Genomic DNA, 288,358 nt, shown 5'->3' with positions numbered 1-288,358 from the left:
TAGCTTAAAGTATTTTTTTGTTGTTGTCATTTTAATAATCTTTTGATTATTCGTAATTCTAATTTTTTGCTATCTTTTTAAAACATTTTTTTTTGGTCTATTTTTGTCATCTATTCTCAATATATTTTCTCTTCTCGGTTCTTTATTATTCTGTTTTGTCTTTTTATTAATTCCTTTATTTTTCCTTTAATTTACTTTAATTCTCAACTTTTTTTTTATCATGTTTAATCATTCTTTTTCCTATTATACTTATAATTTCTTGGTTTTTTTTTATCAATTTATCCTTATATTTTTATTTTTTTTAATTTCTCTTAATATTTTACATCTATTAGCAAGAAAATTTTTAGAATGATATTTGTTATATAAAATTATTTCAATTTCTAATAAATTCAAATAATGAAGAAGAATTGATTAGTTTTATGGGGTATTAAAAGACAGAAATAATCGAATTAAATGGAAAGAATTTTACTTATATGGAGTCCTATATTCCAAAATGCTAAAGAGGGCAAATTATTAATATAATATTAATAAATTAATTTAATATACAAACATTAATAAACAAAATTATGATTGATTATGCTAAAAAAAAGAATAAAGATAAATTAAAAAAATAAAAATATAAAGAAAAAAGATTGATAAAAAGATTTTAAAAATATGTTAAGATGAGAAAAGGCAAAGGAGTGGGTAAAAATGATAAAAATATAATGAATTGAAAAAAAAATTGATATTAGAAATGAAAATGTTTTATAATAAAAAATGAGAAGTAAAAAAAATTAAGAAAATCGGGAATAGATCAAAAATGACATTTAAAAATTATTAAAATGATAAAGAAATTTTTTATTTTAGATAAATTTTATTGTTTTTGGATTAGAATTTCTTTTCCTTTTTGATCGGCTTTTCTCCTTTCGATTGACACTTTTCCTTTTTTGAGTGACCCTTTGTCCTTTTTAAACTGAACAGTTTCCTTGGTCTTTGGTACCTTTCATTTTTTGATTAATGATCTTTTTTATCCAAATTTTTCTTTTTTGATCTGAACTTTTCCTTGATAGCCCTTGCCCTATTAAGAACTTTATCCTTTTAATGGGAAACACTGTAAATGTAGATTTTTTTAACGTATTAAAATCATAAAATAAAATATTGTAATATCATTTGGTTCGAGGAGTAATGTGTGGCTCTGTTTAAAAATTTTACTACTAAATCATTTTTAATTTTAAGGAATACCTTGAATATATGGAAAATAAAGAGAGTAATATAGTTTGGAAGGAGAGTAAATGTTTTAATATCTTATTAGTTTGTAATATTTTTTATTAATTTTACCAATTTTTGAATTAAATGCGCACTCTTGGCCATAAAAATATGTGACTCACCGGAGAGGGTAGTCATTTTATTCCTATTACCATAAGAAAGGATATAGGGTTTACTAAATCCAGTACACATCAAAATAAAGAAATAATTACTCATCTATAGACAATATAGATTTCCGTTCAATAAAATATGTTTTTAATTATCAATATATAAGCATAAAATTTGTAAATGCATTCTTAATATTTTTACTTTTAGCGAAACTATTGAATGAAACGTGCGATGATGATATTAAATGTGCAAACAAATTTTGCTATAAAAATTTATGCGGATGTCCTTTTGGAACTGCACTCTACGATGGAGATTGCGTGCCTGGTAATTTATAAATTTATTTATGGGTGAAAAAATTTTCTCAGTAGGATTATGTATTCATGAATAAATATTCTATGACATTATTTGATTTCGATTCAATTTCAATCACGTTTTATCCTATTTTATAATTTAATTATAATCTTGGATACCTTAAAGACTAAATTTAACACAATTTGTATGGCGTGATAAAATATAAGAACATAAAAAAAATGAACAAATAATTAATAATATTATTTCGAAATAAATATCAATCTCTAACTGACATCTAAATCAGTTAATATAGAATTTCGATAAAAAAATTTAATATCATATTTCTTAAATTTGGGTAAAATAATTTGGTTGTTTGTTAAAATAAAATCGAAAATAATTAAATAACATTTTGTTTATAAGGAAATAGCCAATATAATTAATTTAATTTAATTAAGTATTAACTCAATGCCTAGGCATCGTATCCGAAATTTTTTATTAAAGGGAGGAGGGAGGGATTTTGGCCATAAATTTTATTGGAAATTATTATACTTATTTTTTGAAATTGATTGTACAACATTAAAATGAATTTAGTAATATATTATCAAATTACTGTCATCAATATAAAATTAGCATGTAAATATAAATGTTTTCATTTATATCTTTTTAATTAATACATGATTAAAATAAATTAAAAGTATTTACCAAAAATTAGTTATTCGCAATGAACATACATTTAAAATAGAGCTCTTTTTAGAGCCTTCTATACTTATAATATATATATTTCTTTTTATTTAGTAATTTTATATATTTTTATATACTTGTTTTAATATTTTAGTGTTTTATCATTTTTTTAAAAAATAAATATTATTGAATTAACTCATTTTACTTAACTACTATATTATATCCCTAAAAATTTAGATTTCATTAAAGATTTTACGTCATAAACCCCTTTCCGTAATAATTTCTTGCTATAATGATTAGATAGTGAGCTAGATATAGTCTTGTCATCGCGATATTTACGTAAGAGTTATGGGTATCACTAGGAATAACGTTATTTAAAATGGTTTCATCTTTAGAAAATTAGTAAAAATATTAGAGTTTAGGAGGTAGATTCCATTGGCAGGAAACCAACTTGAAATATATTATTATATCATGCCCTAAAACTTTTATCCTAGCAATTTTGTCATTTACTCCCTGTCATCCCGGGTAAATAGCCAAAAATAATTTTTCCGATGCTTTAAACTTCAGACTAATCTAATCAATAATCATTACATTGAGGAATATGGCTTATAAATTTCATAAAATTTGAAGAAGTACTTTTTGCTAAGTAAAAAAAACGAAAATAAAAAGTTTGTAAGGGGCTGAAAAATGGTTTTTGATAGATATTCGAATACGGACCGCTCTTAAATGAATATGGTGGATACTATGTATATAAATGCATCTTTTGACCTTGCTTAATTAAGCTTGAAGACAAAAAAGTTATAGCCTGCTTTTCAACCCCATCTGCCATATAGTCCTAGTCTTCCCTAAACCCCCAATCGCTCCTTATCTATGCCTTTGTTTGTTATCATTTTGATATTGTTTAATGCCATTAACTAGATTTTAATTTTTTAAATATTTTATAGATATTTAATGCCAGACTAAATAATATATTATAATAAGGGAAATTTCCAGGAGAAATTTGCGTGGATGGTGATAAATGTAGAGCATTAACCGAACATAGTCATTGTCATGACTGGAAATGTATATGCGATGAAAATTATACACTGATAGATAATCGATACTGTGTACCAGGTAATTGATAAGTACTATATAAAAGTTCACTCTTAATTTTAATAATAAAATTTAGTAATTAAAGATTTTACAAAATAATTAGTAATCAGTAAGAAATTTTGAATTCCAATCATTGCAGCAATATCCCCCTTAATATTCATTCTATATTTGCAACGTTCGATTTTTGGTTTGTTATATTAAAAGTAAAAAATTAGAGTCGTAATAAATTTGATAGCACTCAAAAAAATCATAAGTAATGTAAGGTGATACCAAAAATTTGAGTTTAAATTAATTTTAAATATAGTCACAATTTCTGGATATTGGTAGATCATATGAGAAATTCATTAAATTAAATTTTTAAATTAAAATTTTTACTTAGCTAAATGGTCTTGGATTTTAAGAGAGATATGTAAAATTTAAAATTGTTTAGCTTAATAAGGAATTTTAAATTAAGGAAGAAAATTCTACGTTTCAGTTTTTATTCTGAGCGAAATTATAAGAATCTTTATATTTGTAATTAGTGTTCGTAAATTATAAACAAGATCCCTTTTATCACAACTAAACTAGTAGAAAGTCTTTTTTTCATTTTTTTCTTTCTTTCTTTCTTTCATACTTTTTTTCTTTCTTTCTTTCTTTCATACTTTTTTTCTTTCTTTCATTCTTTTTTTCTTTCTTTCTATATGCTGCATATTTACAAATTAAATAAAATATTCAGATATAGTTATAAGATATTTTTTTAATTTAATTATATAATTGCAAATAGTTTCTATATAATAAATTCACAATTTTTTAGATTTAAAATGATTACATAGTAATAACTTAAATTTATTATACATTAATAATTTTGATAAAAATTATTTGTTAATAAATCAAGAATTAAATGATTAATTCTAATATCGAATTAATTTTGACAGGACTAATATGAATCGAACTTTAACCAAACTAAATTATATCTTCTTTCTATAATACTCTCTAGGAATTGGAGGACGTTTTGCTAATTGCTTATATGATGCAAAAATTAATATTAGTGGGCTAAAAAGTTTATCCTATACTCTAACCCGTAGACAAATTTTAAAATATGTAGAGAAACAGGTTAATATTTATTTATTTTCATTTTAAAATTTTTGAATATGAGTGGGCATGTGTTAATAAAATGATTCTCTTATTTTTATTATATTTAAAAGGTTTATTAGCCCCATCCCTATCCATTGAGAATTCTAAGAATATTAATGAATATAAATATATTCTTTTATATTTTGTAAATTTGGATAATGTTATTATATGATAATGTTATTCGATTTATTCAAGTTAGAATAACTAAAAAGGTAAAATTAGCATCTTCTCGAAATTTTTGTTTAACATTTTATAAAATAAAATAATTGATTAAATATTATAATATGATTATTTTATTTTTTTAATAGATAATACTATTGTTTAATGGAAAAAAAATATCCACATATATTTTGGTTTACGCAATAATCAAGTAACAAATTGTATAATTTATAATTAATCTCATTTCCGAACTTTTAAAGTCATTTAATCTGAGATAAATATCTTAACTTTATAATTAAGATCTAATTAAAATCGAGGGCTTAAATTGGCAGATATGAGGTTTTTATGATTCTATTTTAAGAAATCGCTTAAAATATAAAAAATAGGCTTTTCCATATAGGCAAAAACAAATTTATCTTTCAATAAGATGCCTGTAATTTGGTCAAAGTTTTTTTATGCAATTAGCAACACGTTATAAAAAAGACTATTATCAGACTTATCAACAATAATTTTAAAACAAAGCTAAACCAAAAAAGATTATAGAAAAGTTCGTATAAAGAGTAATTATTATTTTGAAATAATTAGTATAAGAAAACATAATTGAAATTATTTAGAAAAAAATAAAATTATTAATAATTCATAAAAATCTAATTAATTTAATAAAAGTGCAAACAGTAAAATGTCAACTAAACGTTGCCCTTCAAAAAATAATTGAGGTTATCTCCATGAAATTAATATAGAAAAATATTGTGATTAGATATAGTGACTCACCTGAGAAACTGTGGGATTTTCTAATTAAAAATAATAGTGAGTAAAGATCTTGTGTCTTTGATAAACATCTTAGATCAAGTATTTGCGGTATTCTCTAACTCTTTAATGTGTAAAGAAAAATCATTTTTTTGCATCAAAGTCATTTATCTTTCTAACCCTTTATTTAACTAATTTTAGGGATTAAATTTAATTGGATGTTTTTATCTATTTTTTCTATACAAACATTAATTTTCATATCTATATTTTTTTTACTAGTGATAATGAAAGTTTAAACGAAAAGGCAACTCAATTTATGATTTATATAAATGGAACTACTCGTGATATTTCTTCATACCTCAAAAAATTAATTTCGGAATGTTTAAGAATAACCACTGAAGTAAAAGAATTTCTTGGCATTGAATATACAGATGTGTTGGTTAAAGCCCTTGAAGGTTATTTTTTTTAAATATTAGCTCTATGATATATATAATAAAATAACATTATTAAATGTTAAGAGTTGATCAAAAAAGTATAAAAAATTTATTAAGAAGTAATTTAAGTAAAGATTAAATTTCAAGAAAATGTATTTATACATAATGCTAAAAACAAAGTAATAAGTATAATGATATAATTAACTGTTTAAATGGGTAAATATTTGAATTTATATGCTCAGCGTACCATGATAAAATGAATATTGAATTCAGTATTCATAATATCACTATGTTTATTTCCTCGTAAATCAGCAGCATGAGGAGATAAATACACATAAGAATATAGAGCTAAAATTGTTAGACGTGTTAGAAGTCTTTATTTTTGGTTATATCAATAATAAAATTTTCTACTAATATAAATTATATAATATATAGAATACTGCAAAGCAAAAAGAGTGAAACCATCTTATAATGGACAAAGCTTTTCTTTATTAACACTTTTCACTTTTTTGAATATAATTTTAAATAATGGAACATATTATAAAAAATAAACTATCTCGATAACCCACTTATAACCCTGGGAAATAAGGTCTAATTTCCTGATTCGGGAAATATAAAGGGTAAATATTTGATTTGATTAGAATAAAAATTTTTGAAGCGAGAAATCAGATTGGATTTCAGCGTTGCAGTCAGAGAGTTAACAATATTCTTTATTTTGAATTATATATGAAAAAATAGTTAAGATAACACAAAAAGTTTTATGTATAGTAAATCAAATATAAAAATTATATCTAAATTTCTATTAACTATATTCAAAATAAATAATTGTTTGTTGTGATTGATTATATTATAAAAAAAAGAAACTACTAATAAGGATTGATATTCAAAATTTATATTTACCTATTATAAATACACTCAATGGAAGGATATGTACAATATATTTCTGGTCATGTTAAATAATCTTTTTAATTTTGTAATACAATATCTAAAGATTTATAGAATTAACTCTATTTTTGTATATAACTTGAATTGAATTCTAAAATTTTAAGTTGTATGAGTTTATTATCTAGTGATTTTAATTTGTCTTGCGAGAATTCTTTTGAAGAACTTATTGTATGAATGCTGATATTGGTCAATTTGGCTTTCACGAACTTCTAAATATTTATTAGGTGGGAACTGAGCATCTATGTTATTAGTAGAAAGATATATCGCCCGCATTGTAACTGAGGATAGTTGCTAATATAAATTATTCGTTATAGTTTATTATTTTATTTTAAATTATACTCAAATGTTAAGATAATTTTTATATATTAAAACAAATATAGAAATAAAATATATTATTCAATTTTCTTAATATAAAAATAGATAATTGATACAAAAATAGATTATTGATTTAATTGATTATAATATTAAGATGTAACAAGATTTATAGATATTATGAAAATTTCTTAAGAGGGATAATATCCACAACCAATATAACAATTATAATCATCATCTTTGTAGGGTATATTATATATTTTAATAAAAATAATGGTATGTATTTATATTTTTCTTTTAAAATAAATATTTAAAAAGAATAATAATAATTTCTAATCTTTATCTAAATTTCTGCCATGGAGTAAAGAAAATTGTCATTATTTATTTAAATAAATCATTTAAAAAAGAAATATTAATTTAATTGTAAATATTATTGATATCAAAATTTATGCATGAGATATATTATTATCATAAATTAGTCAAAATAAATTATAACATAAAAATTATTTTTTTTTATTGCTTGATTTTTTAGGTTGTAGTTTGGAAATTTGAAAAAATTTTGCAAATTTTAAAAGTTTAAGGAATAAAATTTTATGTAAAATCGAGAATCAATAATTGAGGAATATTACGTAAATTCTTCGTTTAGTAGGTGAATATTACATGAAATCTTCATGTAAGACAATCTATTTAACTTATATAATATACTATATATTTTTATTATTTTAATGTTAAAATACATATTACTCCAGGTACTTGTATACCTATCAAGACATCACCGAAAAAAAAAAATTTTATAATTCCAATAATTCTTGCAATTTTTATTCTGTTTTCAATTGTGACATTTTTTCTTGTGAAAAGATATCTTGGTATGTATTTATAATTTGGAATATTTGACTTCTATTTATTAAATGTTTTATTTTCTGGTTTGGTCAGAATCAAAATTTTATGTGTTTTTCTGAAAAAAATGGTAGAAAATAAAGAAAGAAAGAAATTAAAGAAAGAAAGAAATTAAAGAAAGAAAGAAATTAAAGAAAGAAAGAAATTAAAGAAAGAAAGAAATTAAAGAAAGAAAGAAATTAAAGAAAGAAAGAAAGAAATTAAAGAAAGAAATAAATTAAAGAAATAAATTAAAGAAATAAATAAATAAATAAACAAAATACTTTACTTTATAAAATAGGATATTAATTATAAAAATATTATTATATTATCATATATATTATCTTAGCTCATAGAGAAATTCAAAAATACATACCTTGGGAACAGTACCAATTGCGAAAGGCGGTGGAAATACCTACAGATCCAATAATATTATTAAATAATCTTAATAACTTTGATTATGATTCGAGTAACTGGATAGGTATAAATATATATTATGATATATATAAAGAAATTTAAAATTTATCTCGATTTGATTTCAAATAATAAATCCATGATTTACAAAATATTAATGCACGTTTTTTCTCTTTGATCTGCTTCTTTCTCTTATTATCTTCTATATTAAAATGGTAAGTTGATGTAGAGTAACTTCGCAATTATTGAGTTATTATTTGAGAAATAGGAAAGCAATTTGTTATTTATTTTAAAAAATAACAAATAACGTTTTTTTAAAGTATTAGTAACTAAAAACTTACTTTTGAAAAATATGGAAAAAAAATATTTTATATTATTATTTATTATATATTTTTTAATAATTTAAACCGAGTTTTTAATTCATATGCAATCACAGTTTTCATTTTATTATATTTATTAGATTCTTTTTGTTGAATTTTATAGAGTCAAGATAATCTAATCAATTAAGATATAATAATTTATATTATATATTATTATAATCTATTCTCCGCACTTCATTGTTTCTGCGTCCATTTGACCTTTTTTTGTCTGTCAGAATTATTGTTGTTAAACGGCTCGTTTTGAGCAATTTTTAAAAAGAGCTCACTCACTAATTTATCCAGAAAAATATCATCCAATCCTGAAGATTTTGCTCATAGAAGGAACAAAGGTCTTGATATATATTATCGAAATCTTGAGGCTTAGACAATATTTTTCTGGCTAAAATATTGAGTTAACCATTTTTACAAATCGGACGAGCCGTTTAAAACACTAGTCAGGACCATGTTTTGCTTTTTCATGGTATCACGATTGATGTATTGTTTTATATCCCTTGTCATGTATGGCTTATTTTATATAAAGATTCATGAATAGCTGTTTTACATCATTTACCTATATCTGTTTTACATCATTATTCACGTATAACTTGTTTTTTATCAGGGGAAATTAAACCAACTTATTGTTTTAAGTAACGTCCTCATACCTATTTATAATCTTAATTAGTATAACTTCAATAGAATAACACACGAATAAGTATTAATCACTACACAATGATTTATTTTTCCAAAGATATATAAAATTTCTAGATAACATAAACACCACACGCTTAATCTATAATCATATGTCGACTAAATTTATAATTTTTTGTAAAAATAACTTTAATATGATAATAAGGAAGCTTTTAAATATTTATGATATGCAATCCTTTCGTAATATATATAACTTCTTTCTTTACAAATAAATTTTAGAAATTGTTAAATTGTTTATGAGATAAATAGGAAAACATCTGATTTGGGGTATATTAGTCATGTAACAATATCCTTACTGTAATATTTAAATATTATTAAATGAAGCGTAAAGGAAAATTAATTTATACCTTAAAAATAATCATATAAATATAAGATGATATAGTTTTTAGTTAGGCCGATTATATGTCATATGACTATTCATATTTCAAAATAATGGGGCATTTTTTTTATTGATATAAAATATTAATAACCATATAAAAATTATATCAAACAACTTTCCTCTAAATCAATTTTTACTTTTTTTAAAACTGTAAATTTCAATATTTCTTTATTTTAAAGAATTAGATGTTGAAATTTTTGACAAAATATGCACATCTATAAGTAGGTTTAAGATTCGGGTATTGGCGGCTACATAAAAAATAAGTGTTATACTATCTTTTCTAAAATTTAAATTTTTTTAAAAAATTCTTTTGTATTTTAAGCCAAAAGTATTTATCTTTGTATTATAATATTTCAAATAATATATAGGAAATTTGATAATACCATCTTTCTAACCTACCTAAGGAAGTTATAAATAATTCTCTAATAATTCCCTGCCAGAGATAAGATTAGATGTTAGTACTTGTTAACTTGTCTTTGTAGCCAATTATCACCTTAAATATAAATTTGCATAAAATACCCTATGACATTAAACATAATCCCAGACCAGATATGGGGAATTGGAAGAAAATTATTTTTGGAATTTCATTTACTCACACATTGTGGGTGGTAGAATGCTCTGAAATTTTGTAGAATAATGTTGAGGCATCAGTATACTCAATTATATTAAATTTATGATTTAAAGTAATGAGTTTATCTCAGGATAAGCAAAACATCTGCTGAAATGCTCTGATCTCGCATTAGTCACGAAATTTAATATTATAAAATCTCTTACTTCTACAAAATAAATTTAAAAAAAATATTTCCATCGTTATTTTTATGCTGTTTCTCACTTATTTTCAAGAATAAACCACATTAATATCCTGAAAACATTACTGTGTATTATTATATGAAATGATTTTATTATTACATTTTCTTTATATTTTACACCCAATATTTCCTCTGATTTTAAATGACAATTCTATTAATATTAGATCTCAAAACAGAACAAGACAGAATTATAACTTATTTATCATACTTTTACACGATTTATTATGATTTCGATTACAATTACAAGTATGACCTTACTTTTCCATACGATAAAATTATGGATTCCTTGCCAGAATATGAAATATTTTTTGATGAAACTCTTGATCCTCAAGCACCAGATCTTTATTATGATGTATATGGTTTATATAGCTAATATTGAAAACATGCTTGATTATGAATATATTTTATACTAAATATTATAATGAACCAATATCTGTTTTCGTAGTACATTATATGATCTAAGAAAAATAAAAATCAAATAAATATATATTCTTCTATTTAATGGATAAAAGCTTATAGATTATAATAATAAATAAAATTAAGTAATATTATTATCATAATTTTTTAGGTAGTATTTTTTAGATATTTTTATATTTTATTATAAAATAAATAGCAGATTTCATAAAATAAAAAGCTATTATAACGGATTTTTCAAAATTTATATATATGAAGACAAAGATTAGATTTTAGTTTTTTCAAAATTTTTATCTATTTTTAATAGGTAGAATTCCTGACGATGCAAGAAAGCCTTTAAGAGAATTTCTTTTTAAAATTATTATTGGAATAAGGATTATCTTGATATTAAAAATTTGATCTAAGATTTTGTTATTTGATATAATTCAATTTTAATCATTCGAATTTCTATATAAGAGACTCATAAAAATGTAACTTTATTATTTATAATTTGGTGATCTCATAAAATGGAATGATATACTCCATTTCAAATATTAATAATGATTACTTAAACTATTTAGTTTACCTGCTATGATATAGGCTTTTTAAGGGCGAAAAAATGGTACATTTTTGACTAAATGCACTTCATTAATTTCCAAATATCTTGGGATTACATTAAGTTAAATGTAATTTAAATTTTATTATATAGCTTAATAATAGATCTATAATATCACATATAAATAAATGTAATAGAAACCCGATTAATACCAAAAACCGGAAATACAAAACTAGATGTAGTAAATAAGGGTATTTATTTTTTCCTTTTCTGTAGATGTATACCAGACTGCTGATTTATATTTATATAAAATCCTAGACTAGAAGGAGTTATGACTATGAATAAAATTGATCAAAATCTAATAAATATCATCAAATCGTTTAATGGATATTTATGTATAATTGTTATTTAAAAATTATGTATAAATAAAGGCCACAATTTATATGTTTGGAATTCTTAGTCATTACTGACCTTTCAGAAAATAATGCATTTGTAGTGTAGGACCAAGCACTATAATTTTATTGAGCCAAAAATCAGGCCACTATTCACTTTTTATGAGTTATTACCGTTAAGACTGCTTAATTAAACAAGTAAATTTTGATGTAATAACAGATTGTTTAAAGCATAACGCATCTGCATTTTATTTAATTAAAATAAAATTGATTTTATTTTTTAAAAAAAGGTAAGAGTAGCCATAGTTTTTTATTTATCTGATGAGGTAGTTACCCAATATAAAAATAAAAATTTATTAATCTCTACAATCCATATTAAAATATAAGGGCAAAAAAATTAAGAAAGGTGATAATATCCATAATCAAATTTCAGATTGAAATTTAATATATGTGATAAATTGGTTAAGTATATTATAATATATAATTTATATCATCATATTGTATCGGTATATAGCGAAAGCTCTGATAAAAGAGGGAGAGGGGCTATACTAGAAGGATTATATCAAATATATATTAGGTAAAATGGTATATATTAACAAATTATACTAAAAAGATTTTATGTAAAGGTAAACAAGTCAAATAGGAAATAGGTAATCCTGAAAGGTTAGGTTATATTTGGTGTTTAATTTGCTATAATTAGGTATTATTATTATTATTATTTTGCTAGAATCTATTTTTTTGCTATTAGTTATAAAGATTTATAGCTATCTATAAAGTAAATTTTAAATAAAGCAAATTAAATAAAACATTTAGTAAGCAATTCACGACAACTGTTTAATTTAGATTAAATACAATTTATTAGGATTTCTTTAACACAGCTACTAGTGTTGTTGCCACCTATGAGCAAAATCATCAGATTTGTGTATTATTCATTAGTACAACTCAAAAGGGCTGCTACTAAGAGGTGTAAAACGATTTTAATTCCTTTATCGATAAATTACGCGCTTTATGAAATTAGATGGATGTATTGCCAATGAGGGGCTTTTTGGGGATGTGTTTCGTCACAATAAAGTTTGGAGTTACTTAAGTATTATTCAAAGCTTCATACTTAATTGAATTAATTTTTTTGGCCTTCATTTATATTGAGTTTTTGGAATGATTATGTATTTCTTTATAATTTTTTATCTTACCCTTTTTTTTAAGTTATACGCTATATTTAAATATATCTTGGTTGAGGCGTAATAGTTTTTTTTGAGGCATCTTTATCCAAGAGGAATAAATAACTTATAAATGTTAAGATCTCATTTTTGTTTGATAACACAATTTTTCGGAATAAAGGGGGAAGAATGGCAAAATTGTTTATAATTTATCACATCAGCCAGATGTATATATTTTTTTTTTAAATTACGATAACATTTTTTTCAATAAGTTATATCAAAAATGTCAATTGTTAAGTAATACTAAATAAATTATTTTATTAATCTTTGCTAACTATTTTTAATTATATTTTAAAATTATATAAGCTTTAATAAAACCCGTATCAAATCTTATATTATAACCCGGTGTACCAAATCAATTATATTCTATAATTTCTTATTAGGGTTGTTAAACGGCTCATTTTGAGCCGATTTTTAAAAAGGCTAACTCAATATTTTAGCCAGAAAAATTATGCCTAAGTCTCAAGATTTTATTAATATATGTCTAGACCTTTGTTCCTTCTATGAGAAAAATCTTCAGGCTTGCGAAATATTTTACGGAATGGGATATTGAGTTAGCCGTTTTTAAAAATCGGCTCAAAACGAGCCGTTTAACATCACTATTTCTTATATTGTTAGTTATATATAAAGTATAAAACATTTATTTATTTACCATATATATAGATTACTTGGATAACGATTACCAAGCAGCATTAATGTGCTTTGTACATCTAACGGTGAGAAACAAAGTAAGGAGGATTGTAGAGATAAAGATAAAGGTTATATAGTAAAAATAGAATTTTATTGATAGGAAGTTATAATCTCAGCAGGGAATTTAAATTACACAGAGAAAAAGTTTATACTAATTAAATAGGTAATGTGAAATTATCAAAAACAAAAAACTAAAATAATTATAAACTGAAGTTCAAATGATGTATTTCCATAGTTTTCCTAATTCTCTTACTTAAACAATTACAAAAATATGTAATCCAATAAAATATTTTGAATTTTTTTTTTGATCTTTTATAACTTTGCATATTTTATTTATTGACATAATGAAAAAAGACAGAGGGAATGTCGTCAAATGAATTAGAATTACTATTATATCCATGCTTATTGGAAGCTTATAAAAAATGGATTATGGTTCTCCATGAAACTTTTTTATAAATGTATCATTAGATTATAATTTACATTTGAGGTTTTATCACTGGATTCCTATAAAAGAACAATAATTTCTAGGGAAATAATTTATCTTAAATGAGATTCCCTTTTATTATTTACATAAAAATTTAGAAATATCTTTAAACCAGAAAGAAATTGTCTAATTTATTTTATCACATCAGATAGAGGTTAAATGCTTACTTAATAAACAATGGAAGTCTATTTAGAATGGGAATATTGCTTTCTCGTGAGATGATATAGCTATATTACTAGAAGTATTAGATTTGATTTTATAAAAAATTATATTTTAATATAAGTTTTAATATAAGAATATTCACATTTTTATCTTTTTTTTCTATAAATTAGTGTAAAATGCAAGAATAATTTAATAACTTGACATTGCGATTATTAAATTATATGATTGGCTAAATACCACTCAAAAATTTAAAGAACTTTAAATCCCATATATTAAGAAAACAGTATTTTATTAAATTCATTTTTTCTATATATGCAGGCCTATATATAGTTATTTAATAAAATTGTTAATTGTCATTTCGAATTTCAAATTCGTTTTTTTAAAACTATTTTAAATAAAATTATAATAATATATGAATTATAATATTGAGCTTAGATTCGTTATTGGAATGGTATATCTTGTGAAATCCATATTCACTGATCCAAAATTTTGGGAGGGCCTCATAGATACAACCCCTATAGGTATTAATAACTTATTATTACTTTTGCTTGGATTCATAATTTCAAATATCTTATACATTATTTTAAAAAATTGGTATGCAAATAATCGGTGTAATTATTCTAGGCTCAATTCATAATGGGAAGCAATGTATAGCAATATATATTCTGACCGAAAATCTAACTCTCTATGAATTCAGTTTTAATATTTTTTTAAATAAAGATGACATATTAGCTTAATATTGTGCTCATATTCAAGAAGGCTCACTACAACCCTGCAGAAGGTTTGGGAATATTTTATTCTTCGCTTCATACTATCCATCCTTTTGAGAGAAAACTCTCATCAAATTGTATTATCATGGTTAGTTATATATATTTAAGGTATTCCTTATCTCCAAGTTCCTTTGTCAGAGCCGTATAAAAAAATATATAAAATAAAGCTATTTAAAGATATTGCTTTCCTTTCCATAAATTCATTTATAAATTTATTAGGATAAATAAAATACCTGATTTCGAATTTAAATTCACTAGTCAAATGATTATCTGTCAGCCAAGAGTATAACTTTACCTATATTTTAGCTGATTTACTAAATATTAATTATGGAATTATAAACAAATGATACATTAAATATTAGTATCTTATAAAGGGCAAGGGAATGTAGCTGAGATAAAAATAAAGAATATAATTCCCATGAAACTCATGGCAGCTTCATGGAATATATTTAAAGAAATATTAATAAGTCGATTTAAAAATTACCAGATATAGAAGATAGCAAGATATGTTTTTGAAAAACTTTGAATGAATATCTAAATTTTAAAGAAAAATCTATTTATATTCAAATAATGACCTACAAACCTTTTGAGAGCAAGAATAAAGTTGAATGAGAAAATGAGTTGTTCTACACTGGCCTTGGAAAGAGCTCAAAGAGAAGCGAATAATCTTAGGAAAGCGGGAATTGGTGCAACAATCATAGCAATAACCGAAATACGACAAAAAAAATTTAAAATATTTCATAAAAAATAGATGTCAAAAATGTAATTATCCATAAGACTTTTCTGGCCCATATATATTCTTATGACATAAGCCATAAGCTTAGATATTTCTCAGATCAAGACCAATGTCGAAGCAATGCCGTGGAAGATAAACTTGATTCTATGCAGTAGCAACTGTGCGATCTATAATCAATGCGAAGCTTAACATAGTAAAATATGATTGCGACTGAAGCATTGATTGATAAAAATGGATCTATACGAGTTGGAAATCCAAAATAAACTTGGACGAAGAACTTGTTGCTTATGATATGGTAAAAATAAAATAGAGATTTTATTAAAAATTAATGTTACAATATAAACAGGATTAAACATCAATTTAAAACAATTGTGAGGAAAATAGGTAGCACATATTTTTTCTCAATTTTTTTTGGCTTTTGATTTGCCCATCTTGACCAAAGAACGAAAGATTGTAATTTTAAATGTCATATCAATATAGAATTTGTTAAAATTTAACATAATTAGTATGATGATCTTGCCTAGCATTCTAAATATAAAGAAAATAGAACAATATATGACTGATTTCTAAAATAAACTCTGCGAAAGCCAGGCAAAAGAGCCAAAGCTTCTATTCATAATGATAAAAATTTCTATCTATGCCTCTGTTCACTTCTATAATTTTTTTATAAAAATTAATAAATTCCAATTTCACTTTGCTAAATACATTTTTTGTATAGATTTAGATTAAATTTGAGATAGCATAATGGATATTGTTATTATGGATATAATTGCCTAGGGGACCGGAAATAGTGTTATCCTGGGGCTGGCAATTTCTTCCCAAATAATTTTAAAACCAATAAACTTTGATATTTTAAATTACCATATATTATAATAAGGCATCAGTGGTTTATAAAAATGTTCCGCAAATAAATATATGTTCATGAAATGTTTCAAATACAAATTTTAATACGTCAAAAGACTAATAAATTTTTTTATTACTCAGATTATAAATTAATTTTAAATGATAAAGTATTTTCAATATGTATAAAAATAATTTAAGGAAATTTTATATCTTGTTAGTTAATTTTAATTAAATATGAAGAATGAAGATCTAATTTATGAATCTGTCTAGGATCATGAATGACAATTTTTGTAAATTATATGGCAATTTTAAGTGACACAAGTTCTTCCGGGTGACAAATATTTTATATTAACATATTTAAGAATTTATTTCGATTTATTTACTTAATAAAATTAAAAAATCTGAAAATAAAGAAGCGCTATGATACGTAACGCAAAAGGATAATAGATACCCCGGGGGTTTTTTATAATCCTTAAATTTTCATTTTTTTAAAATTTTTATTAAAATACTAAAAGATTTTTCCCATAAATATCAATTTCTCCGTTAAAATATATGTAGGGATAAGAATTAAGTTTAATTATATTGTAGAGTTTGCATCATCCATTTATAGTACTTCAATATTTGGACAATGTAACCCCTGTTTATTTTATACAGAATTTAGTCATAAAAATATTATGCCTGATGATATTAAAAGCAAACTCATATTATCTATGATTCCCAGCAAAATATCTTCATCAATTGTCTCTGATATAATATATGTTTTGTTATATCATAACTTATATTTTATTATTTTAATAGCTTATTCTGAGTTTGTGTATTATGATATCAAAATCAATAATATATATAATATTTTTTATATCTATCTTATAATAAGTTTAAAAAAATCTCAGTAATAAAAATCTATTACATAAGGGTTGCTTGTAAAACTTTCGCATATGATGTTATATATAACATACTTCTCCAAGTTTAAAAGATGCATTTCAATATCTCAAATCTATCTTATTAAATGGAAATTTAAAGCAAGAATAATTAATTAGGTGTACTTTTTATATTAGCTAAAGAATGAGTAACCCAAGGCTGAACCCAATAAAAGTTATAAAGATCTCAAAAATTTTATTTTTATTCCAATAGTGATACCCACTAAAACTGTTAAATTTATAATTATAAAATTTTTAATCTATTTGATCATTTTAAATTTAATATTAATGATACTAATGGTAGTATGGTTAAACGGGATATATATGTTATTCTAAAATTAACATATTAAGCAGAATAAATGCACAAAAATAAAGATGAAATTGAAAGGAAAAGGCTATGCTAGCAGTTTAGCAAAATGTCAATAAATGGATTAGTTATATTAATTAAGTATTCTATTTAGAGAGATGAAACATTAATTTATTTGCCTCATCTTGCCTCAATCAGTCATGTCTATGCCCTTGCTATATCTCACATTTAAAATATCGATTTTATTCTCAATTATATACATTATAAAAATTTAACAATAACTAATAATTTAATGATGTCCACATAAAAGCAAGCCAAGAGGGGGGAGGGGATTCCCCCTTTCGGAAATTTACTTCATATAAATATTATCTTAAGCTAATACAAAGTTTCCTCCACAAACCCCCCCCCCCATCTCCTAAAAGTCATTACAATATATTATTGTAATTGAAAAAAAAATAGTTTAATTTAATAACTTTTTAAAAGAGACTATAATTCAAAATTGTTATATAAAAAAAAAGCAAAAAAATATTTTTATAAAAATCTAATAGAGCCAAAGGCTTTAAAATAAGTGGGCCTAATTAATGTTTGTTGGAAAAAAGACCAACTTAATAATGTTTTCCCACCTCCTAGCAATAATTCTAGCTGTCTATGGATGTTTATCAATTCCAATTTATTACAAAAAATAAAATGTACTATGGAAATGAATATAAATAATTTCCCAACACCTGATTGTTATTCCATAATTCGTTTTTGTGCGAATTAATCAAGCAAAAAAAAAGAAAGAATAAGAATTAAGGATTGAAAATATCTTGACAGGCCTAATTTTTGTGAAAAAGGGTAGCAACACTAATATTTATTAACATTTTTTAAAATAAATATCAATAATATAACAAATATTTACAATTATAATCAAGAACCTAATTTAAATACCTGCGTTGGTCGTTGTGAAGATATAAATACCAAGGATTGGGCATATCATCATAAATCTCTTGAATGTTGGAAAATATTTACAATAACGGGTAATTTTCAAAAAAATATCGAAAAATGTTCTGATTCACACGCAACACCGATGATAATAACCGAGAATAATTACGTAATTAAATAATAATATCAAAATATATTTCTAATTATAATATTATGTCTAATAGTAAAAATTTATATCATATATTTGTAAAATTACTTAATTTATAACATTATTTTGAGAATTCAGAATTAATCAAAATGGCTTAATTTGCTGAGCTTGATTGCTTAGACCTTTGCCATAATAATTTCGAAATAATTTAGCATCTGGCAAATAATCCATAAGAAATATAAATAGATATATTAAATTTTAAAAACCAGTTTATAGATCTTTTTAGAGGTCCGTGGTTCTTCAAGCAACATAATTTTATTAGATCAATTTTTAATCTTCTTTTTACCCTTCCTCGGTATATATTTTTTTTTATATTTTCTTGTCAAATCTTGCTTATCATATTTATTCCTTTTATTCATCCTTTTTACATATTGCTCGCTGTTATTATTACCTAAATCAAAATCCTATTGACGTGACAGTGGCTAATGTCCAAAATATTTTATTTTATGAGACAATTTTCAGCTTAAATATTATCAGTTTTAATTAGAAATAGAATAAAATAGTTGAATAATATTCTTAATGTTAAAAAATTCAATATTTTAATAAAAATTATAATTTTAAATAGAAATCTAACAATTGTTTTGAAGTTAGAATAATAAAGTATTATAATAAATAAAAATGTCGCATCTTTTATAAAAAGTTGTCCCTGCATCGTTACTTATTTTAAATTTCCTGCATTATTCCCTAATTTTGGTAATTTAATAAAATGCAGAATTAAGAGAAGAATTTCAGAATCCTATTTAGAAACGATTTAAAATGAGTGGAGAAATAAGTGGTTCCTTTAATGCTCTTAGTCATAGAATAATAATACCCGTGATTGATTCCACTTACTTTATTTGAGCAAAATTTTATATTTCACAAAGAAACGAAAAATTGGGACATTGATCACGTCAACTTTTATTCTATATTCATGAGTTTATTATCTAAAATTTACAATATTTAACATAAAGTTAAATATTAAAATAATGATCATTCCGGATATTGGTGGTCCCATTTATTTAGTAGCTAAGTCTGGTTAGGCCTAACTAATTTATATTTAATCATTCTATTATGCATCCTGTATCTTAGTTGTGGGATGGAGATTAAATTATATAAAATGTAATTATTTTTAAGTATTTTTGAGAATCTGACATTGTAGGCCATTATATAAAACCAAGCTCACAAACAGTAAACTGATAATAATCTTTATCTCGTCTACTATTGATTTGATCACAACTTTTATTTCCAACATTTTATCAAAACTAATATCAAACTTAAAGACTGAAGCTATTTGCCTAAGATGGATTATACCTATAGGTATTGTACCAAATTCTACTTCTTACCAGCTACCTCCTTAAGAATTTTTCTGTCAATCCTGCAACCATGATAAACGCCATTGGTTCTACTCAACCTTCACTTTTTATCTAAGAAAAATCAAATAAATAATTATCTTAAAAATTGGCAAAATAAAATACAATTTTTGATAGAATGCTCTTTAAGAAAGGAAACCCCTTAGATGCATTCTATTCTCCATTTTTATATTCTAATTTTATATTCAAAGAAACATAATTGCCATTTATTTTTTGCCTTCACGGTCGCTAAATCAAATTCTAGGGAGTCCAAAATAATATTTATAATCATGACTATAAATATAATATATTTTTTAAAAAATAAAAGTTAAAGTATTATATTGTTGTAAAATAAAAATGAAAAATATATTTTTTTTAATAAACAAAACTTAAATAATTATTTTCCTTTTTCCTTCTTGCTTTCTTATATTCTTTATCCTGCATGGAATGCATAATTGAGAATTATTCGACGAAGGTTTTGTTGATTATAATTTCTCTAAAATTATATTGATTTGATTAGATAAATTTGTTTCAAATAGTTTACCATATTAAACATAATTAGTAATGTATTTCTTATTTTGCATTTAATTATTAAAATATATTTAAAATCATACCTCAAAACCATTTTTTATAAACTTAATTAGAAAGAAATTTTTACCAGTGTTAACGAAACGGTGTTTGCAGGACTTATTTACATGAAAAATAAACTAGGTTTCTATAATCTATTAGGGCAAAAAATATTTACGTGTCAAAAGCGTGGTGATGATGTTTGGTGCGAGGGATGGCATAGCTACTTTATAGGGTAACTTAAATTTATTAAAATATTAATTTCTTAATAAAACAAAAAAATAATTATTAATTATAGTTTTCACTATGAGATGGCTCCCTCGTCGAAAGCACCTTTTCTTATATTAAATTCTAGAACAAAATTATGGCCTAGTTCTAATATTGAACTTAAACATATGTTTTGCATGCGATCACGTTGTGGTAGTTTAATCATTCTATAATACAAATAGTTATTCATGATATACAAAATTTTAAAAAGCCTAAATCCACTCCTGTTTATTATTTTTATCATATATTATATATAAATTAGGAAGTCGCTATGGACATCTTTGTAAATATGATAATGAATGTTGGGTACAAAACGCTTTTTGTCGTGAAAATAAATGTGTATGTAAGGATAACTATTATCACGTAAACGATACTCATTGTGTAGCTAGTAATGATAAAATCTTTATAATTATCTCCAAAGATTTGTCTTGTGCTCTATCAAGATCTCTTATTTTTAAATCAATTAGGATCGGGATTTTAAATTTAATTTTGCCGGAAATGCATTATAGCATGTGTAAAATACATGAGTTTATTTTTCTGGCAATATTGAGTTAGCAGTAAGAATTTGGTGTTATGAAATTGTTATATATACCATATTATTGTAACTTTGCACAGGAATATGTCTAATAACAATAATGTAAATTTTAGACAATTATAAGAGTTCCCATTCAACTTATAAATGCTATTTAATATAATTAATTTACAATTTATAGAGAAAGATTTGTCTGCTGATTGCCAAAACGACGAGGAATGTATATCTTCTAATTGTATTAATTATAAATGCACATGTGATCGGGATCACTATATGAAAGATAATAAATGCACTAGAGGTTAATTCAACTATTATATAACCATAGCAAGCGTTGTAATAAAATATTTATTATAATTTACACGTTTTGCTAAGATCCAATAAAATAGTATGCAATATCCATACTTTTTCGGATAATCTATTATTTTATCCGGCACTTCCAGCAATTTAATATAATTTTAAAAAAATTTATTTTTGATGATCATTTTTTTTTTCATTTGACTATATTTAGTTTTAAATATTTAATTTTATTATAGACATAGGAATAATAGTGGATATCACTAAATCAAATTCTACCAGCTAATTATTTTAAAAATATGTATTTTTGATGATTAGGTTTTATGCAACAGCCTAATATTAAATTATATTTATAATAATCAGATTCCTGAGATCTCCCCCCCCCCTAAAGAATGGACCAAAAGGTAGGATATAAAAGTTAGGGCGAGGCTTGTCTTAAAAACTTTATAAAAATCGGGGCTATGCCAATTTAAAAAAATAATTTATAATATGCATATTAATCAATTTGAAAATTATATAATGGTGCATTTAATATTCGTTTATTGTTCAAATTTTGAAATTTCTAAACTATTTGCAAAATATAGCTAAAAGTATATTCAAAAAAAATTTAAATTCGGGCTGGTATAGTGTGCGAATCTGAGAGATTTTGAAAACTAACAACATCAAAATCACATCTTGAAATTCAAATTATAAAATTTTTCTTTTATCGCTTCAAATACATTGGTGATTATTTAAATTCTTCACAATAATATTCTCATTAAAATTTTTAACACGCTTTTTATTTCAACATGTCTTTTGCTTAAATCGTGTGAAAATTAAATGTCATATTTTGATTAAATATATTTAATCTGCCATGAATGGCTTGACTCCTACCCTAGTATCTTAAGTAAACAACTAATAGCGCCACCCATTAGATTGTGCTAGCGTGGGCATATCATTTTTAAACTAATACTCTTCCAATAATTGTAAAATTGTTTTAGATGTCATTCGCGCCATTGTAAACTTATATTCGAAAATTAATCAAGATAATAAAATAAACAAACTTATTGTTACTTTTCTCAATAAGGCAAATCTCCCGTGCATTCATGAACACACATACTGCATAGAAAAAAAACGCCCAACAGCAAAACTATAGTTTGCTTTGTATCAGGCAAACTCTTGGTCTGGGATTTTACTTGCATAGACCACTTCTTCTAATAATATGCATGACAATCTTCTCAGGGTTGTCACTAAGGTATCAAAAATATTCCTAACTGTTGGGTGATAACCACTGTCCCTATCGTAGCTACATCCTCTTTCTCCTTTGGGCAAGCCGCTTTTTTCTTTTTAAACCCGTTCCGAAATCCATAAAAAAAAAACTTACATATCCCCATTTTATAAACTAAAAATAAATATGGCTATCTCAACAACCAGACTTTCATGACTTTATTTATATAACTTAATTAAATACCTTGAATTCAATTTCCATTAATATGCTAAAATATAAAATCAAGATTTTTGAAGCATTGATATGAGATATAAAATACAGACTTGAGATAGACGGCATCAGGTTTTAAGATATTATACCTAGTTTGGATGATTTAGAGGGGATTTGGATCATGTTTCATTAAAAAATCAAAGACCCAGTCGCACGGTCGATTACTTTTCATTGACCTATTTAGTCCTGATTGATAATATATATATAAACTAGAAATATCAATATAAAATTAAGAAAACCCGAGGATATCTAAGACATGAAACAAATAGTGATTTAATTAAAAACTATAGGTTTGCAATGAGCGGGTCGAAAAAAATTAAAACATTGAGGTAGCTAGCATTAAAAATATCAGACGAGGGTAAATGTAAAATATTTTTAAAAATAAACAGAACTAGCCTAGACCTATTAAAAATTATTTTTTTTTATAAAATAAATAAATAGCCAAACCAACGAATCATGTAATTTTAAAATATTGGACTGGCGGGTGTGGCAAATAATTTTTTTTAAATAAATGGGTGCCGAGTAAATTTTTTAAAAAATATAAATGAAAGAGAGGGTGAGCGGGTTAAAAAAAAATTTAAAACATTGGCCATATGGTTTTCTGGCCCACCCATTGCAGACTCTACTACAAATACTAGTGAATATACCCCTTTATACTATTTTAATTTTAATTCGAATCGAATATCTAATAAAAAAAACTACAAAATTACATTAAAAATCAAAGACCCAGTCGCACGGTCCATTATTTTTCATTGACCTATTTAGTTTTGATCAATAATGTATATATATTACTAGATTGTCGATTCATTCATTAAATGCATTTAAATTTGTTCATACATAGGAGTCAGCTCTAACACCGTTTTGTGATTTACACGCTAATTAAATGAAATTTATGTACATTATTATAATAATAAATAGTCAATTAGTCGGCAGAAAACCACAAAATGTAGCTGTAGCTGACTTCTATGTATAGACACTTTTAATTAATGAATCGGTAAACTAGTAATATGCATCATTGGTTTAGATATGACTATCTTAAAGATAATGTACACATTTAGCAATATTAGAAGCGTTTATATAAATTCACTTACTAATGGTTTTCAACTAAACCATCAAATACTTCAATAAACCAGTATATTATCCCTAAAGCGCATTTTTTGGCAGTAGGGGAAATGTGCCATAAATGGCCATGTTTGAAGACTGGCCATTACCCTTTAACTTTTACTATTGAACCGATTTGTCTCCAAATTTGTCAAAATGTGTATATTTATGATATGTACCTTACCTAAGTTCATTTATAGAATAGAACAATTCATTAAAAAAATATTTTAAATAAAATGTTTTTAGTACCTCTATCTGAAAAAATTACTTTACACATTTCTTTGTTTGGTGAAAAAATTACTAATTTAGATTAATGATAATTTATATAAATATTATCAGGCATTTAGCATTATTCACATAAAAAATTAGACTTTATAAATTTTATTTAATAGACATATAAAAGCGCTTAATAATAATAGAGAGGTGAGTAGTCTGGCCATGTATTGATTGGACACAATTCTCACATTCACTTATTCATATTGAAATGAAAAGTTTATGCAAAAAAACATTTGGTGAAATTTCAAAAGATGAATAAACTTAATAATTTTTAGAAAAAGATAATTAAGATATTAATTTATAATATATTATAATTAAATAGATAATGATAAATTGAGATATTAATACTAATTAAATTAGTGTATAATTAATTTTTTATATAACTAAAAAATGTAGAAATATTAATATAGGACTTTTATAAGTATTTCATATTGTATTATATTATATTTATAATAAAATTCTTAAATAATATATTGTGGTCAGTAAACACATATTATATGGCCAGCATAGTATTTTACTCATCTAGCTCATAAACTATTATAGATAGAGCTTTAATTCAAATTTTATTTTAAAGATTAATAATTAGGCTACACATATACCTTTTTTTCAAAAAAGCAAAAAAATGACCATTCATGGCACATTTTTCCTATGTAATATTAATTAAATAATTTATATAAATCAATAATTATATTTCCAGAAATATAAATATCAGAAAATTGTTATTCATATTCAATAAACTATTATTTTATTAAGATATATTCTTTCGAATATAAATAATTTTTGGCTTTAATCATATAATATGCACTTATTTTGCTCTGGGAGGAGTCCACACCCCAAAACCATACTCATCGCTAAGCCAATAGACTTTCTAATGCTTTTATTTCTATCCGCCGCTCTCACTTTCTTCCACAAATGTACATTTCCCACCTTTTTCAAATTTTCTACTCATGTTATTCTTTGCCATCTCATCTTGAATTCAACAATTATTTACTTTCATCATCAGAAGGGATCTAACCGAGTTGATACTATAGGCCCGACATTTTTCTGCATAGGTAACAACTAAATGGGAAACAGCATTTCCATCCATCGTAAATCCATTGCACAACTGGTACATGGAAGAAATACTCTGTGGCTCTCAAAAGAGGTCGTAAAGGCACTGGCCATCATTAAAACGCACGACCAAATAATTGGACTTGCCCTCAAAGACGGAAAATCGAGATCTGCCCAATATATTGTGACATCCCATTCCTCCATAACTTTTATATAACCGAACTATCGTCCTTTACTAATTCCGGATCCCCAGTTGATTGTTTAGAATCCAACAGTCACTTGTTATTATTGAAGCATCTCCCTCCTCATTATTTTTCATTTGAAAAACTTTTATTACATTCCTATAATTGTTTATCTTCTTCAATCACCACAATATTTAAATTTCCTGATTAATAAAAATCATTTGAAACTTATGTCAAATCTCTTTCTGAAGAGATTCTTAATCTCCGCTCTAATCATAATTGATGGTAATAAGCATCTTCAATGCAAGCTAGAGAGCATGGGCTTGCTTTCATCCTAACCATTTTTATTAGTGGATTCATCAATTAACGTCTCTCATCAGATTCATATATTGGCCAGCTTTCTTCCTTTCCTGATCCCTTGTTTTTAATAAAAGATTGGGATATTCCTAACAATAAAGGCTCCATCATCGCTTATCAAAAATCAAGCATTTATGTTGATGATTCACAGTTTTTCAACAATTAAATCAAGTATCTGGTTACGAGTTGAAAACCATAACCTACAATAACCTCAATTTGCTGCCTTCCTAACGAGCTAAGATTTCTTGTTGAATTAGTCAATTGCGAAATTGTTCACCTTACCAATGTAAACATTTCGAAATCACCATTGATAGCCAGGGTAGGCATTGCCTCTATTGCAGCTTTTGTCGAGGCCTTTTTCCAGTGCAAACCAATTATAAGGACATCATTTTGCTCAGCTCCATCGATCCTTCTTACTTATTCATACCCATCGCCTGCCCCATTCCTTACTTGTGGCAGCAAAGCTCAATACTTTTTTCAAGAATTTGGGAAAAAGATAGGCGAAGATCAGTCTTAGAAATCTTCTTATGACAAAGACCTGCTACCGCGATTATTCTTTCTAATTATCTAAGTTATATCCCTTTCATCTGATACTCTTAGACTTCCTTATACTTTTTTTCATACCTTCTCCTTCCTAGTTTATCTTTATAACTTTTGTAGACATCTATTTTTAAAATTCTTTATCTATTTTCCGTAATTCTATTTTTATATTTATCACTTTTATTAATTTTGTCTTAGAAAAAATAATAGTTATATGTCTTTCCCTTTTCATAATATACTATATTAGCTATATTTACTCAAATAAAGAAATAAACAGAACTAGCAATGTATTTTTTATTCTTTTATTATTTTTTGAACTTCAATAACAGCAATGCTATTAAAAATGGACCCTCAACAATAACATATAATTGTAAGGGTATATCTAAATTAAAGGCTTTTATATATAGGGGATATTTTCAAAAACATTTCTACGGTTAGAATACGCATAAAATTTTCCTATGTTATCATAAAGTCTAATTAAATTGTATTTCTGACTTATTTAAATTTATAGAAAATTGATCCAATAATTAATGATATAATTATATTTTATAAAAAATAAAGTAGCTAACTTATCGCTACGAATCGTAGTTTTAACAACTATATTTATAACATACATGATTAGGACTACCTATTCATGGTAAATGTGTCAATGATATTCAGTGTTCGATCATAAAAAATGCCGAATGTAGTATATGGGATTTTTGCTATTGCAAGGAAGAATTTTTCTTACAGAATAAAGAATGTTTACCAAGTATATTAATAATAACCAAAAGCATCTAATTTTTCACAATAAATTTATATTACTAACTAAATTATTTTAAATTTTAAGAAATTTTATTTATTTTTTCATAAAATACAAAAAGAAAGTCTAGCAGGCGGAAACTGTACAAAATATTATCACTGTGTAAGTAATCTATGTTCTGATAATAAATGTGTATGTGATTCCTGGCATTGGCAAAATGGCACTGTATGCAGAAAAAGTTATTACATTTTTTTAAATTATTTTAACAATCTTATTTTAAAATTTAAAACTAATTTAGAATTCAAGTTAAATAAAAATATTTGATATAATATATACTGTAATTTTATTAACCCATGTTAAAATTAAGCATTGTCTAAAATTATGTCAGGCACTGCTCAAAGAATAAGATTTTTTAAAGATACTAATATACATTAATATACATAAGCTATGTTACGTGGAATATATTATACATTGATATGAAATATAAAAAAACAACTTTTATGGGATAGAATTAGAGAACTATTATGAGTATCTTCTTCTCTTTAATATAAAAAATTCTTTAAAATCAGATCCAAAAAGATATATTCTCTTGATGATTACAATTGAAAAGAAATGATTAAAATTATTCAACAATGGAAGGTATAGCAATTCCAGTAAGTAAAGAGTATATTATCAATACAGAATAAACGAAAAATAAATGCCCCGCTAAAAATAGGAAATAAAAAAATTGGAGGAAATAAAGTAGATTACAATTATTTCATCCAAAGAAAGCAAAATCGACGACGGCCCTATTTTATATTTTCAGATGTGAATTGGAGTCTAAAAATTTACGTGTCATTTCTATATTGTTCAATCTTCCTTAAAACGTCTGGGTTGTAATTTTTTTCAAAAGAATAAATTATTCCGTTAGTGATAGAACATTTATTACTAGAATCTGGATTGATTCACGACTTCGTGGACCTATTTGTTGTACATAGGCAATATAACTAATTTTGAAGATTAGATTCCGAGCGTTCTGATGCTCGAGATTAGAAGGGTATTTGATATACGATGGTTGCTTGACATTTTCTTAAAACATTTTTAAAGGTCATAATTTAAATGGCTCAAGTTTTAAAGCGTTGGTAATCCGGCTAGAGAGATCTAGCCTAGGTGGTGTATGATATTTTGTTGTAACTATCTAATCTATTTATAAGGCCTCATAGCAAGAACTATCATCTGCCTTATGCTAATAAATAACTCGGATGATTCATTTTAACAATCGTTAAAGGTATTCCCTAAATCTTCGTAATAAATTTTAAACCCTCTTATAATATTTATTTAATAATTTTAAATTGAGAAAATAGGAAAATAACTCTTAAAGCTTACGAAATCAATATTGTTTGAATAGTGTTATTGAATACCAGAGATGCAATGCTTAGGAACTTTTCAAAAACATCGGAATTAGATATTATATTCAAATCCTATAAATTATTTTCTGCAATGGGATAATCTTGTGATCTATTAGGTGCTTCTAATCTAACCTCCAACTAAAGTATAAAGAGCTGCTAAAAATAACCAAGTATATTTTTATACAAATCATTTCCCTCACTTTGGCCTTGAACTATTCTTCTTCAAAAATTTATTCTCCCATATTCATAAATTTACTGACGGAGAATAATTCTATCTCAGACCAAGAGTATAATAGCAATGCACAGTCTAATTACACAGTTTATCGGATGTTCCTTTCCCAAGTTGCCAATATAAATAACTCCCCATAATATCATTTTTTAATTTTCGTTTCTATTTTTTTTTCTATTTTTTTTAATATGAGTTAGATTTTAATGTCTTTATTTTAATATATATTTTTTTCATATATCAATATTTGGTAAATTACTAAAACTAAGGGAAATTTTTAATATCATTTTTGTAAAATAAAATATTTAAATATTTTTTTTTATTAAAAAATAATGAATTTTATTTTGTGAAAATTTTCACAATTCTTTAATTTTTCATTTAAAATGAAGTATATTATTTAAAATTGGTGTGTGCTATGATGCTACTAAGTTAGAACTATTACAAATACTAGATAATTAATCAATTTATTTAAATAAACTTTGAATAAACATAATGTATAAAAATGATAATATAGATATATATTATTTTAAGGAAAAACAATATATAAATTTATATAATTTTAAAACTTAATTAATTTGCTTAAATTTGACACATTTCATATTATGAAAATAATAATATTCTCATGAGGAAGATTTTATTACCGTTCTGGGGATGCTTGCCTTAAGATCCTCCATAAATGATCAAGGTTATATATCATTTGGGTTTATAAAGTTTCTGCTGTGATTGACCAAGTAATGATCATATCCATTTTCATTAAGATTATTATAACTTAAAAAAATATTAAATTTTAAGATTTATCAATATTTAATTTACCCCTTCCATTTGTCCCTCGTTGAATCAGTATGGACGTGCTTACTGATTATACCCAGAAGCGTCTCTTCATCTCTTTTTTTAGTTTTAGCAACGAAAAAATTATTTCTTGATATCCCACCTTCAACCCAAATAACATTCGATTTTAAAATCCCCCTCCCCCGTGTTATTTTTCCTTTTAAAGATATGGGATTCATCTATTTCAATCACATGCCCAGGGCCCCCTATTTTTTCAAAAGAGATGGCCTTATGGCAAGAGATTTTTCTATATATTGCACATTTATAAAAGCTTATATGCAAATTTTATAGATTTATTTTACCATTTTGCAATAGTATTTTTTGCCAACCCTATTAAACGAAGAAGAAGTCCTCCTAACTAAAAAATATAATAGATAAATAAATTTGTTTACAGGAAGATTAATATTTTCAAATATAGTGCCTAATTAATAAAAATGAAATTTAAAAAATAATATTATATTAACCCTTTCCATATAGAATAGTTGTTTGAATATGTGGAGCATCATACTCTATATGATGGTGCATATTTCTCTTCATCCTATTATAACAACACGTGTGATTAATAGGAAGCTCATGATCTTTTAGAAAAGCCATCGTTCTTGTATATAAAATTTGATCTCGATAAAATTTGTAATCTATAAAAAGGGAAGAAAAATATTTGTTAAATTTAAAAAAAATAAGTTAAATTGATAATTATTGAAAAAAATATGGAATTATTAATACTTTTGAGTAATGAAACTTTGACTAATTATTACATCAAAAAATTTCCACTATTATATAGACGATCGAAATAAAAAATAATATTAAAAATTTCCCTTAGTTTCTGTGACTTAACTCTATAGTTTCAGAATATAATATATTTATGTAATTATTATGTGAATTATATTATTTTATTAGATAAAATATTAAAAGAGTATGTTGAAAACCTCGAACAATGTATGTCAAAAAATACTTATAACCACTACTATAAGAAGCAGTGTGCGTGTGAAAAGGATACCATTGAAGATAAGGGTGCTTGTATATTTAGTATAATTATTTTTATATAATACATTTTATTATAATTAATTTTTTCAAATATTAATGTGAACTAAACATCTGACTTTAATCTTATTGCAGGAAATTTTTTTGAAGAAAAATTCTACAAAATTCTATTTGACATAAAAAATTATAATAAAAACATTTTTTGAAATTTTTCATAATTTCTATTAAATAAATATAATTAACTTTGTCAATAAGGGATGCATTCTAAAGGATTCTAGTAAATGAGTGTTCGATAACAATTAAAAGATCTCTGTAGCTAAATATTCCCTTCTACAAGGGAATAAAGTACTAAAAAGTAAAACCACAGTAAAATGCATCTTAACAGCTCTCTGAGGCCCCTAAGAAGTCAAAAGACCCCGGAATAGAAGAGCTTATTTCACATGAGCATTTCACACAAAGGAGAAAAATGTCTTAAAATTCTAACGACACTGGTCCCTTATTGGGTGTTTGAAGGCCTTAGAAAAGTCAGCTCCCATGGGCAGAAAACAAAAATTAGAAGCTGTGGTCACTATCTTTTATCGTTGGGTTTCTTTTTATGTAGACTGACCTAATATTACATAAACTATCTTCCTTCTCTAAATCATGCATCTACTCGTCACCTGAATTTCATTCATATCTACAGTAAAGGTTCATTAGGTAAGAGTGTGTCTCCATCATTCGAAAATAACATAGGTAGATGGTGGACCCCAGTCGATATCTTCCAGGATAATATTGGAAGTGCTGAGACCTACTAGAAAAGCAGTGAGACAGATCACGCAACAATAAATCAAATTATGGATGCCAAAATGAACAATCAATTCAGGTGATGATCAAATTCATTCTTACAAGCCATTGGAAGGAATAACAATATGTTATTACTTCATATATAATCTCAGCTATGGTTCAGTAATAATAAATACTGAAATATACAGGAAGGAAATGACAATATAGTATGTTCTTATGATAATAATTTAAAATATGAAATAAATGAAACTCAAAAATAAAAAAAAAATACTTTTGATATAAAATTTAAATCTATTTATTTATACACAAAATAGATGAAATGATCCTATTATATTTTTTACATATAATTATATTATCTTTATTAGTCTTCAAAAATGAAGAAGATTATCAAAATAATATAATTGAGGATTAACATGAGATTTTTATATAATGCTTCAAAACTCAAAAATCTAAATTTGCAGTTCATAAATAATTTATAAAAAGCTTTGATTAGTAAGCTCTTATAATGACTTTATCTTTACCAATGACTATTCAATCGAATGTTGTATAGTGCACTGAAATATGTTAAAAATTATCTCACATCATTATGCATTCTCTTTTCGGGCTAATGTTTTGGACAAGAAAATTTGATTCAGATATTTTAGCAATATTTTTGGAAAAACCTAGATTACAATTAGCATTTATAGTAAATATTTTGGCCATAATTATATATAGAATGACAATAATCTTAAAATATTTTTTGATTATTATATTACTATATCAATGATAGAGCATTCGTAAAAGCAAGGGAAGCATTGATAAAATAAAATCTTTTTGCTGCATTAAAATAGTATACTATTCCTAAAATCTAATTTCACATGCTTCATAGGCAGGGTTGCCATGTCTCCCCCCATCAGTGGGAGTCTCCCACAATTTTTTAGTTTACCCACATACATCTCACTCCCACAAAACTCTCACAATTAGAAATCTCCCACAAAAATCTCCCACAATTTTTTTTTTAGCATTTTAATGAATTTTGAGAGACAGTAATTGATTATTTTTATATTTTTAAAATAAATTTTAAATATTTATTCGAAAAATATGTCTAGTTCTTTTATTTTATTTTTCCGCTCTAAAATATATTTTTTATAAAATTCTCCAATTCTCCACTCGACATTTTCAAAATTTTTGTGTTAGAAAGAATGGAAGTTAGAACAGTATGTATAATTATTATAAATATATTTTAAATTACTTAATATATTTTATATCGTTATCTAGAATTGCAGTCCTCCACTCGACATTTTCAAAATTTTTGTGTTAGAAGAATAGAACTTTTAGAAGTGGATATTATTCTAATCTCTAATTCTTTTAAATAAAGTTAGTGGATGAATAATATTGATTAAATAATATTTTTCACTACTTACTTTTATACTATTCCGTAAAGTATAAGTCAAGCAAAAGATTATAAATATAATTGATATATTATTCAACAATAGCTCAGTTATAACAAACGACAATCTACCAAATATTATCATTTTAAAAATATGCATACCATCATGCAAAATGCATATGCACACCAAATAACGATTAATTATGATATAAATAAGGCCACACGAGGTGAACGATTAGCAAAGCTAAAAATTTGATTGGTCAAAATTTGAAAAACACGAAATCTCTTTCATAAACCTTACTTGCAAGATTCTTGGCCTGTAAGCATCTATACAGCATTTATAAATGAATAAAAAACAGAAATAATACGTAATTCAGGATTCAATATCCCATATACCAAACAGATTTAAGTAATAAAATGTTCTATTTTGCTAATAATTTTATCTTACTGTAAAATTAAAATAATATATTAAGCGCTAAACATTGATAAAATTTTCAGAATAAATAATTTCAAATGGCTGTTCTGGCCAAATTAATAGATATTTAATATAACTTTGCAAGAATATATTACCAGGGCATACTTTTTAATTACAATGTGGGTCGAATCTTTTCCCCATAATATTTAACGACTCCAAAATAAGTGCTAACTTTACTTTTGGTAGGACAAAAATGAGCAAGGCTATCACAAATGTGTTAGGACCTGAATCCAAGAGGTCAATTCTAGACGATTTGAAAGAAGGACATCCATATGCTATTTTAACAGATGCATCATATAAGGGAAATATTAAAACATTTCCCCTGATCCTTCGCTATTTCAACAAGAATAAGGGCATTTCTATAAAACTATTGAAATTTTAGCTAACCATATAATGGTAAATATAGCTGATTCAGGGTTTTCAATGAGTTGCATGTCAGCTTTCTGCGATTCCTCTGTTAATTTTGGCAAAATCAAAGTGTATTTACCGAATTGAGGCAGCACAATAATGAATTAATACCAATTGGCTGTATATGCCATATAGTGCACACATACTGCATAATTCTTGCAAGAAGGCAATGAATGTACTATCTGTAGATGTCGAAATAATTGTGATGAAATGTTTTAACGAATTTAGTTCATCAACAAAGAGTCACTGAATTAAAAGAATTGGTGGAGGTGAGTTGTTGCGTATGTACCTATCAGATGGTTATCATTAATACCTGCCATCGAGAGAATTTTAAAATTTTACGAACCCTTAAAGAAATACTTCTTAAATAAAGATTATAAAAGCTGTCCTAAATGAAAAATTTTTTCGAGGATGAAATGTCAGAAGCATATTTGGGATAAGTTTCACATGTAGGAAATCTACTTCATGTAGTTAATATTCAGTTGCAACAGAAGATTCTTTATTGATAAAGATTCACAAAATCATGCTACAGCTCTGTTCATCTCTACAGTTAAAAATAGATAATAAATTTTATAGCGCTATTGCTAAAAATATTATATTAAAATGTTCAAATAATACTCTAATTAATACATTTTAAAATGAAGCAGATATTTTTATTAAGACAATTTTAGAATATTAACAATCAAAATTTGATTTTAATAACTCTATTTACAAATGTTTAAATATTATGATCTTGGAATAGAAACCATCATTTGATTGTTTTTGTAATTTAATAAATATATTAAAATTACCTATAGACATTGGAGCCTTGTTTGAAGAGATTGTAATTTTTTCCATTTTTTATAATTCGCCAGAATACTTAAAGTTAGATGGTCTAAAAGCAGAGGAGAAATGGGTGGAATTTTTTCATAATAACGATAAATCCCCATGCTTGGAAAAAATTTGCGAATATGTTTTCTCCTTACCTCATTCTAATGCCTCATTGGAGCGCATTTTTAGCCTGATGAGAACTGCCTGGAGAAAGGAGAGAAATTGAATTGCTTTAACGAGGCCGAGTTAATGGTTAAACAAAATTATAAAATGTCATGCCAGCAATTTTATAAATATCTTAATAACGACGGTAAACGTTTAGTTCCATTTTAAATCTCAATATAATTAACTATAACTATTTGACTTTCTATATTTTATAAAATCTTATTTATACATTTGCATAAAATCAAATAAATTTATTTTTTACATTGTAAAATTAATATTTTGAATATTTTGGCAAATCATAAAAATAAAGAAGCATTACAATCTCCTCAAACATGACATCATATTAAATCTTATTAATAATTATCCGATAATAGTAATAATATTCTTACTTTGGTATTTCTGCAGCATAATTTAGTGAACCTTTATTAAATTATATTCTTCTGATTGCAACTGCATACTAACAGCATATAGTAGATTTCCTATATGTAAAATTCCTAAATATACTTCTGCCATTTATTTTTGAAAATTTTTTTCAAAATATTATGACAGCTTTTATAATCTATTTATTTTTTAAAGGTTTGTAAAATTTTAAAATTCTACGATGGCGCGTATTAGGAGGAACCTGTCAACCAACATTATGCTGACTCAATTCTGTAAATACACTCTGGTTTTTGCCAAATTCACTGAGGAATTATCAGATCAGAAAGCTGCCATGCAATTCATTGGTAATGCCAAATCTGCCTTATTTACCATTATATATGGTTAGCTATGTCTTTGGATATTTCATATCTGGAGAAAAATTTTTAATAGTTTTATTGAAATCACATTAATTTTGTTGAAATAGGGGAGGATCAAGGGAAATGTTTTGATATCTCCTTATTAGATGCATCTGTTAGAATTATGTTTGCACATCTTTCAAATCGTCAAGAATTGACCTTCTGGATTTATATCCTAAAACATTGATAATAGCCTTGCTCATTTGTGTTCTACAAAGTATACTTTTCATTTATATTAGTCGTTAAATATTATGGGGAAAGATTCTACCAACATTGTGATGTTAAGTAGCTCTCTGAATGTTGTAAAGCATGATAGGTATTTACCATTTCCGCAACTGTAGTTGCATCTGTATTATTTCTTATTTTTGAAGAATATTTTTGTTTTGCAATAGATGTTGATAGACTTCCCTGTACTGATTTATGCTTTGAAGATTTTTGATGCCTCAAAATATCATATTCCCTTCCCCCATTGTATTAACTAAATACTGTAGAACAACTTCCCCTCACTGATTATAATTATTTTTTACATTGTAAATTTAAAATTGTTTGTTTTTTTATAAAATCTTATTTATACATTAGCATAAAATATATTTTTACATTGTAAAATTACAATTTTTTTATAAAATTTTATCTTGTTTACATTCTTTTGTATTTAAAAAAGATCGTTGGTTATTATTTTTAAACAAAATTAATATATTATAATAAATCAATATGTTATTTTAATAATAAAGATAGTATTTAAGAAATTTTGTGTCGTACTCGTGCTATAATTACCTATTTTGAAAAATAGTTGCGTATTTTATTTTGGATAGTTACCTATTTTATTTTGAAAAAGAGTTGGATATTTTATTTTGAAAAATAGTTGGCTATTTTATTTTGAAAAATAGTTGGCTATTTTATTTTGATAAATAGTTGGCTATTTTATTTTGAAAAATAGTTGACTATTTTATTTTGAAAAATAGTTGGCTATTTTATTTTGAAAAATAGTTGGCTATTTTATTTTGAAAAATAGTTGGCTATTTTATTTTGAAAAATAGTTGGATATTTTATTTTGAAAAATAATTACCTATTTTATTTTGAAAAATAGATTCGATTATATATTTATAAAAAATAATAAGCGGATAACTAAGTCAATTCTAAATCCCGGTCGCAGGCCAGGCCGGCCCGCAAAATTTTTTTTTTTAGCAATTTCCATATTTCTCCCACAATTTGAAAATTTTGACCTGGCAACCCTGTTCATAGGTTCATTCACCGAGGAGCCCGATTAATCTAGATTGTCTTCTTCTTCCCTAAATTATTTAAAATTCCCTCCCCTTTTTCCTCATACAATCAGCATTAATTATATTTCCATTATATCTATTATTATACTTTGTAATATAAAGTCGTTGTTTGTTAAATTTCTTGAAATTTCTAGAAATATATAAGTATATCTATCATCAATAAAAAAACTTATTTTTTAATAAATAAATGAGAATGATTTTTTTTATATTACGTTATAATATTAAAAAATATCTTTTTTTTAAAAAACAGTAATTAATTTAAGATGTCTAGTAATTGCAATTGTGTTAATGAAAATTTATTAATATATCATTTGGCTCAAGAAATTGATTTTAAAAAGCATAGTGCACCATGTGATAAAATATATTGAATAAATGCTTTTAGTCATTTTTTAATCTTAAGGTTGGCAAAATCTTTGTAGGGGAGATTTGGGTTAGATAAACCTAGGTGCTTGGCAAACCACTTAATCTCATTTTAAAATTAAATATACCAGGAGATTATTGTCAATTTAGATAGTGGGCATGCTAAACCATACACTTCAATTGGCCGTTATTAACGAAAAAAATTTCAAAATCTTGAAAATACAAGGCATGGTTGCTTATGACTGGTATTTAGGATTTATGCTAAGAAGTCAGTATCTCTTCTTAAGATTCTTAATTTTTTTATCCAAAATTTAATAAATAAACCAAAATTAAGTTTCACTTTTTATATATAATTAGCTTCAATTTATAACAATAAAATATTATATACGTATCATTATTAATAAATAAAAATGCATTTCAATTTATTATGGCCTAAAGAACCAATGGTTTATGAAGCCCCTTGAAGTGGTTTGCCTCACCCAGCTATTGGCGCTTGTTGGACAAAATTTCCACTTTTACAAAAAATAAAATTTTAAATAATGATTATATCCATAAGGCACCTTTATAGAGAGTATAATTTTAGGTATCTAATTATATATTATTTTTTAAATTATCTAAATAAACCAGGAGCTATATCCAATTTTTAAAAAATCGGTTCGAATAACCCCAGTCTCACCTACTAATAATTTTTTTTTCCATATACTAGTTAAAGTCGGATACTAAGAAAGAATAAAATATTGCCATATTTTTGAATTGAGGCTTGTTCAGCCAACTTTAATGGAAATTATATAAAGACACCGAAAAAATTATCATATATATCCTTCCTATTTTTTATAAGAGGAACCCTGCCAAAGAGCGGATATAGGGGGGGGGGCAAAAAAATTTTGACCCATCACTACGACACTTACTACTCTATAAAAGACATGACTGAAATGATTAGTGTTAGTTACAGAAAAAATCAACTTTATCTGAAACCAGTAATTTTGGAAATGTAACTATAAATATAACTTATAATTTCTATTTTATTTTATCTTAAATAAAAATGTTAGATTAATTTTATAAATTTTGTGGCAATTTTTTTTATAGGCTAAAGTGTAAATTAATAAATCTTATTTTACATTTTTCCCTTTAATAATAAAAATTTTGGGATATTAATATTGTTTAAAGTTTTATATGTAACTTTGAAATTTAAATTCGGTAAATTTAAATAGTTTAAGATAGACACAATTTAAATATGATATAGTGATAGGAATGGAATTCTGTTAGAACCTTATTAATTAAAGGATTAATTTTAAGCAAATCACATAATATATATCATCCTTAAAAAATCTAAGGGCCACAATAATATAATCATTCGATTTGAGTAATTATAATTAGTTACATTTCAAGTACGGTAACTATGCTAGTCGTGTAACCAATTAAATGGTAACTTTTTAATATAACTCGATACCTCAAAAAGTATCCCCAAACACACGATTTATTCAGGGCTAATATACACTTAGATATTTTGCTTTATTTAAATATAAAATTAACAGATCTGTGGTTTGATAGACCATGCTTTATTCCTGCTGAACCTGATACCTATGCAGGGGATTATTGCACTATGGTTCACTCAAATTCTATATGTGATAAGGAGAGAAAAAATTGTAGATGTATAGCTTCATTTTATAAAAACCATTCTCTTAATAAGTGTGTAAAAGGTTAAATTTATATTCTTATAATAGTTTATTTTTTAAATAGAAATTCTCATAGTATAGAATTCATAAAATAAAATTATGGGTGTCTGTCCTAGTTTTGTTAAACGGCATGATATGACGCTATTTTTAAAAATGGCCTATCAATATTTTAGCCAGAAAAATATTATCTAAATTTTTCTGGACAAAATATTGAGTTAACCATTTTTTAAAGTCGCTTCAAATCCAGTCATTTAACAACACTAATGTACATTATTTTCATTTTTAAAGATAAGTATTATTTATTTTGGCATATTCTCCATTATTTTAAATTGTATTGGAAGAACAAGTTTTATGGACTCTATATATTTTACTGTTGTGTTAAATCATTTGTAGTATTTTAAGGAATGCCTTTGATAATATAAATAATGGGATGGAAATGTAGTTTGAAAGAAAGCAGTATATTTTGATGTTCTTGTTTATATTGGGCGTTTATAAAGGAGATTTTGTTTTGATTACCATTGTTTTTAATAAATGGGGCAAATAAACATATAAGGGTCACCATAGACGACATTAATTTTCTTATTTTATAATGAATTATATAATTTTATAATTATAAAAACGAATAGATAAGAAAACTTTTGTAGAATTTATGGGAGTATGAGTGATATTTTATTCCAAATTTAGGAGTATCGTCGCTGATGGCGATATCTTTTAAATAATTTTCTATGACACTATTTTTCTCTCTCTTTTATTCTTTTAAATTCAAATATTAAAATTTCAACAATTTCTTTCTAATGTAATAGGTATAATTAATCCACTATTTCGAAATTAATGTATCTGTTAAAATAATTCACTTTATCAAATGAAATATATGTAGAAAAAAATGTAAACTAACATCACACCCCATTACTAAACCCAAGTATAAGAGGGGGATTGATGATACATGAACAATAATATACGAAATATAAATACATATAGGACATTTTTACTTACTCCAAACTATATATTTACCTTGTGCACATCTTGATTATCCATAAAATATCCTCTAAAAATGCCCTACCTCTAATGATTTACACTAAAAATTAAGAAATGTGTCTTTTTCCCATAGGATGCCGTTTGATATGTCTCTGCACGGAATTCCCATATAGGAAATATGGCTTTTTTGTCAATAGGATCGAATATGATTAAAGAAATATGGCTTTTTGTCCATAAGAGGACGCCTTTTGCTCATATATAGGTATAAAGGATATTATATAATTTCCTCCGGCTACAATTTTTCTGTAGTACCGTCAATTAGAATAAATTATATTATATATTTTTTTTCATATTTCATCGTAAAATTGTAAAAGCGTGAACTTTATATTTCTCCATTTAGATTCAATAATAGAATATATTATTTTAATATATCATCATAATTTCCTCTATTATAATTTCTATGTAATACCGGGAATTTTAAATTTCTCCAATTAGAATAAATAATATAATATAACTATTTATATCCAATAATTCTCATACACATTTCCCTAATCATTATTAATTTTGTAAATTTAAAAATGAATGGATAAACTCTTGTAGAATTCATAGGAGTATGAGGGATATTTTATTCTAACTATAGGGTATCGCCGCTGATAACGTTATCCTTTAAATAATTGGTTAATATACTGTTTTTCTCCCTCTTCTATTCTTTTAAAAATAAATTCAAATATCAAAATTTCACGAAGGATTAAGTGATCTTTAAAATTTCTTTTTAATGTAATAATATAATCAATCCACTATTTCGAAATGAATACATTTGTTAAAATCAATCACTTTATCAAATCACATACACTATCGGCCATAAATAATTGCCCACCCTGCATTTTCTTATACATTTTTCTTAAAATAAGACAAATAACACACAATATGAGGTTTAACAAATTTATTTATAAGTTTACATATTATTGCATAAAATTACAAAAAATAAAAGACATAGCAATTAATTAAGATCAAATTTTGGTTTCATCAATATGACTACCTTTATTCTTAGTAATTGCTGCAAAAATTTTTGGTAATCTTTCGATGAGATTTTTTAGATATTCGGAAATGATATTGTTCCATTCTCTCTGCAATACTTCCCAAAGGTAATGAGAAGTTAGTGGGCTTTTTCGCGCTAAGTTTGATTGGATTGAGATCGAGAGACTGGAATGGCTAAGTCATCAACTCGAGAATATCGTGTTGTTGTAGTTTTGTAAATAATCTTTGCATAGTCTGGATCTATGCTTTGGGTCATTATCTTGTGAAATAAAAAGTTATTCACAATCAAACACTTTCCTGATGAAATCACATGGCCCTCGAGGATTTGCCGGTATCCCTCCTTGTTAAAGATTCCTTTAATTTTGACAACGGCGGTTGCCCCGGCACCAAAGCACCCCCACACCATAACAGACCCTCCCCCGAGTTTGACTGTAGGAATTATGCAGTGATCGCTTATTCGCTCTCCAGCTGAACGGTGGATATTGCCTTCTTTTAGAACCGAAGATTTCGAATTTTGATCTATCACTCCATAAGACGTGGTACCAGTTGGCAGATGTCCAAAATTAATGTTTTCGTGCCCAGTCTTGAGTTTATTTTTTTTGATCAAGAGTGGTTTTTTGACCGCTACCTTACCATAAAGTTCAAAGCTTCTAAGGCGCCTTTTCACAGTTGTGACACTTATCAGGTTTACCCGAGTCAGATTAATCTCCGTAGCTATCTTTGAGGCGATAAGGCGTCGATTGCGTTTATTGATCCTTGCTATATACCTATCATCGCTTAAAGTCGTTTTGCGGGGTCTTCCAGGGCCTCTTTGGATTCGATATTGTATTATTGTTGCGTAATCTTTTAAGTATACAATCGACTGTTCGTCGAGCTAGGGTTAGTTCTCTGGCAATTTGGCGATTAATTTTACCACTTATGTTTAAATTAATTATTTTTTATTTAGTTGGAATAAAAATTTCTTTTCTTTTAATCATTTTGGTCGAATGTTCGTTAAAATATTTATAGAGACTGAAAGTTTCTTTAAACAATGATTTAAAACAAAAAAAAATCTAGGATTTTTTTTTTAAATAATTAAAAATAAGTATTAATAAGAATATTAGAATGTGATTAATAACTTTCAACCAAAAACAATGGGCAACTTAAAATTGTTGCTGAAAAAAACTAATGAGCCCTATTTTACTAAATTGGTCATTTTTGACATGCTATTTTCAAAGGCTAAAATTTCATAGAAAGATTTATAGATATTCCGAGTTTTTTATTTCTGAACATGTCTAAACATCTTAAATTAAATAATCAATTCGCTTTTACCATAAGTTAAAAAGTTTTAAGTTATTAATTTTTTTATGTAAAAATGCAGGGTTGGCAGTTATTTATGGCCGGTAGGAAAAATAAATGTAAACTACAATAATATGTAAATGAAAATAGTGTCTCCTTCCCCAAAAACAAAAAAAAACACAAATATACGAATCTATAAATAATATACTTCGTTTTGGTAGTAGACATTAAAATTAAATAAATCTATTTTTTAAATTATAAAAATGATTTATAAAACAAAAATTTCCAAATTATACCTCAGCTGTGAATAAGAATGGTTTGGCGAGCTTCTCCAAAAGATTACCAGGCATATAATTGGGCCTGTTTATAAATTTTGCCTGAATCATCTCTTTCCTTGCACACTTTATGACAAGATTGAATCTTTTCTTTTATAAAAAAAATTAGCTCATAAAATTTTGTCATCTTATAAAATTGTTTGAAACTATGAGGGGGTTATTTTATAATTATTTGCTTCGATTTAATTAATTTTATTTGTTAAATCAAAAGTTTACCCTTGAAAACCCTTTTTTGGGGGAAAATTTTAAGGCTAATCTAAGTGAGATCTTCTACATTAAAACGTGCTAAATATAAATATGCATGATTTTGCTATAATACATATTATATATGTGTAATTTTTATTTTAAGAGTTAGCACTAGATGAGACCTGCCTTGATCATGAACAATGTTCAACCCGCTTTTGCTACAAGAAAATTTGCATTTGCCCCTTTGGAACTTTACTTTACCAAGGAATTTGCGCACCTGGTGATTAATAGAAATTATTTATGAGCTAATATTTTATCATAAATTTATTAAAATATTTATTTTATAAGTTCTAGGAATTTTTGGGGGGTCAATTTAGATTTCGAATGCAGGCTTATTCGGAAAATAATTATCTTCCGACATATAGGCTAAACTCGGGCCCAACCAACCTGAAAAACAAGCAAAAAAATTAGTACCTTGCCATTTTTGATATCTCATATTGTTTCTCTTTATATTATTTTATAGTATAAATTTCAAAAAAAAAGAAATCTCCTTGGGCTTAATTTATTGTAGGTCACTCTTAGCATTATTTCTGTAGGGTATAAAATCATCATTTTAATATAGGTTAATATAAATCTTCCGAAATGTTCTGAGTAAATATAGAAATTAACTCTCAATATTTCATAAATGCTAAAGGAAGAGCGGGAACCTTGCGAGGTTAAAAATGCAAACCAACAATAAAATCAAAACTGCTTGATAATTCTTAATAGATATTTCATTTTGTTCCATTTACTTTTACATTATATAAAAATCACAATATTAATTTATTCGGTAAGAAGAAAATCTGCCCCTCTCCTTGTCTATGAGATAATATTTTAAACTCTTAAGTTAAAAAAATAATTATCAATGTTAGATTAATTGCTATATTATAATTTAAGGAAATCTTCTGGGAGAGGTTTGCCAGGATGGTGTTAAATGTAGAGTTTTTAACAAATATAGTCATTGTCATAACGGTATATGTGTATGCAATGATAATTATACACAGAAAGCAAATCGATGCGTTCCAAGTAATTGATAAATGTTATGTACAATTTTACTCTTAATTTTAATGATCACATTTGGTATACATGAGGTTTTAAAAAATGAAATTCTGAGTTAATCTTTATTCATTATTATTATAATTTTTTAATTATAACTTAATTTGATAGTTAAAACAAAAAATCGATTGATATCTGATTAAATAAATTTATAACTAATTACCTAATCTTGGAGGTAACGATGGTCTCGATACAAGGCTTTCTATAAATTTTAAAACGAATTAGATTTGAATTTACTTCTATTACGGATAAATATGAAATACATGACTTATACATGGCTGGTTCATTAGCAATAATTTATTTAAGATATTATTTTTAAAGCGATTTATTTATAAACTTAAATTTTAAAGCGATATCTATATAAAATTTAAAAAATTTTAATTTACCAATTTGTTTGATTTCTTTGTATAGGAGGTAGATTAGTATTTTTTGCTTATGCTAAAGCAAGTCCAGTTTTAAAATTATGAATTGGATGCCTCATGATACCTTTAATGGTCTTTATTATTTTTTTTTGACTTTTTTATTTTATATTTCTGATTAAACATAAACAGTAATGTATAGCTAATCGATAATATAAATATATCGGTATCTACAATGTAAGTTAATAAAATTCTCATTGTCCCTTAAAGACGAAAGAGCTCAAAAAATTATTTACATGAGATCAGGACAGATTGCATTAGGCAGGGCTGCAAGTAAGCAAAAAGAAGTCAGAATTTATCAGAACCAGGCCTAGAAAATATTGAATATAAAAATGACATTTCAATTAATAACACTAATTTTTCTACATATTTGTTTCTCTTTTTATTACCTATTTTTTGTAACATATTTTAGTTTGATAAGCATAATCTGAACCGACCAAACTAATTTATATTATAATCTTTATATCTATAATACTTATAGAAACTGATGGCATTTTGGCTAATTGTCTGTATCATGCAAAAATAAATTTTCATGGGATACATGGTTTAACTTATAATCTAAACAGGAGACAAGCGTTAGCCTATATAGAGAGAGAGGTTATTATTTATTTTTTATTATAGTTTATATTCAATTCCAACAATAAATAAAATTATATTATTTTCTCTTATTACCATTTTTTATCGACTAGAAAACTCTTATAATGTTTTGCATGGCCCTGATTTTTAACATGATTTTGTGTAATAAAAAGATTATCTTGATTTTTATATAAAAGATGTAATAAAACGTCACTTATCAAGTAATTTCTAGGCAGAATTATAATTTCCCGACATAAAGGCAAAATTATATGGTGAGATTCTACTTTGATTGTTTATTTTATTAGCATAGATAAGTTTTATATGATATTTGTGATAACTTCTTAATTTTCGTTTGCACTAATTTTTCTTAAATTTTTTGGAATTATATAAGATTTTATTATTAAATTCAAAATCAAAGTTTACTTTTTAACTATTTTTATAATTATTTATTGTTATAACTTTATCAATCCCTAGTTTTAATATTTTCTTAAAAAATTGATATATGAATCAAGGTAGAATTTTTACATATTTTAAAAATATATTCTAAGATAGTTATAATTTTTGTTCTTAGATTATTAATCCTATATTGATTTGAAATTAACATCTTCTCTAGAATTGCTAAAGAGAATTATGTGATCAGCATATTTAAGTTCTTGTAAGGTTAAGGTTTGGATCATGTTCGATTCTTTCTGATAAATGCCCATTTTTGGATATTTCTTGGTACCATTATATATTCAATTAATAAAAGATTATGAGGCTAGTATATCACATTGAAGATCGCCCATGTTTACAAAAGAAGGACTAGATAGGATATTAAAAAATAGATTAAAATTCTTAAAATTGTACGCATTCTATTGCTGATAATAGTGTTGTTAAGACCCCATGAGATACCATCCAAACCCAAAAATCGGGTCGTTGTTTCTATCTCGACTTGAGCCGAAGCAGAAACACGACCACTATCAAAAATCTGGATCCAATATTTTGACCTCGATTCAAAATTTCTAGTGAAAATTTGTCTTACTTAGACTCTGGTTGAAGTCAAAAAACGACCAGAAATTATGGTCAGTTCTATTAGAGCGCCGACTTGGCTAAGTCGTTTAACAACACTAGCTGACATAAATTTTGAAAGAACTCTAATAAACATTAGAATGCAAAAACCTCTCTGTTTATTAATCAAATGTTGTGATAAAATTAATAAAAAACATGAATAGTGGGATGTTTTTAGCCGTTTCTAGCACTATATAACCTTAGGAGTGAATCTGACGAACACACAGTTTACCTTTTGTAACTCTAGTTTATAGTAGGAACTTATTGTTATCACTTTTAAAAAAATGAGATTTATTAAATTGGGAAGATGTGATCCTATTTTTAAATTAAAAATGTTGAATGTCCTAATATAAGACAAGATTATAATTTATATTAAATTTAACAAAATAGAAAGTTCATGAACAATTATGGTTGGCAGATTTGATTTTATTTTTAAAAAAACTGCTATTAGGGGGGGGGGGGGGGGGGGGTTTGCAAACCCAGGTCATTTTTAAATTCTAATGTATCAATTAAAAAAAATTCAAAGAACCAAGTATTTTATATGTCTCTTGAATATTTATTAAGATTATTTTTTAATTTTAATTGTATTTAAAAATTATTGTATATTTACAATTTAAACAATAAAATATTAAAATTAATCCGTAAATAACAATCTTGAAATAAAAATAATATTTTTGCTCATTATAAGGCAAGAATTCCAAAGGTTTAGGAAGCTTAATAAGATAGTTTGACTTAACCTGGTTGGGGCTTTGGACAAAATTAGTTACAATACTTCCCAATATAAAACGGCATGAGGGTTATAAATTTTAAAAATGGAGGTTTTGCCATACGTAATTTGTTAGCAAGGATAAATGTCATATTTTATTGAAAAATGATAATATTATTTTTTAATTGACTTGATGTGAAATTATAAAAAATTATTGAAGTGAATGATTTCTGTTAAAAGATTTATTATTTGTTATTATAACTTCTGATACAATTTTAGCAATATACCTGTAGATTTAATTTTGCAAATTTGTCACGAGAAAAATCTAATATTATAATCATTGGTCTATAATCTTTATAAAATATATATATTCTTATTAAGTAAAATATTATTATATTCTTTTCAGATAGAACAATTTTTAATTACAGGATATCAAATGGGAAGACATCTTTTGGTTCAGGCAATGATTAAGTAATAAATAATTTATTTTAAATTAATTTTATTTTACTTCCAAACACCTTTAAAGTCATTTCAAAACTAAAATAAATATTTGCAGGTTATATTTAAAATAAGGTTTTAATCGAGGGCTCAAATTAGGCAAAATTAAATTTAGTATGTTTTATTAAGTGCTGCAAAAAGTAACGTCAAATAGTAACGTTGTTACTGATGGAGTTATCTTTTTTTGAAGAAAAAACGCCATTCGTTACCTTTTTCCAGAGGTAATGAGTAACGCGTTTTTTTTTGAGAAACGGTAATGCAAAAACTTCAAATTTTTCATAAAAAATATGGAAAAAACATATTTTATCGTATTATTAAATTACTTTTATTTATCTTTAAAATTTTATAAATAATTTTAACGAGTTTTTAATTCACTCAGTCACCAAATTCCATTTTTGTTTTAAATTTTTTATTGTCAAATTTTGAGTCAAGAATGTTAATCTAATTAATAATGAATCAATCAAAGTATGTATTTATAATATTCTTATTTTCTAATAGTATAATTTTCATTAAAAATATGATTTCAATTGTATGAACATTTTCTTCAGATGAAGATGAGTTAAGCCTGCCCTGGCTCCAATATGAAACATTTTTTACACTAATAAAGAAAACTAAGGCACAGTTTACACTTTGTAAGTGTAACTTGTGTCCTACTCAAATATTTAACCCTTTGAATAAAATGGGCATTTCCAAGTGCATCCCGGAAGATATTTAAAACTAATTATAACAAGATGGAACTCTTTCTACTACTCCTGAAGTTACTTATTAAGGAGAATGACCACAAATCTGACCTAGTGATAAAATTGCAGAGATTTTCAGATGATAACTGTCATTGTTAGATGAAGATAGCATGGTTATATATATGATTTCACATGTTATGAATTCTCTTCCTGCGACTCCTTAAGTATAAGAGGGAGAAGAAAAAATTTATTTGGGGTATTTTCCTCCCACGATATTGAAAATTATAAAAATGGCTTAAAATAATTTTATTTTGATGCAATCCTGCTGCAAGACATAGATAAAAGGTATACAGTTTAAATATTGTTTCCAATTTATATTTTGATAATATTTTATTTCAATAGATGCGAACATATCTATAAAGATGAATATATATTATCAAACAATATTTGATGTGACATTTAAATTTGCTTAGTCCTGATAAAATTAGTCACCGAAGGAAGGAAGCTTGAACTTATTTTCTTTTTGAGAAAAGATCTTGACAAAGAAGAAACAGACTTGATCTCTTTAAAAACAACACACGTACAAATTATTTCCTGGTAAAGATAAAAAAGAAGATGATGATTTGAATGAAGATTCTTTTGAAGATTATCTTAGTTTTTCAAAATCAAGATTATTCTTTAATTTTTAATAAATTCCCCCAATTAAAATTTTTATTTATTAAGTATAATACAACTCCCCCAATCTCTGTGGCAGTTAACGTGAGTACACACTGAGAAAGCTGTGTTGAGCGCTAAGAGCCCATTTGATCAAAATTTTGAAAATCAATCGTTGTTAAAAAGAAATAAAAAATTATTACAAAAATATCTTATCTTAAAATATATTATTTTATTTATAATATATATAGAAAAAAAAATTATTACAAAAAGATCTTGTCTTATAATATTTAATTTTTTAAGCAACGAGTAACACGTTACATTTTGAACAGCCAGTAACGTGCGTTCCTTTTTTTCACAAGGTAACGAGTAACAGTAACGCGTTTTTCAGATAACGATTATTATTTGCAGCACTAGTTTTAATTATAAAAAAATATTTTAATAGTCAAAATCATTTTAAAAAATTTAATTGAATATTATTTATTAATTTTCCTATTATTTAAACTAACCTTCATATCTATTTTTTTTTTAATAGTGATAGAGAAAAATTAGATGAAGAATCAGTTGATTTTATGATTCACACATATGGAACATCTCATGATATATCTCATCATCTTAGGCACATTTTTGCGGAAGGTTTGGTGATAACCACTAACAGGCAGTTCTATTTTGCACTTGATCATCCATCTGTGTCGGTAAAAGCTCTTGAAGGTTTTTTTTAAATGATGGATTAATTGATTCAATAATTGCTTGACTTATTGATTGAATAAATGATTGATTGATTAATTTATTAATTAACTTATTGATTGAATATTAATTGATTCATTGAATAGATTAATTAGATAAAATAAAATTATGTTAGATAGATTGGATAGATAAGATTAAATAGATAAGATTAGATAAGATATATTAGATTTAAAAAATTTACACCTTTAATTTAATTTTGAAATACCTAACCGATAAATCAGTCAATCCACCTCTATTTAACTTCAATCATTTGACAAACCTGGTGGTCATGAATGGTTAGAATTACTCCCTAGTCGTATACTTGCTAATCTCTTATCAGAGGGACAACCAAGAGTTATCATTGATTTACGTCTAGGTTGTGACATCTTAAAGCCACATGCTTGAATCAAATGAAAATCAACCGTCGATTCAAACTTTAAGTTCGGCCTTAATTAAATACATAGTCAAGGGCAACACCAGTGCCACACATCAATAAACTATGTAATAAATCGAGGTCTAACTGCCCCACATTTCGAATTATCTTGAGCCCACATATCTATCTCAAGGGAATGGCTTAAGACCTGATGGCATGACAACCATATCTTGGAGCTCGGAAAATCAGTAATATGGGCCTATACATGAGTCTTTTCATTTCTTTCTATCGTAAATATATCCACTAACACTAAAAAAGATCAACAATTACAAAAAAATTTTTAATTTCCTATCTACTCTAATACCTTCTACAACGACATTTTTCGCCATTAACCTATAAGTTTTTAAAAACTCTAAGCACCAAAATCTAGCTTTTTACAAGCAAAGCCAAATAATTTTTATATATGCGTCAAAAAATTGATAAATTTTTATATATAATTATGGTTCTTTTTTGGAAACACAATTATTTTATTTTTAATTTTATATTGTCTTAGTGTTTTAATTTTACTGTTTTAATATTAGTGGTTTAAATATTGATAAGTGTTTAAAAAAAAAATTATTTATTTTTGAGGAAACCATTTTCCAAATGTATAAAAAATGTTTTCGGAGGGGTGTATCTTATGGGGTCACTCCTCATTGTAGTAATTTGAGGTATATATTATGTCACTCCTCTTAATTTAAGGTAAGTAATGATAAACCAAATATATCTTTATAAGCATTATCTATCAGAAAAAAATAAAAATTTATACATTTCTATTTATAGAAAGTAGATCATATAAATTTTTAAAAATGCTCTACTAATATAGAACATTATAATGACCCGACGTAATGTCAATCACAAATTTATTTTACCTAAAGACTTATTATAATATTGTGTGAATTAACAAATGTTGATAATCACTGTACTGTAGCTTAGTAGAAGAAATGCTTTATGAAAAAAATAATTCTTAAATTATTATTTTAAGAATAATTTGAGAAAGATTAATATTAATTTATTTATATCAACTTTATTTAAAAATAAAAAAATTTAAAACATTTTTAAAAAGAATATTTTAGATTAGTTAATTTTTGAGACCAATAATATTAAAAAACAATCAACAAAGTATAAGTAGTTTGAAATAAATTGTGTCAATTTTTCTCCACGAGAGAATGTATTTAAGTTAACTAAATCTTTTAAAAAAATTGTTTAATTTTTTTTTTACCTTTTTTATGTTGTGGATGAAGGAAAAATCACTATTTATTTCAAACTACTCACCTTTTATAATATTAGTCTGCTACCCAAAAACTTATATCTAATCTAAAACTAAATTTTCTTAAATGTTTTACATTTCGCGCGGTTACTATTTCTATAATAAAGTATTTATGAAAGTAGGATAATCAATGTTAAATTTATAAGCAATTAATAAAGCTACTCTTATTAATTTAAAGATGCTAGCATTTTTTTACAATTTGCACCCATCATCAATACGAGTAAACAATCTATGGTAAAACTAGGTATTTTGCATTTTGGCTTATTATTTTGATACAAAAACAAAACAGACAAATGATAGATTTAGGTAACTTAATCCTTCATCTACAAAATGAGAAAGAAGTGTAACTCTCTATCTATAATACTTTAAGAGCTATGATTATTTATGTGAAGTGGGCTTCACCATTTTACCCTTCTACCCAGGGTAAAATTGTTGAGCATCAGGGTAAAGAGGTAATAAAATTGAACAAACTTTATTGTTTTATTGAACAAAATATTAAAATTTTGTCATCTATTCATAACTTTAAATAATAAACTAATCCAAACAATATGGGAATGTATAAGATTTTATTTAAAGAAAAGGCATATTTTGAGTGTGCCCATTTTAGACACTTACATTTGAATTATCTACCCCTTTGCGGCTCTTAAGATTTTATTCTTAATAACAAACTATTTATTAATGTTCCTTTTTGTTCTAAAATATTTATTTATATGGTGTAAACTTAAATACTTAAAAATTATCTTTTTACAGCTTTAATCAGGAGAAACGTTTTACCCATAATAACTTTACTGATATTTATTATACAAATCGATATTGTGTAACTTTTTATTAAGTTTTATACTTCCTATAAATTTTATTTTAAAGCTTATGATTTAAAGGAACATTTATACAAATTTTTAAATTATGAACCTTAATATATTTTTCTAAAAACAAAATAAATTAGAATAGAGATTTTTATAATTTTTTGGTAAAAAAACGGTTATTTGGCAAAATATAACAATCCAGGAAGGTTTTTCAAAATATAAATATGGATTAGAAATTATACATAAAAATATATCTTTTCATTAGATATAAGGTCTTTATGCTCAAGGGTTAAATAATTATTCGTGTTAACATTGTCAATCGTTTTATCCTGGTCTCCATAATATGTCTATGTAATTTGCAATTATGTATATATTGGCAGCCATGCTTATAAATTATAAATATAGAAAGTACTGTACATAGTCCTCTTTGTCAAAAATTCCGATTTGATTAAACTCTAATCAAGTCCTATTATTGAAAAATATGTGAGTAATATAAACCATTTTAGGAATTCATAAAATTTTCAAAAGCTCAGGAACAATTAAAATGGTGTTTTCCCTAAAAATATTAGTGGAATAATTTAAAATTTGCCGGATTCAAAATTTTAAAATCAAGAACAGGAAGATAGAATTCTAAAAAATGCCTGTCTAATCAGAATAATATACGTGATACATAGGGGTGAGACCAGTACCAATATAATATTGGTTTACAATACCAATACCAATATAAACCAATATATAATTAAATATTGGTATTGTTTTTACAACCAATACCAATACCAATTACCTAAATATATTGGTTTTGAAATATTGTTTAAATACAATTTTAACCAATACCAATACCAATATTAAAAATTTAAAATAGATAAATACATAAAATTATTTGGTTTTATCGTGGATAATTATATCGTGGTATATTTTTTTACTTTCATTCATAAACCTATTACATCTGTTATTTCTTCCAAATATTCCTGTGATATCAATATTGGTGTTATTTATAATTATAGTTTATTTTTATTATGGAAGTAAGTTTTCTATATGATATCTATCAATTTTATCTATTTATTCATTTAGGATATTATAATGAATGAAAACCAAATCGAGTTAATAAATATAGATAATGATGTTGATACTAATAATAATAGCGATAATGAACAAGAAGAATCAACGATATCTAATAAAAGACGAAATACAGCAAAAATCTGGGAATTTTATACTAGTTGTGATAACAAAAAAATTTATCTATTCCCAATTTTGGAACCTCAGGATTATGGACACATCTTAAATCCATCCACCCAACTTTATATAAGAAATGTGAACAAATAAATAATGGCAGTAAAAAAATTAACACCATAAAATCATTTTAAATTAATAATGTAAATAATAAAGCTAATTTAAATAATTTAATTAGGACTTTTTTATTCAAAATAATTTAGCCTTTTCAATAGTTGAAAATGAGTCATTTAAAAATTTAATAAGCTTTTGCAACCCCTCATTAACATTAATTTCTAGAAAAACACTTAAAAAAGAAATTATGAAACATTATCATAGTTCTTTTATCAATTTAAAATCTGTACTTTCTAAAATTACTTCTAAATTTTCTTTAACAATAGACATTTGGTCCTCTCCAAATAAAATACCCTTTATGGGCATAACCATTCATTATATTGATAATGATTTTAAATTAATTAATCATTTATTAGATTTTATTCCTTTTAAATATTTATAATATTTTTAATTCTGTATTAAAAGTAAAATTTGAAATTGATTTTTTTTGTATTACATTAGATAATGCTAGTAATAATTTAGCATTTTTAAAAATTTTAAAACTAAAAGACAATTTTGATAATGTGTGCAAATGTTTTTGCCATATTATCCATTTGTCTGTCATGGCTGCATTGGAACCTCTAAATCCAACTTTAAAAAAATAAGAAATTTTTTAAAAATATTTAAACTTTCTATATCTAAATTTAATAAACTTGAAAAAATTTGAAAAAAATCCAAATTTAAAATTTCCTCACCCTATTTTGGATATACCAACACGTTGGAATTCAACGTACCAAATGCTCGAAAGGGCTATATTGCTCAAACCTTATCTCACAATATATACCAATCATCAACAAAATACTAATGAAGAATATTATATTAGTGCCTTAGCTTGGAATAATATTGAAATATACTGAGAATTTTTAGAACCATTTAATTTTGCTACAGAGATGGCCTCATGTGCTAATACTCCATCAGTTTCAACAATCATATTCCAGTATTTTTGAGCACGTTGAGAGTTATAATAATAATCCTAATGCTATTTTAAAGACAGCTTCATTAGCTGCCTTGACAAAACTTAATAAATACTATAATTTTAATAAACACCTATATATTATTTCAACAATGATTGACCCAAGGTTTAAACTATCAAGTCACTTATTAAAGCATATATAGAAACTCTTATTGGATGTCTAACCAATGAATATAATATTTATAAAACAAATAATTACAATTCAGCTGAACCTACAAATGAAACACAAAATAACAAAAAATTATCCTTTTTTGACAAAATATATCAGGTTAAACCTAGTCACAACAATAATAACTAAGAAATAAGCAAATATGTCGATGAAGCCACAATTTGTAATGATACAAATCCATTAGACTGGTGGAAATTAAATAAAAATAGATATCCAATATTATCAAAAATTGCCAGAGATTATCTTTCAATTCCAGCTTCTTCATCTAGCTCTAAAAGGGCTTTTTCAGAAGGAAGGTATCTTATAATAGATCAACGTTGTTCATTAGATGAGCATACTATCCAAGCTTGCCTGTGCTTAAAAAGTTGGATGCGCATGAAGGATTCTTCTTAAATACATAAAATTTTTTCTTTATATTACAATCTTTTGCACTATATTTTATATAAATAGACAATTATGTTACATTTTTAGTGTATTCATTTTGCTATATTCTTTGTGCTAAATAAAAAGTTTCAAAATATACGTTTATTATTTGATTGGTTTATTGATTTCAAAAATATATTAGTTTAAAAAAAGAATTTGGATTTAGTAAAATTTTGGGAGTTGGTTCTTAGCCCTGTTTTTATGGTAATGCTTCATGATTTTTTTTTCCATGTTTATTTAAAACTAGAAATTAAGAGTTTTATAATCACTATTTCTATTCTTTTAATTAGTAATTTGAATTTAAACCAATACCAATATAAACCCATACCAATAGCAATACCAATACAAGAAATAGAAAATATTGTTTAAACCAATACCAATATTTTAGACCCAATACCAATACAATATTATGTTTATATTGGGTTTTTAATATTGGTTCCCAGCCCTAGTGATACATGATAACGCGCATTTGCCCTCTCAACGTTGTAGGAATAACAGACGCTAGGTTTTTCTCATTTCCATATCTAATTGGATTATTAAAGTAATCGAAGAAAAATATGAGAAGCCCTTTACACGTTTGTGGAAAAGCCGCACTGTAGGCACAACATTCCGAAATATGTTGCTTAAACCTCTATAGACTTATTAAAAAGGAGTGGGGCAAAAAAAGAGCCTATACCCGAGAACTACAGTAAAATTTAATTACATATGTTTTGATGATTACTATCAATATTGAGATTTAATGTTCATAGAATCTGTAAATAAATATGATTAAAATAAAAAAAATTGCCTGTAATATTATTTTTTATTAATGATTCAACTTCAACCCATACAAGACAGTAATATCACTTCAAATTTTTGCACCGTATAGTAGAAAGAGCTATAGTACCGAAAATCGAAAAACATTTGTAAATTAATTGAAAGGATCAGAATAATATCAAATACTTATTATTTATATAACCTAATACTGCAATACTCAGCTTTACATTTAAAAAGATTTAAAATAATAAATAAATTATGTCATATTGCCCTTCTAAAAATAATCAATTATTCTATTATTAAAATATAAAATAGGGTTAATTTTAAGAAAATTATAGATAAAATAAGGTATATAAAAAAAATATATATTATTTTGTTACAATATTTATTATATAAAATATTCTACCCAATTATGGTTAATTCACTGTTACAGATTATTAAATTAATAAGTTATTAAAGAATATTTTGCGTTTTCATTCCTGAGAAAATCAAAAAAATATATCATATTTATATATTCACAGATTCCTTATTTACAGTCTATTACAGACATAAATACTTTTTCTTTATTCTCTTTCATACTATCCAACCATTTATTCATTTTTTATATATTCTTGATCTTACTCGTTTTAACTGCCATACAATGTACTTACGAATTTTACTGGAGACGCCCTCTAAATAGTGGTGAAAGCCCTTTAATTATGGGTTTCCCCAGTGCTCAAAATCCAAAACTTGTTTAAAAGTCATAAATGAAAAGAAAGATATCTTATGATAAATCGATAGTCAATAATTAAATAATAGATTAATATTATTTGAATTCTTTGTTTACAACGTTCTATTTAACAATTAAACTATTATTTTTATTATTTTACAAAATATATTACCAGGTATTTGTGCTACAGTTAACGGCGGCAAGGAGGATGATGATGTTGGTGCTGCCCTGAAAGATAAGAGATTCCCTACCTTAATAGTAATTGGTGTAATTTTCCTTTTTATTCTATTGACAATCCTGGCATTTTTTATGATGAAGAGATATCTAGGTAAGTATATAAAGTTTTCAATTCTATTTGGGATATTTAAATAGTTTATTAATAATATTATCATCAAAATTTGAACTTCCATTTGTAAAATATTTTAATTAAAATTTGAAATGCATTGAAATTCAAGGGTTTGCTATATTCAGCCAACTAATATTACCAATCCAAACTATTATATACTAGCTTCATTGATATACGATCACATATTTAAATTTCTAAAAATAATTATGAACATTTTAAAAAAAATTTAAAACCTATTTTATAAAATAGTAATATTATAGTGAAGAAAGATTAATTATAAATTTATTATTAATTAAGTATTTAAATTATTAATTGTTTGAATATATATGATTTAAAATATATAACACTTCAAAATTATCGCCATACTATCCTATAATATCATTATTTTCGTCCAGCTAATTTACATCTACCTTTGCCTTTGCATTAATTTCTATGGCTTTATTTATGACATGGAATTTAATACAATTCTGGCACATTTTTTGGGATATGGTTTAACATTTAATCGTTTATTCTTCAAAAAATCCTATGTTCTACGTTGCTGCTTTATAAGCTCTCGTTTGATAAACCCCATATATCATTAAAAGTGGAGATTTTATCGTGGTTATCTTTACATTTATTAAGATTTATTATATCATTTATAAGGATAATACATCCTATGCCTATGGCTTTGTGCACAACTCTATATAATTATACTGCCGAAACTTAACAGGGTAAAAATAAACTCCATTTGTACAGATTAAAATATTAAATTTGGAATATTGTATTTTATCATTGCTCTTTTATCAAATTTACATATTTTAATTAAAGTAATTTAGTTTTTTTTATCTAACTGCACTCAAATATTTTACCAATTTAGATTAATTCCTCTACCCATTTGAATCTATAGCAAAAAATTTTGAAAATATATATAAGATTTTTGTGAATTACAAAGTGTTCGATTTCAAATAGGTTGGTTTAAATTAATTTAAATATTTTTTTCGCTCAAAAAAAAATTAAAGTACATACATATTTTTAAACCTTGAACATTGGTGCTTACAAATAATTTTATCAATCAAAACAATTTAATTTAATTTATCTCTACTTATAACTATGATTAGGCAACATTTCTAGCTTATATGAAATGTTATAGAAACAGAATTTACAATAGATTTTTTTAGACTTCTTGTGCAACAAGAAGAAAGAAACTGCAAAAAGCATGCCTGACCAGATGAAACCTTTGACTTCAAACTGTCACTACATTTTTATATCTAGAAGGAGCCTATTTTGAATTCTTTTGGAGAAATATTAAAATGACTTGAACCAAATATTTTATCTAAAGCTGATACATTAACAGATTCAATATGACAATAAAATATTTAATTACACCACAATTTTATGCGATATTTCAAAAAAATAACATACATTTGGCAGAAGCTATGAAAATCGTGGAAATATTATTATAATACCACTTAGAAAACTAAGAGATAATATCGACCATTTCAAGAGATTTATGTGATTGTCGAGGCGAAAGCGATATTAATGATTTCGAGATTCGCTAAACAAATAAATGATTTTAATATTAACGTGGCTCAATTGAAGAATACTATAAAATAACAGTTATTATTCCACTTTTGTACATTTTTGACCCAAATCAAATCAATAAAACATTTGGGATTCATCAAATGAATCTAACCATTCTAAAATATTATTACTTATAGTTCCTCCTGAGGATTATTAAATCTTAATATTGAAAATAATTAAAATAATTAGCTATACTTTATTCAAAAAGGCCTATTAATTCAGAATTTAAACCTTGGTATGAAAGGTTAATAATAGTAGATAATCTTTCAAAAAAATCAATACTTTATATTTTGGAATTTTTTCCAAATATATTAAAATTACTGTATATTTTGGCAACCATACCAATCAGCATAAGTACATATGATGATCTTTTTTTCATTACGAAGGATAAAAATATGTCAAAAAATTATGACATTTTAAAATCGCTAAAATGGACTAGCTTAACATGCGCAGATTCAATCTTCATTCAGAACAAGTTATTGAAGAACTGGAACAATCGAAAAGAATATTAGTTTGTCATTTATGAAAATAAATTTTTAGGCTCAAACAATCCGTCATTTATCGCTACTTAATTACAAAAGCAAAATATTTTATTAATGACTGAGTGATGCGATAAAACGAGTTATGTCGCTCTGAAGAAACTTGAATGTGTCATGCTTTTTATTAGAATTTTTGATGAGTTGTATATGTTTAGATATATTTTCATAGAAAATTATCATATACCTTTTTTCTTTGAATCACCTTCCTAGTAGTCTTATTACATATAAATTAAATAAAATGCAACAATTTTCTGATGTAATATTTAGAAATAATATATAGATTGCTTCCTTTCTTGCAATTATACTCATAGGCGATTCTATTATTTCCATTTTTTTAAATGTATTCTCTCTCAATGGCTACAAATTCAATAATTATAATCGTAACCAAGATAATGGGACTAAATATTGCAGAACAAGGGCAAGCATATGATTTATTTAGGCAAATTTTAAAATAAATGACATACTTTTAAAATAAGCAGACGATAATTGATTTTTTAAATAGGATAGATAAATTAACAGGCTAACAAGTTTTGTGGGTGAACAATTTTTAAAATATTTATATTATTCTTACAATTTATAAAATTTCATATATGTTAATTGAACTATTATTTAAAAATTAGGCTGAATATTAATAAGGTAAATATATGAATAATCTATATAGGCATAGGCGCTAAGGGGTAGATGTAATAAAATTTATTATTAAACTAGGCTAGCTTTTTCATAAAAAAATTAAATATATACTATTATATTGTATAAATTATGTAAATTTAGCCTATAGAGAAATTCAAACATATATACCTTGGAAACAGAGAAAATTACGAAATGCGGTGCAGATACCTGCAGATCAAATTATAATTCTCGATATTCTTAATAACTTTGACTATGATTCCAGTGAATGGGAAGGTATAATTATGCATATGAGTTAATTATATATTTTAAAAATTATTTTTAAATCTATTTTTTTTTCATTCAAATTTTTATATTAATGAAAGTAAAATAGAGAATTAAAAAATTATTTTAATTAACACATTAACCAACTAGTTGGTTACTAATATACTATTACGCATTTTTATTTATTTTCCTCAATCTTGATTAAAGCGAACAAAAATATTTCACCCCCAGCATTATTTTAAGAGTATACTTGTTAAAGCTTTATACCTAGAAGGATATATAGAAAAATTTATATAATCCAAATATTGTTTCAAATAATTTCTTGCATGGTAATTGATTAAAAGGTTTATTATTCGAAGGGAAAATTACTTTAAATTCTGCCATGCATAAAGGTGTGATTCTACAGAGTGGGAATGGGATATTAATTTTATATTTTTAAAATATTTTATAACCCATTTAAGCATCATTGTTTCAATATATTTATCATTTCTCTCTTCAATTTTTATTCCGTTGGAAGCTTTGCTAACTTTTTAGATCTAATCTGTAATAAAGATCATTCTAATTATTAAAAAGACCCCTCTGATTAGTGTTGTTAAACGGCTCATTTTGAGCCGATTTTTAAAAACGGCTAACTCAATATTTTAGCCAGAAAAATATTGTCTCAGCCTTGAGATTTTTATAATATATGTCTAGACCTTTGTTCCTTCTATGAACAAAATTTTCAGGCTTGCGAAATATTTATATGGTTAAAATATTGAGTTAGCCGTTTTTAAAAATCGGCTCAAAACGAGCCATTTAACAACACTAACTCTGATTTTATTCAGCAGAATCTTCATAAGGCAGGGGGGGGGGGGGTCGCTAGCCTTTACAATCTCAGGTGGCTCAACTAAAAAAAAATTATGGGGACTTAGCCCCCATACCCCTAATTTTCGGGCCTTCGGCCGGGTTTTATATTAATATATTATACTTTTTTTAAATTTGTTAACTCTGAACAATTATTCTGAATTTCATATTTTGTCATTTATTATATCATGCATGCAAATTAAACTGGTATATAAATGATTAAAACAAAAGACATTTCTAAAAATAATATTTTTTAATACAAAATCTATTTATTACAGTATAAAATATTTTCGATTTCTGATATAAAAAATTTGCGTCTAAAGAATTACATGTGATAAAAAAATTAATTAATTCATACATATACCTCAATTGATAATGGTTTTTAAAAACCACATAATGCAATAATATAATTCTTAGCAACTTACATTGACAAAGGGTTATCAAACTAATATAACTTTCTGTTACCATTTTAGACAATGTTTTATAGAATAGACTAATAGGAAAAGCCTAAACCAAATCAACAATTTTTAAAGAAGAGAGTATAAACGACCAATCCAAATCATAAAACTATATGGTGGTTAGAGCTCCTTTTAGATGACATGATGGAAGCTATATAAGTAAACGAGAAAATTATTGTGAAATATTAAATTTCTAAAAGATTTCTTCCATTTTAAATGATATATAAACGGCACAGTTGACCATTATTGTTTATCTAAAATATGCAATCATAAGCTCTCAGCCGTTGTAGTAATAATCTTAAATTACATAGCAACACAAATAATAGATGCTGGTAAAATAAAATCACTATAAAATATTTGGCAGAAATAATTATCCAAATATATTGAAACCTGGAGTTATTTACACGGCAATGCCATAGAAATGAAATATTTTCTAACTATAAAAGGACCAAAATGATATGATAAAAAAGATTTTATATTTTATCGAACCACCTTGGTATATTATATCTTAAAATAATAGTAGTTTGTAATAATATCAAAAATATACTTGTATTAAAAATTTAACTCAAAACTGTTTTCGAGAAAGAAAAAAAAATAGCTTTCCTAAAAACACGTTAAAAAAAGAAAATAAAATATATCAAATTTATTACATCTATAGCAGAATGAATCATAAAATGTTTTGTTTTTAAAATTATTTATAAATAAATAGATGGCGTTAAATACTTTAATGCAGATTGTTACTATATATATTATCAAAACCATTTATTAGTAAAATTTATTATAATATTAACTGTAATATATTATATAACTGTCAAATACGTCTATAAAAATGGCATTTATCTAATATTTTATAAACAATTATATATATTAGAGGATTATAAACTATACTTACTTTTTATAAATAAATCTCTTATACTTATTGGACCTTGAAAATATTTTTAGGAATAGGTATGATAATAAAATTTAAAAATAAATATACAGTTAATTAGTCTTTTTCACGGCTAATTACAATAATAATATATGATTATATTTATTTAATTAGGGTTATATGGTAATAATTGGCGTACGCAGCGGGGGGGGGTGGGGCAGGGGGACAAATCTCCCCCAATGCCAAAAAATGCAGATGCCGGATTATATTTTTCAAAAATATTATTGTTAATATTAATTTATATTTGTTAATATTTATTACTATCTCATATATTATATATTTAATTACATTTATTTTCACATTCATCTACTAAGTTATTTTATCAATTAATTTCGATTTCAAGTTTTCCTTGGCGTAATTTACCTGTTATTTAAAAAATTTAGTGGCGTAATATTTATCTAAATTTCTAGTTAAATAATAATTATCTCTGAAATTCCTTGTCCAACAGGGAGAAAGAAATTGCAATCTTCTCCAACGAGATGGAGTCTCCGCCATCAAGCAGTAACAGCTTTTATGGAGTTAGAAGAGCCGATTATTAATGCTATTACTGAAATATCACAATGGCTTGAAAGAAATATTTCCTCAGAAGCAAAATTATTGGATTCAATACTTATTCCAAATTTTTTTTCTCATTAGAATGTATTATTTAATTATACAACTTTATGTAATACTTTTCAAAAACATAACATTGACTTGATTAAGAAGATGAGAATAGCGGAGAGCATTTTATTAGAACTCAAGGAAATTTGATGAAGAATTTCATATTTTATATGTTATTGTTGAGTCAAAAGCAGAGGTATAAGAGTTTAATATTTGTTCCCTCGACTTGCAGCAAGCAAGCTCATCGTCAAAACATTAATATAGGATCAGTAAAAGAGTATTATAAAACAAATGTCCCCTCTCCCAACCTTTTTCATATGGTGATAGAAAAAAAATATAAATATTTGTTAGATTTTTATCATGAAGATGTTAAAATATCTTATGATGCCTTATTAGCTGAATAACTATGATTTAAAGATTAACTATGGTTGATACAGTCCCAAAAAATGCTATGGATGCTTTGCATTATTTCAAACACATTTTAGATTATACTCCCAATGTATTAAAATGGTTATATATATTAGCAGCTCTTTAGTAAACTAATGTGAGAACATTCTCTTTTTTAGGAAGAATAACAGAGCTTTGCAGAGGTACTATTTGCAGGACATGGCTATTTTATATAAAATTTTTCCGGCCCGGATTTTTGAAAATAAAATTTTCAGGCCCGGCCCGAATTTTTTAAAAAAAATTATATTTATTTTTGATTTTTATAGCTAATAATGGCGATTTCAAATATTTGGTTTTAAAATATACAGCTCGGCCCGGATATTTTTTCTAAAAAAATTTTCAGGCCCGGCCCGGGTGTTTTTTTATAAAATAATTACGGGCCCCCGCCCGTGTATATTTAAAAAAATTAAAATACGGTCCGGCTCGGGGGCTGGGCCTGCAAGTCTGTGAAAAACATACCTATGAAATACAAAATCTGAAAGTAGATTGAATGATTTGAATCTTTTGAATATTCATAGGCATTTAACGCCAAGGAAGGATAGATAATTGAAAAATTAGCTCAAAACATACAAATTCAATTATTCCTAAGAAACTTTTTGTGTATTAATTTATATTTCCAACATTTATATTTTTTATACTTTATATATTTTAAAAGCTCAAAAAATTCAAATTTCAATTTTAGGTCATTTAAGTGATTCATATCGTGGGTTGTATTCACTTTATATTTTATAATTCACATTTATTTTATAGTTTTTCAATCCCGGTTTTATATAATTTTTTTAATTCACATTAGTTTAAAATTGTGTATTAGAAAAGTTATTAGTCCTAATAAATTTATGCTTAGTATTTTTAATTAACAATAATATTTCTTAAAAAATTTTATTATCCTCCCCCCCCCCCAGACCAAATTTCTGCGTACGCGCCTGATAATAATTTAAATAATAAAAGTCAATTAAACAAACTGTTAAAGCTAAATTAATATTTAGTGAGTTATTGATATTATATTTTTAAAACAGAATTTGATTGCAAGCTGACATATTGAAAATATAATTTATATGTATTAATCTAATCTAATAATTAAAATAGTATTCATTTAATAAAAATTTAAATAGTTTTATTAATTTCTAAATAATAATATTAAATCTATATATTACTTAATGGAATTGAAATCATTCAGGGGGCAATCAAAATTATTTTTAGTTCAAGGGAATATTGAGGAGCCATTAAAAAAATTTTGCTTCAGGGGGCTATTCAAATTTTTTAGTTGGCTCGAGCCCCTGCGCCTCCCTCCTAGTGAGCCACTGATGCAAGGAATTGTTCAGAGGGTAAATTTTTTGAAAGTCAATTTTAATTATTTACAATTATCATTATCTCGAGTATATGAATTCAGATTATGACAATTTTGTACAAAGTGTTTTTGTGGGAATTAAAATTTTTTAAAAGTTCCCAATGGTGCGGCCAAAATAAGATTTAAAAAGAAAATAAATCAACATTTATGTTTTTAAATCTGAATTTTATACTATCTTCATTTCAAAAACGTCTCCAAGAATCTCTCCCCTCTTCAAGCTTTTTTTTCATCTCAAAAACTTTTATTACATTCCAAGAATTATTTACCATCTTCGATCCACCACAATTTTTAAATTTCCTTAATTAAATATTTGAAACTTCCAACGAATCTCTTACTGAAGAAATTATTAATCCTCAAATCATAATTCATGGTTACAAGAATCACTTCCTAGCAAGCTAGGGGCATCAGCTTGCGTTAACTCCTACCCCTTCTTATCAATCGATTCATCGCTTCCCGTCTCTCATCTGATCCATATATTCACCAGCATTCTCCCTTTTTAAGCCCTTGTTAGCCGAAGCCTAGATCATTTGGGACATTCCCGCTGTCCCAAACACTTTATGACCTTTCCAGTGTTCATAGAAAAATTGGGATTTTCCATTCAATGAAGGCTTGCTAGCTTTTTCATAGTTTTTCACCAAATAACCCAAGGATCCGGTACGAGTTTCTGGAAACCAAATCATACCCTCTCCTCTAACAACTCAATTTCCTGGTTCCACTGACGATCTAAGATTTTCTATTGGACTAAGGCTCAATTGCAGGTTTGTTCATTGCAGAAAAAGTTTAATGCAAGAGTAGACATTGCCTCCATTAGCTCTTTTGTTTAGGACCATTTCCCCGGCATATCAAATGCAGATATTACTTTACGTACACTCAAATCCGCAGGCAATTTATCTAGCAATCTGTATATTTAAACGATGAAAAATATGAAATGACCTTAATTCCTTAGTCAAGGAGTCAGCTCCTGGTTTGGGACTTTCCCTGCATTGATCCAAATGGACCATCTAACAGAAACGTCGATGTCCTAACCCTTAAAGAAATCCGTAAATCGTAAAACTACCAAAAAAATTCTTATATCCATTGCCTGCCCTATTCTCATCACCTTCGGCAGCTAAGCACAATATTTATTTAAAGTATTAAGGAGACGAATTTGCAAAAAACTCGATTAACTTAAGGAATCCCTTTTCTTACGGCAAAGAGTTGCTATCGCCATTTCGCTTTATCTAATATCTAAGTTTTATCTTTTCCATTGAATAATTTTTCATGCCTCCTTATGCACTCTTTTTTTCCTTCTCCTTCCTTTTCTATTTGCTATTACTTTTTTAGACATCCTCTTTTTAAATCCCTTATAAAAATCTATAAAGAGATTTTAAATATAATCGCTGTCCGTTTATTATAAAATATTTTGTCGAAATTCAGTTTGGGGCGGGTGCATGCATTTATATGCATTCAAAACACCAAGAAAATATTTATTTTAAAAAGTTTTCTATGTAATAAAATTGTCATGGTTGATAGAATTTGGATTGTGAGATTATGAACCTAAATATAAAATAGAAATAAAAATATAATTAAATACTAAAATTATAGTTTTTTAATCCTTTATTAAATACTAATACTTATAATAAATTACAAATTATATAAATTAATATAAAGAGAAAACATAACCAAAAATTAAAAATTAATATAAGAAAAAGTAAAAAAATAAAATACTAAAAATTATGTTAAAAAAATTAATTCAAAAAGTTATCATATTATATAGTATTATTATTTACATTATATAATACTCGTCCATATTCAAATTTTACATGAACTCTAAATATTCAACTTTATATAAAAAAAACTATTTTCCGCAAATATTTAAATTTATATAAACAAGACTATTTTAATGTATGTGATACAATCTTATGAATCACAACAATAATAATGTTCTATCTTTTTCCCCAATGTTTTATTCATTATAGGACACTATTTATAACCAATCATATACCATTGCTTTTATCATGCTCTAATAAAAAATATTTAATTTTTTAAAAATTACTACGTCAGTTTTTTTTATAAATTCATAAAAAATATTCAAGCTAAAATAATTAAGAGTAAGAAAAAGGTGGCTCTTGAGAGTTTTCCCACTAGTAGTATTAATATAAGGCAACTAAATTCTTAATGAGTAAAGAAACTATAAAATATTTTTTGATTTAATTCCTCGAGTCTCTAACTGGTATATTTTGTAGATTACGGTAAGGTTATCAATAGATCATTAGATTAATTGTTCAATTTAAAATAATTATTTTACCACTAATGAGACACCAGTAGAAATATCCCTCTCTCCTCCATTAGTTAATTTTGCAGTGTATTATTATATAAATCTCTTTATCCATTCAACACTCAATATTTTCTTTGATTTTACATAACAATTTTGTTAATATTAGATCTCAATACAAATCAAGAGAGAATTATAGCTTATCTATCACACTTTTACACAATCTATTACGATTTTGATTATGATTACAAGTATGACCTTGCCTATCCATATTATCAATTTTTAGAACCAGAAAAGGAAATATATATGGGTGATATAGGTTCACAAACACAAACACTCAATTTTTATTTTTATCCTGATGAATTTGACAAAATGTGAAGACAAGCGGCATGATTATGAATCAATTTTTTATAGTTACTATATGCTATGAATAGTAAAATAAAATCAAATGTAAATCTTTTTTTTTAAATTTTAATATATTTGAATAAATGCGAAATATTAAAATACTCCTCTGGACTAGGCTTGAAAATGCAATTTTAAAGTCTTGAATAAATAATCTTGAAAATCACTATGATAATAGGAATACCAAAAACAATTATATAACATCTTGAAGTTATTTTTAGATTTGGATTAATTTTATCCCAATAGGGTTCTAGGTTCTTCTTTATACAAGATGAGGAGATCGCAAGCTTAATACTAGTAAAGCCGTATTCTAATCGCTAATTCCCTGATTTAAATACAGTATACTATTTTAAGGACCTCATGGCAATAAAATTTTTACCTAATTCCCTATTGGGCTGAGGCAAGGTGTCACTATTTCGGGAATAATAATTTTATAAAAATATTCAGTAAATTCTACAACAAATTAACAATTGTTTTGGCCTGACAATCTCAGCTTTTTTTAAAAGTTGGCATTTAATAGTTTGTATTGCAACTAAAATATATAAAAATTTTAGATTCGGTACTTGTTGAGCTGTCTCAATATGGATGCCCAAAGTGTAGAATTTATTTAAAACTTAATTTTTAAATGCAAATATCTATAGATGTTGTTGGGCTCTCTTTAATATTATATAAAAAATATAACACGTATTAAAGTTATGATAAAGTAAAGGGACATAAATAATTCAATTTCTTTCTTTCAAATAATTTCTAAATTACTAAAGTTTTCTTCTGTTGCGGTAAATAATTAACTTTAAAAAACAACTTTAAAATACACATTAGGGTGTGACTTTATTATTTATGGTTCTTAAGAAGTTGGTTTCTAAACACTAAATAATGGTGAGCTGAGCCATGTCTACTTGGTTTTCATAGTAGTAAACTATGACACATCCTGTTAACAAGCGTTTTAATTGTGGCTAATATGAACATGATAAATTTATGAGTTATAAGAGCCAAAAAATAAATACTTTAATGAAATATAAAATAAATGTGCTCCATCAGAAATTGCGTTTTACTTTTTTAATAAATTATTTTATGATTATTTACTAATTTATCTATCCCATACCATCAGCATAAATTCATATCCTAGGTTCCTTCCTATAAAATTCTAAAACTATTTTTTTAAAAAATTAAAGAATGAGGTAAAATATTTAATAAGATCTAAATAATTATGAGCAAAATCGCCAGGTTTATTTTGGCTAAAATATTACAGCCATTTTTAAATATCGGGGGCCGTTTAACAACACTTGACTAGGTTTCAGCTTTCTATCAATCATATTTTTAAATTCAATATATAATTAAGATTCCTTTACAAATAAAAGTATTGAATCAGGTGTGTTTACTGTTTGTATGGTGATTTTTATAGGGACAGAAAACTAAACAATATTTCAAGTAAAAACAAATATCTTAAAACAATCTTTTAGGTAGGTAATAAGTCATTTTAGAATTATATTTAAATTAAAAAATGGAATGATTTCCTAAACATTTTATTTGAATTAATTTTTGAAATTATACTAAAAAATAACCGATGAAAATTTAAAAATTGTTATCATATTAAGTTAAACGAATTATAGAATTACTCAAATAATATTTTTGCTCAAAATACTTTTAATTGAAAATCGATGATCTAATACCCTGAGCAATTCTTTATTAATTTTACCCAACTCTCTTTTAGTAAAAAATTAATTATCATTTCCAATATTTACCATATATTTATTTCTCTTCTTTGTATATATTTATTTATCGATTGATCACTCTAAAATGATTTAAAAACAAAAGATTTATATAAACTTGTTTTAATTGATACCCTTTTTGTTTTAGCAATATATTTGTCAATTCTAAGAATAATTCAATAAAATTATTTAGGGGAAAGAATAAATTATCAATGTTTTTCTACATATTTCATTAATTTCTATCAGCAGGGTCCATAGTTATTTAAACTAAAATTTGGACAAGCAAAATTCTAACTTTCAAAAATTTAAAAATTTTTAAACGATAATAAAAAAAATATTTCCAATAAAGATAATTTTAGTTTTATTAAAATTTCAAAACATACTGAACCAATAGGTTTTTGAAGAGTTTTCCTAATAGAAACTAGTCGATAGCAGCCTTGAATCTCATTGCAAAAATTGATGCTACCCTTTTCTTGATAATGAGTTAATTAGGACCTGTCTGACTCTCACTCATAAAAATATATATAAAAGATATTTCACAAATAAAATTAATCGTTAATATTATAAACGTAAATAAATATTATTCTATTGTAATACATATTCATCTTTAAAATTTTCTTAAATTAATATACCTCTTAAACAATCCGAGGTTTAATGTGAGAGAATCTAAATTGTTGATAACAATATACTATTCACGCCTAGTAAAGTCTGTAACTATAAAATCTAAGAGTAAAGTAAATAATAGGCTAGCTTAATCAAGGGGGGGAGGGGGGGGTTATTAATGAAAACAGATAAAAATTTGATCCCCTCTCTCATCTCAAAAAATGAATAAAATAAATAATTTAAAAAAATATTTATTTGAAATAATAATAAGAAGTAACATTTTTAAAAAAAAATTGCATTACAATTTAATTCAATTAAAATATTTCACAGAATAAAAAGTACTTCTAAATTTTTATATAATTGTATAATCGACAAAAAATGTTTCCCGACCGATTCTTATAATTTTGCCTATGCCATTTTATTCGTATTGTTAAATGGCCCGTTTTGAGCCATTTTTAAAAATGGCTAACTCTATTTTTTATCCAGAAAAATATTACACAAGCCTGATTTCTCATAGATGGCACAAAGGTTTAGACATCGAGGTAGGAAATATTTTTCTCGCTAAAATATTGAGTTAGCCGTTAAATCAAATCGAGCCAACACTACATTTTATTTAAGAAATAATTAATCTTTTTATACCACTGCTGGCTGATATAAAAAAAACTGATATCTATTTTTTTTTTCAATATAGATGATGAAAATTTAGACGAAATATCAACTCAATTTATGATTTATATAAGTTGAACTTATCGTGATAAATAATCCTCAGAAAAATGACTGTGGAAGGTTTGAAAATAACAATTGAAGTAAGAGAATTTTTTGTTGAATACAAAGTTATGGTGGTGAAAGCTTTTGAAGGTTACATTTCTTTTTAAATAATTTTTAGGATAATGTTTATATTGTTATATTATATATAATTCTGGAGAAAAGAAGGGTGGGGGGGGGCGTGGAGATAAAATTTTTATTAGCTTTAAAAATATTTACGAGAAAAGGCAAATTTCATGCCTGACTCCCACTTTCGAATGCCAATACCTAACACATATTCTATGCTTATTAACGATCCATTATAAATATGTCACTATTTTATGATTTATAAGGTAAACTAGATGTTTTAAAGAGCCGCCGAATTTATTTTTATCTTAGGCCTAAAAATGTCTTGACAGAGCCCGTCAATTAAACACCTAATTGATTTGAAGGAGAGTTTTAAAGTCCCCGATTTGAATAACGATATTTAGTTTTTCTATATTTTATTATCACTTTATAACGATATTTTTTATACATTATAAATATCATTAAGTTAATTAATTATTATAAAGATTTCTTTAGTCGATTTTTTATAAGGTCAAGTTTCACATATGGTAATTCTGACTGTTTTGACAAATGCTCGTTACATCATTATTTCTATTATAGAATGTGGTTAAGATACGGTGCTTATATTTTTTAAATTTTTCCGCGAAAATGATATCATTCGATCCCATAAATATTGAATTTATTGCAGAAAATGAATTCATATATATAAATCCTAATTTCCAATCCCCACCTTTTAAACTTATTTCAGTAATATGTTCATAATTCATTTAGATTTACTAAAAATAAACATGGAAACTTTTTATCAATTGAAAAATAAATTAAGGTTTTTTCTAGTAAAATTTAATCAGAATGTTTTGGGTTAAAAAATATATATGATTTCTAATAAAATCCTTTATATATTTATTACTTTTAATCTATATAATAATTTATTTTATTTCAAAAAGTGTGATATTGGTGAAATGACTCCTGGTATACCTACAAGTCTTCCATTATGGGTGGCAATTCATCTGAAACAAAGGCGTAAATGTTCAATTATACCTCCTAAATGGATGGATATTGGTAAATCATTAAATTATAGATACTATAAACATTGATTAATAATACATTTTACCTGTATATTAATAACTATATGTTATAATCTTAATATTTTATAACATAAAAATTATACAAAAAATGATTGTACATTATTTACTTAGTAAAATAAAAAAATCATTTCTTTTTTAAGATTTCTTTAAAAATCCTAAGTTTGATTTACAATGATGTTTAATATTTTAAAATACAAATTAGGATACATCATATTTAGTAAAAATTAATATATCAATTTAATTTTTACTAATTGTGATGCATTTACATAATTTACCTTTATAATAGTATGTGTTTGTGCTAATATGTTATTATATTATGTATAATTAGTTATATTTCTAATATTTGTAATATTCATTTAAATTATTTTTTCAAAATTAAAGATACCTTGGAAGAATTAAAGATGCTAGAGAAAGAAAATCAGTATTTTACAGCTATGCCTAGCCCACATTACATGGAAATAGCCAATTTACTAATGCAAGAGTATTTTTTTGATATCAATATTAAAATTTTGACTTAAATTTTTTGATGTTTATTTATTACATTGTTCATACACAAAGTTTAGGAAATAAATGACATAATTTTCTTTTAAAACTTTAATAAATTTATATAAAAAAATTATCTTAAAGATTGAGTTTGAAAAATTATAGAAGAAATAATATTTTAGTTACAAATTTTTTCTTTGGCATATTTATCATAATAAGGGGCTCTCACACATAATAACTACTTGGGTCAATATACAATTTTTGAAATTATTGTTTTCTAGATACACATCAATTAAGAGACAGCATGTAAAATAACTATTATATTAAAATCATTATAAAGAATACAATATTGCCTAAATTTAGATAATACTCTATCAAATAAATATATAAAAAAATATTTACATGATATTTATTTTTTTAGTAAAATAAATATATATTATATTATTTAGACTATGAAAAATTTATAATATTTTAATGTCTTTTATATATAAATAATCAACTCTTTTTGTTCTAATTAAAGATTTTTTTTATTTAAAAAAACTAATATTTATGCTAAGAGCTAGTGAAGATATTGTGGATTGTTGCAAAGTAAAATTGTTGTTGAAAGATCTGTGGGACCTTAGGATATCTAAGCTTAAATCCAGTATACAAACCCTAACCCAAAATGCCTCTAACATTAATCATGTTCAAGTATATTACCATATAAAATTGTTGAATGAGAAGTATTATGAGAACAAGAATTTATAAATTTTCAAAAATTTTTATTCAGTTTAAAAAAAATTGAATCTTCAACAAAGATATTCCAATATCAAATATCAGCCAACGATATTGTTTGATCACCTTTATTTTTACTAATATCAAATTATTTAAACCTCTAAAACAGAGTTTGACTTTTTTTTATTAATTTGTGATTTCATCTTGAAATATTTTTTATGCATAAAAATATCAAAATATTATTCTTTTTTTCATAGGTGATTTATTTTATTTACAACTTTAAATATGCATATATTAAAAAATATATAAGGTGAATTCCATGACAAATCAACATGTTGACCCCCATTAGATTTTTTTAATATTTTTGTTGCATATATTATAACTAAGAAAAAAATGAAATTTTAGCCTCCAACTCCAAACATGGACTGAGATACAGGCCTCCAAAGGTTAAAAAAAATGGGGCATTTTGGTCAAAATGCTCTCCCTTTGATTTCAAATATCTTTAAATATAATTGAGATAAAAGCGTTATTTAATTTCTAGCCTAATGGTAGACTTTTAAAAGTTATATAGTGTTAAATACTGTTTAAAAAATTTAAATATCAAAAATTGTCATAAAATTAAATCAACAGTTTTTTATGGATTTAGAACTATATAATAAATTTGCAAAATTTTAAGTTGGTTCAAGCTCAGGCTTAGAAGATATGGTATTTTAATTATTCGTCAATTGCAAAAATTCATATTAAATATTTTAGAATTAATTGTAAATATATTTAAAAAATATTTTAAAAATTTTATGTATTTAAATTAGAGACCTCCAGTGGTACCATTTGCATAGCCCGGCCTGGTGATAAATTTTGACTTATATTACATTTATTGCTTAATATAAAATATTTATTTAGAATATTTGCAATAGACTAATGATTAAAATGCCATATTTCCTAAACTTGAGCTCGGTCCAACTTGAAAATTTACTTATCCATTACCGGTTTTTTACATTTAAAATTTTAATTTTTTAAAATTGTCAACATTGTAAAAAGACAGTATTTTACCCAAAATGCCCCATTATCCGACATTTTGAGGCCTATATCTCAGTCACTGTTTGGAGTTGGAGGCTAAAAAAAGTTTTCCTTAGTTATAATATGTTTGTAATAATTTTAGAAAAATCTGAAATCGTGTTTTTTTGTTGATTTGTCATGGAATTCACTTTATATTAAGACTTATATAATACGTAAAAATAATTATATATGAAAAACGTTTAAAAAACTTAAAAAAGGAACATGTCACCCTAAAGTGGAGGGAATGCTTTTGAAATTGGATCAGTGGATTTCTTGAAATCTACCGACTAAGTTTGTATCCCTCATTGTAGCCATCTGTAATGAGTCTTTTTTTGGCGATGACTGATAAAACGGATAGCCTCCCTTCCAAACATCCCTAGGGTGTTAGTGACTATATAATACGTAAAAATAATTATATATTAAAAACGTTTAAAAAACTTAAAAAAGGAACATGTCACCCTAAAGTGGAGGGAATGCTTTTGAAATTGGATCAGTGGATTTCTTGAAATCTACCGACTAAGTTTGTATCCCTCATTGTAGCCATCTGTAATGAGTCTTTTTTTGGCGATGACTGATAAAACGGATAGCCTCCCTTCCAAACATCCCTAGGGTGTTAGTGACTATTGGTATAAAAACTGGAGACTGGCATATTTTTTTTTGAAATAATTTCTACCTATTTTTATGGCAGAAAAGTTAGACTTCACTGCAAAGTTACCCACATGTAGTCCCAGATTATTGTGGAAAACCATTTGTCTAGGGAGGATTATGACATCCGGGCGTAGGGCGTTATCATTTTAAATACCCACTGATTAATGATGAGATGGAATATTAATTTTAATCGCAGCTAGGAGACTGTTGTTAATAAGACGGACGTTGACGTCCTCGGGAGAACTTGTAGTGCATGAGATGATAGATATAGATGTAAATTTCATGCTATTCAGGGAAATTTCCTAGGAAATTTGAGAAATAAAGATAGTTTTCTTTTAAAAAATATCAAATTATTGAAAACATATGAACTATTAAAATATTATTTAAACAAATATATATAATTGTGATTATTTTGTTCCTTATCTTCGTTTGAAGATGAAAACGATTTCAGATAAGAGCTTAACATCTAGAACCGAAAAATTTATCATTTATAGGAGATCCTTTCCCCGTAGACTGGAGATTTATTCTTATAAAACCAGTTTCCTAACCTTTTCAATTTTTTTTATCAATATAAAGTAATGTTAATTCCTGTAAAATATTTTTATTTTTTTTGTGAGTGTTTCCTTAAATGTTGTCAATAATGTTGCTGGTTTTGTTATTTTTGGCTTTTCCCATTAACATTTGAATTAGCTAATCATTTATTTGTCATATTTTTAAAACGCCAATCGCCATGAGCTGCACACACTATGCGTTCGGTATTTGTTTTTTTTACAAGTGTCCGTTATTATCTTTTTATTACCTGTATCATCAATGGTTTTAATTTTTGTGTTTCCTATTTCTTGCTTTAAGAAATTTATTAGATATATATTCCCCCGTAATGCATATTGGTCCCGTTATCGGGTTTGGGGTTGTTATAATGAAATTTATAATACATTCCCTTCCTTATATTTGTTCATTTTTCTCTAATGAGGATCAAATTTTTAATTATATCTCATCCTGAGATTACTATATTTTTAATCCTTTTATATTCAACTCTTTAATAAATTTTTACTGAGTAAATATCTTGAAGGAAGAATACAAACGCAAGTTTTAAAGATTGGAATAATTTCTTCCAGTAAACACCTTGAGTTATGGAAAATAGGAAATTTGACATAAAGACAGCTTTGCGAATTCAATATCTATTTTGATTTGCTTTTCAGATGATGCAATCTATAAAATGTTTTATTATTGTAATTCTCTTATGTTATATATAAACTTTATATTTTCCTAGGCTAGATAATTAATTAAGACGAGTTTTTTAATGTCCAAAATTGAAAACGAGATAGAATAATAGTGAGTTTGGACGAGTATTATTATAACAAAAATTAAGAAATTTAGGTTCAACCTAAGTAAATTCCCATTAACCTCATCAGAATTTATATTAGTCTGTCTATAATTACATGACCTGTCATTTCTGTTAACAAAAAAATTAATTAACCCTACCTATTCTATATCTCTCAAACATTCATTAGCCACCACCTTTATCCAATATTCCTCTAGTCTTCTATCATATTACTCCTTATCTTTACCTCAGTTATTATATGTTTAACTCTAAATTATTTTTTGCTAATTAAAAAATTTCCTTCAGATTAACATTGCTTGAGTTGAGCTATTATTATATTATCGAGTAAGAAAAACAAATTATAATTTATAAACCACTAGGAAAAAATATTTTTTTGCAAAATATAAAAATCGTGATTAAAAATAATAAAAAGTATCATATGACAATATATAAGGTGATGATTAGTAAAGGAGAAAAACATAAAGACCTGCGAGAAAGAAATTCAAAAGGGATTCATTCATTCATATTTTATGAGATTATTATTGTTGTTATTTCTAATAATATATAATTCGCATGCAACTTAATTAGTTTGGGAATAAAATAGAAAGTAAATTGTTTTTTATACCCCTTTACGATTACTTTTCAAGACTTTGCATACACTACCAATTTTTGTGAATGTGCATGCAAAAATTTTAGCTAATCCACAAAACTTATTGATAAATATCTTACCTCGAATTCGCACTAACGGTGAATCAAGGGGATATGAAATTCATAGGGATTCAAAATCCTTAATAAATTGATTTCAGTAAGAAAATATAGACATCAATTTTTTTATTTTGAAATAAAGAAGGAGATAAAAAAATGATCAAACATTTTTTATACAAAATATTTTAAAATAATATATTAGATTAACCACTTGACAATGATGGAAATCAATACTGTTCGTGGGATATTGTCATCTGGCTTGGACATTTTGAATGACTTGACTAAGCATAAACGTAATGCACATAACAGCAGTTCACTGCTCCAATCTTCCTACGACCAATATATATTCATCTTCTCTATTATCGGACGACATATGAAATTTTTATTTACCAATTTTTTATATTTATAATAAATTATAGTAAATTATCTATTTTTTGATAATAATATAGATATTTGTTTTATCTTAAAATTATTATCCCTATTACTATCAACAGTTAATACCTATCACAGGCGTTATTCTTCAAGATCAACACTATGAATCTAAAATAACTTAAAATATCAAAAGGGATAGACGGATTGATTGAGAGAGTGATTCAAAATTGCTCCAACCCTTTTTTTTAAAAAACGGCTAACTAAGTATTTTATCCAGAAAAATATTAAGCAAGCCTTAGGATTCTGTTCCTAGAGCACAAAGGTTTGGACATCTTTTAGCGAAATCTCAAGGCTCTTTAACAATATTTTTCTTACTAAAATATTGAGTAGCCATGCTTTGCATCACTAGATAGATAGAATAGAAATCTTGTATCATATTTAATCGCTCACCATATAAAATGAAATTATAAGAATTAAAAAAAATCCAACGCTCAGGAAAAAAATAATTACACGTATTTTATTATTTTCTTAAATAATCAAAAAAAACAATTTATAAGACAAAATATTCTTACTGATTAGAATTTTATATAAGCAGTTAAATAGAAAAATGGGTTCATTGACGAAGAACATGATAAAAAATTATCAAAATATTATTTTTTTTTTTAAGTAGATTGATATATTGTAAACAATTTCCAAATTTCAGCATGATTAAATATTATATAATTTTTTAATATATATTCTAATCATCATGGGAGATGAGGCTGCCAATGAAGCTGATGTAATTGGCCCTGTGAATTGCTATGGCGAGTCTTTGTCTTAAGAAGAAGCCTTCACGAGGTTCATCTGTTAGTTTGCGGATTAGCGATCCAAGTTCCTTGAAGAAAGAAAGAGCACGATTCCCAAAGGTAGTCAAGGTAGTGGAAATGATGGGAATGAATAAGTGATCTTGGGATATCTCTGAATATTTTGCAATTTTTAGAAGCTCCTTGTTCTCCAGAATGTTAAGGGATTGATTGGAAGGAGCCAATGGATCAATACAAGAGTAATCCCAGACCAAGAATTGACCTCGCTTCCAGGGAATTTAAGAGATCCCGTCAGGGCGTTTCCCATCAGATCTGAAAAGGCCAGAGGGTTCGAGAATAGAAGGAATTTGAGCGGAATCTTAACAATCTATCTGTTTTAAAATTTCAAATTCCTAGAAATTTTAAAGATTTTGTTAAAATTAGTCTATTTTTTGTTGTCATACAATCCTAACTCGAAAAAAATTAAGTGGCTTGAAGCATGAGTTTATTATTTTTTTAAGATCAACCGTCCTTTAAGTTTACACCTCTATCGAGGCTATGAGCTAGGATGATCGTTTTCACTTAAAAATTTTATATAGAGAGTCGGCTCAAAACTTGATATAAAAATGAAGCCATGTGAACCTCACATTAAACTTTAAATAATGCTAAAATTTCTATTTGGGGTTATAATTTTCTTAATAGAAAATTTGATGCTTAAAATATTAATATTCATAATTATCTATTTTATAAAATATATCAACGGATCGAGAGTCTTATCGTTCTCTGGAGTCGGGATCACTTAAATAAAAATATTTGTCATCACTGTCGTTCATCGTTCCATTTTTTCTTTTCCAACCTGTACCGTTTGTATTTACCTTTGATTAAGTTTTAACATTTACTAAAATTGTTAAAATGGGAAACGAACATTTTTTATTTTAGTTGATAATACTTTTTGCTTCCCAATCTTCTCTGCCATAAAGGCGCTAATTTAACATTTGCAAAAAAAAGCGCCCTCTAACTAAAAAATCTCAATTTTGACATAAAAAATTTAATTTTTATAACAATAATAAAAAACAGTGATTCAAATTTAACAGTATTAAAACTATTTCCCTGATTGTAATGCATTTTGGCTAGTAATTAACAGTCTATTTTGTTTCTTGAAATATGTATTCAATGGGATAAGCTTTTTATATAGTCTATCAGGTTTTAAAAATAGCCATTATATATGATTAAAAGTTATTAAAATTATATTGAAGCATAATAAAATAAATGCCTAATAATTTTTCAACGCTATTATATTAAAAATGATGAGAATAAGATTAAAAAGTATAATATTTATTTCGCAAGTTGGCGTATTTTATTACTTTTTTTAATAAAAATTCTCTTATTGATATTATTGTCTAAAAAAATCATTTAAATATCAAAAAATTATATTATTTTAAAAATTGAAGTCAATTGCCCTTTAAATTGCTAGTTTTTTTTCATAATTTGATCAAATATCCTATTATTACATGAATCATTTGTTATAATTTTTTTATTTTAGATTGAATAAATCACAAAAAAATTTTGGTTTAATTGGCAAAATCTAAAATTTTAATAGACAAATTGATAATAACTAACTATTATTTTATTAAATTTTGAATCTAAAATAGTAAATCTTATTTCGCAAAGGGGCTTACTCGATATTAATTTGTTTTTTTTGGTTGAAAATATAAATGCTGCCACCTTATTTGATTTCTTCAAATCATATTTGGAAATGCTACACTGAGATAAATTAAAAACTGATACTGAGGTAACTAACACACTGAGATAAATTTGTAAATTTCAATATACTCAAAATAAAATAACACGGTCAGCATACAACATTTTATTAATGAAATCTGCGAAATATATTATAATTTCAAATTCAAAGAAAAATATAATTTTCGAAATCTTTTTTATTAATGAAAAAAAAATATATATATAAAAACGAAAAACTAAATTAAAAATCAAAAAATATTAATGATTATTTTTCTACAAAACAAAAAAAAAATAATATTAAAAAAAAGAAGTTATTTTAAAATTAATTATCATTATTTACAACAATATGCATGAGCAGAAATGAGCTTGAAGATGAACAACGTTTTATGCTCATACTGATTTTAATATTTAAAATATGTTATCATTTTGAGAATTGGTTATTGCTATTTTATTATATAAATTAAGTATAATATTCAAAATATTATAAACAATATTATAGTCAATGCTTGTTCTTGGCACAGATTTAGTTTAAAATATTCCATTTTCCAAGAGAATAAAGATTTTTAAATTTGGCGGTTAGTCTTATGTTCATTTATGATATATATATACTGCCTTTTTATAAAATACTAATCATAGGAAATATCAAAATATTGGCAAGATTTGCCTTGTCGTTTACTTATTAAGTTCTCTTAATTAATTTGACCGTCTTCGACTTAATAATCCGATTAATTATTTAATTCTATCCCAAAACAGCGTCGGGGGGGGGGGGGGGTAAGAGCATTTTGCTTCTAACATTTTTGAACTTTTATATAGACTTATTATAATATACTTATATTGCTAAACATGATAATTTTATATTATGACATTGTAACATTTTAAAATATGGCAGAAAATTATTCAAAAATAAGTTTTATTTGAAAAATAAAGACTATAGTTGTATGCATTCTATCAGCAAACTCATATTCATGCCAAGCAATGCACTATAATAATGCATTCATAGTATATTAGGAAAATTAATTTGATTAATGATATATTATTGTAATGAAATTATATTTTTTAACTATAGTTTTATTAGTTTTTTTTAATAGATAACGATTAATTTTTTTAGCATTGCGTTGTGAAAAAAAAAATTATTGTAGATTTTATTTTTTATTTTTCGCGATGGTTATAAAAAGTAGAAAAAAAAAGCAAAATTAAATCATTATTCATTATTTTTATTATTGTTTTTAATTCCTTTAGCTTATTTTCAAGAGTGTGTTAAAAAGTAGAATAAGATAAAAGAAAAAAAATCAAGGTAAGAAAAATTTAATTATATTTAATTTTAAAAAAAAAGGGTATTGTAAAAGAAATAAAAAGTGTTAAGCTTGAAAGTGCAGTCAGTTTAAATTAATATTCTAAAATTATTCTCTTACATACACAATTTTTTGATATTTATAGTAGAGTATTAATAATTTAAGTTAATTAAGAATATATGAAGAGATTACTATTATAATAACGTAATAACCTGTGGCAAAATTTTAGGGGGCATGTATAGGTTTTTAAGGAGTATGTTCCAGTGAATATATGGTCATATAGATTTCTCCTAAAAAAATTAAGATCTCAATCAGGCTCTTAACCACGCAAAATAAAATTTCATACTTTAGCCTTTCATTAACATTTTTTTTATCCCCAAAAACATTTCCAGGCCTCCAAATTTAAAAAAGATGTTAGTTATTGAATTTTTATTTGCTTTTAACAATTAAATCTAAATGAAAAAAAATTCTTAGAAAAATTTTAGTTATTAAAATTTTAAGCCAAATTATTAGGATAAAAAAAAAATACTTATAAAAATCGTTAACAAAAAAAACAATATCTGCTTTTCTTTTATTCCACGGAAAAAGACACTAGTATTGATGTTTGTCAGTTCCCGTGATGGTTCTTCTCAACCTCTTGAAAGTGGCAAGTCAATCAAAGTTAGCAAGATTTAAATAATTAAGATAAATTATAGATATTGCAAATTACTGTTTTCATGCGATGATACCTAAAAATTAATTAGACGAATATATATCATCCATTAATATAATATTTTTCAAAAAACAGGACGAATACTTTTTCAAAATCTATTACTAGTTGAAGTCTAAGATATTAAAAATGATAAACTACTTCCTGTCTATCACGTAATCATACTTAGATGTATTTTTTCATCCATTTAAGACACTGATTATATATATGTTATTGAAACCTACTAATATTCTAGAATCGATACCGACGGGTATTAAAAACAATGTTATTTACTATAAGTAATAAAGACAATATGACTTTGAAACAAAAAGATTATAATCTGTGTGGAGCGACTACTGTGGGGCATGGACTGGTACGTCCACAGTTACTACAAAAAATTGCTATAATATAAATATTAATGATAATACAAATAATAGTATACCTAATCTTATTAAATTGGCTATTTAACAAGTTCACAGCACAGAAATATGATCATATATTTATTGCAGAAAACAGCAATCAAATCTTGAGTATTTGGTAATATTAAATCTTTAAGGATATGCTATTTAGATAAATATGTAAATAGCTTAGTTCATCTCAGTAACGTAGCCAGGATTTTATCATAGGGGTGAGGGGGGGGGGGGGGGGGGGGGTTAAAAAAATTTTTTTTTTGGGGGGGGGGGAGATTTGCCCTATAAACCTCTTATATTTTTTGAACACTTAATTGCTTATATTTTTGGATTTGTTAAAATTGTTTTATATTTTCATATAACAAAATTTTAGGGTATTTATTATATATTTTACATTCCTTTATTTAATCATGTATATTTCGTAGGGATCATGACTATCCGGGATCTTCACGGGATTTAAAGGGATCCCTTTAAAATTTCAATTTTTTAAAGGATAAAGAACTATACGGTATTATCACATTTTAATCGTGATAAAGAGGAATCTTTTTTAAAAGCGTTTTCCACGAGTTTCGTTGCGTTTTTAATTTTCAATGTTGTTTTTTTGGCCTTATGATATAAGATATGTCTAGTATAGGGTATCAATCGATAGCTAATCAAAAGATCTATTCAACTGGAAGTCAATCTCTGCCCATAATGGGCGGTCTGGAGGTGGTAGGGGTTGGGGGGGGGGGGGGGGGGGGGGGGGGGGGGGGGTAATAAATATTTTTTTTGATATGGATATCAATCGATAGCTAATCAAAAGATCTATTCAACTGGAGGTCAATCTCTGCCCCATAATGGGCGGTCTAGGGGGTTAGGGGTAGAAGGGGGTGTAAAAAATAATTTTTTATAATGGGTATCAATCGATAGCTAATCAAAGAATCTATTTAACTGAAGGTCAATCTCTGCCCCATAATCCCCGGTCTAGGGGTGGCGGGGGTGGTAAAAAATAATTTTTTTTGATATGGGTATCAATCGATAGCTAATCAAAAGATCTATTCAACTGCAGGTCAATCTCTGTCCCATAATGGATGGTCGGGGGTAAATTTTTAATAATATTATTAAATGTCATTTCCATTTTATTTAATATAAAAATTATATATGGGAGGATATCTGTTATTTTTTAAGGAAATGATTAATGATAAAAATACTAACAAACATATTCTTTCAATTTTGGAATATTTTCTAAAAATATATTTCCAAGAAAAAATTTTTTTATCATCAAAAAAAAGGAAAAGATAAAAAAATTATAAAAAGGGGGGGGGGGGGGGAGTGAAGATTTAGAATATTTTTTTTACTTAATTTCAAATTTCTTTTTTATATATTAATAAATTCAAAATATTATCATTTTTAATAATCCCCCAATTAGTTATGCCTGAAAATCAAACCCAATATCAAATTTATAAAAAAATTCTAATGACTAACAACTATACAATCATTCCTGGAATAGATGCCAAACTAAAATCTCAAATTAAAGGACTTTTTTATTTAAAAAATAATATTATAATGTGCTCGAAAAAAAACAAGCCAATTATTATATTATCCGAATTGGATGAAATATTTAAGAAACATCACAATGATAAAAATCATACAGGTAAATGTTTATTGAATTACTATTTTTCTTAACTAGTGCGCGTGCTTCTAACGATTCAAATTATAATATATACTTTTATTTGTATTCCAATAACTTCATTTAAATAAATATTCACTAGTATTATTCTCATAGTTAAAAAATCGAATATTATTCTATTTTCATATACTATTTTGTAGTTTATTTGATATTAGCCAAACCCGACCCAACCTGTCAATTTGTGATTATTTTTTATTTCGGGTTGTCTGAAATTTATTTTTCCATGTGGGTTTTTTTGTACAATTTTAAATTTAATAAATGATATCAATTAGGGATCTGCATAGGGATTAATTTTTTAAGCAGGACCCGGCCCGAAATTTATTTTAAAAAATTTGTTCCACCCTGCCCGATCTTTAATTTTTTCTTATATTTTTCCCAAAAATTGTGACCCTATATAAAAATTATTTGTCCGCCTGGCTCGGTCCGAATTTATTTAAATATAGAAAACATTAATAATTTTTTAAATGTAAAAAAAAATCCACAAATAAAAAATATTGCGTCTTATTTCTTGCAAGAATTTTAAAATATATCATTTATTTCATAAAATTGAATGATAACAGTCCGACCCAGCCAGAATTTTTTTTAAAAATATTAGGCCTTACCCAGCCCGAACCTAAATTGTTTTGTAAAAATAACACCAGGCAGGGCTGGAGGCGTACCAGGATTTTGCAAATGTCATTAAATCATGGTTTCATTGTATATTATTTTATAATTTGAATGTTAGATAATTTTACAATTTTCATTTAAGATTATTTTACAATTTTTTTTAAAGATTATAAGAATAATTTTTCAATTAGATATTTTTTAATAATATACAAAAAAAAAAATATTTTAGGGTAAATCTATTTTGTCAATTATGTTCGGATTAGGAATTTAAGGGAAAAACTGGTTGCGTCGGATCTTGGAAAATATTTTACTTTCTGCGCATGGTTATAATTTAATCGAAAAGGAAGAGAAACTTTATTAATATCTAAATGTCCTGGTTCGACTTATTGGTAAACAGCCGACTGTTTGGATAGCTATAATAGCTTCGTCTAAACAGCTTCAAAAGTAAGATATAAACAAAAAAACGAAAGAAACAAATCGAAAAACACAAAAAAAATATGAAAAATAACAATGCCATGAAATACTAAACATACCAAAATAGAGTTTCCTAGTTCAAAAGCTATCTAGCCTAGGCTAAACAGAAATAAGTATCAAAATGAGTCGAACTTAGACACACCCTTAGGTTTTTAAATTTTATTTATTTATAGTATTAAAAATTAAAAAAGAAATGGGTATTACATTTGTTATTTCTCTTCAAGTTTTATACTAAAATATAAGGAAATTCAGCTTATGTTTTTTAGTTTTATTCGGTTTTTATTTTTTCTATATAAATAAACTTATATAAACCGAAACGAAACAAAAAATAATATCAATTTCCCCAAACCAGAATGAAGATACATGATTTATTTCAAAAATGGTTCGGGAAATTAACGGGCCCCTATCACTCTTATGCTGAATTATAAAAATATAGTGTAAAAATCATTTTAAAAAAATAAAATAAAAGGGTATACCTCGTATTGTAGGAATAAAATAAGATCTTATAGGAATGTGTTGACAGAATTTGCGGATGAATTGAAATATAATTTTTAAAAAAATAATAATAAAAAGTGACAAATTTTAAATCAACAAAAAATCTATAATTAAAAAAAGAAATGAAGATTTTTTTTATTTCGAGGGAACTAGTTTAATTTTTGAAGAAATATTACTAATAAAATGATATATGTAAATTAGTTTTATCAATATAATAGATTATCATCATTACCAAAATGAAATGTAAAAACAAACTCAACTTACCGTTTTAAAATTTTGGCCTAATAACTTGAATTCAACTGAACCATGTTATAAATTGGTTCAACATGTGTTCTTATTGACATGTAAAATAGAAAATATTAGCTTAAACTTTAATTTTTTAAAAATATTATTATGATAGTGCGTGTAGCGCTAATAATATTAGCTGAATGCAATTTATTTTTATACTTAATGTTTATTTCTTTAAAATGTATGTGTATTGTTATTTTTATGACAATAATATATTCTCGTTTGAAAATAAATACTATATTTATTCTAGTAGTATTTCAAAATTTATAGAATATTAACTGTAATATTATTTATTCAAATTTGTTTAAATTAATATTAATATGAACGAATCGAATATACAAGTACTAAGTATAATTGATAAATATTATGCGAATAAAAAACACGGTTCGTAAAATTGCACTAGTAATCTTTTTATTTTCCCAAAAATTTAGGAGTGAACACAACTATCAAATCGATTGAAACAATATATGCAACTGTTCCAGTGAATAAGCTCAAAGATTATATAAAAAATTGTGAGGTATGCTCATTAAAGACGACGTTGCTGAAGGCCCCAACTGGTAAAGCTATAAAGTCAACGGCAGTATGGGGTCAAGTTGTAATGGATCTTATTGATTTTAGTAGCACTCCTGATGGAGAATTTAAATTAATTCACTTTAAAGACCATTTTTCTAAATTTACATATGCAACGCCTCTTATATCAAAACAAGGGGAATAAACAGTAAGGGTTATACGAAATTTGTTTTTTACTTTCGGTCCTCCAAAAATTTTACAAAGTGACAATGGACGAGAATTTAAAAGTAAATTAAATTATTGATTTGTCTAAAAAGATATTTGTAGATAAAATGGTTGAATCTATGTTAAAGGATGATTTTCCAGGGGTAATATTCGCACATTCGCGACCACACCACCCAGAAACCAATGGTTTAATTGAGCGAGCAAATAGAACTTTAGAGTCGCGAATAAGCGGTTACATTTTGGAAACGAAAAAATATGATTGGGCGACTGCGCTCCCTAAAATTGTATTTAATATCAATCTAGGATTTCCTAGAACAATTAAAAATACCACATTTAATGTATTTTTCGCTAGAACACCTTATTCGGTTGATAGCGAACAGGAAGTGATACCAGAAATAGTTAATGTGGATTCTGATCATGAAGAAATGAGTAAAAATCTATAATATTTAAGAGGGCTCAATATAAAAAATAATATATCGAAATTTATAAAAAAATAATTAAAATTCTTAAGGGCTATATAATTTTTAAAAATTTAAATCTCCACATCGCCACCAGCCTCCAAATAAAAAATAATTATTTTATATTTAAAAATATTTACCCCCTAATTCTACTTCCGAGGTTAACATCAAGAGAAAACTCATTAGAATATCCTGATGAAATCAGTAATAATAATATATGTTAGATTTAAATATATTATTGTAACTCTTAAATTTTTTAAAGGTTTAATTCAAAATTTATAAAAAAATTAATAATTTTCAGAAAATTTAAACTTCTGCATCGCCACTAGCCTCCAAATAAAAAATCATTATATTTAAATATATTTACCCCCTAATTCAATAAAGGTTTGGTTCATACTCTTCCGAGGTTATCATCAAGCGAAAACTCATTGATAGAATCTGATCCTGATGAAATCAGTAATAATAAAATATGTCAGAATTAATATATAATAGTAACTCCTAAAAATTTTTAAAGGTTTTATTCAAAGTGTTACACCAAGCTCACCGTTAAATGATAACTTATTGATCGATTCTAATCCCGATAAAATGAGTAAAAAATGAATGATAATAAATATTGTAAACTTAAAATTAAAAGGTTTAATTTAAAATTCTATTTGAAGTTCATCGTATAATGTCAATGGTTTGATAAATTATTCTTTTATCTGATGAATATAAATTTAATGAATATTTTACTAACTCTAGCCTACTAATTTAACTCTTCATTTTTATATTTTATTTTAAACCAGATATCCCCAGTGTTTCAAATTCAACATATACAAATACTTTATTTCTTCTTTATAACCAGAATAGTAGTAATACTCCTGAAGGTATAGTTATTGCACAAATAAAAAAGAAAAATTCATACGAATCATATTATAATATTCAATATATTCTTTCGGACAAAACGAAATATAAAATAGGAAACACAATTGCATGGCAAGATAAAAATACAACTAATTCAATTGGGAATACTATAGAAAATATTTTAGCAAGATTGCCTTCCTTTATTGCATATTTATTGGATAGGAATAAGCAACACAATGCTTACAAAAATAAAATTAAAAAAATAAAATTATCCATTGGGGATCACGTACTGATCCCAATAAATAAAAATGATAGATCTAATATATGCCCCAAAAATATTGAGGCCAAAATTATCCAAATGGAGGGCGATAAACTATGGGTTGGGGGAAAAATTGATTCACCATTTTTAAAAACGAGTGTTCATAAATCAATAAAATTTCCCAATTTAACCATTCCTGATAAGACTATTTCCATAATAACAGCATCAAGAAGTGAATCTTCTTATGGTAATTGTAAAGCAATTTGCAATTGCCAAAAAAGTTGCAACAATAAGAGATGCCAATGTTTTAAAAATGGGATTAATTGTTCCACAAAATGTCATTTAAATATTACTTGTAATAATAAATAACTGTTCAAAATTATATTTAAATTTCAATTATCAAAATAAAATAAAATATGTGTTGATTATATGGTTTGAAGAAAAATATAATAATAAGGATGATTTGCTTCTAAAGATGTGTAATAATTTATAACTGTAGAAAGAAAAATTTAATATGTCATTTTAAAATTGGTGAATCGATGGTTTCAAATATAGCCAGAAATTTTGAGAGTTAAATATATAACATATTAGAATAAGCTGCGAGCAAATAATTTTATTAGGTTACAATAAGTTTTTAAAAAGCATTGACATTATATGAGCTCTGCTTATAGTGATATTTAATATTGAAGTCTAAATATGTTGTATTTAATTTTATCTCCATCCACCCACCAGACCAAGTTATACCCATCAAGACCAAAAATGAATGCATTAAAAGAAATTTAAATTAGCTTTTATTTGATACCTATATCGATAATTTATGTTGATAAAAATATACCTGACCCCCCAAAACCTAGATCCGCCCGCTTAAAGTGATTATTATTATTACAATAAAAATATATATTAATTACCTCTTATTTGATACCATATCAAAAAACTTATTTTTTTACCCCTCCCCTTCTCTCTTCATCCACCCCCCAGACCAAGTCATACTCATCAAGACCAAGAATGAATGCTTGGAGTTAAAAGATATTTAAATTAGCTTTTATTTGATACCCATATCAAAAAAAAATATTTTTACACCCCCCTCCCCACCCCCTAGACCGCCTATTATGGGGCAGACATTGACTTTCAGTTGAATAGATCTTTTGATTAGCCATCGATTGATACCCATATCAAAAAAAAATATTATTTACCACCCCCCACCCCACCCCCTAGACCTCCTATTATGGGACAGAAATTGACCTCCAGTTGAATAGATCTTTTGCTTAGCTATCGATTGATACCCATATCAAAAAAATTATTTTTTACACCTCGCCCCCTACCCCTACCCCCTAGACCGCCCATTATGGGGCAGAGATTGACCTCCAGTTGAATAGATCTTTTAATTAGCTATCGATTGATACCCATATTTAAAAAAATATTTTTTACACCCCCCCCTTACCCCTACCCCTTTAGACCACCCATTATGGGGCAGAGATTGACCTCCAGTTGAATAGATCTTTTAATTAGCTATCGATTGATACCCATATCAAAAAAAAATTTTTACACCCCCCTACCCCTATCACCCTAGACCGCCATTATGGGGCAGAGATTGACCTCCAGTTGAATAGATCTTTTGATTAGCTATCGATTGATACCCATATCAAAAAAATTATTTTTTACACCCCCCACTCTTACCCCCTTAGACCGCTCATTATGGGGCAGAGATTGACCTCCAGTTGAATAGATCTTTTGATTAGCTATCGATTGATACCCATATCAAAAAAAATTATTTTTTACACGCCCCTACCCCTACCCCCTAGACCGCCCATTATGGGGCAGAGACTGACCTCCAGTTGAATAAATCTTTTAATTAGCTATCGATTGATAACCATATTTTAAAAAATATTTTTTACACCCCAACCCTTACCCCTACCCCTTTAGACCACCCATTATGGGGCAGAGATTGACCTCCAGTTAAATAGATTCTTTGATTAGCTATCGATTGATACCCATTATAAAAAAATATTTTTTACACCCCCCCCCCCTACCCCCTAGACCGCCCATTATGGGGCAGAGATTGACCTTCAGTTGAATAGATCTTTTGATTAGCTATCGCTTGATACCCTATACTAGACATATCTTATATCATAAAGCCAAAAAAACATTGAAAATTAAAAAACGCAACGAAACTCGTGGAAAACGCTTTTAAAATAAGATTCCTATCTAATTAAAACGTGATAATCCCGTATTATCATTCCTTAATTTAAAACCCTATTTTTTTAGTTATCCTTTTAAGGCTGCATTCATAGTGGAGACGGATCCTCCGTTCCGTCAAAAGTCAATCTCATTAAAAATGATATATATGTTCATAGTGCGTCCGTTCCGATACCTTCCGTCTTAAAAATGGATCCGGCAAATTTTGAAGTCAAAACATTTTGACTTTTTGATCCGGCAAATCTTATAGAGCGTTATAACGTTACTTACAATTTTTTTATAGTCATGAACATTTATATCATTTTTAATGAGTTTGACTTTTGACGGAACGGATGTAAAAACGGATCAGTCTCCATTATGAATGCAGCCTAAATCCCGTGAAAATCCCGGATAGTCATGATCCCTTTAAAAATTACGACATATATATTTTTATTAATTAAAATATTTTCAAAATGTTGATATTTTATATAATACAGATTTTAATGACTCTATTTAAAAAAAAGTAATTTTTTACAATTATATAAAATATGTGTAATTCTTATGCAAATAATGGTATTTAAAATAATATGATGATATTATCTTATAAATAATACTTTTTTTACAAAAAAAAATTGATTATATATTAAAACTAAAATTTTATTGCTATTTTTTGATTTGAATTTAAAAAGAGAGATCTACTTTTCACTGAGATTTTGCTAATTCATCTAGAATCAAATTTTTATTTAAAATAATCTCCTTATAAATATTCAATAGGGCTAATCCATTTAAACGTTTTTCACCGGTTGTGTTTCTTAAATAGGTTTTTAACCTTTTTAAAGTTAAAAAAGACCTTTCATTAGTGCAGGTACTAATTGGCAAGGTAGCTAAAATAATTAATAATGTTTTGATATAAGGCACGGAATCTAAAATGTAATTACACTGGAAAGGGCCTGCAGATACTAAAATTCGACATCACAAAGTAACTTATCATATGAACCTACTAAATTATCAGCATAAAACTCTGAGATTTTTTCAATATCTTCAAGTGTAATCAATAGTTTAGACTCTAGCAAAAGATAATAAAAGCTTATTAAAATATAATTATGACTAATAAATCTTTCTTTTAATATAAAAATGTTTATTTTATAAAAATCCTCAATCGTAGATGCATCAATATTTGATCGATTGGATTGTCTAGAGACTACTGTAGGTTTAAAAATTTCAATTCCAAACATATTAACAATCTCCTTTACTTTTTCATATATTTCATGAAATTTTTCATCCACATTATCTTTGATATTTGTTAATATTTCGACAATATCCTTTGCTCTATTCATAAATACCCTTAAATCCAAATCAATTTTTTGTAGCATTTTGCTAAAATCATATGTATAATTAAATAAAAAATAAACACATTTGAAATTAAAAACTGTGGCTTAATAATAGCCTGCAAAAGATTTTCGGCATCTGCTGAATCTTTTTCCTTGCTTGATATTCTAGTACTGCGAAGACAACATCATATAGTTCAATAAAGAGTTTCACCGACTCTTGTTTTTCGATGAATCTGGTTGGACAAAATCTTTTTAGTTTTTTTTGATTTTTTGAGTCAATATTACGTTTGAATAAATACCCTTTTTTGGGTGGTGTGAAATAACTGCAAACCAAAAATAAATATAAAAATAATCAAATGTGTATATCTATTATTATTTATAATAAATTTAAAACATAAAAATCAAGCGTTTATTAAAAAAATTTCAAATTTAAATTAAAAAAAATTTTTATAGGGGGGGGGGGGGGGGGGGTAGTTGAATCCCTAACCCCCCCCCCCTCATGCCTACGCCACTGGTTCATCTCATTCCTATATTTATATTTTAATGACGCATAGGAACATACTCAGGGTTGTTTCGACATTGAAACAACAGAAACTACTCAGGATTTATTGTCATACCATAATATGTATCATGCTATAAATTCAGGAAAAGGTAGTACATCAGTCTCCAAAAGACATTTACTAAGATCTAATCAGGATATCAAACAAATTCGTAATATACGATTTGATTTTACGACTTAAAAACGATACAGGTTATTTGCAAAATATTTTCTGCCCAGATTAATGAATTACTAAAAAATATCCATTAAAAAAATAGACATATTGAGACAAAATATGCTCAATATAAACTAACTTAATGTTGGATGATATCAAAAATATTTGTCCACAAGATTTTCCTATCATTATAGGTATTGACAACTTATAATTTGGATCCATTGTTCGTACGATTATAATTTCAAGTGCTTCTGGCTAAATATTCTTAGGATCATCCTATATGGTCCTATTTTGTATGGCAGCTCTTATTATGAAACATTTACCATTTTATTTTCACACTTATAATCTGTATGCAATAAAAACTGTTGAAAATCTTACGTTCGGTAGAGATGAGAAGTTAGGGTTAATAACTTCATTAGGGAAAAATTTTAATAATTCAAGAAATATCAGTGGCGTCGCTAGGAGGGGAGGAAGCACAGGGGCTCGAGCCCCCTGAAAAATTTGAAGAGCCCCCTGAAGCAAAAATTTTTTTTAATGGCTCCTTAATATCCCCTTGAACTAAAAAAAATTTTTTTGATAGCTCCCTGAATGATTTCTTTTATAATTCCATTAAGTAATATATAGATTTAATTTTATTATTTAGAAATTAATAAGACTATTTAAATTTTTATTAAATGAATACTATTTTAATTATTAGATTAGATTAATACATATAAATTATATCACTATGTCAGCTTGCAATCAAATTCTGTATTAAAAATATAATATCAATAACTAACTAAATATTAATTTAGCTTTAACAGTTGAAGTTTAATTGACTTTTATTATTTAAATTAATATATAACCCTAGTTAAATAAATATAATCATATATTATTTCAAAATTAACAAAAAATATTGTAATTAGCCGAGTTCAAAATGACTAATCAACTGTATATTTATTTTTAAATATAATTATCATACCTATTCCTAAAAATATTTTCAAGATCCAAATAAGTATAAGAGATTACTTTATAAAAAGTAAATAAATAAAGATATAGTTTATAATCCTCTACTATATACAGTTGGTTATAAAATATTAGATAAAATGTCACTTTTATAGACGTATTTGACAACTATATAATATATTAAGTTAATATTATAATAAATTTTACTAATAAATGGTGGTGATAATAAATATACTAACAATATGCATTTAAGAATTTAACGCCATCTATTTAGTTATAAATAATTTTAAAAATTAAGCATTTTATGATTCATCCTGCAATATATGTAATAAATTTGATATTTTTTCTTTTCTTTTTTTTCTTTTTCGAAAAACAGTTTTGAATTAAATTTTTAATACAAGTATATTTTTGATATTATTACAAACTACTGTTATTTTAAGATATTATATCGACAATATATAAAATCTTAATTGTTTCATCATATCATTCTGGTCTTATTTTATAATTAGAAAATGTTTCATTTCTAATAAGGCATTGGAATGTGTAAATAACTCCAGGCTGCAATATATTTGCACAATTATTTCTTTCAAAATTTTTAGTGTTTTTATTTTATCAATTTATCCAACATAATAAATTCTGATATAAGTTTACATCGTGAGTGTCATGGATATTACTGCAAACTAACCAGTGTATATTTATTTGTGTTGCTATGTAATTTAAGATTATTACACCAACGGCTAAGAGAATATGATTGCATATTTTAGATAAACAATAATGGTCAACTGTGTAGTCGTTTATATATCATTTAAAATGGAAGATAATCTTTTAGAAATTTAATATCTCACGATAATTTTCTCGATTACTTATCTAGCTTCCATCATGTCATCTAAAAGGAAGCTCTAACCACCATATAGTTTTATGATTTGGGTTAGTCGTTTATACTCTTTTCTTCAAAAATTGTTGATTTGGTAGAGGCCTATAAAAATTTTCCTTATTAGTTTATTGTATAAAACATTGTCTAAAATGGTAGCAGAGAGTTATACTAGTTTGATAACCTTTTGTCAATGTAAGTTGCTAAGAATTATATTATTGCATTATGTTTTTATATGCCAGTTTATTTTATATGCATAATATAATAAATGACAAAATATGAAAATCAGAATAATTGTTCAGAGTTAACTAATTTAAAAAAAGTATAATATATTAATATTAAACCCGGCCGAAGGCCCGCAAATTGGAGGGTATGGGGGGCGAAGCCCCCCATAAATTTTTTTTAGTTGAGCCCCCTGAGATTGTAAAGGCTAGAGACGCCACTGAGAAATATATTATTTACTTTTTATTATGTACTTTTCATAAATGAAAAAGAATTTAAGCCTTTCTTTATTAGATAAAGAGGGAGTCGATTCAAGGAGAAGGGAAAATTATTATAACTATAATTTTTGGCAAAGAAGAACTTTCCTTCCATTAGGTAATATTATTTTTGGAGAAAAGTTTGCGATTATTGTAAAGAAAATCAATTTAATAAATTATTGAAACACTTAATACCGGTGTAATGTTTTAAAAATACTCCAATATTTAGTGATATTGACGTTTATGACTGACGTGCATATATTAAATATTACATTTTTAGTGATATTGACGTTTATGACTGACATATAAATATAATAAATTTAGTCAATTGGCATTTATAACTGACGTATGAATAATAAATATTATTTTTTCTATGTCCTATGATATTTAAGGCAATTTTGCCTTATTCTCTTTAGAAATTATTAGATTTAATATTAAGTGTTAAAAATTTATATATTTATTTAAGGTTTAATTCGAAAATATCAAAGATTAACATATAAATCTTGCACTATCTATTATCACGTTACTGCTCAAAGTTAGAAACAATTTTCAGAATAATTTATTAAAATCCTTTATTTAATTTGTAAATATAAAGATAAAAAAATCAATTAATAATATATGCGATATAAATAATATATGCTATATAAATATTAATTAAAATTAATTATGCGATCAATATGTTCGCTATGATTTATTAAATAAATATTTACATTAAATTTTTTAATATTACTTAATTTTTTAATGGGCATATAGTATGCCCATTTATAAATAGTATGTATTAAAATATTTGTCTTGAGCATAGTTGTCATTGCAACTATCTCCACCTCTGTACCATAAACGGCATTTTGAGCCATGCCCGTCCTCTCCGGCAGGGCACCTATTAAATTAAAAAATTGATTTTATCAAATCTTAAAAATGTTACCAAAAGGTCGAATGTCATCAGGCTCTAGCATTTTCGATGCTTTTTCTGGTGTCTTAACTCCATCATCTAAAAAAATATGTATATTAGATTTTTTTTATTATACCTTTTTTGTTTATACAATTATAATCCTCTCCAACTATCGAATTTAGTATATTCATAACTAGATATTTTCAAAAAGGATTTAATATTAAATATATGAAAATACTACCCTTCATATGATTTTTTTCCACATTAAGCTTTAGATTTTTAATAGCTGGTTCTGAAAATTTTCATCATCATCTAAAAAAAGGAATATTATTTAATAATAAAATCCATTGTATACCTTTTATGGTACTAGAATGAAACTTTTCACTTGACCTAGGAACTGTTTAAAGTTATTTAATAAATTTTTAAAAGTATTAACATTTTTTCTGTCCTGATTTAATTGTGTCATCTTGATAAATATATAATTAATTTTTTTTAAAACTATACCTTTTCTTGTAACATCTAAAAAATAATATTGAAAAATAAAAAATAACAAAGAAAATATTTAATGAGAATTTGTGTTGTGATGATTTAATGACACATATTGACGATTAAATTTAAACCCATTCATGTATAATTATATTTCTAGCAGAAATAATTAAAATAACACATTTGTATTTATGTACATTATGTATAGATATTGATAATTAATATTAAGATGGGTATTTGCTGTTTTGATAATTGAGTTTGAAATGTTTAACCATGAGTCATTATTGTTGATTTGATTCAAATTATGTAGAAAATTATTTGCTGGGGTTGGTAAATTAAGATTAGAGATATTATATTTTTTAAGGATTATAGGAGTATATTTGTTTGAGGGTTTGAAGTATGTGTGATATTTATTGTTTCTTTGTTAATAAAAAGTTGATTATTTAAATTAGCAAAACCAATAAGAGAATTAGTGATTTCATTACATAATTTCATGTTAAGGTCTCCTCCAATGATGATAAAGTGATTTTTATTGATATCTATAAAATATAAAAGATTAAATAAGCCTGTTTTCCATTCAAACAAAGATATGGCATTCCATTATTTCTCGGAGATGGCATTTTAAAGGCAAATATTTTAAATGTATCTTGAAGAAAATATATAAAACAATTTAACATCAGCCATTTTTCCGCAGACGATTTTTTCATCTGGTACCAAGCATCATGAACATATTTTTAACACAAAAATATGATTCCGCCTTTACAAGCCATAAAGCGACAATTTGAGATTGTCCATGACTATCTATTACAAGTAGAATAAACAGTGGCATACCTAGATTGTTTAATTTGTAGGTAGCATCAATGAATATCACCTCAGGATAATATTTAAGATAATGGAGCATGCTAGCATCTTGAAAGTAAATGCCCAACAATTCACTATCATTTTCTAGGATTTCCACCACAGCTCCATTATCTTCCCTGAGTTGATTTATTACATCAAGTAATACATTATCAGATGGCTTGTTTAATTTGGCTGAAATATTATGAATATCTCTCAGAGTCATCATCTGACCTGAATTAAGAACATATTCTTGTATTTTCACCTTATTAGCTTTAAAAGTGATAGCTTGCTCCACAATTTGTTTTTTTATTGGAGAAAGCCTTCTTTGTTTAGAGAGCATCTCATATAGTTTTTTATCTTGATTATATAAATCATGTTAGTTAAAAATCAAATAAATATGTCTAACCTAGATCATGGTTTTTATGATCTTTTACAAATGTGACAATATCTAAAGAATATACATTTAGTTTATCACACTGAAGAAAGACTGTAAACATAAAAATACATACCTTGCGAAGACTAGATGAGGATCTTATACCTCTAGACTTATTTTTTTTTCGGTCCATATTTACATATATAATAAACTCGATTATATTTATATTGAGCTATAAATGCTTTGCTATAAGGTTCCTTTAATAAGTCTGATTTATTAATAACTATGTTAAAAAAAAATTCTTTTTCATATATAGATATGGCATCGTTTAATTCATGTATAGAATTAAATTTAGTATTAAGATATAATGACATAATTAAAATAAATATATAAAACTATAGTGTAAAATATATTAATATGAACCTGTTTTTAAATCTTTAGCTTCTTGAATCAATGATAAATCTTTAGCTTCTTGAATCAATAATAAATTTTTAGCTTCTTGAATCAATGATAAATCTTTAGCCTTCTTTTATTTTCTAAAATAAAATATATAATGTAAAATATATTAATATGAACCTGTTTTTAAATCTTTAGCTTCTTGAATTTATGATTAGCTTCTTGAATCAATAATAAATCTTTAGCTTCTTTTATTTTCTAAAATAAAATAAAATTTATAATGTAAAATATATTAATATGAACCTGTTTTTAAATCTTGAGCTTCTTGAATCAATGATTAGCTTCTTGAATCAATGATTAGCTTCTTGAATCAATGATAAATCTTTTCTTTTATTTTCTAAAATAAAATAAAATTTATAATGTAAAATATATTAATATGAACCTGTATTTTTAAATCTTTAGCTTCTTGAATCAATAATAAATCTTTAGCTTCTTGAATCAATGATAAATTTGTAGCTTCTTTTATTTTCTATAATAAAATAAAATTTATAATGTAAAATATATGAATATGAACCTGTATTTATTTTTTAAAATGGAGTTTAAAAAAGGCGCCAACGGGGCAAATATCCTTTACGACCTAAAAAATTTGACTGGAAATTCAAAAAAATCGCCTCAGCATCATCAGCTCCTTAATAATGTTTCTTGATTGACATGAGCACTTTTTCAAAAAAATATCATTATAAAAATTACATTGATCTAAATATACTCTGATATGTAAATACATTATAATCGAACAATATGATCTGAAAATACTCCACAAATAAGCTTAAAGGAGTATATAAAAAAATGGAGTATTTTTAAAACGTTACAGTTCTCTTGTATTATAAAACTCATTTGTATAAAATTTTAATCAAATTAAAAATTTATTGATTCTTTATTTAAGATTTCAGATATACATTTTATAAACTATTGTTTAATATTTTCTTTTTGTATACCACATGATTTTTCTTAAAAGATATTTTAATTAGAATTCGATTGATGCCCTTATTGAATTTATAAGTTATAAAAGTTAATTGCATTTCTGACCTAATAGATCTAGACCCGCCTATTAAGAAAGAACATCAGTATTGCAACCAAAATATTTTTACATTAGCTCTATAATTAGAGGCCTAAAAATATATAAATATTTTGAGACCCCCTAAAACCTTCTAACTTAATATAATAAATGATTACAATCAAAAATTAAACTATCTTTTATTTGATGCTCATATTAATGCTTTGTTGTTAAAAATATTATCGATCGATCAAATCCTAGACCCACCTACTTAGAATAATAATTATGATTACAGTCAAGATATAATACCTTTTATCAGATCTAAGTCTAGGCTTCGGGTTCGGATTCAAATCTGGTTTAGTTGATTTTTTAGACTCAAGATAGGGACCGGGGTTTTATACAACCTGCCAATTAAGAATACCATTCTAGACTATATTTATGGTATAGGGTAGGTAGAATTTGATGAAAATATCTTAAACATTAAGACAAAAGAATGGGATCTATCATTATGATAAAGTAACAGAATAATCGATACTGTCATAGAAAGAAAAACGAAGGAACAATTTTTAGAAGTTATCGTTCGAAGAAACACATGATTGACAAAAGAAGTGATCAAAAGTCGAATAAGAAACGAACCAAGACAATCACTAATGTATAAAAAAAATGGTAAAGCATAGGAACTTAAATGGGAGTGTACTATTTATTTGTGGAATAAGATGCTTGAGCTAATTTAAGTGGAAAGGTGTTGTGATTAGGCCTACAAAAATAACGAATCGAATCGAATAATTGCGCTATTCGTATTCGTACGAATAATAAAATCATTATTCGTTTCGATTCGATTCGAAAATTTTTCTAAAGCTTATAAAATATTTTGCAAAAAATTTTTTATAGATGTTTAAAGATGACACTTGGATTCTCTAAACTAATTGTCATTTTTGCATATAAAATATAACAAAATTTTAGAAAGTATTTCATTATAGATTTTATTTATTAAAAATACTTTAGTAGCATAAATTTCCTTTATTTAATTATAAATATAATTTTTAGAGGTGATTATGACAATATAATAGAGGATGAAGATATTATAATGCACTATGAATTAGATTGTCTTTAAAATTTGTCAAAAATAAGGGTACTAAATGGAAAAAAGATTTTCCTAATCAAATAATAAGAACTAGTCAAAAAAATTTAGTTATTTATCTGCCAGGAGCTCGAGAATATGGGAAAAAGGCACACTCTATAAAAATGTTTTGACTTGTTCATAACATCAAAAATGATTAAAGAGAAACAATCAAAATAAAATAATTATATTTTACTTTGAAGCTTTTCCTTTACTTCCATTAAACTTTTTCAGTAAACATAACTTGTTATGATTTGATATTTGATAATAGGAAATAAAATAAAACGAAATGATATCCACTAGGAAAATTTAATTACTTCTTTTTATTTTACTTTCAATAAAATATTTGCGAATAATTACGAATAATTACGAATATTTATATATAAATATTTTCGAATAATTTCGAATAGTACGAATAATTTTCCTCATTATTCATATTAATTGTGTTATTCGTATCCGTAAAATACGAATCGAATATCAAATAACAAATAATTCGTTTTAGGCCTAGTTGTGATAGTTGAATTAGATTTTGTAATGAATTTATATATGTGAGGGGTATAAATTAGATATTGCATTGCCTTAAATTTATGATATAAAATTTGAATCCTATTATTGGGAAAATTAATAAACAATCAGGAGATAAATTTTTTAATTGATTATGTAAATTAGAGATCATATTATTTACGTAAAAAATTAATATAATTTTCAATTGTTTTTTTTTGACTTTTTTGTTGTACTTTCTTTTTTTTTAATTTATGATTTTAAACTGCTTTTAATTTTGTTACATTATGAAATGAAGGGTGATGTGATTTATTGCTAAAGGTATTTAATTTTGCATGTAAATATTTTTACTAATTGTTATAATACTTATAACAAATGGTTTTCAAAAATTTAATATTTCTAAACAATGATAAATTTTTTATTATAGATACTTGGATTTTAATTTCATAACATATAATAGCTCCCATTTTGTAACATTATTATATGCGATTTTTACAATTCCTATATTTGTATAATACTTATTTTGTATCACTATTATGTACAATTATTACAATTCCTACATATTGTATATTTATTTTTTAGCTAAAATATTTTAGCAAACATATAAGAATCACTTGATGATTAATCAAATTAAATAATAGGATATTTTGATTATTGTTATGCTAACATTTAGCACAGATTTATATTTTAAATTTCCTCATTCGTTCATAATTTAAAAATTTCCCCCTTCATACCGCAATGCTTAACGAATTTGAACAACTTATTTCTAATTTCTTGATTCCTGATAGTGAGATCATCAAAGAAGTAATGTTACCTATCTCATATATTATTTTGAATTTTTAATATCCATAACTATTTTACATGTTACATTAAAATTATTAAAATTAATAGGCCTATTTTTAATAGGATAATATATACATAAATATTATATTTTAAATAAATGAAAGTTATTATAAATAAAGTGTGATTTTTTGCCCATAATTAAAACTAGGACTTTTTATTAAATGGAACCTAAAATCAGCCAGTTGTATATTGATTTTTTGCAATTTAGATAAAAATAACTAAAAAATATATTTTTTTAAAAAAATGTTTCAGATTATTTATTTTCTTAAAACAAAGTAATACATATATTGTCTATCCTCTACATACTATCATTAACATATACTACCCTTCATAATATTGACTCTTAATAGTGTTGTTTAATTACCTGATGCTTACCCTTTTAAGATTGATAAAAATTTCTGTAATTATTTAGAGGTAAAAAAAAAGTAGAAAGCCCTTTTAAATTACCTTACTAACACACTTGGTTTTTGAGACCAGGGTTTCATAGGTGCAAAAAATATGACTTACAAATATGTAAATATCTCCAAAATTATTTATTGTAAAAATAAATATAATATAGCATATTGTAGGTAAAAAAAATCTTCAAAGGTCTTGTTGAAGTGAAGAGAAAAATTGGCAACAATTTGAATCCTTAACTTCCAATTTACTTATATTGCTTTACCTATATTTATGGAAGTTGTTTTTTGGGAAAATTTTATTTTCCTTTTATTTGGAACTTTTATAAATATACATATGATGTGAAAACCTTAGTAATGCTATTGGCTTTTCAAAATATGCATTTTTACCAATAGAAATTTTGCATAAATAGATGTCCCTATATAAATCTACCAATTATGGTTGAAATGTTAGTAACTTACCAATAACAGGATATTTTTACTTTTTATACTAAAATATTTCTATTAAATGTACTAATCTAATCCCATAGATTTTGAATAAGTTTTAAAGATGTTGGCTATATGTTTTTAATTAATTTGATATGGAATGGCCCAATCACAACAAAAGCCATTACATTTTCAAAATAGGTGAATTATAAGAGTGTTATGTTATATAGTGTATAGTATTATTAAACGACTCTATTTGAGCCGGTTTTAAAATGGCTAACCCAACATGTTAACAAGAAAAATATTGCCTATGTTCTAACCTTTATGCCAACTATTAGCTAAATCATAAGTCTTGTGTAATATATTTCTGCATAAGAAATTGAGTAAGTCATTTTTAAAAATCGAGCTGTTTAACAACACTGTAGTGTAATGCCTCTAACTTAATTCAATTTGGAACCCTTAGCCCAACCCAGTTTCAATATTAATTTAAAATACTTTTTTTTTGTGATACTATAATAGTAAAGAATTGACACATTTATGCAATATTTTAATTTTTATAGAAACTATACAATGTTTTGATGATTTAATGAAACATATTGACGATTAAATTAAAGCCATAACAAAAGGAATAATAAAAGAAATTTCAATAATGCTTTGTCTATATTTTAATTATATTTGCAAAGATTATAATTTTGCACTGTAATTGACCTATAACCATATTACCCATATTTTTCAAACTAATCCAAAATCCAACCTTTTTGAAAAATTGAAAATTTTGCATAATGAGATGTAGATGTTTTACTATTTAAAAAAATATTCATTGTTTTTTTATACAGATATAGATTAGTATACCTGACAAATGGTTAAAATTTTGAAAGATTTGGAAAAACTCATTTTTTGCAATAATTTTAATCTTTTGAAAGGGTAAAATTAGATTTGCCATATGAAAAAAAATTATTTTTTGTAGTTTTTTAGTAAAATCTTTACTTTAATTGAATGACATTCAATGGACATAAAAATAGTGATCTGCATGGGGCCTAATTTTTCAGAAATTTTTTAAAAAAGTTTTGCCGGCAAGGCCTGAACCCAAAATTTTTTTAAAAAATGTTTTGCCGGCCTGGCCCGAAAAAAATTTTTAGCCCAGCTCGAATTTATTTAAATATAGAAATTAATTTTTTTAATTAATCAAAATAAAAGACATATGTTATATGGAGATAAGAAGAGAGAGAAAAGTCCGTACCCGATTAAGTAAAATGTATATTATAGGAAGGGGTATTGGTAAATTTTAAGTTTATGGTTTATATTGAATTTGTTTATTTAATATAAATATGATTTTTTTTAATAATAAACCTGCCTTACTACTTAAGAATATTAGATTAGAAGGGTGATAGTATGAGTTATGTATATTTTGGATAATTATATCAAGGTTAGGTACATGAAGAGTTTTATAAATAAATGTATGTTTACCATGGCAGGAGGAAGGTAGTGCTTATGCTAAAGGGGGGCTGAGAGATTTGGAGGGTGTAGGGAATTTGATTTTTAGAAGCTTTTTTATGAACTTTTATTATTGTTTAGACGTATAAATTGTTCCATCGTCAGATTTAGGCTTATGACTTCTTTTATCGTTCTGTACAGATAATATGACTTGTATTTACCGTATGTTTTACCTTCATGAGACTCGAGTCAGATTATAGCCTCATGAACTATGTTTTGTCTGAAGTTTCTGATGGTATGACCGGATGTGTCTTTTTTTGAGAGTAGTCTCGATCGGGACGTTTTTTGAGATTCGCCATAGGCTGGCATTTGAAATTAATCTTGGATAGAAAATACCGTTGAACTGGCGCAGACAGCTGTTTACGAAAACCTGTATTTTCTTTGTCTGGGATTTATTTATTTCCCAAGTGTCACTTCCATAGAGGAGGACTGGAATGACTGTAGCCTTAAATATTCGGAGTCTCGTTTTGACTGAGATCTCTCTGGCTGTCCATAGTTTGTAATATTTCATAAAGGTTATTTTTGCATTTTTTAGTCGGGCTTCGATTTCGCCACTGATGTTTCCTTTATTATCAATAAGCACGCCAAGATATTTGAAATTATTGACTATTTTGATTTCATTTCCCTCAAATGTTAAGTTATCTATTGACGCTTCTGGGGATGGCATGATAAAAGTTTTATTGAAGTTGATGGTTAGGCCGACTTTGTTGCTGTGGAAGCGGAGACTTGTTAGTAAGTCTATTGTCTCATCTCTTGACTTGGTAATTAAAACCAAGTCATTTGCGTACAAGATGATTCTTAGATGATTGATATTGTTATTGTTAGATAAAAGATCGACTAAGTTCATGGTGCTCGTGGTTTCTTTTATGATTTTGTGTATGATTATGTTGAAAAGAATGGGTAATAGAACACACCCTTGTTTCACGCCTCTTCTGATCCTGAAGTAAGGAGAGAAAGTACGGCCTAGCTGTAACCTAGCCCAAGAATTGCTGTAATGATATTTCAAAATTTTGATTATGTTTTGATCGATATTACATTCTACTAGAGCCTCCCAAAGGGCATCGTGTTTAACGGTGTCAAAGGCTTTGCTATAGTCAATGAAAGTAAATATGAAGGGAAGTTTGTATCTGAAGCATTTTTGGAGGTGGATTTTGAGAGCTAGGATGGGTTCATTAATGTTCTTATTTGGCCTGTAGGCGCAAATATTACTTGACAGGAGGTTTTTGGTAGAAGCGAGGATTCTGTTCTTCAGGAGCACCATGAACACCTTTGAGACTGTGGAGGTGAGAGCGATGGCTCTGTAATCTGCGAACGATGAAGGATGGAGTTTCTTGGGGAAGTTGCAAATTGTGGATTTTTTCCAATCATCTGGGGTTTTGCCTGAATGCCATATTTTTGTGAATATCGTCTAATAGATATTTAGAAGTGCTTTCTGCAGCGGCTTTCGTATGTTCATTTCTGATCCCATCTGAGCCTGGAGCCCTATTGTTTTTTAGCTTGCTTATGGCTCTGTTGATTTCTATGAGGGAGAAATCGGAGTGGGGTAATGGCAAGATTGTCTGTTGGAGGCTCGATATCTTGGAAGGGATCCTGGATTTAAGGCTGACATATAGAAGTCTGTCCAGATGGCCATTTGCTCTTCAGGGTCTGTGTATTTGATACCTCCTTGTAGAGTAAGTATAGGTAATTTTTTGAAGCATGCTGGTTTGCAGAAGTGTTTGAGCTTTTTGTAAGCGTCGTGAGTTTTGTTATTTCTTATATCCATTTCTATTTCTTCTGCTCTCTTTGCTAAGAAGATCCTTCGATCACTGCGTAGTAATCCCTGAATGCGTCTCCATAGTGCTAAATTGCGGCTGCTATCATTTTTTATCGATAAGATTAAGTTTTTTGTACCTACTGAGAGCCATTCTCTTTTTGGTATTTGGCTATGATTTAGGTTATTGTAGGCGTGGAAAATTGCACTTTTGAAATCTGACCAACATTCCTCTAATGATTTGGTAGGGAAGGACTGGATAATTCTAGCTATGCCTGAGCAGATTGTTTCATTTTAGGATGTTTTGTTTATGTTAGTGAAGTGCCATTTGTGAGTTTGTTCTGGCGCTGCACGTGTTGTGCTATGGACGCGCTTGGTGTTATTGTTTCTCCATTCTTCACTTCGTATTTTTATATGTGCTTTAATTAATTTGTGATCTGATACATTTATGTTTAGGATGGCCTTTACATCTGCAAACCAGCTGTGGATATTGGATAGGAAGAAGTCGATTTGGGAGGTGGCCACCTCTTGAGAAAGTCATGAGGTGAGGAGGTTTATCAGTACTATACCTGAATACAGCCTACAAACCCACTATCCTCCTCAATTTCTACGTCCCCCCTAAACTTACAGAAAGAATTTTATTCCAGGAACACCTAGATAACGTGATAAGCTCCTTACCAAAAAGATACAACATCATAGCAATCGGAGATTTCAATACTAAAATAGGTCATGACATTACATAGAAAGTAAGCAAAACTATAGGCTACACAACAGTTTATAACAGCAACGATAAGGATGGGAAAAACTACTCCAAATATGTTTTGACAACAATCTAAAAATCGAAAACACTTTCTTCAAACATAAACCTCCTCACCTCATGACCTTCTCAAGAGGTGGCCACTCCTCCCAAATCGACTTATTCCTATCCAATATCCACAGCTGGTTTGCAGATGTAAAGGCCATCCTAAACATAAATGTATCAGATCACAAATTAATTAAAGCACATATAAAAATACGAAGTGAAGAATGGAGAAACAATAACACCAAGCGCGTCCATAGCACAACACGTGCAGCACCAGAACAAACTCCCAAATGGCACTTCACTAACATAAACAAATCAGCCTACAATGAAACAATCTGCTTAAGCATAGCTAGAATTATCCAGTCCTTCCCTACCAAATTATTAGAGGAATATTGGTCAGATTTCAAAAGTGCAATTTTCCACGCCTACAATAACCTAAATCATAGCCAAATACCAAAAAGAGAATGGCTCTCAGTAGGTACAAAAAACTTAATCTTATCGATAAAAAACGATAGCAGCCGCAATTTAGCACTATGGAGACGTATTTAGGGATTACTACGCAGTGATCGAAGGATCTTCTTAGCAAAGAGAGCAGAAGAAATAGAAATGGATATAAGAAATAACAAAACTCACGACGCTTACAAAAAGCTCAAACACTTCTGCAAACCAGCATGCTTCAAAAAATTACCTATACTTACTCTACAAGGAGGTAACAAATACACAGACCCTGAAGAGCAAATGGCCATCTGGACAGACTTCTATATGTCAGCCTTAAATCCAGGATCCCTTCCAAGATATCGAGCCTCCAACAGACAATCTTGCCATTACCCCACTCCGATTTCTCCCTCATAGAAATCAACAGAGCCATAAGCAAGCTAAAAAACAATAGGGCTCCAGGCTCTGATGGGATCAGAAATGAACATATGAAAGCCGCTGCAGAAAGCACTTCTAAATATCTATTAGCCATATTCACAAAAATATGGCATTCAGACAAAACCCCACATGATTGGAATAAATCCACAATTTGCAACTTCCCCAAGAAACTCCATCCTTCATCGTTCGCAGATTACAGAGCCATCGCTCTCACCGCCACAGTCTCAAAGGTGATCATGGTTACTCCTGAAGAACAGAATCCTCGCTTCTACCAAAAACCTCCTGTCAAGTAATATTTGCGCCTACAGGCCAAATAAGAACATTAATGAACCCATCCTAGCTCTCAAAATCCACCTCCAAAAATGCTTCAGATACAAACTTCCCTTCATATTTACTTTCATTGACTATAGCAAAGCCTTTGACACCGTTAAACACGATGCCCTTTGGGAGGCTCTAGTAGAATGTAATATCGATCAAAACATAATCAAAATTTTGAAATATCATTACAGCAATTCTTGGGCTAGGTTACAGCTAGGCCGTACTTTCTCTCCTTACTTCAGGATCAGAAGAGGCGTGAAACAAGGGTGTGTTCTATTACCCATTCTTTTCAACATAATCATACACAAAATCATAAAAGAAACCACGAGCACCATGAACTTAGTCGATCTTTTATCTAACAATAACAATATCAATCATCTAAGAATCATCTTGTACGCAAATGACTTGGTTTTAATTACCAAGTCAAGAGATGAGACAATAGACTTACTAACAAGTCTCCGCTTCCACAGCAACAAAGTCGGCCTAACCATCAACTTCAATAAAACTTTTATCATGCCATCCCCAGAGGCGTCAATAGATAACTTAACATTTGAGGGAAATGAAATCAAAATAGTCAATAATTTCAAATATCTTGGCGTGCTTATTGATAATAAAGGAAACATCAGTGGCGAAATCTAAGCCCGACTAAAAAATGCAAAAATAACCTTTATGAAATATTACAAACTATGGACAGCCAGAGAGATCTCAGTCAAAACGAGACTCCGAATATTTAAGGCTACAGTCATTCCAGTCCTCCTCTACGGAAGTGACACTTGGGAAATAAATAAATCCCAGACAAAGAAAATACAGGTTTTCGTAAACAGCTGTCTGCGCCAGTTCAACGGTATTTTCTATCCAAGATTAATTTCAAATGCCAGCCTATGGCGAATCTCAAAAAACGTCCCGATCGAGACTACTCTCAAAAAAAGACACATCCAACTCTTTGGTCATACCATCAGAAACTTCAGACAAAACATACGGTAAATATAAGTCATATTGTCTGTACAGAACGATAAAAGAAGTCATAAGCCTAAATCTGACGATGGAACAATTCATACGTCTAAACAATAATAAAAGCTCAATAAAAAAGCTTCTAAAAATCAAATCCAGCTACCTACACCCTCCAAATCTCTCAGCCCCCCCTTTAGCATAAGCACCACCTTCCTCCCGCCATGCTAAACATACATTTATTTATTTATTTATTTATAAAACTCTTCATGTACCTAACCTTGATGTAATTATTCAAAATATACTTAACTCATACTATCAACCCTCTAATCTAATATTCTTAAGTAGTAAGGCAGGTTTATTAAAAAAAAATAAAAAAAAATATCATATTTATATTAAATAAACAAATTCAATATAGACCATAAACTAAAAATTTACCAATACCCCTCCCTATAATATACATTTTACTTAATCGGGTACGGGCTTTTCTCTCTCTTCTAATCTCCCGAGGCGTTTAAGCAAGTGGTTTCGCCTCTTGCGCGCACAGGTAACTGCAGCCTGCCCAAAAATTGTGGATGGGCTAATCTCATAGGCTACCCCCAAATTTCTTAACCCAATTAGATGGGACGAGTAAGTCCAAGCGTAGCTCTGCTGTTTCATATTTACGCTTATTATGACGTATGACAATTGCTAATAGATGTCCAGACCTTTCTGGCATCTATTTGCTAAAATCTCCATGTTTGTGAAATGGTTTTTTGATCTAAAATATTGGGTTAATCTTTTTTTAAAAAATTGGGCTTTTTAACAGCACTAGTCATGGTTACCACCTATAAAATTATAGAATTCAGTATGTACATTCTAAATTATTTTATGCAATATATGTTTTAAAAATATCAATTTTACTTAACTCGTCCTTATAATAAAGAATATTTATTTAAAATTTTTATAAAATATTAACAACTTTATAATTAAAAAAAATGATATATTATTTAGAGCACTATCAAATTGAAAGAGGCCCTTAAAACTCCTGACTGCATTGAAAAATTATGCACACTGATAAACTCGTCACAAAATGTTATGGTATAAATACAAATATATCTTTTAACATAAATTTATAATGAATCAAATCTATTTTGATGAACCTCATCTTATATTATATAGATTTAATTATATATTGGACAGTTTTTTTATTTTTTCTTCTCTTTTACTAATTACATATAAGGTCAGACAATATTCAGCTATTTTATTGAGAAATAAAATTGCCAAAAAATATCAATGGAAAGAACTAAAACAAGAACAATCTCAACAGTAAATTTCTATGCATTATTTTTTATCTTTTGTAGGTTTTTTGTTAAAATTTTTTTTTTTATTATAGTAAATATTATTAGCCATTTACCTCACAGTGTAGTGTTTTTATATGGCTCATTCTGAGCCGATTTTTAAAACGGCTAATTCAATATTTTATTAGGAAAAATATTATTACAAGCCTTAAGATTTTGCTCATAGGTGGCACAAAAGTTTGAATAATCTATTAACGAAATCTCGAGGCTTAGACAATATTTTTTCTGGCTATGAGTTAGCCGTTTTTAACAACACTACCTCACAGTGCACTCAAATTCAAGTATTATTCTTAAATAGATAAATTTAATTTTGAAAGCTATATAAAAAAAAACACGTCAGTAAACAATCAGGGTTGTGAACCCTCTTTCTAAAATATGGTTTGGGTACAGTAAAAAATCTCAGTTTTTAGCAAGGTTTAGGATACGGTGTTCAAAAAAAAATTTAATAAAATGGATACACTAAAATAAAAAATGATTCCCCAGTCATAAAATTCATGGGAAAAATTGTCTGAAATTCATAGGGTAAGTATTCCATACATGGTGGCATACATTTCCCGCTAAAATCGGATTTTTAAATTATTAAAAACGCGCCCAAAAAAATTAATACATTTGCAGGAAAAAAACACATTGACGCTAACATATATATTTTTTAAAAAAAATGATTGAAATTTTTAAAAAAAAATATAGAAAAAAAATTCTTGAACCCTAAATTTAAAAATAAAGTTTCGGGGTTCTGATTCACATACCCGATACAGTTTAAATTAATAATTAAGTTTCTCTTTTTAAAAATAATGGCAGCATGCTTTATTTAGTTGTTGCTTTAAAGTTAAAATAATATGATGTTTTTTTTTTATTTTGGTTTGACTTAAAATAAAGAAACTCTTTTTATCGTCTGAGTTGTACTTAGTAATCCTCTTGGAAGACCTGAAAAAGCAAAACATTATAAACTGAATCGTTTTAATTAATTGCAGTTTATACTTGTATATTTATAATATTCAAATTGGAAATTGATTTAAAAAATAAATAGTTTCATTTGTGTGATCAGTGACTTATATAATGTTTTATTTTTAGTGATGGGGGGGGGAGGGTCTGCATAATATATTGAATATTTTAGTTATGTAAGCCCGTTTTTAGGTTAAAATGAGGGACACATAAGATAGAAATCCTAAAATCCCTATTTCCCAACCTCATAGGATTTTCCATCCTATACTTATCATTCTTTTCACTTTTTATTAAAAAAAAAGCAAATGGGAAAGATTTCGAGAAATGTTTCTTTGACTTCACTATTTCTAAATGCGCCACCATTTGTGGTAGGCCATCAATTTTTTTAATAAAATTTTGAAATAATGGACCACAAATTATTTCTCAAGTAATATTCACAATATGAAATGAATATAAAGAAAGAAAAAAATTATAGGGGTTATTTAAATAAAATCAAACGAAAAAAACATTTGTTTTAAATACTATACTTAAAAAAAAATTGAATGATATTATAAGGGAATATCTTAGTATAAAAAATAATTTGAGAAAAGGAAATAAATATAAAATTTGATTATTTTGTCTTTATTTTATAGCATCCAAGAAATTTTGTACACATCTCTCAGGGAAGAAAATGAGTAATTTTATTATGCAATTACATTAAATATTACATTATGCATGATTTCTATAATTAAAATTGGATTTTGTAATATCAGGAATATTATATAAAAGAGAAAAAAAATGGAAAAGAAATCCAATAAAATAACTAAAAAAATCATTATTATTTTTTTCATTGTGATGTAGGAAATCGGTATTAACTATGGTTTGTTCCGCTATGGCTGCCATCGTTAAGCATAAGCTGGAGGCCGGACCCTGGAGCGAATTCTTTAACTCCTTAATAATTCTGATGAATGATCCTAGTGTCGAGAGAAGAGAGGTTTTTTTTGTTTCTTTATAAATTACGTTCATTCATTCTTTTATTTTTTTTTCACCTTTATTTTCTTTTATTTTTTAATTAGCTCATTCATTTCTTTTTTCTTTCATTTTCCCCTTTTTTTTGTCATAAATTATTTTATTTCATAAAATCGAATTAATTTTTTTTATCATAGAGAGGCTCTTTTATTTTGAATGAAGTCCTAACCCCTGGTAATACCATACATTTCGTGGCCAGACACTTGAGTCAGTTCACCCCGTTATTTACAGCCATTTTGCAAGATGTTTCTCATCCCCTACCAGCTTTTTACGTCGCCAAGTAATACCTTGCTTTTTCAAATAATTTATATATAGTTTACAATTATAATTTACTGCATAAAAACATTTTGCATTAACAATTTTTGTCTCCAACGTGACTTATTAAATTAAGCTTTCTTAATCATATTTATTTTAGATGCTTAATAAATCTGCTGCCCTCTTTGAGTGTTAGCGAAAGTAAATTGATCGACACCTGGGGACAATCAATATTGAATCTCATCGCTTCTCTAGTTAACCAGGATGAAGTTAATAAATAGACGAGCTTTATCTATTTATTTTTTTTAAGGATAAATGAGAATGAAAGGAGCTATAAAAAAAATAAAAAATAAAGTATGTAAAAAAAAGGAAGAATGAAATCAATAAAGTAAAGTGAAATAGAAATAAATTAATGAAAAGGATTATTAAAATGTTAGGAATCGAAGTTAAAATGAAATAGAAGAAAGTTCATTCTTATATTTTTAAAAAAATATATATCAACAAACAGGAAAAGGCTTCAGAGCTGATGGAATATTTCACCGATATAATAGAATGCGATAGCATCGACAATGCCCACGTTTTACAAAAATATGTCGAAATTTTTTTGAAAGTTAATTTTTATACTATTTTATCTGCCGTTATTCTCTTCTTTTTTTTAATTATAAAAATGACCACTTTTCGAATCTTTTTTATACGCTTTTTTTATTGTAATAAGCGTAACTGACAATAAGTTAATTTTCCAAGCTGAGGTTATTTTATATATGGTTTTAATGTTTTAATAGGAGCGGGCTAAAAAAAAATATTATGAAAATAAATTATCACTTTCGGGTATTTTGTATCGCTTAAAATTGAAAATATCGACCAATACCGATATTGAGCAATAAGAGGTATCCTTATTGGTACATTTCTCCGGTTGATAGTTTTATTTAAGTTATTCCTGACTACTCCAGTGAACTCTAATAGAAAGAAATTTTGAATTCTCGAAAACATTCATTAATAAATTATTCAATCTAACCTATCTTTATAGTTAGTTAATTTTGTATGTACCCCTTTTTTTAACTAATATAACATTTAAATCAGTTACCACGGAACCGATTTTAATGAACTACCTCTGAAAAAAATTTGTATATAACAAGAACCATTGATGATTTTTATTTTCAAGGATACAACTCTGGTTGAAATGCAAAATAGCTACATTAAAAAATGATTCAAATAGCTATAAAAAAATTTAAATTTAATGATAAATCAATTTGAAATTTTTGTAGTATTCATAAATACCGTATAGATATGTATGTTATAGATGGCGTCAAATATCGAAATACCGGACAGTGTCCGAATAAAGGCCGTTTATTTCGTCAGGACTATGCTATGTAACAAGAAAAAGGTTTAAAATAAAATAAAAATCTCGAAACAAACGTTTTAGTGTGATGATTTACCCATAATTATTTTTTTAATCGTATAGTCATTATATTTCTTCACCTTTAACTTTTACCTTAATATATAATGTGTTTTAATTAAATGGCGCCATTTTGACCCTCCATTGCTATACGACGCTAGATCTCAGGGATCCAAACCGAACCAGAACTGAACCGTTAAACCGCTAAAAACCGGTTTTTATCAAACCTGAACTGAACCTAAACCGCTAAAAAAATTTCTAGCTGAACCTGAACCGAACCGCTAAAATGCCTCTGAACCGGTTCGAGCCTCATGATTCTATTCTTATAAAATAATATGTAAGTTATTATTAGCATATTGAAAAAATTTCAATTATATTCGAATTATTTTAAAGATTATCATCAATCATATTTGATTGATAAGTGTCTGTCATAATTTTTATAAACTTTAGTATATTGTCATTTAAGCTTATAAATTATAATGCTTAGAGAAAAAATAAGTCCAAAATATTATTATAAATGACAAATCAAATCTGATATGATATCATATTGGCAGTGCCGGCTACCCAAGTTAGTGTGGAAAATGTTTTTCAACAATTAAATTTATACTATCTCCTTATAGATGTAATTTTAGTGAGACCAATTTAAAATATATTAATTGTGCAGCTTAATAAAAAAAATTTAAGTAAAAAAAAAATAAAATATATTGATATTGATATTTATAAATTAAATTATTTTATTATGTGCAATTGATAAAAATGAAGGTTTTATATTAATGATAAAATAAAAAAATATTTTCCCTTTACATAATTCGAATGTATTTTTGAATACAAGTGTTCAACCCGGTTTTTAGAAGTTCGAACCGAACCGATATTTTAATTTTTTATGAACCTGAACCTTGAACCGTTATTTTTATCCGAACCTGAACCCGAACCGTTATTCGTTTCGGTTTGGATCCCTGATAGATCTTCATTATCTGTCCTTAATATATGGACCTAGATGAATGGGTCTTAAGAAATATCTAAAATGATGAGAGTGCTTAGGAAAAGGATAAGAGCCTTTTGCTTTCTGACGCTCATAATTTATAAATTCAAATTTTTTTTTAAAACTGATTGATACTTGCTCTAAATAATTTAGAAATGATTATTTGTTTATTTCCTATAATTTTTTATTTAGTACTATCTATGGAAATATGAATTAGGAAATGGATATATATTTTTTTTTTGAAATTCATTAAGATTAGGTAATAGATTTAAGATATCAAGAATGATTATAAATTATCCTGACAGGAAGATGTTTACATGGTTAAATTTTAGAATCGATTTATGATGAATGCTTCCTATTGCTAAAAAAAGATAATAAAGGAATGAAATAAAGATATACAATAAAACACGAAATATTATTTTTTATATCTTCTTCCTCTAGATAATAATAAAATCTAAAATGACAGACAAAATAGTGGACATTATTATGCCCTTGTTTTGTCACCAAAATCCAGAAGACCCGGATGACGAATCGTTCTACGAGGAAGACAGTTACCAAAGTTCCTTGCTCGGCTCTGTTACTGATGTAATAAAAATGATTTAATCTTTTCTTTTTTTACCCATTTTATTAACACTATTCATTAAATTCTGTCTGAACATTTCATATAATCTAAAAATGTTGCCTAATTAAAGTTATTAGTAGAGATAAATTAAATGGAATTTTTTTGATTGATAAAAGTATCTTGTATTTATCAATGTATAAGGTTTTAAAAAAAAATATAAGAAAATTCACTAAATTTTTTTGGGATAAAATATTAATTCACGGGGAAGCAATATTTAAATATTTTAACTCTTTTTTCTAAAAAACTTATTTTAAATAGAATACTTTGCAATTCACAATTCATGAAAACTTTTTATATTTTTTTTCAAAAATATTTACTACAGGTGGAGGTGGCTATGCGCCTGAATTACCACACCTCGATTTTATATATTTTTAAAGTTTTTATTTTACCCTTTTCACAATTTAGCTTTTAGAAGAAATGTCCATCAATATTTCGCCAGGGAAATTTATGCCCAACTTGGTAAGTAGTTACAAATAAAAATATAAATTTTGTTTTTATCAATCATTTAAAAAAATTTATAAACGGTTGAATATAAATAAACAACGAGTGCAAAATACGAATGTTCAAACATTAGAAATTTTGGGAGAAATAATGTAAGAAAATCGGAGACCTACAGAGGTAACATTCGCATGGCCCGGCCCTAGATTTTGAATAAAAATTAGTCCAACCTGAGTTTTATAAGGCCCGGCACGGATTTTTTTAAAATATGTTTTAAATGGCTTGAGATATTCGGCCAAAACCTGTTATTTTTTTTAAAAAAAAATTTTATGGCAAGTCCGGGTATATTAAAAAAAATTAAAATAAGGCTCGGGCCAGCAGGTCTCTGAACAAAAAAAAATAAAAGATGGATAAAAACTTTATTAATAAATAAAATCTTTACAACCCCTCTCCCCCTCCCCATATCTCCTCTCCCTCAAAAGTTGAATCATATGGAAGGAATGCTAAATCGGACGGATCAGCCATACAAACAGAGGGGAGCTTTTTTGGCACTCGCTAGTGTTTTGGATGGATGCCCAGGTTACATAAAGCAAAAGTATAGTTACTCTTTTCTACCATTTTTTTCAAAAATAAAATAACCTTAGAACCCATAAACATCATGTGAGCCTATTTGACATCATCAACTTGCATGGTTATTTTATAACCATTGAGAACGCTTAATGATTTAATTTGACACTGCAAAATATTAAGATTAATTCTCAAACATATGCTTTTTACTTGTATTTTATTATATTTTAAATTATTTCGGCATTTTTATATACCATTTCGCCAAAATTATTTATTATAATGCTAGAATTTTTATTCATAATAATATTTTTAGGCGCCCATAAATGCCAAACGGAACATTGTTAAATAAAACTTAAACTAAAAATTTCCTATCTGAATAGTATAAAATTAAAATTTTATAAAAAGTTGGGCGTCAATGTTAACCCTAATTAAATAGTAATTCCTAGTGTTTAAAACGTCCATTAAGTTTAAAATTGGTTATACAAGGAAAGAATGGGTTAATTATTATTTAAAATATATAAATCGTTTTATTTAAAAAAAAACCAACAAAGCAACTAAAATGTTACATATATATTATATCTATTTTCTTTTTGTCAGATGCCTAGAGCCGACCGTTAAATGCGTTATAAATGGTGTCAAGTCCGATAAACCCGTTGTTCAAAAGTCAGCTTTTCACGCATTATCACACATGTCTGATTCTTTACAGGTTATCTTCGGAAGAAAAAAAAACTTTTTATAAAAACATTTCCGCTAACCCACTTTATACTAACCCTTTTGATACTAAACACAAATCAATCCTAATGAGTTATGTTTATAATATCCATTATTTCCCACCTTCTGGAATTGGGATGATTACATTTTAAAAAAACACTATATTACCTTATTGAATATTGTAAATAAAACAAAGCTATTGTTTTTTGAATATTTCAAAAAAATTAGCATTGAAAAACAACAAACGAAAGAGATTTTAAATTTCAACTTCATCATCCTTTGTTTTTGTTCTATTATATATATATATATATATACATTTCAAAAAAAAATTTTTTTTAAGCCCGAGATAATGGAATATCATAGCCAGATTATGCCTTTACTTTACGAAAGGATAGGCCAGTTGAGTTCTAATCAAGTCAATTCTCCAGTAGCCGATGTCTTAGCTAATGGGGAAGATTTGCATGCCGATGGAGATCACGAGAATTGCTTAATCAAAGCCTTCACTGCCTTCGAAACCTACATAGAGAATATGGGTAAATGGCAATTTTTTTTAAAGAAATAATCCTTCCTAAATTAATATACCATTTTAACTATCTTTTTTAATATAGGAGAAAATAAATTTTTTTATTAAAAAATAAATATCCATATGGAAAATATTATACCAATATTTTATTGCACAATTTTGAATATATCAATGATCTTAATCTGCATGTATTTTGTTAGAAATGTTTAATTATCACAATTATTTTTTTATAAGGAAATTAGTTATTAATTTATTCGAGTGTTTTCATAATTTCGGTTAAAATTATATTTAAGCCTATTTTTTTTGCTCTTTTTTTCATTTTTTCTTTAAACATCGCTGGTTTAAGAGTTTGACAAATTACATTTAGTAATGTGGGATTTTATATATAAAGGAAGATTTCAATTGAGCCAGTTATTTTTTTGTTTAGTCATATTAATTGATTTAACATTTAAATTAACACGTGACATTTTTATCATTTTTTTAAAATTATCCCACTGCTAAATAGAAAACATTTTTTCTTAGTATATTTTTTATATCATATTATTTAATGATTAATTATAAATTTTTTTTAAAAAAAAGATAAGGAAATACTGGAACCCTACTTACCTGTCATACTGAGAAACATGATCGAAATATTGAAAAATCCTGGTTTGCCTATCAAATTGAAGGAGTTTGCTATCTCTTGCTTATCTGCTACAGGTTTTTAAAACAAATATATATTTTCTCCTTTAAATTATGGGCCTCCCTCATTCATAATAAGCCCTAATTATACAAAATAAGCTAATTTTTATGTTCTCCGCCACCATTCGCTCTAAGTGTGAATGAGAGGTTACCCTGCATTCATAGTTACCGCATATACAAATATATGCTGTATTTTTATATACTTCGCCGCGAATTTGAGTGTATGATTTTTTTTTTTTAATATGGGCTGGCGTTAAATTTTTTACCTCTATTTTCTTACTCTACTTAACATTTAATAACTTTTTTTTAAAAAATTAATTTGTTTCTATGGCAAAATAAAAACTATAGTTATTTAACAATGTTGACCAACCGGCAAAGTAAATAAAATAAACTAAAAACTAAAGAAACAAAGCTAAGTAAACTTCTAGAGAGAATCTTTTTTCTTCAAAACCGTAAAACAAAACAAGACACCCTAATAGAAAGAGTTTAGAAACATTTAAAAGTTGTTTCATTTTTTTTACCCTTTAAGTCATTTAAAGCCAATAATAGGAATATTAGTTGAAAAATCTAATAAAAAAAATTAATTTACGAAAGATTTTGGAAATCCCCCCCCCCCCCATCTTTTACCGAGAATTTTGTCGATTGGTTGCTTTTTGAAGATTTTGGATGAAAAACGGATGGATATTAGAAAATAGAAATGAAAAAATACGAAAATAAATTTAAGGAATATAAATGGAGATTATATAATTATTAAATCACTCTTTCACTTTAGCGAGTGCGGCCGAGGAATTGATTCAACCTTACTTCCCAGAAATCCTAGCGATATTGGAGCAATATTTGGTCACTCAATCGAGCGATTACGAAAAATTGCAGATACAATCCATAGGTTTATTCATTATTTATTTATGATTCTATTTTTATGATTATTAATACAAAGTGTGAAAAAAAATTAAAAATGAAGTAGATTCCTCCAATCATCAAACCCCTTTCTCATCATGATAATAATGATTCTGTTCCTTACACAAAAATTACGCAATTTTTTAATTTCCCTATCCCCCCCCCCCTTGCATATTTTCGTATTTACAATTGAAATGTATTGTTTTTTTTTAAAAAAATTATTAGGATCACAACATTGAAATTCGAGATACTAATTAAGATTATAGTTTCCTCTATAAATCTCAATATTTAATGAGTATTCATCATAACTTATTGTTTTCTCCTTCGATAAATAACATTGCTTGTTTGGAAACCCTAATTTTTTAGTTATCCCTTTAAAACCCGTGATGATCCCGGATAGTTCTGATCCCTTTAAAAATCACACATATGTATAAATAACAATAATTTTCCCTTTACATTAACAATTTTTTAAAAATAGAATTTAAATATTTTGTCTTTTCTCTATCTATTCTTGGGATAATATTTCTTAAGCTTTTACCTCTCAATTGTTTGAGTATATATTAAAGGGTCTGACCTTAGTATAATTTTTTCGAATGATTTACCGCGTAATGATCATAATGAATTTACTTAGTATAATGATTGTAGTATCTTATTCACATACCTTTTAATTATTCCTAATGTATGCGTACCCATATACAACTGACTCAAAGGAACAATTTTTGTTTTTTTTCAAATCTCCCATCCAGATAGCCCTACTAAATAGGAGTCTATCTTTATTAGGTTTACCTTTAAATAGATGACTCCTTTATTTCTCCTGGTCTGATAAATTAGAATGATATGTATAAGTCAATGCCAACTATCATTTATAAATTTTCTAATTCATCCTAAACACATAAAAAACATTATATTCTAAATGAAACATTTAGAGAATTTCTAGATGATTCTGATGAAGCATCAACCGATCAAACTTATAAGGATGGGCTTAAAAGATTCATGGCTCATAAAACAATTATAATATTTTTAAGTTTTGGAAGCAGGAAAATTCATTTACTTTTTGAGAAAATTAGCTAGTAAAATTTTATGGCCCTGGCAAGTTCGACTTCTAGTGAAATCTTCAGGCTTTAATCGATCCTTTAAAAAGATCGAATCACATCTTTTGAAAAAAATAGGATCGAAATCCAGGGTCGACCTTTTTTTTAATAAAAGGATCACGATCCTTTTCTTATTTAAATTTCTGATCGATGCAAAATTTACTAATATAAAAATTAATTAAATATGGTATAAATTTATTGTAATTGAATAATATAATATAAGTATAACAATTAGAATATATTTATTTATAATTAAAATTAGCCTTTAATAAAATTTTTTCTAAATTATCATCATTTAAACAACCACGTTTTTCATTAAGTACGGGATTTGTCCCCCTGCACCCCCCCCCAACCTCCACACCCTCCCTATTTAGCTTTACTAAACAAGCGCTCCTGTGTTATATTCAATAAATGTTTTTTTTAAAATTAACATAATTATTAAAAATATTCACAGAATCATCATTAGAATAAAAAACATTATTAATGGAAAAAGCATTTTGTGACGAATTTTTCCCCAAAAAGGTATCGATTTCATCCATGCATTCATTTGAAGGATCTGCATCTGCATGACTCTGTATATTTTCTAAGTGGGCAATTAACCTTTCTTTTAGCAACAAATTTCGTGGCAGATTAATAAAAGGCCAATTGAGCTTAAACTTTGGGTGAATTATTGATGCCAATATATTACTGTCATCATATAGTGAAGGAAATCTATATTAATAAATGATAATTAATTTATTATTAAATAAGTGTTCATTCATATAAATCAAATATCTGCAAAAGTTAGCCCTTTCAAATTTTACAATTAAGCCTCACCAATCATCTATATAATATTGATTAAATTTAATAATTTTTAATGCCTTTTATGGCCCATTAAAATTTTACTAGATATCAGAGGCTTAGTAGACCAGATTTGTTAAAAATATTTTACTAAATTTGCCAGATCATGGCAATTTTTTAAATAAATTTTGCAGATATCTATATCTATTATTATAAAAAAATTGCATAAAAATTTATTACCTTAGAATATCAGCCATTTTGAGGCACATATTTTGTTTGTTAATTAAGGCAAAACATTTAGCAAATGTTGTTCTTATTAATATCATTTTCTGATCCTCGGCGTCTTTGGTTGCAATAAGGTTCAGATTATGGCAATAACAACATTGATGTTTTGGTAGGCTGATAGAAGGATTATTTGAGTCATCAACAGATAATATGTCATCCAAATTTATTAATTCTATATCCTCACTATCTTCTTCATTTTCTCCAAATACTCTAGAAAAAATAAAAAAAATTATTTTAAATAATTTTTACTGTTAAATATAAATATTACTTGAATGCCTTTACAAAGTTGGTTCCATTATCGGTTACCATCTTCACCACCATATTAAGAATTTTATAAGTCTTGTGGATACCCATAATTTCCTTAGCCAAAACATTATATGTTTGCTTTCCAATTCTACGCCTCTGTGCCAAAGCTGCTGATCTTCTCTTGAGGGTTAATGGGTCCAGCCAATGGACAGTAACTCCAATAAAAGCCCTAAAATAAAATATTATAAAATTCATATAAATATAATATACCTTCGATGACCACTCCAACAATCAGCATTGGTGCATACATAGGAGACTTCAGACAAATCTCTTATAAGATTTGTTGTCATATCTGTAAAGGCAGTAGATATTTTGTTGCCCAGAGTTTGACGACATATAACTTGTGTCGTTGGAGAAAATGTTTTAATCATTTTCTGGAACGAAGGATCATCAACCAGTGAAAGTGGTTGAAAGGTGTCAATAATAAACTCCATTATAACTTTGTCTGCTGTTTTTTGCGATATTGATGGCATGTTAAGATTATAAAAATTTAATTTGGTTTGTTTGGATCTGCAACCAGTACCACTTTGCTTTTGTAGAGATTTATTTGTTTGTGTAGAGAATTCATTTAAGTGTTTGGCAATTTTATTTTTGAATTCACTGTGCTTTCTCTTTATAAAAGAAAAATATATTATGTAACAGAGTTGGATGAAAATAACTTCCCCTGAATCAAATCTCAATTTTAAAATTTTAGATGGAAATTTTTTAAAATATAAGTTAAAAAAATAATGTACAATGTAAAACCTGTATAAATGATAAAGGGTTCAAAACCAATTTTGTTATATATGATAAAGTATATTATTTATATGTGGTTAAAAAGGTCATATAGATTATCTTAAAAATTCAAGTTTACAATATTTTCTTTTACCATTATTAAAAGCTGTGAGGAAATATTTTCCTATGATATGAATAATACTGAGTTTTTAGGTATTTAAGAACTTATGAATTAATGGTTCAACACAAATTCTGTTATACATAATAAAGTATATTATTTATATATGGTTAAAAGGGTCATATAGGTTATCTTAAAAATTCAAGTTTACAATTGTCTACTATTAAAAGCTGTCCAAGTTTATATGGGCAAAAGTGAGAAAATATTTTCCTATGATATGAATATAATGTGGCTTTTTTTAGCATTTAAAAACTTATAAATAAATGGTTCACCACAAATTTTGTAAAATATTTTAAGTATATTATTTATATGTGGTTAAAAGGTTTTAAATATTAAAAATTAATTTCAACTCATTAAAAATACTAGTCTCTTTTCCATATCCATGCTATGAATGGGCTAATATTAATAATACTATTAAAATTCCTGATTATTATAAATAAGATTAACACATTAATAAATATTTTATTAATTATTGTAAATAATTTTATTATAAGCATATTGTTATTCTCTTCATAAATAATAAGAATTGTATTTTTAAAAGAATTAATTACTAGTAAATGTCTCTTTAGGTTTGAACTACTAATCTTTGAAGAAGATATTTTGTATTTGCATAAAGAGCATTTTGCATAGATCATTGTATCGTTTCTTTCATCCGTTTCACATAAACGTAAATTATGAAATGGTAAAAGATTCTCATTCTCACTTATATCTGGTGGAATGGTGGTTGATAAAATATGATGTAGATAGATATTTTTTTTAAAAAATAATATTTTAATTTAATTTTCAAAATTTGTATTTTATTTATTACTTTTTAAGAAATTAATTTTTAAATAGATCGGGATCGAATATTTAAAAAAAATGATCTCCATCACGATCTTCAATTTAAGGTCAGGATTCTATATCTGAGAAAATTGACAAATTTAGGTTCGAATCCAGGATCGGCGATCTTTTGATTCGATCCTTTAACAATTCTGGAAAGGTAATTTTCTATAGCCAATCGCTTTTGAGGAAAAGCGAACACAATTGTAATAAAAAAAATTGGACATTCTTCTTTTTCCAAATAAAAATTTTGATTTACAAATTATAATTATTTTGTGTTATTAATATGGAATTAGAGAAATAAAAGCTCTGATAGAATTAATTCAAAAAATGGTAAAAGTATAGCAAAGTTTTGAAAAAATTCATTTTAAGCATGATCAAAATATTGTCTTTCGTGAGCAGGCGGGTCGGGTTAAAATTTGTACTATTCTCCATTTAATTTTTATATCCCTGCATCTTATAAACCCTATATGCCACACATCTCTTCTTTAATCACATATGATTTGTTTACCCCACACTTCACACACTTAATTGAGCTTTTTCAAAAATAATTAAGATTCTTCGTCCGTTTAGTGGCCCTTTTCAGGTTTACCCGGATAGGTCATTTTCCCTTCCAATCGCCTTGCTCCATTTTACGCGATCCTGGATATCTTAAAACTATTTATGTATTTTATATTTTGGCAGATACTTTGAATATGTTGAGCAGATGTTTGAAACAACGTGGGAATTTCGCCCCGTTTACTAATAAATGCCTCGAATTCTCTATCAAAATTCTGCCCACCAAGCAAGACCCGGACCTTAAAAGTGTCGTGTAAAGGAGATATTTTATTGTTTTCAATAATTCTTTTTTCTTTTATTCGTTAACTCTTGTATTTCATATATATTTTTTATTGCAAATTTTTTACACATTAAAATAGATACGGTTTATTGGGTGGTCTGTCAGCCCTCATGAAAGAAGGAATGGCTCCCTTCCTTCCCAGTCTTCTACCTCATTTCACGGAATCCTTGACACAAACAACCGAAATGATGGTTAATCTTCTTTTTTTTTTAAATTACATTTTTTTTTGCTTTTCCAAATCCAGACATGAATTGTCAATGAAAACTTTTTTTTTATGTGTTTGTCAATATTTATAAACGATTATTAATAAGTTTTCACCTTGTTTCTTTTTTTATTATATTTTAACTTATATTTTTCTTTCTTTTAAAACAATATTTATTATTTTCCTTTCACTTATATTCTATTTCTTTTAACTGGTATCAAACGCAAATAATAATTTTTATTTCTATCTTTTTTCTTAAAAATATAAAATCTTAATAATGAATTTATTTCTTTTTTTTTCTATATATAAAAATATCTTTCTCTGCAACTAAAACATAGTCATTAAAAAAAATATAATAATAAACATCATAATTCTACGCGTTAAGGAGAAAAAAAAACAAATTATATTTCTTTTTTTACAATTAATAGTTAATTATCTAATAATAAATAAAAAAACAATAATAACCCTATGCTTTCTAATAAAATCGATATTTAGCACAATTATAATCTTTAAATTATTACTATTGTAAACTTTCCTTATAATTTTTAAATCAATATTTTAATAAATTATATCATTTTTTTTCATAAGCGCTTTGTTTTCCTATAAAAATAGATGTGATACTAAGAAGAAGAAGAATTTTTATTATATTTGAAGAAAAAATTTATTTTTATGTTAAATTAAAGTTTAAAATGAAAATTAATATAATATATTAAAATATAAATTGCAAGATATAAATTTTTTCAAAAAAGATATAATATAAGAATAATCATAAATTCATTATATAATTATAAATTTATAATTAATTTAAGTAAGCGAAAATTGTGATAATATTATGATTTATTTAAATATATTTTAACTTGTAGCAAGTAAAAGCTGGGAAAGAGGATAAAAATGCGCTCACAAAAATATTCGATACTATTGACGAAGATGGCGATGATAAAAAAGAAGCAGACGATATGGAAGACGAAGAGGATGAATGTAGTGATAACGAATCAGATAATAGGTACGTATTTTTTATAAGATAATTTCAAAATAAAATTAAATAATCATCATATTATTTAAACAATATTTTAGCTCTTAAATTGATAACCTACTCAGATGAGTAAGGCACGCATTAATTATTCTTAAAGAAATACTGGATTATGTCCATATATTTAAAAAATTATATTTTTATAAAATATTTAAAAGTTGTGCCGTTGAAAATGCATATATAGAGGAGAAAGAGAACGCACTTTTGCATTTAGGAGAAATAGCGTCCAATCTTGGGTAATCATTTCTTAATACATTACATTTTTTTACAAAAATTTTACTTCTGTTTATCACATGGTCTGGTGTTGAGATTTTTTTTTATTACGCAAAATGGAGATGGGGTCGAATACGATATAATATTTTTATCGTTCAGACTTAAATGCCTAGTTTTTATATTATATTTTTGCCAGTTTTATTTTTACTATGATTTATCAATTTTAAAATTTGACACTTGAATCGAACCTCTAAAAAGGTGTGTTAACTGTTATGAATCTTTTTATATACTAACTCTTTTAAAGATTATTAATGATCAATTTTGATTGATAAGTATCAATAACTATTTTTTTAAGGTATTATATATTTCTATTCGATAGTGCCCTCTACCCAAGCTACCATAGAATTTATCTCGCCTTATAGATTTAATTTGATAGAAGAGAATCTTGAATAATTTTATATTGCTCAACATTAATTTTTAGGGAATAATAATAAAAATTAAAAATTCACTCCTCTATTCATAATTCTGATGAGTTTGTCGGACTGGTTCGAACCGGTTTTTAAAAGTTCAAACCGAACGATGTTATTTTTTTACTAACCGAACTTGAACCATTATTTTTTATATTAATGATCTTTCATTGTTAGAATGTTTTTTAGGATTTTAATATAAAATAAAAATGCAAATCAATAATGAGGAGATCTGTGTTTATAATTACTTATTTAAATATTTAACAAAACCTGGAGCACTGATCAGTTGTTAGTACCTTGCGTAACAGCGGTGACGGTCAGCAGTGCGCCGGTTTTTTAGGCACAGTCCATGGCATAAATTGGCTATCTTCTTAACTTGATATCTTAATAAAGTGGTTTTGGTTTCCAAAATTAAGTTGGTTTCGGTTCTTAAATTTGAGTTCCTGTTGCAAGCAAAATGGGTAACAAAAATTGAATAATAAAGCCCTAAAATGCTTTTTATACAATATAGATAAATTAATCATACTTTTGCTAGAATCTTTTCCTTAAAATTTTAAAAGTGTGTTCTGGTTTCGGGAGTTATTGTTTACAGTTCTAAACTTCGATAATAATACTAATTTCTATTTTTAACCGTTTTAACCCTTATTCTTCTCCTCTCTATTCATAACATTTTTTTTATTAAATTGTAAATTACTCGAACTCTGATCTATTCTTTTAATGAATGTCTTAAGATGGTGTTATCTATTTTATATAGCAAAATATATTTCTTCTTGAACTTTAACTTCTCTAGGAAAATAAAATTTTAAATTGCAATGTATTACTTATCTCCCTATAAGCAAATCATTCATACCTTTCCTCCAACCACTATACGTGACTATATTACCCATGCTCAATCACACTTACATAGACGTTCAAATCGAAACTATCAAATGTCTAGCCAATTTTTGTTCTTGTTTGGCCCTATCCATCTCGAAAAAGGCGAATTCCATTGATGCCATTGGAAACAAAAAAAATTTCGCAGCAGTGGATAATGACCAGACCGCACTTTTCGGTGAATATTTTTTATTTCTATTATGATGATAGGGAATGAATTCATTGCTATAGCTGATTGTGAATAGCGAGGTATAGTTATATTATCGGCATTTCCATAAAACTAAGATATGATGATTAAAAGTTGATACTTTTTCATGGTCCAGGAATGGATGGTGTAATTGCTTAAAATCAACACGAAAAAATATATATTAATTTTATTTTAAGCTTTCAACATGATGTCATACGAATGCCTCACCAAATTCCTTGAAATAATTCGGACTGATGAAAATAAGGACGTGGTATGCTCGGCCTTCGAAGCCATCAATCAAATTTTCAAAAATGGCGGGAGCCATATGACTCAGTCTACCGTTTTAGATCCTATTTGCACGATCGTTAAGCGCGCCATCAATAAAAAAGTTTTTTTTTTGCTAATTTTATATGGAAAAGTTTTTGATTTTATTTAAATAAGCAAAACAATCAAACTTCCATTCCATATTTATGACCCCTTATAGGTTGGATCATATATTCATTTCAAAGATAATCTTAACTTAGTGTATATTTAAAATTGTGTTAATAAAAATGACTGCTAGAATCTTTTTAATATGAATAAAAAAATTTACAAAATATGAATTATACATATTATTTTATACTGGTAGTTTATTTTAAAATGGATAGAATTCGTGATTTACTAAATGGAACATATTATTTAAATAAATAAACCTTAGTTGAAATGTCAACAAGAATCATCCGACTTCATTGATGATAACGACGATATGAAAGCAGACGATATCGGCGGTATAATTAGTTTTTTTTTAAATAAGATTATATTTAACATTTTAATTTTAACCGATTAAACTTTTTTTTAAACTTCAGGCATCATTTATAGTAAACGCGTTATCTCTAAGCGTTGTGTTATTTAACGTTATTGAAATTATATCTGATTCTTTATAGCGTTAATAATTTTTGAAATATAAGCCGCAACATATTTTTTTCTAATATTTCTAATAGCTTTATCATTATAACGCTCCATATTTAAAAATTTCACTTATTGGTTTTTTTGTATATAACCCCCCCCCCCCCCACCCTCCCCCCGATTGAACATAACGCATCATTTACTATAAGTGAGGTTCTTGATGAGAAAAATATAACGTTTCTAATTATTATTTTTTTATTATTAAAATTTATTTTATAAATTGACATATTTATATAAATATTATGAGCTCTTAAAAAACTATTTTAATTAAAGTATTATTACTTTAACATTTAAAATTTATAAACAATCATATTTTAAATAAAGATTGAATTGAATTCTACATGTACCGTTTTTTTAAAAATATTTTTTTTCGTAATGATTCAATATTTTATAAAATATTTTGTTTTTTTAATCACCTAGAATTATATTTAAAATACTTGCGATCAATATAAAAAGTTATGTAAGACATTACTCAATAAAAAACAAGGCGCTCCGTTATACCTAGGGGATCTAAAAAAAATTTGAAAAAATATAATTTATTTATTAAATGCGAGAATTTTTTTTGACTTTGGATGCACCCTAAAAGTTATTTAAATGGGAAAGTTATAAAATGATCACGATAATTAAAATTTCAAAATAAAATATTGCTAGATTATATTTTCCAGTTTTGTAATAAGTAATTTATAAAACAACGTTTTTTAATCCTTAATATGATCTAAAACTTATTACGTTATTTAGACGATAATGAACGTCAGCGTGGTGATCATCACGATGGAGAAGACGATCTAGATGAGACGGAAGCCGATGAATTGATCATCCAGGCCGCTTATGAAGTAATCCCATCGATGCTCACCTGCATAGGGGCTAAAAAATTTGGGGAAGGAAGACAATATCTACCCTACTTTCTCAACGATATTACCAAAAAAATGGTATTCCTAATCCACATTATATATTGTTTCAAAAAAAGTTGAACCCAAAGTCAGGCTGTAGAGTTAAAATCTTCAGAAAAATATTAGCCTGGCTCATCCTAAAATTAGAAAAGTTTTTTTAAATCAAAAAATTAAAATTTTTTTCTTTGGATTAGTGCAGTGTTTAATAATTTTTATTTCAAAAAAATATGTCAGTTCAGACTAGACAGAAGGGCCTGAAATATTTTTTTCAATTTGCAAGTCTTTCGTTAAAACCTTCTCTTTTTTTTTAAACGAACATTTTTATTTACTTGTTTTTTATTATTGTTTTAGAACTTTTTAAAAAAACCTATCTTATACAGTAAATGATCAATTTCATCTCTTCGTGTTAATATGTTTTATAGCACATCAGTGTTAGATCGAAATATGATCAAATATTATTTTTTAGAGTTGGCCAATCCTGGTCCATATAAAGCTACCAATTTATAATTCTGCAGATGAACATAATCATTTCATTACTACCGGGTAATGTGGCGTGAAACTTAAATTTAATGAAAAAATATTTTTCCCATTACTATTTTTGTTTCGCAGGAAATGGTCAGTGGAACCGTAGCATAAATTTTTTTTAGTGAGTTTTAAATAAGTTTTTTATTGCCAAGTTTCTTCCAACAGGATATCCAAAAGAATGATAATGAAATTTGCCCAATGATGCCACATGACACCCGTTTAATATAATTAAGTTATAAAATACAACTAATTTCGGTTTTTTAAGATAATGAGTCTAAAAAGCATCAGCGGCCTTTTTATATGCGTAAAATATACTCTATTTAATAATATAAAAATTTTAAGTAATAATAGGGGTTGGGGCTGTCGAATACCTTCAAATTTTAGCCAAAATAATATTTCATAAGCCTCGAAATTGGTGTTATCTATACGCTAAATCCCGAGGCTTTTGTTAAATTTCCTTTGGATAAACTCGTGATTTTGTCGTTTTTTTTAAAAATCGGTTATATTTAGGTTTTTGACAGCACCATTATGGGACGCGAAAAGGTTTAAGTTTTTGTTATTATAATATTTACAACATTCTTTAATCTGATTTCAATTTGTTTAGTTCAGAGAAAGTTTTTTTTTTACTTTGGAAATTTTCGAAATTATTTTACTTAATATAAGATGCTAAAGCCTCATCAAAATATTCAAAATGGCGCTCATGATTCGTCAAAATTCGAAGGGGACGATTCTTTCGACTCTAATACGCCTAATCAAAGATCTTTCTTTCTGGGAATTTTAGCCGATATCAGTTCATCCATCCCATCTGACATCGACTGGGAAGGTAAACAGATGGAAATAGAGACCATATATAGATTGATCATGGATGCTCTCACTCGCTCAACATACACAAGTTCAGCCACCAACGATAGTAATAATAAGGAGGTTTTGAGCAACGCTGTCTTCGGTATGGGCTGCTTGGTACTCAACAATCCACGTATCTTGAGTGATGAATCGTAAAAAATCAAATTTACATTTTAAAAAAATATTTATAAGTTATTCCTTTAAATAAATTTTTTTTATCCGATATAGGTCGATAACCGATTTTCATAAAAATAATCGAGGCAATTGGATGTTAACTATTTCAATCAGAGTTGTTAAAAGATACTTTTCAAATGAATCTAGATACAGATACTTTAACAACTCTGATTTCATAAGGGAATTTTTTCCAAAAACAGACTATTCATAAGTTACTCTATTAAATTTCCCATAATATTCCCTATAAAAGGCTGGAAATTATAAAAAAAATCTTTTGTTTTATATTTATCAGAGACTTTCAGCTCCGGGTACTGCCCTTAAATATTATATATAAAATCCGGGCCGTGCATGTGTCTGATTTTAATACTCTGCGCTAATTTGTTTAAACAGAAAATGGCCATTAATCAAGTTCAAGATTGAAGATCTAATCGAAAAACACATTTCCAATATGAAAACCCCCATGGTGAGTGCAGACGATTTGATGCTTCGGGACAATTTAATAGCCTGTCTATGTCGGTTTATCATGGCGTCACAACCTATCAGAATGAGCGATTTTAATGAAGTTTTTAATATGACAAATTTAATCGATTACTTGAATTTTAGCATTTCCCTAAAAAAAATTTTTTTCATCTTTTCTAATAATTATTTCTTCTATTTATTTTTAACGCATTTGTATTTATCAAATTTTAATTCTTCAATAATCTCAAATACTATTTTTCTTTGATATTTCATTTAACCGTAGTCCACGGCTGATTTTTAACTTTTATAACGCAAGAATATATCGTTATATTTCAAAGAAAGTAATTCTATAAACCAAAATCAACTTTGGGCATAGATAAAACGTATTTTTTTTTAAATCAAAAATAACATTTGTTGAAAAATGTAAACTATTATAAAATTTATTAAGTTTGTTCCAGTGATTTTGAAGAATTTGCCTCTTAAAAAGGACTTTAGCGAAAATGTAACCGTTTACAAATGCCTGCATCTTTTGTGGACATCAACCAAACAACAGGTATTTAATAAATTATACTAAAATTATATCAAACACACGTTAAAAATCCATATTTAAATTTGTAAATAAAAAATTAAACAGAATTTAAATAATATTATAGTTAAATCTCTATACAAAATTTCTCATGGGAACAAATTTTGAACGTTGCTTAAAACTATAGTTGAGTAATGGTTAAATGTCGAATCAATCTTCAGGGGCCTGCTGGAGAAAATCCGTTAACATTATGGCGTGTTAATTTATATTAGTTTCTTCCAAATTTAAGCTGCTATCTTTTTAAGAAAAACCCCGAGGTCAAATTGATAGTTTTCGGCTAAAAACTAGGAAATCGGCGAAATACTTTATTTAGTCTATTCTTAAACGCCTAAAAATATAGTAAATACCTAACTTAAAACGTAGAATATGTATTTTAAAGCTTAAAAAAATATTTAAACAAAAAGTAAGAAACTATTTTCAATTATTTTACTAAATGAAGGTCATATAATTACCACGAAAAAATACAAAAGTTATATTTTACATTACTCTTTAGGAGAAATCTAAAAATGCCATTTAAATTTATAAAATCGTGATTTTTATCGAATCGATTCCAAATTTTTGTGATGCTTCTTTTAACTTCTCTACCTTTTACTAGCGCATTTAAAGTAGAGTTCCAGTGCTAAGATGCTTTTTATTTATAATTTCTTTTGATTTTGATAAAATAGGCTTTTTAAATATATCATTATTTTTTTTAACAAAAATTTTACATTGAATATATGTATGTTGTTTTATATAATAAAACCAAAAATTTAATTTTGTTAAAAGACTTTTTTTACAAAAAATGATCATTTTTATATGAAAAATTTGACGTTTAAATTACAAAAACATTCCATTATATCGATATTTAAACCCACATATTTTATTTTATTATTTTTTAGCTGACTCCATCCTTTATGGAACCGTTAATTCAAGTTGTCGTGAATGCTCTGTTGTCCGATAAAGTAGAAGGTTTTGCATTAACATTAATTTGTGGCTAAGTCTAAATCTGATTTGCTCAATGTATTAAGATATAATTGTTAAACAAAGAGAGCTTAAGATAGCTGCATTTTAATATATTATTTCTTACAAAAGTGAATCAGCTTTGAACGTTGTAGAGTATAATCCATTCAATATTTTAAACTACACGAAACATTTATTTATCAAAATTTATTTTTCTTAAATAATATCTCCCATCAATAATTTCTTTGTCTTTTTGACCATGTTTTAAGAGAAAAAAAAATTAACAATTAACACCTCATTATTTACAAATAATTATTAAATAAAAGCGCCAATTATAAACTAATATTGGCATAATTTTGTTCACTATGCCTGATTTTTTTTTTAAAAAAAACATTTATTTCTCTGATAAGCAAATATTTTAATTTAACGAATACACGAATTATCGAAAAAATTCGTGTTTTTTAAAAAATACGTGTGGTTTAATCTGAGGTAAACATATCAGTTGATTAGAGTTCGATTCTCGGCTTGCGTTTTTTTCCTGAAACCAGCCTCCTCGAAGGCGATAGCTTAGGAAAAGGGGTAGAAATATGTTGGAATTAATTTATATTACTAAAAAAAACAGGTAAATATGTATTTTAATAAAATTTGGGCTTTGATTGGCAAACTGCTATGTCGTTGACTGATTATTATAGTGTTCCATATCCAAATTCTTTGAAAGATTTTAGAAAAAAGATTAGTTCTTTTAATATGAGATCATAGTGATGAAGGAGGATTACTCTCAATTTTATTTTAACATTTTTATTATAGATGTATAGGAATATATTACTGAATAATTCATTTATCAAAAGCTGCAAAAGGGTGGCTATAGATCACTATAATACTTAGTCGACGATAAGTTGTCCAAATCAGTTTTAATGAATGAATGTAAAAATCAATGCATTGTGATAAAACTACGATGGGTTTACAATCGCATAATAAGATAGGTTTTTTAACAATTTAATCATTTTGGAATATATATTTAGATGACGCAGAAATATACCTGAAAGATTTGTTCACTCAAATGTACAATTCCCAAGCTGGTCCCATTTTCCAGTCCTTAATCCAAAATTTAAATTCTAATCAAAAAGAAATTTTGAACCATTATTTACAATGAAGAAAAATGAAATAGTGCATTATTATCGATTTATTTTATGAATATATTATAAATTTTTACATATTTTTTATATTGGAAATCCTCTAATATCTGATTTTTTTAATATTATATATAATTCAATAATAATAACATTTAAACACATATAGCTAATAGTAAAATATTATTTTATAGAATGATTTTAAAACCATTTAAATTTTAGCTAAAACTTGATACTAGATTCAGAGCTCTACTTTATGATAAGAAGGTAATTCTTAATTTCGTAATATCAACATTTTGTACAAAAAAACTTGATTCCATTTTGCTCTATCTGAAAGCAGCTAATTTTTAGGTTTTGTGGATTGATTTAAACCCGAACCTTTGACCTTCGCTAATCGATATCTATTTTAGGAATGACGAGGGAGATAATTGTAAGAAGTTACAATGAGACAAGTTTTCACATCTGAAGATAAATTTAAATACTACATCTAAATTTTAACCAGAGTAATATCAGAACTTTTTCTGGCCAAAATTTAGTGATTGGATTTCCACGTGAGAATTAGATTAGTTCATCTCCACCTTTTTATAATTCTACAGTAGTTTTAATTAAATTTTTATTGTTTTCAAAACCTTTTATATTGGTTTATAATTTGACTTTTATAAATATTTTGTATGTAAATAAGAATTGTATAACTATAAAAAATTGATTTATCCTTTTCAACTTTAAGTAAATTTTTGAGTGCGTCTTTTTTTAAATTTAAAATTTACGAGAAAGGTATTTGCCATTAACTTTTGAGTCATTTATAATATATTAAGTTTATTGCAATCTTGTAAGAAATCAGTAGGTTTCTCTAACTTGCGGGAATGCATTATCAGCAAAATCACAATTTTTAAAAACGCACTATATATATGAATTGTTTTGACAGTTCCTTTTAACTTGATAATACCAATATGAATTATTTACGCATGTTTAAGAAAGCATCTTGCAGTAACAAAATCCAATGTAAATTTTTAACCAATGATGGAAGATTAAAATGTATATAAATTTATTTCAGGTATAAAATGATTGATTTGCAAGGATATAAAACTCCCATTATAAGAAAATATTTTCACTTTATTACTTAGCTAGAAAATAAAATTTTACGTAAACTACTTTCATAGCATTCGTTTACTAAAATAATAACGTGGCTGAATGAAATTGTAGACTCTTGTTTTATGAGTCTCTAATTTAATTGAAATTTATTAGCTTCAAAAAAAAACAAATATTTTTTTATATTTCCTATACAAAAATTGTTTTTAAAAAAGAATGAATTTTGATACTACTAAAGCGCCATATTTATTTTGCATTGAATAGCTATGCATTTAATTTAAATTTATGAAATACAAAATAAATATATTTTTTTGATAATTATAAATGGTGAGCATTGGTTATTATAAAACAAGAAGATAATGTCTTAGGTAAGATTTTCTTTTAATATATTTTTAGTAAGTTAAATATAGTTCGAAAGAAGAGAATCAAGGTTAATATTCTTCAATTATAATTAAAGCGATTATTTGATATCGAGATTCGGCGAAATTATGTATTAGGAGAATATTATTTTGATAAAATTTTCGATTTTTTTGTATTAAAAATCATGAACAACTTAAAGATTTCAAGGGAGGTTGACAAATTGAAATTAGTATTTTTTTTGAAAAAAAATTGTATAAATTTGGTTGTAGATATACAAAATGAATTCGTTATAATTTGGTTGCATAAACAAAAAAAATTTAGTATAATTTTAGTTGTAGATAAAAGACAATTTACATAAAAAATTAGCGTAAAAATCATTCATTTCAATTGCTTTACCCTTAAAAATGTGAAAAACTCGTTTTAATGATCATCTCGTTAATAGTTAATACTCTAATATAAATTTTAATACATAATGTAACATGGCAAGAAAATAATTCATGACTAATAGATAAATAATATATCATTATCACAGTTTTATTTTTCCTCCATTACATAACCATTTTTTATGAGGAATTTATTTTTATATTTGTTATATTTCATTCGAAATATACTACAATAATTGCTATATCATCCCTAAAATCACGCCTAATTTCTTCCGGAAGCGATAAAAGTGTTGATAATTTGATATAATCCAGCTCGTGACGCCTTTTAATTATTTTCTGTTTCGGTAAAGGGTTTATTGCCTGCTCATCAGTATTATCTTCTGGTCTAGCATGAATTGTCTGCTTTTCGTGTTGGGAACCATATCCCCCGAGAGCGTTTTCCATGAGCCATGTAGCCGAATTGCAATCTGGATCTGCTATAAATATTAAAGATAAATTGCATTTATAATAAAATAAACAACCTCAAAATCTATCATTCTGGCTTAGGTAATTGGAGAGTGGGCCAAAGGATTTTATTCCTGTGGTCTGGGGTAAATAACACTTTTATAAAAGTTAGCTAATAAAGTTGGTGTCATGAAAGATATCGGTTGTATAAAAATTCCCTTGGTATATAAGAAACAAAGATAGATGGTAAAGATAGAATCTGATAATGGTAGCAGCGTCTACATAAACGGGGGGGGGGGTAGGAGCAGTTTGCATCCTTTTTAAAGGGGAGTGGTAGGCGGCTTTAATGGGGGTTGGATGGGGGAGGGGATATTTATTAAATTTTGAGATCAAATAGGACAAAATTTATTGCTCTAAAAATTAATACTTTTATTTTAGACCTATTATAATATATTTCATCAAGCAAATCTATATATTACAAAAGATCATAGACATTATTTTTCAAGTAAAACTTTCTGCTATTCTAACAAATGTAATTTAAAAGGTTTAGACATTTTCAGCAATCACATAATGCTATAATAATGAATTCATTGTAAATAATGGGGGTTTTTATTGAATTTATTATCTAAAAAATAACTCCTCTATATATCGATAGTTGGTAGTAGAGATAAAATAATTTAAGTTATTCTATTTAAATTTTCTGAAAGAGTATTATAATTAAAAAGGTGAAATTAAAAATAAGTAAAAAATGCTAGCGTAGGCAGTGAAAATTTTTTAGGGGGAAGGCATAGGTTTTTGAAGGGGATTTGCAACCAGTGAAAAACCTGCCCTGTAGACGCTGAATGGTAGTGTGCATTTTGCAGAAACATTATGATTGTTGAAGGACTTATATGTAAAACGTCATAATTAAAGGCGAAGAATTAGAAAATATCGTCAATATGCTATCGAAAATGGATTATAATGATGATTGTGAGATTTGCAGATGGAAATTTGTAGAACATGCAAGAAAAAGGTAGCATAAAATATGTTTGTAATTGAATATAGAAAGTTGGGTGATTTTAGATAGGAAAATTTTGTTTGGGTGATGGAACGCTGAGAGAATGAATAGAAGTTTGCTGGCGAGACAATGACCAATGATGGTGATAAGAGAAACCAAATAAAAATGAATATATAGAATATCTAGGTCTCTTCAAGCCGATTAACGTTGGATACCACTTTTTTTATAAATAATCTATAAGGAATTAAAAATAATTATTTATAATATACAACATTATGGTAAAAGAGATTCTTAATTTTAGAGAGAAAATATTTAGAAATATTGACATTCAATTTTAAATGGTATTCAATAAAGTCCTAATTAAAAAAATGTTTAGTTCGACGCATTGATTTCTTAAAACAGCAGAAATTTAGTGTGCAGCGATAAGCCAATAAAAAAAGAATTTGCCGCTGGCAATCAAGATCCCAGAGAAAAATTTTAAGCTTCTAAGAGAGACAAACAAAAAATTGAATCTGAAGCAATAGATGTGATAAGGGTTGAGCAGATGATGACAGTATAGAAGGATTGGGTGAAGAGATATATTATGATGGTAATATAATATATGACAAAAGCCTAAGAAAGATCTAAGAGAGCCTGAGTAAAGGTGAAAAAAATAGGTTTGAATAGTTAATCTCACGATGACAGAATGTAGAGAAGAGAAATTAGAGTGATAAGGATTGAGCAGATGGTGATGATATAGAACAATTGGGTGAAGAGATAAACTGTTATGGAAAACATATGAAAAGACCCCGAGAAAGATTTAAGAGAACCTATGTAGAGAAGTGGAATTATAGCGATCACTTATCTAAACATGGATAAACCTGAAAATATATCATCGACCTGGAAAATTATATACATTACAAATGGTAATTATTATAAATTTTGTAATTTGTTCTGCTGAATTATTAAATTTATAAAATTTAAATCTATTATTGTATCTCAAAAAAGAAAAAAAATCTTGTATTGAATATTAATTACGTTCAAGCGTGCTAGTATCAGGTCCGTAATCGCTTTCCGATAACGTAGGGGCAACCATATTAGAAAATTCGTCCATTTTTTGTTTTTCAATAATTTTCGACTCTGCTAACGCATCCTCGTGGGATGACGGCCTAAAATCTCGAGGGATATCCGAGTTTGAGAGATCTGCAGTATCTAATTAATATTTTTTTTATCTTTCTGTAATATATTTAGAATTGATTAAGATTTTAATTTTTTTTAAACCTGGAACCCCTTAAACCACATAAATTTAATAGCGGAAGTAGAATCCCTTTATAATTTATAAGAACCGGAAACAAATAATTAAAAAATTATTTGGAAAGATTTCCGATTCTATAATGCTCAAAACTCAAACATTTAAAAAGTTGACATACCACTTATAGCAAAGAAAAGGGTAGTTACTGAATGTTAATTAGTGATAAAAAAAAATTGACAATCGTCTGCTTTTTTTTAAAAAACGTTTATATTTACAATTTAATAAATTTATATAAATTTTATTTTCTTAAAATGGGTGAGGTAAGATAACAAATATCCATATTCCTGAGATTTTTATTAACTCTCATAAAAGAGGAAATTATGAAAAAAAAGATACTAATTAATTAGTCGTAAGTCAATCTACCAATTAGAGATATACCATAGAAATATTTAAAAGAATATTGATTTTTGAGCCTACAAAATTAATTCAAGGGAGATAGATTCTATGAAAAACAATTCTTTAAATCGGCATGGAATGTCTCTTTTTCAAAAATATAATTTGATGAAATTTCTGCAAAGGCAAGTTTTCATATCAACCTTTCTACGAAGATTACATTCAATACATTCACGTTAATTTATTTTTAAGGTTAAAACCGTATCCCTAGGGTGGGGAGGGGGTCCTATTCACCCTTTTACATTAAAAAAAACAGTAAATTAATAGACAGGGAAATTTACAATTTGTTATCGATTACTAAAAGTTAAAATAAAAATAGGGCCATACCTAGAGTTTTGGGTTGCTAAAAAGCCCGATTAGGGTCGATTTTTAAAAACAACCGGATTAAGACCGAATTTATAGTGAAATATATCGCTCCGAAGATGGAGACGAGGTGACAATCTGAATCTTGCATAAATTTGAAAATGAAAATAGCAATTCGTTACGGTATAAGCCAACGAGTTAATAAGTAATTTTTAATGTAAAAATAATGGTCCAAATAATTTTTTCGAATTTAAATTTATTAATTATAATAAATTAATAATATAGCTTATAACTTATTAAGTTATGAAATTTTTAGGGGAAAAAAATGCAGGGATCCAAACCGAACCTGAACCGTTAAAAACCGGTATTTTTAATCGAACCTAAACCTCTAAAAAAATTTCGAGCCAAACCTAAACCGAACCGCTAAAATGCCTCTGAACCGGTTCGAGTCTTATAATTTTATGCTTATAAAATAATGTGTAAGTTATTACTAGTAGTATATTGCAAACATTTTACAACATTTTTTAAATACCCTGAATTCATAGTGAAGAGCGATTGCGATTTCGCCTCGATATCGCAACGATTTTCATTATAGTGCAGTGCAAAGCGTTATTAATTCAAAATGGTATCCATCCTCAGATTATTATTTTTTTACAGAATGATCTTGAAGAGAAGATTAAACCATCTTAATATTAATAAAACAAAAGAGGGCGAATTTTATGTCCTCTTTCCTAAACTATTAAAAAATGAGCCTAAATTTTTCAACTATATGAGAATGACTAAAGTAAATTTATTCTATTTTATCTATAATTAATTTTAATTTAGGAAACCTTTTATTATATACTCAAACATGTAAAACCTTTATTACATACCAAATGTACCAATTTTATAAAACATCCTATAAGTGTTGAAGAAAAGCTTATGGTTTGTTTAAGGTAAAAATAAAGCAATTTACTATTTAAATATATTTTTTATTTAGGTATTTAGCAACAGGTTGTAGGTATCCTACTTTGGCCTATTCTTTCAAAATGGGCATATCTACAGTCCAGAAAATTGTTAGGACAACTTGCCAAATCCATTAAATCAGCAACAAATATTGCAAAGCATAATAGAAACTTATTATGCTTATATTTATATAAAAATCCTATATTATAAATATTTATAAATTTAGTCATATCTTATTGTATTTTATATAAATATCTTATTTTGTATTTTATATAAATATCTTGTTTTGTATTTTATATATATTATAATAAAAATAAAGTTATTATTAATATAGTTTAAACTCATAAAATATATATGTAGGAATATGTCACTAAAAAAGCTATATAGTTGTTCTAAATTCATCTATTGAAAATATTTTTATAAAGCAAATTAACATAAATTACCAATGTCATTAAACTTTCTCTAAGATAAAGATCATTCATTATAAATAATATATATTTAGACATTATTAATTACCAAACTCAGTACAAAGCTTAATTAATGCAGGACTTTTGGGAATAATTATATCATTCAATGTATTTCACAAAATGTATATTTCAAATAATATAAATACATACAAAATATATATTTCAAATAACAAAAATATAAACAAAATAATTTTAATCAATAATCTTTTATAATATCAAGTATTTTATTTGTTATTTCTTTTTTTTCCTCTTTGGTACAATCATGTAATTTTTCTTTTAACATTTTAAGCATTTCCAAGGTTAATAATGCTTTATCTGCTTCTATTTTCATTAATTTCCTATAGTCAACTATTTAAAATTTATCAATAAATCAAAAAATATAAATTACCAATATCATTGTTCTTTCTCTTAGGACTTTTATAATAAGAACTAGGTGACCCAACACAGGACATAGATTCTATATAAAAGATAATATAAATTTTTAGATATTATTAATTACCAGAATCATTACTAAGATTTAGTGCTGCAGAATCTTTGGGAATAAATATATCATCTGATATATTCTCACTATTTTAATGTTAAAAGAAAAATTAGATAATTGTACCTAAGAGGAAAAAAAAGAAATAACAAATAAAATACTTGATATTATAAAATATTATTGATTAAAATTATTTTGTATATATTTTTGTTATTTGAAATATATATTTTGTATTTATTTATTTTGAAATAAACATTTTGTGAAATACATTGAATGATATAATTATTCCCAAAAGTCCTGCATTAATTAAGCTTTGTACTGAGTTTGGTAATTAATAAAGTCTAAATATATATTTTATAAGTTTAGTCTATATTAATAATAACTTTATTTTTTATTATAATATATATAAAATACAAAACAATATTTATAAAAATTAGATGATTGTACCAATCAGGAAAAAAAAGAAATAACAACTAGAATACTTGATATTATAAAAGATTATTGATTAAAATTATTTTGAATATATTTTTGTTATTTGAAACTATATTAATAATAATTTTATTTTTATTATAATATATATAAAATACAAAACAAGGTATTTATATAAAATACAAAACAAGATATTTATATAACATACAAAATAAGATATGATTAAATTTATAAAAATCTATAATATAGGATTTTTATATAAATATAAGCATAATCATGGAATGAATCAGAAGAGCAGTGTTGATTTAATACTATATGAACCTTATGTTGCTAAATACCTAAATAAAAGATATATTTAAATAATAAATTGCTTTATTTTTACCTTAAACAAACCATAAGCTTTTCTTCAACACTTATAGGTTGTTTTATAAAATTGGTACATTTGGTATGTAATAAAGGTTTTACAAGTTTGAGTGTATAATAAAAGGTTTCCTAAATTAAAATGAATTATAGATAAAATAGAATAAAATTACTTTAGTCATTCTCATATAGTTGAAAAATTTAGGCTCATTTTTTAATAGTTTAGGAAAGAGGACATAAAATTCGCCCGCTTTTGTTTTATTAATATTAAGATGGTTTAATCTTCTCCTCCTCAAGATTATTCTGTAAAAAAATAATAATTTGAGGATGGATACCATTTTGAATTAATAACGCTTTGCACTGCACTATAATGAAAATCGCAGCGAAATCGCGATCGCTCTTCACTATGAATTCAGGGTTAAGCTTATAAATTATAATGCCTAGAAAAAAATTAAATCTATTTACAAATAGTATTATAAATGACACATCAAATTTTATATCATACCATGGCAATGCCAGCTACCCAAGTTAGTGTGGAAAGATGTTTTTCAACAATTAAATTTATATTATCTCCTTATAGATGTAATTTGAGTGAGACGAATTTTGAAATCATATTAATTGTGCGGCTTAATAAAAAATTTTTAAGTAATTGTAAAATTAATCATTGATATATTTATTTGTTATATTTATAAATAAAATATTATTTTATAATGTGCAATTAATAAAAATGAAGGTTTTTATTATTTCCTTATACATAATCCTAATATAGGTTTGAATTACAAAAGTGTTCAAACCGGTTTTTAGAGGTTCGAACCGCACCAATATTTTTATTTTTTGCGAACCGAACCTGAACCTTGAACCGTTATTTTTATCCGAACCTGAACCGATATTCGTTTCGGTTTGGATCCCTGAAAAAATGTAAGTAATATTTATTGATTTATATTTTTTTCAAATATAAATAAGAAATGAGCAGTTATATTAATCAAGGAAGTACTTAAAATAAATGAAGTATAAAAATAATTTGGTTGGAATTATAAATTTCATAATAATTTTTAAAAAATTTAATGGAAAATTATGGCTATGTTTCATAATTTTATAAAATTAATGAAAATTTATAAATTTTGAGGTTATTTAAATATATTTAGAGGCCCGCCAGCTTGGCCTTGAGCGCGGGTACAAGGGTTGGGCCATATTCTAATTTTTACCCTGGCTGAAAATTTTTCTAAAAAAATACCCAGGCCGAGCCGTATATTTTAAATCGCCATTAGTTATAAAAATTAAGAATAAATTTAATATATTTTTTAAAAGGCCGGGCCCAAAAATTATAAAAAAATATCCGAGCCGGGCCTGGCCAAGAAATTTTTTTTAATCTGGACTGAGCCGTGCAAGTGGTATCTCTGCAGGTAGGTCAGCCTTTAAAACAAAAACCAATAATTATTTAAATAAAAACAAAAAAAGTTAATTTATTTAAATTATTAACTTTGCTCAAAAAAATCATCGTTCGATTTAAATCAACTTAATTTAATCATACTACCTAGATATTTGCAGAGCAAAAGATTTTTGCATATTTTATCAAAGGGCAGGACGTAAAAATAATCCCAAAGAAAGGGTTAAGTAATATACACTCTACATTTATGAAATACATGATAGATATATAACCTACTGATGTTGCTTCGTTTTCGTCATCCACCATTCTCATCGAAGAATAATTTTGATCCTTAGTTTCGTTTTTATTCCGTTCACTGGCCCATTTCTGTCCTAAAATCTTTACGACTTGTCTAGTATGCAGAAAGTCCCAAAGTCCGTCACTGGCTAGCACTAGAAATTTATCTTGCGGCCTCAATACGTGGGAGATGATTTCCGGTTTGGCGGTCAAGTAAGGAGGTGAGAAATAATGAGAAGGCACGTAGATGTTCAAACTTGGATATAACTATATTTGAAATGTTAAGTATTTAAATATTTTCTATGGTGGGCGTAAAAAAGATGAGCCTCAACCTTATAATTATTTTTGTTTCGACATGCTAAAATACTCTGCCTCAGGGGTTAAAATTTACATTTAAACATACACAATTTATAAAGCATTAACCTTTCTAGCCCTCAATATATCAGTCATGGGCCATTTAAACATAGCGTCCCCAAAACAACGGGTAGGGGTCAAAAAGCCTAATAGCCTCCCAGCTTTAAACAGGAAAGCTTTCTCAAAATCATTGGGATGTTCCTTCAAAATTCTTCTGGTCTCCCACGTATTCTCGCAATAGTGCTTGTAGGATAATTTGGTGGTCAACCATTCCCCGTTAGGTCCAATTGAACCTATGACGTGAATGATTCATTTATGAGGTAGAATAAAATGTAGGTCGAAAGAATTAATAGAAAAGGATATAAATTAAAATTTTGAATTTATTAAAAGAATCCAACCTAAAACTGCTCTAGAATCTCCCACGTTCGCTACGTATAAAATTGTAGGTTCCTCGTCCATAGTCTGCGACTGCGATTTTTCCTTATCTATACTTTCCTTGAGTATTCCTTTATTCGAGTAATTTACCACTTTATCATTCTCATCTAAGTGAATCACTTTACCTTCTTCATCTGAGCCAATAACTTTATTGGCATTCTCTTCAGAAAACCTGTCACCGTAATCAATGAAAGCCACACAGGCCGTTGAACCGCTAAAAGCGCAATCGACCCAAGACGCGGTCATTTCATCTCGCACATTTTTAGGTTTCGCTTTGCGAGAACCTAAAAGAAAATGACGTCGCCTGCTTGTAATATTCGGTGAATGGGTATTATTTTGTGTTCGGTCGTCCATATCCGAGAGAGCCTGCCCTGATATGAAATCGTCGAAAGCTTGGAAGGCTTCCTCTAAACGATTGATGACGTTAGTCTCCCGGTTTAATAATACTCCTCGAGGAAAGGATGTGCTAATTATTCCGTCGTTTACATTTTGTGATTTATTTTGGTCATTCTCCTTTGAAGTAGTCATGGAATAGTAGTCATTGGTTAGTTTTAAAATTTGGTTGTTTCGTTCAATTAATTGTTTTATATACCTGTGTGCAAAAATGGAAGTAAATCATATGGAATACAAAAATTAAATATTTTCAACTTTGAAAAAAAATTTTTATCATTTTTTTGTAACTTTCCTACGCCCTGCTCTTACATAAAATATCCTTTTTCTTTGATAAAGTTTAAATGAGAAACCTTTTATAAAATTCAAGAGGGATTTGCTGTGGCATTTGAGTGTTATTAATACTATCATCCTCGGTGTTGTTCATGATACGAAAAATATTTAAATTTTCCTCGTTATCTATCACCTCGTGTTTTTTTTCGTCATTTGAAGTAACAGATGATTGAATATGGGTAGCAGAAGACCGATTGGCAGAGTCGGATGATAATTGTTCCATTAAGGAAATTAAATTTTCGTTTGGTAGCAAGCTAAGGGCCAAGAAATTAAGGAATCGAGTAGATAAAACGTGCGAGCAGGGTGATCCCAGGTGGCCATCAAATATTCCCGCCATAAAATATTTTGTAAAAAAACAGGTACCGAAACATAGCCTATCCTCGATGGGAGTGTTAGATAATAAGTAATTCGATTCTATGCGTAATTTGGCATGGTTAAGGATATTTTGTGGGTGTTTATTCTTTTGGTTTATTTGTTCGTTATAATCTATTGTGCAATTTTGTTGGTTGTGAGATAGAATTTCTCTGCATTGCAATGGGCTCAAATACCATTCGGATACCCTTGTTTATAATTTATATAAATATATATTCTGTTTATTTTAAAGGTATTACATGTCCCTTTATTTTATTTTATTTAAAAAAGAGTTTGGAGGTAACCGTACAAACCAGAGAGGTCCTCTATCAATAACCAAGCAAAAAAAATAGGTTAAAAAATCAAAATCGGAAAATCGGTAGTAGCTGTGGTACTCCGAGCCCAACGTCGGTAAGTAAATTTCTCACATTTAATAATAACAATTAATGAATATTTAAAATTAAAACCAGGAAACCAGAATAAAGATATTTTTGTGTTCTTTTTCCGGTCAAAAGAACTTTTTCTTTCTTTCTTTATTTTTTTCTTACTGTTATATTCCCTTTCTGTTCAATGTATCAGAATGTTCTAAAACACTATTTTATTGATAATAAATTTTATTCAATCTTTATAATATCAATCAATTATTTATTATATATAAGCTATTAGAGTTGGCGAAAATAATTTTTTTTAAAAAAATTTAAAAAAAATTAATTTAGTTGATTAAATTACGATATCCTGTTTTAAATCAGATTTATTTGATTAAATTACGATTTTTTTATTATTTCAAATTTTATAACTTAAAAAATATGAACTGGGTGAAAATACCTCCTGAGGCCAAGTTATTGCAGTATTTTATTACAATAAACATCAGTTCTCCTTTGGGAATTCATGAATTTAAATTCAATAAAAATAATTTATCATGTGTTATCAAAATTTAACAATTGCCCATTTATAATAACTTTAATATAATCTGAGTATATATAATTTTAATTTTTGGAAATCCTTTAATTAACTTTGAATAATAATTCATAAGTCCTAACCATGACTGTGACTCATATTTACTCTTAAGTTCAGTCATCTTCATAATAATCATATAATTTCTTTAATTGGCTGCATATCCTTACTTCTTATTAATTAAGCTAAATTAATATTATCTTTGCCAAATTCACTCTTCTCAATATTTCCTTTTAAACCAAACTCTGGCATTCTTTCAAAAACTTTTTCCAATATTTCGTTGGTCTAGAATTGGAGTGCTCCACTTGCGCAAATGTTTAAAATGAGAAAATCAAGTTTAAAATAAAATATAGGAAAAAGTTATTGATAAATTGTGATAGTAACTTTGGCAAAAATTAATATTTTTTAATCTAGTTTTTATTTATATATATATATATTGAGAATAAATAAGTTATTATCCACTTCTAACTCAAAAATTTTGAATGTTTAAAATGAGAAAATCAACATCAAAGTTTAAAATAAAATATAGGAAAAAGTTATTAATCAATTTTGACAATAACTTTGGCAAAAATTAATATTTTTTAATCTACTTTTTATTTTTTATATATATTGAGAATAAATAAGTTATTATCAACTTCTAACTCAAAAATTTTGAAAATGTTGAGTGGAGCACTCCAATTCTAGACCGATAATTTATTAAATGATCCTCAGCATCAACAATTAATAAATCATCCAAATAATATATAAATGTCAGAAGATATTTCATCTTAAGTTTTTTGGAAATATGAAATTGAAACTGAGCCCAAAAGGTAACTTCTTAAACTGAAATAGATTTTTGTTAATAAAACCTGTTAAAAAATTTCAGTGCCTTTCATACTTTATATATAAATTCAAAAGGTCTCTTCTCAACATGATACATTACTGCTCCCATAACCTTATTAGAATCAGTTGAAATATACAGTTCATAATCTGCTGTATAAGGCATTAAAATTGGTGTTTAATCAATCTGTTTTTGATCATTTAAAAATTTTATCTGAGATTAATACCACAATGAAATTGTTTCCCTTTTAATTACAAAAAAAGTTATATTTTAAAGTGAATTATATTTGAATATTATATTTTTAATATAAACTAGAATTAATAATTACAAACTGCATCAGAATTAATCCTAGTATCAACAGAATAATAAATCAATATTAATTACACAGGATATAATAATCATAGAGATTTTTATATCTCCTTAAATTTTAAAATTAATAAAATGTATAAGTTTATTATGCAAGAAAATAATTATTTATAAAAATAAAATTTCATGAATTAACAAATATGCCAATAAAATAAAAATGAGGTAAAATAACCAAAAATAACATGTTTTTATTTGAAAACAAAACTAATAATTGTTTTCAAATATAAACAAAAAAATATAATTAATTTAAATCATAATTTTTATTCAAAAAAAATCATTTATTAAATGTCGCTATATAAGTAATAAAAAATCCTGTATATTTGTTGTAAAAAACACATTTTAACACCAACAGGATAACAAAATTATGCATTATAAATTAAAGCTCTTACAATCTAATATTAATTATTACAATAAAAGTTAAAATTATTTTAATTATATTTAAATAAATGTTTATTGTAATTGGTTATATATGTAATGTGATCATATAATAAATTAAATTAAAATTTGAATTATTTTTCAGAACAGATTGTGAAACATTTCTGGTGTCCCTTATTATTTAAAACAAAATAATGTTAAATGAGAGATAACCCATTATTAATGATTTATAAACAGGGACATGGAACATAATGTTTGTAGTGATATCAGAAAATATAAAATAGGCAAAAATGGATTGGCAAAGACCTATAAAATAAAAATAATTAATGATATTAAATAAGAATCGATAAATTAACTTTATATATTAATTATAAAATAATTTTTTAATAATTTTGGTGATCTTGACAACTTAAATAATGTATAGGAAAACCTTGGTAACAGCTTATTTTTGTTTAAATTGTTACAAGAATTAGAGATTTTTGAATAGGCACATTTCAATTAGCTCATAAACCTTCCTACCTTAAAAAAATATGATCATGTATGTCTAAAATTATGTAGTCTTTCCATTGGTTCAAAATGTTCCCTACCCATTCTTTTTTTAAATAAAAAAATATATATTTGAATACGTTTCACTTATAGTGAAATATATACAAATAAACATCCTTCCTGCAAATAAAATATCTTAATCAAACTCCAGCCTGTCCAGTGTTTATTACCACCCACTCTCTTAAATATATCAAATCGCTAAAAAATTGTTCAGCAAACCTCTAATAAGGCATTTAAATATAAAAATAAGAATATTTACCTTTTTGTAGTATATATTTTCCTACATCTCAATTTAGATATGCAAAAATATTTTCGAAATAAATATGGTGGAATCGGTATCATGGTGGTAGCCCTAATAAAAAAAATATATAAATATTTATGATACAAAGTGATAAGAGAAATCAATTTATTAATGGCTGCAAATTTAAGCTTAATTATCTAATATTAAATATAATAAAATGAATTAGTTGGTTCAAGGACAGATTTATTGGTCAATTTCAAAGATTAATATTTATATTTTTCTCAAGGTTGCTGATTATTTTTTAAAAAAATTATAAAAATTTATTACATTTTATTAATTTTGATTTTATATAAATTGAGTGAGATAAGTTTAAAATACTATATTAACCAACTAATGTATAAATTTATATTTTTATCAAAAATATCAAACCAATATTATATTACAAAAAATAGTATATATTAATCGTATAATAATATAGTATAAGAGGAAAAATATACTTAACTTTATCAGAAATTTAAAAAAATAATCTTATTTATATTCATTTAGTTAATGGTAATATAAAATCGAACGCTAATTTATAACAATTATATATCGAATATTACTTAAATTAACAATGATACTATATATCAAAAGTATACTTTTACTTACATTTTGATATTCTCGTAAAATGATTTCCGTGCCTATGATCGTATGGACACTTCATCGTAAAGTTTCGTCCAATTCTGTGATTGGTCCAATAAAGTGCGGGAAATACAAAAGTGTAAACAATTTTAATCATAATAATGGAAATTTGAGAGAAGAATTAATCCCACTATAATTCAAAGTTAGCAATCTAATTATATATAAATAATTTAGTTTTAATTTTAGAAAACAAAATTACTAATAAAAAATCCAAAAGAGGACGTGATATTTTATGTTTTAATGATTTAGAATATACCATCCATAGAGTAATAAATGCCACATCGTATTACAGGTGTAGACAAAGGAGTTGCTTAGGACGGGGTATTTTACAATCAGGTAGGTTCACAGAGATGCAGGATCATACCATAGAACAGTGTAAATCACATATTGGTAAATATTTTTATAAATAAATGGGAATGACTAAAATACGCGTCCCCGAAAACTACGCGTCCCCGGTCAAAATGACTTATTTTTATTATTATTAATAGGAAATCTTATTAAGCTTTATAAGATAAGTTAGAAAATGTTTTTTTTAATTTAAAAAAAATACGGTAACTATATAAAATTTACAAAAATTTATTTTTTTAAAAAATAAACTACGCGTCCCTACGCGTCCCCGGTCAAAATACAGTTTTTTTTAAAAAATCAAAACGGATTCATATTTAGCTCATTAAAAGAATACAGAATATGTAAATATTATATTTTAAACTATTTTATAACTTAGTGATTTTTTCAAAAAAAACTTTTTTTTTCAAAAACACTACGCGTCCCCGGTCAAAAAACCGTTTTTTTTTTAAATAAAACAGATTCATGTTTAGCTTTTCAAGGAGATTCAGAAAATGGTATTAATAAAAAAAATTTTTTTTGGCTAAACTACGCATCCCTACGCGTCCCCGGTCAAAATACAGTTTTTTTTTAAAAATCAAAACGGATTCATATTTAGCTCATTAAAAGAATACAGAATATGTAAATATTATATTTTAAACTATTTTATAACTTAGTGATTTTTTCAAAAAAAACTTTTTTTTTTCAAAAACACTAGGCGTCCCCGGTCAAAAAACCGTTTTTTTTTTAAATAAAAGCAGATTCATGTTTAGCTTTTTAAGGAGATTCAGAAAATGGTATTAATAAAAAAAATTTAAAAATAAAATTTTTTTCGAAAAAATTTTTTTTAACTAAACTACGCATCCCTACGCGTCCCCGGTCAAAATACAGTTTTTTTAAAAAATCAAAACGGATTCATATTTAGCTCATTAAAAGAATACAGAATATGTAAATATTATATTTTAAACTATTTTATAACTTAGTGATTTTTTCAAAAAAAACTTTTTTTTTCAAAAACACTACGCGTCCCCGGTCAAAAAACCGTTTTTTTTTTAAAATAAAAGCAGATTTTAAGAATCCAAGATTCTAGAGTTGATATTAAAAGGGAACATACACATGAAGAGGACAAGGATGAATTCTTGGGCCTTGAAACAAGAAACAGTCTTAAAACTGCAATGCAAGCAAACCCATTAGAATCAAGAAAGACAATATATAATCGAATTTTAACAGAAAGGCTCCATAACACTCCAGATATCTCAGACTTCCCTAATGCAATTCCACCATTTGAATCAGTCCAAAAAACAATGATTCGAATGATCAAGCAGTCACGGCCAGCTTTGCCTCTTACAACAGGTGAGCTAATATTACCAACAGAATACATCACATTTGAAGGGGAACCATTCCTCTTAGCCAATGATAATAATGAGATCCTAATATTCTCAACACATGAATTTATTAGAATCCTTGCAGAGGCTGAAACCATCTACATGGATGGCACCTTTTTCATTTCCCCCAAAATTTACAAACAATTATACACTTTTCATATTTATTATAAAGAGCATATGTTAGTAACCATATATGCTTTATTGCCAAATAAAAGTAAAGCTACTTATATAAAACTCTTCCAAATGATAAAGAAGATATGTGAGGACTATAACTTTATACTTAGTCCAAAATATGTTCAATTAGAATTTGAACAGGCAGCCATAGAGGCCTTGTATGATGTATTTATAAATATACAAATCAAAGGTTAATTGATAATATTCTTTATATTTTTTTAATTTTATAATTAGGCTGTTTTTTCCACTTTACCCAAAGTGTTTGGAGAAAAGTCAATTCCTTATTGCTAAAAAAAATATATCATGAAAATCCTATCGCCAGAAAAATTGTAAGGAGGATGTGCATTTTACATCTTCTCAAGCTTGAGGATATTGATGATGTCCTAGATATAAGTAAAAGTTTGGCCCAAATAAATAATATAGACCTAAATCTTTTGTTTCTATATATGGATAAAACCTGGACAGGTAAAATAAAAAATATATTAATATATATTTTTTTTCTTTATAGGGCGTAATTCAATGTTCTCAAGGGAGATCTGGAGTAGATATGCAATAGGTGGCCCGCGCACAAACAATCACCTTGAAGGATGGCATTCAGCCTTAAATAAGTTGGTGAAGTCATCTCACCCAAATATTTATTCCTTTATAACGCTAATACAATTGGACCATAGGAACCTCAAGCTAAAGAAGGTTCAAATTGATCTAGGGATGACGCTTAAGAAAACAAATACTAAATATATATTAAAAGAGAGAAATTTGGAAAAATTGACTGTACAATACAATACTTGTATCATTAATAAATTAGAATTTGCTGATAAAGCATCAGCTTATATTAAATTAATATATAATTCAAATTTATTTGATAATATATAATTTTTATTATTGTATTTTACATTGTAAATAATTTATATTTGTTTTATACATGCTAAATAAATATTAGTTGTTTATATTTTTGTATTCGATTTATACATTTGAAATAATTAACATATGTCATATACATTATAAATTTGAATAATAAAATAAGCTTCTTAATTTGCTGTAAAAATTGTATCCTAGGTTGTTCTTTTGATATTGTATAAGAGCTAAGATAAATTGTTACCATTTGAAACCTGCTAAATATTCTATATTTGAATAATAATATATATTAAATTTTACCATTTTAAACCTATTAATCTTCTTAATTTGCTGTAGAAATTATATCCTAGGTTGTTCTTTTGATATTGTGTAAGAGCTAAGATAAATTGTTACCATTTGAAATCTGCTAAATATTCTATATTTGAATAATAATATATATTAAATTTTACCATTTTAAACCTATTAATCTTCTTAATTTGCTATAGAAATTATATCCTAGGTTGTTCTTTTGATATTGTGTAAGAGCTAAAATAAATTGTTACCATTTGAAATCTGCTAAATATTCTATATTTGAATAATAATATATATTAAATTTTACCATTTTAAACCTATTAATCTTCTTAATTTGCTGTAGAAATTATATCCTATGTTGTTCTTTTGATATTGTGTAAGAGCTAAGATAAATTGTTACCATTTGAAATCTGCTAAATATTCTATATTTGAATAATAATATATATTAAATTTTACCATTTTAAACCTATTAATCTTCTTAATTTGCTATAGAAATTATATCCTAGGTTGTTCTTTTGATATTGTGTAAGAGCTAAGATAAATTGTTACCATTTGAAACCTGATAAATATTCTATATTTGAATAATAATATATATTAAATTTTACCATTTTAAACCTATTAATCTTCTTAATTTGCTGTAGAAATTATATCCTAGGTTGTTCTTTTGATATTGTGTAAGAGCTAAGATAAATTTTTACCATTTTAAATCTACTAAATATTCTATATTTGAATAATAATATATATTAAATTTTACCATTTTAAACCTATTAATCTTCTTAATTTGCTGTAGAAATTATATTTTGCCATTTGAAACCTGCTAAATATTCTATATTTGAATAATATATATTAAATTTTACCATTCCAAATTAAATTTTACCATTTCAAACCTATTATCATATCATATCATATTATACACTGGGGAGACATCCCACAATTAAGTGGGCACTCCACCACCCCATAGAGGGCGTCTCCAGTGCAGTGAATTTGCATTCACTGTTTGGCAGAAAATTTACCCTACTGTCTGGGCCCTGTTTAATTTGAGTGGGATGACAGGTACCACTCGTGGATAAGCCAGGATCCACAAAGTTGACAGTAATTTACCCTACTGTCAGGGTCCCGTTTAATTTGAGTGGGATGACGGGTACCACTCGTGGATAAGCCAGGATCCACATTGTAAATAATGTTTATTTATTATAAAAGATAAGATAGGAATATGTATTAGAAAAAAGGGGAGGGGGGGGGGGTTGATTAAATAGTAAAGAGGAAGAAGAATTAGTTTTTGTAATTTATTTATTTATTTTTTTTTGTTTTGTTTTCTATTTTTTTTTTTTTATATTATTGGTAATAAGAGATTCTTGTGTTAAAATAATGTTAATATCATATTGATCAAGGAGTTTCCTAAGTATAGTTGTTTTTGAAAGTAGGCCAGGAATGTTGTAGGAGTAGATTGTTAGATTTTTGAAAATTGACATAATATAAATTTTAAAGTAAATTGTAAGATAAATTTGAATTTTGAAATAGAAAAAAAATGGGGAAAAAATAAGCAAACGATACTTGGAAAATTGAAAAAGCAAAAAGCAGACAAGAGAAATGATGAATAAGAAAATATCCATGAAATTGAGTTTTAAGAGAGGATTAAAGTTAAATTTTGTTTAAGAAAGAAGTTGTAATTATATTAAATGTTGATTTATATTATTTTGTTTAAATTAAGTTAATAAGATTAATATATAGAAAAAATAAATTGTTAAAGGAAATAAATAATTGAAATAAAAGATAAATAAATGATTTATAATGGTACTTGCTAAACTTTATAGTAGCTTAGGTAAAGAATTGGAGAAGATAAGAAAGAATTAAGTTATGATGAATTGATTGAGATAAATTAGTAAATAAAGAAGAGAATTTATTTCTTTGAATCTAGAAAAAATAAAAAAATTAATGAATAAAAATAACAACTTGACAGAGATATATTATGGGTCATGTATAATCCTCAGCAATTAAAAAAGAGTCTCATTACTCTCACAAACATCTTCCATGCATTTGAAAGAATTTACTAGAGTTTTGATTCAGAAGAGTAGAAGTCAGGCTTTTCATGTCATAAAAAATGTATGTAGTCGCAAAGTAAATATTTAAGGAATATAGTGTGCTTGAAAATGAAATTGTGAGTGATAGAAGTATTTGTAGAATTGATAGATATCATTATTTCTTGGAGGTGGCGATTTAACATCAGCCATTTTCCTGCAGACGAAAAAAGTCCAATATCATACATAAATCCTTATTTTCGAATCTAATAATAGATCCTTCAAACTTATTAATCTTCATTTTGAACGAATTGGACGAGTTGGACGAAAAATACGATGAAGTGTCCTACGATCAAAGGCACTCCTACCGTAAAATTTTATTAGCTGATAAAATAAGAGTATGTCATTGATTTGCATATTATACTTCTAAATTTAAAGAATGACAGATTTCTAACTATCTGACAGATTACGAATTCAGTTTTTTTTCTGGCCAACGATAATGCATGTCAGGCAAAAATTATCTGAACTAATTTATATATATTAATTTAGCCTATATTTCTAAAGCTGGAATAAATATTCATAAACAAAAATAAATTTATCCGAATTCTTGCTAATCTTGATAGCTTTAGCAAATCTCTTTCTTGTCATTTCCACCAAAGTAGGATATCCGTTTGAAGTATATCCTCTTCCTCAATAGAGATCTTAACCAATAATAATAAATTTAATAAAGTAATTTAAAATTTAAATTAATTGTAATATGCAACTTAAAATTTTTCTAAATTATACATATCAAAACTGTTTACTTTAAGATTTAAATATTTTGTTATGTCATTAGGTACAATACTCTCCTCTGTAACAACCTCATCCTCCCATATGTTGGGGTTTAATTTTGAAGCGGATGCTATTTATTTTAAACATTGCATTTAATAGAGCTAAGCTATTTTATAATTTATTAATACCCTCTAATTTGATTCTCTTTGCATTTGGGGAAAGGGGTAAATCAGATTTTCATCCACGTCGATGTTATATTCTTCGATGCAAATCAAATCCAACATGTTTTTTTTTACTTCATTAATTTCTTCCGACGTCAACATCCTCATTTGTCGGAACTTTGGTATTAAAAATGTTGAAATTTTATGAAGCGTATGGATTTCAAAATTTTCAATTATAATATTTTTAGCTCTTTTCTTTATTAAATCTTTTTTTTTCACAATTTGTTTTTCCCATTTTATCCATATTTATTGGATTATTTGTTATTATAATTCATTTAAACAATTATTATTTTTTAGTTGGTTTTTCAACAAAAATTTTTAATATCCTTAACCCGCCCGCCCAGTGTTCAAATTTCTTAACCCGCCGGCCAGCCGCCAAAAGTTTTAATTTTTTTACCCCGCCCGCCCATAGTTTCAAATTTTTTTAACCCGCCCGCCTATAGTTTTATATTTTTTTTAACCCGCCTGCCCATTTCGAAAAATAATGGGCGGGCGGTCCGAAACCCCGCCCAATGCAGACCTCTAGTCCAGAGGCCTTATGTACCAAAATTGGACTATTTAAGTGGTCTCCAAATTTATTTCCTCCCAGATAGTTAAAACACTTAGAACGACAATGTTTAATATTCAAATAGGATATAGAGATCAATGTCATGACCAAAAAATAAAATTGGTATTTATTATAATTTTTTTATCTTTTTTTACAATATAGGTTTGAATATTTGTCACACATTACCAAACGTGAATAGGACCCATCACCGGTTCGCAAAAGCCATTTTTTACACCTTGAGAACCATTGCAGCAGATTTATACAGTGCAGAATTTAACGGGCTATATTATAAAGTAGAGAATTATTAGATCTCGTAGATTGATGATCTTCTAGTTAAATTATTCATCGGTTTTTAAAGCTTTAGATCAGCGTCTACATGACATAATTTTTACTGGATACAAACCCCCCTCAAAAACTTATATTTATTCCCCCCCCCCACATATAAATATATTCGCCACCTTCGGCACTAGTATTCCCACATTCTTAATGACATATTTTTTATTATAATGGTACCCCCTTCATAAATATTTAAAGAATAATTTAAAATATTAATGCTCTACTACCAACTATAAATATATTGAGAATCTAAAAGAGTTACTTTTTAGAACTTGAATTAATACATTATTTTAGTATACTGTTCGGCGTGAATATGAGTTTGCTGATACAATGTCTACCCCTTATTAAATAAGATTATAAAGGATAGCATAAAATTATCCAGAAATAGCTTCTTTTGAAAAATAATGTCTATGATTGGATACAGATTTGGTCAATTATTATCAATATCATAATATTAAAATACGTCTATAAAAATAGTATTAATTTATACATCAATACATTTACCTTATTTTTTCTAAAAATTTAATATATAACACCTCAATAAATTTATACTACCCCTAGCTTACCCTCTTTAAATGCCTACCTCCCTCAAAAATAATTGAATGAAAACTGTTCCTATCCGTACCCCCCCCCCGAATTAGACGCTGTTTTATGCAACAACAATCAGTTTACCTAAAACTGAAGAATCCATTTTCTAAAATTGTTTAATAATATGCCTGGCAGGTTTAAAATATCTTTTATAATTTCTAAATAAATTTTAATTTAATATTTTTAAAGAATAGCATATCAATTCTCTTTATTATGACCAAATCTCCCGCACCCGGCGCATCTCAATTTTTCTTGTTTCTGCGAACAAAAGGGGGCTATATGACCACGTTTGCCGCATCCAAAACACTTTGTTTCTTGACAATCCCTAACCATATGTCCTTGTCCACCACAATTATAACAAGTTATGTCTCCTCTCCCTCGAGAATTAAATCTCGGTCTCATCTCCGTTCTATTTTTCACCAGATTTTTTCTGTCTCCATATGGTCTCAACACTTGACTTCTATACTCATATTTCCCAAATACATCGCCTTCAGCACGTCTATTTATTAAATTATTTTCTGATAAACCTAATACCTCACTATCAGTCCAACCCTTTATTAATTCCTGCACTGGTAACCAAGTTACCTTTCCCATCACATCCTCCTCTCCATTATTTCCTTCTATCGTTAAAGACTGCCCTTTGATTCTAACACTTCGATTGCGCCTAGTCCTCCTTCCTAGGATTAAACTACACATCCATATACCCAACACCAGCAATGCTCCAATAATATTATATTGGACCTCCCAGTATTTTATAAATTTAAAACTTTTCATCTCACATAAAATTGACAATCACCTTTAAAATAAATATTTTAATAACTTGTAGTGTTAATAAATAAGACAGTATTAATAACGTAAATACTCCAAATATACACTTATACATATATTCAACTCAAACATACATATATTCAACTCAAAATTTTTTCTACCCTAAATTCGTTTCGAATCTCTTTTCTAATTTTATTTAATACCAATTTATCAACAATTTCCTTGTTAAACAACTCTGTTTTATGCCAATTTATTATTACAACCTGTTATTACAATATAACAACCTTTAATACAATTACAATATAATTTCTCAACACACTTGTATATTCTGTTAAATTTCAACTCTTTAAAATTTATTCAATAATTTACAACACTTGTATATTTTGTTCAAATTCAACTCTTTAAAATTTATTCAATAATTTACAACACTTTTCGGTCACGGCACCAATGTGATATTTCTCCGCTATTTTAAACCTAAATCAACATTTAATATTTCTTAATTTTTTTTAAAAAAAACGATCAACTCTTTCAACGCAATTTTCTTATTTTAAAATATTTTATTTCAACTCTTTTTCTTTTAATTTATTTCCACACGTTGTATTTGGTAATAATTTTCTTATTAAAAAAAAACTTACTTCAACTCCTTTTCTTTTAATTTTCTACAACTCTTTATCTTTTCAATAATAATAATTATTATTTTTTTTACAACCCTTTTTTTTATCCTTTATTAATTTTATTTTTCAAAAATTTAATCAAAAAAATATAATGAATTAAAAACAAAAATTTTCTTTTTTCAACAACTTTTTTTTAAAAAATAATAATAATTTTTAATATTATATTTTTTTTTAAATAAAAATCAATAATACGTAATTACGAATAGTAATAATAATATTATATATTTAAAATTAAAAAAAAAATTGACAAAATCAATTAAATTTAAAATATCAGCAATTATAATAATTTTCTATGGCAATAGCTAATGGTTTGCAAAATTGTAGATTGGTTTGAATTAAATTTGTATTTTTTTTTTAACGACATTTAAAATTGGAGTTGATTTTCCATAATAGCAGTTGATTTCACTCTGTATTTTGTCAATCGCTATAGCCAATGGGGCCATTATATTGCAATATTCTTCTAAATATTGAATTTCAATATCTCTTAATAGAGGAAATTCTAATTTTTAACATAATTTAGGAAGTTCGCCTTTAAATTTTAATAAACTATGAAGACTATCATAAAACTAATCCATCTAGTGCAACAAGGTGTAACAAATTGTTTTCCTAAAACTGCTTTGATAAGTTCTGTAGTTTTAGGCCTATTATTTGCATTCCATAGCTTAGTACATTTGGCTAGTGTGGGATGATGAATTCTAGAAATGGCAAAAAAATCCTTATAGTTTTCTCGGCATCTGTTCTGGCAATAAGGCTTATCGTATGGCATAGACAACGAATGTGCTGAGGCAATTATATTGATTCTTTTTTAGACCCTTAAATATAAACAAATAAATAATTTTAGAATAAAATCTTTTATTAAATAATACTTTTAGTGACTTCGAATTCTATACATTCATCATCATTGATGTCAAAGTCATTCTCTACAGCTTCCATAAAATATCCAAACTCCTTGAAAGCTTTCTTAAAGTTAGAGCCGTTATCTGTAACAGTTGCTATAACTTTTTCGTTAATACCAAAGTCACGATGAATTTCTTTATTATGATTATCTTGAAGTACTTCAAAAAATTTGCCATTAAGTATGCTTAGTTTAAATTTATTGTTATAATGTTTGGTTGAAGAATCATCTGAAGACGAAGATAAACATATTAATCTATTTTCTTCTTCCTTAATTTTAAAATAGACAGATATAAAACGATTCTAATATGGTAGTTCTAATTGTTAGCAAATTGCTATATGACGACCAACGTCATATATCAAAAATTATCTTAAAATATCTAAATTTTGATTAAATTTTTCATTTAAATCTTAAAACAATATCATTTTAAATTTTAATACTATTTAAATTAACCAATATAAATTTTTTTAAGTATCTGTATCTTTTTGAATACAAAGTTGGTTAAGATACAAATACTTTTAAATAATATTTATCTTAGATACTGGATACAAGATACTTTCCAAAATTTTAAAAAAGTCTGATACAAATATCCGCGATACTGCCCAACCCTGAACTAGAGTAGTAGTTAACATCCGGTTTTCGCCATTATTTAGAGCTTAATTAGTAAATTTGAATTCCATAATTAATTTGGATAACCGTCGTATGAAAAAATCGTAATACGCTAGAAATATTTAGAGGTCAAATTTTGGCCAGAAAATTATGAAAGCACTAACGATAAAATTTATATCATTCTTTAGGGCTTCCTTAGTAGAGATTAGTGCTTGAATTACTTTTGTAGCCGAATTTTAGAATAAAAAGTTAATTGCAAAAAAAACAAATAATGGCGACGTGCCAAAACAAAAACTATAGTAATACTAAACATTCGGTTTTCGCCATTATTTAGTGCTTAATTAGCAAATTTGAATTCCGTAATTAATTTGGTTAACCGTCTTTATAAAAAATTGTAATACGCTAAAGAAATGTCTAGAGGTCAAATTATGGCCAGAAAGCACTAACGATGAAATTTATATCCTTCTTTAGGGCTTCCTTGTTAGAGGTTAGTGCTTTAATTACTTTTGTAGCCGAATTTAAATATAAAAAGTTATTTACGAAAAAAACAAAAATAAACAAATAATGGCGACGTGCCAAAACAAAACGAAATTACAAGTGCAAGATCAGAGTCTTAACAGTCAACCAATCAGAAGCCTAAAAAATTTCATAATGAATATAAAAAGATTAAAAAATATATATGTAATAAATAAAAATAAAAAATTTTTATTACAAAGAATTTTTAAATTTAAATAAACTTTCAATAGCTTATGCTATATAAACAAGAATTTTTTTGTGGATCAAAACTAAGGAAATGATAACAATCAAGATCAACAAAGGACAAGAGAACAATAAATGATGAAGAAACCGGTAGCAAGATCAACGATAAGATGTTAGACAGAGGGCGAAAACTTTAAAAAAAAGAGTGAAGTGGTAAGTAGTTGTAATTTATAATTCCTTTAAACTATTTATTTTGTTTTGGTAATGACCTTCAAAATTTAAATTACTTTTCTTTTTTTTTGGATACACTAATTCCAATTGTGAATGACATTATATTAATTACAAATTTTATAAAAAGATCGAATTACATTTTATATTTGGAGTGAAAAATTAAACTGATTCGTAATAAAACAAAAAAAATGATTCTCGTAATTTCGCAATTCTCAGAAGCCGCATTCTTAGAAGTCAACAAAATCAGTATTATCTTTTTACCTAACTTATATGTAATATTTAGAAAAGATAACTAATCAGGGGACTCTCACATTTGTTATGGTAAAGAGCAAATATAATAACTTAATTTCCGACTGAAGCTCGATGTGGATCTCGCAATAAATTTTTGAAGAATATATTGATGATAATAATGACAGTAATAGCCTCTATGGTTTGAAAGAGTTTCAAAATGTATTAACACAATTCCTTGTAACACTGCTGAATGTGAGTTCAACTTTCGTCTTATGAATGTCATTATGATTAAGTTGCCTGTAAGTCTTACAATAAAATATATTTTCAGTTAGTTTATTGATGATAAGCTTTTACTGGGTTTCTCTCATTATGTGGAATGTTTTCCCATACATTAATAAGTTACCGACAAGTCACAATAGTTAATTATTAAAAATATTGAAAAAGTTCTCTATGGTAATACAGTAAATTTTAAGGGCGTCACTAGCCTTTACAATCTCAGGGGACTCAAAAAATTTTTAATTATTTTTAGATAACTCCTATTTTTTTAGTGTAAAAAGATAATTTCAAAAAATTTTGAGTCAAATTTTTCAGGATCTCGAGTCCATCCCAATAGTGACGCTACTGGTTTATTTATACTTTTTTTTATATATTCCGATTTATGAATTATATTATAAATATATAATTATGAAATACATTGTAAAAAATTACGTCATTTTTTATTCAATATATATTTTTTGCAATATATTTCAAGCTTTTTAAATAGCCATTTTATATGATAGTATAATGTATTTTATATGAAATGTTTCCATATAAGCTATTTTTTGAAAAAAAATTTAAAATTTTGCATCAAATCTTTGAAAAACAAAAATTTTCCCCATAATAGAGTGCCTCCTATTATTTTTTTAGAGTAATAGCGTGCCCCTCCTACGAGACACGATTTTTGTAGATATATATCAAATTGAATCAGTTCTCAAGATTTAATATAAAAATACACAATATGGTATTCACAAAATACATAAAACACAACAATACTTTCCACATTGAAAGATTTTGGAATGCTCATTTTTTCAAAAATAAAAATTTATCAGGGATCACCCGACTTTTGGAGTTAATTGTTTATTAATGATTGACATTGCGATCGAGGTCGATTAATTTCCCATTAAATTTTATTAATTTCCAATTAAACATATAAAGACTTAAATAGTGGATAAAAATTTAATTTAATTTTTTAAAAAATGAGCTCCTCTTTGAAAAATTTGAGAGAAATCTTGCTGGAAAATTTTTCCACCAAATCTGGAAGTAATAATGGAAAGGAGAACTCCCGATTAGAAAAGCAAGAATATATATTATATAAAAGTCTTCATACCAATCGTTACCAATACCTTAGGCATGTTCGAAAAAGAGACCCTCAATTTCATTAAAACCATAGGAAAAAAATGAAACAGATTACAGGCAACCCTGACGAAGACAAGCATTCACTTCCCTTTACGGTGATATGGACCTTTTTTTATTTAGTTCTTTTCAATGTTTTTCTATATAAAATTTCATTATTTTTATTATATAGTAAATTCGATTCTATTCCAAAAATTGAAGAGATTTAACATTGTGCAATCGCAAATAATATAAATTAGAATAAAATTTGTTAATATAAAATTACATATAAAAAATTATATCGGAGTCTATTTGCTTAATACAAATATTTATTTTAAAAAAAATTGTGTTTGTATTATTTTAATTATCAAATTAAAAATAAATAAAAAGATAACGACACCTGGGATTCCCAGGCGGTCACCCATCCAAGTACTAACCAGGCTCAACGTTGCTTAACTTCGGTGTTCGAAAGGGAACCGGTGCTTTCAACGTGATATGGTCGTAATCGATAATTAAACCCTAGAAAATGAATATTTATATAAAGGTAATGTGTTATTAAAATAAGAAAACGAAAGAATATATAATTTTAACATAAAGAGGCAATAAAAAAAATTACTATTTGAAATTCAAGGGATTTTAATTATTTTTTAAGAATTTTTTAAAGTATAATTTAATGTGGCGTGTGCCATGTGTGTTAAGAACTAGATAATCAGTGGCCAATGACATATAATATATAATACCTAGACTGACGATTCATTCATTAAAATGTATTTTTAAGCGTCGTTAAAAGCAAATCAGCTGGACCCGCCATTTTTGTAACACATACTACTCATGTTAAAAAAAAATTGATAACTTGCTTCCTTATTATCTCGATGATCCGGTAATTCTTTAATAAAGTTTGCATCAATTAGGCTCTCGTTTAAAATTTTAATAATGATTAGTGTAACCAAGATGGCTTCTCCAGATGATTTGCATTGATGTACACATTTAATGAATGAATCGTCAGTCTAGGTATTATATATGTCTTGATTGACAGTGGCTTAGGCAAAAGCTACCCCCCCCCCTCAATAATTTTTTTTAAAAAAATATTAATTTACTAAATTAATAATATAAATCAGAGACCTGCAAAGGTACCATTTCACAGCTCGGCTCGGATTAGAAAAATTTCGGCTCGGCCATGCCCGAATCTTTTTTTCAAAAAAATTTTACGGCCAGGCCTTTAAAAAAAATTTGGGGGCGACTCGACCTGGATTTTTTTTTAAAAAAAATTTTAAGCCCGGCTCGGAGTTTTTTAATATTCGACCTGGTATATATAAAAAATTCATCTATTTGGTATTTTATCATATTTTTCGGCGAGTATTATCATTTAATAAGTAAGCATATTAGCTAATGTTGTTAAACGGCTCGTTCTGAACCGATTTTTAAAAACGCATAACTCAATATTTTTTCCAGAAAAATATTTACAAAGCCTCTAAATTTTGATACTAAATGTCTAGACCTTTGCTTCTTCTATGAGCAAAATTTTCAGGCTTGCATATTATTTTTCTAGATAAAAAACTGAGTTAGCCATTTTTAAAAATCGGCTCAAAATGAGCCGTTTAACAACACCACGTACATTTTTTTTAAAATTCTAAACAGATATTTAGTATATTACAAATTGATACTATAAAAAATTTGTGTTTTGAGAATATACTATATTAATTGTATTTATAAAAAAAATAAAACTGATATTTTAATTAATAAAAAATATAACATTATATAATAATTATTTTAATCCTTTGCGTATTTATTACATGTCAGGAAAACTATAATAATATTATGTAATATATACTATGATGAGTGTTAGCTAGTGTTAACTTTCACCAAACACTATATTAATCATAACTATAATGTATAATCATTCTAATCATCTAATTGACGAGTATATTAATTCGTGTTGTATTTTTTTTAAAAATACGGCCCGACCCGGGTATTTTTTAAAAAAAATTTCAGGCCCGGGTATATTTTAAAATTTTAAAATACGGCCCGGCCCTGGTAGAGCCTGCAGGTCTCTGATATAAATGCTTGAAATTTAGAAAACAACTATTTTTATGTTTTTAATTAATAAATAATAATTTTGATTTACAATATTTTATTATCTTTATTTTTTAAATAAATTTTAAAATTATAGGTCTGCATGCAATGGACTATTTGAGCATTGAGGTGGCTAGCGGGCTAAAAATATTTAAGAATGCTGACAAATTTAAAATATTTTTGAGTAAAATGGGCAAGTTTTATGTAAAATAAATGAGAAAATAAATTGTTAAAGGGTTGGCAAGTCAATCAATTGACAGATCAAATTCGGTGGGGTATGTGTCCTAGTCAAATACTCTAAAAAATATAAGCCTTCTCCGAATCTAGAGTTAAACTATATATAAGACCTAAATGTTGGAAAAAAAGTTTGGACAACTATCAACAAAATCCAGAGGGTTTTGGCTAAAATATTTGGATAGCCATTTTTTAAAAAAAATTATGTCGTTTAACAACACTAAGAGACTGGAATCGTCCTACAAGACAAACTAACTTATGAAATCAAAACTGAGAAATAATTCTAAAATAAATAATATCTTATTTTACTTTCCCATTACACTTGTTTATTTTTCATCATATTAAAAAAAATGATAGAAAATAAAGGGGACATGGAAGGGAAAGTTCCTACGGAAATGGAATTTGGTGAAAATTATGGAACGCTATAGGAACGTGATAAATATATTCGGGAAATTTCTGGAATGTTAAAAGAAAGATTTTTTTATTTATTTTATTTTAAACAGTATTTATATTATAGTAGCTCAATTATAAATACGTTTTTCTTTCTTTCCAGTTTGCTTCACAAACAATGTTATAACTCATTTTAAACATCGAATCCAGTGATCGTCATAAATACCGGGTCGATATAAGAACTTTGAAGTAAATTTATATCTTTTTTTTAAAAAAACCATAAACTACATAGGTCACCCATGTTAGATTGTCCAGTGTTATTTGTTTTAAAAAAACAGATTCGAATTTTATTTGAAATCCTTCATAATATAAATAATCAGAAATTTAATTAATCCTAGGGTGGGCCTCCGTGTAATTTGCATGCGCTAACTTTGAATCAGGGCAAGAAAAGATTTATAAAATCTTGGTGAAATATCTTATTAATTTATCAGGAATGGATATTATATGTTATTTAAAACGATAGTCGATGATATTTATTAAAGAACTAAGGTTTTTTCTTTAGCCTTTGCCGCCATTCGTCCACGCTTCCTTTTTTGATCAGTGGATTTCGCCTAATTCTGCTCTATTTTCGTATTCGCGAATTAGGTTTAACCGTGAATGACGAGTTAGACGTTGTATTAATAGGTGTTCAAAAAAAAATTTAAAAATAGCTTATTTATCTATTTTCATTAGTTTTGATATTTTGGACGCAGCCCTTAAATCGAAATAATATTCTATCCTCCATATTGTTTTTCCTTTAGGAACAAAGATATGCGGGAATTAAAGTTGATCGACACATTTACAGGTGACATCTTGTTGAATTTCGTCCAATGGATTCCAAAATATTCAAAACGTCGTTCACAAAATCAAAAGATCGAATAAATGGCCTTCATGCCCTAGTGGTAAGTTTTATATATTTTTTAAAAATTTAAAGAAAGAAAGTAAATGTGAAAATAAAGAATAAATAAAATAAATAGAAAAGGAAAATAATAAATTTATTTTTTTAACCATCATTACAAAAAAAAGGTTGTCTACGGGGGTGGTCAGATACGGATCGAGCAGACGACAAACTCGCGGCAAGACAAGCTGAATTTATTTAATTCGGTTGAGCAATTTATCATTCCGTGCCTAATGTAATCACGGACCTTTATAATCAGATATCCTCTCAGAGATATTTTAAATTCCGAAATATTGGCCAAGCACGATAGCTGTGGTTAGAAACATATGTTCTTCACGGAGTATCGTCTAGTTCTCAAAGATGCTTTTACCGCTTCCATTATCAAATGGTGAAATAATAAAAATTCATAGAAAAAACTTTTGGTAGAATAACGCCGCGAAATTCCATTTCTATCGTAAATTTTCGAGCTTTTGGGTTTTTTTTTTCGAAGTTATGCGAGAATTTATTTTTACGCGTGAATATTATGGAAAACGCATTATTTATTATATCATACCATAATTGTATAATCTGATAAACGTAAATCATGAGTCTCAGCATATTAATATATTATCAATTTTTTAAAAATAAAAATTTTCCCCCACATTACACATAGTGTTCTTAAACGGCTCGTTTTGAGCCGATTTTTAAAAAAGGGCTAAGTCAATATTCATCCAGAAAAATATTACACCAGCCAGAAGATTTTGCTCATAGAAGAAACAAAGGTCTAGACATATATTATCGAAATCTCGAGGCTTACGCAATATATTTCTGGCTAAAATATGAGTTAGCCATTTTAAAAAAATAGGCTCAAAATGAATCGTTTAACAACACTAACTCACATTATAATTTTAAAAAAATACAATGACCCCCTTGTTAAGCTAACTTTATTACGATGGTTCTATGAAGGAAAAAATAAATAAATGGAAGTGGAAAAAATATTATATAGGGAAAGAATATATTCAAGATTAAGTGATAAAATAAAAACGTGATTTATAAAACTTGTTGAAAAGATTAGAGAAGTGGATGGCAAATTAACAACACTAATTACACATGCCCCCCCCCCTCCTCCTCTTTTATCTGGTAAAGTATTTTCCATACCCTCCTTTGTATGCATTAAGACTGATCCGATATTTTCTTATCAGAACTAATGCTGGTCCAAATTTTATACCCATTTTTTACATTGATTTTAAAAAAATAATTCTATCCATATCTTACTTATTTTACGTTGGTAAGAGTCGTGAAATTTAATTGAAATTATTGTTAATCTCTTTAATTAAAAAAAAATTTGAAAAAAATAGCTATTTTTATTTTGATAAATCAAAATCATGACCTCTAAGAATTATGGTAGGCTTAAACATTTAATAATCATTGATGCTTTATTATTCTCACGAAAAAGCCTTTATATTTGGAAGAATGAAAAATGGTTGATTATCAAATCATTTGGAAAATATTTTTAAATATGCCTTTTTTTTCTTGGGGGCTTGTTTTTCTATGGATAATTTTATCCCTTATTAATTGAGCATTGTCTTTGATAATTTTACTTTGAGATTATTTCTTTGGGTGCAATTTAGTTTTCTTTGTCTCGATTTCTTTCTAATCATGAAAACGAATATTTCTATTTATAATAAAAAAATTCAGACAATTTCTGATATTTGTTATAAGAAAAAAGAAATTTAAAAAAAATGATTTGTCATTAATTTCTATCATCTTATTTAAACAAAAGTTACGAATGATGGTATTAAAATATTATTCTGGATATTTCCCTTGGAAACATTGTTGACACAAAAATCCGAAAAACGTGTAAATTATTTAATAAATATAAAATGCGAAAAGACCGTTTTTAAGTGAAATACTATAGAAAACAATAAAAAATTATGAAATAATTTATACTTGCCCCAGAAATAGGCATGTCTCAAGGTAAAGCAAGCCAAAGTTAAAAGTTCTATCACTGATATAATAAGCGTCGTCATAGCTTTATATTTATAAATAAATAAGAAAAAATTTATAAACCAATAACGAAAATTTTATTTAAAAATATCCTTTTTTAAACATTACTTTTTAAAAACTTATTATTTTAGGATACCGTGTTTACAACTATTGAATTAACTACATCCTGAATTTTTCTACAGATAATCTTCCCCCACCAGACTGTAATTTTTACGTGATAAAATAGTCAATGCTATCAATTCTTTCAATAAAAACTCAGCAGGTGGTCTTGATGGTTTCAGACCCTCCTATTTTCAATACTTAATTAATTCAAAAAATCTTTCCCATAGTTCTGTCATCATTGTTTTAAAAACTTTTTGTAATAACATAATAAATAATGATATTCCAATACAAACTCACCAAATCCTTTTTGGTGCTCAATTGCTTTATCTTTATCTAAGCCATATGGTGGTACCCGTCCCATAGCAGTAGGCTCCTTTCACATCAAACATGATGCTGTCAACATTTTAAACTCTTATCAACTAGGTTTTGGGATCAAGGGTGGCTGTGGAATAGCGGCTCATACCTTAAGAATTTACTTAGAAAACCCACCACCTGATTCTAAATATGTAAAATATATTTCAAAAATGCCATCAATAGCCTACATCGTACCTCATTTTTAAAATTCTTCTATGAAACTTTCCCCTGTTATTCTAAATTTATTGAATCCTCATATGGATTTCAGACGCCTTTGACATATAGATCTTTTCAGATTTTATCCCAAGAGGGCATCCAACATGGGGATCCATTAGGACCTCTTCTTTTTTAGTTTGGAATCCATCATCTCATCTACCAAATCAAACAAAATTACAACCTAGATCTTAATCTATGGTATTTAGACGATGGGACCATCTGTGGCCCTTCAGCTAATGTACTAAGCGCCTTAAAACACCTGGAAATCAATTCCCAAGCTATCGGCCTGGTACTCAACATAAATAAAACAGAATTATGTTTCTTAAACAATAAGCCACAAAAGTTGGAAGGCTACAAAATCATTGCTCCTGATAGCTTAACCTTACTTGGGACCCCATTAGCTAATGCGACCAAGTCAGAAGATTTCCTCCATAAAATTTTTAAAAGCTTTTACAGTATGAAGCACATTCTAAGTCTCCTACCAGCACATCAATCTTTATTTTTAATACGCAAATGCCTGCACATACCTATATTTATGCACATTTTCCGATCATCATCTTTTTTCAAAAACAATGATTTCATATCTAAAATTCAGGATAAATTTTAAATATTTCTAGAAAAAATTTTAAACAAAACTCATTCAATTAGTCACTTGCACAGCTGCTACCTTTTAAACTAGGCGGTTTAGATATTTTTCCACTCAATCTTTTATCCTTATCATCATTCGTATTATCTAGATTATCTAACAATTCTATGATTTCTTGCTACATATGCCCTACCGATCGTTTATTAGACGATGCTATTGAGAAATGGAAGGCAAACACACCCTTTAACACCGTATTACCTTCAATCATCACACACAAAAAATTTTTCACACCTTTAATCTCGAAATACCAAACAGATATATAAGTCAATACACCTTTAGATTGCATTCAACTCCTTCAATTATCTGATAGACTTGGTGGCCATGAATGGTTAGCCTAGTGCAACCTTGGTAATCTCTTATCAGATGAACAATTGAGAATAACCATTGGTTTACGTCTATGCGATATAGTACAGCCTCATGCCTGCATCAAATGCAAACGTTGATTCAAAGGGTAGACATGGCTTAAATTTTATTTTTAATCAAGGGTATCATGTTTAAAACATTTAAATATCACACAATGTAACTTTATTATCTTCGTAAAAACTTGTATTATTTTCTTTATTTTTTCCTCCTATATTATAAATATATTGCAAAATTAGTTGGAAATTTTACAGGTCACAAAGATAGATAGATTAAAAATAACACACCAAAACTAAATAAGTAAAGGTTATATTTTATTAATTTGTAGAATGTTTAACATTTGTAGTAATGAAGATGAAATTATGGAGATAGGTTCTTCTGAATCAAATCCGAATTTTAAAATTCTAGGGAAAATTTTATAAAGTAATTCATGTGAAAAAGGACAAGGTACAAACGGAATGTCAAAATTGAACAAGTAAAAAAGTTATTAAAGGTTCAACAAACTCTCTACAAACTTTGTTAAACATATTAAAGTATATTATACATTTATTAACATATTCACTCAATAAATTATGGAACTCAAATATAATTTCAAAATTCATATCTTCAAAATCTATATACTATCATCCCTAACCTATGGTATTGAAATATGGGATAACATCAAATCAAACCTAAATAACCCCTAAATTTTTATTAATAAACGCCTTAGAAATATTCTAAATATTAAATATCCCATTATTATATCTAACACAAATCTTTGGGAACTTTATCAAGCCTAAATAAAGCCCAAATTTTTATTAATAAATGCCTTAGAAATATTCTAAATATTAAAAATCCCATTATTATATCTAACACAAATCTTTGGCAACTTTGTCACATACTTCCATTAAACATTTCATTAAATTATAGAAAAATAGAATTATTTTGTCACACCCTAAGACATAACCATACTAGTAGAGGTGGGTGCGGGCCATGAAATTAGGCGGGCGTGAGTGTGAATAAATTTTGAATTCAAAGGCGTGACAGGCCTTCCCAAAATTTGCCCCGGGCGTGATCGGGCATGAACATAAATTTCCCGTGAATCACGGAAATTTTAATTTTTTAAATTGTTTTTTTTATAAATAATTTGCAATTTTTGCTTAAACTTTTTACAGAAAAGTCAGTTATATTTTATTTATAAAGATCTTCAATCTTTAAATGCAACAGAAAGTGAAGGATTTTACAAATTAGGCCAAGAGATAAATGTTGGTGTTACATATAAACAACAAAATATAAAAGTTGTTAACAGGAAAATTCTCATGTCCAAAAATATACCATTAAATAAAATTTAAAATTAAAAGCATTATTAATAATAATTACTTGTCCATAATCACTGATATTTGGACGGATGACTATAAAAATCTAAGTTTTTTAACCATTCTAGGACATATTATCATTAAGGATTTTAAATTAAAAACATTTGTTTTGGCCACAAGGGCAATGGATGAAAAACACGTCAAAATAATAGTGTAATCAATTCAATTTTAGGAGAATATACAGAAGTAGAAAATACTTAAATAAATGTGTTGTGAGTGATAACGGAGCAAATCTTATAAGTGCATTCAAAGATGACGAAATGCTTGCATGTATATGCCATATACTAAATATATTAGGCATTATATTTTTGACAATTGTTTAATTGAAATAGCCATAAATATAAATGGTGTAAAAAAATAGTACAATATTTCAAACAATCTACAGCTTATAGCAAAATAACTAGATGGAACTCTGTATATCATGATACAGAGTTTCTTAAATACAGGTGTACTTGTTTAGTAAGCAATAATTAAATAGATTAGCCACAATTGATACAGCATCATACGCGAGTTAGATAAAATTTTTATCAATATTTAAAGAATGCTCGGATAATCTGAGAGCAGATTCTCATCCCACAATAAATGAAGTTTGTCTATGCAAACAAAAATTAATAAAATTTTGTTAACCTTCTGAACGTGATACAAAAATAAGCAAAACCTTAAAATACAGAACAAGATTTCTTTTAAAAGATTATTATGCAGCCACTACATAAGGTAGGCTTAATTCTAGATCCGAATTAATAAAAAAAGAAAATGATATATATAAAACAATCTTAAAAATGAATTAGATGATATGCATAAGTCAATGCCAACTATCATTTATAACTTTCCTAACTTATCCTAAACTAAAAAACCGTATATTCTAAATGGCCAATACTAACTATCACTTTCCTAATTCATCCTACACTCATAAATCACAGTATATTCTAAATAAAAAATTTAGAGAATTTCTAGATGATTCTGATGAAGCATCAACATCACCGATGAAAGCTGTGAGGATGAACTTAAAAGATTTATATAAGATAAATAACAAGACAATATTTTGAAGTTTTGGAAGCAGGAATATTCATTTCCTTTTTTGAGAAAATTATCGAGTAAAATTTTGTCAGCTGCAAGTTCGGCTTCTAGTGAAAGGTTATTTTCTGTAGCCAATCTCTTATTAGAGGAAAGGCGTACACAATTGAAATAAAAAAAGATGGACATTCTTCTTTTTCTAAATAAATTTCGATTTATAGATTGTATGTTATTAATATGGATTATGAAATTAGAGAAATAAATAGAATGATTTCAAAAAAGTGTGAAATTATAGCAATAGTTTTGAAAAATTTAAAAACATCGTGAATTTTCGGGCGTGAATCAAAATATTGCTTGTCGTGAGCGGGCGGGTCGGGAATTTTTTAGTGGTAAGCGTGAAAGGGCGTGAATTTTTTTATTGCCACCGTGAGCGGGAGGGCCGTGAATAAAAAATTAGACCCGCGCCCACCTCTACATACTAGTACAATTACTAAAGCTTTAAAACACAAATCAAAAAATTATAAAATGAATATTTTAAAACTACTATTTTATTAAAGAATGATGTCAACAGCCTTTTCCTAATTAATATCTCTCAAGACAAAAAACAATTAAAAGAATGGCTAAACCAAGCCACCATAATCTAAAAAAATAAATATATAAACAAATAATAATATATAAAAAAATAAAATAAATATAAAAAAATTATATAAATAAATAAACAAAATATAAACAAATAATAATATATAAAAAAATAAAATAAATATAAAAAAATTATATAAATAAATAAACAAAATATATATTTTTTTTTTCATATCAATAACATTAATATCTCCCATTTACTTTTTTTCCCTACTTATTCTTTACTACTATCTTTCAGTGGATCCTAACTTATCTACGAGAGGTACCATCATTCCTTTTTTATTAAATGGGCCCTGACAGTAGGATAAATTACTGCCAAACAGTGGATGCAAATTCACTGCATTGGATACGCCTTAATTGTGTGTTTCCCCAGTGAAGGACAAGACAAGACTAAAAAATCAGAAGAAAAAAATGAAAGGGGAGCATACTATAAATGTTCATGAAGTATGTGCTTATAATACAAGAATTATGCATTTTACAAAGTGGTGAGCAAAATATTTTATGTGATATCACAAATTTCAGATATAAATCTAGTTTAATAGCAAATTATGTGGAAAGCAGTAACTTCCATAAGAAACAATTAGGTTCCTGCCTTAAGTTAAGGGAATGGGCTTTGCTCACCATGCCCATTAATAGAAGTGACACTTTACTAACAATTTCTTTTTCAGAAAGAAATTGGTCAATTTGGGTTAATATTTTTACTAAAACAGAAACCAATTGAATCTCAACAAGAAAATTGATTAAAAAATGTTAAAGAAAATGATATTGAATTTATATCAGAACAGCAAATATTAGTTATTGAATGAAAATGATTAAAAAATATTATAGATTAATTTAGCTATTTCTAAAATAAAGTTAATATTGTCTTAAAAAACACTTATTTGAATTTAGCTATATTTGACTGGTAAAATGACCAAATCATTTTAACTGATAAAATACACAACCCTGATTAAAACCATTAGCTTTTTATCAATAGTAAAATAAAATATTATGGAAGTTCATGAAAACAAGTATTTATCTTTTAGAAAAAAATAGAGTGAGCTAATTTTAGAAATATTAAAAATTCTCAATCTGATAATATTTCAAAAAAGTGTCTAGGAATATAACCAATTCATTATTTGAATGACAAAATTAAAATTTGAGTATATTGAATGGAATGCATATAAAAAAAATTGAAGTAACTACCTAAAATTATATAGTAACTAGCTTTTTTGAAGATGAATTTTATTTTTTCAAGGCTTATAGTTTAAAGAGGTATTCAATAAGATTAATAAAAGTGATGGTGATTGAAATATTTTAATCTATTTATTACTATAAAAATTCAAATAAACCATATTCTTATATTTATTAAAATATTAAAAGAAATATAGTTTGGATTTATAATTTCAAAATTATAAAACATCATATTAAAAATTGCATTTTAAAAAATTATCAATAAGTTATTATGCATATATTAAAATTATAAATGAATGGTTATTTTTTTGAATAATTGAAATATATATTTTCAAATATGTCAAGATATAATTTTGTTAAATGTTTTTTTAAAAGTGTATGTAAACATTTTACGCAACATATATAGCCCATGATTTCCGCCAGGTATGATATTGATAACATATAAAATAAGGCTAATAAATTGTATGATACAAAAAATGATGGTTAATAATGTGCTTTTAAGCCAAACTGCTGAATATATAGTACATAAAGAGGTTATTATATATATAATAAATATTACATTAAAGCTTTTAGAATTATTTAGGTTTTCAGTAGGTGTGGAATTTATAGGCAAGGTTTGTTGATTATCATCAGATTGTGATAATAATTTGTATCCTTTATTTAAATAGAATTTCATATGAACAAGAGTCAAAGGATTAATATTGATACAATTTGATTTGCTTTTAAGCCCATTGGTTAGAATGATAATACTTAGACATCCACTAAATGAGCTTAAAGAATATAATAAAGCAAATTTACGAGCTTTCAATATTAAAAGTGGGATATACATACAAGACAGGAAAAATAATAAAATAGAAAAACATAAAAGGCACATTGAGATAATTAGTCTCTCTTTTATGGATATGGTTAAAAAACTAAATATATGTTTATTTTTTTGGATTCCAGGTTCAATATCAATTATAGTCTGATTCTGAGGGTTATCAAATAGATTATTCATTGATGTTGATGGGATAACATTATATTTTTTGACATTTGAAATTATCGTTCCATTTAAAACGTTCTCAAAAACTTTAGTAAGAGAAAAATCTTTACTACATTTGTTTTTATTCAAATATTCCATATTCTTTGTAAATGCATCAATATCTTCCATTTTTTCTCACGTATTTAAAGCCGAATTTTAAAATGGTTAATAAATTTATGGAAAGTGCTAACCGTTATCTCAGTCGACAAATAGTCATATTAAAGTATTTTTATTTTTCAAATATAAAAAAGCAATATATCAAAATGTTTTTTTTAAAATTTTGTGATTTCATTGTAAAAGATTTTGAATGCAGACAAATCAAAAAATTTATCTTTGGATAATATATAATAGAAAATCGTGCTTGATGTTAAAAAAAAAAATATTTGTTTGAAAATCACAAAATTGAAGATTTATTTTAAGAAGTACAAAATTGAAGATTTTTATTTAATTTGTGATTTTATCACGAAAGATTTTTCTGAATAAAAGTCATAAAAGAATTACTTATTGTAGATTTCTTATAAAAAATTTTTTTAATTTTAAGTAAAATTGATCAAAAATCATGTTTGAGCTTTCTCAAAGTAATTTTCAGGGTGAAAAATCTTTCAATGTAATAGTTTGACAGTCGAGTCCAACCATCGGGGAAGGGGAGAGATCGACTGAGTTGAGTGGTCCGGGATTGGCGAAGAATGGGACTATTGGATCGGACTTAGCGGGCATTTTTGTCATTGTACCCAAATCCAGACGCAGGTCGTTTAGAATAAAATAAACCACCTCATATTCATGCACGGTTATATAGTAAAATAGAGAATTTTATTTAGTTGAGAATAATCGCTTCCTAAAAAGTACAATCCAAATAAAATACATTAAAATAATATAGAATAAATTAATAGTTACATAAGGAGTGAAAAAAAAAATTATTTAAGGACTTATAATACTTTTTAGGGGGTCCTTATATACTAAACATTTTCCAACAAATCAACAATAAAAAAATCTATTGGCATATTGCTAAAATATTTTTTTCCATGTAATGGCCAGTCTTGAAACTGCATAGAACCAGTTTTAAGTGAATAAAATATAAAAACAAGCTTTGTCTATAATGACGATTAGGGTAAAACAAAATAAAGTATAATATTGTTTTGAGTTTAAACAAAAAAGAAAACATATAATAACACTTTTTCATTGTTTATAGTACTGTTAAACACAACAGTTATAAATCAATCTTAAGGCGAATCCTGATTGAACATTTTCAAATTCTCACTGAAATTTATTTAACCTAAGTTAGATATCTCCCAACCAAAAATTAATAGTTTAAAAAGGTTGAAAATAAAGAAATCATAGGAAATTTGAAAGGGGGTGAAAATTAAAGATGAGAAATTAAAAAGAAAGAGTATAAAAGAGGGTGAAAAATTCTTGATTATATTTTAAAAAATTGGTTGGAGTGTAAAGGAAAATTCAAGTTGAATTAAAACTAGAATGGAGTCGGATAAATTGGAAATCAAAATATTAAATAAATTTTGTAACCGGGTAGATAAATTAATAACTGAAGTTAATGCTACTACTTAGTTAAGAAGATTCAGAAATTTAATATAATAGATAAAATACTTAAGCAAAAAAAAAAAAGATGATGGGCATAATTTGGGGAAAAAAGTAAGTATGAACTGTGGCAGTGATGTTGATGTGCATAGGGTAGGGACAAAAAAATTGAATAAAAAAGGTACCGAAGATCTTAAGGAAGTTACCACGTAATCGTGGACAAAAAGCCAGCTATGAAGGAATAAAGAATGTGGTAAATGGTATAAAGAAAATAGAAGATCGAGGACAAAATTTTTTTTTTGATATATGTATGTTTTTCATATATTTATATAAATCATACCCCATATAATCCATCTTGTTAGCTTCAGATAACCCAATAATTCGATTATAACCCAGACAATGCGATAATGAAAAATATATATAAACTAGCATTATCGACCTTAAGGAATCATCTAAAAAAGAAACAGTTAGAAATTTCAGAATTTTTATAAAAATGCTTATATTCGAGATCTGTAACAAGTTTTAACCTAAAAGCCTTGCCAACCTAATATTTTCAAATTTTTTGACCAGCTCGCCTATGGTTTTTTAAAAAATACTAGCTCGTCATTTAAAAATCTTGTTTAACTCAAGCTGGTTCTTTTCATTTTGTCCTGAAAAATTTTTAATACACCCGTCTGCTCATTTTTTTGAAAAATAATTTTAACCTATTCACCTATACGCCCAATGTTTAAGTTTTTTAACCCGCCCATTACAGGCCTCTTGTTTATATATTAGGTTAGTTTTTATTTTTCAATTTTGTTTTTTTTTGAGCGATCATAACATATAAGGTTGTGGTTAGCGATCGATTCACTTTAACCTAGCTAAATGAACAAGTTTAGGAAGTTTCAGCCCTTTTTTTTTGTAGGTTAGTGCACCTTGTTCTAGTTTACATGTTGGCCAAGTAGAATCTAGCATTCGTGAACTAAATTGTTACTACTTTTGTAACCGCTACTGGAGAAAATTTTTTGGCTATTTTTAAATGAGTTTGATGTCCAAACATTATTCGCATTTGTATTTCTATACTATATAATCCCTATAAGCTTGGAACCAAACAAAAAAAAATATAATGGCTCAGATGGCTACCCACTTACCTTAATACAGGTTTTGAATTACTTTAAAAAAAAATTAAAATACACACAAATAAGTATAAATATAATGTTTACGGAACTCCTTCCAATATTTTGTGTGAATATCAGGAATTATTCTCCTGGAATAGTAATAAATAAAAATTATCGTAATAACTATAAAGTCATAACAATTCACATTTATTTCAGCCTCTGACTTTATTTATTAAGCTGAGACTAAACAGCTTTTGAAAGAAGACGTCCTATTTTGATTGTTTTAGTAATTTGGTGGCATTTTTATTTTCTCGTTTTTTTAAAATTTTTGATTTGTTTTTTATTTCTTTTTAGGCTGCTTGGTAGAAAGTAAATAGCTAGCTGTTTAATAATAAGTCGAATGAGGACACACCCTAAGCTCTTTATTATATCATTTTCTTATATTTCCCAAGTCCAATCAATTATTTATTATAATTTAAAAAAAAATTTTAACGGATTTTTATAGTCATTGTCGTAAACGATACTTATTTTAATAGAAGTGTCAATCATATTTTTATCTATGTTTTGTATTTAGTTAGAAAAATGTCAGTCATTTTTCAAATATTAGAAATTACCAGATATCATATTTTTGTGAAAAAAGAAAATCACTTTTTTTAATTTTTATCACTTTTAAAATTTTATTAATTTTTGATTTTTGTGACTTTTCAATTGTTGATAACCTTTTTTTTATTGAATAAAACCTTTTGAAATTATAATAATATTTTTGCGATTTTAATTTTTGACCCTTGTAAATTGATGAATATTTTTATTTAATAAAGATATAAATCCAAAAATTAGTTCGCGTGGCATTTAATTTATAAGTTTTAATTTAGTTCATTAATTGATAGTTTTCATTCTGAGTTGGTTCTTATATTAGAATTTCGTTTTAGTAATTTTTCGGATATAATTAACATTTGAACCTCTTGTTTCCTCGTTATTTGCGGTTTTTTGTCATTGGTGACCGAGACCACCAGGATTGTTTAGATTCCAGGGTTATTCGGTATTTCAAGGTAAAGAAAAAATATTTTATTTTATATTTTGTATCTCACCTCAGAACACAACGCAATCACATTTTTGTTTAAATTTTTTAAAAATTGAACAAGGCCGTTTTAAGGTAATATAAATTTTTCATATAATGAGATGGGCTTTATATTTAATTTTGATATTGAGCCTAGCGTATTTGATAAAATTTCGGAGTATCCGAGTATTACTTATCAAAGTTTGTATCAAATGGTTGATAAATTTGATGTAAATAATGCCGTAGTGACAATTTTATTGTTGGTTCTACTGTACGTGTTATATATTACAATAAAATTTTTGTTTGGAAAATGTACTCTGGGCGCGACTAGAGTATATGGTAATTGGAAAATAGACACTCCGGTGTCGGCTGATTGTTGGAAAAAGATTTCGGTCTTGGAAAGTAGTTTAAATGGAATTTTAAATGAAATCAAGAACGGCAGACCTGAAAAGGTGGAAATGATGAAAGATAATAACGATGATCGTTTGGATAGTGTGGAGAGATCTATAGTTATCCTCCAGGAATTGAAAGAATTAAAAGACATGATTAAGATTATATATCAGGATATGAATACGTTGGTTATGGCTAATAGTAATAGTAATAAAGGCCAAGTGCGTGGTCCGACGTGGACAGATGGAAAAAATATTTCCATTGAAAAAAATGGCTTTTCAGGTCATAAGAAAATTTTTGAAGATTTGAAATGTACCCGTTGTGGGTATGTGGGTCACAAGGTAGAGACCTGCGTAGTCAAAGAACAAAATTTTCGTGAAGGTTTTCCGTTAAAGAGATTGGCATCAGAAAATTTTAATGTTAGAAAAATTTCTGGTACTAACACGAATAAATTTGATGTTTTACGACCGAATTATGGCAAATCCCGTTTGTGTTTTAAATGTAACAAACCGGGACATGTAGCCATAAACTGTATCAAAAATTGACTATATGATTGCAAATGTAATCATATAGTAGGTAGGAGATCGGGATGGAAAAAAAATAATAATGTAAATAACCATGATAATAACCGAAATTTTTTAAATTATGATGATAAAAATAATAAAGATTCTAATGAATTTAAATGGGAGAAATATCCTTTGGGTATTGTTAAATATTCCGATGAAAGGAATATGAATATTTTCAGATGGGAAAAATATCCCAGTTATATAAAAAAAAACAATATGAATATTGTTAAGGAACCACTAAATTCCGAGTTGAATTTATGTTCAAATGAGAATTCTCATGAAACTGATGTTTCAGATGAGATTAATATTGATCCGTCAATTAAAACATATGATATTTTAATGACTGAAAGATTAGTCGAACCTCGTCCTTGTCCAAGAGTTATCGTAAGAGTTGACTCTAGGGATATTGACATGTTGTTCGACACAGGGGCTAGCATTTCTATAATGTCTCGAAGAAATTATTTTAAGTATTGGCCTAAAGGTAAGCTTGAGAAAGAATCTATGTGCGTCAGACAATTTGATGGGTCTGAGATAATAGTTTTGGGAAAAACTAAATTGGGCGTAATTCTTCATGATACCACATTTTTCCTAGATTTATGGGTAGTAAAGAAAGATGTGGAAACCATCATGGGGTGGGATTGGATTGTTCAGTTAGGTCCTTTCAGTAATTATTGGAATATTTTTGCCCTACATAATGGTTCGGTCATAATTAACCCGAAGGACCAAAATATTGCTTATAACGCTCTAAAAAATATCTGTGAAATAGAAGGGAAGGATTTAACCATAAAACAAAATGATTCAACCCATAATTCTGATTGGTATGTAAAGTCCACGGAATTAATGGTTGAAAACAACATTAGCATTGATAAAACCCCAGTGGTGGCTATTGGTATTCCTGAATTACATAAAATGAGTGAAAATATATCTCGTTTAATGAAGAAGTATGAAATAATTTTCGAAGACAAATTAGGTTGTCTTAATGATTATCAAGTAGATATAAAATTAAGGGAAGGATTTGCACCTATTTTCCTAGCGTGTCGTCGAGTCCCTTTTGAATGGAAAAAGGAAATTGACGAAGAATTGGATCAATGGGTTAAAGATGGTATCATTGTTCCAGTGGAATATAGTGTATGGGCAACCCCGTTGGTACCGGTTAAGAAATCAAATGGTAAATTGAGACTCTGTGCTGATTTCAGAGTAACCGTTAATCGATGGGTAGTAGAGGTTAAATATCCTTTACCCCGAATTGAGGAAATTTTGGCCCAGTTGAAGGGAGCGAAATATTTTTCAAAGGTTGATTTTTCGTCCGCCTATTTACAATTACCTTTGAGGGAGGAGATTCGTAAATTATTGACGATCACGACTCCCAAAGGGCTGTTCGCTTTTTGTAGATTACCATTTGGGTTAAGTGTGTCAGCGCCTATTTTTCAGCGAACCATGGCGTCCGTTTTCCAGGGACTAGAGGGTGTATTTTATTACATGGATGATGTGCTAATTACAGGGATAACGCCTGAGCAGCATAACCATCGTCTGGAGGAAGTTTTTAAAAGAATTCAGGGTAAAGGCTTGAGAGCCAGCAAAGAGAAAAGCCTTTTGGGTGTAATGGAGGTCGAATATTTAGGCCATCAAATAAATGGGATTGAGGTGAAGCCATTGCAAAAAAATTTGAAAAATATATTAAATTTAAAGCAGCCCAATAATAAGGCTGAAGTGCAGTCCTTTTTGGGTATGGTAAATTACTATCATCGTTTTATAGAGGATTTTGCGAAGGTAGCTGCCCCGTTATATGAGTTATTAAAAAAAGGCGTTCATTTCGATTGGAAAGTAGAGCAACAAGAAGCATTTGAAATTTTAAAGGGAAAAATTGGGGAAGAGCCAATTTTAGTCTGTTTCAACAATGATTTAGAAATTATTTTAGCGGTTGATGCCTCCAACAAAGGTGTTGGAGGAGCCTTATTACATGTAATTGATGCTGTGGAAAGACCCATCCTTTTTTTTCCCGAGTTTTTAGGGATGTCGAAACGAGATATTCGGTGATTGAACAGGAGGCCTTGGCCGTGATTTTCGGTTTGACGAAATGCCGTGAATATTTGATTGGTAAAAAATTTGAAATTTTTACTGACCATAAGCCATTAATCCACCTATTCCGAAAGGATAATAGGGAGTTAATGCTATCTCCCCGGTTACAACGTTGGTTGTTATTAGTGGGAAGTTTTAACGTGGAAGTTAGATATCGTCGGGGCAAAGAGAATCATTTGCCGGATATTTTGTCCAGGTTGGGTTCTGACTGTGCAGACCCGGAAATAAATAGTAGTATAAGTGATAGAGAGAAGGCCTTAGTGCGTTCTCTGTCTTATATTTTAAAAGGGGGTCCTACCAATTGGGAGGATTTGAAAGCCAATACTGTGAATGACAAAGTGCTAGGTCAGATAAAATTAAGTCTAACAGGAGATAAACCTTGGAAAAACAAATATGATGCATATAAAAAAATACAGAAAGAATTATCAATTGTTGATGATTGTATTATGAGGGGAAACAGGGCCGTAATTCCTTATAAATTACGGAGTAAAATTATGAAATTATTGCACGCCGGTCATCAAGGTCGAGACAAGATGAAGTCTTGGGCTCGAGAATATGTATGGTGGCCTGGTATGGGCAAAGATATTGAACGGATTACCAGGAAATGCGTTCCTTGTAATGCATGTGCTCCTATGCCCCGTAAAGAGGTAGGGCAGGTTTGGCCTAAATCAAAGAAACCTTGGGAACGTATCCACATCGATTTCTTTGATCTTGATAAAAAGACATATTTTTTAGTGGTAGACTCATATTCTAAATGGATAGAATATGCATTAGTACATGGATACACCACAAAAATTGTTGTGAAAAAATTAAGAGAATTATATGCTCGGTTCGGTTTTCCGGACAAAATAGTGTCTGACGGGGGTCCCGCCTTTGTCAGCGAAGATTTTAAACAGTTTTGTGTTGAGTCACAGACAAAACACATTCTAGCTCCACCATATCATCCCAGCTCGAATGGACAGGCTGAGAGGATGGTAGCCATTGTTAAAAATTGGATCAAAAAGGCTGGAGCCCATAAAGAGGAGGCTTACATGTCTCAATTATATTACCTCAATTCTCGTAATCGAGAGGGAGTTACGCCTGTCGAGTTATTTTTAGGTAGGCGAACACGGGGTCCTTTGGACTTCTTAAAACCAAAGAAGAAGACTATTACCTCAATGGAAGTAAAATTAGGGGTACGGTTTGCCGTGGGACAAAAGGTTTGGGCCCGATTGTTCGACAATCGGGCAACCAAATGGGAAAAGGGTCGGGTCATATTGAACCGGGGTTCGAAATTAAGTGAAATTTTGTTAATAACAGGGGTGACCGTGGTTCGTCATCACGATCATATGAGATTGGGATAAATAAGAAGCGTCTTATTTGTTTGGGGTTCATATGGGTTCGGTTTCCGAATATATTTAGTCATATTGAAAATAGTTCAATATAGACAGGTTGTTGGTCATTTGCAGTTATAATCATAGTTCTATTAGACGAGTTTAATAAAATCGGTTTCTGAATATATTGGTCATATTAAAAATAGGTCAATATAGACGGGTTTAATAAATTTATCAACATGGTAATGATATGGAAAGTTTTCTTCAGTTTGGTTCGTTAAGGAATGTCTTTGTCTGTTTTGTCAAATGAAGATTTGTGTTAATGTTGTCTTGTATTAAATAAAGTTTGATTTTAAAGTAATGAAAACATGTGTGTATATTGTCCGTTATTAAATGAATAGCAAGTTTTTTTTTGTGTAAGGAAAAATTGTGTTAAGTTATCTGGTATTAAATAAAGTTTTGTTTTCAAAGTAATGAAAGGATGTTTTTATCTTTCATTAGATTAATAGAAAGTTTTTTTTAATTTAATGAAAAGATGTTTATCTTTTATTAGATTATAATAGAAAGTTTTTTTTTAATGTAATGAAAAGATGTTTATCTTTTATTAGAGTAATAGAAAGTTTTGTTTTTTTTCTTTTAGTTTTAGGATGGCAAAATTTTTCCTCACTTATTTTTATTGGGGGATTCGCGTGATTGATTTAGAGTGATATGTTATTTGTTTCACTTGGCGATCACACCAAGGGATATTGTGATAATATTATTGAGAAAATTGAAGCACATGGGAGAAATAGGTTTAATTTTTGTTATAATGTATGCACCGCAAATAGTATACATTAATACATCAGACCATAATTTTTTTTTTGTAAAATATATTATAAGTTTTTTTAAATATTATAATAAATTTTTTTCAAAAAGTATTATAATAACTTTGTTCATACAAATAACCACTAGATCTCTATTCATAAAAATTTTGGTTAAAATTTTTAAGTAAAATTTTTATCAAACCAATGCTCATGACTTATCGTTTACTCCACCATTCCACCTTCCAGAGCAATTACTACCACCCGATTACAATGTATAACGTCAGTGTAGATAAATAGAGATCCAATCCCTTTACGATATGCCACGTCATTCAGGGAGCTACATTCCTCTACGTTGCCACTTTTTACATCTTGCCAGAAACAGGCTTTTTGAAACATTCGTCTTATAATAATAACGTCTTCGTTATCCCAAAACTCCACAAAGGAATACCACCGTGCCACCAATGATGAATTTAGGCAATGAACATTCTTTATTACGAATGAATATCGCAGACAAAGAAAGATCGAAGTAAAAAACGAAGCAGATGATTTGACAAAGATTTTATTATCACCGACAAAACCAAAATAATGTTGATGAAATAACGATTGTCCCTTTCGAGTGGGGTGTTTCCCATAGTTATATTCACTATCACAAATGATCATTCACATTGGAATTAGCTATTTTTTTTGAAATATTTAAGGTAATCATGATATTATTAAATTAACCAAATAAAATCGAAGGACTTTATAAAATTTTATAAAACTGTTATAGCAATTTAGTTGATCATGCAACCCCGTTATATATCGTCCATGTTTGTTCCAAAGTATATATACCGTGACATTTTTTTTAAAATATATATATATTGTTGTTTATTTGTGTGTTTATAGGCGTGCCACAGCCCATAAAGGGATGGCATGTCGTAAACGATACTTATTTTAATAGAAGTGTCAATCATATTTTTATCTATGTTTTGTATTTAGTTAGAAAAATGTCAGTCATTTTTCAAATATTAGAAATTACCAGATATCATATTTTTGTGAAAAAAGAAAATCACTTTTTTTAATTTTTATCACTTTTAAAATTTTATTAATTTTTGATTTTTGTGACTTTTCAATTGTTGATAACCTTTTTTTTATTGAATAAAACCTTTTGAAATTATAATAATATTTTTGCGATTTTAATTTTTGACCCTTGTAAATTGATGAATATTTTTATTTAATAAAGATATAAATCCAAAAATTAGTTCGCGTGGCATTTAATTTATAAGTTTTAATTTAGTTCATTAATTGATAGTTTTCATTCTGAGTTGGTTCTTATATTAGAATTTCGTTTTAGTAATTTTTCGGATATAATTAACATTTGAACCTCTTGTTTCCTCGTTATTTGCGGTTTTTTGTCATTGGTGACCGAGACCACCAGGATTGTTTAGATTCCAGGGTTATTCGGTATTTCAAGGTAAAGAAAAAATATTTTATTTTATATTTTGTATCTCACCTCAGAACACAACGCAATCACATTTTTGTTTAAATTTTTTAAAAATTGAACAAGGCCGTTTTAAGGTAATATAAATTTTTCATATAATGAGATGGGCTTTATATTTAATTTTGATATTGAGCCTAGCGTATTTGATAAAATTTCGGAGTATCCGAGTATTACTTATCAAAGTTTGTATCAAATGGTTGATAAATTTGATGTAAATAATGCCGTAGTGACAATTTTATTGTTGGTTCTACTGTACGTGTTATATATTACAATAAAATTTTTGTTTGGAAAATGTACTCTGGGCGCGACTAGAGTATATGGTAATTGGAAAATAGACACTCCGGTGTCGGCTGATTGTTGGAAAAAGATTTCGGTCTTGGAAAGTAGTTTAAATGGAATTTTAAATGAAATCAAGAACGGCAGACCTGAAAAGGTGGAAATGATGAAAGATAATAACGATGATCGTTTGGATAGTGTGGAGAGATCTATAGTTATCCTCCAGGAATTGAAAGAATTAAAAGACATGATTAAGATTATATATCAGGATATGAATACGTTGGTTATGGCTAATAGTAATAGTAATAAAGGCCAAGTGCGTGGTCCGACGTGGACAGATGGAAAAAATATTTCCATTGAAAAAAATGGCTTTTCAGGTCATAAGAAAATTTTTGAAGATTTGAAATGTACCCGTTGTGGGTATGTGGGTCACAAGGTAGAGACCTGCGTAGTCAAAGAACAAAATTTTCGTGAAGGTTTTCCGTTAAAGAGATTGGCATCAGAAAATTTTAATGTTAGAAAAATTTCTGGTACTAACACGAATAAATTTGATGTTTTACGACCGAATTATGGCAAATCCCGTTTGTGTTTTAAATGTAACAAACCGGGACATGTAGCCATAAACTGTATCAAAAATTGACTATATGATTGCAAATGTAATCATATAGTAGGTAGGAGATCGGGATGGAAAAAAAATAATAATGTAAATAACCATGATAATAACCGAAATTTTTTAAATTATGATGATAAAAATAATAAAGATTCTAATGAATTTAAATGGGAGAAATATCCTTTGGGTATTGTTAAATATTCCGATGAAAGGAATATGAATATTTTCAGATGGGAAAAATATCCCAGTTATATAAAAAAAAACAATATGAATATTGTTAAGGAACCACTAAATTCCGAGTTGAATTTATGTTCAAATGAGAATTCTCATGAAACTGATGTTTCAGATGAGATTAATATTGATCCGTCAATTAAAACATATGATATTTTAATGACTGAAAGATTAGTCGAACCTCGTCCTTGTCCAAGAGTTATCGTAAGAGTTGACTCTAGGGATATTGACATGTTGTTCGACACAGGGGCTAGCATTTCTATAATGTCTCGAAGAAATTATTTTAAGTATTGGCCTAAAGGTAAGCTTGAGAAAGAATCTATGTGCGTCAGACAATTTGATGGGTCTGAGATAATAGTTTTGGGAAAAACTAAATTGGGCGTAATTCTTCATGATACCACATTTTTCCTAGATTTATGGGTAGTAAAGAAAGATGTGGAAACCATCATGGGGTGGGATTGGATTGTTCAGTTAGGTCCTTTCAGTAATTATTGGAATATTTTTGCCCTACATAATGGTTCGGTCATAATTAACCCGAAGGACCAAAATATTGCTTATAACGCTCTAAAAAATATCTGTGAAATAGAAGGGAAGGATTTAACCATAAAACAAAATGATTCAACCCATAATTCTGATTGGTATGTAAAGTCCACGGAATTAATGGTTGAAAACAACATTAGCATTGATAAAACCCCAGTGGTGGCTATTGGTATTCCTGAATTACATAAAATGAGTGAAAATATATCTCGTTTAATGAAGAAGTATGAAATAATTTTCGAAGACAAATTAGGTTGTCTTAATGATTATCAAGTAGATATAAAATTAAGGGAAGGATTTGCACCTATTTTCCTAGCGTGTCGTCGAGTCCCTTTTGAATGGAAAAAGGAAATTGACGAAGAATTGGATCAATGGGTTAAAGATGGTATCATTGTTCCAGTGGAATATAGTGTATGGGCAACCCCGTTGGTACCGGTTAAGAAATCAAATGGTAAATTGAGACTCTGTGCTGATTTCAGAGTAACCGTTAATCGATGGGTAGTAGAGGTTAAATATCCTTTACCCCGAATTGAGGAAATTTTGGCCCAGTTGAAGGGAGCGAAATATTTTTCAAAGGTTGATTTTTCGTCCGCCTATTTACAATTACCTTTGAGGGAGGAGATTCGTAAATTATTGACGATCACGACTCCCAAAGGGCTGTTCGCTTTTTGTAGATTACCATTTGGGTTAAGTGTGTCAGCGCCTATTTTTCAGCGAACCATGGCGTCCGTTTTCCAGGGACTAGAGGGTGTATTTTATTACATGGATGATGTGCTAATTACAGGGATAACGCCTGAGCAGCATAACCATCGTCTGGAGGAAGTTTTTAAAAGAATTCAGGGTAAAGGCTTGAGAGCCAGCAAAGAGAAAAGCCTTTTGGGTGTAATGGAGGTCGAATATTTAGGCCATCAAATAAATGGGATTGAGGTGAAGCCATTGCAAAAAAATTTGAAAAATATATTAAATTTAAAGCAGCCCAATAATAAGGCTGAAGTGCAGTCCTTTTTGGGTATGGTAAATTACTATCATCGTTTTATAGAGGATTTTGCGAAGGTAGCTGCCCCGTTATATGAGTTATTAAAAAAAGGCGTTCATTTCGATTGGAAAGTAGAGCAACAAGAAGCATTTGAAATTTTAAAGGGAAAAATTGGGGAAGAGCCAATTTTAGTCTGTTTCAACAATGATTTAGAAATTATTTTAGCGGTTGATGCCTCCAACAAAGGTGTTGGAGGAGCCTTATTACATGTAATTGATGCTGTGGAAAGACCCATCCTTTTTTTTTCCCGAGTTTTTAGGGATGTCGAAACGAGATATTCGGTGATTGAACAGGAGGCCTTGGCCGTGATTTTCGGTTTGACGAAATGCCGTGAATATTTGATTGGTAAAAAATTTGAAATTTTTACTGACCATAAGCCATTAATCCACCTATTCCGAAAGGATAATAGGGAGTTAATGCTATCTCCCCGGTTACAACGTTGGTTGTTATTAGTGGGAAGTTTTAACGTGGAAGTTAGATATCGTCGGGGCAAAGAGAATCATTTGCCGGATATTTTGTCCAGGTTGGGTTCTGACTGTGCAGACCCGGAAATAAATAGTAGTATAAGTGATAGAGAGAAGGCCTTAGTGCGTTCTCTGTCTTATATTTTAAAAGGGGGTCCTACCAATTGGGAGGATTTGAAAGCCAATACTGTGAATGACAAAGTGCTAGGTCAGATAAAATTAAGTCTAACAGGAGATAAACCTTGGAAAAACAAATATGATGCATATAAAAAAATACAGAAAGAATTATCAATTGTTGATGATTGTATTATGAGGGGAAACAGGGCCGTAATTCCTTATAAATTACGGAGTAAAATTATGAAATTATTGCACGCCGGTCATCAAGGTCGAGACAAGATGAAGTCTTGGGCTCGAGAATATGTATGGTGGCCTGGTATGGGCAAAGATATTGAACGGATTACCAGGAAATGCGTTCCTTGTAATGCATGTGCTCCTATGCCCCGTAAAGAGGTAGGGCAGGTTTGGCCTAAATCAAAGAAACCTTGGGAACGTATCCACATCGATTTCTTTGATCTTGATAAAAAGACATATTTTTTAGTGGTAGACTCATATTCTAAATGGATAGAATATGCATTAGTACATGGATACACCACAAAAATTGTTGTGAAAAAATTAAGAGAATTATATGCTCGGTTCGGTTTTCCGGACAAAATAGTGTCTGACGGGGGTCCCGCCTTTGTCAGCGAAGATTTTAAACAGTTTTGTGTTGAGTCACAGACAAAACACATTCTAGCTCCACCATATCATCCCAGCTCGAATGGACAGGCTGAGAGGATGGTAGCCATTGTTAAAAATTGGATCAAAAAGGCTGGAGCCCATAAAGAGGAGGCTTACATGTCTCAATTATATTACCTCAATTCTCGTAATCGAGAGGGAGTTACGCCTGTCGAGTTATTTTTAGGTAGGCGAACACGGGGTCCTTTGGACTTCTTAAAACCAAAGAAGAAGACTATTACCTCAATGGAAGTAAAATTAGGGGTACGGTTTGCCGTGGGACAAAAGGTTTGGGCCCGATTGTTCGACAATCGGGCAACCAAATGGGAAAAGGGTCGGGTCATATTGAACCGGGGTTCGAAATTAAGTGAAATTTTGTTAATAACAGGGGTGACCGTGGTTCGTCATCACGATCATATGAGATTGGGATAAATAAGAAGCGTCTTATTTGTTTGGGGTTCATATGGGTTCGGTTTCCGAATATATTTAGTCATATTGAAAATAGTTCAATATAGACAGGTTGTTGGTCATTTGCAGTTATAATCATAGTTCTATTAGACGAGTTTAATAAAATCGGTTTCTGAATATATTGGTCATATTAAAAATAGGTCAATATAGACGGGTTTAATAAATTTATCAACATGGTAATGATATGGAAAGTTTTCTTCAGTTTGGTTCGTTAAGGAATGTCTTTGTCTGTTTTGTCAAATGAAGATTTGTGTTAATGTTGTCTTGTATTAAATAAAGTTTGATTTTAAAGTAATGAAAACATGTGTGTATATTGTCCGTTATTAAATGAATAGCAAGTTTTTTTTTGTGTAAGGAAAAATTGTGTTAAGTTATCTGGTATTAAATAAAGTTTTGTTTTCAAAGTAATGAAAGGATGTTTTTATCTTTCATTAGATTAATAGAAAGTTTTTTTTAATTTAATGAAAAGATGTTTATCTTTTATTAGATTATAATAGAAAGTTTTTTTTTAATGTAATGAAAAGATGTTTATCTTTTATTAGAGTAATAGAAAGTTTTGTTTTTTTTCTTTTAGTTTTAGGATGGCAAAATTTTTCCTCACTTATTTTTATTGGGGGATTCGCGTGATTGATTTAGAGTGATATGTTATTTGTTTCACTTGGCGATCACACCAAGGGATATTGTGATAATATTATTGAGAAAATTGAAGCACATGGGAGAAATAGGTTTAATTTTTGTTATAATGTATGCACCGCAAATAGTATACATTAATACATCAGACCATAATTTTTTTTTTGTAAAATATATTATAAGTTTTTTTAAATATTATAATAAATTTTTTTCAAAAAGTATTATAATAACTTTGTTCATACAAATAACCACTAGATCTCTATTCATAAAAATTTTGGTTAAAATTTTTAAGTAAAATTTTTATCAAACCAATGCTCATGACTTATCGTTTACTCCACCATTCCACCTTCCAGAGCAATTACTACCACCCGATTACAATGTATAACGTCAGTGTAGATAAATAGAGATCCAATCCCTTTACGATATGCCACGTCATTCAGGGAGCTACATTCCTCTACGTTGCCACTTTTTACATCTTGCCAGAAACAGGCTTTTTGAAACATTCGTCTTATAATAATAACGTCTTCGTTATCCCAAAACTCCACAAAGGAATACCACCGTGCCACCAATGATGAATTTAGGCAATGAACATTCTTTATTACGAATGAATATCGCAGACAAAGAAAGATCGAAGTAAAAAACGAAGCAGATGATTTGACAAAGATTTTATTATCACCGACAAAACCAAAATAATGTTGATGAAATAACGATTGTCCCTTTCGAGTGGGGTGTTTCCCATAGTTATATTCACTATCACAAATGATCATTCACATTGGAATTAGCTATTTTTTTTGAAATATTTAAGGTAATCATGATATTATTAAATTAACCAAATAAAATCGAAGGACTTTATAAAATTTTATAAAACTGTTATAGCAATTTAGTTGATCATGCAACCCCGTTATATATCGTCCATGTTTGTTCCAAAGTATATATACCGTGACATTTTTTTTAAAATATATATATATTGTTGTTTATTTGTGTGTTTATAGGCGTGCCACAGCCCATAAAGGGATGGCATGTCGTAAACGATACTTATTTTAATAGAAGTGTCAATCATATTTTTATCTATGTTTTGTATTTAGTTAGAAAAATGTCAGTCATTTTTCAAATATTAGAAATTACCAGATATCATATTTTTGTGAAAAAAGAAAATCACTTTTTTTAATTTTTATCACTTTTAAAATTTTATTAATTTTTGATTTTTGTGACTTTTCAATTGTTGATAACCTTTTTTTTATTGAATAAAACCTTTTGAAATTATAATAATATTTTTGCGATTTTAATTTTTGACCCTTGTAAATTGATGAATATTTTTATTTAATAAAGATATAAATCCAAAAATTAGTTCGCGTGGCATTTAATTTATAAGTTTTAATTTAGTTCATTAATTGATAGTTTTCATTCTGAGTTGGTTCTTATATTAGAATTTCGTTTTAGTAATTTTTCGGATATAATTAACATTTGAACCTCTTGTTTCCTCGTTATTTGCGGTTTTTTGTCAGTCATAATCATATTTTAGGGCTGGTTTTGTTTTTAGGTTCTCTAATTAATATATAGAAAAATGAGTTGAATGTGTATTATATTAAGATTCTATATTACTTATAAATGGAAAGATAAAGTATGAGTCTAGTCGTGATAAATTTTACCATTAATCAATCTTCTTTAAATATTATAAATAATAATAATAATATACACCTTTGAATTAATGACCATGGTCATAATAATCTTTATACAAAGAAAATACCCTACCCCACCTCCTTATTTTTTAAAATCTTGAGAAATTGATATTAATATTTCTTATTTTTCTAATGTAAAAAAAAATTCGCATAAAAAATATTTTGAAAAAAAAATGTTATTGTACAATTAATCCAGTCGGTTTAAAATATACCTTGTTTCAAATGAAAAGAAAAAAATTAAAATAAAAATTTACCCTTTTTAATAATATTTTATGTCTTTATGGATGAAATCTTTGGATATTTAAAGACAAAGCTTAACAATAACATAAGATAATTAATTAATAAAAGGTATGCCATTAGTTACCTTTTGTAGGCGATTTCATTGTTTGGGGAATTACTATTATACCTTTTATTTATTTTTCTCGTATAAAATCTTTTGAAATTATGGTAAACATGGCGTCCATTTAACAAATTAAGACTATAAACTTATTTTCGAAAATTAATTTACTACCTATTATATTAATGTTTAAGCCAATTTTAGTACTGCTGATAAGCCTTATAGCGCTTCTGAAATTAGGATTAACCGAACACCACAAAGACAAGGATGCCATAGATGATTTAGTTCACCATCATAAACCTATCGATGATATACTGGCCGATAGCCTTATTTCCCATGAAAAGATCTTAGAATCAAAGGAATTATTCTCAGACAAAAATATTTCTTTTCAGGGAAATAAAAAATTGGAATCTTCTAAAAAGATGAAAAAATTGGAACACCATATTAAGGATTCTATAGTTGAGGCTAAACATAAAATAATTCTAAATTTAAACCAAACTAAATCAGGCAAAAAGCATTCCCATCACGCCGAACTCGACGTTTCAGAGAAAATCCATCATAGCTATGATGCTAATATACTAGTCGAAGTACTTGGTTCGGCTAAGAAGATCATTCAAAAGATTTTTCTCCCCAAAACTCATCTGAAGAACATTACTAAAAATGAACTTGTAAGACCCAAAAAAGAACTCGTGCAAACCAAAAAATCTCACCATAGTACGAATGATATATTTCTCCCTACATCCTTTCTCTCCAATATAGATTATATGAGAGTACCTTTTGTCGGTGCTGCCCTCAAATTTTTCGCTGAAATGCACAACGACATACACGAATACGGCTACAAAGATGGGTTATTATATATATTTTTCAAATGTTTTAATTTGTAGCTTTGGTATAAAAAATAAGAAGTTATTTTTTAAATTTTTATTGCTAACGTTTTTTGAAATCTAATTTAAGCCTATATTTATTTTTAAATTTGGATAAATATCTAAAACTTAAGAAACTAAGATTAGAAAAAGTAGAAAAATTGGACAAAGCCAGTTTTGGAAGGTAAAAATTAAGTCCCTTTCTGAGTCACCGGCAAGACTTAAACAATAATAATTTTCATTGAGAAATTTGTAGTTGTATTTAGTCATGTAAAATCGCTTCATTTGAGGACGATTTTTTTTATAAACGACTAAATAAGTATTTTATTAAGTAAAATATTACTCAAGCCTTAAGATTTTGCTTATGAATAGCAACCAGTGAAATTTAGATATTTTGCCTCACTAGTTGTATTTGTATAGATAATTAAAAACTCAGATAAAATAAGAATATGATATATATCAAAATAAAGCAAACATGGCCGACTCCCTGATTTCTGCGGAAATCAGTGTTGCCCTGCCTATCAAATAAATTGCAAGAATGATCTTTACGAAGTGAGGCAATATGGTGACTTGACATTTATCGAATACACCGTTAATGGAAGCGATTATCTTGATAATGGATTAAGGACTGGCTTTTCTCACATTTTTAATTATTTCAATGGGGAAAACGATCAAAGTTTGTGTTATTATTCTTTTTTGCTTATATATATTTAATGATGTTAAACAAAATGCAGAATTAGATTTATATAAAGTTTAGAGGTCGGCACAGAGGGCCCGAAAGCCCCAAAACAGTTTAGAAATATTTTTGAAGTTAATAATTAAATTTATGTCATTTCTATTTGGTCATCGGCCGGGCTAGACAATTTATACTAGTAAAAATAATTCCGGGCAGAGCAGCCAAACAAAGCCCGAGCCAAAAATATAATGTTTTCTACATATTATATTATTCGAATTCAAGAATACAATATTTATAGAATTTACTGCTTATTATATATAAAATAGACGCTAAAATACATTTCACTGTTCCGGTTTTAATCAAAGGATCGCCTAACCCATCAACTAGTACTCAAACAGTGGAACTTATAAGTAATGCAGGACCAACGATCTCTTTAATGTTGCCCCCACCTTTCGCCATTGACCCTCCAAAACCAACTTGCCCTCAGGTCAATTTTATTAAGGCAAAAATTACTGTATTATTGAAAAGCGTTAATCATTGCCTCGTCTAAAATTTATCTAAAAAGAATATTTTTTATTCTTTAGTATACCATATCCAAAATCTTTTTTTTTAATCTTCAGAAGCTTTAAAATTTAATGAAATTACATGTTAAATTTAAAAATTTGGTCATATTTTTATATTTATATTTTTTTTTCTTTTTCCAATAAGTTTCTAAAGTTTGCGAATATCATTTTTTGATATTTGGATACAACCTAATAATCAAATTAAATTTAGTTCAAGATAGTTCAACATTCGAATCCTTTGTGCTACGTGAGAATGTTTGGAGGTTATCCTCTCCCGGCAACTTTTATCTCAAAGACGAATGAGTTTATAAAAATTTTGCAACTCAATAACCAATTCATAACCCATAAACCTATTGCCGCTTTTTATGACAAGTTTTTATTTTAATATTTTAACCAGAGGCGTATTTTTTTTATTTTTAACAAATACTATAATAATATAATTATTAGTTTTTGAGTCTACTATGTCATAAAGGTATGGAATTAATCGGAATTTAGAATCTCTCAATTTTAAATAATTATCTGATCGGAAATGGATTTCAGTATGTATAAGAAGTAACCACAGTATAAATTTCGGACAATTATGATCATATTTTATCATTGTAATTGTTTTTTTTTAAATTTATCCTCTTTACATGTTGTCCTATCAAATCAGATATTTATAATTTTTAAAGAGATAGCCTATAATAAATTATCCATAATTTTAGAGATTCGTGAATCCATGTATTTCATATTCCGGTTACGCCTTTAAAATTTATGTTATATATATACCTCAATGGTTATTTTTGAAAATATAAATAAAAATTGTATTTTATTGAACAACTAATATCCTCAATCAAAGCCCTATATTATTATTTATTTTTTAAAAAAACGAGCAAAATAGGCTTCCATTATTTTGGGCAAACCCGGTAAAGGTTTGCAATAGGCGGGTTCTTAGCCGAAAAGCCCTCCCACATGTTGTTACGTATTTGTTTTTCCTCAGTCTGTTTCAAAATTATATAAATTCCTGGTTTGTTTGGCTTTTTATTTATTTATTTTGATGTATTTTTAAAGAAATATATAATATGCAAGTCTAATCTGCTCATTTGGCCTGAAAAATATTTTAAACATCACCCGCCCATCCTCATCTATTACTATTTTTAAACCCCCCCCCCCCCGCACCTTATTTGAAAATCCGATTGTCGCTCGTCCGAAGTATGGGTGAGGGCAAAAACCCTCCACAGATCTCTTAGGTTATCAAAGAAATTTTATATTATTGATATAACCCCCTCACCTCACCCTTTCCAAATTTTACACTGATAAAAGTATGTCACACGAAGATGAAAAATAAATTTACACACCAAGTTTGATTCCTAAGTTCCTTAGGAAAAAGTTGAATATTTCTGCAGTTCAAACTAACTTTAAGGCACTTCGAGAAATGGAATTATTATGGAAAAAAAACCTCTCGTTCTAAATCCACAATATTATTTAAGTATGGAACGAAATAAAGGCATTCGTTTATAAAAAATGAAATAGGCCATAACATTTTTGATAATTTGTTTTAAAATTGGGCAAATAAAAAAGTTTAAGTTAACCTTAGATCAGTGGAGGATGATATTGATGGTTCGTTATATGAAATGATAGAGAAACTGAAACTGATCAAACATTATATTTCTTTCTTTATATGAAATTTGGGCATGCTAGCCCGACCCGGTGGGTCGTGTTTTAATTATTTTTTTTAAATATATCCGGGCCCGGCCTGAAAAGTTTTTTTTAAAATATACCCGAGCCCTGTTTAAAAAAGCCTTTTTTTTATAAAAAATTTAAATAAATGTGATATATTTTTGAAAAAAATCGGGGCTCGTCCAATGATATACTTCTGCAGGTCTCATCAAATTTTGCTTGTATTTTGTTTATAATTTATTATTGGGAAATACATTTTTGGAAAAAAAATGCTAATATTTCGGTAGTCTAAGGTAATGGTAACTAACAAAATAAAGTACTTATCAAAAAGAAAAAGATTAAAAAAAAAGAACTCACAGAAAATCAATAAATTACAAGAACCCGAAAATGAGGGAATTTATAAAAAATCAAAGAGCTTACGCCGAATCTCAATACTACGTCGATAACTCTTATAAATCAAACTTGATAGAACAAAATCTGAGATAAATTAAAGTTTTTGAAAATTTCAACACAAAATGTTATTAATCGTTTTTTTTATTTGAAGCACACAAAAAAATTAATCTTATAAATTTAAGCATAAAAATTAATGATCATATATAAAAAAATCATTTTAAAAAAGCGATAAAAAAATCAATTTTTTTATTGAAAATAATTGACATTTTTACTAATTTTATATACTACGATAGTAATCGCGGTTTATCAAAATTAGAGTTTTGTTATTTTTTGCTAAAAATTTTTAATTTTCTCAAACCAAATTCCAAATTTTTTTTAAGGATATCGAGTTCCGTATATTTTAATTAAAATACGAAATTTAAAATATTTGAAACGCCACGTTTTTTTTTGAAGTCACTCGTTAGGTACATATATAGCGATATAATACTTCACGATATTTTAAAACTAATATAATAATTATCGTGGCTATATTTTTTTAAACTTGATGATACCAAAGGTAACCCGATTTCTGAACCATAATTTCATTTATCCTTATTTATTTTACAAAATTTCCCTAATTATTTTAAAAAAAATTAAAAGACCAAGTCAGTTTGTGAACAGACATAACGAAATCATAATTCCTATTGACAATCCATCTCCAGGAGACGTTTATTGCTAAATCTATCAACAATCAAATATAATTATATTTTAATTTTGAAATATTATGTATATATTAATCAATTAATTATTACATCATTTGTAATTTATTTTTTAAATAATTTCTCTTCTTCAAAAATAAATAAAATTCATCAAATTGATAATTTAAAAAAAAATAATATTTTTTATTATAAACATTTAGCACCTTATAAATTGTGGATATATTATATTAAAATTGATTTGTATTTTAAAAAAAAAGAAGTCCTTGTAATTTATGGTTTAATGTATAAATTTTTTATTTTATATATGTTTACAATTTTTAAACCGTACCATAACTTTCAGAATTTTAATTTTTTATAAACGGAGTTTAGGTTGTGTAACGGATTCTGTATAGAAATCCTATTAATATATTTAGAATTTAATTCAGCCGAATATTATATATTTTTAAATAAAGTCGGGAAAAGATGTATATTGACCTATAAAAGTGTCGGATCAATATTATTATCACATATATTTCATTACCACGCGAGAAGGAACCTTGGGAACTCTGTTTAATGAACAAAGTTAATTCCAGTTACAATCTATCTGCTGTTTAATTTATATTTTTGCCACTATATTTGAAGTTTTTATATCTACGCTTATCTTTCATTGTATTTTAATATTTTATACCGCAGTATTCCTATAATAAAATTGTAATTGATGATATAATATATAGGCTCTATTGTGGATGAAGACTAATTGAGATCCGTTTTTTATTTTTAGACCGAGGGTGTGGAAATAAGAATCAATTGGATTAAAAAAAATTTGTTTATTAAATCAAATTGTTTTATTTTAACATTAACATATAATTTTCAAAAATCATCATGCTAATCACTTAAAATTTTACCACCTATTACACCTTTTGAATATTATTAAACTTATTTTATCAGTTTAATAAGGGAAAAGTATTTATTGGCCTTTACTATGCAAAAAAATTGTTATAATATTGAAATTTTTAATCAATTTATTTTATATTGTAATACTAAAAAAAACTATCAAAAAACATCCCTTAAATATTTATAGAAGAATATAGTTTAAGAAAATTATAATATATAGTTGTCTTATTTTTTTCCCTTCCGCTAATTTTTGACTGAAGGCGTATTTCTATTACTTTTGAGATTAGTATGAGTCTACTTTGCTCTTTAATGAAAGTCCAGAATAAAGGAATAAGGTGTTGCTGTTGAAAAAAAGAAGAAATAAATTTAATATAATACATCAAATGTCAGTTATTTTCTGACAGGGGAATTAGTTTTCCTGGTGGATGGGAGGAAAACAAAATCATCACATGGGTTGTTTTTAGAAAAGAACAATAAAAGTGTCTTTGTTTGCGATTTGGAGTGAAGAAGACATGATATTGGATAAAGACGGGATTGATTGGGAAGATTTAATATGTTTATGAAATATAATGTTATATGTTTTGACAAATAAAGTGGACTTATAGTAATGTGTATTATATTTATTTAATATTATTAAAAGAATCGTTTTGGATTGCTAAGTTATATTATTGAGAGGGAAGGGTTGAGAGTAAAGGGCATTTTTATTTTTTTTCAATATAAGGGATATTTTAAAATAAGAATAATATATAGGTTGTTTTAAAAAAAATATATATCATAAAGAATTAACAACACTTATACAACTCTGGTTTTGAGCAGGGATCCAAACCTTTATTTATAACAGTTTAGTTTGGTTACGGTTCAGTATGTAAAAAATTATAATGGTTACCTTTTGATTATGGTTCTTAAGAAGAAATTTATAAAGGTTCGGTTGGGTTCAGCTATTTATAAAGGTTCACTACGGTTAGAAATTTTTTTTATTGAAGCAACATCATCTTCTAATTAATTTTTATTTAAGCATCTGTGATTTTTTTTTTCTCTTTAGCTTTCACCTTTTCTGGTGGTAAGCTCCTTCAACATCTCTCTCCACTTTATGTTATTAATACAATCTCTTTTATCTAATTTATACTTCTTTATATTGGCTCTAACTTTATGGCCCCATTGAAGTTTTGGCCTTCCTCTTTTACGTTTGCCCATCACTTCCAAACTCTTAAATTTATTTCCTATGTAGTTCATAGGCCTTCTCATTGTGTGCCCATACCACCTAAGTCTGTTTACCAATAACTTAGTCTTAATGGGCACTACCTTTAAACTACTTAGTATTCTTGTACTGCGCACTTTATCCTTTCTTGTTACCCCAGCAATCATCCTCAGCATTCTCATCTCCATGGTTTGTAGACTTCTCTCGTCTGATTCTTTGGTTAGCCATGTTTCCGAATATAGAATAGTTGGTTGTATTATGGAACTGTAAATTTTTCCCTTTAATTTGTGTGGGATTCTTTTATCAAATAGCACTCCAGATAAAGATCTTCACTTTAGCCACCCTTGATTAATCTTACTCTTTATCTCTTTTTCTATTGTGCCGTTTGTTTGTATAGTGGAGCCCAAATATTTGCAGCTTTCAATTGCCGATATCTGCCATTCATTAATATCAATTCTCTCGGTTTCATCTCCTCCTATCACCATATACTCCGTCTTTTCTCTATTTACTTTTAATCCGTGCGTTTTTAGGATATTTATCCAACTCACTAGTCTTTCTTTCATTTCATCCTTAGTTTCGGCAAGTATCACAATATCATCTACAAATATCATATTCCACGGGACTGTTTGAGGTATAGACTGTGCTAATACATCTATTACTGTAATGAAGAGAAGTGGGCTGAGAGCCGACCCTCGATGAACTCCTTCGGTTATTGTGAAGCCTGCTGAAGTACCTGTTGTGCTACGGACCATTGCTATATGGCCCATATACATATCCTGTATTATACTTATATATTTTTCGGGAACATTTTTGTGGCGTAGCGCCCACCAGATAAGTTTCCTTGGGATTCTATCAAAGGCCTTTTCTAGATCGAAAAAGACCATGTGTAGCTTTTTGTTCTTTTCCCTGTATTTTTCACTCATTTGCCTAATTGCGTGGATAGCATCGGTTGTTGATCTTCCAGGCATAAAGCCAAACTGAGTCTCTCCTATTTCGATTATATCTCTTAATCTTTTTTCTATTATTTTTTGGTATAGTTTTAGACAGTGTGACATTAGTTTTATGCCCCTGTAATTTTGACAATTATGTGGATCCCCTTTATTTTTGAAGATAGGAACTAGATAGCTCTGCCTCCATTTTTGGGAAACCTCTTCATTTCCAAGTATCTTATTGTATAGATTTGTGAGGAGATGTATTCCATCATCTCCTAGTGCTTTAAGGCTTTCTATTGGAATATCGTCTGGACCCCTAGCTTTGTTGTTTTTCATATGCTTGAGGTATGTGATTATTTCTTGTGTGTTATAGGTTGTACAAGGTTTTGACAAGGGGAGTGTTCGTCTAGATGCAGTATGTGCGGATTAAAGTTGAGAAGCTCCTGAAAATATTCTCTCCATCTACTCATTATTTCTTTTTCCTTTATTATCAATTTCCCATCTTTATTTTTGATTACTTTCGGAGCTCCATTTATATCCCTAGAGTTCTTTTCTAGCTGTTTGGCTAATCTGTATATTTTATTTTACCCTTCTTTGGTATGTAGATCTTCGTAAATGTCATCGTACGCCATAGATTTGGCTCTAGCCACCGCCTTTGTAGCTAATCTCTTGGATTTGTTTTTGGATTTGTACCATATTTTATAAAGGGCTTTTTTCTCCTGTAAGTGGTTTGTACCTCTTCATTACACCACCATAGTTCTTTGTATGATTTGTTGCCTCCTCTTGTCAAGCCTAGTGTCGATTTGGCAGTGTCTATTAATCTGGATGAAAGGTCTGTCCACATTTTTTCACTGACTTGTGAGGAATCTATTGTTTCAATGTTTGCATTGATTGCAAAGGCATCTTGTCATTGTTTTTAATTTGCCACATTTGATGCATGGTTCCAGTTTTATCTTGTTATGAGTGGATTTATTTGAGATGTGTAAATCCATGACTAGTAGCTTGTGTTGTGCGGCGATATCTTCTCCTGGGATGACTTTGCAGTCTATTACATCTTTTAATCTTCTGCGAGAGATTAGTATGTAATCTATCTGTGTTTTCCTTGTACCACTTTCGTATGTTATTAAATGACTATCCTTTTTCCTATAGTAGGTGTTGGTTAAGGCAAGGTCGAAGGCTTGCGCAGATTTCAGTATATGCTCTCCTTCATCATTTCTTTCTCCATATCCAAAACCACCATGATGCCTTTTGTAGCTATCTCTTGCTTTCCCCACATGCGCATTTAAGTCACCACCAATTATGACTAGGTCATCCTTAGGGATTTCCATTACAGCTTCATAGAGGATAGCTCTAAAATCATCTTTCTCTTCTTCCTTGCAACCCGTTTGAGGAGCATATAATGAAAGGATGTGTAGTATTGATTGACCAATGCAGAGTAACTTCATTAGTCTATCAGAGATCCTGTTGACTTCTACATCTGAGGAGGTTAGATCTTGACTGAAGATGATGCCGACACCGTTCCTATTGCTAACAAGTCCATTATAGTACAATTTATACCCATCTCCAATCATCAAAGTCTTCTGTCCTTTCCATTTCGTCTCTTGTATGCACGCTATATCAACTTTTCTCTTGTTCAACATTGATGCCAATTCTCTCGTCTTACCTTTAAGCGTCCCAATATTCAAACTTGCTCATCTTGTTTTATTTGCTTTGACCTTTACTTTACTTTTCAAAGGATGGAGGTCTACACCCTGCGCGTCGCTTGGAGGGAACGCCCTATCTTTCATATTCATATTTCCATTTGTTTTCTTCATTTTGTTTATTGGACAGGTATCCTAGCACCCGGCTGTCCAGGCCTGTCGGTGACCGGGGTGTCATCTCTAAGCTCCGAAATTCATCATACCATATGTCTTTTACACATCAGTCATCGAAGAAAAACTCGAAAGTTTTTATGGTTCTTACCAGGATTGAACCTGCGTCCTTGTTCATACTCGTGTTTCCAAGCGTACATCTTACCCATTAGGCCACCCCGGCGATATAAGCATCTATGTATCATATATAAAAAAATATATATAAGATTCAAAATAACTCATTTTTAAATATATTATTTGAACGTATAAGTAATATATTTTCTAATATAAATGGATTCCTTTTTGTTCGTTGTGAGGTGACGATAACACAAATTGTAGCCCCGAAAAAGCCCTTTCTACAGAAACTTGTGTTGCGGGAGCTGCCAGTAGTATAAGAGCAAGTTTATAAATTCTGGATATTCAAATTATTTCCATTTCTAAAATATAAAATCTGAACCGGTTTAATTGTTTATAAAGATTTACTCCTTCAAAAAATAATTATATCGGTTACGGTTATGGTTCAGATATTTATAATGGTTTCACGGTTCGTTACGGTTCACTCAGGGTCCCTGGTTTTTAGAGTATTATCTATTAACCTGATAAAAATCTCCAGAAATAAATTTACGGAAATCGAAACAGACAGATGAATATTTAGTTTACTAAATTTCAGACTTTAGATATTATTCATGTTGAGAGTTCAAATTTCATATCAATCTATGAAATCCGTTATTAATCACTGAAGACACTTCCAAATGTGTACCTAGCAAAAATAAGCTATATGGACGGAACTATACATTCTGCAGTTTCAAATGTTATTTATCAGCCATATTAATAGCGGATAAGGCCAAAAACACAAATATATAGGCGTAATTACTGTTAATTTTATCCCTTTATTATTTTGGATAATGAGACTTTCAGATTAATATACAATATTGTAAAAGATCTTTTGTAAACCCAGCGAAGTTTTCTATCTTAATTTATTTTTTGATATTTGTAATTATGTCGTAAAACCGCATTTTCATTATTTTTTTTTCTGCATTAGTATCCGATACGTCATAATTTTTTCACTTTTTGATAAGATAGGTGTATAAATAATTTGTATAAAGAGTAAATTTTACCTAATATGCGACAATAAAGGGAAGATATTAATAAATAAAAGATTATATCATTTCATTACGTATCAGTTTAGAAACTTATAAGTAAAGTAATATCGAGAAATCAATTCCGCGAGCCATAGATAATATTGCAAATTTTTATCGGGAACACGCTATTAGAGATACTTTTTCGCGAACGCTTTATGGCGATTTCTACCGCGAAGTAGTATTGTTAAACGGCTCGTTTTGAGCCGATTTTTATAAACGGCTAACTCAATATTTTAGCCAAAAAATATTGCCTAAGCTTCGAGATTTCGATAATATATGTCTAGACCTCTGTTCCTTCTATGAGCAAAATCTTCAGGCTTGCATAACATTTTTCTGGCTAAAATATTGTGTTAGCCGTTTTTAAAAATAGGCTCAAAATGAGCCGTTTAACAATCATACCGCGAAGTAGTATCGTGAAAAAAATATACATATTGAGAATGCATTTATAAGGAATGCAATATATTCAATATTATTTTACCCACCATAAATCGCAAATGAAATTTAAGAATCTTTTGTTACTTTTTAAGAATGCATGTAACCTTTATCTGATGTAATAAAAAGTAAATTAGCCAATTTCTTTCTGGTCTCTTATCACTCATGATTGTATGTAAGTAATAAGGAGACATTATTGTTCAGATTTTTATTCCAATAAATTTACCCCCCCCCCACCCTTTTCAACTTAAATATTAAAAATCCATGGTCTATGCTATTAAAAGTAAATAAAATAATCTGAAATGCTTATAATTTTATCACAAAAAATACTGAAAACTAAGAATTTTCTCAGATTATTAATAAAAATCATAGAAGATTTTGGAAGTAGGTGAGAATTAGGAAAAATATAAATCATTTGATTTATCTCAAGCTTATAATTATTTTAGTTTATGATGATCACATATTTCATTAATATAAACTCGTTTTCTATGTGATTTAAACTCCGTGGTTGTCTGAGATAATAACTTCCTACGACTATTATTTATTCCAACCCTTCTCTTCATTTTTACAATCATCCTTACTTTAATAATTATCGTTAGATGGATCACAGAAAAAATGCTCCTTGATGATATTCTCCATCCAATATTAGCTAAATAAATGTCAATAAGATTTATACTTTACAAATAAATAATTAACAATATTCGAATAAATTTTAAAATATAATATATTTTATACTTGCTTGAGTTTCAGGTGTTCCAGTGTAGCATGAATGATTAAATTTTACCACAAGTGAATATGAAGGCAAAAAATTTTATAATATAGTATAACTTTTCTTCTTTCTTAGAAGAAAAATAGAAATTTGTTGTTTTCACATTTTTTAAAAATAAATATCAGTTCAACTTAAATAACAGCATTTTTAGGAAAAACAACTCTAAACGCTTCTACTCAATTTGAAAGCAATTTTACTCATTTTTTCTAATAAAACGGAATTAAAATGAATTAATTTTTTTAAAAAAATAAGATCATAAAAATAAAGCTGTCAAACAAGGGTTAAGTGTTCGATATGAAATCCTCCTACTTGTCCTGTCCATGATAGAATTTTCATCGGAAGTCACCCAAAAAGGCTGCTAGTAGGAGTTGCGAAACTATTTTAACTCCGTGTTAGGTGAATTATCAGCTTCGTGAGATTATGCAAATGTAGTGCCTTTGATCGAACCACTTAATGGATACGCGTATCGCCACAATATATTTAATATATTCGATAATATTATTCAAAGCTTTATTCTTATTTGAATGAATATTTTATGTTCTTCATTTTTATTGGATTTTTAGAATGATTATGTATTTCTTTATTATCTTTTATCTTAACAATTTTAATTGTAAGTAGATTTAAATATTTCTTGGTCAAGGCATCTTTATTTTCTTGAGACTCTTTAAAACGTAAAAATTTCTGAATGATATATTAAATTTTATAACTAATTCTATTTTAAGAAAGTTTAAATTTTTAACTTAGTAAAATAATCTTTTGGAAATTCAGTAAAAATTACTTTAAGTAGTTATAATTCTGATTAATTACAGAAAATAAATGATATAAATACAAAGTTATATATCTTGTAATTAAGCATTATTATTGACTTAAGCTTCAAAATCCAAAGTTTGAAACTTAGTGCTAAAATTGCGTCTTACTATTGGATTCAGATTCCTTTCAAATATTTTGAAAATATAACTAATATTTTAAATCTAAGTTAAACAGAATAGATAAAAAAATATCAATGAAGATCGTAAATTTATAAGATTCAAGAATATTTTGAAATTATTGTGGAAATCCCTTATATCACTAGATATAATTTATTTTTTTGAATTGCATTCAAAATTCGTTGATTACAATCTAATGAGTAATGTTATCGTTTTTATTTAGCTTATAACTATGTTTATGGTTAGTGACTGGCAAAACTGATTGATGAATTTATAAATAGATAAATATTGGCGCAACCCAGATATTAATCATGCGAGTAAAGATAGGGTTTAAACAATCAATGCATTATTAATAAAGCTTGAGTTCCTTGTGTGCGATTCTTATTAAATGAGACTTCTAGGAAAAGCATTGGACAGGATAACAAAAAAATAATATTCCAATAATAAATTTTACAAACCAAATCTAAGTTCATTAATCATTAAATAAATTTATTATGTTTAGAAAAAAAATTAAAAACTCTATTTTTTAAATAAAATATTATTCAATTAATATGATCATAAGAATAAACATTTCAATATAAAATAGTCACTATTCGAAAATATAGCGATATTAACCTCATGATATTAAATTTGTTTATAATATCTTGGATAATATTCGCTAACATGGATTCGGGATAAAAGTTTCGCTGAATTTACACAGAAACATTTTATTGTGATACTTAACTATTTATATTTTACTGTATTGATCAATCCTCCCTTTATAATTTGATATAAACTTATATATCCAAAAGTTCTCCAAAGATATACGGAGGGGGGGGGGGCTTTTAAGATAAATCCTTCCACGAAAATATAAAATTTTAAGTTTTAATCCTTCCAGGGAAGGTAAATTGATAGGCATAAAATTTGTTTTCATATATAAACCCCGTTTATTTTTTTTTTATAAAATCAAGCATCGAGTGTTTTCCAGAAGTAAATCAAGCTTTTCTGATAATTCTAAAAATGAAAATCAATAGGTTTATTAGACTCTAAGAATAAAAATTAGATTGCTCTCTATTCTAATATTGACATTGAAAATGAAAAAAAGAGACAAAGATTTCCCAAAATTTTTATATAGGAAAAAAAAAAATTTCAAATGTGTAGCTCGTATGGTTAAAATTTTTTTATTAAGTTGATTTATTACAGAAAAAATTTAAAGTGGTAGATATGGCTCAGAGGCTACATATTTTGATATAAGCAAGCAAATTTATTGTTCAAGCATGGGCGACTGCTTGGGGATCACCACAGGGGTGTCGCTTGAACATCCTTTAAAAATTACTATACGTAGATTATTTATATATATATATTATATTCCAGACCAGATCCAGTTAATTTGTTTTTAAAATTGGATTGGCTAGTATTGTTATATGTATACCATTATTAGGGCCCGTTCCAGACCTCTGATTATTATATATAAAAAATTGGCAAACTTATTTTTATTATTTATTGCTATTTATCTTAGGTTAAACAGCTTTATAAATAGGGCACTCTAATTAGTTTATTTTTAAGTGTTTGGTATTATCATATATTTTTTTCTTTTTTGGTTGTTAAAATACAAGTTTATTTTATGTTTTTTCGATTCTGTTTACTAAACTATAACTTATACATATTTTAATATGTCCATATGTCGTGATGATTATCATACAAAGAAAATACCTTCACCCCCTCCCCCCTCCCTTCCATTTTATTTTAACTTGAGAAGTGTATTATGTTTCTTATTTTTTGTATGAGAAAGAAAAATTATTTGAAATTGTATATAATTTTAAATATTATGTACAATACTCTTTTGTCAAAATGTTTTTTTAATAAGCCCCTTATTGAAAATATCTTAGACATTTGAAAAAATAAAACCCTCACAATAGCATAATGTTAAAGAATAATAATTTATTACAGTATTATAAAAAGATTAATAAACAAAAGGTCGCCATTATTTACCTTTCGTAAGGCCATTTTATCGTTTATTTTTTTTGAATTATACATTACCCTTTGTCCTATAGGGCGTCCATTTAATAAATAAACACTATAGCATTTATTTCGAAATTTAATTTAATAATCATAAATTTAAATATATATTTATAAAAAAAGAAGCTTAAATAAACTTCATTTTCTTGATTTTTTATCATAAAAATATTTTTCTTTACCTAAATATAATAATGTTTAATCCCATTATAGTATTACTGATAAGCCTGTTAGCGCTTTCAAAGTTAGGAGTGACCGACCATCACAAAGATGAGGATACCGTTGATGCTTTATCTCATCACCATCATCATAGTCACCCTGACGGTGATAAGGTGCATGCCCATCCTTTATTCAACACTTCCCATGTAGAGATCCACGCAACAAAGAAATTGATATCGGATGAAAAATCTTCTTTGCCAATAAATAAAAAGGTGGAAACAGCTAAGATCATCAAAACTTTGAAACAAGAGTCGAAGAATAAAACTAAATCTGGATTGTAAGCATGATTAATTATAAATGAATTGTATGTTTTTGCTTCTTTTAATAATTCCAAAATTTGCTATTTATCAAATATTTAAATAATTTAATCTATAGAAACCTTGGTAAAATTTTGTATTTTAGTTTAAAAAAATATCTATGAAACCCTAATATACTGAGAATTTTTTAGATTGTGTTAAAGATAATTCAGATAAAATATAACTCAAAACTATATTTTTTAAAATGACCATTTACATGTTGGATTGTTTCTGATCGATTCATATACTCTTATTTTCTTTTATTAATTCGAAATTATAAAAAATATACTATTTATGCATTTACAGAAGGGCATGTCAATGTGTGAACTGCAAATAAGATCTTGATTCCTTGCATCAATTCCAGACGAAAAAGCATTTATTACTCAACAAATAATTTAATATATATTTTTTTATAACCATTTATTAGAAATTTTAGAATACAATTTTATTTCTTCAAAATTCATCATTATTACCTTATATTTTTTAAAAATACTGTATAGTTATAAATATTTACATTATATTATACAATTGATACTTACAATAAAAAGTTATTCTAATACGTGGCTTATGTTTATGGATTTACAATATACTATTTTAAAATTTAGATGTGCTGTACCTAATTCACATTTTTAAATCGTATAGCTATAGTGTGAGCGCGTATTTTTAATATTTTGTAGGTTAAATGAGCAGAATAGACTTATATTAATTAAAAAACAATTTTTATTTTGTTAATCGCAATTTAAAATCCGATATTTAAGACTTCGGCTAAAGCTTGTGTTTTTTTTTGACTTATAATTGATTGATGAATTATAAATACTAATCAGGTATTACATATTAGCGCTCTTACATATTTAGCGCTTTTATAATTATTGTTCTAGCAAGAAATCTTAGAGATTTTGTCTTACCTTTGCTTTTAATGCTATATTCTTTAAACTATCTACCAAACAATTTTTTAATCACTAAAACTTTAGTACTAAATATAAATATTCACTAGTTATTGATAGGTTTCAGAATTAATGGATAGAGAAGTTTAGTTAACTTCATATTTAGGCGTGATATAGTAGTTTTTATTTAGCTTGTAATTAATATACTTCATTTTTGTTTGTAAAATTTATTAAAGAATTATAAACAAAGAACTAAAGTCAAACTCAACCAGATATTTACAATTTTTGGATTCTGTGTTCTTTTGTAATGCTACATTTTTTCTTATTTTACCAATAATTATTTTCCCCCAGATTATAGTAAAAATGAACCCTAAGGGTTTGATATAAGTTTTTCGAATTATTCTAAAAAGATGATTCTCATAGTTTCTATTTTTATTAAAACTGTTTCTTTTTTTGCATTAAGCAAAATTGATTGAGGAATTGATAAGTAATTACTCAGGCAATAAATATTGGCATAAATCAAATATTTAGTTTATATTTCTTGTTCACCAATTAGTATCTTTAAGCAAAATAAGAAAAAGACTGATTAATGCACTCTATTCAACATCTAAAACAAAACTTTCTAAAGTTTTAAATATTGATCGTTCAGCTGTCAGCATGGACAACATAGGCGTAACTAGTGGGAAATTTCACACCATAATTTACCTATTTGTAAATATAATTTTAAGCCAATAAATTTTACCCCACCCCCTCCCCTAAGTATGTATATGATCACTATAAATAATAATTGGAAATCAAAATTTTTTGAAAAAATTTTTTTTTATATAAAAACTTAAAATTATTTTTATAATATAACATAGCCAATTATCTACAATAAATGGACCTAAACCTCCAATAAAATTTATTTCGAAAAAATTTGCCTTAATAGTGCTTCTTCCGGCTATAGTAAAATCTAGGATAAACCTATGTCATAAAATTGTATAACAGCGATAATATAGAGCAATAATGGGGGTGGGGTCAGGTTGAGGCCCTTGATTTCCACTAATGTCGGCTGACACGAAATATGCAAAAGCTCTCATAAGATTAAATCTGCATTTTACCACATAATAAAAAATTTCTTTAACCTGTTGAAAAATCCTCCCCCCCCCCTCCATCTACCTTAATGTGTCTAAGTATTCTCACGTTTACAAAAAAAATATGGTTTAAGGAAATTGATTATTATGCTTATCTTCAAATAGGAATATTTTTTAAAATTATGTGTTATTTTAAAATTAAATTTATTAGCTTCAAATTTCAATTAAAAGGATGTTCACATTGTCATTTCATTCTCCAAAAATTACACTTTAAAAATTTTTTTTAAAATAAAAACATCTTGTTTTGATTTGTTGAAAGAATTTCCTAACGCAAATCTTAAATAAATTAATTTGTTTTTGAAAAAAAGTAACAAAATATTAATAAACAAATCATCTATACTTATACCTGTTATGTAATTTAATTGTTTCTTTATTTGTTAAAATGAATGATATTATATTGGTATTTTTTTTTTCTTGAAATAAATATAATTGTCACGTATATATTAGGGTGTCCCAAAATAAAATAATTTGCTTTTTAATTTCAAAATTTCTTACCTAGATAAATTAACTCTAGTACTATTAATGTATTTAATAGTACTTGGGTTGTATTTTGTAGTTTTAATATATTGTGGGACGAGACACATCATAGATAATGGTGTCGTAAACGATTCCCTCTCCCACTATCATAGTCACCTTGATGGGTATAAGGTGCATGTCCATTCCCCTGTTGGTATTTCCCATCTTGAGATTCAGGCATCCAATGAATTATTACAGGATCAAAAGTATTCTAATAATGGAAAGCAAAAATCAGAACTATCTAACATCCTCAAAAATTTGAGACAACACATAAAAGTGGATTCTCATAAATTAGTATCAAGATTTAATTTTACAAAATCAACGGGACAACACGTTAATTCTTCTCATCTCGAGCCTGATTCAAAGAAAATACGCCATAGTTATGATATTGATATACTCGTCAAAGAATTTGAAACTGCTAAGAAGGCCATTAAAAATATTTTTTTCGCCAAAACTCATTTGAAGAATGTTACTAATAAAATAGAGCTCATAAAAGTCCAAAAGGAACTTATAAAAATGAAAAATTCTGGTCAAAATACTGGTAGCATATTTCTCCCGACATCCTTCCTCTCTAGCAACATGGATCTCATGCGAGCACCTTTTGCTTCTGCCGCTTTAAAATTTTCCGCGCAAATGTACAACGACATAACCGATTATAATTACACAAAAGGGTAAAATTTTATTATATTGAAAATATATTAATGCACGATTTTTGTTGTAATTCTAGCTTAAAAAACTTTTCTAATTAAAAAAAAAAGAAAGTTCCGCATAAGTTAAATTATATGTATAAAGCAAACATTTTTTTTATTTATAAAACTAAATGATTATGTTAATAAGCGATAAAATTAATCCCCACTAATTTCAAAATTAAGGACATGCAATGTATTTGATTAAATTGATCTCATATCTAAGTTTAAAAAAAAATATTCAATCTAGCAATGATAAAAATATAAAAAATAGGTTTGAATTAGGTGCTCAATTGATGAATCTCCAATAAATAATATTTCACTGTCACTTTCTTTCTTCTCTCTAACGTAACCCTCGGTAGATGTCCTTTTTCATGGTTTTTTTTTTAAAATCATTTTTCTATTTTTATTTAAAAAAAATAGATATTTCGATTCGAAAGGGCAAATAAATTTTACAATTGAAATTATTATTTTCTGTCCCGCTAAAAAAATGTGTTGGTTAATATATAACATATACATTTAAAAAAAAATATTAAAGGAAATATGGGTTAAAGCCCGACTTCTGCTGGAAACACTCTTGCGCTTCCTTTAGAGTGGTTTGTAAGAATCGCCTTTACGAAGTAAGGAACTACGGTAACTTGACACTGGTCAGTATAACTGTCAATGGGAATGAATACCTTAACACTGGCCTAAAGTCTGGCATCATCGAAATCTTTAAGTATCTCAATGGGAATAACGACAGAAGTTTGTGTTCATCTAAATTACTTTATAATATGTGATATATTCGCGTTTGTTTTAATTTAGATACTCCTTTAAATTATTTAATTTATAATCAGTTATTTAGAGAGGTTATATCTATTAAAAATTTTACAAAAAATATATATAATATGAATTCCAAAACATCATCGTTATCAAACCCATCTTTTTTTTTTGCCAGAGGTTGGGTTGGAAAATATATTTATTTGGATTAGAATATCAAAAGAAATTTGGTTTTATAATGGGAAAAATATAGTGCGCTAGCCACTGTTGTATTTGAATGCACTAGGAGTAACTATTAAAAAAATATTTGGCCTTAATCTAAAATAAAAGCCTAATATTTGATCATTCTATAAAATTAAGTTAGTAAATACATACCTTTTTTTTATAAAAAACATATTATTGCTACTATCTTTTCGTTATTTTTCGTAATAAATTCAATGATGTTTAAACATATCCCAATCCAGGATTTTTCTAAGGGGGTAGGTTACTATTGGATAAATTATTTTATACATAAATTTTATTGGAGATATTTAGATTCACTTATTGTAGGCCTATAGCTATATTAGATTTTTACCAAAATAATTTTGGTTTTTACTTTTTTTTATTATTAACTTTTACTTATTTTTTCTTTCTTTTTCCTTTTAATGGCATATATTATTTGCGAGACAAGAAAATTTACAATGGGGGTTGGGGCACCCTTGTTAAGAGCCTGTGTTTAAATAACTAAAAAGTTGGATCAATGTCACCGTTAAGAACTGGTTTTTAAAAACGATTTAATTTATTCAATTAAATTACAGATTATAGAAATAATTTATACATACACATTATATGCATATCATCAACAAAATAGATGTTACGATACCTTTCGCTGTACCGGTTACGGTTAAAGGACCGCTGAGCACTTCGACTTTCCCCAGGGCTAGATTATTGGAAATCATAAATGGCGGGGTTGGGCCAAAAATCTCTCTAACCCTGGTCCCACCTTTCAATGTCGATCCTCCAAAACCTACCTGCCCTTCGGTAAAAAGTTAAATTTAAATATTAATTATGATATTGAATAGACCTTCTCAGAATCGTCTTGATAAAAAAAATTAACTTTAAAACATCCATTATCCCAGAATGACACAATATGGTTATTGAGCAATCATTTTTAATAAAGTGAGTATTCTTGGCTCTTTTAGTTTTTTTCGAAAGAATATAAATGAATCGGAATTATTATTTTTTTCCTCTAAGCCTTTATCTTCGCTGCGCAATTAAAAATATACACATTTTGTGCATTTTATTTTCGCAACTTTTAGCAAAGAATACAAACAGGCTTGTGTGTCTTCAGCAAATATTAAAGAATTTTATTACGCGCATCAATAAAAAAAAGTATATGTGCGTTCGGGTATTTTTTTAATTGGCCGCGAAAGCGATAGCTAAGTGATCATTTTCTATCCAAAACAATTTGTTATTCTCATTTGGTGGGTAAATTATAAAATTAAGAGCCTTTGAATCATAATTGGAAATGAATTTATATAATTATTTTTTTTTCTTTGATATATACAGCTCAAGATAGAGCACCTGACTAATGATTATTGCTATGTTAGAATGTTTGGAGGTTATGCTCTTCCATCCACATTTGTATCAAAGGGGGATGAGTTCATTAAAATTTTGCGAAATAATGATCAATTTATAACAAGCAGCCCCATTGCCGCCGTTTACAACAAGTTAGTTTATTACATTGTTAAATAATAATATCTATATCAGTTGGTCTGCAAATGGCAAAATTTTCAGGACCGACCCGATAGAAATTAGTTTTAGCCCGGCCTAACCCGACCCATCGCGGTGTTTTACAATTCATTTTTTTAAAGCCCGCTCGATATTTTTTTTAAATATAAGGCCCGACATGAAATATTTGTAGTTGAACAACAAAATAGACAATTATTTATGATATATGGAAGTGTTTAAATTAAATATGCTATATTTTATGGATTTATCACTTCTATCAAATATCAGAATTCAATATGTTCTATTTCTGCCAATAATTTTATATTGTTTTAAAAAATTTAATTAAATTTCTAAACCAATACTAGTGTTGTTAAACGGATCCATTCGAGGCCGATTTTTAAAAATGGTGACCTCAACATTTTGTCCAGATAAATATTACGCAAGCCTCAAGATTTTGGTCAGGTTTTGACATCTATTAGCAAAATCATTTTTTAGGTAAAATATTGAGTTGGCCGTTTTTAAAAATAGGCTCGAATCGAGACGTTTAACATAAACCAATCAAAAATAATAATTTAACAAAATTAATATTTAGAATGATATTATCACACATATATTCTATTTAAATTAACAAAAGACCAAGCCAATTTGTGAACAGACATAATGAAATCTTCATCCCCATTAGTAATCCCACGCAAGGAGGCCGATATTGCTAAATCTGCATCACCAATTTCTCCTTCCTTATATATCTATATATATTATATAATTTTGGTTTAATTATTAGTGTAATCAATTATAATATATTTTCTTGCCAAAAAAATAATAATCATGTTTTTAGATCTACACATTAAACTTTGCAAAATAAAAGATTTCGCCTGTTGGCACAAACATAAAGCGTTGTTAGGCCTAAAAATTGTATATTTCGCAAAATGTTAGTTGGGCTAAGTTTCATCAAATAAGCTTAAAACAAATCGAATAACTTTACCATTTTGTTTAAAAAATTACACCATATTTTTAGCGAAATCCATTGTAAAAATTAATTGCTTAGCTTGTGGATTTAGCAAATATATAAATTTTTTTTATTTAGTATACAATACTATATATATATACTTAACTAGAGGAGAAGATTAGTTTAAAGAATATTACTTTTCATAAATAAAAAGTAACGCGCGATCGCTATAGCTACAAATAATTAAAATTCAATTGTTTACTTTTTATTATTATTATTACCTTTCCAAAAAATTAATTTTTCTTAATTGATATGATTTAGACTCGGCTCACAAAATTATATATTATTTGGAATTTAAGATTATCTAGATATATAAATAATTCTTAAAATCATTATAATAAGCATGCATTGCAAAAAAAAATTTTCTTCAAATTGAAGGCCCAGATTTTGTCTTACCCCCTTACAACGCAAAGCACAATAACATTCATTGCCATCAGAAACGAGAGGCAAAATGATGTTAGAACCCTTATATTTGAAAAATCTAGGAGAATTTTAAAGTTTCTGATTAGCCTTTTATTATAAGAGAACAAAAAATGATAAAATAAACACTCTCTCCAGCCTCTGATAAATATATTTGGGTAAAGACTAATTTGGCTCAATCTTTAGGTGCGTACCGGTAAAAATCCGTTAACATCAAGACGTTTTAATTTTTATTAATTTTTTTTCTAATTAAATACCCCGAGGCCAAATAATAGTTTTCGACTAAAAGCTCGGTTTTATTTTTTTAGCCAAATTGGCTTAAATCTCTAAAAAAAATAGAGTAATAATTACCCAACTATACTGGTAAACAATAAATATATATTAGAATGATACTAATAGCTTCGCAAAGACTAAATACAAAAGTCTCTTCGTTATATATTCCATTTTTACATGACTTTATTGTTTGAATAATCTATTTATTTCTAACCCATCTTACCTTGTCAGATGCGATATGATATAATATTCCCAAAAACTGCTCAACATTGTCTAATAGCAAAATCTATCAACCGATGCACATAAACAATATTATTAGCAAGACCTCAAAAAGAGGTTACTTTTAAGTTAGGGCTAGTATATAGCTAAATAACTAAGACGATTTCGGTTTAGTGTGGACTCGAGTTTCTAGTCTAGAAAATAGGCTTCAACTCGACAAGGTAAACCATTGAACAAAATCGATCATTTAGAATTAATAGTTCTAATTACGAAACTTGGATATTTTTGTGCCTCATCTATTTATTTGTCTATTTAAGTTCTATCCAAATTTTTTAGGACACATTTTTACTTTACTTTTTAAAAATGTTTACATTTTAATTTTCGTTAAAGTTTCCTTTTTTTTAAAAATCGCTGCCATCAATTTGCTACTCCAAAAGGAATATCAGTTGAGATGAGGTGAGGTGGTATCTAGCCGCAAATTTTTAATACAGCTGCAGTTTGATTAGATTTTGGAAAGAAATTTTATCAGATTCGAATTCTGATCTTAAAATTATGTAAGCCTCGAGATTTTGCAAATAGAGGTACAACCCATTAATATTATTTAGGCTAAAATCTTAATCGTGGTGTTTTAAAAAATGGGCCCTAGGAAAAATTTCAAGAACTCACAACTGCCAAAAAATAACCTCTACCACCAATTTATATTTTGGGCTCGCAGGTCTAATTAAATATACATATATGAAATTTGTAATTTCATAGTTGCTATTTTTTTCCTTATATATTTAATTTTGAAATTAAAATATCGAATTGATATTTATTAATTTTTGTGGGAAAAATTGACTAAAGATAAACATCATTAATATAGGTGTTATTCTCTCATGCGGAACTATCAAAAGAGTTGAATCATCATATTAAAAGGATACTTTAATCACTTTCACTTCCCAATTTCAAAAAAAAATATAATAGAAATTAAATCTATATTGAATAAAGGTATACCGTACATTAGCATCAGAAATTCGCTTAAATGTAATAAATATAGTTTAAAAATGTTAAAATTCTATCAATCAAATTTTAACAAATCTAAATTTTCTATTTATTCATTTTTATATTTTTTTTCGGGAAAATTTATTAACCCGAACACCTATCAAAAAGACTTTGAATCTTTATTTATTAAACGAATTAAGAAAAAGAAGGAATAGAACGAATATCATAAAAAGCAATTTCACTGTTATAATGAATAAGATTACCCACTGAATTTCTTATTAAATTACTAAAACCAAACTTAGGACCTTTTTTTCAGGTCTCAACCAACCCCAGAAAAAATTTTCAAAAAGTTTACTCTACCGATTTGTGAATTTCTTTTTTTTTAACGGCTAGGTTTTTTTAAAAATATAAATTAGACAGTTAAAAAACTACGATATTTCAAAACGACAGTGGAAAAATCTTAAGCGATCTTTTCTTCTTGAAAAGTTATAAAAAAATATTAAGAAAATAAAATAATTTAAAATTTTTGTCAAGATCCGGCTATGCACTAGTATTATCTTTGAGATGACTGAACTCTAATGCCTTTTTCTTACCAAAATCTATAAATGTATTTGTCATAACATTTACTTAAATAATGAAACGATTGCGCATTTATACTTTAAATAAAGGCGATATGAAAGAATATGCTAAAATTTAAATAACAAAAACGAATGTAAAGAATTTATAAAAAAATAAGTACCCTATCCTCTACTATAACTAATATCTAATATTATACTATTGATTAAAACTAATAAAATAAAATATCTTTATCTATATGTTATTTATTACTATATTTATTAAAACTAACAAAATATCATTTCACATCAACTTTAATATCCATATAACAACTATAACAAAGTATTATCACTTAGTAAATTATTACCTATCTCTTTCCCACGTCATTCATATAATTTGACAAATAAAAGGTTTTTAAGAAATCTTTAATTTCTTATATTAAAAACTTTTTAAATTACAAATAAACCTAAAAAAAAGATATGTTATTTAAAACTTATAAAGCTTTATTTCACTTGAAAAAATAAAAATATCATGTTGTCATTTCACCAACATCTTTCATAAATTTAACGTATTTATCAAAAAAAATGTACTGTTTTTTAAAGTTATTAAAAAAACAGATATCTTGTTGGGATACAAAGAAAAAAAGTACAAAAATACATTTTTGCAATGTCTAATATTTGAAGAGATTATAATAGTAAAATAAAAAGGTCGCCCTATACAATTTATAACTTATTTTAGGTGATTTTATCGTTTTTTTTATATAAATGTTATTTATTTTCTATTGTTTTTTTTTCTCAAAAAATATCTTTTGCAAGTTGTCACGTAGATAGAGTGACCATTTCGATTAGGATAAAATATTTATTATCGACAAACTAATCGCCATAAAAAAATCTTATTTATATAATATTTTTAAAACCTTATTAATTCTACTTATATTAATGTACAAGTCTATTTTATTAGTGCTTTTGGGTCTTTTGGCACTTTCTCAATATGAAGGAACCGATTATCACGACAAAGATGACGCTCTCATTGACAATTTAGCTCAACACCAGCATCACAGTCATCACGTCATATAGATAGTTACAAGGATCCCTTATTTGACACTTCTATTCACGCGCCCAGTGACTTATCAGATCGAATATCTTCTCATGAGGACAACCCAAAATTGGAAACACCGGACATCGCAAAAAAAGTGAAACAATACATTAAGGATTTAGAAGGCCACACTAAACAAGATAAAGAATCAAAATTAAGTCTCATCAAATCAGGGGAAAAACAGGTATCCGAAGACCCGAAGGGGTTCTTCAATAAGCTTGGGTACAAAATCAGTGACGTATTTAGCTCCGTTAAAAATGTCGCTAAAAATATTATTCCCCTAAAAAATTATGATATAGAGAACACGAAAGAAAAATTGATAGAAATCATTAAATCAGATCATAGCGCTGATACGAATAAAACAAGTAGAATATTTAGTTCCGTTAAGAAGTCCGGTAAAAAGAATTTTCTCAGCAAAGCTCAGAATATTAAAAACATAACTAAAAAGAGGCTCACAAAAATAGATGAATCTATTCCTAAGGTTGATACAATTAGAACGAGCAGTATATTTGATCCAATAATCGAAAATACTCTTTTCACCAAAACTCACGATGGTAAGAACAAAACTAAATTACAACGCCTAAAAAAAAGCAGCAATATATTTCTCTCGACATCCTTCCTTTCCAATATAGATTACATGCGAGTACCTTTTGTGGGTGCGGCTCTCAAATTTTTCGCTGAAATGTACAACGACATAAATGAGTACAATTACAAAAAAGGGTATGGTGTAATTAAAATTATACAAAATAAATATCATTGTACTTTATATTATTAGTGAAGGCCATAGCCTGCTCTTTGGTCTAGACCAGATAGATAGACATGATCCTGACGTGACCATAGTTTCTAAATGTCTTCCTAAATAAATAGACTTGTCCTATTTATATTTTTGTTATTTTATTAAATTTACGTTAAATAAAAAACAATTTATGATTTAACATATATCGAATAATTTGAAATACGTAATTTGAAAACTAATAATTAACTTAACACCAACATTTTCTGATAATACTATGGGAAATTCTTAGGTTTAGTACTATACAGATGTTAGAACTCAACGGCCAAATGAGTTCTTCGAACATTAGAAAAATTTAAATGTAATATACCAAAAATTCTAATATACCTTTCGATTTTATATATAATGTTGTGCAGATTTAATTCAAAACATTTCCATATTTTTTAATTTCAGTTGTAAATAAAATTATTTAGCTTGTAAAAATTGATAAGAATATATAATTATCTTATTTTAACAATTTTTCGCAAGTCAAATAACTTTAATTTAAAATAAATTAAAAAAATATGGAAATGTTTTCCATTAAATCTAGTCAACACTGTCTGTACAAATCGTATAAAATGAAATCCTATAAAAAAAAGCCACGTAATATAATATGTTTCATTAACAACAAGCATATTCAATCCTCAATATAATTATTTAATCTCTTTGAATATTTATTTATTTAAAAAATTATGAGGAATAAACTTTGAAATGATAATATTTAAAAAATCAAATGTAATTAAATTTAAAATATAAAATACAACAAACTCCCAACCTTTTTAAAATCTTGTATACAGTGTTGTGCAGATTTAAACGGAAAACATTTCCATATTTTTTGATTCGTTTGTAAATAAAATTATTTAACTAATTGATAAGAATATATAAATATGTTATTTTAACAATTTTTTGCAAGTCAAATAATTTTATTTTCAAATAAATTAGAAAATATGGAAATGTTTTCCATCAAATCTGCTCAACACTGTAGTTTTTATCTTAGATATTAAAACATAGTATCCTAGTTGGATATTTTGCTTTATAAAAAAAAATTTTCTGCATTACCTAGGAAAAGGCACATTATATAGTCTTAAAAAAGTCATACAATTATTATCTTCTAACATCCATTATTCTATTCGATTTCCCCGGGAAAAAAACAATATATAATATCTTTTTAAATATAATAAATTAAAGAAAATATGGCCGAAAGCCCGAATTCTGCGGAAAACACTGTTGCCCTTCCTTTGAAGTAGTTTGCAAGAATGATCTCTACGAAGTGAGGAACTATGGTACCCTAACATTAGTCACTTACACTATCACTGGAAAAGAATACCTTAAAACTGGCATGAAATCTGGCTTTATTGAAATATTTAAGTATCTCAATGGGAATAATGATAGAAGTTTGTGCTCATCTATTATATATATAATGTAAATCGATACATAAGTACAGCGCGGCCCGGATTTTTTGGCCCGGCCACCATTTTTTAAAAGTATATTATATTTATTTTTATAGTTAATAAAAACGATTTAAAATATTAAGACCGGTCCGGGTATTTAAAATAATTTAAAAACCCGACCCGTGTACCCAGGCTTAGGGCCGGGCCTGTAGGTCTTTTATATAAATACCCTCAATACTTCAGCAAGGTAGTCCTTTTTGGTAATTAATTTAATTTACTGAAAGAAAAAATGATAAGATTACCAACTTTCCAGGGGTGGGGGTTAGGAAGAAATATATTTAAATGTGACAAGACTAATATGACCGAAAATTTAATCTCACTTATTTTCTAAAAAAAACGGGGCCTCGAGATTTGGTCAAGAGAAGGACAACCTTTCTGCCATTTATTTGCTAAATCTAGAGTCTTAAATAATATTTTTTGGCTAAATAAGGTTTATATACTATGCAACAAACATAAAAAAATGGTGTATTACTGGAAAAATTTTATACGCTCTAAATGAATAATTCTGCATTCAAGGTTAGCGCGAAGGGTAAGTTACAAAAATGATGTAAATTTATTCGATTTATTTCATATTTTCTAAACTTCCCCGCGAATTTGCCCTAATTATAAATGGAGTAAAAAAATATATATAAAATTGGATTTGGTGCCAGACTAAAAAAAATTAATAAATTCAGAGGGCAATAGTAACATATAAAACTGTTTAGCTAAAAGCCCTTTTCTTTTCTTCCATAAATATAAAATCAAATAATTGCTTTTTTCGACAATTGATTTACATGATTCTCATAAAAAATTAATTGCAAAATCTTTACATGTATCTAATGATAATTTAATTATATTAACTGGGCATGACTATGATAATAACTATTATAGTTTAGTCCTTTTTTTTCAATTTAAAAAAAATGTCAGTTTATTTCTATTTTTATAGGAGTAAATTTGATTTATATACATATATATTTATACGCATTTCATAAACAAAAGACGCGACGATACCCTTCACGGTACCGATTGTGGTTAATGGTCCGTTGAGCACTTCAACTTGCCCCAGAACTCGATTATTGGAAATTTTAAATGGCGGAGATGGACCGACCATCTCTTTATCCTTGGCTGCACCTTTCGATTCAAACCCTCCAATACCAACGTGCCCTTCGGTTAATATTTCCATATTCTTTACTTAATATATTCTACGTTAAGGATAGTTGTTACGTGAATTTAAATTGACAGCTAGTTAATTATATATAAGGGGATTAATCTATGATTTTTATTTTTAACTGTCCACATTTTGTTAGTGATTGATTTTCTTAAATCAATAGAGCTATTAGTAGATGTCTCGAATTATAATTTAAAGAAATAAAAATTCTCAATATATTATATTTAGGTAAAGATAAAGACTGACCCTAATGGTTTCTGCTACGTTAGAATGTTTGGAGGTTTTGCTCTCCCGTCTACTTTTGTCTCGAAGGGGAATGAGTTTATCAAAATTCTACAAAATAATGGACAATTCATAACACAGAAGCCCATGGTCGCCTTATATAACAAGTTTATAGTCAAAAATTGTTAAATATAAATTAGGAGACATCGAAAACTTGAATAAAAAACTCACAAATTTCTTAAAACTTTAATGAAAATAAAGAAATAAGCCCTCTTCCATTAAAAAATTTATAAATTTCATATACAAGAGTTTTCAAACAAGTTTTGGATTCCTTATATAGCATAAAATTTCGATTATCTATATCAGATATCCCTTTTTCTATCTATAATTTTTCAATTTTTTAAAGTTACAAATAATTGCCTTAAAGATTTAATAACGACCCTCTCCCCTCACCAAAGATTATAATACATGTTTCATATTTTTCTCAATTTTTACTATTTCATAATAAATGACATTTTTAATACTCTTTTTGAATAAACAATTAGTCCGAGCCAATTTGCGAACAGGCATAATGAAATCTTTATTCCTATCATAAATCCCGCTCAAGGAGATAGATATTGCTAAATCTGCTGCAACGATTTTTCCCTTAGAACAAAATTTTTTTAAAATATTATGTATTATTACAAAATTTTATATTTATTTTAGAAAATTAATAAGACCACATAAATTTTTATTAAATGTGATATTTTAACTATTAGATTATTATTATAAATTATATTTTCACTATGATAACATTGCAGCCAAATTCTATGTTAAATATGGAACATCAATATCACTCAAAATTATAATAATTTTATATTATTTATAGGTATATTATTATTTTGGAATTATACATTCTATTTTCATATGTTTTTAAAATTCGATAATTAATGGCAGTGAAAATTTTTTCTACAAAATTCTTAAATAAACTTGATATAATCTTAAACTTAATATAATCTTAAACTTAATATAATCTTTAAATTCTTATTTGTTTTTTAAAATTTATTTCATTTTGATATCGTATATTTTGTTTTTTTACAAATTGAAACCGTTTTTTAAATAAAATTATTCACAATAAGAAAAAAAAATTTAAAAAATAAAATAATTTTAAAAAAATTTTAAAAAAAATTTTCAGAGATACCCCCCCCCCCCCCCCTTGTCTACGCCACTGACCAGCATCTTTTATTAAAATATTTTATAATTTATATATATAGTTGTGCCGTTTTAAAAAAAGGTATTAAGATTTGGTTTTAATCAAAATTTTATATCAATATGTAGCCAATTAATAATCTTTAAAATAAAATTTGAATCAAAGCTCTATCTATAATAGTTTATGAGCTAGATGAGGTTATGTGAAAGTTATATATATACTATGTGTTAACTGGCTTTATTATATTATTTAAGAATTTTATTAAAAACATGAAATAATACAATATGAAATACTTGTCTTGTAAAAAACCTATGTTAATATTTCTGCATTTTTTTAGTTATATAAAAAATTTATACACTAATTTAATTAGTATTAAAATCTCAATTTATTACCACATCTATTTAATGATAATATTATAAATTAATATTTTAATTATCATTTTACTAAACATTCTTAAGCTTGTTCATCATTTTATTTCATCAAATGTTGTTTTGCAAGAGCTTTTCATTTAAATATGAATATGTGAATGTGCTAATTGTTACCAATCAATACATGACCAGTCAAACTCACCTCTTTATTAATATTAAGCGCCTTTATATGTCTATTAAATATAACTTTTAAAGTTAAATTTTTTGTGTGAATGCTAAATGCCTAAGGATAATATTTATATAAAATATCAGTAATCTAAATTACTAATTTTTTTTCACCAAACAAAAAAAATGCGTAACGTTATTTCCAGAAAGAGGTACTAAAAACAATTTATTTAAAATATTTTTTTATTAGATTGCTCTATTCAATAAATGATCCTAGATAAGGAACATATCATAAATATACACATTTTGACCAATTTTGAGAGAAATCGGTCCATTAGATAAAAAGTTAAAGGGTGGCGGCCAGTCTTCAAACATGGCTATTTATTATTTTTACCATATTTTGGGTGAGACGTGAGAGCATATAATATTAAATTTAGCCTTTACAGCTAGAATTTCTTCTTTATTTGATCATAATTCAAGTTATATGTTTTTCCTATTTCCTCCGATATTTTCCTATTTTCTACAGAACTAAATTTTAAGCCAATTTCAGAGGTTACTATGCACTCTTATGCTTTCCATGCGTATCATTTATAAAAATTTTGAGGATATTATTTATGAAGTAAATAGCAAAAGGATTTAGTAGAGTCACTAAGGGGAGGGGGGCAGGGGCTATAGACCCTGAAAAATTTGAATAGCCCCTAGAAGCGAAAAATTTTTATCTAAAGGAGCTCCCTAATATCCTCTTAAACTAAAAATAGATTTTTTGATAGCCTCCTGAACCATTTCTTGTATAATTCTAATAAGTATTATATATAGATTAATTAGACTATATAGTAATTTGCAAAATTCATTATGGGTAAGAACATTTTGTCTCAATATTTCTTGGAGGTGGAGGGTAGGATTCTAATAATGCAAAATATAATTATGCGGTAGGTGATAACTCGGTTAATCCATTATTTTATCCAAAGCCAAAAATTTAGGTCATCGCTGGGGCAAAGATTTGGACATTTATTAGCGAAATCTCGTTATTTAGGCAATATTTTTCTTGCTAAAATATTGAGTTAGCCATTTTTAAAAATATGCTAAAATCTGGCCGTTTAATAAAACTAGAGATAGCCAACTAAACATTGTCTCTAAGTTATTATTTTTTCTCGTGAAGACGCTGGTTGATTTACATGTCATTTTTATTCATTTCAATGAGAAATAATGACTACCTGTACTAACGATATATTCACTAAAATGCAATTTAAAGCCTCGTTGAAAATTAGCTGAGGTCACGTGATTTGATTTTCCATAAAGAATTTTTTATAAATAAATTAAAATATTATTTATATTTTTAATGTTTTAATGTATCCCCCCCCCTCCCCATTATGTCAGACCTATATACAATAAGACCAGAAGTGATTACTAATTTAAGTCAAAATATTATTTTGATAACTTTTATTTGATACCCATATTAATATTATGTGCTGATTAAAATATTCTTGACCACCCAATACCTAGACCCGCTTACTTGGAGTGATAATTATCAATAGGCGAAAATGTATTTTATTTTCTCCCCCCTCCCGGTTTAAATTCAACCCATTTAGACCAAGAGTGAATAAATAAAATAAAATATTTAAATTGGTTTTTATTTGATATCCATATCGATTTTTTGTGTTCTTTAAAATACTATTGATATACACGCTTAAACTAGCCCATTATGAGTAAGAGGTTCACCTTCTATTGGATAAATTTTTTGATTACCTATGGATTGTATCTATATTGATATGCATACATCTACCTTAATAAGGCCAAAAAAGACAACTTTAAAAATAAATAATTAACAATAAAATTTTAGAACCCTTGAAGGTATAACGCTAAGTTGCTACAGTGAAATCTTATTACTAAGCTGCTGCAGCTAGAACTTAATGTTAAGCTGCCGCGACAAATATTCAGCTATAGTATTTAGTGGTAAGTATGATTCCAAATCCGGTTTTGTTATACTTTTTCACAAAATATGACAAAAATACGATAAAAAAAATACGACATAAAAAACGACAAAATAATGTGATAAAGACAAGCCTATTATTATATAAGAGATATCATAGTATATCAGATAAATTTATAATAAAGAAATGAGCTTATTCGTCATTACTCATTCTCATCTGTGACGCTATTTTAAACTAATTGAAATCTAAGAATTTAAAAATATTTTTAAAAATATGCTAAAATTAAATCTTAAAAAAAATATATTTGTATGAAAGATGGATTACTATTTACATTTTCAAACAATTTCTAATTAAAACTACAAGGATTGCATTCGTGTGAGGAGACAATATTTCAGAGATATTCAGAAAGACATCCTTCATTTGATTTTTATAAGTTCCTGATTGTTGAAACGAAACTACAATATTATAACAAATTTTCAAAGGATAACACTTATTATCTGTTATATAATATCCTAACAATCATTTTACCATACTATTATTTATATTAATCTTATTTAAAATATTAAATTAAATGGTAGCACTTTAACTGCAATTCAATATTTTTTGGGGGTATTACAAAAAATAAGACCTTAGCTAGAAAATGGTAAAAAAAATAAATTAATACATTATATCTCATGATAAATTTTCCAATTAATAAATGAAGAAAATATAATGAATATAACATTCAAGGATGTATGGGTTTATAGAGCGCTTTTGCGGGAAGAAATAGGCCATTTCGGAAACTAAAAGTTAACATAACTTTTATAATTATATTTATTCAATTTATTATTGCCATTATGCTTGCGAAAAATATAAATTAAGTAAAAATATTTAAGAATGAGATAGTTGGTGTAGAAATAAATTTGGTACGAACCGGGAGATGGAAAGTAAACATTTTTTTATCCTAGTTATTTTTAAAATATAATTGGTTAGTTACCTTTGATTAATAATTTGGTTTTTAAAAATATAAGATGACTATAGTAGATCTTTTGCTTAGATATTTAAAGCTTAGTTTCCAATAGCCTTGATGTGGGTTAAGATTTTAGGTCTTTAGCAGTTTGTTACTTATGAAGAATTTTTTTAATGTTTAAGTTGTTTTACAGTATGCTACGAAGCTTTTAGTTATTTGCTTTGAGTTATTAAACTTTTTGATGCACAGTAATGGGATGGCATATTTTGCCATTTGAAATTATAAACTTGAATTCTCAGGACTTTGGATCTTTTATTCCTATCCTAGCTATAGTACTTGGGTTTGAGTTGGGTAGTGTAATACCCTTGACTTTGAGTAGTCCTGAAAATTATTTTCGCGTCAATATTACCTTATTAAAATCTATGATTTGTTTTTTTTAAAATACTTTATAGTTATAATAAGATGTCGTGTGTCTCGGGAAAATTGAAAATGGTCTTCATATATAAAATTAAAAATAATATTTTGGGTTATTTAGCAAACCATATGGTGACTTAGCACCGTTTTATTAATATTATCTTTTTATTTATTTTTTTCTTTGCTTTCACCTTTTCTGGTGGTAATTTCCTTCAACATCTCTCTCCACTCTATGTTATTCATACAATCTATTTTATCTAATTTATACTTCTTTATATTGGCTCTAACTTTATTTCCCCATTGAAGTTTTGGACTTCCTCTTTTACGTTTGCCCATAACTTCCAAACTCTCAACCTTATTTCCTATATAGTTCAAAGGCCTTCTCATTGTGTGCCCATACCACCGAAGTCTTTTTACCATTAACTTAGTCTTAATGGGCACTACCTTTAAACTACTTTGTATTCTTGTACTGCGCACTTTATCCTTTCTTGTTACCCCAGCAATCATCCTCAGCATTCTCATCTATATAGTTTATAGACTTCTCTCGTCTGATTCTTTGGTTGGCCATGTTTCCGAACTATATAGAATAGTTGGTTGTACTATGGAACTGTAAATTTTTCCCTTTAATTTGTGTGGGATTCTTTTGTCAAATAGCACTCCAGATACAGATCTCCACTTTAACCACCCTTGATTTATTTATCTCTTTATCTCTTTTTCTATTGTGCCGTTTGTTTGTATAGTGGAGCCCAAATATTTGCAGCTTTCAATAGCCGATATCTGCCATTCATTTATATCAATACTCTCTGTTTCATCTCCTCCTATCACCATATACTCCTTCTTTTCTCTATTTACTTTTAGTCCGTGCTTTTCTAGGATATTTATACAACTCACTAATCTTTCTTTCATATCATCCTTGGATTCAGCAAGTATCACAATATCATCTGCAAATATCATATTCCACGGGACTGTTTGAGGTATAGACTGTGCTATTACTGTAATGAAGAGAAGTGGGCTGAGAGCCGACCCTTGATGAACTACTTCGGCTATTGTGAAGCCTCTGAAGAAGTTGTTGTGCTACGGACCATTGTTGTATGACCCATATACATATCCTGTATAATTCCTATATATTTTTCGGGAATTTTTTTGAGGCGTAGCTCTCACTAGATAGGTTTTCTTGGGATTCTATCGAAGGCCTTTTCTAGATCGAGAAAGACCATGTGTAGCTTTTTGTTCTTTTCCCTGTATTTTTCACTCATTTGCCTATGCGTGGATAGCATCAGTTGTTGATCTTCAGGCATAAAGCCAAACTTAGTCTCTCCTATTTCGATTATGTCTCTTATTCTTTTTTCTATTATTTTTTCGTATAGTTTCGACAGTGTGACATTAGTTTTATGCCCCTGTAATGACAATTGTGTGTATCCCCTTTATTTTTGAAGATAGGAACTAGATACTAGATAGCTCTGCCTCCATTTTTGGGGAACCTCTCCATTTCCAAGTATTTTATTGTATAGATTTTATTAACTTCGAAGATTACTCATCGCATTCTAAAAGAATTATTATCATTAAGCCAGCTATAAAAGATCAAAATGAATTTCACCTTAATAAAATTTAAGGAAATGTATTCCATCATCTCCTAGTGCTTTAAGGCTTTTAAGGCTTTCTATTGGAATATCATCTGGACCCCTATTTGTTGTTTTTCATATGCTTAAGGGATGTGTTTATTTCTTGTTCTGTTATTGGTTATACAAGGTTTTGACATGTGGAGTGTTCATCTAGATGTAGTATGTGGGGATTAAAGTTGAGAAACTCCAGAAAATATCATAAAAAATGTGACAATAAATGTGCTAAGCATTATATAAGAGATATTATAATATATTAGATATTTACAATAAAGAAATGAAAGTAAATTATAGGTCATTACTCATTTTCATCTGTGACGCTATTTGAAAATAGAAAATATGCTAAACTAAAATCTTAAAAAATATATTTATAAGATAGACAGATCTCTATTTAACATAGCATTCTTAATCAATTGCTACAATGGTTGCACAAAAATGAGGATTCAGTATTTCAGAGATGTTCAGAAATAGAAGTTTTTTTAAATCCTCATTTGATTTTTATAATTTTTTGATTGTTGAAACGTAAAAACTGCAATATCATAACAAATTTTCAAACAATAGCAATCATTATCTTTGATATATAGTATCTTAACAATCATCTTACCATATATTTATTTAGATTAATTTTTTTTTTAAAAAACAGATTAAATATAAACCAAATTCAATATTTTTTAGGGCTATAAAAAACAATTATCAACCTTAGACAGGAAATGTTAAATAAATAAATACATTATCTCATGATATATAAATTTCATAATTAATGGATGAAGGAAATATCATTCAAAAAAGTATGGGTTTATAGAACGCAGGAAAATAATAGGCTATTTCGGAAACTATAAGCAGTTAAAGTAAATTTTATAAATATATATAATTTATTTTATTATAGCTATCATGTTTGCGAAAGATAAAAATTACGTAAAAATATTTAAGAATGAGATAATTGTTGTGGAAATGAATATTGTATAATCCAGGAGATGGAAAGTAAACTTTTTTATCTTGTTATTTTTAAAATATAATGTTTAGTTACCTTTGATTATTAATTTGGCTTTTAAAAAACCAAGATGTTTAAACTATAACTTTTGGAGGTTTGCTTAGATTTATAAAGCTACTTTTCCAATAGCTTTGATGTTGGTTAATATTTTAGGTCTTTAACTTTACGAAGAATTTTTGTTGATGTTACTTAAGTTGTTTAACAGTATGCTACGAAGCTCTTAGTTGTTAGCTTTGATTTTCTAAACTTTTTGCTGCACATTAATGGGATGGTATATTTTGCCATTTGTAATTATAAACTTAAATTCTCAGGACTTTGGATCTTTTGTTCCTATCCTAACTATGGTACTTGGGTTTGAGTTGCATATGGTAGAGCCCTTGACTTTAAGTGGTTAAACGTTGAGTTGCCTAGCTTTGTGAGGCTAAGTTTTGAAAAGTTATGTCATTGGTTTATTAACCATTAGTTATAATTTTGCTACTTATGAATTTTTGAGGTTTCATTATACTTCTCAGACATGAGTGGTTTAACAATATGCTGTTTCAATTAGAGTTATTATCTTCTTATGTTGTAGCTAGAGATTGAGTTTGGAAATCTTAGTTGTTACTTACGATCCTCAGATTGGATTACTTGTCTATTCATGTCAGTATATGGTACATACCTTTAATGTAGCATTTGGGTTTAAGTAGTTAAGCTTTGTCGGGGATAAGCTTTGACAGAGTCAACAGTATGCTGTCTCGGCTGGAGTTATTAGTCTCTTAGCTTGTAGCTGCAGAGAAATTTGGTGGAAAGTTTGGCATTTGAGTCGCTTAACTTCAATCCTCACGACTTTCAGCTACTTGTCTATTAATGTCAGGCTATGGTACACGGCTTTGAGTAGCGTATTGTCAGGCTCTTGAATTTGAGTGGTTAAGCTTTGATGGGGTCCACAATATGCTGTCTCGGCTAGAGTTATCGTTACTTGTCTATTCATGTCAGGCTATGGTACATGGCTTTGAGTAGCGTATTGTCAGGCCCTTGAATTTGGGTGGTTAAGCTTTGACGGGGTTCACAGTATGCTGTCTCGGCTAGAGTTATAGTTACTTGTCTATTCATGTCAGGCTATGGTACATGGCTTTGAGTAGCGTATTGTCAGGCCCTTGAATTTGGGTGGTTAAGCTTTGACAGGGTCCACAGTATGCTGTCTCGGCTAGAGTTATCGTTACTTGTCTATTCATGTCAGGCTATGGTACATGGCTTTGAGTAGCGTATTGTCAGGCCCTTGAATTTGGGTGGTTAAGCTTTGACGGGGTTCACAGTATGCTGTCTCGGCTGGAGTTATTGGCCTCATAGATTAAAGCTGCAAAGAAATGTGGGGGAAAGGTTGCTTAACTTCGATCCTCACAACTTTACGTTACTTGTCTATACATATCAGGCTATGGTACTTGGCTTTGAGTAGCTTATTGTCAGGTCCTTGATTTTGGGTGGTAAGCTTTGACGGGGTTAACAGTATGCTGTCTCGGCTGGAGTTATTAGCCTCATAGATTGTAGCTGCAGAGAAATGTGGTGGAAAGTTAAGACATGTCAGTTGCTTAACTTCGATCCTCACAACTTTGCATTACTTATCTATTCATGTAAGGCTATGGTACATGGCTTTGAGTAGCGTATTGGAAAGCTCCTGGTTAGCTAAGCTTCAGGAATAGTTTGAGTCCAGCCTTGAATTGCTGGTCCTTTAGCTGCAGGGTAATGAGGTAAGGTTTAGAAATTTTTGATGCTTAACATGGATCCTCATGACGGATTAGTTCATAAAAATTTTTGATGCTTAACATGGATCCTCATGACGGATTAGTTCATATCAGGCTCTTATACTCTGTCTACTTATAGTTTTATATTTAAATTGTAATTTGCTCTTAATATTTGTTGTTGAGCTAAAAATGTTTCAAGATTTGATGTTTACGGTTGTATGCTACTTGTGTTTAATTATTTTGCAATACTTCAGGCTTTAAATGGCTTGCTTGGCTCTGTGTAATTAGCTTTAAGTTTCTCATTTAACTCCTCAGTCATTATAGTAGCTTATGACATTTTAGTTGATTAACTTCGAACTACTAGATTTTGGTTACTTGTTTATGTCTATCTTGGCTTTGGTAATTAGCTCTGAGTTGTCTATAGGAGAATTCTTTGCTTTGAGTGGCGTGTAGCTTTGATATGGGTTAATATTTTGAGTTGCTTAGCATTTTGTATTTTCAAAGAGTTTATTTTGCTATGCTATATTGTTTAGTTTTGATCTTTGAGTTACTAATTTTTTTAGGCTGTTCGAGATTTATCGTCATGGGTTTATTTCATAAGTTTCTTAGCCAAACATACTTTTAGATTTTAAATTGCAGTTGTATACTTCTATGAATTTTGACCTTGGCTCTGTGTAGTTAGTTTTAAATTATTTCGCTTTTCGCTCATTCATGGGTTGGTTTATTCTGGCATTTGAGTTGATTAACCTTGAACCTCTTAGTTTTGGGTACACCTATTTATTCATAACTTGGCTCTAATTGGTACTGAGTTGCTTTTAACAGAACTATTTTTTTAAAGCGGTTAAGTTTTGAGTTGCTTGGATTTGTGTGAGGCTAAGTTTCATGTAGCACATATATTTGTTATGCTTATTAAGTTTTGGCTCTGTGTAGTTTGAATTGATTTAGCTTTTACGTGAGTTAATATTTTGAGTTGCTTAGCATTTTGTTAATTTGCTAAAAATTCTTTTTGCTATCATATGTTGTGTAGGTTTAAGAGTTGAGTTATCTATTCTAAGTTACAAAGTGTCTCGTGGATTTATTTTTTGAGTTATTTATTATTTTGCTACTTTGTTAAGATTTACTCCATTATATGCTGCCTTGGTCCACCTTAACCTCTAAGTTAAATTCAAGTTATTTTTAAATTTAATATTGAAACTATAAATTAAAACCATTTATGAGAATAAAGCCAAATTTTTATTCAAGTAAATTTGCATTTTTATATATATTTTTTTAGAATTCTTCTTTCATATCTTTCTTTCTCTCCTCTATTTCTTTCTTCTTTTATTCGATCTTTCTTTTCATTCTATGCTCCTCTAAAATCCATCTCCCACCTTCACGCGGTGGGGAGTGAACAGCATAGCTGACTAACGGGGGCTCTGGTATTTATTAAATGTGAATATTTAATGGTATATTTATAATATGCAAAGTTTCGTGGAAGATAATATTTTTAATTCAAAATATTTATCCATTTATTACATTTTTAAATATTTGCGATTGCAGAATATATATATATTATAACTTATAATATCAAAGAGCATTAAATATTTATGATCTCGATAAAAAAAACTTTAAAAATAGTTAAAAAAATATCCACTTTTCCCTTTATTATCCAATATATATAAGGACGACAACCAGGCTTGTCATAGCATCCTCTATGCCTATTTTTAATTTTATATTTAATTAAATTATAAAATTTAATACTAAGATATCTTCAGATTGAGCTTCACACATAGCTTTTATTGTTTTACAAATAAAATATTTTATATATAAGTTAATTTACCTCTTAAATTTTTTGCTTTCACTATTATTATCTCTCAGAACTATTAATCTTCTTTTGTTATCTAAAGCGTAGTTTGAGATTGAAAAACTCTATTTTAAATGTTCAACTTAACTCTTTCATTGCCTCATCATCTAGACCTCTTCTTTTCATTATCTATTAAATATAAAAGTAAAAGATGTTTTAATCAAATATATTTTAACTCCAACTCTTTCATCGCCTCCACTTCTTTTGTCTAAATTATTATCAATATTAATATTGCTTCCATTTCCATTATTTAGAGCATTCATCTTAAAATTAATCTCTCCTTTCTTCATTATCTAATAAATATAAAATAAAGAGTAAAATATTTTTTAATTAAATATACTTTGAGTTTTAAAAAGGAGTTTCGTAATCTGGTTTGAACCTTAGAAATTTTCTTAGGAAGAGGTATAGTAAATTAAATTTAAATATGAGTAATATTACTTGATTAGCGATTTTGAAATCGGCTAGCATAAATCATAATATTAGATTGGATTTATTATATTTTCAATTAATAAATGATTTTACAAGTATTTTAAATAATATTTTTTGCTTTATTTAATTAAGATTATAAAATAACTTGATAAAAATTAATCAACTGTTAATTTAGACATTATTAATTACGCATTCAAATACTTTTTATTTGTCATATAATATGTCATATTTAGTATCTATTTATCAGTGACGAAGCGTCAAGTCTACTAGAGAAGCAATCGAAAAATTATTTTTATTTATTAGTCAAACCATAAAAAAATTAAAAGATATAAATAAGTAGAATTCGTCATTGTTTCTGAGTAAAATGATCAAGTACTGAATTATAAAAGTTATTGCTAGATTTTAAACTTTTTTAATAAGTTTTTTTTAAAATCGAAATCAAAAATAGATTTAAAATTAAAAAAATTTTTTACATTAAACTTATAATTTATTTATTAAAAGTTAGTGGAATATCTATAAAATTATTTTACAAAATTCTAAATAAATTTATTTGCTAAACATAATTTTGTGCATCAATGGTATTGTTTATAATTATTGGGCGTCATGGTTAGGCAAGGAATTAAAAATTCCTTTGCATGATAAAAATATCCTTCACAATCTTGAACTGATAACTATAGATATAAATGGGAAAAAAATAATATTTATTTTTTATATATAAGTTTTAATATTATAAAAATTTTTTTTAGTCTTTATATTTTTACAATATATATTTATTTTAATTATATGCTCATACATATGAGGAAATATTTGCACTTAAATATTTGTATTTTTTAGATAAAAAAGCGTTATATAAAAGTATATCAAAATATATTTTATAAAGTATCTATAAATAGATATCTCTGAAATAGTATATAAATACTTTTTATCGATTCTGTCTTAATATATTTTCAATATAAATACAATTATCAAACATAAATTATTGCAAATATTGTTAAGCTATCTAACTTTGGCCAGCTCTAAAACGGCTTAGCCAAGTTTTTACTCTAAAAAAATAGTCTTTATCATTAAATAAATTTTTTAAGGGATAATCTTGACCCCGGCAGACGGAATTAGTCAAAGTTAGTGATTTAACACACAAATTATTGCTTTTACAAAAGAAAAATTTTAAAAAAAATTTTCTCTTTTATTTATTAAAAAAATAGGCATTTTTTTATTTGCTTCCCCAATTCTGATTTTTTTAGTAAAATTACATAATAAATTCGCATGATTTTCTCTTTATTTATTTAAAAAAAATAAGCACTATTAAATTTGCTTCCCTCATGTCAGAGACCTGCAGAACCATTTGCAGGGCCCAGCCTGGATTTTTTTAGGTCCGGCTCGGAATTTTTAAAAATTATATTCGACCTGGTATATACAAAAAATTTATCTATTCGGTATTTTATCATTATTTTTCGGTGAGTATTATTATTTAATAAGCAAAGCATATTATCTAATGTTTGTTAAACGGCTCGTTTTGAGCCCATTTTTAAAAATGGCTAACTCAATATTTACACCAGATAAATATTGACTAAGCCTCAAAATTTCTAACTATATGTCTAGACCTTTTCTCCTTTTATGAACAAAATTATCAGGCTTGGGTATAATTTTTCTGGATAAAATAATTGTTAGCCGTTTTTAAAAATTTTAACAACATTACACATATTTTATTTTATTCTAAACAGATATTTAATATATTACAAATTGATATTATAAAAAATTATAAAATAATGTATTTATCACCTATTATCCTTTGCGTATTTATTCATGGTAGGAAAACTTTAATTATATTATATATTAGATTCTATGAGTGTTAGCTAGTGTTCCTTCACCCAACATTATATTAATCATAACTACTTATAATCATTATAACCATATCTAATTGACGAATATAATAATTCATGTTGTAAAATTTTTTAAAATTTTACTTCTCGGCCCGGGTATTTTTTAAAAAAAATTTCCGGGCTGGGCCTGCAGGTCTCTGCCTCATGTATTTTATTTAACGTAGTAAATATAATAGTAAATTTTTTAACATAGTAAAAATAATAGTAATATTTTTAACGTAGTTAGTAAAAATAATATTAATATTTTTAACGTTATAATAATTATATCAATTTTCTTTCCGGTCATGGGTTACTTTTTACTGATATGATTGAATATTTACTGATATGATATGTTGTCAAAATGTAGTAGCAAATAATTATATTTTTTTTAAAAGTAAAATAAATAACGGTGAAAAATGTAGAAATAGAATTTACGGAAAAGGATGGGAGATAAAAAAAGAAAGCTTGGAAAATGGAAGATTATTCAATGGATAAGATGAATAGATAGTTAAAGCAATGATGGCGGTAGCAAGTCTTTGGCGTAAGAAGAGGGATTCCTTAGGCTGATCGGTTTTTTCGCGGATCCGTTTGCCTAATTCTTTGAAAAAACGTTGTGCTTTGCTACCGAAGGTGGTGAGAATGGAGCAGTCGATGGGTAGGAATAAGAAAAAAGGGTCTAAGGAACTGTACTTTATGGTTTTCCTGAGATTCTGCGAGGGCGAGGGCTTCAACGTTATGGTTAGATGGTGCATTTGGGTCATTGTAGGTGAAGTCCCAAACCAGGAGCTGACCCCTTGACCAGGGGATCAAGGACATTCCATCGGTTCTAAAAATCCGGTTGGTTCTAGTCTAGATGGATTACCTCCTGATTTGAGGGCGCGTAAAATGATGTCGTTGCATTTGGTGTGCTGTGAAAAACGGCCACGACAAAAGTGGCAATGGAGGCAGTGTCTACCCTTACTGTCGACATTGGTTTCACAAAGTTTGCATTGGTATGGAAGAACAATTTTGCAATTGAGCCGTAGTCCAATATTAACAGTTTTGTTTAAAAAAGCTTTAATTTTTTTTTTGGCAGTTGAGTCTGAAGACACTTGAAACGACAGAGGATATTAAAAAAATCTCAGAGTTTTATTCTGATGAATTATCAGAATCGTATGATAAGTTACTTTATGATGTATAATTTTGGTATAAAAATTTTGACAGAATAGAGTACTCTTTGAGAACAAAAAATGCTTTGCAGGCCCTTTCCATGTGTAATTGCACTTTAGATTCCCTGCCTAATATCAAAACATTACTTTTTATTTTAGCTACCTTACCGATTCATGACTAATGAAAGGTTATTTCAACTGTGAAAAGGTTAAAAACCTATTAAGAAATAGCAACGGTGAAAGCCGTTTAAATGGATTAGCAATTTTAAATATTTATTCTAAATAAAAATTTGATTCAAGATGAATTAGTTAAATCTCAGAGAAAAGTAGACCTCTCTTTATAAATTCAAATCATAAAATTGCTATATTTTTAATATAATCTATATATAATTTCTACATTTTGAAATTTATTTTATTGTATATTATCATTAAAATAAATACATAGTTAAATAAAGGGGTGCTATTTATTATACTAAAGTTTTAATAATAAATAAAATCTATAATGAAATTATCTGCAAATTTTTGTTATATGCAAAAATTTAATCAAAATAATTATTTTTTATCATAGAATAAGATATATTGAGTGATCATAAAAAATGGGAGGTTTGTGGGGCGATTTTTTACTTCTTTCTACACCGAATGGATTGAATTAATTTACAATTGGTAAAATTTTCAGAATAATGCTTTCAGTGGCGTAATAATCATAAATTTGGCCAAAATTATGTTACTAATATATTTTTCATTTATGCTGACTACGATAGTGGTTAGACACTAATAAGGCACAAAATATTGGTAAATTTTTAAAATGTGGTTTGGGGGCGAAGGCCCTAAAAAAATTTAATGGATAAATCCAGGCTACGCCACTGGTGCTTGTGCTATTAATATAAGAAGTAAAAATCAACTATATGTTGAACAATATTTATGGTTAAAAGAAATCGTTGATGACATTCCCAAATATTCTGAGTCAATATAAGTGTATATAAAATTAATATATTTTAAATGCCATCTTAATAGAAGATATTTTTAAATTTAAAAATTATTTTATAAAAATTTAGCATCATTTATGTAAATTATTCCTATTTTTGTATATTATATCTATTACAATTTTATTATATAACAAATATAATAATTTATATATATTTTTATGGAAAATTATCTTTCTAAATAAAAGATATTATTGGTTTTCCAACTGTTTATTAAATATAGATACAATTATTTACAACCAAGGTTGCTCATTTGACCGGTCAAATACGTTTCGGTCAATTGACCGATAATTGACAGGTCAAATACGGTTTAAATATGGTCAAATTCAAATATATGTTTTTTAAAGTCTAATGAATCCATAATATTATTTTTTAAATTCATTGCCATTCAATAACTAACGTTTATCTCTCTGTAGCAGAGTCTTGTTCTGACTCATATTCAATATTATCATTTTCTTTAATATTTTTTAATCAATTTTCCTGATGTCGAGATCTTTCGAGTTTTTATTTCAAAAGAATTTTTACCCAAATCGACCTATTTCTTTAGAAGAACTAGGAATTGTCAGTCTCTTAATGGGCATGATGGCAAAGTTTAATTTATTAACTTGAGGTCGGAATTGATTGTTTCTTATGGAAATTACTGTTTTCCACATAATTTCTATTAAACATGCTGATTTTGCTTCTGAAATTAATTAAATTACTTAAAATATTTTGGTCATCACAACCTTGTAAAATGGTTAATTCTTGAATTATATCATATACTTCATTGAATTCACTACTAGTGAGATGCTCCTCTTGATAATGGGACCCAAAAAATAAACAACATTGTGATCACATGTATTATCGTTTTCCTGTTTTAAACATATTTTTAATTTTTAAATACGGTCAAATGCTCTAAAAAAATCTAAAGAAAAAAAATTAAAAATATGTTTAAAACAGGAAAAAACGATAATACATGTGATCACAATGTTGCTTATTTTTGGGTCCTCAATATCAAGAAGAGCATTTCACTAGTAGTGAATTCAATGAAGTATATGATATAATTCAAAATTAACCATTTTACAAGGTTGTGATGACAAAATATTTTAAGTAATATAATTAATTTCAGAAGCAAAATCAGCATGTTTAATAGAAATTATGTGGAAAACAGTAATTTCCATAAGAAACACTCAAGTCCGACCTAGGTTAATAGATTAAACTTTGCCATCATGCCAATAAAGACTAACCATTCCTAGTTCTTCTAAAGAAATAGGTCGATTTGGGTTAAAATTCTTTTGAAAATAGGAAATCGAAGATCTCGACATCAGAAAATTGATTAAAAATATTAAAGAAAATGATAATATTGAATATGAGTCAGAACAAGACTCTCTACAGAGAATAAACGTTAGTTATTGAATGGCAATGAATTTAAAATAATATTATAGGTTCATTAGACTTTAAAAACATATATTTGAATTTGACCATATTTAACCGTATTTACCTGTCAATTATCAGTCAATTGACCGAAATATTTGACCGGTCAAATGAGCAACCGTGGTTGTAAATCAGATTATATTTAATAAACAGTTGGAAAACCAATAATATCTTTTATTTAGAAGATAATTTTCCATAAAATATATATAAATTATTATATTTGTTATATAATAAAATTGTAATAGATATAATATAAAAATAGGAATAATTTACATAAATGATGCTAAATTTTTATAAAATAATTTTTAAATTTAAAAATATCTTCTATTAAGATGGCATTTAAAATATATTAATTTTATATACACTTATATTGACTCAGAATATTTGGAATGTCATCAACGATTTCTTTTAACCATAAATATTGTTCAACATATAGTTGATTTTTACTTCTTATATTAATAGCACAAGCGCCAGTGGCGTAGCCTGGATTTATCCATTAAATTTTTTAGGGCCTTCGCCCCCAAACCATTTTTTAAAAATTTACCAATATTTTGTGCCTTATTAGTGTCTAACCACTATCGTAGTCAGCATAAATGAAAAATATATTAGTAACATAATTTTGGCCAAATTTATGATTATTACGCCACTGAAAGCATTATTCTGAAAATTTTACCAATGTTGTAAATTAATTCAATCCATTCGGTGTAGAAAGAAGTAAAAAATCGCCCCACACAACCTCCCATTTTTTATGATCACTCAATATATCTTATTCTATGATAAAAAATAATTATTTTGATTAAATTTTTGCATATAACAAAAGTTTGCAATGAATTTCATTATAGATTTTATTTATTATTAAAACTTTAGTATAATAAATAGCACCCCTATTTAACTATGTATTTATTTTAATGATAATATACAATAAAATAAATTTCAAAATGTAGAAATTATATATAGATTATATTAAAAATATAGCAATTTTATGATTTGAATTTATAAAGAGAGGTCTACTTTTCTCTGAGATTTAACTAATTCATCTTGAATCAAATTTTTATTTAGAATAAATATTTAAAATTGCTAATCCATTTAAACGGCTTTCACCCGGTGTTATTTCTTAATAAGGTTTTTAACCTTTTCACAGTTGAAATAACCTTTCATTAGTCAGGTGCTAATCGGTAAGGTAGCTAAAATAAAAAGTAATGTTTTGATATTAGGCAGGGAATCTAAAGTGCAATTACATCATGGAAAGGGCCTGCAAAGCATTTCTTGTTCTCAAGAGTACTCTATTCTGTCAAAATTTTTATACCAAAATTATACTTCATAAAGTGAACTTATCATACGATTCTGATAATTCATCAGAATAAAACTCTGAGATTTTTTTAATATCCTCTGTCGTTTCAAGTGTCTTCAGACTCAACTGCCAAAAAAAAATTAAAGCTTTTTTAAACAAAACTGTTAATATTGGACTACGGCTCAATTGCAAAATTGTTCTTCCATACCAATGCAAACATTGTGAAACCAATGTCGACAGTAAGGGTAGACACTGCCTCCATTGCCACTTTTGTCGTGGCCGTTTTTCACAGCACACCAAATGCAACGACATCATTTTACGCGCCCTCAAATCAGGAGGTAATCCATCTAGACTAGAACCAACCGGATTTTTAGAACCGACTAGAATGTCCTTGATCCCCTGGTCAAGGGTCAGCCCCTAGTTTGGGACTTCACCTACATTGACCCAAAAGCACCATCTAACCATTACGAAGCCCTCGCCCTCGCAGAATCTTGGAAAACTCATAAAGTACAGTTCATTAGACCCTTTTTCTTATTCATACCCATGCCCTGCTCCCATTCTTACCACCTTCGGTATCATTGCTTTAACTATCTATTCATCTTATCCATTGAATAATCTTCCATTTTCCAAGCTTCCTTTTTTTATCTCCCATCCTTTCCCGTAAATTCTATTTCTACATTTTTCACCGTTATTTATTTTACTTTTAACAAAATTTAATTATTTGCTACTACATTTTGACAACATATCATATCAGTAAATATTCAAATAAAGTAACCCATGACCGGAAAGAAAATTGATATAATTTTTATAAAGTAAAAATATTACTATTATTTTTACTATGTTAAAAAATTTACTATTATATTTACTACGTTAAATAAAATACGAGGCAGAGACCTGCAGGCCCGGCCCGGAAATTTTTTTTATAAATACCCGGGCCGGGAAGTAAATTCTATTAAAAAATTTTACAACATGAATTATTATATTCGTCAATTAGATATGGTTATAATGATTATAAGTAGTTATGATTAATATAATGTTGGGTGAAGGAACACTAGCTAACACTCATAGAATCTAATATATAATATAATTAAAGTTTTCCTACCATGAATAAATACGCAAAGGATAATAGGTGATAAATACATTATTTTATAATTTTTTATAATATCAATTTGTAATATATTAAATATCTGTTTAGAATAAAATAAAATATGTGTAATGTTGTTAAAATTTTTAAAAACGGCTAACAATTATTTTATCCAGAAAAATATTACGCAAGACTGATATTTTGTTCATAGAAGGAGAAAAGGTCTAGACATATAGTTAGAAATTTTGAGGCTTAGTCAATATTTATCTGGTGTAAATATTGAGTTAGCCATTTTTAAAAATGGGCTCAAAACGAGCCGTTTAACAACATTAGATAATATGCTTGCTTATTAAATAATAATACTCACCGAAAAATATGATAAAATACCGAATAGGTAAATTTTTTGTATATACCAGGTCGAATATAATTTTAAAAAATTCCGAGCCGGACCTAAAAAAAATCCAGGCCGGGCCGTGCAAATGGTTCTGCAGGTCTCTGACATGAGGGAAGCAAATTTAATATTGCTTATTTTTTTTAAATAAATAAAGAAAAAATCATGCGAATTTGTTATGTAATTTTACTAAAAAAAATCAGAATTGGGGAAGCAAATAAAAAAATGCTTATTTTTTTAATAAATAAAAGAGAAATTTTTTTTTTTTAATTTTTCTTTTGTAAAAGCAATAATTTGTGTGTTAAATCACTAACTTTGACTAATTCCGTCTGCCGGGGTCAAGATTATCCCTTAAAAAATTTATTTAATGATAAAGACTATTTTTTTAGAGTAAAAACTTGGCTAAGCCGTTTTAGAGCTGGCCAAAGTTAGATAGCTTAACAATATTTGCAATAATTTATGTTTGATAATTGTATTTATATTGAAAATATATTAAGACAGAATCGATAAAAAGTATTTATATACTATTTCAGAGATATCTATTTATAGATACTTTATAAAATATATTTTGATATACTTTTATATAACGCTTTTTTATTTAAAAAATACAAATATTTAAGTGAAAATATTTCCTCATATGTATGAGCATAAAATTCAAATAAATATATATTGTAAAAATATAAAGACTAAAAAAAAATTATAATATTAAAACTTATATATAAAAAATAAATATTATTTTTTTCCCATTTATATCTATAGTTATCAGTGCAGAAGGATATTTTTATCATGCAAAGGAATTTTTAATTCCTTGCTTAACCATGACGCCCAATAATTATAAAACCATTGATGCACAAAATTATGTTTAGCAAATAAAAATATTTAGAATTTTGTAAAATAATTTTATAGATATTCCACTAACTTTTAATAAATAAATTATAAGTTTAATGTAAAAAAAATTTTTAATTTTAAATCTATTTTTGATTTCGGTTTAAAAAAACTTATTAAAAAATTTAAAATCTAGCAATAACTTTTATAATTCAGTACTTGATCATTTTACTCAGAAACAATGACGAATTCTACTTATTTATAAATCTTAATTTTTTATGGTTTGACTAATAAATAAAAATAATTTTTCGATTGCTTCTCTAGTAGACTTGACGCTTCGTTACTGATAAATAGATACTAAATATGACATATTATATGACAAATAAAAAGTATTTGAATGCGTAATTAATAATGTCTAAATTAACAGTTGATTAATTTTTATCAAGTTATTTTATAATCTTAATTAAATAAAGCAAAAAATATTATTTAAAATACTTGTAAAATCATTTATTAATTGAAAATATAATAAATCCAATCTAATATTATGATTTATGCTAGCCAGTAATATTACTCATTTTTAAATTTAATTTACTATACCTCTTCTTAAGAAAATTTCTTAGGTTCAAACCAGTTTACGAAACTTATTTGTTAAAACTCAAAGTATATTTAATTAAAAAATATTTTACTCTTTATTTTATATTTATTAGATAATGAAGAAAGGAGATTAATTTTAAGACGAATGAAAAGATGAGGCAATGAAAGAATTAAGTTGAACATTTAAAATAGAGTTTTTCAATCTCAAACTACTCTTTAGATAACAAAAAAGATTAATAGTTCTGAGAGATAATAATAGTGAAAGCAAAAAGTTTAAGAGGTAAATTAACTTATATATAAAATATTTTATTTGTAAAACAATAGAAGCTATGTGTAACGCTCTCTGAAGATATCTTGGTATTAAATTTTATAATGTAATTAAATATAAAATTAAAAATAGGCATGTAAAGGATATTATGACAAGCCTGGTTGTGGTCCTTATATATATTGGATAATGAAGGGAAAAAGGGATATTTTTTTTAAGTATTTAATGCTCTTTGATATTATAAGTTATAATATATATATATTCTGCAATCGCAAATATTTAAAAATGTAATAAATGGATAAATATTTTGAATTAAAAATATTATCTTCCACGAAACTTTGCATATTATAAATATACCATTAAATATTCACATTTAATAAATACCAGAGCCCCCGTTAGTCAGCTATGCTGTTCACTCCCCACCGCGTGAAGGTGGGAGATGGATTTTAGAGGAGCATAGAATGAAAAGAAAGATCGAATAAAAGAAGAAAGAAATAGAGGAGAGAAAGAAAGATATGAAAGAAGAATTCTAAAAAAATATATATAAAAATGCAAATTTACTTGAATAAAAATTTGGCTTTATTCTCATAAATGGTTTTAATTTATAGTTTCAATATTAAATTTAAAAATAACTTGAATTTAACTTAGAGGTTAAGGTGGACCAAGGCAGCATATAATGGAGTAAATCTTAACAAAGTAGCAAAATAATAAATAACTCAAAAAATAAATCCACGAGACACTTTGTAACTTAGAATAGGTAACTCAACTCTTAAACCTACACAACATATGATAGCAAAAAGAATTTTTAGCAAATTAACAAAATGCTAAGCAACTCAAAATATTAACTCACGTAAAAGCTAAATCAATTCAAACTACACAGAGCCAAAACTTAATAAGCATAACAAATATATGTGCTACATGAAACTTAGCCTCACACAAATCCAAGCAACTCAAAACTTAACCGCTTTAAAAAAATAGTTCTGTTAAAAGCAACTCAGTACCAATTAGAGCCAAGTTATGAATAAATAGGTGTACCCAAAACTAAGAGGTTCAAGGTTAATCAACTCAAATGCCAGAATAAACCAACCCATGAATGAGCGAAAAGCGAAATAATTTAAAACTAACTACACAGAGCCAAGGTCAAAATTCATAGAAGTATAGCAAAATAACGAAGATGGTAAGACACAACTGCAATATAAAATCTAAAAGTATGTTTGGCTAAGAAACTTATGAAATAAACCCATGACGATAAATCTCGAAACAGCCTAAAAAAATTAGTAACTCAAAGATCAAAACTAAACAATATAGCATAGCAAAATAAACTCTTTGAAAATACAAAATGCTAAGCAACTCAAAATATTAACCCATATCAAAGCTACACGCCACTCAAAGCAAAGAATTCTCCTATAGACAACTCAGAGCTAATTACTAAAGCAAAAATAGACATAAACAAGTAACCAAAATCTAGTAGTTCGAAGTTAATCAACTCAAATGTCATTTTTAGCTCAACAACAAATATTAAGAGCAAATTACAATTTAAATATAAAACTATAAGTAGACAGAGTATAAGAGCCTGATATGAACTAATCCGTCATGAGGATCCATGTTAAGCATCAAAAATTTCTAAACCTTACCTCATTACCCTGCAGCTAAAGGACCAGCAATTCAAGGCTGGACTCAAACTATTCCTGAAGCTTAGCTAACCAGGAGCTTTCCAATACGCTACTCAAAGCCATGTACCATAGCCTTACATGAATAGATAAGTAATGCAAAGTTGTGAGAATCGAAGTTAAGCAACTGACATGTCTTAACTTTCCACCACATTTCTCTGCAGCTACAATCTATGAGGCTAATAACTCCAGCCGAGACAGCATACTGTTAACCCCGTCAAAGCTTACCACCCAAAATCAAGGACCTGACAATAAGCTACTCAAAGCCAAGTACCATAGCCTGATATGTATAGACAAGTAACGTAAAGTTGTGAGGATCGAAGTTAAGCAACCTTTCCCCCACATTTCTTTGCAGCTTTAATCTATGAGGCCAATAACTCCAGCCGAGACAGCATACTGTGAACCCCGTCAAAGCTTAACCACCCAAATTCAAGGGCCTGACAATACGCTACTCAAAGTCATGTACCATAGCCTGACATGAATAGACAAGTAACTATAACTCTAGCCGAGACAGCATACTGTGAACCCCGTCAAAGCTTAACCACCCAAATTCAAGGGCCTGACAATACGCTACTCAAAGCCATGTACCATAGCCTGACATGAATAGACAAGTAACGATAACTCTAGCCGAGACAGCATACTGTGAACCCCGTCAAAGCTTAACCACCCAAATTCAAGGGCCTGACAATACGCTACTCAAAGTCATGTACCATAGCCTGACATGAATAGACAAGTAACGATAATTCTAGCCGAGACAGCATACTGTGAACCCCGTCAAAAGCTTAACCACCCAAATTCAAGGGCCTGACAATACGCTACTCAAAGCCGTGTACCAAAGCCTGACATTAATAGACAAGTAGCTGAAAGTCGTGAGGATTGAAGTTAAGCAACTCAAATGCCAAACTTTCCACCACATTTCTCTGCAGCTACAAGCTAAGAGACTAATAACTCCAGCCGAGACAGCATACTGTTGACTCTGTCAAAGCTTATCCCCGACAAAGCTTAACTACTTAAACCCAAAGGCTACATTAAAGGTATGTACCATATACTGACATGAATAGACAAGTAATCCAATCTGAGTATCGTAAGTAACAACTAAAATTTCCAAACTCAATCTCTAGCTACAACATAAGAAGATAATAACTCTAATTGAAACAGCATATTGTTAAACCACTCATGTCTGAGAAGTATAATGAAACCTCAAAAATTCATAAGTAGCAAAATTATAACTAATGGTTAATAAACCCATGACATAACTTTTCAAAACTTAGCCTCACAAAGCTAGGCAACTCAAACTTTAACCACTTAAAGTCAAGGGCTCTACAATAGGCAACTCAAACCCAAGTACCATAGTTAGGATAGGAACAAAAGATCCAAAGTCCTGAGAATTTAAGTTTATAATTACAAATGGCAAAATATACCATCCCATTAATGTGCAGCAAAAAGTTTAGAAAATCAAAGCTAACAACTAAGAGCTTCGTAGCATACTGTTAAACAACTTAAGTAACATCAACAAAAATTCTTCGTAAAGTTAAAGACCTAAAATATTAACCAACATCAAAGCTATTGGAAAAGTAGCTTTATAAATCTAAGCAAACCTCCAAAAGTTATAGTTTTAGCATCTTGGTTTTTTAAAAGCCAAATTAATAATCAAAGGTAACTAAGCAATTATATTTTAAAAATAACTAAGATAAAAAAGTTTACTTTCCATCTCCTGGATTATACAATATTCATTTCCACAACAATTCTCATTCTTAAATATTTTAGATGTATATCTTTCGCAAACATGATAGCTATAATAAAATAAATTATATATATTTATAAAATTTACTTTAACTGCTTATAGTTTCCGAAATAGCCTATTATTTTCCTGCGTTCTATAAACCCATACTTTTTTGAATGATATTTCCTTCATCCATTAATTATGAAATATATATATCATGAGATAATGTATTTATTTATTTAACATTTCCTGTCTAAGGTTGATAATTGTTTTTTATAGCCCTAAAAAATATTGAATTTGGTTTATATTTAATCTGTTTTTTAAAAAAAAAATTAATCTAAATAAATATATGGTAAGATGATTGTTAAGATACTATATATCAAAGATAATGATTGCTATTGTTTGAAAATTTGTTATGATATTGCAAATTTTACGTTTCAACAATCAAAAAATTATAAAAATCAAATGAGGATTTACAAAAAACTTCTATTTCTGAACATCTCTGAAATACTGACTCCTCATTTTTGTGCAACCATTGTTTATAGGGAAAAATTTACAGTTCCATAGTACAACCAACTATTCTATATAGTTCGGAAACATGGCCAACCAAAGAATTAGACGAGAGAAGTCTACAAACTATATAGATGAGAATGCTGAGGATGATTGCTGGGGTAACAAGAAAGGATAAAGTGCGCAGTACAAGAATGCAAAGTAGTTTAAAGGTAGTGCCCATTAAGACTAAGTTAATAGTAAACAAACTTCGGTGGTATGGGCACACAATGAGAAGGCCTATGAACTATATAGGAAATAACGTTGAGAGTTTGGAAGTTATGGGCAAACGTAAAAGAGGAAGTCCAAAACTTCAATGGGGAAATAAAGTTAGAGTCAATATAAAGAAGTATAAATTAGATAAAATAGATTGTATGAATAACATAGAGTGGAGAGAGAGATGTTGAAGGAACTTTGGCTGAAGCTAAAGAAAAAAATAAATAAAAAGATAATATTAATAAAACGGTGCTAAGTCACCATATAGTTTGCTAAATAACCCAAAATATTATTTTTAATTTTATATATGAAGACCATTTTCAATTTTCCCGAGACACACGACATCTTATTATAACTATAAAGTATTTTAAAAAAAACAAATCATAGATTTTAATAAGGTAATATTGACGCGAAAATAATTTTCAGGACTACTCAAAGTCAAGGGTATTACACTACCCAACTCAAACCCAAGTACTATAGCTAGGATAGGAATAAAAGATCCAAAGTCCTGAGAATTCAAGTTTATAATTTCAAATGGCAAAATATACCATCCCATTACTGTGCATCAAAAAGTTTAGTAACTCAAAGCAAATAACTAAAAGCTTCGTAGCATACTGTAAAACAACTTAAACATTAAAAAAATTCTTCATAAGTAACAAACTGCTAAAGACCTAAAATCTTAAGCCACATCAAGGCTATTGGAAACTAAGCTTTAAATATCTAAGCAAAAGATCTACTATAGTCATCTTATATTTTTAAAAACCAAATTATTAATCAAAGGTAACTAACCAATTATATTTTAAAAATAACTAGGATAAAAAAGTGTTTACTTTCCATCTCCCGGTTCGTACCAAATTTATTTCTACACCAACTATCTCATTCTTAAATATTTTTACTTAATTTATATTTTTCGCAAGCATAATGGCAATAATAAATTGAATAAATATAATTATAAAAGTTATGTTAACTTTTAGTTTCCGAAATGGCCTATTTCTTCCCGCAAAAGCGCTCTATAAACCCATACATCCTTGAATGTTATATTCATTATATTTTCTTCATTTATTAATTGGAAAATTTATCATGAGATATAATGTATTAATTTATTTTTTTTACCATTTTCTAGCTAAGGTCTTATTTTTTGTAATACCCCCAAAAAATATTGAATTGCAGTTAAAGTGCTACCATTTAATTTAATATTTTAAATAAGATTAATATAAATAATAGTATGGTAAAATGATTGTTAGGATATTATATAACAGATAATAAGTGTTATCCTTTGAAAATTTGTTATAATATTGTAGTTTCGTTTCAACAATCAGGAACTTATAAAAATCAAATGAAGGATGTCTTTCTGAATATCTCTGAAATATTGTCTCCTCACACGAATGCAATCCTTGTAGTTTTAATTAGAAATTGTTTGAAAATGTAAATAGTAATCCATCTTTCATACAAATATATTTTTTTTAAGATTTAATTTTAGCATATTTTTTAAAAAATATTTTTAAATTCTTCGATTTCAATTAGTTTCAAATAGCGTCACAGATGAGAATGAGTAATGACGAATACGCTCATTTCTTTATTATAAATTTATCTGATATACTATGATATCTCTTATATAATAATAGGCTTGTCTTTATCACATTATTTTGTCGTTTTTTATGTCGTATTTTTTTTATCGTATTTTTGTCATATTTTGTGAAAAAGTATAACAAAACCGAATTTGGAATCATACTTACCACTAAATACTATAGCTGAATATTTGTCGCGGCAGCTTAACATTAAGTTCTAGCTGCAGCAGCTTAGTAATAAGATTTCACTGTAGCAACTTAGCGTTATACCTTCAAGGGTTCTAAAATTTTATTGTTAATTATTTATTTTTAAAGTTGTCTTTTTTGGCCTTATTAAGGTAGATGTATGCATATCAATATAGATACAATCCATAGGTAATCAAAAAATTTATCCAATAGAAGGTGAACCTCTTACTCATAATGGGCTAGTTTAAGCGTGTATATCAATAGTATTTTAAAGAACACAAAAAATCGATATGGATATCAAATAAAAACCAATTTAAATATTTTATTTTATTTATTCACTCTTGGTCTAAATGGGTTGAATTTAAACCGGGAGGGGGGAGAAAATAAAATACATTTTCGCCTATTGATAATTATCACTCCAAGTAAGCGGGTCTAGGTATTGGGTGGTCAAGAATATTTTAATCAGCACATAATATTAATATGGGTATCAAATAAAAGTTATCAAAATAATATTTTGACTTAAATTAGTAATCACTTCTGGTCTTATTGTATATAGGTCTGACATAATGGGGAGGGGGGGGGGATACATTAAAACATTAAAAATATAAATAATATTTTAATTTATTTATAAAAAAATTCTTTATGGAAAATCAAAATCACGTGACCTCAGCTAATTTTCAACGAGGCTTTAAATTGCATTTTAGTGAATATATCGTTAGTACAGGTAGTCATTATTTCTCATTGAAATGAATAAAAATGACATGTAAATCAACCAGCGTCTTCACGAGAAAAAATAATAACTTAGAGACAATGTTTAGTTGGCTATCTCTAGTTTTATTAAACGGCCAGATTTTAGCATATTTTTAAAAATGGCTAACTCAATATTTTAGCAAGAAAAATATTGCCTAAATAACGAGATTTCGCTAATAAATGTCCAAATCTTTGCCCCAGCGATGACCTAAATTTTTGGCTTTGGATAAAATAATGGATTAACCGAGTTATCACCTACCGCATAATTATATTTTGCATTATTAGAATCCTACCCTCCACCTCCAAGAAATATTGAGACAAAATGTTCTTACCCATAATGAATTTTGCAAATTACTATATAGTCTAATTAATCTATATATAATACTTATTAGAATTATACAAGAAATGGTTCAGGAGGCTATCAAAAAATCTATTTTTAGTTTAGGGGGATATTAGGTAGCTCCTTTAGATAAAATTTTTTCGCTTCTAGGGGCTATTCAAATTTTTCAGGGTCTATAGCCCCTGCCCCCCTCCCCTTAGTGACTCTACTAAATCCTTTTGCTATTTACTTCATAAATAATATCCTCAAAATTTTTATAAATGATACGCATGGAAAGCATAAGAGTGCATAGTAACCTCTGAAATTGGCTTAAAATTTAGTTCTGTAGAAAATAGGAAAATATCGGAGGAAATAGGAAAAACATATAACTTGAATTATGATCAAATAAAGAAGAAATTCTAGCTGTAAAGGCTAAATTTAATATTATATGCTCTCACGTCTCACCCAAAATATGGTAAAAATAATAAATAGCCATGTTTGAAGACTGGCCGCCACCCTTTAACTTTTTATCTAATGAACCGATTTCTCTCAAAATTGGTCAAAATGTGCAAAAGATCTTCTTTGAAGATTTTTGAGAGAGATCTAGCTCAAAAATTTGAGCAAGATCTTTGAAGATCGTAAAATTTGAAGATCTTTTATTTTTTAAAAATTTTGTGTAACGATCTTCAAAGATCGCGATCAACGATCTTCAAAAATCTTCATGATATTTATTTTTTTACCCCTTTATTAAAAGCCCAGATGTTTTTCAATTTTCATCAAGGCAGGAGGAGAGGTATAAAACATAAAAGAAATATTATATTAATAAAATTGAAAAACATCTGGGCTTTTAATAAAGGGGTAAAAAAATAAATATCATGAAGATCTTTGAAGATCGTTACACAAAATTTTTAAAAAATAAAAGATCTTCAAATTTTACGATCTTCAAATTTTACGATCTTCAAATTTTTTTTATTTTGTGCAAATGTACAACTCTATTTATGATATGTACCTTACCTAAGATCATTTATTGAATAGAGCAATCTAATAAAAAAATATTTTAAATAAATTGTTTTTAGTACCTCTTTCTGGAAATAACGTTACGCATTTTTTTTGTTTGGTGAAAAAATTAGTAATTTAGATTACTGATATTTTATATAAATATTATCCTTAGGCATTTCGCATTATTCACACAAAAAATTTAACTTTAAAAGTTATATTTAATAGACATATAAAGGCGCTTAGGTCATGTATTGATTGGCCACAATTAGCTCATTCACATATTCATATTAAAATGAAAAGCTCTTGCAAAACAACATTTGATGAAATAAAATGATGAACAAGCTTAAGAATGTTTAGTAAAATGATAATTAAGATATTAATTTATAATATTATCATTAAATAGATGTGGTAATAAATTGAGATTTTAATACTAATTAAATTAGTGTATAATTAATTTTTTATATAACTAAAAAAATGCAGAAATATTAACATAGGTCTTTTACAAGACAAGTATTTCATATTGTAATATTTCATGTTTATAATAAAATTCTTAAATAATACATCAAAGCCAGTTAACACATAGTATATATATAACTTTCACATAACCTCATCTAGCTCATAAACTATTATAGATAGAGCTTTAATTCAAATTTTATTTTAAAGATTAATAATTGGCTACATATTGATATAAAATTTTGATTAAAACCAAATCTTAATACCTTTTTTTAAAACGGCACAACTATATATATATAAATTATTAAATATTTTAATAAAAGATGCTGGTCAGTGGCGTAGACAAGGGGGAGGGTTAAAACCCCCACCCCCTCCTCCTTACAATACTTCTGAAAATTTTTTTTTTATTAATTTATTTTTTTAAATTTTTTTCTTATTGCGAATAATTTTATATTAAAAACGGTTTCAATTTGTAAACAAAATAAAATATACGATATCAAAATGAAATAAATTTTAAAAAACAAATAAGAATTTTAAATTTTAAATGATAACATGGTTTAAACATACATATTAAAAATTATATGTAAAATATTAAATAACAATAAAAATATAATGTAAATATTTTTCTTACTATAGTTAAGTTAGATATTTATAAATTTAATAATAAAATTTATATTGTTAAACTAATTAGATAGTTTTAAAAATTTTAATTTTAATTTTTAAATAAAAGAAAAATAATTTAATTTGGTAAATATTACGAGAAAGTAAAGGTGAACGCTAATATGTTTGGGATTAAAAATTTTAAACCTAGAGTAAGTAGATAGTCTAATCGCTTAAATATTGATACATCTACGATTGAGAATTTTTATAAAATAAATGTTACATTTTTATTTCAATTTAAGGAAAGATTTATTAGTCAAATAGCAAATCTTAGCTCGCCAGGAGAGCAACAAATCGAGGTTGTTGGAGGGTATGGTTTCCAGAAACTCGTAACCAGATCCTTGGTTCAAATGGTGAAAAACTGTGAGATCGTCGTCGTCAAGGCTCGATTTTAGGTAAGCGACGGAGCCTTCGTTGAGTGGAATATCCCAGTCTCTCTGTGAACATTAGGAGGGTCGTGGGGAGTATTTCAACAATGGTCTGGGCTTCAGCTAATAAGGGGTCAGGGAAGTTAGAAATCTGGCTAATGTGTGAGTCAGATGAAAGACGAGAGGCAATGAAACCACTGATGGAATGAGTTAGAGGTGAGCGTAAGCCGATACCCCCGAGCTAGCATGGAAGTGATGCTGTAAATATGAATTATGGTTAAAGCGGAGATTAAGGATCTCTTCGGCGAGAGATTTGACAGATATTTCAAAAGATTTTAATGAGTCGGGGAATTTGAAAATTGAGGTGGATCGAAGGGCATAGAGAATTTTAGGAATGTAATAAAAGTTTTTGAGGAGAAAAAAAGCTTGATGAGGAGGGAGAAACTTAGAAATGTTTTTGAAATAAAGTAAGCTGGATGATGCGTTAGTGAAGAAGTGATTGATGGATTCCAGGCCACCCACTGGAGAGCCGAGATGACTGAGGGATGAGAGTTCGGTTGTGTGGAAGCTATGGTTGAAGATGGAGCAATGAAATGGGCAGATCTCAGATTTTTGTTCGTTGAGTGAGAGACCGATAGCATGGGAATGTGTTTTGATGATAGTGAGTGCCTTAGCACCCTCGTTAGGGGGACCGCAGAATATTCCGTTATCCTTGTACCAAGTATGCAGTGGGAGATTGCAGTTGGAAGAAATGTTTTTGACCATTTCATTGATTCCAATGCAGAAAAGTATCAATCCCAAAGGATCGCCTTGTTGGATCCCTTCAGATGATGAAAGTAAATAGTTGTTGAATTGAAGATGAGATGGCTTGGAATAGCAGGAATGGAAGAATTAAGAAAAGGTGGGGAATGAGTGGTACATTTGTGGGAGAAAGTGAGAGCGGCGAATGGAGTTGAAGGCGTTAGAGAAATCAATTTTAACGAGGATTTCGTTACTTGGGTTGGTTTGGAGATAGATATGAGTAGTGTGTGTGGCTATTTCGCAGCCACCTTGGATGCCGATTCCTAGTTGGCGAGGTGCTAAAATTAAGGCCGCGTTGTCCTTAATTTTGGAAGATATTAGTTTAGCGACAAGACGGCGAAATACGGTTGCGATTGCTATTGGGCGGATATCCTTATTAGGTTTTTCGAATGCGATTAGTTTAGCACCAAAAAAGAGTGGTCTAATGGACTCGGGAACGAGGCCGGTGCTATTTAATAAAGATTATATTAAGTTTAAGATTATATTAAGTTTAAGATTATATTAAGTTTAAGATCATATTAAGTTTAAGATTATATTAAGTTTAAGATTATATTAAGTTTAAGATTATATTAAGTTTATTTAAGAATTTTGTTGGAAAAATTTTCACTGCCATTTATTATCGATTAAAAACATATGAAAATAGAATGTATAATTCCAAAATAATAATATACCTATAAATAATATAAAATTATTATAATTTTGAGTGATATTGATGTTCCATATTTAACATAGAATTTGGCTGCAATGTTATCATAGTGAAAATATAATTTATAATAATAATCTAATAGTTAAAATATCACATTTAATAAAAATTTATGTGGTCTTATTAATTTTCTAAAATAAATATAAAATTTTATAATAATACATAATATTTAAAAAAAATTTGTTCTAAGGGAAAAATAGTTGCTGCAGATTTAGCAATATCTATCTCCTTGAGCGGGATTTATGATAGGAATAAAGATTTCATTATGCCTGTTCGCAAATTGGCTCGGACTAATTGTTTATTCAAAAAGAGTATTAAAAGTGTCATTTATTATGAAATCGTAAAAATTGAGAAAAATATGAAACATGTTTTATAATCTTTGGTGAGGGGAGAGGGTCGTTATTAAATCTCTAAGGCAATTTAAATTTCGAATACGTCTTCTTATCAATCATTTATATATACTTTTAGTTAGTAAAAAAAAATAATTTTAAATGACACTTAACCACTATTTGTAACTTTATAAAATTGATAAATTATAGATAGAAAAGGGATATCTGATATAGATAATCTAAATTTTATGCTATATAAGGAATCCAAAACTTGTTTGAAAACTCTTGTATATAAAATTTATCAATTTTAAATAGAAGAGAGCTTATTTCTTTATTTTCATTAAAGTTTTAAGAAATTTGTGAGTTTTTTACTCAAGTTTTCGATGCCTCCTAATTTAAATTTAACGATTTTTGACAATAAACTTGTTATATAAGGCGACCATGGGCTTCTGTGTTATAAATTGTTCGTTATTTTGTAGAATGATAAACTCATTCCCCTTCGAGACAAAAGTTGACGGGAGAGCAAAACCTCCAAATTTATGATGTAAAATTGAAAGTAGCGAAGTAGCGAGCTACCGCTATCGCTATTTTCTAAAAAAGTAGCCAGCTAAAGCTACCTCTACTAAAAAAAGTAGCGCGCTATTTTAACAACACTGAACTTTACTTTACTTTAATCACTTCCCAATTTCAAAAAATGAAAAATTTAAGAGAAATTAAATCTACATTTAATAAAGGTATACCTTACATTTAGCACCAAATTGGCTTAAATGTAATAAATATAGTTTAGAAATGCTGAAATTCTATCTTTATAAAATTTAAATTTCATTTATATTTTTTCGAAAATCGAACACCTATCAAAAAAACTCGAATCTTTATTTATTAAACGGCTCGAGAAAGAGAGAAATAAAAGTACGAATATCGGCAATTAAATTAATTAATAAGATTACATATGCCCCTAGTTTCTTATTAAATTACTAAAACCTTTGTTAAGATTTATTTTTTTCAGGTCCTACCAGAGAAAAAATTTAAAAGAAATTAACTCTACCGATTTGTGTATTTTTATTTAACGGCACGAGATTTTTTTAAAATATATATTAGCAGTTTAAAAAAAAACTACTAAGCGTAAAAATCTTAAGCGTTGAAAAAAATTTTTTTTTTATTCTTGAAAAGTTATAAAAAAATAAGAAAATCAAGAGAATTTAAAAATTTTGTCAAGATCCGGATATACACTTGGTTTTTCTTACCAAAAAATATATATATCTATATTATGTTCATGCCTATAGGGGATGTAGGAAAAATTATTTAAATGTATTTATCATAACATTTACTAAAATAATGAAATATTTGAGTTTTATACTTTCAATAAAAGCGATATGAAGGCAAGGAATTTTTAAAAAAATTATCTTATAGATTTTATTTTCAGGCTCATAAGCTCCCTATTTTCTTCTACTACTACTACCAATATCTATATATTATACTATTGATTAAAACTAATAAAATATCATCCTCTCTCTTCTATTGACTAATATATATATTATTTATTACTATTGATTAAAAAACTTACAAAATATCATTCCACATCAACTTTAGTATCTATACTATATAACATTACAAAGTATTATCACTAAGTATACCTATATCAATATCTTTCCCACATCATTCATATATTAGACAAATAAAAGGTTTCAAGAAATCTTTAATTTCTTATCTTAAAAACATTTTAAATTGCAAATTGAACTAGAAAAAAAGATTTGTTATTTAAAACTTATACATAAAATTTTATTTCAATTGAAGAAAAAAAAACCTCCACTATCCCCCAACCTCCTTCAAAAATTTTAACGTTTTTATCAAAAAAATGTATTGTTTTTAAAAGTTATTAGAAAATAGACATCTTGTTGGGACACTTACCAATAAAAAATAGTCTCACATTTGTAAAAAATAATGTTTAATCTTTGAAAAGATTATAAAATTAAATAAAAATTATAACTCTATACGCTATTTATTTTCTCTTGTTTTTTTTCTCAAAAAATATCTTTTGCAAGTTGTCACGTAGATAGAGTGCCCATTTCAATTAGCAAAAAACTTTTATTCTCGACAAACTAATCGCCATAAAAAAAAATATTATTATAAAATATTTTTAAGATGTTATTAATTTTACTTATGCACAAGTCAATTTTTTTTTAGTATTTTTAGACATTTTGACACTATCTAAATATGAAAGCACTTATCATAAAGTTAGTTCATCTTTGAATAAGTATCAATACAATAAGGATTTAGTAGGCCAAACTAAACAAGAAAAAGGATCAATATTAAGCATCGTTGAATTTGGTGACAAACCAAAGTCCGAAGAATAAAAGACGATTTTACAGAGTGTCGCGAATAAAATCAATCACATCTATAGTTCCGCTAAGAAAGCCGCGGAACAGATTTTTATTGGCAAAAATTAAACAAGAATACGAATGAAAAATTTTCAGAAGTTTTATAGTTAATAAAGACGATTTAAGATATTAAGGTCGGCCCGGGTATTTATTAAAATAAAAAATTTTTGCCCCCCCCCCAGTATATAAAAATTAAAATCCAACTCGGCCCGTATATCCGGGCTAATAGCCGGATCCGCAGGTCTCTGATATAAATATCCTCAATACTCCTGTAACTTTTGGTAATTAATTTAATTTTCTGAAAGAAAAAATACTAAAAAAATTATAAGATTATAAACTATTTCCAGGGGTGGAATTTGGTAGATATGTATTTAAATGAGATAAGACTAATATGACCGAAAACTCAATTTCGCTTATTTTCCAAAAAACTGAACCTCAAGATTTGGTCTAGACCAACCTTTCTGCCATTTATTTTCTAAATCTCGAGTCTTAAATAAATTTTTTTGGCTAAATATTAATCGAGGTTTTTCTACTAAGCAACTAACATAAAAAAACATGGTAAATTACTGGAAAAAATTTTGTGCCTCTAGATGACTAACCCTGCATTCACAGTTAGCGCGAATTCGCATAAGTTACAAAAATGAATATAAAATTATTCGATTTATATCAAATTTTCTAAATTTCCCCGCAACTATGAATTGAGTAAAAAAAAATTATAAAAAATTAGCTTTGCTGCCAGACTAAAAAAAAATAAATTCGGAGGGCAATAGTAGCACATAAACCTGCATAGCTAAAATCCCTAATTATTTCTCTTCTTCCATAATTACAAAATCAAATAATTGCTTTTTTTACAATTGATTTACGTGATATTTTCCATTCGTTGAGCACTTCTACTTGCCCCAAAATTCGATTATTAAATGTTAAATGGTGGTAGACCTACCATCTCATCACTGATTGCACTTTTCATTCAACCATCCAATACCAATATGCCCTTCGGTTAATATTGTCATATTCATTATTTATTATATACTACGTTAAGGATATTTTTTATGTGAATTTAAATTATTGACAGCTAATTAATTATATACAAGGGGATTAATCTATGATTTTTGTTTTTAACTGTCCACAAATTGTTAGTGATTGATTTTCTTAAATCAATAGAGCTATTAGTAGATGACTAGAATTATGATTTAAAGAAATAAAAATTCTCGATAAATTATATTTAGGTAAATGTTTGGAGGTTATGCTCTCCCGTCAACTTTTGTCTCGAAGGGGAATGAGTTTATCAAAATTCTACAAAATAATGGACAATTCATAACACAGAAGCCCATGGCCGTCTTATATAACAAGTTTATTATGAAAAATCGTTTAATATAAATTAGGATGCATCGAAAATTTGAGGGAAAAACTCACGAATTTCTTAGACTTTAATGAAAATAAAGAAATAAGCCCTCTTCTATTAAAAATAAATATAAACATGTTTTAAAAAATTATAAATTTCATAAGCGAGAGTCTTCAAACAAGTTTTGGATCCAACCTTATATAGTGTAAAATTTCTATTATCTATATCAAATATCCACTTTTCTATCTATAATTTTCAATTTTATTAAGTTACAAAGGGCTAATAAACCTCAAAAAAATAAGTATATTTTTATATTATTTAAAATGTTATTTATTTTACTAAAGGCAAGACGTATTCGAAATTTAAATTAATAGCCTTACTTTTTTTAAAGCCTTGAGAGATTTAATAACGACCCCCTTCCCTCACCAAAGATTAATACATGCTTCATACTTTTCCCAATTTTTATGATTTCAGTAATAATGACACTATTTAATACTCTTTTTGAATAAACTAGACCGAGACAATTTGCGAACTGGCATAATGAAATCTTTATTCCTATCATAGATCCCGCACGAGGAGATCGATATTTCTAAATCTGCAGCAACTATTTTCCCCTTAGATCTATAAAATATATTCTTCATAATTTTATTTCTTTTTTTTAAAAAAATAATTATAATCATAAATCTCAAACCAAGCAAAATTAAACGGATTTCGCTTGTTAGCACAAATATAAAGCATTGTTAAACAAAAAATTACATATTTCGTAATTATTTAAAGCATATCATGCCTTATATTATGTAATATAATCTATTGAAAAAACTAATTGTACATATTTTTCATTGTGCATATAGATTTTAATGACAAGAGCTATATTATCGCTTGGCGTTTTTTTTTGCATTCTATAATCAATTTTAAGCGCATATTTTTTTTTACTTGACAAATCGAAATGGGTTTGAGTTATTTATATTCAAGGGATAAAGGCCAGTTTATAAGGAACATTTTCAAAAATAACGAGTTTATTAAATCCTACCTTCCAAAGTAACACGCTACCGTAATAAAAAAAAAATAACGCTTATAAGCTACAGGAATCGTCTCGTAGGCCGGAAAAAATATTGATGCGTCTAACAGGGTTTGACTACCTAATTATTTTAACGGGGGAAAAAAAAATATTGCCGTGCCGAGTTTCAAAAAGTATCTTTCGCTTTTTATATTGAAAATTAATTAATGATTATATTTTAATAAAAATTATCAAATTCAATATATATATATTTCTAAATTTATGGTCAAGGGATTGGTTATTTTCATTTATTGATATTACACCTTAATATTTTTTGAAGCAATGATCAAAAATCTTTTGCGAGCAAAAGAATCTTCAATTTTTTTTAAAATGTTAAATCACTTTAATTTATAATGCAATTTTCTAAACATCGTTATTTTAAAATACAATAAAATATTTTAAATTTAAGTTTATATAATAAAAAAAATGTATCATATTTTTAAAAATTAATTAAGGGTAATGTAAATTTTCAACGCAATGTCCAGCAGTTCGAGGAGAATAATGACTTACTTCTATTATATAACCTATTATTATCCCATCCTATAAGGTGTTAATAAATAAATAATATTTATCTCTCTGGTCAATAAATTTGAAAATTTAAAATTAATTTCAATTCATAACTATATATATAACATATAAATAATCAAGTAAATATCTAAAGATTTAAAAAATTAATATATCCTTATTTATAATTTAAATTTTTACAAATGTTTAACGCCATCTACATTTTATATGAATTTATATGAATTAAAAAAAACGATTTTAAAGATAATTTTAATTTTTTAACAATAATTATTTGATGGAATAAGATGTAGAGATTTGGCATGCGTGAGTTTTTGTAAATTAATTATATTCAATTATTATGGTAATTATAATTACGATATAATTATTCCAGTTTTATGTAATTTTTAAGATATATATTTACCTATAAGGCAATGTCAATCATATATTATGCGATTTATTATTATTATTTAATTCGACCAATCAACAATACGCTATATTTTTGATTGACAGTTGGCTTATAATAAAATAAAAATATATATCATAAAAATTACAAGTTACTGGGATAATGATAAAAATAAGTCGTAAAAAATAATGTAATATTAAATGGCAATTTTTGAGTTTTCACTTTTTTTTCTAAAAATTTGCATCGTTATTTTTAAAAATTTATTAACTTTTACTAATTTTTCTTTTATAATGACTCATTATGTGTATTTTGGAGGAAAGGGAGGTGATATAGAGGGAAATTTTTATTACTTTAATTTGATTTGATATTTAAGAGAACAGGCATTTTTGAGAAGAGAGAGATTCTAGTGAAGTATACAATTTTGAGAATTTTTATTGAGAATTATTTTTAGCCAATTAGAACGGAATATAAAACATAATATAATGATAAACAAAACTGGGAAATGAAAATTTTTAATGAGAAATATGGTTTGAGTGAATAATAATATTGATTTCCAGGCCAGGCAATCTGATGCCGCGAGAAAATGCCGATTTTCGAGGTCGATCAGAAAAAAAAATAAAATTTATATTTATCTTTTATATAATTTATGACACTTCTCTTATCATAATCTTATATTTTATATAAGCATTTTGAATATCATATCATTACATTTTTTGAGGTAACAATAAGCGTCTATTTTATGAAGTTTTTCATTATATAAAAAAAAGAAGCTTTTGCGTTTAAATGAAAGTCAAGTTTTGATTAATTTACAATTTAATATATTATTTTATGATTCATAATTAAAATAGAATTGAGTGACTCTAAAATTATAAATATAATATAAGTGTAACATTTCATTTCAAATGGGAAATTCATATTAAGGAGGATGTACAGCAGTGAATGCAAAGATAAACGCCCGCAGATGGTTAAACTCTGTAGAGGAGATTGGGACTATCTGGCAGACGGGGAAAAGAACAACAGCTATGGGTACGATTCTAGTCCTATTTTATACGGTGCTCTACCCCCCCCACCCCAATCCCCACTTATACCTAAAAAAAATCTTTGTCCCTGGAAAATATTTTTTTATATTTTTTGGATAAATTTTTTAAAATTAAGAATGTAATGGGAGAAAAATAACTGTTGTTCAAATAACACTATCGGTTTAAAAAAAATTGTTTATTCATGTCGGCTAAAATATATAATTACGCACCTCATATTAGCATTCTGAAAATACAACGTTCCAAAAAAAAAGGAAAAGATTTGGATATTAAAAAGGAAAAGGTTAAATTAAAAAAATGAAAAGATACATAAAATGTAAAAAAAATTAATCATTCAATAAAGCAAAGCTCTAGAAAAAATTTTGAACCAAAACAAAAATATAATAAAACGGTCAAAGAAAAAAAAGGGTATAAGTCACGTAAGTTGTTTATGGAGAAATTGAATGATAAAAGCTATTGTGCAGCCAAATTAAAGCTTTGGGTTACGCGTTTATTTTATTTAAAATGTATTCGTTGTAAATTGGTAATGTAATTACTTCAATTTAAATAGCACAACAAGCGTTTTACATTAAAAAACACAACGCAACAGCTAATTTGTAAGTATTATGCCCGCCCCACTCAAAAAGGTGGAAAACCTTGTCATTTAAATTTTATTATCAATTTATTTTATAAGTAGACTCACAACTCGATTTGGATGATCTAAACTGATACAGGATATTTGAAAAACATTTGGTAATGCATTTTTGTATATGAGTAGACAAAATCTGATGTTACGAAATTTTTTTAATATTTTAAACTTTTAACAAATATTTTTTTAACAATCTCAATTTCAATTACTAAACCCTTTACAGTAATACTGGTTGCCAATAAAGGTTTTTTTTTTATGTCCATAAAGATAAAATGGCTATCTTTACGTTAATTGCTAATTAGTTTATACAAAAAAATGGGAAAATCTTTTAATTTTAGAATCCTCTTCTTCTATGTATTCTGCAATTATAAATTTTCTCAAGCCTGCTCTATATAAATACTTTCATCCAGTTGGTAAAACCCATTTTGGTATAGATTGATTCACCATTGTTTAAGTTATAGATCTTACAAGGAACAAAAACATTGCATCAGGTTCACTTAATTATTCAACCTATTCGTATTTATAAAACTTTAAAGAAAATTTAACTCCCAATATTTATCAGTAAAAATTTTTTTGAAAGATATTGGTTTAAAACCCGATTTGAATCGATTTTTAAAAATGGCCCGATTAAGATTTTAGCCAAAATAAAATTATATAAGCCTCAGCATTTGGTAAATAGATATCCAAACCTTTATGGCATCAATGAGCAAAATCTCCAGACTTACATAATTTTGGTTATATTTTTAATTGGGACCTTATTGAAAATCGACCCGAATAGGGTCGTTTAACAACAGTAGATGTTAGTATATTTGATGATGCTTGATTTAATTTAAATCATGTAAAATATTTGCAATAAGAATAACTAAAAATATGCATTTTTTTACTTCCTCATTACGATATGAGGTGCGTTGGCGCTATTTCATCAAATATGAATAATTATTTTTTTTAAAACCGATTGTGGTTTGAACTAGTGATCTGCATAGGGCCTAATTTTTTAAACCCGGCCCGAAATTCTTTTTAAAAAATTTTACCGGCCCAGCACAAACCCGAATTATTTTTTTGAAAAAATTTATCGGCCCGACCCGAATTTATTTAAATATAAAAATTAATTTAAAATATTAATTTTGATAATTACTCAAAATAAACGATATATATGTTATATGGCGTCTAGTTTCTATAAATAAAATCAAATATTTTTATTTTACATAAAAAATTCAATATAAACTGATAAATTTAGATATATTTAAAATAATTTCTAAGACCTGGCCCGACCCGAATTTTTTTAAAAAATATTTACTTTTGCAGATTTCTAGTTTGAACAAAAGCTAAGATTTTTCTCTCCCATTATATTCTTTTTTTAAAAAAATTTATCTAAACAATATTTTATAGGAACCAACAGAATTTAATTTTGGACCAAAATTTTTGTCCCCCCTTCCACCTACCCCCCCCCCCCTCAAATGGATGATACTAGAATCTGACATGAACGGCTATACCTTATCCATCTACAGGGCTAAATGTTTCAAATTTGGTCAATAGATGTATTTCTATTTCATACACCATTATCATCAAATAAATTACGATAAAAAATTTTATTGCTATACGGAAACTAGTTTACTAATATCTTGACTTGATTTCATCAAATAACAATCAGAAATTATCTTTTCAAGGATTCGCTAAACGATCAATTTTCAAACTTGGTTGATCTATTTCACTTACAAATAAAAAATTAGGTCTCTAAAGGAGCTATGGGGGTAAATATTTATTGTAACAAATAAATTTCATTCGATTATTTAATATTTGTTTTAAATAAATTATGGATCGTGAAGATATAGCATTACTTCAATACTGTAGATTTTATAATGCAATATGTAATAATATTATGAGTGCAATTAATAATTTTATTTAAGCATATACATTATTGTATACGTGAAATTGTGATAAGAATAATTATATATGTGCCTTGAGTATCATTTTAAATGTGTATTTCCTAAAATAAATAATGTAGTCATTTAAAAATGCAATAGCTGCACTCTAGTGTTTTACCCATTATTTTACATATGTTCTTGTCTAAAAATATACTAAAAAAATAACCCTGCATATTAGGAATAAGCTATGAACGGGGACCCCACTGAGGCCAATTAAAAACAAAATAAGAGGCATGCTCGCTGAGGTCCCTAGAAAAAATTACCAATTATGCCTAGGCACAAAATATATTTTCATATGGTTTTCATTTAAAACAATAACATGGTTTTCTTACAAATTCAATTACCTCTCACAACTTTATATATTTTACATAAGATTTTTAATTTTCAGTAAGAAATATACAATTAATAAATAGAAAAAAAGGAGTTGTTATTTAATACTTATTTAAAAATGATAGTTTCAATTGGAAAAAATATATCATTGCGATTTCACCCCTCCCTCCCTCCTTACCTACACGTCCACAAATTTAATGTTTTTTATTATGTTTTTATCAAAAGATAAAATGTTTTTTAAAGTTACTAGATATTATAAGTAAACAGACATCTTGTTGGGAGATACCTAAAAATTTTAGGGATTATCACAATAATATAATTTGTAAAATTAAACACATTTTTGAAATAAAAAAGATTAATTAAACAAAATGTCGCCCTATTGTTTATGTATGTGATTTTTTAGGTGATTTTATTTTTTTGCATGAAATGCTACATACAATTTACCTTTTGTCTTTTTCTCGAATAACAATTTTTATTAATTGTCCATTTCAATTAGAACATATTCGCGACAAACAGATATCCAATAAAAAAAATATATAAATAATTTTAATTATACCTTATTTTTTGTTATTATAAATTTTTCTTAAATTATACTTTAAAATTAATTCTACTTATATTAATGTACAAGTCTATTTTATTAGTGCTTTTGGGCTTTTTGGCACTTTCTAAATATGAAGGAACCGATTATCACGACAAAGATGATCTCATTGACAATTTAGCTCACCACCATCATCACAGTCATATTGATAGTTACAAGCATACCTTATTTGACACTTCTTTCCACGCACCAAATGACTTATCAGATCAAATACCTTATCATGCGGACAAGACACAATTAGAAACACCTGACATCGCAAATAGAGTCAAACAATACGTTAAGGATTTGAAAGGCCAAATTAAACAAGAAAAAGAATCAAAATTAAGCCTCATTAAGTCAGGAGAAAAACAGGCATCCGAAGAACCGAAGGGGTTCTTCAATACTCTTGGGAATAAAATCAGTGGCATATTTAGCTCGGTTAAAAATCTCGCTAAAAAAATTATTCCCCTCAAAAATTATGATAGCAAGAATACGAAAGAAAAACCGATAGAAATCATAAAATCAGATTATAGGGCTGATACGAATAATAGTAAAATATTTAGTTCCGTTAAGAAGTTCGCTGAAAAGATTTTTCTCCGAGAAACTCAGAATATTAAAAACATAACTAAAAAGATTCTCACAAAGATAGATAAATCTATTCCTAAGGTTGATACAATTAAAACTAGCATTGATTCCGCTAAGAAATCCTTGGAAAAGATTTTTCTCGACAAAACTCACGATATTAATAACATTAACAATAAAATACTCACAAAAATAGAAAACAATATCCCCAAGGTTGATACGATTAGAACCAGCATTGATTCCGCTAAGAAATCCGCTGAAAAGATTTTTCTCCAAGAAACTCAGAATATTAAAAACATAACTAAAAAGATTCTCACAAAAATAGATAAATCTATTCCTAAGGTTGATACAATTAGAACTAGCATTGATTCCGCTAAGAAATCCTTGGAAAAGATTTTTCTCGACAAAACTCACGATGTTAATAACATTAACAAAAAAATACTCACAGAAAACAATATCCCCAAGGTTGATACGATTAGAACCAGCATTGATTCCGCTAAGAAATCCGCTGAAAAGATTTTTCATCAAGAAACTCAGAATTTTAAAAACATAACTAAAAAGATTCTCACAAAAATAGATAAATCTATTCCTAAGGTTGATACAATCAAAACTAACATTGATTCCGTTAAGAAATCCGTGGAAAAGATTTTTCTCGACAAAACTCACGATATTAATAACATTAACAAAAAAATACTCACAAAAATAGAAAACAATATTCCCAAGGTTGATACGATTAGAACCAGCATTGATTCCGCTAAGAAATCCGCTGAAAAGATTTTTCTCGACAAAACTCACCATATAAAAAACATAACTAAAAAATTACTTACAAAAATAGATGAATCTCTTCCTAAGGTTGATACAATTAAAACGAGCAATATATTTGATTCCGTTAAGAAGGCAATCGAAAATGTTTTTTTCACCAAAGCTCATGATGACAAGAACAAAACTATACAACGCCAAAAAAGAACTACTCAAAGTGGTAACGACATATTTCTCCCCACATCCTTCATTTCCAATATAGATTACATGAGAGTACCTTTTGTGGGTGCAGCTCTCAAATTTTTTGCCGAAATGTACAACGACATAAATGAGTACCATTACAAAATAGGGTATGGTGTATATTAAAATTATATAAAATAAATATTTTTATACTTTATATTATTAGTGAAGGGCATAGCTCGGTCTTTGGTTCAGACCAGATCGATGCACATAATCCGGACATGACGATAGTTTTTTATTGTGCTCCTAAATAAATATACCTGTCCTATTTATTTTTTTGTTATTTTAACAAATTTTCCAATGACTTTATTTATATTTTAAAAAAAACAATTTAAAAAAAATCAACAAAATGCATATCTTTTTTTAAAAAAATATAAATTTAAGAAAATATGGCCTAAAGCCGGAATTCTGCGGAAAACACCATTGCGCTCCCTTTAAAGTAGTTTGCAAGAATAGTCTTTATGAAGTTAGGAGCTATGGTAACTTGACATTAGCCACTTTTACTGTCAATGGATCCGATTACCTTAATAATGGTGTAAAAACGGGCTTAGCTGAAATTTTAAAGTATCTTAATGGAAATAACGATAGAGGTTTGTTCATTTTATACTATATAAACGATAATCATGCTTGTAGTTTAATATTATAAAAGTTAGATAATCTCATTTATTAATTATTTCTGATAGAAATTCATTCTATAAAAAACTATATAATTTAACTTCCAAATTATCAATTTTTTCAGGTGCATGGATATTTTTTGGTGATTAATGTAGTTTTTTCCCTTTTTATGCAAACATTTTATACAAATCATACAAAATAGACGCGACAATACCCTACTCGGTACCGTTAGTTGTCAATGGTCCGCTAAGCACGTCAACTTGCCCCAGGGCTCAATTATTGAAATTAATAAATGGCGGCCCTGGCCCGACTCTCTCTGTAGCCTTGATTCCACCTTACGATACAAACCCGCCAATACCAACGTGCCCTTCGGTTAATATTATCATATTTTTTGCCTATTATATTCTGTGTCAACGATGAGCCGGCTTTAAGTAAATTACTGACAGCTATCTAATAATATTGATTTACTGAATCATTTTACAAAGCGATTTGTATCCAATTTTTTTTATTGATCACTTTATATTAGTGAACATATTTTTTATATTAAAAAAAAACTATTTGTCCAATTATAATTTTATTTATTTCTTAACAAATTATATTTAGCTCAAGATAAAATATGTAACTAATGGTTTCTGCTATGTTAGAATGTTTTCAGGTTATGCTCTTCCGGGTACTTTTATCTCGAAGGGAAATGAATTCATTAAAATTCTGCAAAATAACGAGCAATTCATAACACACAAACCCATGATTGCCGTCTATAACAGGTATTTTTTTTAAAAATTAATAAAAAATTTGGGTTTGAAAGATTTTTAAATTTTTTGAAATTTAAACATAGGATTTACTTAAAAAATTACACCGTTTATAACATTTTGATTATCTATATCAGATATCCCTTTTCAATCTAAGCTTCTCGATTTTATTAAGAGTGGTTAATAACCTCAATAAGATGTACAATTTTGGTTACAAATTAAATTTTTAGAAATATTTTTAAATGTTATTTATTTTTATTTCGAAACTTTAATGAAAATAAATAAATAAGCTATTTTAAATATAAAAATAAAAACATGTCCAAAACAATACTCTAGCTTTGAATTTTTTAAAGATAGTCTTAGATATAGTCCATCTAAAAGTATTAAAAATTTATCAGAAGTATTCGATTTAAGCTGGTGTGCCGTTTACTTTTTTATAAAGCTTATTCTTTTTTGATCTTAGAAAAAAATTAAAGATGTTTATATAATTCTTCATATTTCATAATTTATAATGACATTTTTATACTCTTATGAATTCTATTTGATTAAACAATTAGGCCCAGCCAATTTACGAACAGACACAACGAGATCTTTATTCCTGTCAATAAACCCGTGCAAGGAGACCGATATTGCTAAATATGCTTCCTTTCTTCTAAGATTTATATCCTATATTTTTTGTTTTAAATATTATGTAATCACATTATTTTTTTCTTTCTATAAATTGTAAATATATATGGCCCATCTCATCAACTAAGTGAATAATCTTATTTTGCCTGCCATCAACACAAATATAGCATGTACAAATTGGTGGTCTTTCGCTTAGTTTGAATTGGGCCTTCATCTAAATTTATCATTCAAAATTTTATTACTGTAGAAATATATTAATTCACATATATAATATAAATTTTTGTAATATTTTGGAGTTTATATTGTCTTAATTACTGTAATAAAGCTTCCAAGACACACTTTATTTTCGTCTTGTCTCCTTAATTCATATTAAATTTTCAACTTATATATTATTTTTTTTAAAAAAATTTTGTAACAAAGATATCAATGGGTTAGTTTGCGCTATATAATTTTAGAATAAATTGTTTAAAATCAGATTTTTAGGCTAAATATTATATAACTCTAAATTACAGCCCCGGTTTCGAACCAAGGTCTATTCTTAAAATTATTTTTTGAGCTGGGTCGGGCTTAAATTTTTATATTTTTCAATTCTAAGATATATCACTAATTACCATATCGACAAATAATTTATATTTCGGAACAAATAATAAAAATTTATTATTCGGGATCGGGAAGGACAAAAAAAATATTTCGGGTCGGGCACGTGTTGGATTGTGAATTCAATAATTTAGCTTCAATACCGTATTGATATTATCATTGTAGATTCAATATCATAGCGATATTTTGGTATTGTAAATTCAATACCGTAGTGATATTTTGGTATTGTAGATTCAATATCATACTGATATTTTGGTATTGTAGAATCAATACCGTATTTATTTTTAAGAGATGTTTTCATCGCTTCAAATATATTGGCGGCCATTAAAATCATAAAATATTTATTCATTATATATTTTTTCATCAAAAATTTTGGCGGCTATTTTCGATTTGTTGTAAATTTATTTAAAATAAAATAGATTTAATAGTTTTAAATATATTTAAATGGTTTTCTATTCTTTTAGATAATTTTTTCAAGGAATTTATTTATTTAACAATTCTTGATGTCCTATATAATTTTTATTTGTTTACTCATTATGTATTGTTTATTCAACTCCATCCTGCAGAAAATTTTAAATAATATAATTGTCGATTCATTTATAAATGTCGATTCAAAGATTTGTAAATTATATTTTAGATTTTATTCGTAAAAATTGAGGTTCGGTCATAAATTATCAATACGTATTGATTTTAGATGGTATTGATTTTACAATACTACACCGGGTGAAAAATTGGCCCGATGCAGATCACTACTAAATATTATGATTATAAATATAAAATGGAATAAATTATAAAAGAAAGGAAACCATTAATAAAAATGTAGTTATTAATATTATACAATTTTAACTCGAAACAAGTTAATAGAAATAAGAATAGATTTTTAAAACTTATTCTGATACCCCAGAAGTTTCTACAGCTATTTAAAAGGATGAGAACTGAACTTTTTTGTCTCAAAGGAACTGCTACGTGATCGGTATCATTGATCATCAAAATGTTTTAGGAACGAAAAACGGCTCATGTTTTTGGTTTGAACATTATTATTTGAGGAGATAGTGATTATTTTGTCATACAATCCCTCTAAAGGTTTTTGCAGTCTTTGCTATATTTCTATCAGGGATCCGAATCTTTATGAATGCCGCCTTGGGTTCATATAAAAATAAATAGTTCACATCTGGACTGATAAATAAATCTATGGACGAGATTAATGCTAAGGTTAAATGGTTGTTAAATTTGAGGTAGAGGTTAATATATATTGTGAAATTGTTCAAAATAGATTGTTATACACTTCCTTTTCAAGTTTTAAATGAATTTCATTTCTAGAAAATTTATGTCTGAGATGGAATCAAAAATATAATTTGGGACCCAATATAAAAAATAATACAATATCCTTATATTATTAAATATTTTTGGACAAAAACATAATCCCTCCGGGGTTTACTGCTTAAAAAATATTTAAATGCTCGCATAGACGATAAAACGTTTGTACCGAGCAAGAGAGGCAAAGTCTCGAGTTTGAGATACGTCTCAAACAAAGTTAAAATCTTTGAAATGTGTTACGACTTTTAAAAAATACGAAGTTATTTTTCTTAAAATCAATTTAATTATTTTTACAAAAAAAGATGATTTTATTTTAGAAATTTTATAATAAAAGTATATTAGTAGCGGAAGCGTCCTTTCTAGTAGAACGCAGTTGAGATGCGTCCCCTCCCAATAACTTTGGGACTCGTCCCATCTCAAAAATTAAAGTCAGTGGGGGTGTCAACATTTGATTAACATTGCCACAAGTCTTGCCCAATTCCCCTATTCATTGCTATTATTAATTAAAATTAGCAAAAAAGAGAAAACCTAACAATCCCCCTTAAATGACAATTCGAATGAGGAATCGAAAAAAAATTATATTTTTATAGGTTTTTATTTTAGGCTTATTTCTAGAAATTTAAATATTCAACCTTTCTTTTGTTGAATAGTTTGCAGGCATTTATATTTGTTGCCATTTTAAGTTATACCTTTTCTCAAAATTTATTATATTAATTTTGGAGATTATTATAACGTCTACTCTGTCTACATCAGATAGGAACTAGTAACTTAACGAATATTTTACCATTGAATAAGTATATTAGCGCATCTTCACATAATAAATTATCACTCCCCACCTTATCAATTTGACAAAAAAAAAGGTTTCGAAAAATTGTTTTATTTCATATATTTTTCAATGATTAAAACAAGTTTAAATTATTTTAAATAGAAGAAAAAAATAGAAGATGTTATTTTGAAAACTTATAAAAGTTTTCAATTTTATTACGCTTAATTGTTTACAATTGAAATTTTTTTTTTTAAATCATAATTGTCGTGTCACCCCTCCACTGAATTTGCATTTTTATTTTCGATAATATTTTATTTTTTTTAGAAAATATGTATCTTGTTGAGATTTTTTTTTTCTACTAAAGAAAGAATTTCACAACACAATATAAAAGATAGGATTTTATTGTTTTATTACCTTTTGTCTTTTTCTCGATAAATAGTTTGTAATTGTCATGTAAGAAAGGGTTTCCTTTTCAATTGGGTCAAAATATTATTGACGATAATCTGATCGTCAACACAAAAAAAAATATATATAAATATTTTTAAATTTTCTTAGATTTTCTCATTATAAAATTTCTTCTTTTATTAACCTTATATTTTAAAAATTAATTCTACTTCATATTAAATGTACGAGTCCATTTTATTTGTGCTATTATGCCTTTTAGCACTTTCGAAATCTGGAGGCATCTATTCCAACGACAAAGATGAGGAACTCATCGACGATTTAGCTCATCACCTTCATTTTAGTCATCCTTATGGTTATGAGCTATATGAAAATCCTCTATTCGATATCTCTCATGATGAACTCTACGCATTCAGAGATTTATCACCAGATCAAAAATCTTCCCACAAGAAAGGGCAAGAACCATTTAACATCATCAAAAATGTGAAACAACAAATAAAGGATTCCATACTAGAAGTTAAGCAAAAAATAATAACAAAGGTTAACCTTACTAAATCAAAAGAAAAACAAGTTAATTTTCATCATATCTTCAAGCTCGAAGCATCAAAAAAGATTCTACATAGCTCTGATACAAATAAAATCAGCAAGGAATTTAATTCTGCTAAAAAAATCATTGAAAAAAATTTTATCGCCAAAATTTACCTCAAAAACCTTACAAAAAACATAGAATTCGCTAAAAAAGAACTCATAAAAACAAAAATACAACTCAAAAAAGAAAAAGAACTCATAAAGGCCAAAAAATCTATTCAAAGAACTAATAACATATTCCTCCCGACATCCTTCCTCTCCAATATAGATTTCATGCGAATACCTTTTCTGGGTGCTTCTCTCAAATTGTTTGCCGAAATGTACAACGACATATTTATTAATTTTTAATATAATTTTATATACTAATATTGTTGTTCTAAGTGTTTTATTTAAATAAAAAAACATTAATTTAAGGAAACTAGGTCTAAAGCCCGAATTCTGCGGAAAACACAGTTGCCCTCCCTTTAAAGTAGTTTGCAAGAACAGTCTTTACGAAGTTAGGCAATACGATAAATTGACACTAGCCACTATGACTGTCGATGGAAGCGATTACCTCAAAACTGGCCTAAAGTCCGGCATTATCGAAATTTTTAAGTACCTCAATGGGAATAACAATAGAAGTTAGATCCATAATTTTTTAATTAACCTTTGTTTATTTCATATTACATAGTTAGGTGGTTCTTTCAGTTATAAATGAATTCAGTTTTCTAAAATCATGGATAGATTTTTTTTGAGTAAGAAAATGTGATATACTAAATAATTTAATAAAATTGATAAATTTTGGACAATACTTATTTTTAATATATTATATGCATATTATCAAAATAGATGTTACCATACCCTTTTCTGTGCCGGTTGTGGTCAAGAGCCCACCCAGTGCTTCAACTTACCCCAGGACTAGATTATTAGAAATTAAAAATGTAGGGGCTGGACCGAGCATATCTCTAAGCTTGACCCCACCTTTCGATGTTAACCCACCAATACCAACATGCCCTTCAGTAATATTATATAACATTTTACTTTAATGCCGTATTTTATTAACATCTGTTTAAGCAATTTACTGATGGATGATGAAAAAATTTTGAATTAGCCAGTAGCTTTAAAGTGGCTACAATATTAAGTTTTTATTATAGATTATTTTTTATTTATTATAAGGCTATTTTTCTGATTTTCTTCGAATTATAATTTATTACATTAGCTCAAGATAAAGTATGTCACTAATGGTATTTGCTATGTTAGAATGTTTGGAGATTATACTCTTCCGTCTAACCTTGTCTCGAAGGAGAATGAATTCGTCAAAATTCTACAAAATAATAACCAATTCATTACGCACAGACCCATGGCCGCCTTTTATAACAAGTTTTTAAAAAAATATTTAAAACTTTTTATTAAGGAAACTTTTCAAATTGCTTAAAAAGTGAGCAATTGACGATATTTATACATATATAATTTTTCTCAATTTTTACGATTTCGTAATAAAAATAACATTTTTTATATAGTGAATTTTATTTGAATAAATAATTAGACCAAATAAGTTTGCGAATCAACATTATGAGATCTTCATTCCAGTCAGCAACCCCGTGCAAGGAGACAGATATTGCTAAAAAAAACAACTCCGCCAATCATTTCTCCTTAGAATTATATAATGTATTATTTTTGGTTTTTAAATATTATGTAATAAATTTATAGTTATTCACATTCCATAGTCATTTTTTAATATATATTCATTGTAGAAATAAATTGATTCGCGTATTTAATATATTTTTTATATAATAAATCAGTCTATATTATATAAGAGATTAACATAACCACCACTCGAAATCGTTTTGTCCAACCCCAGAATTTAAAATTTTTTATTTTTCTCTGCTTTTACATTATTTTTTGAAAAAAAGAGTCATCGAATTAATTATATCTATTTGTCCCCTTCTCGAATTAAGAATAATTTTTATTAAAATTTTTAAATTTTATCTAATTTAAAATACAAAATGTAAAACACAAAAACTTTAAACGATAATTTATATAAATTTTTTTTTTAAATAAAAAAAAATTTGTTATCCTCATCAGGTCACGTGGCAACCAGGAATCTTTAAATTTTTTTAAAAAAATTGTAGCAAAGAACTGTTAAATTTTGACATAGGACTTTGCCTATTTTTCGCAATGTATGAAAAATTTTTTAATTATATTATTTTTAATATAATTGTATTTAAGACAATTAAAAGGATAGGAATGGGAGTGTAAAATATGGATATCAGGACCTTTCTAATAATTTTTAAGTTTGATGTGAAGGCATGAACCGTAAATATATGTAAGAATATGTCACATGGTTGGTACCAATTTTTCAATCATTATTAAATATGAGGGTTTAATATACTTTTAAAAGATATTTTTTTATTAAATTAAGTTCTATTTTTAAATTATTCGAATAGCTAATGCTTATTTTTTTATAGTATAAATAGCTCGAATATTTCGGTCTTATCATTAAATTAGAATATGAATTTTTGTGAAGTTTACTTTTTTTGGTTAAATTAAATTTGCCTCCTATAAAAATTTCGAAGTTGCAACTAATATAAGAATACCTAGTGGATGACTAGTATACAATAAGTTATTTAGAATATATATTTTTAAAAAAAATTTAATTAGAAAATTTCCTAATCATGCTCAAATTTTCCCCTTCCATATTACTATAATATTTAATGAGCCTACTATATTTCTCAGCTTTTCTCGATTTCGAATGTTTTCTGAAATTTTGAATCATTGTTAGGTATAAATAGCACCGAAAATTGTAATAAATAAAATATACGAAAAATAGATAGCACCTATCCATTACCATATGAATGGAATAGCATATATAACTCGATTACTTGATCTCTTATATTGTAAGTCTGGTGTCTTTATTTTTGCCACAAATTAAAAGTTGGTTAATAATAACAGCAAATTACCCTCCACTTGCGTCAATTATAAAATGCATAAAAATATTCGGCTAATTTATCGTTTAACCACGAATTAGGAGACATAACCATTTATGGCAGTTTTACTATAAACGAGAGGCCTTCGAGATCATATTTTTACAAGATTATGATTTTATATTAAGTTAACTTGTTTGGGTCTTAGTAAAAATAAATATAATAATTTTTCTAAAATATTTTGAGAAAATTACTAATTGCTATTTTTTATTACATTAAGTATAAATATCCAAACAAAAGTGGGCATCGTTAATAAAATGGATGAAGAAAATACAAATATTCCAAGAAGTTCTGAGGGCTTTTTCGAAGAAGTTAGAATATTTGTCGAATAGATATTGCCAATAATGTAATATGAAAAATTTTGAACGAAAATTTTGACTATTCTTAAACCTGTACCTACTTCATTGTTCAAGGAGGGGGCAAATAGTGTTGTTAAACGGCCCGATTTGGGTTGATTTTTCAAAGTGGCCCGAATAAGATTTTCGCCAAAATAATTTTATGTAAGCCTCGAGGCAAATAAAAGTCCTTTTCTGCAATCTATGAGCAAAATCTCCAGGCTTACATAATTATTTTGACTAAAATTATCTAGGGATAAATGTATTTTGACCCATGTAAAAAACGAGAGGCTTAATTTGGAAAACAGATAATTCATCATGCCATGATTTTATATTTTCTCCATCTGAAGAAAAAAAAATGAGGATATATTTGAAAAAGAAAAAACGATACATATGCCCAGAATACAAGGGGAGTATCATACTAGGAGTTTCGATATGATACAAAAATTGGGTATTTTACAAGGTAATGATAATCAAAATATTTTAAGTAATATCATAAATTTCAGAAGTAAAAGCGGCGTTATATTTAATAAATAGCCAAAATATGTGGAAAGCAGTAACTTATAAGAAAAAATCAGATTTCCTCAAGTTGTTGGAATGGGCTTTGCTCAGCTTTAGCATATAAACAATTCCTAGTCGCCTTTTTTCTTCGTAAAGAAATTGATCGATTTGGGGTAATATTCTTTCTAAGAAAAGAAATCGACTGAAGATCTCAACAACAGGAAAATTAATAAGAATATCATAACCTAAAATTGATTAAAAATATTAAAGAAAATGATAATATTGAATATGAATCAGAACAAGACCCTGCCGCCGAGAGAGAAACATTAATTTATAAAATTTAAAAAATATCATATAGATTCATTTTTGACAATTTTATATATAATAAAGTTAATATTATCTTTAAAAAATATTTATTTGAATTTGACCATATTTGATAACTTTGTTTTTATTATAATCTAATATGAATATTGCTACTTTTCAGCACCTATTAGATAAATTTTATTTTATAGGTACAGTTGAAAAAGTTAATGTGTAATTATCGGCATCTAGTGCTGTAAACGTTACTTCAAAAAAACGCTTTGTTTGTTATTTCTTACGTCTGAAAAGAGGAACGCGTTACCGTTATTCGTTATCTTGTAAAAAAAAAGGAACGCGCATTGCCGGCTATTCAAAAAAGTAATGCCTCATGCAACTTTTTTAAATATCTTTATTAGTAATCTGTACGTGTGTTTTTTTAAGGAATCCCTTTTCTTTGTCAAGATCTTTCTCAAACAGGAAATAATTTCAAGCTTCTCTCCTTCGCTGGCATAATCTAGTTTTGCGAGAGCTAATCTGATTTAAATAGCTATATAAATAATCGGAATAAAATATTATCAAAATATAAATTGCGAACAATACTTCAACTGTATATCTTTTATCTTTGTCTTACAGAATTGCATATTAAGTGGTAAAATGAAATTATTTGAATCTATATTTTAGCATTATAATAATTATTGTGGGAGTCATTATATCCTTAAAAATGGCTGCACAGTTTGGAGGATGCCCAGGCTTATTCCACAATTGAGGGTAAAATATTTGAGTTGGGATACAGTTTACGCTTACAATGTGTAAACTTAGTACCATTCATTTTCTTCATTGGTGTAAAAGATGTCTTATATTAAAGCCAAGGCAGGCTTTGCTCATCAATATTCTTTATAAATAAATTAAAATATTAATAAGAATATAAATTTACATATATTGATTGATTCACTATTAATTAGATAAACATTCTTGACTATTTAGCAAAAATTTTTTTTAATAAAAATGAAGGAATTTAGTGATTGATGTGATGTGATTAAAATCTTGGCTTAATTTATAAAATTTAAAAAATGAATATAAGTAATTTTATAATACATTAAATGTTTTTCCCATATTTTTTTAGGAAAGTTGAAGTAACGAGTATCGCTTTGCGTTACCGTTACTCAAAAAAAAGAAACACGTTATCTTTTAGAAAAAAATAAAATGGCGTTCCTATTCTTCAAAAAGGTTAACGCCGATAGTAACGACGTTACATTTTTGACGTTACTTCACACCACTACATAGTTTTTCTATTAGAAGGAATTAAGTTAACATATTTTTAATAAATATATATATATGTGTTATTTTTAAAGGAATAATATATTATTAGAAAGATGAATAAAATTAGTTGGAATTTATAAAAGAATATGATGATGATTAGCCACTTTAAATGTATTTGACTAGTAATACATTATTAGATATTTCAAAAATGTCTTAATGTGATGCTAAATATGAAATTCTTCTCATAATTATTTTATATAAAACAAGTCTATTTAGATACTGCAAAAGTGCCTTATGTGATGTAAAATATTAAATACTGCTAAACTTCAAGCGAGTACGCTGGAATTTGGTCTGGGTGGGGGATAATAAAATTTAAGAAATATTATTGTTTTTTAAAAATATCAAGCATAAATTTATTAGGACTAACTATTTCTAATACACAAATTTAAGTTAATGTGAATTATAGAAAAATTATCTGTAAAGAATCACTTAAATGACCCAAAATAGAAATTTGAATTTTTTGAGCCTATATAAAAAAAGTTTCTTAGGAATAATTGCATTTTGTATGTTATACATTTACAATGTAAAATCCAATCTTCGTTGTGATTGAGCTAATTTTTCAATTATCTCATCCTTGCTTTTCGCCAAATGCCTATGAATCAAAAGATCCAAACCTTTCAATCTCCTTTCAGATGTTGTACATCTTGGTATGTTTTTCAGAGACCTGCAGGCCCGGCCCCGGGCCGGACAGTATTTTAATTTTTTAAAATATACCCAGGCCGGGCCTGAATTATTTTAAAAAAACACCCAATCGGGGCTGTATTTTTTAAAATAGCCTATATTTGAAATCGTTATTATTAGCTATAAAAATCAAAAATAAATATAATTATTTTAAAAAAATCTGGGCCGAGCCTGAAAATTTTATTTTAAAAAGCCGGGTCGGGCCTGATAATTTTTTAAAAAAATGCCGAGTCGGGCCTAAAATTTTTTTTAAATAAAGCCGGGCCGGGCCTGAAAATTTTTTAAAAAAAACCTAGGCCGGGCCGTAAAAAATCTTTAAAAATCGGGCCGTGTCCTGCAAATGGTACTTCTGCAGGCCTCTGTTATTCTTCTTAAAAAAGAGAATGTTTCCTCATTAGTTTACTAATGGGAAGAGTTTATAAACCCTTTTAATACATTATGAATTTAATTTAAAATGTGTTTGAAATAATGCAGAGCATGAATAGCATTTTTTGAGGCTATATGAATATTAGTTAATCTTATAAACATAGTTATTCAGCTAGTAAGGCATCATAAACTTTAACATCTTCATAATAAAAATTTAACAAATATTTTTTTTTCTATCACCATGTAAAAAAGGTTGGGAAGGCTTTTGTGGAAGTTATTTGCAGATTAGTAAGTGCTGCATGATGAATTAAAAATTCATTTATTTGGGTTAAGTCGAGTGAGACAAATATTAAACACGTATAGCTCTGCTTTGACTCAACAATAAAATATAAAATATGAAATTCTTTATCAACATTAGCCCTAATTTCCTTGAGTTCTTATAAAATACTCCCCGCTATCATCTTCTTAATCAAGTCAGTCATGTTTTTGAAAAGTAATACTTAAAATAGTTGTATAATTAAATAATACATTCTAATGAGAAATAAATTTGGAATAAGCATTGAATCCAATAATTTTCTTGCTTCTGAGGAAATATTTCTTTCAGGCCATTGTGATATTTCAGTAATAGCAAATAATTGGCTCTTCTAACTCCTTAAAAGCTGTTACTGCTTGATGGCAGAGACTCTATCTCATTTTGATTATTGTAGCTTAAATTCGCCTATGAAAAATTCTAAAGTATTAAATTCTCCTCAAGAATTCATAAAATAAATTTGTATTGTGATTATTATGAATGTCATTATTTTATTGTTGTTAAATGGCCCGATTAAGATTTTAGCCAACTGGAGATTTTGATCATAAATGGAAAATAGGTTAAAAAAATCTAAATTTTTATTCAAACATCCACGTCTTTCACTAAGAAAATATAAGTTGTTATATTCAATAAATATATATTTTTTTAAATTTAAAAAAATTAATTGAATTATCATTTAAATAATAAAAATATTAAGGGAAAACGCATTTTGCGGAGAATTTTTAACAAAGAAATCATCAATTTTATATATAAATTCATTTAAATAGGCATCTACATGTGACTGATCCTGCAGGTTATCTAGATAGGTAATTAACTTACTAACAGATTTTGTAGCAGATTGATATAAGGCCGATTAAGCTTAAATTTTTGGTGAATTATTTCTGCTAATACGTATTGTTCTCACAAAGTGAACGAAATCTATATTAGGAAATAATAATTAACATTATTATACGGAGCTTAAGAAAAGGCAAAAGGTTTTTAAATATCTGTCACTTCAATAAGTGCATTGTGTTGTGCATTATTTTCAATCCTAATAATTTATTTCATTTTTCAATAAATAAAACTTGTAGTTTGGAAATCCTTGATAAAATTTATAAGAAAAATATAAAATATGATGGAGACAGATTGTTTAAAAGAAATAATATTCTAATTTTATTCAAAAGAAAAAAATTATTTTTTTTTGAATTTATATATTTTTTTAAGTAAAAGAATTAATTCTTAAAAGGATCGAATATTTAACAAAATGATCTCGAATAATCCATTAGCATTTATCATATTTTATATTCAGGCATAAGAGTATTTTCCTCAACCATGTCAATAGTCAGAGCAACTACGTAATAAAATATCTTATATATTGACAATTTTAATAGCTGAGGCGATCTTGACTTTAGAATGGATAGAAACTAAAATTTTTACATGGTTCACCTTCACTTAATACAATATAAAATAAATATCCATTACAATATTAAAACATAAAGTATCTTATTTTTACAACTCATTTGTTCTTTACATACCCGTAATTTATAATTAAAACATAATAGTCAGATTCTTAATTATTTATAAAATAAGATTACCATATTCCTTTTTATCTATGAAGAATATTAACAATTTAAGATCTACCAAAAAAATCATCGTATTAAAATATAAAAAGCGAGATTTTGAAATGGTCATATTTAATTTTGAAATCATAAATATATCGTCTGTTCCTTTAAACTTTCTTCTTCGTTGAAATAATAGAATACCATCTTTAAAAAATTAACATTTTGAAAAATGGCCGTCAATATTTTTGAAATTTATAAAAAGTTACAATATTATGTTTTTTTATTGGTAAAAAAAATGGAATCAGTTATAGTACTATAAAAAACATTACTCGTCTAATTTGAATATTAATTTAGCAAATCCCTATATGTTATACTAAAACAACATGGATTCTCGTTGATATTAGCCGAAATTAAAAAGTGAAGATGGATAAATGTCAAAGACAGGAAATAGAAATGTATCGGTAACTTAATATTTATAGATTTTTTTTTATTGATGAAATACTATAGATATCGCTTAATTATAAGTTATTTTTACAATTTGCGATCACTTTTATTATAACTGTCTGAGGTCTAAAGAATAATTTGTTTCAATATTACTCACTTATAATAAGTGTTAATTGATGTTTAGATAACACTCCTTGAAAGTTTACTTTTTTTTGCCAACAATTTGATTCCTAATATTTAATGTCACGAACTTTTATTAAAATTTTTTATATATTATTTTAAAAACTATTATTGTTAAATTTTTTTATCTATTTGTCTAATTAGTGAGTATACTGTTTCAACCCGTTTAGCACATAGTTTAAATAAAAATATTTTTTGACAAAATAAAAAAAAATGGCATGCTAAGAAAATTATAGAAGAATCAACAATATGTGATGCATAATTAGTACTTACTAATTCATCGATCAGTTTTTTTCAGCTAATTAATAAAAACCAGTTATAAGCGAAAGAACACTCATGGCAAGTCTTAAGCTGAATCTTAAATATCGAATTTTAAATATCAAAAATTAATTTGGTCTGAATATATTAAGATTTCTCTTTCCCCCTGATTTAAGATATATTTGAATCTTATGATTCTAAGATCTTCATAGATGTTATTTTTTCTTTTCAGTTTGTTTAATAAATATAAAAGTAATTAATCTCATTAAATAAGATAGAACGAAGATTCTAGAAGCATAAAAGCAATTAAAAAAATGAAAATATCGAATATTATTATCATTATAAAAAATCCTATCATTATTTTAAAATATGAGACTTGAGATGCGGTTGTAGCTTTGATACTTTTATATAGTGTTGTTAAACGACTCAATTTGAGCCTATTTTAAAAAAGGCGAACTCAATATTTTCTCCAGAAAAATATTATGCAAGCCTAGAGATTTTAGTCATAGATGGCACAAAGATTTGGACATCTATTAGCAAAATCTCGAGATATAGGGAACATGAGTTCGCTGTTTAAAAAAATTGGCTCATCACTTTTATATTTAATAGCGACATAAAATAATCAAATAGACTTGTGGTGGCATATTTGTGTTTAACGAAATAGGAATAAATTCATGAGTATTTTTATATAATGAAATTGACAAAGAAGATTTTTTTAAAAAGGAATATGACAAATTGGAGAAGTTTTTGTAAGATAATTTAAAATTTATCTAAATAATACATAAATAATCAAATGCTATAGATCAAGATTATTATTTACAAATTAAAAACATAAAGATAGTTGTTTTTAAAAGCATTTAATTATCATTTAAAATTTTTTTAATTCATGGGGTGAGTCTGAAAATGATGGATTTGAATACCATTTTACATTTCCATCTTTTGAGACAAATAATTCGATTTGATCCGTATTCTCGAAAGTTTTACTAGGTATGTCTAGATAATCGTTAGAACCTTCAAAGAGTTGATATGATACTTCACCCAGCTTTTTTTATTAGGTTAAATCGAGATAAAGTTAAAATCGCTGTCTTCCAGAGGAATTTAATTGATATTAGTGAGATTTAATTAAAAAATTATACCAAAAATACTTAGCCCAATTTTTGTAGATAAAATAAATTTTAGAAAAGATAATATTTTCAATAAAAAAAAAATTATACTCAGTTTTATTTTAAAATGTCAATATTTATTTAATTTATATATAATATTGTCATTAAAATTCAGTTTAAAATAAATATTTTTATTTAAGAATAGGAACTCTTTAAATTAAATTCGTCAATCCTAGCCTGGATCTCTAAATATTCGTCCACCATCCTGGATATCTTGCTAGAATCATTTCTGCCTCCAAATATCTTATCTTCCAACGCCATCAGCTGTTTCCGCTTGCTACACAAATAACTTTTTTTCGATTTAAGTAATTTCTGCGCTTGCAAAAAATCGTTTTTGAAATCTTGTATCGTCTGCTTATCTCGATAAATTGCTCGTGTAATTTCCCATTCTAAAACTCTTTGTTATTATAGAAGTATTAAATATAAAATTCATAGGTTATTCCTTAAAAATAAAACTACACTTTATAATCTTAAAATGGCTTTCTCTAGGGAATTGGAATCAGAATTCATTTTTAAATTTTCAGAGCCCGGTTCTAACCAAAGAGCAACTAACTTATAAATATATAAGAGTCTAGAACCGGAAATCAAAATTTAAAAATCTCGTAATGCGGCCAATTTAAGAATCGAAACCCGAACCTCCATTTTTTAAAAAAGAAACCGGAATCATTAAAAAAAAATCAAAACCGGAAGTCTTTAATTCTACTCCTAAACTCTTATCACAACCGAATTCAGATTTATATTATTGATTGACTACCTAAAAAAAATGAAAAACGATAATTTTTTTTAAGAGTAGCGAAGTTCGAATCTGATTAACTTTTCGTAGGTATTAATGCGCGAATTCGCGCTAACTATGAATAAGGGCTTAAGGCAAAGAAATAATAAAACCACGCCAGATCGTTTGAGTTGTCAATGTCATATATAAAAAAAATTAGAGCTTATAAAAATTAATATTTTTAGTTTTAAATTATGTATAATGTTGTAGGGAAATGAGGAATCTAGGGTTAAAATTCTTTTGAATTTTTAGAGAATCGATTTTGCCGGACCCTATAAATTACAGACCATTTAGGCGCGAAATTTTGATTTAGCTTTAATTAATAATAGTTTTGTTAAACGGCCCGATTTGGATTTTTAAAAACGTCCGATTAAAATTCTTAGCCAAAATAATATTATATAAGCCGATTTTTCTCAAAAGATAGTGGAAAGGTTTAGACTTCTGCCAAATTTCGAGGTTTACACCATATTATTTTGGCTAAAATCTTAAATGAGGAGTTTTTAAAACTAATTAATAAATTTTAAAATGTATGTCAAAATTAAAATTAATATCGAAATTTTATGGCCAAATTGTCTAAATTTTTGTAGGGTAGAAAAACGATTACGGCAAAGTTGTGAAAAATTTTTTTTTTTAAAAAAATGTGCTTTATACGTTGATTTAAATTTCAAAGATTATTACACATACTTGTGCAAAACAGGGTTTAGGCTAAATTCCATATTACTTTAATATATAATTCGCAGAATAGACAGAGTATGAAAAAAAATCTTCAAAAATTTTTGAGCAATATTCTTTGAGATTCTTTCTGAAGAAGAGAGATTTTTGATAAAATTTAACTAAAAATACCAAAATTTTTATAAGTAAATATTTTGCAATGTTCATGCATATAAAAAAATCTTTCAGGATGAAATCAGAAATTTATAAAAAAAATATATATATTTTTTAAAGATTTTTTTCAAACTGCCAACTTTAAAAATATGGAAATTTTTAGAATTAATTGTGAAAACGACCTATATATACAAATTTTTGGAAACGATACTTTGCAACATCCTACACTATGTGCTTGAACACTCTCGTAAGGCCTTATCCTAAGTAGCAAAAAAATTAATGACTAATTTTTAGAGCCCCTTTTTTCAGGCCCACTTAATTCAGCGATTTTTTTATCCCAATGTTTAAATTTTTTTATCCAGCCTGTTGTAGACCTTATATACTTATTAAATTTAAAATAAACGTATAACAAGTGTATAATTCTTCTGAATTGACTTAAATTTTACTCGTATTTTCCCTTCATATAAAAAAAATTTAGATTTTTTTTAATTTTTAGAATATTTAAGCAGCGTTTTAAACTCTGCTTAATTTGAAAGCCTTCTAGAAAATTATTATTTTTTAAATATACTTTTCTTTCTCTATTAAAGCGTTTGCTTGGGATATTTGAGTTTGGAATTTATTCTCTTGATTATTTATGAACTCTTTCAAAGTTTCTTTCAAAGTCGTTTGCGAAGATTCCAAAATTTCGTGGCCTTTCTTTTTTTTAACATATAGTGTATGATTGATTTATTGGTATAGATAAATTTTTTGACCGTATCAAATTTAAGAATATATTATTCGATTCGGTTTGAGTCCATTCATCAAAAGCAGTAACGTGGTAAATTATAGAGTGTTTTAATAACTGAGACACTCACTCCCAGGGTATGACGCAACACCTTATTGAAATTAAAATGGGATATTCGGTGTTGTGACAGGGAGTCAGATTATTGGGTAAAAGTTGATATTATCTAAGCGAAATACTTGTTCATATAAGTTCACAAAATACAATAAAATGCTTAATTTTAAATGAGCACCGTAAGGCTTAAAATAGTGGACACTAGAGCTAATGAGTTCTCAACTTACATCTCCAATGAGGACCTATTTATCGGTCAAAACCACAAGTTTCAAATTACCCAACCAAGTGTCTTACTACCCACCTTCTTTTCTCAAATATTTCACAAAGTTTGAAAGACTAGTATTCAGGCCAAATTACAGGGTTTTAGTGTAAAGACTGAACAAGCCAAAAAATTAACTCTTTGCATAATTTAGCATTTTAAAATAGAGTACAATTATGAAATATATAATCACAATCATAGGTTTAAATATAATCAATCTTAATTTTAAAATCAAATAATTAATATAATATAGAATCCCTAATTTAAATCATCTGAATCAGAGATCTGTATACCCCAGTTCGGCTTGCCCAGGCCAGATATTTTTTCTTTACTAATTTTCGGGCCCGACCCATTCAAATTTTACTAAAAATCAAGCCCGAGCTATTAAATTTTTTTAAGTCTAATTTTTTTTCCCAATGTCAATTGATGCTCTTTATTTCTAATCGATTGCCATCTATTTCTATAATATAACTGTTTTAAATCAATTGTCTTTGATATTTGTATTGCATCGGATCATTATTATCATAAATAACTTGCTTAATTTTTTTTATGATTTTATATACTTATAGTCTTAATATAATAGTTAGGCAACTCTTAAAATATATAGAAATAGGTAATATAGGCCGTATCCTGGTACAACTTAATTTTGATATTTAATAAACTGTTTTATAGTAAACAGCTTTTAAACTAGGACACCCTATTTTGGGATGTTTTAAATATTTGATGGCATTATTATTTTCATTTTTTTGCTATATTTTCATTTTGTTTTTTTAAGATATTTAGTAATAAGTCGAACCAGGACTTGGATACATTGTATTTTATTTTCTAGTAATATTAATCAAAATATAAGCTTGAAATTAAAAAAAAAAGGAGCCAAAGATTGAAATAGCATTCTTTGGTAATATTAAGTATATTATTCTGTCAATCAGATTTAATTTTTTTTAAAAAAATATAATGTTACCAGACAAAGTTTGTAAAATGAGCCCAAACGATTTTTTTGAATATCGTAATCATCGTCTGCTTTGACATCGTCCTCATTTAGATCGGTATCATCATTTAGTGATTCCAAATTATTTTGTCGAATTATTGCCTGTTGTTTGGCATTTTGGTTTATAAACTCTTTAAGATCGTAAATTTTTCTCTCGGCGATCTGGAATTCGGTTGTATCGAACAGTGAACTTTGCGTTTTACGAGAATCAGGTTTCAAACTTGTCTTATCTTCTTGATATGTAAATAACCAAAAATAATAAAATAATCAGGGCCGCAAAAGTCCCATGATATTATCTGCAACGAGAAAAGTATTAAAAAATATTTAAGGAGTGGCAATCAGCTGTTAAACGGCTCAAATATTGCGCAGACTTCGAGATTTTGTTAATAGATGTCCAAACCTTTCTGCCAACTATGAAAAAAAATCTCCCTGCTTCAAATTTTTGACTAAAATATTGGGTTAAGCGTTTTTTAAAAAAACGAGCCGTTTAATGACACTAAATTACCTATATTTTAAATTAGATAATTCACTATTAGGGAATAAAAAGAACAAAATACATTTAATCCTTCGTGAAAGTTAGTTTTTTTTTCAAAAAAATAAAATTATGACATTTGTTTAAAAATATCTGGCAAATAAAAATTACTCTTAATGATAAAAAATATGTGGATAGGCACAGTCCTAAGATGTAAAAAATTAATATTTTTGGAGAATATAGCAATCAAACATTTGGAAAATTAAAATAAAAGCCAAACTGTCCCTTACTCTCAATTTTGGTAGGTCTACCGAGGTCTGCAACGGATGATTAGCCCGACGTTTACCCACGATAAGGGCGGGCGAGTTAAAAAATTAAATATTGGGAAGGGTCAAAAGTAATTTCAAAACAATGGGTGGGTGAAAATATATTTTTCTAGTGAAATGAACTGCATATAAGAATAATATAAAATCAATAAAGACCTAAACAAACCAATAAAATAATTTTTAAACATCGGGTGAGCGGGTTAAACAAAATTTTTAGATAAATGGGTGGGCGAATTTTAAAGAATACCATGAGAAAGGGAGGAGGCAGGTTAATTTAAAAAAAAACGATTGGCGGGCGGGCGCATGAGTTAAACTCACTTTGCAAGCCTTTAGAAATATCTAATGGATACTAGCGACATCACTGGGTCTTTTTTTGCCAAGTAACCTTTAAAATCATTTATAATATCAAAAAAAAATTTAAAGCTTTCCATATAAACATTCATGAAACATAGTATCCTATTAAGTACTTTGATAAATAATTTTTTCATTGTTGTGGTTAGAACTAATATTTAAAAAGCTAAAATTATCCATCGACGTTTCAAATGCATCAGAATCGTTTTCGTTATCGAAATTTTTAGATGAAGAATACGATGTGTTAATTATAGAAGGAATATACTTTGAATTTGAGACTATTTCATCGCACCATGAGTTTATATAATCATACAAAAATACTTTGTTTATATATTCGATTAACTTTATGGATGGTATCATCTCATTTTGATTTGACATATCCTATAAATACAAATTTCAATTATAATATAAGGTTTATATTAAAAATAAGCAGAGTTGGACTATATTGCGACTATATAAGATACATGATATTTTTATATTTGCTTTTTTTTTATAAATGTTTTTAAAAAATACGTAAATCTATCTAATAAATTCAAAAGTATCTTGTATCTGTTTAAGTTCTATGATAAATAAGATACTAATTTGGATTCATGCATTTATTTCCTCCTTTTTTCATAATAAATATACTTTATACAACTCACCTGAAATTAAAGATGATATAACACATTTCGAATTTATTCCTGCCTCATTATTCAACAAATATAAAAATCAATTTAATTAGAGATGCACCGGCACCGATACTTGGTATCAGAGTTTTGGCTGATATATTTCTGTTAGTTCCATACTGTCCCAATTCCCAAATATTTTTCGCACTCCAACCCTCCCCCAAACATGGTCTCGGAAAAAAACAACCCTCCAAAATATATTGGCCCAAATAAAAATAACTAGTCTAAATTAAGCTATGAATTTAAAAAAAATTACACAATATGAAGAAAAAAAAGTGAGTAATTATTTTAAATCGCAAATTTAAATTTACTCTTTTAATAAAAATCTTATATATAAAAAAATGATAAAAATTGATGAATTATATTTAGGGTTGTTAAAAAGGCCGATTTTTTAAAAACGAACCAATTAAGATATTAGCCAAAATAATCTTATATAAGCCTGGATAATTTTCTCATAGATGAAGGTTTGGACCTCTATTTGTCCCAAAACTCGAGGCTTACATAATATTTTGGCAAAAATCTTAATAGGTTCATTTTTTAAAAATTGACCTCGATTCGGCCTTTTTAACAACCCTAATTATGTTTTGAACAATTAAAATAAAATTAAATCAGGACAAAGAAGAAATCTCATTAATTAATAATTAGCATAAGGAGATTAAATAGTATATATATCTTATACATAAATTTATTAAGTTGCAAGTTTTAATAAAATATTCACTCAATTTAAGAGACTTCAACCATGAAAGGGGGACATGGGTGGGTAGGTAGTTATAATGTTGCTATTTATATAAAATCATGTTACAAATATATATATTAAAATGATTCATGATAAATTTACATCATATTTAAGAAGGAAATTTTAATAAATAAATCTATTAAAATTATAAAATAATTTTTTATTTAATTTTATTTTAATAAATGTGGTCATTTAGTGTATCTTGTATCCAAGATGCCATTAGTATTCAGAAATTAAAAGTACTATTTGAATCTTTTAAAGGATTTGAATCTGTATCTATTATACTATTTCTTTTTTTCCAAAAAAGAATTCGATTTAATATCTTATTTTTTTCAAAGTTTGCCCAACTCTTTTTATAAACATTATTTGAGAAAATATAAATATACCTTATTATTTAACTTCATCATATTATTTAGTAGTTCTGATGAGTTATCACTATTAACATTAGTATTTTCAAATAATTCAGTGGTAATTGAGGACAAAAATAATAGCTCAAATTTATCAATATCATATTTTATACTCTTTTCATACACTTTTGATATGATTGACTGTGCAAAAACATATTATAAATTTAAGGAAACTAAATATAACTTGATACTTTTTAGGGTGATTAAAAAATTCCAGTAAAAAATCCAAAAGAATTATATTACTCTGTAGCTTAAACAATTCTTCTTTGTACTCATTCAAAATTACCTGATTTATTAAAATATATATAATTTTTTAGGTATATGCTTAAAATTTACTCTGGAATCGAAATTATTCATAGCAAACCTAAAAAAAAAATTTAAACTCGTGTATGAATGCTTTTTATAACAATTATCATCATATGTTTTTTAAATAATATAAATTATATTAAAAATTCAACTTAATAAGCATCAAAAATACTTATAGCGTATATGAAGCTTTTTAATCATAAATACTGCTATCCGCGAAAATAATATACTATCTATCCTTTATCACACATGCCTTATTCGTATTTTGAAGATATTCACAGTTTCTGATAATATTTAATTTGAAAGTTATTGATCCAAATTTTATTTAGTATATACCTAAAATGCACCCATTTAATTTAATATTTATATGAAACTTATCCCATATTTATAATGAACCATATCATAATTCTGTCATGGTGTTTATGAATTTTAAATTAGCTGCTTGACTCCAGCGTTTAACTCTACACGAGGGGGGGGGGCATCAAAAGAGAGAGTAGACAGGGGGCATATAAATTTTTAAATTTATTTTATGGCTATCAATTAATTTTTTAAAATTAGGGCAAAATATATTGCTGTAAAAATTTATTTAATACTTTTATTATAATTAACAAATTAAATTTTATAGATATAGAGAGTTGAAAGCGGTAATTGCTAATAAAATAATCGGCATATTAATTATGATTCTACAAGCGAATTAGCATTTTTATATTAAAAAAATCATAATAAGCTGCTACAAATTTTTCAAAACTATACTATTATTAAACATCCAGTTTTCGCAATTATTTAGTGCTTTATTAATAAATTCAAATTCCCTAATTAATTTGGTCACGGCATATGGAAAAATAGTTTCTCGCTAAAAAATATTTTAAAATCAAATTTTGGCTTGCAAAATTATGGAAACACTAATGATGTAATTTATATTATTTTTTAATAATTCGTTAGTTTAGGTTAGGACGTTAATCAGTTTAATATCA

At 27.0% G+C, this 288,358-nt stretch overlaps 9 protein-coding genes, 1 long non-coding RNA gene and 1 other non-coding gene across 12 annotated transcripts; 5 read left to right on the top strand and 6 right to left on the bottom strand.

The window, feature by feature from the left end:
* Positions 1 to 70,946: 70,946 nt before the first annotated feature.
* On the top strand, positions 70,947 to 76,719 carry LOC135924481 (DNA replication complex GINS protein PSF2-like). The gene is made up of 5 exons (XM_065459537.1): positions 70,947 to 71,045; positions 71,243 to 71,357; positions 71,765 to 71,864; positions 72,424 to 72,556; positions 76,513 to 76,719. The coding sequence occupies exons 1-5, from the start codon at positions 70,947 to 70,949 to the stop codon at positions 76,717 to 76,719; spliced, it is 654 nt and encodes a 217-aa protein (XP_065315609.1).
* Positions 76,720 to 83,049: 6,330 nt separating this feature from the next.
* Positions 83,050 to 85,841, top strand: LOC135924480 (SCAN domain-containing protein 3-like). Its single transcript, XM_065459536.1, has 2 exons — positions 83,050 to 83,227; positions 85,558 to 85,841. The coding sequence occupies exons 1-2, from the start codon at positions 83,050 to 83,052 to the stop codon at positions 85,839 to 85,841; spliced, it is 462 nt and encodes a 153-aa protein (XP_065315608.1).
* Positions 85,842 to 97,276: 11,435 nt separating this feature from the next.
* On the bottom strand, positions 97,277 to 97,608 carry LOC135925329 (uncharacterized). The gene is made up of 3 exons (XR_010571619.1): positions 97,494 to 97,608; positions 97,362 to 97,448; positions 97,277 to 97,316 (listed from the first exon to the last, which is right to left on the bottom strand). It is a non-coding gene; the product is annotated as an uncharacterized LOC135925329 (long non-coding RNA).
* Positions 97,609 to 100,283: 2,675 nt separating this feature from the next.
* On the top strand, positions 100,284 to 132,406 carry LOC135925148 (importin-4-like). Its single transcript, XM_065460351.1, has 29 exons — positions 100,284 to 100,398; positions 108,440 to 108,526; positions 108,669 to 108,754; positions 110,361 to 110,402; positions 110,569 to 110,701; positions 110,874 to 111,016; positions 111,152 to 111,260; positions 111,500 to 111,601; positions 112,292 to 112,375; positions 113,811 to 113,954; positions 114,397 to 114,450; positions 114,912 to 115,024; positions 115,594 to 115,702; positions 116,048 to 116,240; positions 116,810 to 116,929; positions 117,684 to 117,797; positions 122,666 to 122,792; positions 122,899 to 123,010; positions 123,885 to 124,024; positions 124,210 to 124,287; positions 125,568 to 125,782; positions 125,989 to 126,179; positions 126,489 to 126,558; positions 127,475 to 127,665; positions 128,815 to 129,146; positions 129,559 to 129,730; positions 130,076 to 130,180; positions 131,092 to 131,161; positions 132,175 to 132,406. Exons 1-29 carry the CDS (start codon positions 100,333 to 100,335, stop codon positions 132,303 to 132,305), a joined length of 3,633 nt encoding a protein of 1,210 aa, XP_065316423.1. The 5' UTR covers positions 100,284 to 100,332; the 3' UTR covers positions 132,306 to 132,406.
* A 1,186-nt stretch (positions 132,407 to 133,592) lies between these two features.
* LOC135925149 (uncharacterized) lies at positions 133,593 to 147,716 on the bottom strand. The gene is made up of 8 exons (XM_065460353.1): positions 147,698 to 147,716; positions 147,068 to 147,160; positions 143,417 to 143,956; positions 142,637 to 143,265; positions 142,308 to 142,531; positions 141,881 to 142,151; positions 136,573 to 136,746; positions 133,593 to 134,590 (listed from the first exon to the last, which is right to left on the bottom strand). Coding segments are annotated over exons 1-8 (2,196 nt in total). The 5' UTR covers positions 147,700 to 147,716; the 3' UTR covers positions 133,593 to 134,327.
* A 7,722-nt stretch (positions 147,717 to 155,438) lies between these two features.
* On the bottom strand, positions 155,439 to 155,936 carry LOC135924479 (uncharacterized). Its single transcript, XM_065459535.1, has one exon. The coding sequence runs from the start codon at positions 155,934 to 155,936 to the stop codon at positions 155,439 to 155,441; it is 498 nt and encodes a 165-aa protein (XP_065315607.1).
* Positions 155,937 to 161,106: 5,170 nt separating this feature from the next.
* Positions 161,107 to 161,225, bottom strand: LOC135925605 (5S ribosomal RNA). Its single transcript, XR_010571690.1, has one exon. It is a non-coding gene; the product is annotated as a 5S ribosomal RNA (ribosomal RNA).
* An 11,204-nt stretch (positions 161,226 to 172,429) lies between these two features.
* LOC135924710 (uncharacterized) lies at positions 172,430 to 173,360 on the bottom strand. The gene has a single exon (XM_065459811.1). It carries the CDS (start codon positions 173,345 to 173,347, stop codon positions 172,538 to 172,540), a length of 810 nt encoding a protein of 269 aa, XP_065315883.1. The 5' UTR covers positions 173,348 to 173,360; the 3' UTR covers positions 172,430 to 172,537.
* A 10,050-nt stretch (positions 173,361 to 183,410) lies between these two features.
* Positions 183,411 to 195,482, top strand: LOC135923900 (uncharacterized). The gene is made up of 6 exons (XM_065458898.1): positions 183,411 to 183,509; positions 190,773 to 191,425; positions 191,912 to 192,117; positions 192,444 to 192,604; positions 192,892 to 193,052; positions 195,372 to 195,482. Exons 2-6 carry the CDS (start codon positions 191,001 to 191,003, stop codon positions 195,448 to 195,450), a joined length of 1,032 nt encoding a protein of 343 aa, XP_065314970.1. The 5' UTR covers positions 183,411 to 183,509; positions 190,773 to 191,000; the 3' UTR covers positions 195,451 to 195,482.
* A 68,934-nt stretch (positions 195,483 to 264,416) lies between these two features.
* On the top strand, positions 264,417 to 266,474 carry LOC135925362 (heme-binding protein 1-like). The gene is made up of 5 exons (XM_065460634.1): positions 264,417 to 264,529; positions 264,804 to 265,009; positions 265,237 to 265,406; positions 265,638 to 265,798; positions 266,341 to 266,474. Exons 1-5 carry the CDS (start codon positions 264,447 to 264,449, stop codon positions 266,417 to 266,419), a joined length of 699 nt encoding a protein of 232 aa, XP_065316706.1. The 5' UTR covers positions 264,417 to 264,446; the 3' UTR covers positions 266,420 to 266,474.
* A 14,024-nt stretch (positions 266,475 to 280,498) lies between these two features.
* On the bottom strand, positions 280,499 to 287,192 carry LOC135924941 (uncharacterized). Of its 2 annotated transcripts, none has more exons than XM_065460081.1 (5): positions 287,058 to 287,192; positions 285,387 to 285,651; positions 284,095 to 284,354; positions 282,608 to 282,735; positions 280,499 to 280,839 (listed from the first exon to the last, which is right to left on the bottom strand). In XM_065460081.1, the coding sequence occupies exons 1-5, from the start codon at positions 287,076 to 287,078 to the stop codon at positions 280,578 to 280,580; spliced, it is 936 nt and encodes a 311-aa protein (XP_065316153.1). In that variant the 5' UTR covers positions 287,079 to 287,192; the 3' UTR covers positions 280,499 to 280,577. The 2 variants fall into 2 exon arrangements, with proteins under 2 accessions (XP_065316153.1, XP_065316154.1); XM_065460082.1 differs by having other exon boundaries at positions 284,095 to 284,351.
* Positions 287,193 to 288,358: the final 1,166 nt, after the last annotated feature.

Source organism: Gordionus sp. m RMFG-2023, chromosome 2 (assembly GCF_954871325.1).
Source record: "Gordionus sp. m RMFG-2023 chromosome 2, tfGorSpeb1-WG-v2, whole genome shotgun sequence".
NCBI classification, from domain to species: domain Eukaryota; kingdom Metazoa; phylum Nematomorpha; class Gordioida; order Chordodea; family Parachordodidae; genus Gordionus; species Gordionus sp. m RMFG-2023.
The sequence above is the reverse complement of the archived record's forward strand: the minus strand, read 5'-3'. Positions and strand labels throughout refer to the sequence as shown.

Bases quoted from the DNA above. Each gene is read 5' to 3' on its own strand.
- LOC135923900 (XM_065458898.1), top strand. From the start codon at position 191,001: ATGAAAAAATTGGAACACCATATTAAGGATTCTATAGTTGAGGCTAAA. The intron at 192,605-192,891 runs GTCAATTTTATT...AATTAAATTTAG, and splicing joins CAAAACCAACTTGCCCTCAG to TTCAAGATAGTTCAACATTC. The intron at 193,053-195,371 runs GTTTTTATTTTA...AAAAATTAAAAG, and splicing joins ATTGCCGCTTTTTATGACAA to ACCAAGTCAGTTTGTGAACA.
- LOC135924480 (XM_065459536.1), top strand. From the start codon at position 83,050: ATGACTAACAACTATACAATCATTCCTGGAATAGATGCCAAACTAAAA. The intron at 83,228-85,557 runs GTAAATGTTTAT...CCAAAAATTTAG, and splicing joins CAATGATAAAAATCATACAG to GAGTGAACACAACTATCAAA.
- LOC135924710 (XM_065459811.1), bottom strand. From the start codon at position 173,347: ATGGAAGATATTGATGCATTTACAAAGAATATGGAATATTTGAATAAA.
- LOC135924941 (XM_065460081.1), bottom strand. From the start codon at position 287,078: ATGATGAAGTTAAATAATAAG. The intron at 285,652-287,057 runs GTATATTTATAT...TTGTATTTATAG, and splicing joins TGATGAAGTTAAATAATAAG to GATATGTCAAATCAAAATGA. The intron at 280,840-282,607 runs GTATATTTAAAA...ATAATAACAAAG, and splicing joins GCTTTAATAGAGAAAGAAAA to AGTTTTAGAATGGGAAATTA.
- LOC135925148 (XM_065460351.1), top strand. From the start codon at position 100,333: ATGCTTAACGAATTTGAACAACTTATTTCTAATTTCTTGATTCCTGAT. The intron at 110,403-110,568 runs GTAATTTTATTA...ATTGTGATGTAG, and splicing joins TCTCTCAGGGAAGAAAATGA to GAAATCGGTATTAACTATGG. The intron at 125,783-125,988 runs GTGAATATTTTT...TTTTATTTTAAG, and splicing joins TGACCAGACCGCACTTTTCG to CTTTCAACATGATGTCATAC.
- LOC135925149 (XM_065460353.1), bottom strand. The intron at 143,957-147,067 runs GTAAATATTCTT...ATTATAAACAAG, and splicing joins AAAATATATACTACAAAAAG to GGTATCCGAATGGTATTTGA. The intron at 134,591-136,572 runs GTAATTAATATT...TAATATTTATAG, and splicing joins TGATACTAGCACGCTTGAAC to CAGATCCAGATTGCAATTCG.
- LOC135924481 (XM_065459537.1), top strand. From the start codon at position 70,947: ATGATATCATTCGATCCCATAAATATTGAATTTATTGCAGAAAATGAA. The intron at 71,046-71,242 runs GTAATATGTTCA...TATTTCAAAAAG, and splicing joins CACCTTTTAAACTTATTTCA to TGTGATATTGGTGAAATGAC. The intron at 71,865-72,423 runs GTATTTTTTTGA...ATTTATGCTAAG, and splicing joins GCCAATTTACTAATGCAAGA to AGCTAGTGAAGATATTGTGG.
- LOC135925362 (XM_065460634.1), top strand. From the start codon at position 264,447: ATGAGAGTACCTTTTGTGGGTGCAGCTCTCAAATTTTTTGCCGAAATG. The intron at 264,530-264,803 runs GTATGGTGTATA...TATAAATTTAAG, and splicing joins GAGTACCATTACAAAATAGG to AAAATATGGCCTAAAGCCGG. The intron at 265,407-265,637 runs GTTAATATTATC...AATTATATTTAG, and splicing joins CAATACCAACGTGCCCTTCG to CTCAAGATAAAATATGTAAC.
- LOC135924479 (XM_065459535.1), bottom strand. From the start codon at position 155,936: ATGTGTAGTTTAATCCTAGGAAGGAGGACTAGGCGCAATCGAAGTGTT.